The 276,321-nt window shown below is 37.5% G+C and overlaps 44 protein-coding genes, 4 long non-coding RNA genes and 1 other non-coding gene across 62 annotated transcripts; 26 read left to right on the forward strand and 23 right to left on the reverse strand.

Moving 5' to 3' along the window:
- Window positions 1-11,802: 11,802 nt before the first annotated feature.
- LOC6646406 (protein nervous wreck) lies at window positions 11,803-20,219 on the reverse strand. 5 transcript variants are annotated; one of them, XM_023178085.2, is made up of 13 exons: window positions 20,123-20,219; window positions 19,504-19,653; window positions 19,180-19,409; window positions 18,588-19,115; window positions 17,506-18,421; window positions 16,764-17,424; window positions 16,629-16,688; window positions 15,613-15,645; window positions 13,419-13,444; window positions 13,190-13,352; window positions 12,998-13,114; window positions 12,511-12,938; window positions 11,803-12,329 (listed from the first exon to the last, which is right to left on the reverse strand). In XM_023178085.2, the coding sequence occupies exons 2-13, from the start codon at window positions 19,522-19,524 to the stop codon at window positions 12,267-12,269; spliced, it is 3,246 nt and encodes a 1,081-aa protein (XP_023033853.1). In that variant the 5' UTR covers window positions 19,525-19,653; window positions 20,123-20,219; the 3' UTR covers window positions 11,803-12,266. The 5 variants fall into 5 exon arrangements, with proteins under 5 accessions (XP_023033853.1, XP_023033852.1, XP_015033059.1 ...); XM_023178084.2 differs by having other exon boundaries at window positions 12,998-13,117; XM_015177573.3 differs by lacking the exon at window positions 15,613-15,645 and having other exon boundaries at window positions 12,998-13,352; window positions 16,764-17,183; window positions 17,253-17,424.
- Window positions 20,220-21,343: 1,124 nt separating this feature from the next.
- Window positions 21,344-23,552, forward strand: LOC6646407 (vesicle transport protein USE1). The gene is made up of 4 exons (XM_002069113.4): window positions 21,344-21,538; window positions 21,698-21,905; window positions 21,964-22,350; window positions 23,394-23,552. The coding sequence occupies exons 1-4, from the start codon at window positions 21,410-21,412 to the stop codon at window positions 23,432-23,434; spliced, it is 765 nt and encodes a 254-aa protein (XP_002069149.2). The 5' UTR covers window positions 21,344-21,409; the 3' UTR covers window positions 23,435-23,552.
- Window positions 23,527-24,451, reverse strand: LOC6646408 (dihydropteridine reductase). The gene is made up of 2 exons (XM_023178050.2): window positions 24,368-24,451; window positions 23,527-24,253 (listed from the first exon to the last, which is right to left on the reverse strand). The coding sequence occupies exons 1-2, from the start codon at window positions 24,449-24,451 to the stop codon at window positions 23,630-23,632; spliced, it is 708 nt and encodes a 235-aa protein (XP_023033818.1). The 3' UTR covers window positions 23,527-23,629.
- A 5,987-nt stretch (window positions 24,452-30,438) lies between these two features.
- LOC6646449 (protein boule) lies at window positions 30,439-65,615 on the forward strand. 4 transcript variants are annotated; one of them, XM_015177584.3, is made up of 8 exons: window positions 30,439-30,894; window positions 51,231-51,784; window positions 51,854-52,007; window positions 57,116-57,175; window positions 57,245-57,362; window positions 58,900-58,991; window positions 59,106-59,139; window positions 65,132-65,615. In XM_015177584.3, exons 2-8 carry the CDS (start codon window positions 51,663-51,665, stop codon window positions 65,137-65,139), a joined length of 588 nt encoding a protein of 195 aa, XP_015033070.1. In that variant the 5' UTR covers window positions 30,439-30,894; window positions 51,231-51,662; the 3' UTR covers window positions 65,140-65,615. The 4 variants fall into 4 exon arrangements, with proteins under 4 accessions (XP_015033070.1, XP_015033073.1, XP_002069153.2 ...); XM_015177587.3 differs by lacking the exon at window positions 65,132-65,615 and adding an exon at window positions 60,740-60,777; XM_002069117.4 differs by lacking the exon at window positions 65,132-65,615 and adding an exon at window positions 60,740-60,777 and having other exon boundaries at window positions 58,915-58,991.
- Window positions 65,616-75,687: 10,072 nt separating this feature from the next.
- On the reverse strand, window positions 75,688-76,400 carry LOC6646450. Its single transcript, XM_002069118.4, has one exon. The coding sequence runs from the start codon at window positions 76,246-76,248 to the stop codon at window positions 76,033-76,035; it is 216 nt and encodes a 71-aa protein (XP_002069154.1). The 5' UTR covers window positions 76,249-76,400; the 3' UTR covers window positions 75,688-76,032.
- A 3,965-nt stretch (window positions 76,401-80,365) lies between these two features.
- LOC6646451 lies at window positions 80,366-82,362 on the reverse strand. Its single transcript, XM_002069119.4, has 4 exons — window positions 82,091-82,362; window positions 81,170-81,280; window positions 80,669-81,103; window positions 80,366-80,615 (listed from the first exon to the last, which is right to left on the reverse strand). The coding sequence occupies exons 1-4, from the start codon at window positions 82,274-82,276 to the stop codon at window positions 80,463-80,465; spliced, it is 885 nt and encodes a 294-aa protein (XP_002069155.2). The 5' UTR covers window positions 82,277-82,362; the 3' UTR covers window positions 80,366-80,462.
- Window positions 82,363-84,220: 1,858 nt separating this feature from the next.
- On the forward strand, window positions 84,221-85,416 carry LOC124460635. Its single transcript, XR_006954588.1, has 3 exons — window positions 84,221-84,664; window positions 84,960-85,092; window positions 85,208-85,416. It is a non-coding gene; the product is annotated as an uncharacterized LOC124460635 (long non-coding RNA).
- A 1,442-nt stretch (window positions 85,417-86,858) lies between these two features.
- Window positions 86,859-95,007, reverse strand: LOC6646452 (vitamin K-dependent gamma-carboxylase). Of its 2 annotated transcripts, none has more exons than XM_002069120.3 (4): window positions 94,791-95,007; window positions 88,524-89,166; window positions 88,107-88,459; window positions 86,859-88,041 (listed from the first exon to the last, which is right to left on the reverse strand). In XM_002069120.3, the coding sequence occupies exons 2-4, from the start codon at window positions 89,159-89,161 to the stop codon at window positions 86,936-86,938; spliced, it is 2,097 nt and encodes a 698-aa protein (XP_002069156.2). In that variant the 5' UTR covers window positions 89,162-89,166; window positions 94,791-95,007; the 3' UTR covers window positions 86,859-86,935. The 2 variants fall into 2 exon arrangements, with proteins under 2 accessions (XP_002069156.2, XP_023033859.2); XM_023178091.2 differs by having other exon boundaries at window positions 94,683-95,007.
- LOC6646453 lies at window positions 90,931-92,951 on the reverse strand. The gene is made up of 2 exons (XM_002069121.4): window positions 92,652-92,951; window positions 90,931-92,587 (listed from the first exon to the last, which is right to left on the reverse strand). The coding sequence occupies exon 2, from the start codon at window positions 91,972-91,974 to the stop codon at window positions 91,303-91,305; it is 672 nt and encodes a 223-aa protein (XP_002069157.1). The 5' UTR covers window positions 91,975-92,587; window positions 92,652-92,951; the 3' UTR covers window positions 90,931-91,302.
- Window positions 95,008-98,828: 3,821 nt separating the features above from the next.
- On the reverse strand, window positions 98,829-105,739 carry LOC6646454 (vesicle-associated membrane protein 2). Of its 3 annotated transcripts, none has more exons than XM_015177570.3 (6): window positions 105,645-105,739; window positions 104,481-105,120; window positions 103,232-103,382; window positions 103,008-103,166; window positions 102,862-102,913; window positions 98,829-99,281 (listed from the first exon to the last, which is right to left on the reverse strand). In XM_015177570.3, coding segments are annotated over exons 2-6 (546 nt in total). In that variant the 5' UTR covers window positions 104,483-105,120; window positions 105,645-105,739; the 3' UTR covers window positions 98,829-99,099. The 3 variants fall into 3 exon arrangements, with proteins under 3 accessions (XP_015033056.1, XP_023033847.1, XP_023033848.1); XM_023178079.2 differs by lacking the exon at window positions 98,829-99,281 and adding an exon at window positions 100,131-100,548; XM_023178080.2 differs by lacking the exon at window positions 98,829-99,281 and adding an exon at window positions 101,066-101,097.
- A 59-nt stretch (window positions 105,740-105,798) lies between these two features.
- On the reverse strand, window positions 105,799-107,234 carry LOC6646455 (methyltransferase-like protein). Of its 2 annotated transcripts, none has more exons than XM_002069123.4 (2): window positions 106,909-107,234; window positions 105,799-106,681 (listed from the first exon to the last, which is right to left on the reverse strand). In XM_002069123.4, the coding sequence occupies exons 1-2, from the start codon at window positions 107,142-107,144 to the stop codon at window positions 105,844-105,846; spliced, it is 1,074 nt and encodes a 357-aa protein (XP_002069159.3). In that variant the 5' UTR covers window positions 107,145-107,234; the 3' UTR covers window positions 105,799-105,843. The 2 variants fall into 2 exon arrangements, with proteins under 2 accessions (XP_002069159.3, XP_023033846.1); XM_023178078.2 differs by lacking the exon at window positions 106,909-107,234 and adding an exon at window positions 106,740-106,902.
- A 693-nt stretch (window positions 107,235-107,927) lies between these two features.
- Window positions 107,928-109,142, forward strand: LOC6646419 (protein big brother). The gene has a single exon (XM_002069124.4). The coding sequence runs from the start codon at window positions 108,149-108,151 to the stop codon at window positions 108,791-108,793; it is 645 nt and encodes a 214-aa protein (XP_002069160.1). The 5' UTR covers window positions 107,928-108,148; the 3' UTR covers window positions 108,794-109,142.
- A 184-nt stretch (window positions 109,143-109,326) lies between these two features.
- Window positions 109,327-113,561, reverse strand: LOC6646420 (coatomer subunit alpha). The gene is made up of 3 exons (XM_002069125.4): window positions 113,486-113,561; window positions 112,329-113,401; window positions 109,327-112,265 (listed from the first exon to the last, which is right to left on the reverse strand). Exons 2-3 carry the CDS (start codon window positions 113,272-113,274, stop codon window positions 109,507-109,509), a joined length of 3,705 nt encoding a protein of 1,234 aa, XP_002069161.1. The 5' UTR covers window positions 113,275-113,401; window positions 113,486-113,561; the 3' UTR covers window positions 109,327-109,506.
- Window positions 113,562-113,657: 96 nt separating this feature from the next.
- Window positions 113,658-114,255, forward strand: LOC6646421 (transmembrane protein 60). The gene has a single exon (XM_002069126.3). The coding sequence runs from the start codon at window positions 113,761-113,763 to the stop codon at window positions 114,154-114,156; it is 396 nt and encodes a 131-aa protein (XP_002069162.1). The 5' UTR covers window positions 113,658-113,760; the 3' UTR covers window positions 114,157-114,255.
- LOC6646422 (nucleolar protein dao-5) lies at window positions 114,190-115,613 on the reverse strand. Its single transcript, XM_002069127.3, has one exon. It carries the CDS (start codon window positions 115,565-115,567, stop codon window positions 114,230-114,232), a length of 1,338 nt encoding a protein of 445 aa, XP_002069163.1. The 5' UTR covers window positions 115,568-115,613; the 3' UTR covers window positions 114,190-114,229.
- Window positions 115,614-115,878: 265 nt separating this feature from the next.
- LOC6646423 (protein brother) lies at window positions 115,879-116,800 on the forward strand. The gene has a single exon (XM_002069128.3). It carries the CDS (start codon window positions 115,920-115,922, stop codon window positions 116,532-116,534), a length of 615 nt encoding a protein of 204 aa, XP_002069164.1. The 5' UTR covers window positions 115,879-115,919; the 3' UTR covers window positions 116,535-116,800.
- A 532-nt stretch (window positions 116,801-117,332) lies between these two features.
- LOC6646424 (novel acetylcholine receptor chaperone) lies at window positions 117,333-121,288 on the forward strand. The gene is made up of 3 exons (XM_002069129.4): window positions 117,333-117,922; window positions 119,238-119,376; window positions 119,807-121,288. Exons 1-3 carry the CDS (start codon window positions 117,803-117,805, stop codon window positions 120,025-120,027), a joined length of 480 nt encoding a protein of 159 aa, XP_002069165.1. The 5' UTR covers window positions 117,333-117,802; the 3' UTR covers window positions 120,028-121,288.
- Window positions 121,284-122,704, reverse strand: LOC6646425 (vacuolar protein sorting-associated protein VTA1 homolog). Its single transcript, XM_002069130.4, has 4 exons — window positions 122,509-122,704; window positions 122,383-122,444; window positions 122,138-122,288; window positions 121,284-122,064 (listed from the first exon to the last, which is right to left on the reverse strand). Exons 1-4 carry the CDS (start codon window positions 122,616-122,618, stop codon window positions 121,437-121,439), a joined length of 951 nt encoding a protein of 316 aa, XP_002069166.1. The 5' UTR covers window positions 122,619-122,704; the 3' UTR covers window positions 121,284-121,436.
- Window positions 122,705-122,774: 70 nt separating this feature from the next.
- On the forward strand, window positions 122,775-123,999 carry LOC6646426 (peroxisomal membrane protein 2). The gene is made up of 4 exons (XM_023178075.2): window positions 122,775-122,865; window positions 122,982-123,088; window positions 123,158-123,536; window positions 123,599-123,999. The coding sequence occupies exons 2-4, from the start codon at window positions 123,000-123,002 to the stop codon at window positions 123,701-123,703; spliced, it is 573 nt and encodes a 190-aa protein (XP_023033843.1). The 5' UTR covers window positions 122,775-122,865; window positions 122,982-122,999; the 3' UTR covers window positions 123,704-123,999.
- A 243-nt stretch (window positions 124,000-124,242) lies between these two features.
- LOC6646427 (protein big brother) lies at window positions 124,243-125,338 on the reverse strand. Its single transcript, XM_002069132.4, has one exon. It carries the CDS (start codon window positions 125,187-125,189, stop codon window positions 124,545-124,547), a length of 645 nt encoding a protein of 214 aa, XP_002069168.1. The 5' UTR covers window positions 125,190-125,338; the 3' UTR covers window positions 124,243-124,544.
- A 103-nt stretch (window positions 125,339-125,441) lies between these two features.
- On the forward strand, window positions 125,442-127,012 carry LOC6646492 (E3 ubiquitin-protein ligase NRDP1). Its single transcript, XM_002069133.4, has 3 exons — window positions 125,442-125,611; window positions 125,682-126,435; window positions 126,498-127,012. The coding sequence occupies exons 1-3, from the start codon at window positions 125,522-125,524 to the stop codon at window positions 126,599-126,601; spliced, it is 948 nt and encodes a 315-aa protein (XP_002069169.1). The 5' UTR covers window positions 125,442-125,521; the 3' UTR covers window positions 126,602-127,012.
- An 817-nt stretch (window positions 127,013-127,829) lies between these two features.
- LOC6646493 (ATP-dependent RNA helicase glh-2) lies at window positions 127,830-129,417 on the forward strand. The gene is made up of 3 exons (XM_002069134.4): window positions 127,830-127,944; window positions 128,098-128,463; window positions 128,537-129,417. The coding sequence occupies exons 2-3, from the start codon at window positions 128,340-128,342 to the stop codon at window positions 129,301-129,303; spliced, it is 891 nt and encodes a 296-aa protein (XP_002069170.1). The 5' UTR covers window positions 127,830-127,944; window positions 128,098-128,339; the 3' UTR covers window positions 129,304-129,417.
- A 764-nt stretch (window positions 129,418-130,181) lies between these two features.
- On the reverse strand, window positions 130,182-137,168 carry LOC6646494 (putative U5 small nuclear ribonucleoprotein 200 kDa helicase). Its single transcript, XM_002069135.4, has 6 exons — window positions 137,010-137,168; window positions 136,217-136,915; window positions 131,386-136,150; window positions 131,152-131,326; window positions 130,806-131,088; window positions 130,182-130,740 (listed from the first exon to the last, which is right to left on the reverse strand). The coding sequence occupies exons 1-6, from the start codon at window positions 137,052-137,054 to the stop codon at window positions 130,255-130,257; spliced, it is 6,453 nt and encodes a 2,150-aa protein (XP_002069171.2). The 5' UTR covers window positions 137,055-137,168; the 3' UTR covers window positions 130,182-130,254.
- A 437-nt stretch (window positions 137,169-137,605) lies between these two features.
- On the forward strand, window positions 137,606-139,726 carry LOC6646495 (SPRY domain-containing SOCS box protein 3). Its single transcript, XM_002069136.4, has 3 exons — window positions 137,606-138,144; window positions 138,549-139,113; window positions 139,496-139,726. Exons 1-3 carry the CDS (start codon window positions 137,821-137,823, stop codon window positions 139,636-139,638), a joined length of 1,032 nt encoding a protein of 343 aa, XP_002069172.1. The 5' UTR covers window positions 137,606-137,820; the 3' UTR covers window positions 139,639-139,726.
- Window positions 139,727-140,030: 304 nt separating this feature from the next.
- LOC6646496 (ATP-dependent helicase brm) lies at window positions 140,031-151,882 on the reverse strand. Its single transcript, XM_023178074.2, has 7 exons — window positions 151,801-151,882; window positions 151,243-151,583; window positions 151,089-151,171; window positions 143,762-145,144; window positions 141,991-143,689; window positions 141,125-141,916; window positions 140,031-141,040 (listed from the first exon to the last, which is right to left on the reverse strand). Exons 2-7 carry the CDS (start codon window positions 151,550-151,552, stop codon window positions 140,145-140,147), a joined length of 5,163 nt encoding a protein of 1,720 aa, XP_023033842.1. The 5' UTR covers window positions 151,553-151,583; window positions 151,801-151,882; the 3' UTR covers window positions 140,031-140,144.
- LOC6646497 (inositol monophosphatase 2) lies at window positions 145,647-146,744 on the forward strand. The gene is made up of 2 exons (XM_002069138.3): window positions 145,647-146,359; window positions 146,423-146,744. The coding sequence occupies exons 1-2, from the start codon at window positions 145,776-145,778 to the stop codon at window positions 146,691-146,693; spliced, it is 855 nt and encodes a 284-aa protein (XP_002069174.1). The 5' UTR covers window positions 145,647-145,775; the 3' UTR covers window positions 146,694-146,744.
- LOC6646498 (inositol monophosphatase 2) lies at window positions 147,164-148,333 on the forward strand. Its single transcript, XM_002069139.4, has 3 exons — window positions 147,164-147,702; window positions 147,777-147,880; window positions 147,954-148,333. Exons 1-3 carry the CDS (start codon window positions 147,232-147,234, stop codon window positions 148,222-148,224), a joined length of 846 nt encoding a protein of 281 aa, XP_002069175.1. The 5' UTR covers window positions 147,164-147,231; the 3' UTR covers window positions 148,225-148,333.
- Window positions 149,710-151,023, forward strand: LOC6646499 (inositol monophosphatase 2). Of its 2 annotated transcripts, XR_002724245.2 has the most exons (3): window positions 149,710-150,439; window positions 150,499-150,876; window positions 150,952-151,023. XR_002724245.2 is itself a non-coding variant. In XM_002069140.4 (2 exons), exons 1-2 carry the CDS (start codon window positions 149,859-149,861, stop codon window positions 150,788-150,790), a joined length of 873 nt encoding a protein of 290 aa, XP_002069176.1. In that variant the 5' UTR covers window positions 149,710-149,858; the 3' UTR covers window positions 150,791-151,023. The 2 variants fall into 2 exon arrangements, 1 of the variants encoding a protein (XP_002069176.1); XM_002069140.4 differs by having other exon boundaries at window positions 150,499-151,023.
- Window positions 151,883-152,332: 450 nt separating the features above from the next.
- LOC6646500 (ADP-ribosylation factor-like protein 1) lies at window positions 152,333-153,352 on the forward strand. Its single transcript, XM_002069141.4, has 3 exons — window positions 152,333-152,492; window positions 152,614-152,830; window positions 152,912-153,352. The coding sequence occupies exons 1-3, from the start codon at window positions 152,489-152,491 to the stop codon at window positions 153,231-153,233; spliced, it is 543 nt and encodes a 180-aa protein (XP_002069177.2). The 5' UTR covers window positions 152,333-152,488; the 3' UTR covers window positions 153,234-153,352.
- LOC6646501 (DNA polymerase delta catalytic subunit) lies at window positions 153,301-156,830 on the reverse strand. The gene is made up of 2 exons (XM_002069142.4): window positions 156,670-156,830; window positions 153,301-156,597 (listed from the first exon to the last, which is right to left on the reverse strand). The coding sequence occupies exons 1-2, from the start codon at window positions 156,723-156,725 to the stop codon at window positions 153,372-153,374; spliced, it is 3,282 nt and encodes a 1,093-aa protein (XP_002069178.1). The 5' UTR covers window positions 156,726-156,830; the 3' UTR covers window positions 153,301-153,371.
- Window positions 156,831-157,567: 737 nt separating this feature from the next.
- Window positions 157,568-158,851, reverse strand: LOC6646502 (multifunctional protein ADE2-like). Its single transcript, XM_023178096.2, has 3 exons — window positions 158,799-158,851; window positions 158,492-158,604; window positions 157,568-158,425 (listed from the first exon to the last, which is right to left on the reverse strand). Exon 3 carries the CDS (start codon window positions 158,328-158,330, stop codon window positions 157,689-157,691), a length of 642 nt encoding a protein of 213 aa, XP_023033864.1. The 5' UTR covers window positions 158,331-158,425; window positions 158,492-158,604; window positions 158,799-158,851; the 3' UTR covers window positions 157,568-157,688.
- A 38-nt stretch (window positions 158,852-158,889) lies between these two features.
- On the forward strand, window positions 158,890-161,842 carry LOC6646503 (palmitoyltransferase Hip14). Its single transcript, XM_002069144.4, has 4 exons — window positions 158,890-159,745; window positions 159,819-160,493; window positions 160,561-160,840; window positions 160,902-161,842. The coding sequence occupies exons 1-4, from the start codon at window positions 159,191-159,193 to the stop codon at window positions 161,294-161,296; spliced, it is 1,905 nt and encodes a 634-aa protein (XP_002069180.3). The 5' UTR covers window positions 158,890-159,190; the 3' UTR covers window positions 161,297-161,842.
- Window positions 161,843-166,910: 5,068 nt separating this feature from the next.
- On the reverse strand, window positions 166,911-176,837 carry LOC6646504 (phosphatase Herzog). The gene is made up of 6 exons (XM_002069145.4): window positions 176,419-176,837; window positions 176,039-176,175; window positions 168,228-168,466; window positions 167,976-168,157; window positions 167,750-167,903; window positions 166,911-167,303 (listed from the first exon to the last, which is right to left on the reverse strand). Exons 2-6 carry the CDS (start codon window positions 176,118-176,120, stop codon window positions 166,983-166,985), a joined length of 978 nt encoding a protein of 325 aa, XP_002069181.1. The 5' UTR covers window positions 176,121-176,175; window positions 176,419-176,837; the 3' UTR covers window positions 166,911-166,982.
- A 54-nt stretch (window positions 176,838-176,891) lies between these two features.
- LOC6646505 (28S ribosomal protein S31, mitochondrial) lies at window positions 176,892-178,278 on the forward strand. Its single transcript, XM_002069146.4, has 3 exons — window positions 176,892-176,967; window positions 177,035-177,543; window positions 177,606-178,278. The coding sequence occupies exons 1-3, from the start codon at window positions 176,959-176,961 to the stop codon at window positions 178,240-178,242; spliced, it is 1,155 nt and encodes a 384-aa protein (XP_002069182.1). The 5' UTR covers window positions 176,892-176,958; the 3' UTR covers window positions 178,243-178,278.
- A 130-nt stretch (window positions 178,279-178,408) lies between these two features.
- Window positions 178,409-182,913, reverse strand: LOC6646506 (E3 ubiquitin-protein ligase mind-bomb). The gene is made up of 4 exons (XM_002069147.4): window positions 182,491-182,913; window positions 180,691-181,956; window positions 178,612-180,630; window positions 178,409-178,549 (listed from the first exon to the last, which is right to left on the reverse strand). The coding sequence occupies exons 1-4, from the start codon at window positions 182,749-182,751 to the stop codon at window positions 178,409-178,411; spliced, it is 3,687 nt and encodes a 1,228-aa protein (XP_002069183.1). The 5' UTR covers window positions 182,752-182,913.
- Window positions 182,914-183,003: 90 nt separating this feature from the next.
- On the reverse strand, window positions 183,004-190,122 carry LOC6646507. 2 transcript variants are annotated; one of them, XM_023178060.2, is made up of 5 exons: window positions 190,042-190,122; window positions 184,002-189,985; window positions 183,709-183,944; window positions 183,444-183,651; window positions 183,004-183,371 (listed from the first exon to the last, which is right to left on the reverse strand). In XM_023178060.2, exons 1-5 carry the CDS (start codon window positions 190,072-190,074, stop codon window positions 183,116-183,118), a joined length of 6,717 nt encoding a protein of 2,238 aa, XP_023033828.1. In that variant the 5' UTR covers window positions 190,075-190,122; the 3' UTR covers window positions 183,004-183,115. The 2 variants fall into 2 exon arrangements, with proteins under 2 accessions (XP_023033828.1, XP_046867938.1); XM_047011982.1 differs by having other exon boundaries at window positions 184,002-189,994.
- Window positions 190,123-190,234: 112 nt separating this feature from the next.
- LOC6646410 (peroxisomal membrane protein PEX14) lies at window positions 190,235-192,217 on the forward strand. Its single transcript, XM_002069149.4, has 3 exons — window positions 190,235-190,464; window positions 190,544-190,834; window positions 190,898-192,217. The coding sequence occupies exons 1-3, from the start codon at window positions 190,339-190,341 to the stop codon at window positions 191,330-191,332; spliced, it is 852 nt and encodes a 283-aa protein (XP_002069185.1). The 5' UTR covers window positions 190,235-190,338; the 3' UTR covers window positions 191,333-192,217.
- Window positions 192,218-193,255: 1,038 nt separating this feature from the next.
- Window positions 193,256-198,351, reverse strand: LOC6646411 (mRNA (2'-O-methyladenosine-N(6)-)-methyltransferase). Its single transcript, XM_002069150.4, has 5 exons — window positions 198,293-198,351; window positions 194,927-196,816; window positions 194,732-194,857; window positions 194,529-194,657; window positions 193,256-194,457 (listed from the first exon to the last, which is right to left on the reverse strand). Exons 2-5 carry the CDS (start codon window positions 196,801-196,803, stop codon window positions 193,707-193,709), a joined length of 2,883 nt encoding a protein of 960 aa, XP_002069186.1. The 5' UTR covers window positions 196,804-196,816; window positions 198,293-198,351; the 3' UTR covers window positions 193,256-193,706.
- LOC6646412 (trichohyalin) lies at window positions 198,091-201,534 on the reverse strand. The gene is made up of 2 exons (XM_002069151.3): window positions 200,161-201,534; window positions 198,091-200,099 (listed from the first exon to the last, which is right to left on the reverse strand). The coding sequence occupies exons 1-2, from the start codon at window positions 201,492-201,494 to the stop codon at window positions 198,635-198,637; spliced, it is 2,799 nt and encodes a 932-aa protein (XP_002069187.1). The 5' UTR covers window positions 201,495-201,534; the 3' UTR covers window positions 198,091-198,634.
- An 89-nt stretch (window positions 201,535-201,623) lies between these two features.
- Window positions 201,624-203,571, forward strand: LOC6646413 (spliceosome-associated protein CWC27 homolog). The gene is made up of 4 exons (XM_002069152.4): window positions 201,624-202,354; window positions 202,417-202,812; window positions 202,872-203,087; window positions 203,150-203,571. Exons 1-4 carry the CDS (start codon window positions 201,765-201,767, stop codon window positions 203,472-203,474), a joined length of 1,527 nt encoding a protein of 508 aa, XP_002069188.1. The 5' UTR covers window positions 201,624-201,764; the 3' UTR covers window positions 203,475-203,571.
- A 161-nt stretch (window positions 203,572-203,732) lies between these two features.
- LOC6646414 (kinesin-like protein Klp68D) lies at window positions 203,733-206,669 on the forward strand. The gene is made up of 3 exons (XM_002069153.4): window positions 203,733-203,831; window positions 204,017-204,789; window positions 204,854-206,669. Exons 2-3 carry the CDS (start codon window positions 204,113-204,115, stop codon window positions 206,574-206,576), a joined length of 2,400 nt encoding a protein of 799 aa, XP_002069189.1. The 5' UTR covers window positions 203,733-203,831; window positions 204,017-204,112; the 3' UTR covers window positions 206,577-206,669.
- A 1,815-nt stretch (window positions 206,670-208,484) lies between these two features.
- On the reverse strand, window positions 208,485-210,182 carry LOC6646415 (2-amino-3-ketobutyrate coenzyme A ligase, mitochondrial). The gene is made up of 4 exons (XM_002069154.3): window positions 210,004-210,182; window positions 209,713-209,906; window positions 208,776-209,640; window positions 208,485-208,706 (listed from the first exon to the last, which is right to left on the reverse strand). The coding sequence occupies exons 1-4, from the start codon at window positions 210,065-210,067 to the stop codon at window positions 208,549-208,551; spliced, it is 1,281 nt and encodes a 426-aa protein (XP_002069190.1). The 5' UTR covers window positions 210,068-210,182; the 3' UTR covers window positions 208,485-208,548.
- Window positions 210,183-213,473: 3,291 nt separating this feature from the next.
- LOC6646417 (cubilin homolog) lies at window positions 213,474-230,419 on the forward strand. The gene is made up of 18 exons (XM_023178089.2): window positions 213,474-214,043; window positions 214,366-214,472; window positions 214,558-216,485; window positions 217,598-217,788; window positions 217,851-218,188; window positions 218,293-218,313; window positions 218,379-218,500; window positions 218,979-219,168; window positions 219,247-220,576; window positions 221,735-222,611; window positions 223,337-223,494; window positions 223,561-225,350; window positions 226,206-228,567; window positions 228,749-228,946; window positions 229,007-229,148; window positions 229,589-229,752; window positions 229,807-230,095; window positions 230,154-230,419. The coding sequence occupies exons 1-18, from the start codon at window positions 213,474-213,476 to the stop codon at window positions 230,378-230,380; spliced, it is 11,004 nt and encodes a 3,667-aa protein (XP_023033857.2). The 3' UTR covers window positions 230,381-230,419.
- On the forward strand, window positions 225,802-225,875 carry Trnat-agu. Its single transcript has one exon. It is a non-coding gene; the product is annotated as a tRNA-Thr (tRNA).
- Window positions 230,420-230,769: 350 nt separating the features above from the next.
- Window positions 230,770-233,899, forward strand: LOC6646436 (U3 small nucleolar RNA-associated protein 4 homolog). The gene is made up of 3 exons (XM_002069157.4): window positions 230,770-230,993; window positions 231,057-232,893; window positions 233,676-233,899. The coding sequence occupies exons 1-3, from the start codon at window positions 230,857-230,859 to the stop codon at window positions 233,793-233,795; spliced, it is 2,094 nt and encodes a 697-aa protein (XP_002069193.1). The 5' UTR covers window positions 230,770-230,856; the 3' UTR covers window positions 233,796-233,899.
- A 10,412-nt stretch (window positions 233,900-244,311) lies between these two features.
- On the forward strand, window positions 244,312-245,676 carry LOC124460632. Its single transcript, XR_006954584.1, has 2 exons — window positions 244,312-245,405; window positions 245,475-245,676. It is a non-coding gene; the product is annotated as an uncharacterized LOC124460632 (long non-coding RNA).
- Window positions 245,677-248,468: 2,792 nt separating this feature from the next.
- On the forward strand, window positions 248,469-249,034 carry LOC124460631. Its single transcript, XR_006954583.1, has 2 exons — window positions 248,469-248,590; window positions 248,788-249,034. It is a non-coding gene; the product is annotated as an uncharacterized LOC124460631 (long non-coding RNA).
- A 187-nt stretch (window positions 249,035-249,221) lies between these two features.
- Window positions 249,222-250,586, forward strand: LOC111519105. The gene is made up of 2 exons (XR_002724247.2): window positions 249,222-250,315; window positions 250,385-250,586. It is a non-coding gene; the product is annotated as an uncharacterized LOC111519105 (long non-coding RNA).
- Window positions 250,587-254,369: 3,783 nt separating this feature from the next.
- On the reverse strand, window positions 254,370-256,313 carry LOC111519103. The gene is made up of 2 exons (XM_023178099.2): window positions 254,596-256,313; window positions 254,370-254,533 (listed from the first exon to the last, which is right to left on the reverse strand). Exons 1-2 carry the CDS (start codon window positions 255,589-255,591, stop codon window positions 254,525-254,527), a joined length of 1,005 nt encoding a protein of 334 aa, XP_023033867.1. The 5' UTR covers window positions 255,592-256,313; the 3' UTR covers window positions 254,370-254,524.
- Between the last annotated feature and the right edge of the window lie 20,008 nt (window positions 256,314-276,321).

The following is a 276,321-nucleotide window of genomic DNA, read 5'->3' on the forward strand; positions in this document are numbered from 1 at the left end:
AGACACACAAACAAACAACAACAACACAGTCAATGAATCAGACCAGAAAATAATAGCGCAGTCGAAAGTCACACATACACATACACACATTCAAAGTAAACCAATAAAATTGCAATTATCTATATATTATCTGATGCATCCATCATTTAAAAAACAAACAATTTATATTTGTGCAACCTAACATGAAAACTAACCACTCCCCAAACCAATGAAATAAACAGCCAAGTTATACCCAGAAAAGTAAATCGAAGCTCAACTCAATACATTAGCTTTTAAGTACTTCTTAGGCCCAATTAAATTTTAAAACCTCTCCTCGTTTTTAATTACTCATAAATTAAGTCAAACGTTGCATTCAAACCATTGTTTTAAAGCCACCGCAAAAGAATGTGAGCAGGTTGAGTCTGTATAGCTATTTCAAGAACCATCTATTGCAATGGCCACACCATATTCAATTTACTAAAACTAGTTGGGAATTGCAACTAAATCCAAACCTTTACAAGGCCAGAGACTACCTTTTTTGTGCATACCCTTAGGTGGCGTATAAATATAGAGTGAAAGATAGTTTGGAGATTCGAGCCAGCTTAAATACAAGGTTTGACTTAAATTTCAAAAAGGTCCTAATCTGAACAGATTACTTATAAATTTTTGTGTTAGTCTCAATTAATGTGTGTCCAAGCTTCTATTTTGAAAAACAATAATATTCCATATTTTAGTTTCTTTTGAAAATATGGTGCAGAATGTGTACCCATAAAACTGATCAAATTTTCGATTTCCAAGATTGATTTCAACCGATATGATCCGCCACTGAGTTAAAGCTGTACAGTGAAAGAGTCTCATGTTTTTCATTCAAAATCCGTTCCCTCCCCAGTGAGCTTTCACAATAGTTTTGGGCATTGGTGGGACGTGGTGAGATTTGCTGCTATGTTGTACTTATGATGAAATAACACTTGGCTAATTTCCATTTATTTATCTGTATTGATTTGTTGTCGTTTCTCTTTCAAATTGATCTTTTTGCTTCCCACTTAAGTTCATTCTGAGAATAGACAAAGGATAAAATGGAAAAATGAATAAGAAAGGCAACAAACACCCAAAAAGTCTTCCCTAATTTAAGTGTAGACTTGCTCTTAATTATATTGATTTAATAACTACCCTTCCCTTCCCCCAGCTTACAAATACAGACACACCAACACATACTCACACATTAACAGATCAGCGATAATTAAACAGTTAATTAAGATAATTCATTTAAAATTTTACTTTTAGTTTTTGTTTGTTTTTATTCCTTTTTGTTTTTCATTCAGAACTGACTTAGCGCTTCCAAAATTGAAATGGCCAAATTTTTTAGAGTAATCAAAAGTTAAAAACCAAAAATAAAAGAAAAAAGCAAATATATAAATTTATATGTATATATATACAAACTATATATATATATATATATATACATATATTTTCACAAATTAATTTGTTTTCTGTCACACTCACACACACACAAACACACACACACATAAATGAAATGAACTAATTTTGCACATCAAACAACAAAAAATAATAATAAAAAAAACATAAATATAAATAGTTTAATGAAACTTTTGAGCGCACCTTTTGATAAACTATAAAAAAAAAATAAAAGCCCCTCAGCAAAATAGTTAGTGCAAATTGACATAGCAAAATAATAACTAATATACATATACATACCTACATAACAAACATAATTATAATATTAATTAATTAATAAATCAATTAATTTTAGTTACACCAAAAAATTAAAATAAACTAAAAAGAAAACATTTTTTACAAACTAAAAATTGCACAGAAACATAAAAAAAAACGAAAATCAAATTCACTCAACAACTTTTCAAAATGAACTTTGCGGCACCACAAAAAAAAATGGGAAAAACAAAAGAAAAATAATAAAATAACGAACAAATGTAAAATTTAAGCAAACAAAAATAAACCAATAGAAAATGTTTTACATACAGATACACACACCTACACACACGGAGACACACACACAAAATATGAATGAAACTGCCTAAGAAAATAGTTAATAAGGGATCTAAATCAACAAACAAAAAACATACAATTTGTACATAGAACAAAAATTAAGAGAAACATAATAAGAATAAAGAGGAAAAAACAGAAATGAAACGGACAAACAAGAATACATTCTGAAAAAAGCAAAGTAGGAGCAAAACTTCGCAAAAACCAAAAAAAAACAACAATTACAAATTAATTAAACTTAGTTAATTAATGTAATTACATCTAGTTAAAGAAAATACAACAACCAAAAAAAAAAAATAAAGAAACACAGTTAAGATACAAAAATACAAATGCAAATACAGTCAAGCAGTCAATAAGGAAGCTAAATAAATGACAAACACACACACACACACACACACACACAAACAATTAAAGAATACAAAAGAGATGGCAAAGAAGGAGAGAGATGTCCATCTTAAGTTAGTCAAAATAAACACAACACAATCTACATATATATATTTGAATTTTCGCTCAAGTTCCTCGATGAATTACAGACACATACACACACACACACACACACACACACACACACACACACACACATACAACATAATTAAAGGCAAGTGAGTTTAACTTTAAACCTAGCACAAGAACTAAATAAGTAAACTTTAAAAGGAAGCAAACCAAAATATCATCAATGAATTTTAATATAGTGTTGTATGATTAGGACAAGGATTACGCTTAGTATGTAAGGCTAAACAGAAATTAAAAAAAGAATAAAAAATCCCAAGAATTTTGTACAGTTAGCCAAAGCTTAGGTATATACAAAAACATACAATACTATATATATATACATATATATATGTATATTTATATATATACATATATATGCCATAATATGGTAGCGTATGGATGAATTATGTAGTAACACACACACACACACAGACACACGCAATACCAATGCCCGACACTAGTTCCGCCAGAGGACAGGGGAAAAAGAAAAGCTGCAAATCAAACAAAAACTGTTTTTTTTTTTTTTTTTTTGGGAAATATACAACATAGCAGCATAATTTCTCTCACACACACACCAGACAAACACACACACACATCTATACATATTTAATAAGTACTATTAGACTACCTACATATACATATTTATATATATATTCGTATATATATGTGTATATATATATATACATGTATATGCATTATGTATTAAGGCACCTATATGTAGCACGATGTTTTTTATATGTAAACAGTCCCTAATCCAAACCAAAGTATGATGACAACTTGACAAAGAACAATTAACTGTATATACATACATACATATATATATATATATATGAAATCAAAACAGACACATACCTACACGGAAGTACCCTGGCAAAAGAAGGAGAACAGAGAAGGCAAGAAGAAAAATTAAACTAAAACGAAGGGAAACACAATGCAAGGATGTTAACCCCAAATGGCCATGGATCGATCACAGCTAACCAACCTAATGAACATATTTCTCTATCTATCTATCTATATATATCTCTCTGTCTCTTTCTATCTCTTTCTCTCTATTTGATACCCCCTCCCCGACCCACAAAAAAAAACCAAAGAAAAAAAACACAAAAACTAAAAATGAGAAAAAAAGGAAAACAAATACCTTATCTAACCAATAATCCAGCGAAAAGCAAGGAAGAATTACTTTATTAACAATCTAGACAGACACACATACACATACATACACACACGTACACACACACACACACACACACACAAACAAAGTGTAAGGAGTCGAATGATCGACTATAATATGCCTGGTAGACAGAATTAAAATCGAAATTGAACAAGAATCTTTTGGTAAACAGCCTGTACTGATAATCTATTCTTTTTTCTACTCTTTTTTACTGTTTTCACTGAAATTTCTACTATTTATTCATTTCCTGCTCTATATTGAGGGAATACTTTGGTTTATAGGCTGTAATGGTAATCTATCTCCTTTGTACTACTATTTTTACTAAAATTTCTACTACCTTTTGTCTATACATTTCCTACTCTACATATATTAGGGGATACTTTCTTTATATTTTGCATACTTTCGGTAAGGTAATGAGATAGGAAGATCTTCACCCTTAACAAGCCTAAGCCGGACATCACCCGAGCATCAGGCTAGTACTCATTGTAGCTAACAACATTTAAACACAAGGAAGAAGAAGTATGTAAATGCATTTATCCAAAAAAATAAAGTAGAAAGAATAATGCTGATCAATATAATCTGTGGGTCTCTCTCTATCCCTCGCTTTCTACCTCTTTTACTCCTTCACAATAGTGCAATTACACTTAGTACAACATATTTTTCAAGGGAACCCTCCCCAAACTGTTTACTAGGCATTTCTACTATTCGCTTAAGAAATAAACACAGAAACACAAACAAACAAAAGAAAAAAGGAAGAATAAAATTTAATGAAGAGGAAAGCAATATAACTTTTAATAAAATTGATTTTTGTTTTCCTTTTTTTGTTTTTTGATACATTTAGCTGAAAGAAGTAAAATGGATTTGAATATAATGCAATATAATTTACTGCAAACAATTTACCAAAAATGAAAGAAAAAAACAAAAATTTAGATTACAAAACACCTAAATACATACATACAAAAAGCATACCATCCAAACCCCCTTTAAACCCCTCCTACACCACCAAACAACACAAAGGCAACAAGCAAAATTAAATGAGTAAAGTAAAAATAGTTAGAATCTATCTATCTGCAAAGGCAAATCGGTGATAACAAAATGGAAATCTATATATACTAATAAGTGTATAAAAACCTGCATAGACATATATATACGTATATATACATACACATATATATGTATATGTGTGTGTATGTATATATTGTAGCTATGGAGTCAAAAAAACAGATCGATAGACGAGATAAGTCAAGCGAATCAATTATCAGTTACCAAAATGAAAGGAAATCAAAATGAAGACAACAAAACTATAACTAATTAAAGGAAATTATACAATCCCCCTCCCTCACACATACACACACACGCACACACACACAGACACCCCTTTCCCAGGATCAGCAGATACATTGCCTCACCATGTAGGTACAACAACAGCAACAACATGGACAACAACAGCAAACATGAACAAGAACAACAAAATAGCTGCTCAACGGTTTCGGAGCGTATTTCCAAAGAACGTAAATTTAAATATGAAAATAAATATTAATAATAATAATTAATGATTAAAAAGAAAAACCACTTTAGTTATATGTATAAAAATCCCAAAACGGACATAGTTGAAAAATTTTAACAAACCAAGAAAAAATAACAAAAGAAAAAAAGCGCTAAAACTAACAAAACAATGCAAGTGGGGAAAAAAACAAAATGGAAAAGGATAACTTAATAATTTTGAATAAAAAATGTAAACAAAGAAGACAAACATTTGATGGCAGTTTAATTTTTCATATGCAATTTTTTACTGTACACCTAGTTTATGATTTAGTTTGCCATAATGAATGACATTTTTTTTATATAAATATAATGAGAAAACCAAAATGGGAAAACCACAAGAGTATATGATATACATTATGTATGATGATTATGATTATGATTATTATTATTATTGATGATGATGATAAGGCAAACAAAATTAAATAAAATTTAAAAAACAGCATTTAGGACAACAAAAACAAAGACGAAGAAAACGAAAAACCAACAAACAAAATAAGGAAGAAAAAGAAGGACGGTAAACCAAAAAAGAGAAAACGAAACAAAAAAAAAAAAAAAACGAAACCAAAACCAAAATAAATGTTACAAAATGTTAAATTATACACACAATGACAAAATATTTGAAAAATGTTTGAAGCATTTTTTGGTGTTTCGCTGTTTAGACGGCGGACACCAACACCAACGTTTTATAAAGCAACAAAAACAAAACAGAAAAAAATTAACGTATATATATATATATATATATGAGGAATTATATATATATACATATATGTATATATATATACATATATAATGTAACAGTTACGTATGTATGTGTATGATGTATATGAAATTATATATTATATATGGTGGTCTCAAAACATGAAATTCTAAAGTATTTAGATAAGCAAAAGAAAGTTGAAAACATTTAGCCCTAAGTTGAAGTTAAACACACACACAAAGACACTACAGTTTTAGATGCAGCTAACGAATTGATTTTCAGATCAATCACTGATATAAACATAACTAAATCACTATCCTATGCAATATGATAAACATAAACCAGGGCCGGATTAAGTAAGAAGCATTTTCTTTTTTTATATAGAATTTTGGTTTGAGCTTAGTTTAACTTTCTTTTGATCAGTTTCTGTGCTAAAAGTTTTCAATTCATTTTCATAGTAAATACCCAAATTGCTCATCAAAAAATAAGCAAATCAATGAAGTTTTGCTCAGATTTTGAACAATTTATTTAACAGACAACTTCATTTTCTTAGATAAAGAAACTATTTTATTTTTTTTATTGAATGGAATCCGGCCCAGGACTACACATAGCCAACCAAGATATATATATATATATACACACACACACACACACACACACACACACACACACAAACACATACATAGAGACAAACTTATGGTTGTACGTTGCATACTTTTTGATTTGATGCATCAAATTGTTTTTTGTTTTTATAATCCGACAAAACACGTAGATACATTTGTTCGACAAACGATGAATTTTTTGCTCAAGCAAAGTAAAAATGCAAAATTTGTTATACAATTTCTAAGATCGGTAAAACCCCTCCCGCCCCCGTTTTTCCAACATTCTCAACCTGGAATACCACAAGTATCAAAATCTGGCTACTGAACATATTTTATTTCCTATTTACAAAAGGATAACTCATTAACATTCAGCCATTAAAAAAACAGCTATAAACAAAAAAAAGAAAATAAAAAAAAGAAAGGAAATTGTATCTATATAATTTTTATTTTTATCCGTCCATTAAAAACAACAAACAAAAACAAAAAACAAACGACGAACGAAAATTACAAAACAAAACATAAAAAAATCAAAAACAAATACAAGAAAAAAAAAAGAGAAAAGTTCCTAAATGCAATAAATGAACATTTATATTTGTTTTTATTTCTTTTCTTTGCTCTTTTGTTTCATAAAATTATCAGAGCCAGAATTTAAGATTTCTAAAATTCCCCACTACACCAAGTGGAAACCCCTTTTCTCCAGCTTCTCTCCCCAATTTCAATTCTCCAACAAAATTGAATTGCATATATTCTTCTTAATCTCTCATCTCTTCTCACCTTTGTCGGCCTGCTGTCAATTATTCATTTTACTGAATTATTGTAATTATCAGTTGAACAACTTCAAAAAAAAAACAACAACAAAAAATATCCAACAACTGCACCTTTACTTTTTGCTCTTAATTAATCAGCCTAGTCGCAAAAATTTGAAGAAAAAAATATACACCCATACATACATATATAGTTAAATCAAAACCCCAAAAAAGAAAATTACAAAATCGAGAAAAAAAACTTACAACTTATTTAATGCAAAAATCGAAGATATCGAAACAAAAAACTTGCAAATGAAAATGCAAAATAAAAAAAGAACAAAAACCAAAACCAAAAAAAAAAAAAAACAAACGTAAATGCGTATGTAATGATTGATCACTGATCACAAATTTTGACTGTGTTAATTTCGTTATATAAAAACAAACAAAAAACCCAAATATGAAAAAACAAAAAAAAACAACATAAACATAAAAATGATTATAAAAATTAAATGAGTAAATAATTATCTATAGCATATAAAAATTGAAAATAAAAACCAAAACGGAAAACACATACACATGATTAACATCAACGATGAATGTTACAAAAAAAACCAATGATATTGATAAAGATCCCAAAAACCAACAACAAGAAAACCAAAAAAAGGAAACCCTATATTATTAAGTTAAATACTAAAAACAAAAACAAAAAAAAAACAATGAAAATGGCAAAGGGAATACATCCAAAGCAAAGAGAAACCAAGATGAAAAATACTATAATATTGCAAATGAAGTGAATATAAATAAAGATATGTAAAAACCAAAAAAAACAAACAAACAAAAAAAAAACAAAAAACAATTACAAAAACAAACTTTGTTTCAATTTGGGTTATTTTGGGAAATTTAATAAAGGGGATGAAAATTATTCTTTTGAGTATAAAGAAGCATAAAGTAAAACTTTTGTAATTTCCGGTTTCGAATAATTTTCTAAATTCGCTTCAAAAATCAAATTTAAAGCAGTTGATTCCAAAATCAAGAAAATGTTAACACTATTTCGTTTGTCTGTTTCGATGCAAACTTAAGGTTTTGAGTTGGTTTTTGTAAAATTTTTATTCAGACAACTTAGTTGATGGTGGTTCTGTTATTTAAACGACAGGCTCACTTGCAATCAGTTCTTTTTTGAAGATTACATATTTTTGTTAGAAGAAAGAAAGGTACGTTGCTTACGATCCGACAAATTGTTAAACTTGTTTAACAATTAGTCAATCAAAAATTTTAATACCCATTTTCATAAAAGTTGATTTCTGACTGAGTACGTGAAGTTAATACGCACCGACGAACAGATTTTATATCAATTTGTCTTCTCACGCCGATCCCAAAAAAGTGTGCTATGAAAATTCAGTTTTAAGATGCAAACTTATTAATATCATTAAAGTACAATACGATAATTGACATCAGTGCCGGTTCAGCCATATAGCAGGTTTATCACATTGTTCGCACTTTTAGAATATGTTTATTGACAAAATGAAAAATTCACAAGAGATCATAACTTAAAAAATCTGTAACTTTGGTAAATTTTAAACGCTTTTAGAAAGTAATATCTCTTTTTAATGCTTTTAGATATTATTTTAAATTGAAATGAATATCTATATTTTCAAGCTAGAATGAAATATGCATTTAAATATCGAAAACTAAATTGTTTGCCAATTTTGGCTAAAAATAGTGATGTTTACAATTTGATTTTCTTAATAAATCTGTTCGAAATTAAATATTTTAAATAACCAAGAGAATTGAGATATAACCTTTTTAAAATCGGTTAGAATTTGACCAAAATCTAGTCTAAACAAATCAAAGATTTATGATTAACAAATTCTCTTTGTAAGCCTTCTGATTTTTATTATCGGTTTTCATTCATATCCTAACTTTCACCCATGAAAGTAGTAGTCTAAATTTCATTAAAAAAAACCCATAAAACGTAAATTTTGTATTTATGATTGCTACAAGCCCTGTCCTGGCTTAATTCGACACTGATTGATGTCAAGTTTCAGATACAAAATCCTCGGTCTAAGGAAGAACGTGTGCTACTAGAAATGGCAAAACAAAACAAACAAAGACAAATATCTAGTGCTCATTTTGTTTCGTCAACATAACTGAATTTTTTTCTAAATGTAAGTACATATATATACTTTTTATTGCTGATCTTATTAAAAATTGTTGTGGCTATTTCAATCTTTCTCTCTATATGGTCGGAGATGCTTCTTTCTATGCGTTGCACACTTTTGACCACAATTAATATACCCTTTTTGCAAGGGTATAATAATTAATTTGCATAGGGTATAAAAGCTGGCTAAAAAATGTTGATAGTTTTATATTTTATTTGTTGCCCTTTAATCTCAAGAGTTTTGCTTACACTTCTTCTATATGGGAATGTGGAATTTTAAAACTTTGCCCCTTAAAGTATGCAATTCGCTAGAAAATATTCGTTGTCCTCAACAATTTTGTAACTTTATATATACTTTCTAACATGAAATTTGTTTGAGAAACAATTTTTACTTTGAATTTCCAAAATTTCTTCATGTGCTGATTTTTTACTGTTTATTGCATACTTTAGGGGCAAAAATGACCAAGTTACACCCCTTGGCAGAAGAATGGTAAATAAGTTTAGCTTGTTTCATTCTTTGGTTGATTTTAAGTGGAAATTTATTTGTTAGTTGTTTGTCGAACAAAAATTTGTTTTGGTTTATGCTAAATATATGAAATAAACTTTGATTACCTCGTGTGGCCAAATTACATACAATACATTTTGCGGCTTATATACTCATTCATAATATGTTCGATAACTATTCATGTTAATATCATTTAATTAATACATTATAATTATTTTTCTATGACAATATGAAGTTTACCAATTGCTTTAATTTTTGTTGGATCTGAACATTATATATATTTATGTACGTGTGGGTCTGTGTAAAGGGCCAAGGGATTGTGACAGGGACTAGGGCAAAGGAGTGAGGATTATTCATATTGAGTATTCGTATTTGTATTCGTATTCGTTATTCGTTTGATTTGCAGACACAAAATTAAATCTCATTTAGAGTAGTCGCGTCAAATTGAATTTAAATCCATTCAACACTAACCAACTTAGTTCATTTAACTAGGACACAAAAAACATTTAACTAATTATACTACAGACTTTTTCATTTTGCAGTTACAATATTACAACAATTAATAAGTTTTAATAACTAATTATTTTACGTACTGGCATTTAAGTTATTAGGATTAATCATCATCATCTACTATAGGCAAAAGCTTTTACTAAAAAAAAACCCGAAAACACAACGAAACACAAACAAGAAACAAATCAACTGAAAGTGATCAAATCGGCTCTTGATTGATCTTTCGTTTAACGTTTTCTATGTTTTATGGTTTTTTTTGTTTGTTTTTTTTTTTCTTTTCTTTTTTAACTTGGCTGGCACAAACAGTTCTTCATCAAGCACACTTAAAATTGGCTGCTGCTATAATACTTCTTATTTATATATACATATTATCGCTTGACTTAGTAGCTGATATTCGAAGACCCGTTTCAGAGAAATTTCAGATAAGAGATAGCAAGTGAGACACTGATACGATATAATTATTCGTGTATGAGTGTGTGCTATCAAATAAATACATACAATAATTTTCTCTTTCCTTTTCTTTTGCTTTTGCATTTTTGAAACGTTTTTTAATACAATCTATGTATATATATATATATATGTATATATATATATATATATATACGTTCCGATACATGTCTGCTTGATTGTATGTATAACACATTACAAACTAATAATTATTAGTATAGGTTTTATAAATACGTCTAAGTATCATATATATAATATATATATATATATATATGTATATATATATATGGTTTTGTTGTTCTTAAGAAGGCCCAGTTGATGTCTAACTATGTATAAACCCAGAGGCAGTCAAAGAAGTTGTTTTTTTTTTTGTTGGTGCTATATTAATGGATGTACACAATTTGAACCATGATGATGGGGAGGGTCGTTGGGAGGTTAATGAAATGCAATAACTTGAGCTTCTATATATATATATATTAATATATCTTTCATATGCTATAAGTGCCAGAGACTGCAAATAATTATTCTATATGATATATACACAAATGAGAAAAATAAATTTATATTTTAAACTCGAGTCGAAGAATCTATTTAAGTGAGCTCAGAAAAAATATATATTACCTACTACACTGGGACTTAAATTTTGTAGAGCAGTTTTTCAATTGAAAGCCTTAAAGTGAACTATTAGCACATTAAGCACACAAATTAGTGTTGTCAACTTGTATATGAATCAGAATTTAGTGTTGGAAAACGGATTACACTTTGATTTTTTAATTGCAACAGCTCTTTGGAGATCAGATGGCTAGAAATACACATTTCTAACAAAGTTAAAAGTGCCTTAAGTGATTTAGAATTTGATTTAGAAGCTTGAAGAGTAAGATTTTGTTAATAATTTGTGTTAAAAACTTTGAAAATTTTGTAGAAATATTTATTGAAGTGGTTTTTGCAGTCTCAGAAAAAATTATTGTTTATGTGTGTGTAGAATCGTTGGTATAGACTATATAGTGCCTAAGCTATTGTGAGTGTGTGTGTGTGTGTGTGTAATCGTTGTATTTGAACGAAAAGGAAATCGACTGAGGTTTTCTGTTTTTGCATAATGTTCATCTTTTTTTATCGTTACCAATTAAAGCTAATAAATTTTCGTTTACCATTTGCTTTGTCCGTCTGAGTCAAGGAATATATAAACCAATTTACTATATATGTATATCTAGAGATATTGTGTGGATCTGTAAGTGTAATTGAATATGTGTCTTTGAGTGTACGTGTGTGTATATGTGTGTGTGTGTGTGGATGGGTGGGTGTCGGCATGTTTGAATGGGTATTGTAGGTTGTGGTTTAAGTGGTGAGTGTTGATTTTGGGTTTATTTGGATTGGTGTTCCGGGTGTTCCGCTTTATAACTGTCCGTGGCTATAGTCTATATAGTAGTTGTATGTATCATGCTCATGGTCGTGTGCCTAAAAAATATAAACAATAAAGAAAAGAGAGAGAAAGAGAGAGAGAGATCAACATTGAAGTAGCCGATCAACATTGAATGCATTTTATATATATATATATATAGTGAGAGAGACAGAGATAGAGAGAGAGTGAGCCTAGCCCATTCTAAGCATTCGACTCTTTAAGATTTTGCAAACGTGCCAATTGATTTGAATCCAATTCCTCTGGTATGCTAGCTCGACCGCCGACCACCTGTTTGGGTGCCTCAATATCCTCTCCCATATGCTCCTGATTCTGTCCATTTTGTGTTAAGTCCTGCTCTTGCTCTTGATGAACTTGACCATTTAGATCCAAATCGTTAGATTGTTCGCCTCCACCGCCGCCTCCGCCTCCACTGCCGGCATTAGCAAATGCATCATCAAAATTTGCATCGAAATTCGCCTCAAAATTAGCCTCGAAACCATCTCCACTGCCTCCGCCATCTACAGCTGATGATGCTGATGTGCCCTTGCTATCGGCTGCTCCCGCATTCGATTTCTCATTGAAGGGATCATCGACCTCCTGCAGTACTGGTATATCAACTGAGGCCGATGCCGAATCGGTGCCCTCGGAAAAGGATTGTTGATCCTCTGTTTAACGAAATTATGGACAATTGGTCAGTGTTTATTTTCTTTTACCAGTCTCCTACCTTCTTTAGGGACCGTATTCTTGGTCAACGGTTTAGCCGCTATCTCTGGCTTTTTATCCGCTTGCTGATCCTTTGTGGTTTCTTGTGGTTGTGGTTGTTGCTGTTCCTCCTTCTCTCCTACTGGTGGGAAAGATTTATCTGCACCGTCTTCAACCATTGGGGTTGCAGCGGTAACTATTATTTGTGCCATACCTAAATTCAATGTGTTTGAGTTCACTTTGGCGCTGCCAGCTGCTGCTGCTGCCGCAGCCCCTGCCCCTGCCCCTGTACCAGATCCCGCCGCAGTCGCTCCAGACTTTGGCAATTGGGGTGGTGGCAACGATGGGGGCGGCTTGCCATCATCACTGAGATCGTCCTGCGAAGCGAAGACAACCAATTAGTTAATAATAATAATTGCAATGCACTTCCTTCTATACTTTACCTCCATGCCAGGCTCTTGAATGAGTACTGAATATGAGTATGCATTAAAATAAAAATGAGAATAGGAATTGCTTTACTTAGTTAATCTCTCTTTCCCGAAAACGAAAAGTTTCATTTTCGTTGCGAAACCAAAAGCATAGTTTTCAGTTCTTCAGTTATTTATGAAAGTTAGTTATTTCGTAATATACATATATATATTTTAAGTAGAATATATAAGAATACTCTTAATTAAATGGTGGTAATCATTTTTAGGAGCGGTGAAGTAGGACTACAAGGAAACCTTTTTAACTTCTTGTTGCATGCCCGATTAGACAAAAAACTAATTAAAACAAACTAATGCAATTTAGAGAATATAAATCGAAATAATAGCATAATATAGAAGGAAGTAGGGCAAAGTAGGATACGGGGAAATGGAATTAAGTAGGTTAACAAAGGTACATACACACACGCACATGCGAAAAGGACAACAATGGTTGAAAAGGTGGCCAAAAAGATGTTTAAACTGTTTAATTCTTGACTTTTTTATAAGAAAACACAAAAACTATTCACAAATTCACAGAAATTATCGTCTATGAGGTATAGAAAACCATTGAAACTTGTAAGCCAAAAGAAACAAAACTATACATTTACATAGGATTGGACAAAAATATAAATAAAATTATTCGTCATCATATAGAAACATTATCATACTCATAGTTCTTTTCAAAGCATTTCTTTCAAGCATTTATCTAAATAAAATATTGCATTGAATACTTTGCTTTATTGAAGAAGAAAATAAACCCAAAGATTCCACTATTGCACTATGGGAAAAATTCCAGATTGGTTTGGCATTTACTACACGGAATATTGATTTTCATAACTGAGCCATATTCTATTCTTCCTCTATTTTTGATCGTTTTAGGCTGCCGTTTTAATTGTTAGATATTTTTTGATAGTTTAATGCATAAACTACCTAAACTGAATCACTGGAAAACTGGTAAAATTTAGTGTTGTCTTTTATTATTTTCTCTTTTTTATGTTAACTTCTATCTATCTAATAGTTTTAATGTCATCATCCAAACTATCGAATACTTGATGGATGCAAAGTTGTCCTTATTTTTATCATCTTACTCCAACATACAATTAGTCGACCGAGATATCTTGTGCAGAATCATTTATAATGATTCTCAAGCTACGATGACCTAACACCACAAAGTACTCAATCGAAAAATCTTTCTATGAGCATTGTGTGTTTTTAGGTTTTCTTTTTGTTTTGCCTTCTCTTAAAATTTGTTCTCTCTCTCTCTCTTCTTCCTCTGTTCTCTTCTTTTTCATATTTCGGTAATAACAATTTTCACTTGAATCCCTTATCAATTATTGCTCTCTGCTGTGAGCAACATTAAATTGACAAACTCGTAGTCAACAGGAAAATCGCTTTTTGTCGATATGGAGCAAAAAAAATTCCCATGAAGGCCAAAATTTCTCAAATTTTTCCCATAGTACAGTGCACAATGTGAAATGGAAATAATTTCGCCCCCTAAAGTATTCAATATACAAGTGTCCCAGGGACAAATATTGTTTGTCTACTTCAAGGGGCGACTTCTCTCCATTTTGAGTCCTAGGAACGTACTCTTGCCCCAATGTTAATACATATGTATATTTTATTTATAATTCATTTATAAAATTATTCTGCTTCTTTTGTTGCAAAAAACAAGAAAAGCTAAAAGATAAGACCCAATATATAAGGGTAATCATGTTTAATATCAAGATTTCGACAAATTTCAAATTTTTGAGGTCATTAGTGTTTCTTTTTAAAATACAAGTTTATCAGATATACAAGTCTATACATATTCAAGGGCGAAGCAGGGGAAGGCAGCTCCCCTAATTTAAATATTATATTGATTTGATTTAGTTGTCCTCAATTCAAGAATTTCAATAATAAAATTATTGGCGTAACCTATAGCTCCGAAAGATAAAGTGTGATAGAGCAAAACCCAGGTCCCAGATTTTTTTTAGTTTAATCAAAATCTATTTAATTTGCTATACTTTAAATGAAATTTTCAACTTCATGAAGGGTTTAATTAATCGTAACTGAACTATGTATATATATAATACAATAAACGGGGAACTAAATAATGTTAGAAATAAGCTTGGCATGCTTCAATAAAACGATTTATTTCCTTCAACAAATACAAGATGTGGAGGGGGAAAATTACCATTCTTGGCAGTTGTTAGAGATTGCGTTTGCCCTATAAATTATTTGAAAAATACACAAAAGAAATACATAATTACACCGAGACAGAGAGAGAGAGAGAGAGAGAGAGAGAGACAATTGTGAGTTAGTTGGGGGGGAAAGAGAGAAAACAAAATATGCATGTAGACACACAAAGTAAACAATTTAGTAGAAAATCGAAGAAATATAGTTTAACAAAGTTTACTTGTTGGAAACACACCAAATTTTATATACTGATTATATGGTATATGTTAAATAATATGAAAATTTGTATTATACATACATAAATATCAAAAAACTGCAAAATCAGAGATAGAGAGATCAAAGAGATCAAGAAGGTTATATAGACAAAAAAATAAGAAGCAAAAAAACAAAAGTGGAACATATACATTTTTAAAAAAAATATCGAAGAGGCAAAAAACACCGACACCGATACGACACACACACACACACTTTGGTTGGTTAAGCAGCCTAAAGAACACTGTAAAAAATTAGTTGTAATTTAGTTCTTGCTTCTGTCTCAACTTTTTTGTTTTTTTTTTTAATTTTTTTTTTTTTTGTGGTTGAGTTTTAGAGCAGTAGTAGTTTAACACATTTACTGGAGATTAGAGTGGAGAGTAGTTACAGTGGTGGTAGGTGGTGATTGGTGGTGGATTGATTGATTGATTGATTGATTGGTGGTAGAGTAGGTGGTTAGTAGTAGTTAGACGAGCTGCACTTTGGAGAATAAGTTTACCTCTAGAGAATATAGAAGCAGGTAATAACAAAGATTTTGTTTTTTGTTTTTGGTTTTTGTTGGTTTTTGAAAATTTGAAATAGGTACTAAAGGAATCGATATTGAGTGATATATGTATATATATATAAATAAGTAGATAGATAGAGAGAGAGAGAAAGAAAGAAAGATATTTTTTGTTTTTTTTTGTGGTGGTGGTGGGGGGAGGTACTGGGAAAGAGTGTAGGGATGGATGTCAAAGAACTAACAATGTTATAGACATTTACCTGGCGGAGGCATACTCGGAGCAGCAGCAGCGCCATTTGGAATATAACCGCTATCCTCATCTAAATCAAGACGCGAAGAGAAAGAGAGGGAGATTTAAAGAGTTCTATAATGTAGACAAGTGTGAGAATATTTACCTGCCGTATCCTGCGATCCAAACATATCTTCCGTCAATTCCAATTCCAATTCATGGGCATACTCTGGCGGTAGAGCTGGAGCTGGGGGCAGGGCAAACGATGGCGGTGCTGTTGGCGGTGGAGACTCATCGCCACCTTCGCTCAATGGTTCACCCAATTCATCGCATTCCTCAACGACCAGAGATGGGAAATTACCAAATTTGCCATCCAATTCACCCTCCCACCAGCCATCGTCAACACCGTGGGCCGTCTTTGTGATAATCTTGATCTTGTCACCCTCCTCGAAAGTCAGCTCATCCTCGGCGGTGGCATCGTAGTCATAGAGAGCTATACACCATTCCACATCCGATTTAATGCGCTTTTGCGGTGCCATTATGACAGACACCTGATCGGGCGATTGCATCGAGTCCACCGTTTGATCTTCAGTGTCAACAGTATAATCGACAGATGAGAATGAGATTTGTGATCGCAATTGATTGCCTGAACTACCATTAAAGGCGGCCACGCCGGCCGCTTCCTGATCAATATCCAGATAATTGTGCGGCACATAGCCCTCTTCGCCGCGATAGTTGCGAGCCCGTAGCCATCCATCGCCGTCACCCTCGCCGACCACCTCCAATTGTTCGTTCTCCACAATGGTCAGCTCATCGGGATTTTGAGCCTGAAACGTTAGATAAAATCATTAGCACAGTTTATACATTCCTATAGGTTTTGGTAGGTTTTATCGATTGTTTGTACTTGCCGTATAGCTATAAAGTGCCGTACACTTGAAGATGGCCTCCTTGGGCTCGGGTACAATCGGTTCGTCCTTGTCATCATCGTCTTCGGCCCCCCAATTTACCTCGGTGGGATCGTCCCAGCCACCAGTTGCACCTCCAGCACTCGACATGGCAGCAGCAGTAGCTGCTGCGGATGCTGAAGCTCCAGATGCTGCTGGTGTTGCCCTCTCCTCAGTATCGTCATCGCTGTCGCTAAATGTCCGATCCCGTGACAATTGCTGCTCCTGCTTGTTTGCCTTTGCCTGGGATGTTGTTGCTGCTCCCGCCGCTACAGCGGTCTCCTCCTTGTCACTGTCATAGAATGAATCGGAACTAGGATTCTCGCCCTGACCCGAAGCATCCGTGCGCATCGATATGGAGCTGGCCGAACGTGTCAACTCCTGCACACCCATAATTTCAGCCTCCTGGACCCATTCGTCCACATTAATGCCACCATCACGTAGGCACTGCAAACATGCCTCCGCCTTGGCTTTTTCTGTTTCCGAGCGACGTATTTGATCGCGGAACTCTTCGATCTTTGTATCCAAATCGGGTCCATTTGGATCATTGGGATCGCTGCGCTGACCAGAGTCACGCAATGACTGACACAATGCCAATTTCTTGGCGTTCTCTCTTATCGAGGCATTCTCCTTAACCACACGTCCGGCCAAATTTTTGGCCTCTTTGGTGAGAGTCTCGGCAGCCGAATCATGTTCAGTGGTTACCTTTCTCACTGGATCATTGTCGCATGCCTCGAAATCGTATTGAATGTGCTGCTTGAGCACCGGATAGAATAGATAGCAGCACTGCAGATTGTATTCCCGTGTCAACTGCTGGGCCTGGTCACGGATCTTGCCAAAACTGTTCTGTGTGGCCGAGCAGGTCAATAGTTCTGTGCGTCTGGGCATGAGAAGAAAAACCAATAACAAGGGGTAAAGTTAATTCAATTAACCAGAAGGCGGGTCTAGCTTAGGTCAATTGTCATTTGCTTTTCAAAAGTGCACCTTCCTACATTCTAATGCATACTTTAGGGGGAAAATTTCCGCATCATTTCATTTAAACTTACCCCATTAGCATAAGATATTCGGCAACCCGCTCAAACACATAATTCTCCATGGTGGTCATTGTTGTCTGTAGGTCAACAGTGAAATAACGATTTTGATGAGCATTGGCCGCCGCCAGGCTCAAAATGTAATCATTTCTGGCTCCCGATGATTTCTCCTCGAGCAATTCCTTCCGCGAAGTGACCCGTGCACTATTCTTCTGCAGCGACGTGATCGATTGAAAGAATGAGCCCTTTTTCTTTTTCAACTTCTCCTCAATGTCGCGTGCTTTGTCACGTACATCGTGGGCACAGTGCTCCTCATCGAAATATGATTTCTTGGTCTTATCCACATCGCCGACACTCAGATGCAGCTCCTTTTGGACATTAACAATGCCCGATAGCGAACGCTTCGCAATGGCCAATTTATAGTCTCTCAAAACTTTGGCCTCATCGGCAATTTGCTGCTGGAACACCTCAATGGCAGCCAAACGGGCACGTGCCAGCTTTTCGTTCTCCTCGAGAACCGTGCGCCAAACGCTCCACATGTTCCTAAAATCGTGCGGAGAGAAGGCAATAAAGAAAATACATTTAAGGAAATTTATCGTAATATTACCAGCGCTCCTCCATGCCCTCCATTTTAATGTCGGGTATATTGGGTATCTTCTTATTAAGATACTGCGACGATATCTTGAGTAAGGCCTCACTATATGATTTCTCAATGGCCGAACGCTTGATGGTAAATTGACGTATATCTTCCAGCAGATCGCATTCATGTTGATTCTTTAACTGCAACTTGGCCACCTGCTCTGTATGCAAATTCTTAAGGAACTTTACATAGTTACCCTGCAGACAGTTAGAAATATAGATAGATAAGCATTCAGTTATTATATCATTCCTGATTATAAATATACTTATGTATTGTTCTTTTTTTTTTTACCTTACGTGGCGGTGGCTGCATTTTGTTGGCTCTGAGGGATAAGTTCTCTGTGCACTAGCAAATGAATTCTATAATCTACGTTTTCAACGTTCTTAACTTGGCTTTCTTATGGAAGGGGGCTTTTCCTTACATTACCACAAACAAACAAAACTGGAAAATGAAAGCAGAAATAATGAAACAAATTCACTTTAATGAATGTTAATGATTAGGGTAAAGTGGAAAGGGGTGAGGTTCTCAATTTAAATGAATTTGCTATGGTCATAACACACTGACACAGACACACACACACACACACATACACGCACTGAACTGTGTAACTGGAACGAACTTATGTAATGAGAACAATTTACTAGCATATCCAAACGAAAGACATAAACTACACACAGAAATCGACAAAGAAAAAAATATATATATTTTCTTAATACACAAATTTTCATAAATTTGTCCCACGCACTTGGCAAGTTAAAATCCCCCTTTACCCCTCCCGTATTCTGAGAGTGTTTTTTTTTTATTATATCGATTTCTTGATTTCACGGTAGCTAGCTTAAGTCTTTTCTTTTTTTCCCGACCGAGATGAGTTTATCTATTGGAGATAACAAAATATGAGAATTTGTCTAACACTTTTCTTGGACATTGCCCGTGGGGATACAGTTGAGTTAAATCTTCCTTCTTTTCTTGTGCTTTTTGTCAGTTCTTTTTTTCTTCTTTTTGTTGTTTTATTTATGGCTTTTCCACAATTGTGAATTTTTACATTTTGTCCGTTAATGATGGTTCCGATTTGTCCCTTTCGTCGCTTACTTATTGATTTCGATTTTCACATTTATGCGAGAAATTCTCTCACCAGCTGCGCGAGAGAAACAGAGAGAAAGGAGACCCCAAGCGACCGACTCAAAGAGAGAGAGAGTGTAAGATTTTGGTACTGCTTTCATTCATTCATATCCTCATCCTACACATGCGCTCTGAGTCGACTTCTGGATTTGTTTGGGCCCAACAAATGGCTTAGAGATGTCAACTATCAGCTGGCACTGCCTTGGCATGCGCCACGAGTCCAAAAATAACTAAACTAACTTTGCTGCCAGCCACCGGTTCAGGTGCCAAAAAACAAAAAACAAAAATACCCTCTCAAATCGCAACAACAACAAATACATAATGAGTGTGTGATAACGAAAAAGTTCGGCTATCAATAGGGTTTAAGTATTGATATGGTTAATTAATGATATATACGAGGCAAGGGCGTTTGATAAGATTTATTGCAGTTAGCCAAAAAGTAAGCCACAATAATTTTGGTAATCCTAAAAGTAGGCAATACAACTATTTAAGTTAAGCAGAAACCCAATACACGAACCATAACTGTTTAAAACTCAGTCCTAAACTCATACTAGTTCCGAATTGGAAAAAGTTAGAAAATGAAAATTTGTAAAATGAAAATTCAAAGAAAAATAAAAAGGAGACCAAATAATTCTTCCATTAGATACATTCAAGTAACTGTGTATTAAAAACAAATTTATATATAAAAAAATTCAAACCTAGATTAAATTCAAATTGAATATGTATTTTAATATCAACAATCTGTTGTTAGCCAATTGGGAAATGTTCTAGTTTATTAAAGTCACAGAATGAGTATTAGTTATAATGAAAATAGCAAAAAAAAAATGTTACAGTTTTCATTTGTTTTGAAAATTATGAATATATTTTCTAATCCATGCTTAGATAGTCTAATACACAGTTCTGTGTTTTCCAACACTACTCATGCGTTGTGTCACAATAGCGTAGCTACTTATCGATAAGCCTATCGCCCGCATAAATTTATCGAAAGTCAATCTTTTTTTTTATTTTTTGCCCTGTTGTTGATTTGTTGTTGTTGTTTTTGTGTTTGTCGTTGTTGTTTAATGTTTCCCCCTTAAAAATGGCCACGAAATTAAATGTAAACATTCGTACACTTTTGGCCAATTGCGAGGATTTGGCCAAGAATGAGGAGAACTTTTGGCGCCTGCAGAAATTCATAAAATCCCTAGATACAATGGTCACAGAACTTGTAAGTTGTTTTTGTTGGCTGTTGTTGTTGTTGTTGTTACAAGTGCAAAACGCCACCTGTCGTGGCAAGCTGTAAACACTTCTTGCAACAACTATACTTATATTTGAAATTTTAACCATGATCAGGAGACTTTTTATTAATGAACTGTGTCACATTTAGGCGGCAATGAACGATGACCAAAGTGCATCAAAAATCTCTAGCTATACAGAACGTTTACAAGCCCTTAAACTGGCTACTGGCTATGCGGACAAGACGACGATAGCCACGTCCAAAGGAGCCGAGGATGCAGGCGAAAATGCCGTTAAGGAAATGCGACAACTACAAAACACCAAGCAATACAACGATCTACGAAACGATCTGCTACAGGGTAAGACAATCCAAGAGTAATTTATGGAGTTCAATTATCATGACAATACGTTATTTAGACGGCGGTGCTGTCCGGCGGAGACGTGGACCTGATGAGCATGGCTCATCATCGAATGGCTCTGCATCCACCAGTGCTGCGGCTGCTGCTGCTAGCGCCGCTGGTGTCAGCGGTGACAATATGAACGAGGCTGTCAAGTATTATAACAATGCCCAAACCAAGATTACAGAGCATATGCTTTCGCTGACACGTAATCTGAAAGAGCAAACAGAGGCTGCCAATCGGATAATACGCAAGGACACAGAAGTTGTATCGCGTTCCACAGGAATGGCCGATCGCAATATCAATTCGTTGGGCAAAGAGGCTGAGAAATTGGAGCATCATTCACGAAACGCCTACAAATGTTCCCTTTGGCTTATGATTGTATTTGTAATAATTACTTTTATAGGTAGGTAAAGATCACAGGGCCATGTGAACTGATGCTGTTCCCTTGGTTTAGTTTCAAGCTTAATAGTTTGAATTAGGATAGGATTGGAGCTGTAGGATTACTATCATCAAATGATAACGAGTTTATAGAAAGGAGAGAAAGCCCTTTTAAGTATGCTCTGTGGCTCATTCAAGTTCTAATGCATGCCATCTCATTCATTTTCATAAGACATGCCATGCCATCTCTTTCCCTTTCATATTAACATCAAATTTAACTGATAATGAGCAAATCCCTTTAGAGAGTGAGTGAGTATGTTCACTAAAATTAATAATATTTAACTGATTCACTTGTTTAGTTGTCCATTGACTCATTATGTTTGTGTTTATAGTCTCGAGGAGAGACTTGGGAAAGCTTAGTTTTTCGTAGGTATATATATACATATGAACCAACCGATATATATATATATATTCAGAAGCCGATCTGATTTGCATACACAAATCTAAAAATCGGCAAAAGTTTGAGATATATCTTGTATTTAGCGTCTAAAGAGGAATGATCAAAATTGTAAGAATTAAATAAATAAGTCAGTTAAGAACTGAACAAATGAGTAAGTGAATTATAAAACGAGTAAGAGTGAGTCAGTAACTTAACTTGTTCATCATGTTAAGCCATTTAGCCGAATATTGGTCACAAGCTTTATTAATAGGCGCTTTGACGTTCCTGATTTTTGAATAAATGATTAACACAAATACGAATATGTACATAATCTGTAGAATTAAAGATCTAGAAAGCATAAAAACTAGTAACTAGTTACCAATTCTGAGTCTTTAAAAAAAGCAAATCAGAAATATGACTAAACCCCAAAACACTTGAGACCAAAGTTAAACCTGCATTTTAAAATATTTATAAAAGTTTCCATTGAATACTTTGAGAGAATGGATAGTGAGTAATCCAAACTTTTGAAATCTAGGGAATTCCCAAAACCGTCGAAACGATCTAAATTTAATGCTTATGGAAATTCCAAAAGGAACAAACTTTTAATTCGATTTACTTTTTCGTTGCAGGCATGGTTTTGTTTATGAAGATTATGAAGAAAAAGAAATAAATACATAGTTTTTACTTTGTGCCGCACTGAAAGAGATAAAGAAACGGAGGGGCAGTGCTCTACGATGGAAAAAGAGATCAAAAGGTTATCCATTAAACAATTTGAAAGACCGCTAAAACGATTCGATTTATTTATTCAGATGTGGAGATTTATGTACAAGCGCCAAGTCAATTATTTATGTATGTGTGTATAGTTTTATTCAGCTGCGATGAGCTCAGTGATGCCATTCTTGGTAATCAATTGTAGCAGAGATCCAGTTTTGGGTCTCTCCTCATTTTTGGTCCATTTATCGAAAAGCTGGGCCACCTCTGTCAAGGGTGTCCATGTGCCAAAGTCCGCTTTGGGCATCCATTTGCGATTCATCGGGGTATCGAGAGTGACGGGAAGAATGGATACAACAAGTGAACCAGTTGGCAAACCGGATTTCTCAGCACCCAGCGAACGAGTTAGCTGATGAACGGCCGCCTTGGCCATGCCATAGCCAATCATGCCGGGAGTACCCTCCAGAGCTGGCTTTGCTCCAGTTAGAGCCAACAGTCCGCCGTCCTTTAAGTGATGGGCAGCCACAGCTGCTGAAATGCTTGAAGTCCAGACGCTCTGACGCCACATAAGATCGGCATTCTTGGCCAAATCCTTTTCGGCATTGCCGCCAGCCCAACCGCCGGCCACACAGATGACAGCATCCAGTTTCTGGCCATTCAGAGAGTCACCCACTTTGCTAACCACGGCCGATTCTTGATCCGGCCAATTGGCATCGCGTGGCACCACAATACTGACATCGGCCTTCTCGTTTTCACTCAAGTCAATGCTGCCCACCCACTGAGGGTCGTTCGAAAATGAAAATGGAATGAAATGAATCATTGTTTAATTGTTACTTGTAAAGTGAAAGGTTACTGCATTGTGTTTTTGGCTTTGGCCTTAATGGTTACTCACATAATTGTTGGCTTTAAAGTGATCGACGCACGCGGAGCCCAATGCCCCTTTCCCACCATAGATTACTACGCGACCTGCGGACATGATTGTACGAGCCTGTGCTGCCAGTTTAATGGTTCGAACTGAAATGAGAATTCAACTTGAGGCGAAAACAAACGCAAAGGCGTCTAAGCTGTGATTCAAGATGAATTAATGGGCAAGAGCAAGAGCGAGAGAGCTTTGACCGATGCAACGAGTCGGGCATTAACCACTTGGTAGTTACTTGGCGAGACCTGTTCTACCGGTAATCGGAATTTATTTTAGATTTGGAACTTTTCAAACAACAACAAATTAGCCGAATCGTTGTGTTTTAATCAACAAGTGTGGCGCGGTGCTTGGTTGGGTAGAAATCAATAATACTTAACCAGGGCTGAAGGCGAATGCAAAACGATCCAGTTCATTGGCAACTAAAAGAAGGTGCTATAAAAATATATGCCTTATTTGTGGTACCAAATGATTTAATTAATGCTTAATTATTTATGAAATGTAGAATATTTTTTTTAAATATATTTTATTGTCCAATAACATCTGATAGTTTCGTGAACTATTGGTTCCAATTACTTACGCATCCCTGATTTCAACTAGCCTACATTCAAATCATCAGCATCAGCTGTTTTGTAAAAATGTGGCAACACTGTTTAAACAGCTGATAAAACTGAACGATGGATATTTTCACGAATACCCCAAACAATGTTAAACACATGTTACAGAGATAACAGCCCAGCCACTGTTAACCATTCTTAAGAGAGTAAAACGTGCGAACATGTTGCAGTTCGCCTCATCGGTTGGGATCAATGGTTGCGGTTGGCCTCAATGGTTCGAAGTTCGATGCTTTTGCTGCATTTTCGCTCTTTGTTGCATGTTCGACTTAATGGCTCGAGTTTGACGTGGTTTCAAGGAGTTCGGTCTGGTTCGGGAGGGTATTCGTAGGAGGTTAACTTTTTAAAGCATTTCGACACCTTAATTACTTTTTACTTATTATTTCATAACAAATGGTTTTAAGTCTCTTTTGGTAATTTGGGGGCAGTTTTTGTCCATCACGAAAGGATTTCGCAAAAAATGCGTTGAAATTATTAAAAATTACCTCATTTGAATTCAATTCGAATGGATTTATTCGACTATCGTTTTTCAGCTCTGTAATACCTAAATATGTACTTAAATTTAAGAAACATACATTTAAAAACAATTTTAGAAACAAATTCATATCCCATATCCATTTTGAAAAACTTTGTTGATCAGCAACGCATTTCGATTTCCCGCCCAGAAAATTTTGTATCTGGCTAGTTTTGCCAAAACGAACTCATCCTTATCGATGACGTCGAAAATGTTTTTAAGAGCCTCCTTTATACCGTTTATGAAGGCCCAGAAGAGAGCCAGCGTACATACATATGTACATATTTTGCATTTCAAGATTATATATCATTATGCTTCATTGCAGCTGACCAATTCTGATGAAGTTGCTGACAGCGTTCTGACGATCTTAATGCAAGTGCCCAGACCGTTGAGGCGAAACATAGTGGCCATAGTGTCTGACAGGTTCCGGATGAACATTCGTGACCTCCTCACGTGTTCGATGTGAGACATTTGGCGAATTATTTCATAAAGGAATCGGATATGTGCTGTGGAAACAAGGTTCTTTTTGGTGGTGGACACTGTTCAAAAGAGAGGAATAGCGAAATCAGCTTCAGGAAATACAGGAAGGATGCCGATCGATAAATTACGATGATGCCAGAATTCGTCCATGTTGAGGCAATAAACGGCGTCCTCCTTCAGAAGGGGCTTCGCCAAGAGAAGGGTGTTGCAGAATACCCCGTTTCTCATGAATTGAGTCCTTGCCTCCAGATTCTCCGCGAACTTGGGCCTAGATTCCATGGAAATGTTGCCCACTCCTGGAAAATTATTCAAATCAAATTTTAAATCACGGAAACTCAGCGTATGTTTCTCCATGGCGTGGGAAGAAAGCTCAATGTGATCGATCGTTGCGTCGATAAATTATCGCGATCGAAAGTTGCGAATTAAGCCCGCGAATAAGCCACCAAGCTTTTGATTATTGTAATTGCCAAGTGAATTTGTTATAACAAATAAAGGAATTGTATATTATAAATTGTTAAAAATGCCTGAATGTAACGAATGCGGCTATACTACAGCCAAAAATTCAAACTTAAAGCGGCACATAGCCAGTCGCCACCAGGGCACGGCCAAACGCCTTTTCGAGGCGGCATCTGCCCCACGGGCTCCGTCTCCTCAGCGGGCTGCGTCCCCTCGGGCTGCGTCTCCAGATTGGGCACCATTGCCACCAAGACCACCACCGCCACGCCGGGTGTCGCCTGTCCCTGATTTCGGGCTCATTCCATTCCGGGTCCAATCTCTGAGCGAAGGCCAGAGACATGCCTTCCTCAGGAAAAAGGGGTTAATTTGGCGCACACCCGAAGCACAGAAGGCTGCGTTCCTCCGGCGCATTGGGGATGTCATTGACGACGACGACATGCTTGTCAAATACCCAGTCTGCCTCTATACGTGAGTATTCTTTTATTACAGATACTATAAGAATATAATACTAATCTATATGCATATGCAGCATGTACAAAGCCGTCAATTGGCAAGGAGGGTATAGGCATGTGATGGACTGGCAAGTGGTGGCCCAAGATTGTAATGTCAGCTACGACAGCAAAATACTTTACGAGCTGTATCACAAATTCCTGACTGAGGCAGAGGTTAAGGAGCGGCGCCGCACGCTGGAACGGCCGCAGCAGAGGCTACCTTACTGATGGGATGATGGTGAGTACATCTCGGCCAATAATTGGTAAATAACGTACACGGAGAACATTGACAAGGCCACTGTAGACTCAGTGTTAGTCAAAATATACCAGATGTATTACATCTCGAACCCAGGGCCAGGGTTCCGAGTAAGAGATTCGTGGGTTTCCGTCTATCGCCTTCCGGCCCATAAAATCGCAGCAACAATGCTGACTATTAAATAATATCCCACCAGTCGCCAAGATACGTAGTATCTTACCATAGCTCCCAAATAACAATTACGGGTTTTTTTGTTTGCGCTCAATCCATGATGAAATAACATAAGGTGGTCCCGTCGGCAAGAGACATACACTTAACGTATGCTTGCAATAAATGCGAGTGAAAGGAATAGTATTCTGAGTGTCTATTGATGGTGAGCGAGACGGTAATGTGAGTGAGTAAACGTGCACTGAAGTTAAATGTACACTTCGGTAAGCTTCGGCTTCCGACGAGACCACCTTATGTTATTTCATCTGGCTCAACCTTTGAGCAGAAGCGAATAAACAGAAAAAATTTGCTCTCACTCTGATCAAAAGAGTTTTTTCTATTTTGCTTCGGTTTTCGCTTGAGCGTTGTTGTTAAGTTCTTCGTGTTGAACTCTTTTAACAATTCTCTTTTCGGGAGTAATATAGTTGTCGCTCGCGAGTTGAGACTCAGTGAGTGAGTGAATGGAATAAGTTAATTCAAAAAGCAAAAAGTCTTGCAAACACTCATTAAGGATTTTTTTAAATAAATAATATTTACTCTATTTTTATTTTACGTTTGTTTTTTTTTCTTAATGTAAGTAATAAGTCAAAAATATTTCATTTTTCTCCGATTATTCTTTTTTTTTATACCTTCAATCGAATACTTGATTAACAATAGAAAAAATATTTGTTTGTTTGTTTATTTAGTTTAGGATATGGTTGTAAACTATCAACCTAACAATTATTACAAGCACTAGCTACTACGGCCATCGGCTTATACGAAAACCACATCCATACACTAGCCTGGGATTCGAATACGGATCCCCGTTGTTCAACAAAATAGAAAAAATAAAAACAAAACAATATAAATGAATTCAATGAATATTTTCTATTTATTTTGACTAATTGTTTAGCTTAATTAATAACAGAGATTTTAAATTGTCTGCTCTGCTATTGAGCCCCGACGTTTAATAAGTATCACTCGCTTAAAGACGTTTTGCTTCACTCATGCAAATACTCGCGGTCTAAGTGAGACGAAAAAAAAACGATTGTTGTCCGAGCGCGTGTGAGATAAACGAAGAGATTATCAATACTCTGCTCGCGAGTATTCTTTTTATATACTCAGTAAAGAGAATTATTTGAAGACGTCGCAAAACACTCAATTGTTATTTGCGAGCTATGGTATTCACAAGTTGCTCGATCTCTATATATCCGATCTGGCCACTCTATTACCCTCTATTTTACTCTCATTGTCTGCGGCCCGGGCGAATGCTTTTGGAGGTTAGGGTGAAAGGGGAAAGCACAACCAGTCAGGCGGAGCACTTGGCATTGATGTGTCTTTGTACGGTGGTTTTGTCGAAGCCTTAAGCGAAAATGCTCCGCAATCATTAAGAGAGACATGGAATACTACACTTTGACTTCAATGGGACTTTGGTGAAGTCTATTTGAGCTCCAATCAAGATCATTCGGCTATGGCCTACGTCCTCTCGTTGTTACCTGGTGTGCCTGTGGTGCCAGTCAATTCGGACGAGTATCTGAACGTTACTGAAGTAACTTACAATCATATTGAGCATTTGATTCCCATATGCATGGCGAATTCAAGCTTTACAAAAAGGATTCTCTATTTGTCCATTCCAGGTAAGAATGGAATTCATAATGTAAATAATTTCTAATATTTCTCTTCTTTCCAACCATTTCACTGAATCAAGACTGGCAATCGCAATCCTGGATACTTGACATCGTTAATCCCAGCGATCAGACTCAGTCTGTTCTTATCGAAGACTCGAAAGATTTACCCGAAAAGATGACTGTATCTATTCTAAGCGAGAATAACAATAGCTTTGACCTCACCAATGCAACAACAACATTAGCAGCCTGGATGTACATCCAGTTGGCAGCAAAGTGACCCTCAAGGATGTTGCGGTGGCGCTTCACTCACTAGCTCTACCATCGGTCTAAACTTCACCATTGCCAATTTGCTTCAATATCCACTTTGAGATTCAAAAGCCGCTTAACCAAAAATAACCTAAATTTGGTTGGGGAAAAAAAAGTTAAAGAATAGAAGTGTCGTTCTACCAATTGCTTACAAAAAACTAAATTGTTTGAATTTAAAAAACAACTTTAAACTTTCAATTCATTCTCATCTTGGAGAATGAAAAAAATGTTTATGGAAGATTCGAATAAATTCAATTTTAATAATGTCATAGAGAATCAAGGCTTTGGCATTGCAAAATCTTTAAGATGCCTGATTGTTATATAAAATATTGATAACATCAGTTTTAATGAGTTTTCTCTATGTGTTAATCCCTGAAACAAAAAGTATGTGAAGAGTATAAGTTAGTCGGCTTTGTGTTTTCGCTACGAGTTCGATCTGGTTCCATGTGGTTCGTAGCGAACCACCGTTGTTGTTGTTGTTGTTTTTTTGTTGCTGCTTTCTTGTCGCTGCTGCTCATAACGGCCCGGCCACCGTTAAATTTTCCATTTCCATTCAATTTTAGCTCTTTAGTCCGCCGATGAGAACGCATGTAAGAAGAAAAGCCGCTGCCGGAAAAAAGCAAAAATTCTTTTCTACTTTCTCGCCGCTGCCGCGTGTGTGTGTACAAAAACATTTATTTTTTTTGTGTTGGTTGTTAAATCAGAGAGAAACAAAATACAAAGAGAACTAACAAACAGCTATAACAATAACGATTGTCTTTTTCACTCATTTAGCAGGACATTTTGAATGTTATCAAAAACCAGGCATTGAAGCAAAATTTTTATTGAGAATAGGCGGCGCTGTGTTTTTGATCTATAACGGGAAGTTTTTCCGGTCAAGGGGGGCATCGATATACTCATTTATAATTGTGATTCGTAGGCAGTAAGTTCTCTAGTGCAAAATAAATATATTAAAAAAAAAAAAAAATAAAATATATGTTCTAATAAATAAAAAAAAAAAATTTAAAAAAAAGCAAAATCGAAACACAACAAAATAATACAAAACGCAAATCTAATCAAAAAAATAAACGACACCAACCCGACGGCCATTAAAAAAAGTAAAAAAAAAAAGCAAAAGAAAAAGCAAAAATTTACCAAAAAGACAAAATCAATCTAGCCAAAAATTGGATTCAACCAATTCATAATTATTCATTTGTGTTTTTTTTTCCATTTGTTTAACCCGTGCAATAATTTGCCTAAGCGCGCTCTGTATCCGTGTCCGCCTTTTCTCGTGCAATAAGTATTCGTATCCAGCTCTTTTATCTATCCGTTGTCCTCCATAACAACAACAAAAACCAGAACTCGCTGAGGTGCTGCTGATTGGTGTGGAAGAGCAACAACAATATCACCATAGAAGAGAAAAAAAAAACAAACTAATTTCAAAGCCAAACGTTATCACAGTAAAAGGAAAGCAGCAAACAGCAGAAACTATCCAACAAGAAGGAACAGTCCAAGCTGAAGAAGAACTACCAGAATCAGAAAATAGCTCATCTTATTTCATCATCCTGAGGAAGATAGAAGCGTCTGCTAACGGTAAGTAGATGGGGTCTGGGTGGGCAGTAAAGGGCCTCCCCGATTGAAAAGTAAATGTCACATGCACTCTCGATAGTGGAGGGGGAAAAACAAATTTTAAAATGCCTAGCAAAAATTCTTTGTTCCCTGCAACTCGTTTGCTTAAGCATCAGAATGTGAGTCAAGTCAAGAAGAAGAAGAAGAAGAAGGGAAGCGACGTGAAGTGTCTGTGTGTGTGTGTTGGTGGTTATGGGGTGGTAGGAGGTGGCACAAGTGTACACGTGTGTGTGTGTGAGTGTGTAAATATGTGAGCATCCAGCGGAAAACGTGTATTCTGTAGGAAAAACCAGAAAATCGAAACCGGGAATTGGGTCAGTGTGTCAAATGCTCGCCGACTCGCTCGACTCTCTTGGATATGTAACTCTTGGCTCTAACTAAACTCATGGTCTTGGTCTTGTTCTTGGCTAAAACGTGTTTTCTTAATGTTCTTGTCGTCGTCGCTCTGCTGCCGCTAACGCTGCAGCACCAGCTGCTGCTAGTCGATTTCTTCATTTTAACTCTTTTACTATTTTTTCTAGTCGCCACACTTGATGCTTGGCCAGCCAAAAAGATCTTGCGCCCCTTGCTCTCGCTAGCTTGATTGTTGGGTCCATTGGGAACACATTGTGTGAGTGTGTGTGTGTGTGTGTGTGTGCGTGTGTGCTTGGCTGTCACCGATAGATACTGTGCCGTACCTTAGCGATCCAAGACTTTCGATAGTGGGGAATAAGGCAAGAAGATTGAAAAAAAGGCTAATTAAAAAAAATTTCGAATAGGTTCGCAACTCCTTGTCAGCTGAAAAGTCTTCGCTTCTCTAAATCCACCCCTGTATACAACAATACCTAATAGTAAATCTATTGAGTGTAGAGATAGTCTAGTTAAATGAAACATGTGTGTCCGCATTCAGTGAACTTATGTTTCTTCTTTGTGTGTGTTAATTTTAGATTTCCATTTAGGTATGTCTACAAAAGAAGAAGTAATCACCTTATGTGGAAAAAAGCAGTCAAGGATGGAGAAACATGCCAAGATTTTGAAATTGATATTTTTAAATAGCTTCAGCCTCTCTTACCACTCACTAATTCGGGATTCAAATTGGAATTCTCTTGATCCTTGAAATGTTGGGATATGTTGTCCCATTGGAAATTGCAAATTAATTGGCATATTAGGCTTGTGATTTTTTTGTTAACGATTTTAGTCTTCGCTTGACATATTGTCCATATATGTATATAGCCATTATAAACCTTAGCTATGAGGGAGGGCAGACATTCTAGTAAAATATAATTACATAATTATTTACACTTTTGGCCAGCATTTTGACTGGCTGGCTAAAAAACTCATATTTACGTAAAATGCCAATTAATGTTTCGAAACAGCCGACATCTCTTTGGCATAGTATGCATTTACCGTTGCTTATATGCAATATACAGTGCTTTTTGAAGTACTTAACTAGCAGTTCCCTCAAACGTTAACGTTTAATCTCTCCCTGACTCCGTCTCTCTGTCGTTCTCTCTCTGCCTCCCATGATTCTCCGGTTTATTCGGCTTTTTGGACACTCGGTTCAGTTGATCTTGCACTCAGTGCGACGCGTCGTTAACTTAGGCATCAACTGCGACGGCCACTGCGAAGCTTTTTACCTTGAAGCTCGCCTGCACTTGTCGCCAGAGTTGTTCTACCTCCATCTCCCCCAATTGGCTAACATGCTCGCTCGCTCACTAGTTCGTTCGTTTGTTCGTTCGCACGGTGCCACTACTCTCTCTCTCTCTCTCTCTCTCTCTCTCTCTGTATCTATGTTTGTATTTGATTTTGAACTTCTAAACTGAAGCTAAACAACTAGCACATCCAACAGCAACAACAACAACAACAATCATAGAAACACACACCTTTCGAAATAGCCAGCCAGTTGGCTTTTAACATTATTTTTTCTTCTCTTTTTTTTAATGTTTGCTAATAAAATTATTACGACTTGTCGGACTGCTAAATGCGTTTTTAAGGTCGCCGCCGTTGTCGTTGCTGCTTGACCCAATAAAACATCTTTCGGGCCCCGCTTACATTTCGCGGTCCATTTAACACATGTTGTCCATGCTGCATGGAGGGGCTAGAGGGCTGTGATTTTGCTATTTAGATTTGATTTATTTCAAAGTTATTTATTATACAACCAGGCCAAAACAAAATAAACAATAGACCCACTGACAGCAGCGACAAGCACACACACACCAAAAGAGAGAGAGTGTGAGTGAGAGAGAGAGAGAACGTTTTGGAGAAACAGCAAGACAGATTAATTTTGTGTGTGAGAGTAAGGGAGAGAGAGAGCGCACTAATAAATGCTAACCAGCTGGTGCACATGCTCCTGCGGGATAGGGATAGGGATAACAACAAGGAAAGCCCTATATTATAGGTTGCTGGTTTACTAGTTAACTGGGTTCCGTTCTGTTCTGCTTCCTGTATATGTGTCGTCGCCCACGCACGCACATGGCAAGAGCTCAAATGAGAAAGAGCACGATATACACAGAGTGTATGTGTGAGTGTGTTTGTGTGTAGGAGAGAGCGCGTGCTGTCAAGAGGGGTTGCTTCTCTGTTACTGACACTGACAGTGGAGCACACACACCACACACACACCCAAACGAAGCGTCGTCGTTAAATGTCGGCGCGGCTGTATAAGAGCAATAAATAATGCACACGAAGAGAGACCCCAGAGAACAAGACGATGGCCAGTTAAGGGGGTGCATGGAGTGCTTTTGGGGGCTCTGTGTCGTCCCTGTGTCTTTGCCTGTGTGTGTGTCTATGATTTTTGCACTTGAGAGCGGATAAAAGTGGCTTTGATTTCGGTTTTATCCGTTTCTCTGCTTCTCACAAGAGATATGGCGCTCAACAAATAGATCGAATCTCTGATACCCTGTATAAAATGCAAGTTTTAGGCTGGATTGCTTGAGGGCGAGCACCTTCACCTTCTGGATATTCCTTATCCAAACCTAAATTTTGTCCCTATGCCCATCTCTGTATTTAGGTTAACTGCAGGGTGCACAAGTACCTTAAAATTCGAAAAATACTCCCACAATTTACATTGTTTGAATTGGTAACCGATTACTAAAGTAATTAAATTTAATAATTAAATTTGTATGTAAGCCTTTCACATAAAAAATTCCTTTAAAGATCATAAGGAAAGTGTGTCCTGGCTTGTGGGTCCTTGGGTCGGTTTGCTGGCTGGCTCTTATTTTCCGATTACTTTGTTGTTGCCATTAAGTGGGTGGGTATTTGCGTGGCCGCCCCACATTTGCATGCCATGCTGACACGGAATTTGCTCTGCTCTCTCTCTCTCTCTCTTTTACTCCTTACCCACTCATTCACTCTCACCGCGAGGCTCTGTTCTCTGTTTTTCTCAGCGTTCGCTCTGTTGACGATACGCGCGCTCTCTTTTAGACTGGTCGGCGAGTGCTGTTGGCTCTAATATAGAGGGATATCAGAGGGATGCGAGAGTAACCTATATAATTTTTCCTTTATTTTTTGCCTGTTTCGTTTTCCCTATCCACATACAGCAAGGAGGAAACGATGGCGGCTGCTGCTGCTGATGTCGTTGAAGGTTTTTCTTTTTATATGGTGCACACATATACATATGTATATATTTTATTCTATATAATTTTAAATTTGTTTTTCGTTTGTCGGCCGACTAGTGACAGCGACAGAGAGCAAAGTAAAGAGCGAGAGAGCGAAAGAGAGAGTGGGTCGAGGTGGCTTTTGCTATTGCCTTTGAATTTAATGTTAAGTATACGCATCAGTGAACTCAATTTAATTATCATGATTGTTTTTCTCGCTGTCTTTGGTGCTTGCTGCCACTGCCACTGACACTGCCACAGCCACAGCCAGTGATGAAATTGAAATTTTCCAACTTCTCAAATTGGACTCCAATTTGCCATTGTTTGCTCTTCTCGTTGGCTAATATATCAACGTGTATATATGTGTGTATGTGTCCCCTTGAATTTGTCTGTGTGTTTGGCTTATGTAATATAAGTATAAAACGTAAAATTGATAAAAAAAAAAAAGCTCTGGCCATAATTACGTCGCGATTCGCCCTTCGCCCATTTTTTATCAGTGGCGTTATTTATGCGCCCTCCCGCCACACACACACACACACACAAATACACGTATGCGTGGGTTGTGCCAGAACTGATAGGTGGTGGGGGGTGTTTGGGTGAGGTACAACAATTGAGCATTTGAAGTGCAGCCTAGCGCAAAGCGAAGAAACACAAAAAAAAAAAATAAAAAAAATGAAATATACTGACGCATGCATATAGAGAGTTAAGAGTACGAGCAGAGGCCTCTGTTTCTGTTGCTCTACTCTAGCCAAAAAAAAAAAAAACCTAAACCAAAAGCAATTAAGTTGCTATGGATCATTGCACAATAAGCAAAGAATCAAAATGAGAAAACAAAAAAAAGGCAGAGGGGCTGGGCTAATCTACTGAGCATTGTATCATCGACCCAATCGATACCCTAGCAGAAGAAAAATTTCGATTTTATCAGTATGATTATCATAGTCTTATAGCCTTGTTCAGAATTTTTCATTCAAGGCTTCTAGGCTCCAAAATAACCTCTTTAATCTTTTCTACGTTAATTCTGTTAATTTCTGCGACTCTATTTATTTGTTGCTCATCGTAAACGTAAATTTTTGTCTCAGTTTTATCCATTTTTTATCCAAAATTTCTTTATATTATATCCACCTCTTCGAAAATTTATCCCGTATAAGTTTTTGGAACCAATTTTTGGTCTTATTTTTCGTAAAAACCATTTTGACTTACTTTTTCTATTAAAATAAAAGTGAATTTAAATTCATTCCTGCCAAGTTTGGTCTCGTATATTGAAGTCCGATTCAGTAAAATATCGTTTTTCAAATTTCACCCTTCCTCCACCCCCTGGAGAGTCGGTCACTGGATTGAATATATGACCCCCTTCTCGCCTGTTGTAGGTATTTGGGGCGGGAGCAGCAGCAGCCAAAAAAAAAAAAGAATATAACTGTGTTCGCTTGGCCAGGCATAGCGTCCGTTGACTAGGTAGTTGACGGCTAGCTCTCTGCTGTCAACGTTGCCTGGTGGCTTTGTTGTTGTTGCCGCGCTGCTTTGGTTTGGCGCTCTGCCACAAGCTCTGCCACTACTACTGAGCCCACTGCTTGCGGCGCACAGTGTTTATATTTGAAGTTGAAATTAAGCTAATTAAGTATATTATGATTATTGTTTAACCCTGTTGTAATGTGACACAACGACACAAAACATTAAGAACAACAACCAAAACCAAAGGTAGAATGAATGAAGTAAAAACATTTTGACATTTTTTCCCGGTATTCGCTTACAATAAAAAGGCGGCCAGAGAACGAGACAGAGGTAACTAACTATTTAAATTAAAAGGTTGTTACGACATAGTTTGCTTTGATTTCACGAGAATTCTAAAGGAGAAGAAAGAACCTTTTACAAAAAATATTAACCAATTTTAATTTCTTTTCTTTATCCTCCATATGGCCCCTTCGTATAAACTAATCAAGTCTTTTGTCTAGTTTAATTTAGTTTGGATTTAAATCGCTTTCTAAACACTGTCCCATTAGTGGGAGCAGCTGCTGTCGTTTGTTGGTAGGTCTGTCTGTCTATCAGTCGTTCAGTTGGTCGGCATTGTCAACTCTAATCGTTGCTGCTGCGATTGCGACTGTGATTGCTGCCGCTGCTTCTACTGCTCGTTGTTGTTGTTGTTGTTGTTAGTGGGTCGGAGAGTTTTTGCCTTTGCCTGTTTAATAAATAGGCCAAATATATATGTAATATTGCTAAAATGTGTGTTTAATGTAATCTTTCTTTCGCACCCACATAAACACACACATACAACCCATATAATGCAACACACACACACACACACACACATAGAAACCCACGTGCATTATTGCATCCCCTGAAACAAAAAAAAAGTTTCTTCTACTTTCTGTTAACCAAAGAGCAAGCGCAGCCCCAAACACACACGTTGCGCGAGAGAAAGAGAACATGCTCTTCAAAAAAAAAGAGAGTGAGAGAGGGCGAGAGAGAAACAGTGTGTGTGAGAGAGAGAGGAAAAGAACGAGAGTTGTGGGCAGCAGCGCGCATTTTATACTCTCTGGCGCTGCCACCGCTAACGTTGACGGCGACTGCCAACAACTGCTGCCTGCTGCTGCTGCTGCCGCTGCTGCTGTTGGTAGCGCTGCTGCTGCTGCTGTTGTTGCTGCCCCTGTTGGGGGCCCCAAGTTGTTTGGCGCTCACTTCTTGACGCTGAGTCGTTGTTCTACCGTCGTTGTGATTGCAACACTTCTTGAATTTTTTCCGAATTTTCTGACTGCAGCAACAACAGCAACATCAACAACAAACAGCCAACAATAATAATAGTAACAACAACAACAGGCACAGCAGCAACAACAACAACAACAACAATACCAACAACAAAAGCTATCGAATCGACATCGTTGTCGTTGTCGTCGTCGTCGCCGTTGTGTCGTCGCTGTCGTCGTCACCGTCGCCGTTGCTTGTGTCGCGCGCGTTGAAAATTTTCACGTTTTTCTTTAGTTTTTTTTTCTGTGTGTGTTGTGAGTGTATGAGTGTTACAACAACAATAACAACCACAGCAACAAAAACAACGACAACAGCAGCAGCAGCAGCAACAACAACAAAAAGAAGAAAAAGTATAAAGTTCTACCAGCATTTGATGTAATTGCATGCGTGCGTGTGTGTGTGTGTGTGTGTGTGCCAGTTTTTCATGCGTTCTGCTGCAGCAACAACAATAACAGCAATAGCAGCAAGAACCTGGCCCAAACAGTTACCACATATCGTGGCTTTCGGCCCGACAGTTAAGAATGAAAAACACAAAAATATATATAAACTGCGTTTTTTCGCCAAAAAAGCCATAAAAACGAATTTTTAAGTACTAGCCCGTCCGAGCACACACACACTTACATCCAAGTCAACGACAGTACATACAACAACACCAACAATAAAAAATCAACTAAAATGTAGTAGTTCAGACGCAATGTTGACATGTATGTGTGCGTGTGTTAGCCAAAATAATAAAATCCGACAAAAGTATATATGTCTGAGAAGTTGGTTATATATGAAAAATTGTGTGTGAACTTACTTGATTTTGGTCTCGCAGAGTGTTCTTGGTTGTTGCTGTTAATGCTTTTTTTTTTTTGTTTTTTGTTTTTAGTCCGACGACAATTTTCATCAGAAACTGCAAACAAAAATTATAGTAGAAACAAGAGAGTGCGAGAGAGAGGAAGGTGTGGGAGAAAACAAGGGAAACAGGAAAACATTTTCATGCGTGACACACAAAACAAAAAAAAAAGCAAGACCCCCCAAAAAAAGTTCTGTTTTATTGCAGGATTGAAACAACATTTTTTTCTTATTTTTGTTTTTTCGTTTTTTTTTTTTGTGTATACCAATCGCAACTACGATAGGCAACATTGAGTAGTGCTACCAACCCGTGAACCCCAAACCCCCTTAAACCCCCGGCACCACCCGCCCACTACACTACACTAGAGGAGGGAGTACTATTTCCCTTTCCGCTTTAAGCAGAGCGCCATATCGACGGCTCTCTCACTCGTCGTCCTCATTGCCAGTCGTCATCGGCAACGGCATCGTTGTCCCTTGTGCGTGCGTGTGTGTGTATGAGCGCTTGTTTGTAGCCTTTTCGCACACGTTGCGTATACGTAATGTTTCCCATAAAGAACAACACCAACATTCAACTCCTCCTCATCTCTCTTTTTTTTGTCCATTTTCATTCCCTCTCTCTCTCTCTCCCTCTTGCCCTCTCTCCCCATTTCCAATGACTTTTGAAAAGTTACCATTTCTCAACTGGGCAAACATTACAGAGAGACGAGAAAGAAGCGGCTTGAAAATTTGTTTATTCAAATATTTCCGGGTTTGGCCTTTTCACCGCCATTTGATGAGTGATAAAAACCAGAGACTTGAAACGAATTGAATAACGTTTACGGGTTACATTTCTATAAAATATTTTTGTATATATGTGTGTGTGTGTGTGTGTATAACTGGGCGTGTGTGTTAGAACTCGGATTACCCTTAAAAAAATGTGTGGCATTTTGTGGTGATCGTGTTTTTTTTTTTAATATGAGAATAACGATTCCAAGTTAAACATTAAACGCATTTTTTTATCGGTTTTATAGGAATTTTAGGTGTAATAAGCAATAAGCATTATCGAATGGCATGTTTATTTAAATTCTTGTTAAATGATGAAGGTTTAATGCAAATAAAGACTTGATTTTTCTTTCATTCCCTTCGATCATTGAGAAATTTACTATAATAAAAAAGTTAACATTTTAACTCGCTTTCTGGTTTGAATGCCAATAAACCTAAATAAAACACACTCAAACGAACCTACTATGTATATACTACACCCACAGTCACACACATACATACACACAAATACATACTCGTTTCTAAACCACCAACATTTTTTGAATTTTGTTTGCCTTGCAGCTGCTTTGCTCTAATTGAAAAGTTTCTCAAACAAAAAATAAAAAGAAGCAAAAGCGTTTGAAAAAAAGTGATAAAAGGGAAAAATTATGCAAAATAAATATTGTAGAGCACACGCGTTTTAAATATCAAAAGAGAGAGAGAAAGATAGAAAAAGGTGCTAATCTATCTTTAAGCAGCAATAAATAAATAAATAATACAATAACCAACAAAAAAAAAAAAAGAAAGACAATTTGAAAATTCCAAAACCAAAAAAGAAAACATATATTGAAAAAAAAAATAACATCAGCGCTCAGCAGCTCCCCTTCCAAACCAGTGGAAAGTTTTTTGGAAAAATAGAGAAAAAAAGGTAATTTAAATTCAACTAGATTATAATATGTATTTTTAGTTGCATTCGTATAAATGCTAATGATGACGATGACTCGATCATCATGATGAACTAGAAATAGAGTCAAAAAGTCTCATAAAGAACTGCCAAATGGTTTCAAAATAACCCACGCTAGGCCAAACATACCGAGAGATTGAAAGAGGGGAAAATTGTACGTATACAATACAAAAGAGAGAGGGAGAAGGTAGGAGATTGAGAATTTTAGTGTATTTTCCTTAATTTGTTTTTATTTTTTTTGTCTTGTTCTTTTCTTCATATTTCGTGTGGCCCAGCAGGCCAATGGGAAATGTCGCCTGGGGATAGAGTATATTAACATCTAAAGTGTGCTTGGCTTTATTCTTTTACTCTCTCTCTCTCCCTGGATGTGTGTGTGTGTGTGTGGTGCGCAAAGGGTGTTTGTGAATTGTATAAAAAGTTCACACTACAAATTTGTTAACTCATTTGCAAAAAGATGATTGCACTTACAATTCGCTGACCCAATTCAGCAATAAGGTCAAGGATATCTGGGCCAAATCGAAATTCTTTTAGTTTACTTCTAGAAATATAAATAATATTTGCTCTAGCATAAGAATTCATTGCCAATTACCCATTTATGAGGAAAGGATTTGAATGGTTTCAATTTTTATTCCCATAATTGTTGGCATCTCTTTTGTTAGATGCGATTTCAGGTGTACAACGACACGTAGTACTCGTTTTCTTTCATTCATAAATCATAAAATTTTCTCTACAATTATTTAAATCATTTGAGTCATTAGGCTTATAGCCCTTATCCATGGCACTGGATCACCCCTAAAGAACATTTTCAATTTCTTAATGCTCTTGCAATTTATTTAGTTGCGATTTCCCAAGGCTTTCATAAATTTTAGCTGCTTTTCTCCTTACCTTACCTTGGCTGCGTGTTCCGCCTGCTTGAGAGTTCCTTTTGACTTTTCCCTCTACTACTATTATTATTATTCTACGCCTCCAGGCAACAACAACAACACTCGAAGAAAAACACCCTGTACATAAATCTAAAATTATAATGCGGCATGTCTCTTCAATATTCATTTCTCGTTGTCGTCGTCGTCGTCGTCGCCTAGGCTACAAGTGAAATTTCGTTATACTTTAGAGATTTTTTTTTTTTTGCCTATTTTATAGATGTACATATATATGTGTATGTATTTTTTTCGTTCTTTATAAAGAGACACGCATGCCAAAAGAGCTAAAAGTACTTTTGCTTATGCACGAGTATGTTTTCATTTAATTTTCAGTCAAGAGAGATACAAAGATGGCGCATTTGAGCCAAAAGTAAAACCCGAAAAAGAATAAGAAGGAATTTTGCGTGTGTTGTTGTTGTTTTTTCTTTATATTTTTTCTACGTCTTGCCGCCGCCGCCAGCAATGGCAACAGCAACAGCAACGGCGACGCCATCATTGGCGACAGCTGTTCTCTGGATAGGTTAAGCAGGCGGGACACGCCCCCTCCTACTCTCGCTTATCCTCCTTCTTCTTATATGGCCATAAAAATATAATGCCGCCAGGCTTTGTTATCGAAAGTCGCAACTCATAAACGAGAGTGTAGAGAGTCTGTAGAGGAATCAGCAGTAGCAACAACAACAACAACAAATTCACATAAGCGAATTACGTACGGCAAGGGCTGAAACCAAACCAGAGAGCAACCATAATGGGATAAAAAGGAGTTAGCAAGACGAGTAAGAGTAGTCACGGGGCCATAAAGAAAATCTGTGTCAACAGAAATGCCAAAAAAAACCCAAAAAAAAGAAAAGCGATAACGCATAAAAACGTTGAAATTGAGCCAACAAGAACCAAGTTCTCAAGCTCAGATAAAGAACATTATTTCAATTTAACCAAATTTGCATAGAGTATGAAATGAATGGAGACATTAAATTACAGTTACGTAACACCTATTTTATTCATGGTCAAAACGATGATTCGGAATTATCTTTTAAGAATTTCCTTCAGAGAAACGAAGAAAGTAAATACTGCTTCCCTTTTTGGGTACAGATTTCATTTATTTAAATCAAGTGAAAATATTTAAGCCACATGGGCCCTAATTTTTATCGAGTAATAGTGCCTTCTCCACATGGAGAAGTATTTCATTCCAAATGCCACATTCAGTCCTTGCCCTACGTAGTTTAAAAATCGATAGTTGGCTCAAGTAAAAAGTTCATCGATAAAGGAATGAAATTTAAAGATCTAAAATAAATCCTATTACTTTGAAGGCATCGTACAAGCATAGATTATTGCTCGAACCCAGTCTATTATTAATTACAGTAAAAGGATGCATGAAAGCAAAAGAAAGCATGGAAAAAGTGCAATTTGTGGTTGCAAAATTCGAATTTTCTGGGCTTAGGTTAAAGTTAAATTGTTGTTTCATCAGTTAGTCACTGAGATACTGTGATGCATTTAGACCAATGAGCACACACATATAGAATGTTTATGTGTGTGCACCCTCACGCCTACATAATCTATGGGTCAACTGCGTGAGGCAGTTTTTATGACCGCCATTCATTTTGTTGGCGGTTTTTGCTGGCCATAAATAGAACCCAGAGTCGGAGGCAGCCAGTGAGTTAGTTAGTCAGCCAGTCAACGGGCCAAGTCAAAGCGAAAAACACTGCGGACCACTGCACGCACTGTTCTCAATTTTTTTTTTATGCAGAACCAATTATTTAGCTTTTTGCATAGAGAGAGAGAGAGTCAAAACTTTCAACTCTGACTTACAGACTCATTGGAGCTGCAAACTTGGCTTCACACACACAAACATACATCTAATTTTTTTTTACCATTTTCATTCAGTCATTCATTCAAACAGTTTACAACTGTGCCGTTTCCATGCTTCATTCATGCATTTCAACAGACACAAAGAACACACAGCAACAACAACAACAAAAGTTAATATTAGTTATCTGCATATTTTCACGGTTTTCAAATCATTTTCAGCTCTGCCCACTAGCGGATGCACACACACACACAAACACACACACACACGCATATTTGAGCCACCTGACAAAAGTTTCCACTTCAAGTTTATAATGGGAAATTCTCTAAGAGAACAATTGATTTTTTCATCATGAAAGATTTAAAAGTTCTTATCACATTTGTGAGATTTTCATTTTCAATGAATGAATTTCCTGTTGGCCCTTAATTGAGTTCCTATACAAATTAATTGTTTGCTTTTTTTTGTATGATATTTAGCAGCAGATGTTAATTGGAGCTCATTGATTTAGCCCACATGCTGTACGTGTTAACATATTATTTATTCTATTCCCCGTTTTCACTTTTAGAGTTACTCTGAGGCTAGGTGTTTATAAACATTTCACTCTGTCGCCATAACAGAACATAATAAAACAAAAACAAAACAAAAAACTTTGTTGGTTCAAGTTCACATCTCAATATCTATATCTATCAATCTATACGTGTAGGTATTTCTGCGCTTTGCTTACTTTTCATATCTTCAAATGCACCATATACATTATGTGGGCAGGTTTCTCATCTGCATAACTCTTTATGTACCACATTATAAGTATATAAGTTAAAATATATATATATTTATATATACATATGTATACATTTGCTTCCTAGCCATTTTTCAACTAGCTGCTTGGTCTGGTCGTTTGCTTATAATTAGATTTTTGGCTTGGAAACATTTTACACTCTTCTCTTTCCTCGTTTCCTTCTTCTTATCCTCCTCATTCTGTTTTTCCTAGATTTCTCACTATCTCTTTCTCTTCGTGGGTGTGTATGTGTGTGTGCAACCTGCTCAACTGGGTCATCAGACGACATAACTTAAGACGCAAAAAATGTTTAAAACATTGCCAAAAGAAAAGCAAGAAAAATAAGTAGCGAAATAAGAAAAAAAATCAACGAAAAGTGTTGGTCGCGCGCGCGCATTTTTCGTTTTTCATTTTTTCCTTATGCTACAGCAAATGCATATATATAATATATATATATGTATATAAAGGAGTCGACTTTATGAGATACACTTTCTCGTAGGATTGCTCCATTTTGTTCTTCATCTGGCCCTTAATCTCTTACTACAGGGTATATAAAATCAAGTAAGCGTCTGCTCAATGCCTTATTGGAGTGCCATACACAACTGACTGGCTGACTGGCTGGCTGGCTGTCTTTTTGGTGGGCTGAGTTGGCCTTTGATGATGTGCTGCTGATGCTATTCTCGCTCAGCTGCGCTTTTTCACTTTTATACACATTCATCCATCCACCTACCTATCTTTACCTCTCATTCTCGTCACTCTCCTCACTCTCTCTTTCTACCAACTATCTTCAGCTCTTTTTCCGTCGACAAACCATTGTCTGCACTTTTTTTTCTTCTGCCTTCTTTCTTTTTGCATTTTAATTTTATGCCTTTGGCCTACACAAAGGCAACAGCAGCAGCTGCTGGTGCTACGTTTGTAAAAATAGTTGCTCCATCCTTCATCCGCCCTAACATTTCACCACCACGCCCACACACCCATCCGCCCACACTGATACACACACATACATTCTCACGTGCATACCCAGTTAAGCATCTCGAGTCACACTTTTACGTCATATTTTTTCTTATTATTTTCTTTAGGCTTTCTTTGTGATTGCATTTTTATAGTCCTGAAATATGGGGGAAGGGAAATTTACATACATATATTTATATATTTCTCTATCTCTGACAGTTTGTCCACCTGCTTTGCAAAAAGAATAAACTTTAGGCGAAAAAATTGTTATTTAATGACTTAATTTGCCGCAACATTTAATGGATATAGATATAGAAGAGAGAGAGAGAGGAAGGAGTAGAGAGTAGCAAAAGAGAAGTATATCAAATTCCACTCAAAATCCTTTGTCAGCAGAGACTTTTCCTCCATCGCTCATACGCCACGTTGTGTGTCATCCAATCCAGCTGCCTTCAATTCCCATCACCTCCTTCCCTATTTCTCTGCAAGGATGAAGGGGTGGGGGAGTGAAGAGGGAGTAACCACTCCAAAGTGGTAATAAATCATCAGAAACTTTGCTGCTAACCACACGCAAATGTACACATACACAGACAGACGCACACATACAAGAGCGAGTTTTGTAGGAGTTAGGAGAGATGGATTTATTTTATATGTAGATACAGTTGCTTGAAATTAATTCCAAAAGACTTAAAGTTGCTTGGCAAAGCAAATGTTGGACAAGGGCCAGAAATAAAACTAAAACAAATACTAAAACAGAAACAGAAGCAGAGAAAAACAGAAGCTAAAGCCAAAGCCAAAGCCAAAGCAAAAGCAAAAGTTTCATTGTTTCACATAAGTTTTGGCTTTTTACATAGATACACACACACACACACACACACACACACACAGAGGCACATACACACACAAACATACAATGGCAATGGCAATTTGTGCTCGCGCTTTTGTAGTTTGGCGTTTCCCTTTTGCTGCTGCTGCCTTTAGCTTCAGCTTTTGCTGAGGATTATGGATTTTTTGTGTGCCACACATACAAATTTATATTACCGTGTGAGAGAGAGCGAGAAAAAGAAAAGACACACACACACACACACAGTGGACATCAGATGGATACGCTGATGGCAGGCCATCAATTTAGCTGCCGAGGCGCGTCTCGTGCTAGCAACATGATGAGCATCATCATCATCATCATGTTTGTCTGTTGGTTTGTCTGGTTTGGTTTCGTTTGGTTTGGTTTGGCGCAAGGCCCTTTCTCTACCACGGCTTGCCAACCACTCCCACTCTCCTTCTCTCTATAAGTGTGTGTTTGTGTGTGTGTGTGTGTGTGCTACAATTTCCTTTCACTTGACTGACACCCAAAGCTTCAACCGTTCTCGTCCTCACTCTGCCATACTCAAGGATTGTATAACATGCAGGAGAAAGGCAAAAATTCTGCCTGCCTGCCTTCCCTTTTTCTCTTTGCTGCTCTCCTTTTTATTTTATTTTCCTTTTTTGTAGGTGAACAGGCACTTCCACTTCCGGCCCACGTCACTCAGAGTCAGTGCATCCATGGCTTTTCACTGGGTTCGGCTATGTGTGTGTCTGTGTGTGCCATTTTTGCGCTTTCTCGCTTTACACTTGACTTGACTCTTGCTTGATACTTGTTTGCCTCTTTGCACCGCAACTTCAATTGACCTTTGCCTCCTTTGTAGCTTTCTATCTCACTCTATCCCCCTCTCTTTCTCTCTTATCTCTTTCTCTCTGTCTCTCTATCTCTTGGTATCTGTTAGCCTGACTCCTGTCTTTCGGTTCGCTTAGCTTTTTAAGTTATGCACCAACACGTACGATTTAACGACGTCATCGTCGTCATGCCTTAGCCATCAACATCTATTTCCTCCATTTTGCACTCCCACCCCCTTTTCCATTGCTCTCCTTGTATCATCCCTCGGATGCCTTGACTGTCCATTCACTTTTATCCCTCTTGCTATTTGCATTTTGAGTTTAACTCTTTCAAAAACTTTTTTCTTCTACGAGCTAATTGTCCTTATGTGACTTACATATATCTGTGTATGTGTGCGAGTTTGTGTGTGGGTATATGTACGAGGATATTTCGCATATATGTGTGTGTGCAAGCTTATCAGGTAGAGGAAAAACCTTGCTCCACGTTTCTGTGCGCGTCCCTCTTGTGTGATGTCTATAGCATACTGTCAGGCGCAGCAGCAGCAGAGGGTAGTCTTCTTCTTGCCTTTTGCTTTTTCTGTGTCAGCTTTTATCAGACTTTGGCTATCGTTGGCGCTCTTTCTATAGGTTTTTCTTTTTTTTTTTGTGCCTTTCCTTCGTTTTATTGTTTTTCTTTGCTTTTTTATTTTGGCAAGGACGACGACGCCACTTGCAAAGGTGAGCCAGAACAAAAGGGCCACATTTGGTGCATAGTTGAAGGTTTCTCTCTCCCTATCTCTACACTTTCCATACTATAGCCATGTCTCGTGTGGGTTGTTTAGTTTAAAAAGTGCTTACGCCTTGGGGGCAGGACTGTGCCGCAACGCTTTGCTTCCTTTGCACAACAGTTTCCTCTTGGCTTCCTGTACTCCCTTCCCGGCACTTTAGTTTTATTTTTTCTCCCCTATAAATAGGTCAACCGCCTCCCCGTCATCTAACATTATACAGTTTGGTCAGCTTGTTATTCAATAGTTTGAGGCTTGATGGTTCTAGCCTGCTCCTCACTAATTGCATTGCCCTAATTGCTCAAGTTGCGCTTGGAAAATGTGCCAAAAAACAACAAAAACGAGAAAACAAACTCCCTTTTTCCCCTCTCTATTCTCCTAAAGCAAAAAATGTGAAATGGAAAACCGTTGCAACAGAATATTTGCCTTTGCTAGAATCGTGTTTTGGTTTTTTTTCCCCTGCTATTTTTGCAGCTTCCACATTTTTGGTTGCTTTTGTTGATTTTTACACTGTTGGATAAAGCGTGAATTTGCTTTTAAAGTCAGAAATTTGTTTCTCCAAGAGATCATAGAATCAGACATATTTTGAAGGGTCTACCTTTTCATTTTAGCTAGTTAATTTCCAGGGTTTTACATCTACATTTTGCGTTTTCTCCTATTTTTCACTATATCAAATTGTTTTTGTAGGGTTTAAAGCTTTACGCTTTTGGTTGGTTCTTTTACAAACTGAACCAACTCTACATTGCATTTTTGTGTGCTTTATTCCCTTCACAACATTTTGCACATTTTTTAATCTTTGTTAAAAATATTTGATTGGATGCCATTTGATTCAGGACTGGCTTTCCTCAACATCATCATCATCATCAGCATCAGCATTCGATATTGCTATACGTTTTTGCTTTATCTCTAGAATTCTCTCTGTGCTTTATTATTAAATTCTTTTGGTTTTTCGTTTTTCGATTTTCATTGGCATTACTCACTCTCTCGTGCAATATTTCGCACGTGGAATTTTGGCAATATTGTTGATTGGTCAAATTGACTGACTGAATGTCTGACTGACATTCTGACTTGGGAGAAGTTGTGTTTGGGTGGTGGGTGGTGGTTGGTGTGCTGTTGATGTTAATTAAATTCCACTGATATTCTTGTCGACGTTGTCATGTTGTTGCCGTGATTTTCTGCCTGACCTTTGCCATTGCCACATCATCTCGAGAGTGAAGTCGTTGTCGTTGTCATTGTTGTTGTTGTTGTTGTCGTTGTCGTGGCCATGGCCACCAGCACTGCCACAAACATTACATTGTCGTTGTCATTGTAATGAACATTTTAATAATTCATGCGGTTTTTTGGTTCAGATATTCGACAATATCATTTGGGCAAGAGAAAGACCGCCTCTTTCTGTTAGGGGGTGGTCTGTGTGGCACTTGGGTGCCAAAAACCCATCCAATCTTCCACCCAACAAAACCCACTGTGAACCCAAGTTTAGCAAGTTAGCTCATCATCAATTTTTCTTGAATGCCAATTTATTTTGTTGGCCCATGGAATAAAGTGCTCAAAATTTTATAATATGCTAAATAATTAACAACCGCACATAAATCTTACAAGGCTCTCTCGTCTTTACTCCTCCACTGCTATCCTCTGCCGTCGGTTCCCATGAATCATGTCAGGGGCACTTAGCTTTTATCATATATTCAGTCCCAACTTTCAATACACTATGTGGCCGGCCTGCTTGGTTGGTCAATCTGTCCATTTATCCATCTATCTGTCAGTCTGTCCATGTATGTGCTAAGCGAGTAGAGGGCCATAAGAGAGATGCTTTTAGTTTCTCTAGTTTTCCAAAAATTGAAAAATTTATATTTTTATAAAGTAAGAATATGTATGTATATACATACATAATAAGTATATATGTGAACAACGTCATGCCAATAGGAAAATGTGGAAAACAATTTTGATTTTCATACTTTTGTCTGTGTATGTGTGTTTGGTCTAAAAATAATTAAATGAAAATGAAAAATAACATATTACTCTTATTCATTTCTGTTTTTGTTATTAGGAAATGATGTGACGCGTTTTAATGTGTGCGAAATATCAATATTTATATTTTTAGTTTTTCTTAATTCTATTAACTTGATTTATGCACGAGTTTTCAAAATTTATTACACTTTCAGATATGTAGATAGAAATTAGGCCAAACAATTCACCTATTCATACATATGTATGTATATACAAACGTTGGTAACAGCTTTATTCACATCCATTAAGCTGATAAGCCCAATTTATGTATATGTATATGCACACAATGTATTCTACATAGGAGGTTGAAAGCAGGGGGGGGGGGAGTGGGAGTCTACATATATACCTGAATATATATGTCGTTGTTGTTTCATATCATGTGGAATCGATAAAAACCAACTTTCAGATACAATTGAAATGCCAAAACGAAGCCGATAGATTCGTATGTATGTATGGATGTATGGGCGAACGCAAACAATTTTGACATTTTCATTGTTAATGAAAATTTAATTATGTTTTCATTGGTATATGTGCCAATCACCAATCGGACAACGCCATGAACATTGGTGGACATGGGAGAGACATCAACACTTGACATGGAAATATATGGAGCACCGCACAATATACACACAATTGAACACGGTATTTGGTGGCGCGGATGGCTTTATTTTGTTTTTTGTTTTTTTTTTTTTTTTGGTCTTTGGGAATGGTAGATAAATGTTCAATGATAAGCGGCGAACCGCCTCGTCATAAGCGCCACCAAAAACCGTATGGGAGAATGGGACACTAAAATTATTAAGTTTGCTTCTCTAAGAGGGGGGACGTTCTGGGGGGATCGGGCATGAGTGTGGGCGGAGGCAGCTACCACAAACATGCAATGCCAAACATGCAAATTGTATTTTCATCTATCATATATGTACATCGGCATACCTACATACATAGCAAACATAACATAAATATCTCATGAAATGTTTGACGAAGGTTGCACTGCATATTATATTAACACACAGAGAGAGAGAGAGACAGAGAGAGAGGGAAAGAGCGAGGGAGATGGAGATACTAAATGCCTTAGATACCAACTGCAATTAATAAAATCCAACTAGAATGCAGCAACATTGTTGCAGATTATAAATTATTTCATGATTAACTAATTGCCACTCCGATTGCTCATGCGCTCATGTTTGCCATCTATCTATCTTTGGTCATAGGTGCCGGTGGTGGGGCCTGCTCGAGTATTACGTAATGCAATTTTAAAAGATCCTTCACAGGACTCTTAAAATGTATTCCACAATACTTGAATGGCTTCTTGGGAGCTCACCTTTTTCTTTTGGGTGTCCTTTTAGTCGCCTCATGTACCAGAAAGATTCCCTTGGTACGTCAAGCACATCCAGTATGATTCTCTTACCTTAAGAAATTGCTAAGCAATAGGTCGCTAAAAAGGGAATCCTCAACTGCTAACTACTACACCCAACACCTGCACCTTTATGGAGCCAGGTCTAAAGGGAACCTCCAAGAGGTGATAGGGTAGGTGGTAGAAGTAAACGCGCAGAATCTCTTTGGGAACTAAAAATAAGAAAATGAAGCTTGCGATTTTTCTTAATCCATTTCTTATGATCTAATTTTTAAAAATGGATCATATTTATTTTGGTTTTTGCCTTTTTATGATTTCCTAACTTTGTGAATGCCCAAAAGTTTGATTTGCTGCTACAAATCAACTGCATTCTTTTAGCTATTCCATTTAATTCACACAAAGGAAATCTTTAGCCATGTGTGTGGCCATTTTTGGGAATAATGTGTATATGGACACAGGGCTTGACTCAATATAAATAATAGAGGTAGAATGATAATTAGAATGCATTTTATTCACAAAAAAAACCATTTTGGTTGCTAATTATCAAGAATATCGTGCATGTATTTCCTTAACAAGCTAGAAGCTTATATGTATGTATTTATGTGTGTATATATAGGTATAGATAGATAGAGACAGAATGATACATTACTTTGTGCTATTTGTCGATTTGCGTGTAGCCATTGTGAAATGTTCCCCAAAATGTTGCTGTTGACAAGGCAACTTTATTGTTGCCGTTGCTGTTGCTGTTGCGATGCTGTTGCCGTTGCTGCCGTCGCCGTTTGGTATTGCTGCTGTTAAAATTAAACTCTCTGTGCTATTTAGTTGTCTTGCCATCGTCTCTGAAGGTGAATTTATGGTGCACACATGTCGGTTGTGTAGAGTCTACTTCTTCTACCTCTACTTCTCGGTTGTGTATTCTCTTTCTCCCATTCCCATTCCTATTCTCTCTCCTTCACTCTCTGAATCTCTGTGTCTTTCTTTAAGAATCATTCGGTCTGCTTGCTGCTAGTTTAGCCAGCAAAAAGTGCTGAGTTTTCCTCGTGTGACATATGTCGCTGATACAAAAATAGATTCATTTCGAAATGTAGGGGGCATTTTTTCAGAGGAGATCGAAATTCAATTTGAATTTTTCCTCCTCTCTCTCTCTCTCTGTCCCTGCTTCGCTCTTTATATTTAATGCTTTATTAATGAACTCAACTAAATATTGTTTCTCTTTTTTTACTTTTAGATTTTGGAATAAATATATATATCTAATATATATATAGTGTAAAAAGAAAGTCAACCAAGAAGTAGAAGTCAACACGACGAATCGAGGAAAAGCGAGAGAAACACACGAGCAGACGAGAATTACAAAATAATCTACAAACATATACATATACAAATATATATATACAGCATAAATTAACCAAAATTAGAGATCTTTCGGTACCCACCACCCGCAAATAAAGAAGGAAAACAAGAGGCAAAAGCCATTTGTGAAAGAGGCAGCGAGAGAGAAAGAGAAGAGTGTGTGTGTGGAACGTCGTCGTCCTATTGGATTAATAATAATTAATCCAACCACATCCAAATTTTTCGCCGGTGTGCACCCAAAAGGTACAAGAACAGCCTCAAAATTCTGCCATTCGGAGCCAACTTTCGTCTGGAGACGACACCGGCAGAGATGCATAAGATCACAGCTGCCCCAGTGGCGGCCCCAGCGCCAGCTGGTGCCCTCGAGGCATCAATGGCTGGTCCCAAATATGGCACATTGATACCAAATCGCATATTTGTGGGCGGCATTAGGTGAGTGTCGAAACGCAGACCACTAAAAACATTCCCCAATTAATCCTTGGTTCCTTTTCAATTGTCTAGCGGCGATACCACCGAGGCCGACTTAACGCGCGTCTTCAGCGCTTATGGCACAGTGAAGAGCACTAAAATCATTGTGGATCGTGCTGGGGTTAGCAAGGGATATGGTTTCGTTACCTTCGAAACCGAACAGGAGGCTCAAAGACTGCAAGCAGATGTAAGTTCAATTAGTTACCAATCCACGTTAATTTGCTTATTATGATTATCCCAAATTTCTTGGCATTGTATAACAAAAACACACATTTATTTGATTTACCACAATTTTTGATTTTCGATATTTGTCCGCAAGAAGAAGACGTCGCCTTTGTCGTTCTCTTCGTCTTCTTGTCGTCGTTTGCCAAACAAAAAAGAACTGTCATACTCTATCTGTTATCTTGTGCTCCGATTTTTTAGGGCATTACCTGACCCATCACCGACCACCAACCACACACAAAGTACATGTACTTTTGAGATGCCGCCTACCTCAACAACAGTGCGGGGCTTAGACGGCCCCCTTCCTTTAAAAATGAAACAAAATGAATATCCCTCAGTAAAAAATATCTGAATATATATATATATCTACTTATATATATATCCAAACGATATGTACCGCCTTAGGTACGGACGGCACTTTGTTCTTTATAATTCTTCTTATTGCGTTTTGTTGAGTTTTACGTTTTCGAGTTTACGTTTCCGTTGCGTTATAAATTACGTTTTATACATATATATATATATATCTTTTTCATGCCAGATATACACAAGACACACACACAGCAACCACCAATATATTCCAAATCCAGAAAACCAACCACCCACCAACCGAAACCACTTATATAACCACCTCCCACCACAAATTAATAACTTTCTAAAGCATAGGCCGATTCTCGCCTTCTGTTCTTTTTTTATTTTTTTGTTTCTGTTTTTGTTTTTTTTTTTTTTGCTATATAGTTTCATATTCTATTCTGTATAGTTGCGTCTTAAAACCACGAGTTATTAATATATACTATATATATAACTATATATATATATATATACACGTAAAGCAAATTTGAATTGAGTTCAATTAGAGTTGTGTGTGCACCAAACAAAAAAAAAAAAATCATTTGATTTCATTTAATTTAAAAATTTCAATCCTCATTTATGAAATTCTGCAAGCAAGAATCGTTTCCGAATTGTTTTTTTTTTAACATAATTCAGTTTAATTTCCAAGCTGCACTTAAATTGGAAATTAATATTGAAATCCAGAGGAAAGAATTTATTAGAAGACTGAAGCAAGAGCAAATTATGTATATCTAATTGAAAACGAGAACAGGCCTAAATTACAATATTTTAGGAAACAGTGAAATTTATAAAACTTTCCTTCACTCACACACACATTTAAAGCCACAGACACTCACACTTACTAACATTTGTCTTTATATTGAGGAAGGTTTTTACAAACGTTTGGCGGGTCTTATTGAGAAAGTGCAGGATGGAAGCTTCTCCAACCCGCTTTCGAACAAATCAACCAACCAACCAACCAACCAAAAAACTACAATTTTTTTTACTACCAAAAAAAACTAGTCAAATTAGAATTTAGAGCGTTACATTTGTTACTTGTTATTTAATAATTTCCGTTCGTTTACTTTTTGCATTGTTCAAACAATTACATTTTGATTTGGCCTAATTTTATTGTTAATTTCAAAAATAAGAGTTTAATATGCACTGAGCGAATATAATAAGTTAATTGACAAAAACAAAAAACAAATTGAAACGGAACTTAATATCACTTTTGTCACATCTAAGTAAGTGGAGAGAAGTGGAGCAAAAGGGCACATCCCCCCTTCCATGGCACTTGAGACTCATTGGGGACTACCCTTAGGGAACAGAACCATTCCCACCCTACCTCCCTCGACCCTAAGCCAACCCTACCCTACTCTGTCCATAACCAACTATTCAAACTGCAGCCTACACGCGTCCCCATTATGAGACCTTAAAACAAGTTGTTGTTGTTGTTAATTTGCTTGTTGCTGTTACAGATCTTGCCTAAATATAGTAATGAAAGACAATTAAGCAGGAGGCTGGAGATGGGGTTGGGTGTGTGGGGGTGTTTAGAGGAGATGGAAACCTTATTAGAAATTAACTTGTCTGCCATATTTTGATTTGCCATACTAATTGATTATAATTGCATAATCATCAGAAACAGAAGCAGAAGCAGCAAGCTACATCTCGATGATGCAATTTTTGCCCATTTTTGGGATCGCGTCTCCCATTAGCAGTTCCCATCTCAATCTCACTCTCTCTCTCTCTATCGCACTCCTCTTTGTGGCATTTTAAGTGAAAAACTTTGTGCTTGTTGTTAATATGCATTGTTGTTGTTGCTGCTGCTGCTGCTGCGACACAAGTGTCCTTGTGTATATGAAAAGAGCTTGAAAAGAGTGAGCCATCTACTTTTGAGTTGAAATCCAGCAGCAGCAGCAGAAGGACCAACAATGCCTGCAGGAAAAACAAGCTGAACAACAACAGCAACAACAAATTGCAGATGGTATGGGGAGGTAAAGGGGGTTGGGTAGGAGGAACTTTCACAAAGAAGAGAGAGAGACCAAGCAAAAGCAGCAGCAGCAGCAGCAGCATCACCACCAACAATGGGTTTACATCCGTGGCAACGTTTAACGAAGTTTTAATTTACACATATCTCCACACATTTACCCTCCGAGATACATATATATATATTTATACATACATACACAGACACACACACACACACACACACACACAGACAGTATGACAGGGACACTCACATAAAATGCAAATACAACACACATTACACTAATTAAATTTCATTTATCAAAGTTTCACATTTTGTTGGATTTTCCTTTTTTACTTTGTCTTATTGTTTTGTGTGTTCCTTTTTTTCGTGTCGCATTTAACCCATTAGACTAATTTGAATAGCTTAGCAGAGTATATTTTCATATACATATGAGCAAATGGTGTCTTGATCCTGATTAAAATATGAACAGTAGGGGTCAAAATCATGCAAGCGATATCCAAGGCGACCGATTATCATCCAATTAGGAGATTCCTATGATTAGATTAGATTAGGTTTCAAATTGTATGTAAAATATATTTATTTATAATGACTATAGAATTTAGTTCTAGTTTTCACCATCATAATTACACATGTGAGTGAGTGTGTGTATATAGTTACTTAATGGCCCACTAATCCTTGTCACTCTCATCCTCTTTAGTTAAAAGACCAACCATTATAAATGAAGGAGCTAGTTTACAGAATGAAAAAATATAAAATAAAATTGTCTCCAGCATAAAATTGTAATCCTCTTTATAGCACACGCATAATACAAATGTGTATGTGTGTACGAATGTGTTTCATCTTTCTCTCTTACATTATAAATTATTTTAGAGTGCCCAGGCCACGTTTTTGTTGTCCTCTTTGTGTATGTCTGTGTGGGTGTGGGTGTGTGTGTGTGTGAGTGTTTGCTCGAAACAAAAGAGCCACCCATTCCACTTGGGCAACATCTCCTGCCCAGCTCTGGCTCTCTGGCTCTAGCTCAGGCTCAGGGTAAAAGCCAGGCCAACCAAAAAAGGGTTCTTAATTAAATTCAGTCAAGACAAGTAGACCAAGAGGAAGCTGAAGATGAAGAAGTGGCTAGCTTTTTCTTTCTTTTAGTTTACTTACGGTTCCTTTTGTCATGTCGCTTTGTTGTGTGCCAGCTGCTCGGGCTCCTCCACCTCCACCTCCACCAACTGCTCCAGGGTATGACATAAAAAAAGAGGCAAGCATATTTACCCAACGGCGGTCAAAGGGATGGATAGGCGCGCATACACGCGGTTTTCCTTCTTCAGGTTTTGTTATATTCAATTTTTCCTTATGAGAGAGAAAGCGCCTGGCCTGCAAACATTTGCTTAGGTTAATGGCCAAAAATTTTTCTAACCACCAGACTCCTCCAACTTTAAGCTTATCTCTGTTTCAATATAGAAGTGGTAGAAAGAGATGGCAGGGCAGGCAGGATGGACAGTGTCCGCTCGGAAGGACAGACAATCGGGCCGGACTGTCAGTCGGTCGGTCAAATCACAAGGGTATCAGACGAGACTAATTGGCAATTAAAGACAAACTGGAGCGAACGGGTCTTAAGAGTCGTCTTCGTCGACTTTCAGCTTAGAGGGGAGTTCTTCTTGCTTGCCTTGTTAGTTAGTTGTACACTTGTACTTATATCTAGTTAGTTAATGCTGCCTAGCTAGAGGTCGGTGGGAGATGGTCAGTTATCAATGAGAGAGAGAGAGAGAAGGAGAGAGCACAAAGCAAATGCATATTTAATGAAATTTCTTCAACTAAAAACAGAATATTTAATCTGATGTGATGGCATCTGATATAAAATTAAGGAACATTAAGAAACTGCTGATGCTCCAGCTGATCTTCTGTATTTGGCTAAAACAAAATGTAATTTTTCTTGATTTTCTGTATTTAGAAATTTTTTTTATTTCGGTTTAGTTTTTCATTCTTTTTTTCTTGCGTTTTTAAGTTTTGCTTATCTAACTTAAAGCTTTTTTTTTGTTTGATTAAAATGAGTTTTTAATCAAAGTTGGAGTTTTGTGTGTAACGCGAGCCAAAAAAAAAGTAATACCTGATTTTACACACACTCGCATATTTGCACCCACCTACACACGCACACAAAAACACCCGTATATATGTATAATTTGGTAATGGTATTTTGCCTTGGCACGTGTTTTCTCTCTCTCTCTCTCTCTCTCCTAGCCCCGTGCCGTTACAACAATAAATATAGAGAAAAAAGTCAACTTCGTTAAACCGAAGTTATTTATATCCTTGCAAGATATATCTCTAAATTTGTTTTAGAACGTCCGAGCAAAAAAATCGTTAAACAAGCTATAAATCGGTCGATTTCTGTACTAGTTATCCGATCGGCCAACTACTTTAACAACTTTGTGTATATAAATTTGAAAAAAAAACTTACACCGCAAGGGTATAATGAAATAATATAAAGAAAAAACCAAAAGCGTTGCGCATTAATTTTAAAATATATACATATATAACTTTTTTTTTATTATTAACTTTTTTGAGAACTTTTTTGATGCTGCTGCGTTCGATTTTGACTTTGAATTTCGTTCGGCTTGTGTATGAAAATTGCTATAACCTTATGCTAATACAGTTTTATCTATTTTTTTCTCTCTCTCTCTCTCTCGTTTTTCTCTTTCTCTCTCACACTATGTGTCTGTCTACTTCTCTATATTTCTCTCTATCCCCATGTGACACATACATACTATATATAGGGCGAGTGTGTTGTCCTACGTGATCGCAAATTGAACATTGCGCCGGCCATCAAGAAGCAGGTGAGTAATTAGTATATTATTTTTTGTTTTTGTTTAAGTAATACATATATTTCTTTTGATTTGTTTTAGCCAAATCCATTGCAATCGATTGTGGCCACCAATGGAGCTGTCTATTATACCACCACGCCACCGGCACCCATTAGTAATATACCTATGGATCAGTTTGCGGCTGCAGTTTATCCGCCAGGTGAGTGTACACACAAAAACAATCAGCAATAATACACACCTGTAAAATAAAATCGGGATGTACATTAGTTTTGTATGTATTTATATTTCATTGATTTGGAATACCTAGAGTAATTTAGAAATTGGACAACTTTATAAATTCAAGAATTTTCAACAGAGATATTTTTATACCCTTGCAGAGGGTATTATAAAATTGGTCAGATGTTTGTAACGCACAGAAGGAGACGTTTCCGACCCCATAAAATATATATACTCTTAATTAGCATGAGAAACTGAGTCAATATGACCATGTCCGTCTGTCCGTCCGTCCGTCGGTGCGTATGCGTTGTACTCAGTCATCTTAAGAGCTATTAGGATGAAACTTGGGGTTTGAGCTACTTATAACTCGGGTAAGATAAAGTATAAAAATCATCAGGATCGGACCACTATCATATAGTTCTAGAAGAAACATTTTCATTAAAATTGGAGCATCCCCATGAAATTTACCAATATGATACTATTGGATATAAAACCTCAGATCCCAAAATTTGAATCTGATCGGATAAATAGAACTCAAGTTACAGTCAATATAAATTGGGTCAAATGCTGCCGGCAGCGCTGCTTGCTGCCTACTACGTCATCATTAAATCAACAGATCACATGCACACAGACGCAACGCTACATAAACTGTATGTGTATGCGTGACGTGCTTTGCTTAGGAAATGATGGAAGAAGTAAAAGTGTAAAAGAGTAAAATTGTTTTGTTTGTGTATTGATAAATTGAGTTGCAGGGAAAGAAATTTCAACAAATTTTAAGGGTATATAAACTTCGGCATTGCCGAAGTTAGCTTCTTTGATATTTTATTCACTTATTAAAGTGGATTAATATCCAATATATTCACCATTATTCTCTAGGGATTTTTAGATTTTCGTTGGTGTGAGATATTTCACAAATTTTTTCAAATATTTTTCCATGAACTGGATCTAAAACAGTATTTTCTCATCCTCGCTTTAATTGGATTAAGGTCTGAGGATTGAGTAGGCCACTCGAAAACTGAAATTTTGTTGGTCTGGAGGTGATTTGTTTGGTCATTGTCCAAATAACTGGCATATTTTGATTCGCATAAGGTGGCATAACTTTTTCTATTATATACATATAGAAATCTATTCATTATGCCGATTCGGACCTATACCCATGAGAAGCATTCGCAAAGCCAGATAGTGTTTTTGTCTTAAATGCTTACAATTAAAACCAATTGTAGAGGGTATTCCAAATTAATGAAAACTAATACGCCACCTAATTTTGTGACCAGGTGTGTGTATATAAAGAAAGAAGCCCAATTTATTTCAACAATTCATTAATTTCATATCAATTGAGTAATTTTTTTTTTGATGGCTTTGCTTTTATTTTGTTTATTTTTATTTTTCTTTTTATACACACCAATCTCAACACCACCACCACCAACAACAACCATCTGTATCTATCTACAAAAACAACAAACCAACCAACCAACCAACCAACCAACAACTATTTTGTGGAACAATTAACCAAAACCTAGTTACTGACTTTACAGCCGCTGGTGTACCAGCCATCTACCCACCTTCAGCCATGCAATATCAGCCATTCTATCAGTACTACAGTGTGCCAATGGTAAGTACAACCAACCAGTCACTCCCCATCCCCCTTACGATCCCACAACAAGCGACCACCTTAACCTAAACCTACTTAACCAATATACTCTTCTCTTTTCTTTTCTCATCTCAGAATGTTCCCACCATTTGGCCTCAGAATTATCAAGGTAAGTCAAAAAAGAGAGCTAAAAAGGGAGAAGAAAATATAAAGTCGTGTTTTTCTTTGGTTTCGTACCTATTTTTATTTATTCATAATTGTATTGGTATTGGTAGTGTGTACACACATATAGATATATCTGCATTTATATATATATATATATATATTCGAATTTGCTTTGTTTTTTCTTTCTTTTCTTTCTTTCATTTTTTGTCTTGGCTGCACAAAAACCAAAAAAAAAAAAAAACCTAAACAAAAAAAAGGTTAAAATACGTAAACAAATTTTCGTAGACGCCAATTATTTTTTCGTTGAGAGCTGCCCACTGAATAAACCAACCAACAACAACAACAATCAACCCAATAATACGAACAACCAACAACAACAAGAACAACTGCAACAACAGCAAGTGCTGCAGATGCATCTTCAACTCCAACAACAGCAACAACTAGAACAACATCTACAACTACAACAACAACAGCAACACTATCGCCCTCAGCAATCACTACAACAACAACAACAACAACAACAACTACTACAACTCTCACTACGTCCTGTGTAACAGCAGCAACAACAACATCAAACATCAGCAGCAACAAGAACAACAGCAGCAGCAATAGCAACGCGCACTTTCTAGTTTATAATTTAGTTGATTATTTAATTTAATTGAAGAAAAAAAACACTTTTTTTTTGTCATTTAAACGTTTAACAATTAGGTGTGTATGTAGATAATAATTTTTAGTTAATCACACACACACGCACACACATACATAATCAATTGAATGCCATTCAGTCGTGCTCTACCCAAACTAAAGCCCACCTCACACAAACACACACACACACACACACTCGTAGGTCCTATATTTCGATCATGTTGTCGCTGGCCGAACTCTTCATGCACATTTTTTTTTTGTACTTCTTCTTTCGGCAGAGAGAATGCAACTATATCTAGTCTAAGGTGCAATTTGTTGCTATTATGGAACGCGCATATAGAAAGGCTAAAAGGTTATTAATATTCATAGTGAAGGAATCAACTCCTTCTGGATAAAAATATTTTCTTCCGGTCCAATTTCATTACATTGGTATTAACCATCAGCCATCTCATATTGTCCGCCAATATTTTTTTCGTGCAGCATTCCACCGCAGTGTTTTAAATTTGGGATACTAATGTTTAGTATCCATATCTAACGGCACGATAAATCTCATAAAAATCGAAAAAGCAATATCTTAGGTTTTCACTAAGTAAGCCAGAAGGGCGAATTTGATGTTAGGTGCATGGTATACCGAAATTGGTGCGACAACTCACTGTTTGTTTCTCCATATTTTAAAGGCTTTCAATTTATGTATCGAATAGATGGTTGCATTCGCTGCATTTTAGTTTTGTAATGCTTGGCGGAGCTTCTTGGTCAGAGTTTTAACTTTATTTTCTTTTTTTTTTTTGCTTTTGCTGTGTGTGTAAATAGTAACAATTATTGTATGTATGTGTAGTAGCGGCGCTTTATGTAGTTGTATATATGTATATATACATGCAAAATTTATACCGAAACTCCTCTTTTTCCTAATACTTATTATAAAATTGCCTATGAAATAAATTTTCAATATTATTTTATAGGAATTTATCCATGTTAACTTTGAGGATACAGACAGACAGTGAGAGTGAAAGAGAGAGGAGAGAGAGAAAATAAAAAAAGAAAGTAAGAGACAGGAAAAAGAGATGCTACTACAACAACCACAAGAACAACTACCAACTACAACAACAACAGCAACAACTTCACCAAAAACAATAAAAGCAACAAACGAAAAAAATAATGTAGAATAGAATTTAAAACATTGCAAAATATGCAACACGAAAAAGGGATTTACAAACAAAACATGAAAAAGGACTGCAAGGACACACAGACGCACATTTTGCAGGGGGGGGGGCAAAGACCGGAGAGGCTGGAGGGAGGCACAAACGTTGTAAAGTAAGCTGCTTATGTTAAATGTGTGGGTGTGTGTAAGTGTGTATGTGTGTGGGTGAGTGAGTGAGTGTGTGCGAGATGTGGTTATAGAATTTCTGAGTGGATATAACATTTATAATGTGCAATTAGTGGTTAGAACAGCAGCAGAAAGATCTGAGAGTGTATTCAAGTTGACAAAGTTGACGATAGTTACACGACAAAAAGAGAGATGTGTATGTGTGCGTAGGCAGGGACGTGTAAAGGGGAGATATAAAACAATTAAAACATACATACAATACAACATTATAAAAAAAAAACCTATATTATATACATATACATACATATAAATAAATATGTGAGAATAATATATATATACACACACGCAAAGGCAGCACACCCACACATCAAATGCAGATACAACTTGTGTGTATGTGTGTGCGTATATATATATAGAAAATAACTGAAACATACATACTAATATGGTAGCTAAGCAAACGAAAACGGGCAGCAAACGAAGATTAAAGACATAAAATTATGCATAAATTAATTTATATACATTATATACATACATATATATACATATAAACACACACATACGAAGCATAAATGTAACTGACACACACACACACACACACACACACTCGTCGTACACACACCCATACAGCAAAAGGCAAGCACAAAGAGCAAGCTAGAAATCGAAAATTAAACAAAAAGTGACAAGAGAGAGAGAGAGAAAGATTCTCTCCTTATCACTCTTTGATCAATCTTCGATCTGGAACTAAACACTATATAAGTTAAACAAAAAACATTAAGAAAATGTGAAACGAAATTTTAGTGTAAAGGCAGAAATGAGAAATCATAAGAACTAAACAAAAATTAAACAAAAAGAACAAACAATAAAATATTCAAAATATGCTAGCAAAAACTGAAAAAATACAAAAAAAAAAAGAAAGTATACATATACACATTATAGTATATAGAAATATATATAAAGAGACTATTAAAAACAAAAAGAAAAAAAACTAAAACTAAAGCAATACATAGACACTCATAGATGTGTGTGTTACACAAGAATATAGCTAAATAATATTAAATAATAATTAATATTAAAAATAAAATAATTACAAAAAAAAGTTGAAAAAAAAACAATGTTGGCGCGCAAAACGAATGCAAAATTGTAAACTTAAATTGTTTTTTTTTAGCATCATCGAGTAATGTGTTTTTTTCCGCTATGGATTTTTAGTTACACCTTTTCACCTCACCGAGAATTCAATAAATTTCCAAATGAGAAAAAAAAATTTCAATTTTTAGCGGATGAAAAAGAATAAAAACAAATTCAGGCAGACATATGTATGACCCGATTTCCCTTTTTTTTTGTTCTATCAAAATAAATTCTTTTTTAAGTTTTCGTTAAATCTATTTGTTATGATGATGATGATGATGAAGATGATCAAACTAATCAAAATACCAAAAAAAGAAAACAAAAACAAAAGCAAAATGCGTGAAAAATAAGAGAATGCAAAATAGATAAATATATATTAAATGTGTTAACCTAAAATGATTACAGATTTGCGGGGGCAGCAAGTTATTTGTGGCGCTTTCAACCACATTCAAAATTGGTGCATAATTTGGCTGAAAAAAGAGGAAAAAAAACAAACAAAACGAAAACCAACAACAAATGACAAAATTTGACATAAATATTTACATATACGTGCAATTTTATATTGTATATATATTTGCCTTATTCAAAAATGATTTGCCGATAATAAAAAACATCAACACACACACACACATACATTAAAAAAAACGTTTAAATAAGAAAAATGAAAAAAAAAACCCAGAGGTTTCAAAAATACCTGCAAAAAAATGAAAAGAAAATGAATAAGTCGCTCAGCTGCCGCCGCAAATCACATCCCAAAAAAAAAATAAGATACAACTAAAAATTCTTCATCATATAAAAAAAACTAAAGAAAAAAAAAAACACAAACCAACCTACTTGTTGACAAATTTTTCTACTAAATTGTTAAATAGTTAAATGTGTGGAAAAGTAAAACCAAAACGTAAACATTTTTTAAAATCGAATTGTAACAATAATTAGAGAGAGATGGGAAGATGAGTTGATAATAATGACGATGATAATTATAATGATAATGATAATGATGATCCCAATATACTCAGAACTCTTTGTTGAAAATGAAACGATATGAAATGCAAAGGAAAGCAATAAAACACTTAATAAGGCAAACTAAAAAAGCTCTAGTTAAAAACTAAAAAGTTTGTTAAAAGACCCGCCCCCAAACCCCCCACGCCCCTTAGAGGGAAAGAGAGATATAATTTGCAAACTATTAATATTGGGACTTATTATTTAACGACAAAGACTACATGTCGTATGAGTGATTCAATCCTTATGCTCCATTCTATTCGGAGGAGATGAGGAGAATTTTGAAATTACTTTGTATGGCAGTAGAAATGCCTCAAGTCAATTTACAATCATTAATTTTGTTTTAATATTAGTTGCGCTCTCTATCTCTCTCTCCCCTCTCACTCTCTCTCCCTCTCTCTTTCGTATCTGCCAGCCCAGCAACCTTATGTATCTTCCGCAGACTTATAATATAAATGAAAAAAAAAACAACTAATTAAATCCAAGGCATAACTTAAGTATATACGTGATATTTTGAAAAACAAACAAAAACGCAAAAAATTCATAAATAAATTGTTTAGGTTATAAAAACACACACACCTAATATTAAATTATATATACATTTAAAACAAGTAAACGGAAAAGCGCATAATTAAAAAAAAAAACACAAATTAATTATATTATATTAAATGATTATTAAATGAGAATGAATTGCTGACAAACCAACAAAAGAAACAAAAAAAAAAAAAAATATTAAACAAAATAAATACTAAGTGCAAAAAAGCTAAGTAAACGAAGAATATAAAAGGAAAGGAAAAAAAGAAAACTGTTTTGGAAAAGACTTAAAGATAAAGAGGGAGTTGTTAAAATTGTATAATGCTTCAGTTTTTCCGGTGAACATTTTCGGTCGTTAAAGGATAAAACAGGAAGCAGGAAGCAGAGGAGTGTAGAGTAGAGAGAATACAGATAAAAAAAAGCAATGATGAATAGAAGAGAGCAAAGTGCAGATTGTCCCATCGTAAAATATCTATTTAGTTTATATAAATTATATAGTGAATATTTATATTACAATATACATACAAAACAAAACAAACAAAAAACAAAATATATATATGAAATTAGTCAAAGTGTGAAATGAAGATAACAAAAACAGAAAATAATAAACGATAAATGAACAAATTATATATCATATAGCGCAAAGTATATAATATATACGTATACCTATATAACACATACATGTACATGCATTTGTGTGTGTGTGGGGGTATATATATATATATATATACATATACATATATATTATATTTTAACAAACAACTGATAATGAAAGATAAAAAGCAAATGCAGCTCAACTCGAAGAGCACAAAAAAACGATGTTCTTAGACTTAAGTACCTACCTACCTAAACGACAATTAAATAATGAATAATTTTTATTCACACACACCCACACACACACACACACACACACACATACATGCATACACATACACTCTAGATACATACATAAATGTGTATTTACTTAAACAAGAGCCTAATTTTTGTATAAGTTTCTCACACACACACACAAACACACCTATTATACATACATGATCATCACAATAAGCATAAACTATTTAACTTAAAAAAAAACAACAAAAATGATTAAGAAAAACGAGAAGAAAAAACAAACTAAAAAAACAAAATTAAGAAGCCTACATAGCAATAATTATAACAATTAATAAAGCAACAGCTACTTAATAATTTTTAGCAAAATGCAATACAGAAAGAAACACTACAAAAAAAAAATGCAAATTATTTTATTTTGATTATTTTGTTTCTTTTTTTCCAAATTAATGAGATTTCTTTTAATTTGTGCCTCCATATTTGTTCTTTTACTTACTTTAACCTCTGTCTCTACTTTCCCTTTTTTTGTTCCTTCTCTCAGATATGTAAAACTCAAGCTACAATCCACTTTCAAATCCACTCACAGCAACAGTAGCAAGAAACCAACTGAAACAACCAAAAAAAAAGCAGCAAAATGAATAAAGCAAAATGAATAAAAAAAAATGGAAAACAACAAAAAACAAAAAATGGGAGAAAAAGAGCGCAACTAACTAGGACACTTACACATGAACTGTGTGTGGGGGGGATATACTTGAATATTTGTGGCATCATCGGTGACGTTAAATGAATCCAATGGAAAATGCAAATCTTCAACAAGCAGAAACTTCAATTAAACGGAAAACGGGAATATAGTCAAAAAAAAAGAACCATACTAATTTGCTGGCATATCCTCTACGTATGCAGAAGGAATGAAAGCACACACAACACATAGCTCACACACACACACGTATATACACTCACACTACCTCCTAGATGTAACTACAGAATACGCAAACAACGATAAAGATGTCATGCCATGAAGATTACAAGTAGTTCTACCTTTCTGTTTCTCCACACATTCGTTCCCCATGTACCTCCCCCCCTCCCAATGCCTATACACTCATCTATCATAGAGTTCTTGTTAAATGATGTTTTTCTTGTTTTTGTTCTGTTCTGTTTTGTTTCATGGCGTTTTAATTAGTTTTTTGTTTGTTTTGTTTATTAAAGCGCCGTTACCGTTTATACACAGACACATACATATACATATTCACAACAAAATGAAAACGAGGAAGGAGCAAAAAAAAATGGTTAATCATCAACCACTCAAGATTGAGAACATTTCATACAAGTCGTGGATTTGCATTGCCGGACTAAACATTCATATAAACTGGATTCAACTTTCAATACTTTCACATGCCAAGTGTGGTAGGGGCAACATTTCTCAAATATCAACCAAATAATTATCCCGTTCCCCATAATCGAGGAGCTGCAAGTTCCTGCAACAATTAGAACCCATCATATCGTCAGGCCTCAGGCTCTGCCCCCCACCTCTTCCACCACCAAGGAACAACAAATAATCTTCAGTGTTTCGGGCTACAATCCAACCTGTGTATCATCTGTATATATATATATTTTTATATATTATATATAGGTGTTCCGATTTACATATTTCATCTTTATACCTATTTTTTCTAAATTTTGCATTTTTATATTATTTTGTATTTTTTAGTAGTCAAAATTTAAGTTAATTTGATAAACAAAAAAAAAACAAAAAACGATTATAAATTGTAATTATAAAAAAGGAAATGAAAAAAGCCCGAAACCAAACAACATGGCGTATTATTTATTTTTCTTACAAACACACACACCCGCACACCGACACACAGATGGAGGCACTGAGCCAAGAGAGTAAAATGTATAGCATACCTTCAGGATGCACAAGCAAATGCAAAATGCAACGAATCTTTTAGTAGCAAAAATTATATAAAAAACAAAAACAAAACAAAAAATCAAGAACAAAGTGGCATATGATAACCATAAAAATATTTGAATTATAAACGGTTGTGTCAAATTAGCTCTAATTAATTGAATGGACAAAAAGTACTTACATAGGCGAATGTCTCGTAGCTAGGCAACTACAGCAACAACAAAGACAACAACAACTAAACTAAAAACAAACTAAAACTACAACTCTTAATATCTCTTAACTCTTAATGGTGTGTAGTTCAATTATAATTTGTTTTGCTAAAACTCTTCCAACTCTCGAAATCGTAACTCTTAACTTTAATCTTCCCATATGTCCACACAAAACAACAAAAAGCATAATATATATAATTAATAGAAATGCATAAATACAAAGTGGATAGAGAGGCCTGCAAAAAGGGAATTGAGGGGGAGGAGTGGCAGCAGGGATTTCCCAAATTTAAATTAGTGGACTCCGATGAGGCAGCTGTCTATATTCCAGACGCCGTGTGCCACCTGTCTGCACCCTTGCCCTCCTCTGTCTTAGTCATGGTACGAAGAGAAAAGGTGGCACAATGTCCAGTATCAGGCTCTTAAAGGATGCCACACACATACATACATACATATAAATATATATCGCGTATATCGAATATATATATACCATTAAATACAATATTAATGTACAAGAACAATATCTCTCAATGGCGTCTAACAAAGAAAATATTTATATTGCATTATACATGTATATATATATACGTATATATATATATATATATATATTACACGGATAAATAAATGAGGCAGCAAGAACATTTTTACTAAGAAAATGCATTTTTTTAAACCAAACATCTACGTGTGAATTGAATAAACCTTATATATACATATATAATATATGTATATACATATATATATACATATTTTATTAAATATAATTGTAAATGTAAAATGTGCAAGCAGCCGCAAATTTTTATATAAAAACAAAATGAACGAAAAAGAGGAGAAAGCGTGCAGCAGCAGGATGCAAGGAAATGGAAAGGAATTCAACGCCCAGCGAAGGATGCAAAACCAGGCTGCATAAATGGACAACACTATTCGTAAAATGTGTGTGTATGTGTGTGTGTGTGTGTGTGTGTGTGTGTGTGCGTAAAAGAATGTTTTTTGAAGTAAAAATTTAATTTACACAAGACTGACGCTTAAAAAACAAAAACAAATATGAGAAAAAGTGTATTAACTGCTTACGAATTTTCACAAATGCACGGCACACACACACATACACACACACACACACACACCATAATGTAGAATGGTGACAGGATATATGGATCAAAAGGTGCAGGACCTAAGATTAATTAGCAGCGCAGGACAAGTCGCATCCTCTCCTATATCCTTAAATAAAGTCCTAAAATTTTGATCTGGTTTTGGAGCGCTTTTTGTATATGGTTATATTATATATTGTATTTAATAAAAGAACCTGAGATACACATATATATATATATATATATATATCTTATACGTGTATTTATATTTACAATTAAAGAATACAAAACATAAAACAAAAAACAAAATACGAAATGAACAAACTAAATGAAAATACAAAAAAAAAATGTAAAAAAAAAACATGGATTAACGATAAAGGTAATGGTAAATAACAAAATATACAGTGTTATTTTTATTTTTATGATATATTGTACTCTAATATATATATAAAAAACAAAACAAAAAAAGACAAATATTATATAATTTATTAGCAACTATGGCGCAGCAAATTAGCCTAATATATATATATATATACATATTATATATATATATATAAATATAAATATAAATACCTAGAGGATGATCCATCAAAAATAATTAAAACGAAAAATATCCACAAGAAAATGTGATGAAAAAAAAGAAAAAAAAAACTAAGAACTGCATTGATAAACTCCTTAGAAAATATATATGTGTCGGAAAACCGATTTATACCTTTGTTAGGCAGTTGATGGGCATCGACATTAATTACATTTCTTAGTTGATCAAAGAATGATCGAACGATCATCATCGAAAAAATAGAGAAAAGATTCAGTCAACAAGGGTATAGGAGGAATTCGAATTTGGTTGAATACATTGGCAAATAAGGCAAAAAACAAAAGGATAATGGAATGAAGATGATGGGAAGACCCAAAAATACAATAAGCGTGCAACGAACTCTATTTAGATTTAACAAAAAAAAAACAAAAAAAAAAACATATAAACACCCACACACACTCACACACATTGGTGCATTATATAATAAACCGAGGTGCATTGCCCGATATGTGTATGGATAACTTAGAAATATTTAACAAATTTAGTCTTTGATAAATAAAAGAAAGAGAATCAATAGACATCCCTTCCCCCCAAAAGAAAAAGAACACCCCACCACCATCCCCACCCATTCCTACTCACACACACACACACACACACTCAGACACAAATATCATTTGCGATTTTTTTAATTATACCTAGAAACATATACAAAATGCGATATATACAAACATTATATATACAAGTATATATCTCTTTTGGATCCACTGTTGTTGTCAGCAAATGAAAGCGTTTTTTAAATTGTGTTTTAAGAACTTCTAGAACGAGAAACATATGGCAAATGGTGAAACATATGAAAGCAAATGCATATGATAAAAGTAAACAAAATCAACGAGTAGCAGCTGGAGAAGTAGCAGTAGGAGTAGGCAAAGGAGCAAAAGAGCAAAAGGCGGATTTTGTCGATAGATACGCAAAAATGTTGAACACAAAAAAAATAGAGAAAACCAAAAAAATGTATTTAATAATATTTATATACAAAAACCAAAAACAAAAAACATATTGTATTGTATGTGTGTTAAATTGTAGCTAAAATGGTTTCATGTAAACGAAATTGTTAAGTATTTTTAGTCGCCGTCACTGAGAAACGAATCAAGACACATACATGCACACTAACACTTATACTCACACACACACACGTACACACAAACACTTAGACCCAAACAAAAAATCAAAGGTAAAACGGAAATGTAAAACAAAACTTTAAAAGAACAAGAATTTATTGTGACAAAAAAAATGTTTTTCGAAATGTTTTTTATTCTTTGTTGTGAGATTTTTTAAACAAATATTTGCGCAGAATTTCGTTTTTTTGCCTTCTGCTGACAAAACTATTTAACCATTAACCCGCATCCACACCCACACCCGCACCTCATTTCACCCCAACTGATCCCCATGTCCCCTACCAAAGAGACAACTAACCAAACAACCACCCACCCAACCCTCCATCTGAAATGCCGAAATTCTGTTGCAAAATGTGTGTAAAACGTAGAAGAAAACAAAAAACAAAAAAAATGCAAAATAATGAAAAACAGAAAGTAGAAGAATTAAGTAAATTTAATGCAAGCGAATGTTGCACAAACAAAAATACAAAATCAAATAAGACATAGGCGATTCTTCGCTCGCCGGGAGTGTTGCAAGATGTCAGATGTCACAAACTACAAAGATACAAAATACATATTGAGAGCAAAAAATAAAATTAAAAAACCAAAGACACAAAATGATACCGAATACACCTATGTTAAGCCAATTAAAGCGCCCAAAACTAAATGTGCTACAAAAACAAAAACAAAAGAATATATTTGAAAATCACATACAAACACACACATACACACAGAATCAAATGAAAGAAAATTACACTAAATAGTAACAATTAGCAAGCAACAAAAAACGAAAACAAACTCTAGACAAATTATACCTACGTGTACTTTTAGCTAAACTCAAAAACCAAAAGAAATACAAAACTAAAAGCAAAACACAAAAAAAAAATATAACAAAAAATGTATCCAAATTCTTCCGTAAAACGAAAAAAAACATTTCTAGCAGACAATTTATATATATACATACATAAATGCATAACTATACATACACATGTATATATATGTATATACATATATATATATATATACTGATGCAGCATAAAGTAGAGTCAACAAAATACGTAAGACATATGACAACACAGACATCCAAACTCATATTCAGTTGATAAGCATTGGGGAAAAAATGCCACATTGAGTGTTTTCCAACACACTTTCAATTTTTTTCAAAACAAATGCTTCGATAAACCGTTCTCAATACTAAAACTAATTGAAGAATGGATAGGCAACTTTAATTTTTGTAAATGAGTTGTTTGTTCTTACTGAAGTTGCGTTTTATTAGGCAGTTATAACATGTTGAATATTTTTCAACACTCCTTAACTTATCAATTTATCAAACACTCGTTTCGAAACGCCTTTTGCAACACTTTCTTCTGATCTTCCGTTCTATTCGGCCATTATCCCAAATGTTTTGTCTTCAATTGGTAAATGAGAAGTTTAGCCTGATCTTCTAAGAACAAAATATCAATGGATCGGGGGGACATATGTATAAAGAAAGCCAACAGTAATAAGCAAACAGAGAATAAATGAAATGTCTACACAAGCCACAAACCAACAACAAAAACAACAACAACAACCAAACTCAACTGATCTCTACTGTGTTCTATGCTATAGAGAAAACAAAAAGTAAAAAATAAATATATATATATATACATATATAATTTAAATAAAAAAGAATTAAACAAAAAAGTATTACAATTTTGAGCTGCAATATTTTTTAATCCAAAAAAGAAAAAAAAAACATTAAAAATAAAAACTAAAAATAATACAGATAATAATTAATATATTTTTTTCTCTTTTGAGAATACAAAAAAATAAAACAAACGAGTAAAAACCAAAAAACGTTTTTGATGTGAATTGAGTTAGGCAAAAGCAAAGAAATGATCATATTATATATACATATATATATATAAAAATTCAAAAATAAAAAAGGATAAAAAAGAAACAAGCTAAAAAAAATGCACAAACCATTTTTGTGTGTATTTTTTAGTTTTACTCTTTTTTTTCGTTCTTCTGTTAACAATTTTTAAATGTGTGTAAAACTTCCGTGTGCAAAGAAAACAAAAAAAAAATTATAAAACTTAAAAGAAAAAATAATAATTAAAAAACTTACACTACACTACAAAAAGCAAAGCCAGAGACAACACTAAGCCCAACTGAAATTGTCAAATAAAATTAATAAATATATATATATATATATAGTATATATATATTGATATATACATATATATATCTACATACATAAATAGAATATATGAAATCGATATGAATATATATTTAGATAACTATTATATTATACATACATACATATATACATAATATATTATATACATGTGTGCAAATTATTCGAAAAAAAAACAAAATACATTCAAGACAAACGATGAAAATGAAGAAAAAGATAAAGATGAAGATGCTGAGAGCGGAATATGTGTGGTAGGTGAGTAGGATTAGGAGGACGGGTCGGCAAAAGTGTTTGCCACCCAAACCCCACCCACATTACAAGTAAAGCTAATCGAAATCCGGTCTCTCTATATATACATTTATATATAGTAATGATTATAATGAAAGTAAAGGACACACAGCAAATGAATGAAATCCAAAAACGAAGTAAAAATTGAATACGTAGTACAATGGCAAGCGAAATAAAAAGTATAAATTAAAAAAATAAATAAAAACAAAGCATATAGAAGACAAAATACCGAAAACAAAAACGAAAAACTAAATTTAACAAACAAAAAGAGTAAATAATTATTATTTATAAAGGCTGTAATTTTAAGTAAAGAAATCCCCCTATAAATTATACGATTAATTGAAACACACAAGAGTAAAACAAAAACATGAAAAATCTCTATGAATAAAACCCGGAAAACGTAAACATATGTCACCCACAATGAAACAAAATCTCGATATATATACATACATATATATCTATATATATATATATATATATATATATATATATTGATAATATAAATGAACATTAAGAAGAGCGAAAACAAAAAAAAACCAAAAAAACTAAGTACGAACGATATCTAAAACGAAATTATAAACATAATTACATACAAACAAACAAAAAAAAAAACAAAAAACAACAACATATAAACTAATAAAACAAAATACAAAAAAAAAAACTAAACAAACAGAATATATGAGAACTTAATGTATGTAATAAATATAAAACTAAATAAATAAAATATTAAAAAACAGAGAATATTAAATTCACAAAGTGTGTTTACATTTCCATCAGCTTGGAGCAAAATATATTATTGGAAACAATTATTTTGGCTAGACAACAATTTAGCGCATTAGAGTCACGTATTGCCTTCTCTCCATCTTATGGAAGAAGCAATAAGCAATAGCTCGTTATCGATCTTTGGCGGTTTCCAAGTTTTAAGATTCTGATGTATTATGACGCCTTGGATTGGCCATGTCCACCCTGTCGTGGAGCCTTCCTTCTGTTAGATTCTGCAGCAATCTCCCATATTTGAATCCCAAATTTCCAATTGGAAGCTACTAAGAGCAACTTGTTTTTCCCATTCATTAATCACTTTAACTTTGACATTTTCATCTGGCATATATTGACACGAATTTCTATCCATAGTTTTTAAAAAAGATGCTCTTAATGACGCCAAAAGTCAAAACATTTCAAGGTTTTTCATTCGATTGAGAACATTTGGAGATGAGAACATAACAGTTTCATGTCGTTTGTAGTCATAAAATTTATAAATTAAAAAAATTACATATTTACAAAAGTTATTTTAAATCCTACTCTACGTGACACTTTTTCAGACGTAATAATTTGCTTATTTCAATGTTTGCATAGCCAATCAATAATATGATTCAGTTTGATTGTTGTCGATCATGCCATGCCGTTCACTGATGTCATACAATGACGCATTCCCCATTTCCCCACATACCCCCATTTCCTCATTTCCATTGACTACGACGTATTTGGTCTAGTTGAAAAAAAAACAAAACACGTTTTATTTAGTGACCTAGTATTAGTCTAGTACATATAATACAAATAGTCTAGAACATGGAAATAAATTTGGACTATTTTGGCCAAGCCTACCCTAACAACCCAAATAAGAGTACATACATACATTGCGTATACGTTATTTAAGAGTAATGTTGCGGCATCTACTTACCTTTTCTTTTAAGTTAATGGTACGGCCAAAGCCGGATAAAGCCGGATAGAAAATCATTCCTTTTATGCTACTTTAGTGTATTATACATCACATGGGGCGCAACCAAATTACATAGTTATGGTCTACAAACGTCAAACACTTTGGTTAACCCTTTTTTCGTTTTTGGACTTTTTCAGTCGGCCGGAATCGTACAATCGTACAAATGTATAGTTCTAAGTTTAAATAGCTTTTCTAAAAACAGCTTAAAACCAAAAGGCGAGGCTATAGCCGTCAATGTAATCAAAAAAGTCTAATGATCTCGCGAAAGAACAGCCTATAATCTTAGCCTGGAGCAATGCGGCGCGTGTAGCATGCTATTTTATGGTCTGTTTATATGAGAGCTATATAATATAGTAATCCGACTTCGATCAGATTTATCATAGTCATTAATAGGTAAATGAAACTGACAAATATTAGTTTTTATAACATCGCGTGAAAAATAACAAAGTTATTGATAAAAGTCACTGCTTTCGACTTGATCAAATTTGGCACAGTCGTTTGTAGCTAAAATAAATTGATAAATAATAATGACAAAAGCTTAGAAAATAGCGATGTTATTTAGAAAGTAATTGTTCGTGACTTTGACGTGTGTATGGGTGCTAGATAATATAGCTGTCTGATCCGGCTAAATCCGAGACATACAACACGTGCAATATATAGAATGCAAAATTATAGCTCTGTAGTTTTTAAACTCTAAGAGAAATTCCCGTAGATCCAGGCGGAAATGGTTATAAGAACTCGCCTCATCAAGAATATATATACTTTATATAGTCGGAGATGCTTCCTTCTATGCGTCTCACACTCCTGACCAAAATTAATATCTCCTTTTTGCATATATGTAAGTGGGCTGAATACCATTACACTTAACCTAAGACTAAAATTCCCTTTTCATCAGCTTGAATAATTTTGCAGGACGTTTTAACTAGCTTTACTCGAAAGGTAACTAGAGGTGAGTAAATACCAAATGGTATATAAATGTTGACTTTGAAACAATTATCTAGCAGAGCATCGAAGGAATACAGGTAAAATATTTACATTAGGGTGTCTCTTGAATATTTTAAGCATTTTTATGCTTCAATCACTAAAAAGTTAATTTATTCACCTATTAAAATACAGTCTAAGCAAAATTTACTTTGAAAAATACTGAAAATTCTTTTGCTAAATTTTAACCGATTGTTTATTAAATTCAATTTTAAGTTGGAATGTTTGTCATCATATACAAATCATCATTGTCATCATTGTCAAATCATATACATAGGCAGGCCCGGACTGGGACCCTGAGGGCCCACCGGGAATTCAAGTTGAAGGGCCCCCCTTTTACATCAAGGATGATCGCTTATGTGAATAAAACAAAAACGACTTCTTACAAACAAACAAACAATTTTATTTGCCTATCTTTTTTCAACAATGCACTTCTACGTAAGGCGTAATTTTACTAGATTTTAAATCATGAAACAGTCAAAAGTTTTTGAAGTAAATTGCTCTGTAAGTAAAAAGCTTTAATAATGCGTTCATTTTCAATTTGATTCAAGTTTTGTTTTTGAACTGCCATAAGCAAGAAAGTTTCCAAAATTTTGAAAACAATGTCTAAAGTTCCAGTAGCTTACAGGGCTTCTGTCCCCAGCGTCCATCAGTTTATTACGTTTAAAAAATGATTCGTACTGAGAACCTCGTTTGAAGGGCCCCTAGTGGCTAAAAAGTTCTACTCTACTACATGCAATTTCATCAAAAAGGGCCCCGTACCTTGAGGGCACACCGGGCATTTGCCCGGTTGCGCGGGACAGTCCGGGCCTGTACATAGGTATACTATTTTACATCAATAGTGAGTATATATATATGTATACATGCATATATATATCTTGACTTGTGTCAAGCCCACTTGACGTATTTGTTCTTAGGTCAAAAAAATGCTCTGAGAGTTGACCCTCTGAGTTCTCCATCTAAAAGTATCAATACTTGACTTTAACCTGCAATAAACCGAACAAAAATAAAGTAAAACTTTAATTGTTTTTTTTGATTACAAACTAGCATTGCATTTTTTTTCGTTTTATTTTGTTCTTTTCTTCGCATTTGATCATCAAGGTACATAAAGAGCCACGCGCCGCTCTACTTTACTTTACATCGATTTTTAAGTGTTTGTCATTCGGTTTTCTTTCTTCGTTTTCCACACACAGCTTGTGCGTGTGTGTGTGTATGAAATACTAATATACAATAAATAGATACTCAAAAAAAAAAATAAAAAAAGGAACGCAAAAAAAAAAAGAAATTAACTAGAAACCAAACATTAAGAATAGGAACTATTTAAGGGATACAAATATATATATATATATAGCACCATATAGACTGTAACTTATGCTATTAATCGAATATCCTTTCTACTCCTTGCCAATGAAACTCCGATTATAGTTCTGCATTCTGACATTTTGTGGTGTCTTCTGATTGCGATCAAATTCGCAGAATTTGTTGGTCTTCATCATGCGGGGATTGGGGCCAGCTGAGGTGCGCCAGTAGACGGTCTGGACGGCATTCCTGCCAGCGATATAGCGGGATGTTGAGCTAATCAAATGATTCACTTTATTGGCTGCAGACATTTTGGTTTCCGGAGTATTTTTTGGTTTTGTTTTTTGGGTATATATATCACAGTTATTGGTTGATTTTTCTTTGGTTGCTGCTGTTTGTCCTATTCCCAGTTCAGTTGGTTCATTGACGCGTTTGGCTTGCTTTACGTACAGATGATTTCTGTGTGTCTAGACCAGGGCAAGTTCCAGTATTTATAGCTCGGACTCGGACTGACATCGGTTTTCGTGTAGGCTCTTATCATGCCGCTGTTGTTGGTATTGTTGCTGGTGTTGATGTTTAGATTTCGTATTCGTGTTTTGTGTGTTTGGAATTATTATCGTGCAAGTAGTTAAAGGCTTATCAGCTACTCTGATGATGATTATATAGCGGCGCACAGAGACTAATTATGATGATGATGATGTTGGCTGGTAATGATGGTGATGATGATGATGTTGATGTTAATGGCTCCCCTTTATAGTACTTGTAAATTGATTAGTTTATGGCAATTGCATGCATTTTGCGACGCATTTGAATTGAAGGTTTTCTTTTCTATCTTTTCTTTTAGAGTGTCTCTCTGTGTGTGTGCGTCTCTGTTTTTTTGTGTAATATTTTATTTGTTTTCCTTATGGCTCAAAGTCCAAGCGATTTTTTGTAAAAATAATGTGAATATTTTTGTATATTAAAAACTCGTGCATATATTTTATAATCCAAATGACGTCAATCCGCTCATCTGATTGACACATTTAGGATGAAATGAATTGAGCAGAGTCATCTTTAGCCTAGGCAAAGCTCAAGATTTAAGATTATAAATCCTGTTCACATGTCTGCCCCACAGATTATGTCATCTATCTCACATTCTCTAGTTCGCACTCACTCACTCACTGCCTCTTGCGCTCCATCATCTCGTTAGATATACTATATACAAAAGTCTTGAGGCCTGCATACGCCTTGGCTTTTGTAACTAGACAATCATGAGCTCCATACGTGTGCCCAGTCCGGGTTTTCTCTTATCAACATTTTATATTTTCCCTTCCAGCCCCTCGATTGCGGCAGTTGCTTAGTCAACTTTCAAAACAAAACAAAACAAAACGTTAACCAAACCAACGCCGCCCACCGCCTTCATTTCCCCCTTGACTACACATTGACTGCAATCAGGCTATAAATGTGTAAAACTCGTGTGCGAAAGCGAATAAAATGCCATTTAATAAACAATAACAATACTGATGATCACACTTCAAGTTCAAGGGTGCCGCAGCCCTGCCCAACATCACACACTCGCCCACATCATCCAATGGGGGGTGAATTGACCCTCCAATTGTGGTCATCTTATCAGTCCACGTTGTCTAGTAGTGCTCGAAATGGGGCTATAAGGCTATGGGGCTATGGCCTATGGCTATGCAATTTATTGCGTCAACAGCTGTTGAAAAATTAATCATTGGAATGTTTTCGTTACCAGAAATTTTCCACATTCTATATTTTTGGTTTCATTTTTTGCCATTTTTTTCCTGTAGGTGGATTTCCTGCAATGTGTGAACTCATTATGCCCTACCATTCAGGCATATTTACTTAGTTGTTCAGCCTAGAATTTTAATCCAAAGGATCATTTGTTTTGTGATAGTTTAAAAAATCAAATTTTTTATAAATTTTACAAATTCTCCTTGAATTTGGATGTAAGAAAACGCAAAGTGTCTTTGGTGTATTTAATTTCTTGTTTATTTTTTCAATCTTTTTTCCGACAATACATTGAAGAGTATTGAAACGTCGTTGCACCTAAAATGCAATCAGTTTCTCAAGTATATTTTTATATTGTAGGCCTCCGACCATAGAGAAGTCAATTTGTTTTTGCTTTTACGATACGAGACTAGGCAATATTGTTTGTTGTTCTTTTTCTTGCTTTTTTTTTAGGTTGCCTGATAAGGAACTACGCGAACAGGCGTCTATTGTGTGCCCATTTCTTAAGCACTTTCTTTTAGACAAGAAAAAAAACAACAACCAAGACGCACAACAAAATAAGCAACAAAAACGAATCAAAACAAAATAAAACACCAATCGCCAGACTTTTGCACTTTAACTTGGGATCGGCCTGCTGAAAATCGCGTGAATACATTTTTTTCCTCTTCATTTTTTTTTTGCTTTGGCGATTGCAATGGAAAAATTTATGATTGCTTGAATATGAGGGATTTTGAGTGGTCTCTAGTGGGGGCATTAGAAGATTTATGACCAAATATAGCAGAAGTTAGCCAAATTGAATGGGTGAGTGGGTGGGTGGGACATCATCAAGAGGTCATCTGGTGCAGCAGAAAGAGAAGTTGGAAATTAGTTTAGTGATTGATAGGACAAGAATAGGTGGGTAATATGATAACAAGTTATTCCTGCATTAGCAATAGCAGAACATATTGATTAAGCTAAATAAAGACACTGAAAATCTAAGGAGAAACGAGTGACCTATAAATGTTTTGATACAGCGTACCAAGTGTAGTAGAAAATTTAAATTAAAGCAACACTTAAATACATACAAATATGTTAGTAGAAGTCCCATTGTTAAAGTGGCCATGGAACTAAGTACTTCATTTGTTGCATCTCTCTCGAAAAAGGCAAAACATGCAGAGCAAAACAAAATAAAGTCATAAATGATGGCACGATTAGAACTAATGCTAACTCTACCCGTTGCCAGGCGCTGATAAGATGCGCGTGTCCCATGTCTAGCTAGCTTGGTTTTTGTTTCTTTTCTTTCTCAATTTCATGTTTTTTTTTGTTTTTTTTTTGGGGTAACCTGCTGATAATGTAAAGTTTTTGCTATTGTTGGAATCATCATCATCATCGTTACCTATATCGCAGTACTCGACGGGGTTTCGTGTGGAGATTGTGGCTGGCATTGGCTATGGTTGTGGGCTACAGCGGCGGCATTGAACAAAGTCAGTGTGTCAACATGGCGTATGAGAATTAAATGAGAATATTTGCTCTTGCCTACTTTTAGGGATAATAAATCGTTACGGCATTTTAAATGTTAAATTAGGTTTAATACTCCGAGAATCGGTCTGAAATATATATCTATGCAATACACATATATGTATATTCTTTATTAGAATAAATTTAATGTGTTGACATCAAACTAATTTAGCGATTTGACTCAGGCAACTTTTAAACGATTTCTTAATTATGTTTTCAATCATTTCAAACTATAAAAATTACGAAACTACTTGTAAAAACAATAAAAAATTCTGGAAACGCAAAACACTTTAAATGAAATTCAACTCAACAAAGTTATTCTCTTTTACTCACCGAATATATATTATATTTTTTCTTTGAGATATCACTGAATGCATTTGATTCACATAAAATACTAGTCAAGGTCAATCCAGTGAAAAGTTGATTAAATCGATTATTACATTAAATGCGCACCAAGTAACAAATGACTTTGTTGCACTGCAACTAATCTGCCCCATTTGCGCTTTGAGTCACTGGATTACTCTATTTCTGGATAAGCAGCGCCCTGCTATTAATTTTTGATATTGCTTTAATCCGAAAAGGACTTCCTGTAGCTTAGTATTTTTTCCATCAACTGAAATGAGCTCTTCACGAACTTAAACAAATTGATTGAACTTTGTCAGATAAACCATAAGTCCCAAGTAATTTTTTCATGAAAAATGCAATAAATTGTTTGTTTTAATTGTTTTATTTATTTTGCATTAAAGGAGATGAAAAAAAAAACAAAAAAAAAGCGGAGAATAGTTGTTTTTCGATCTCATAATTACATGACTAACTTAATGAAGAAAACTTTCCTTGTTAATAGGCCTTATCTGGTTAGATTTCGTAAATTGAATTAAAAGCACATTTAACGCCTACAACTAACAGAGACCAACCAAAATAAACCGTCCTAATGCCCAGTCTCCGGTTATGTGTTCTAAACTAATTGACTTTAATTGACAAGACAACAGCAATTAAAAGTGAAAGCAAACAATGTGAACCGAATTAACTGTCGGTTAGTTTGGTTAGTTTCTGAGGGTAGGAAGAAGTTTCACTGGAAGGGGCGGGGGAGGAAGTGTGGTGAGGTGAGGTGAGGAGGGAGGAATGTTAACTGCAAATGCAGTCATTTCCATATTCAATCTGCTCATTCCGAATGCTTAAGTAATTAAAACAGTTTATCAATTAATATACATAATATGGCTGGACTGTTTCGATATAATTAAATCAATCTTCTTCTGCTGACTCTGCCTGCCTGTCTATCGGACTCTGACTCTGTCTCTTATCCGTAGAGACGCAAGAGAAGTAACAAGAGTGAGGCAAATACAGTAATGAGACCACCAGCTCCAAGCTTAGAGCAGCTATTGCACACCTTGCGTATGGTTTCCGTATATAGGCCACGGCGTGAAAGTAAATTCCGAATGCTGCGTATCTCCTAAAGAAAGTGAGGTTTAATGAGGATCACTCGATCGATCGATTCCTACTTACATCTGCCGTCAGACCCAAACGATTGCGGGACAAGACCACTGTGTAAATGGAGCTCTTAACATCGCTGCCACAGAATGTCAATACCAAATGATCATTGACCGCCTTAACCACTTGAACGGTGCCACTGAATTGTGTATACGAGTTGTGGAGAATCAAACTGCCACGCTGATCTCCAATATTTGACCATTGACCGGGTGTTCCGGCCGTATAATTGAATGTGTATTCGACATTTTTGTCACGTTCACTCCAAACCAAATGCAAATAACGCTGCGGATGGATATGTTCATCGCGTCTCAGGTAATCATCAGTGTCCACATATTGTGGTGTGGTCGATGTGGGTCTGTAGTTGTTTTGGTTGGGATTATAAGCGGGATAACTGGGATTATAGTCTCGATTGTTATAGCCGCGATTGCTGGATGCCGATCTGCCGTTCACCTAAAGTAATAATGGATCTATTTAATGCTTCCATTCATTAATTTAGTTTATCCAATTTCTTCTTACCTCATCGGTGACATCGGACAAATAGATAATCACACACGAGTCGACCTCATAGACACCGGGAAAGTCTTGGGTATGCACAATGACCTCGCTTCCATACCAGAGGCCCATTATCTAAATGATAAATACAAGTACATGGTGGCCATTAGTCGGTTCACTCGAATTCAAACACACAACATGACGAGAATGAGGGTCACTTGTGTGATTTGCATGCGACGCTGAGTACGCTGAGTATTGCTGACTATTTGCTGCGCTGTGCGTTCAATTAAATGCCCACAATGAGGCATGACAACGCGCGCGCCCTGTCTGCCCAGAGGAGAATGGGAGGAGAACCGATTGCGCTGGGCTGGAGTAGGGTTATCCAGCATTGACATTGGGAGCGCCTTTTGGCGCAAAGGGTTAATTAGAACAAATCAGCCTTAATTGCATTAGGCAGCGATGAATTATTCAAATTACCCTATGAATCGTTTACAGCTACATATAACTGAATACAACAACTTGTAACGTAAATATTTGTATAAATGTATGTACATACATATATGTATGTACATATGTATGTATGTCTGTACATACTAGTATATATTATTTTCGTTTTCCCTTACTACATAACGATCTGGAATAATTTTTAATTGACAAGAATTTGCATTGCACACAAATCTCCATGTTGAAGAATGAAAATAATTGTGTAGCAGCCCATGCAGTCAATATAGGATTATGACATGTAAATGGCTAATACAAACTTCATTTATAAATAATTTGCCAGCCTTCATTAGGTCTTAACAATTATTTTGTTATTATATTTGTGTACCGTGTTTGTGTTGATAATCTCTGTGACATTTCATTTGCACTAATCGTATCTGACCTTTCTCTTTCTCTCTCTCTTTCTCTTTGGGTCACTTGTCTTTGGTATTATCTCTGTCTTACCTGATTTAAGTCAACCGAATTCTGTGGATTTATATTCATGCAACGCAGGGCCGTATTAATCCTTTCCGTACTGGCTCCAGCGTCAATGCCATATTGTTGCAGATTATTTCCGGCTATTTGAGACCAACAGCAAATGCTAAAGATCCAAAAGACAGCATTCAATTTAATGGACAACATGTTTCTCATCTCTTATTGTTAAGGATCCCGTTGCCGTTGCCGATGCCGATAAAACTTTAAATGATGGCAGACCGATCTACACTTGTTGAAATCCGGCAATCAACTACATTTCAAAAACTAGAATTGAGAGCTCAGCATAATCGCGCTCATTCGAGAGAGAGAGAGAGATAGAGATAAAGACAGAGATGACAGATGACGTGAGGGCGTTCCCTGCACTTTTTCGCTCAATGAAACGCGAAATGAAATGCCCGGCGAAAGAGAGACGAACCAGAACCAAACCAAACAAAACAAAACATCCACATACGACAGAGAACGCGTCGAGACTCAAGTCCGATATTGAAGTCCGGTAAATGGTTATATATTAATTAAGTTAATTGTAGACGCCCTTCATGCCGATCATCCCCAACGACGTAGTGTACTTGCAACGCCCGCACAACTCGTAAGCCCTCTAGATTCCCCACCAATATCATTCGGTTGCCCCTTTCGGTGTGATCTTCTTTGCTCCGTGTCAATTGAGTAAGTGTGTGTGTGTGTGTGTGTGTGTGTGTGCGTGTCTGCGTGTGACCGTCAATTAGGCTGAAATATATGTTATACATTTGTATATAAGTCCATAATAATACTTATTGAGCGACGGCTTAGGAAATCGCATTACCCATTTGTTTCTTGTAGTCCTCAGAGCAGATCTTCAAGAATCGAGAATCTTTAACGCCCAAAAACCTAATAAATTTGATAATTAAAGCAATAATAAAGATTGATTTTAAAGATTAACCTTTAACAGAGCATTGACTGTTCACTATCTTGTGATGTTCCATACATAGTATATAGTAAATCGAACCAAATTTAAGGCTCGCTGAGCAACTTTATCTCAGTTGAAAGTTGGGAAAGAAGGGGAATGAGTGAGATGAGATGAGTCAAACTTGGCTGACTTGTGAATTAAATCATTGTCGTTCCTCTTGTTATTGTTGTGCCATGTTTTATTAGCATTGATTATGCTTTATTTTTATATACATACAAACGTATATCCATTAGTGACAACGAACTTAACACAAAATGTTATTCCGGTGTTCGGTTATACGCATTTTTTACAAATGTCAAATAATAACCATTTTTTCATTTTCTTTATTAAATTTTTTTTGCTATTAACTGATACAACAAATTTAAAATTTAACCATTTATTTTGTTATACATATCTTTATGTTAATTATTCTCTTAATATTTGAATTGTTATTGATATTTTTTAAATCAAATCAAAATACATGTAGTTTATTTTGAAAAAGCGTTACCATTTGCCTTCGCCGCTAAAATCTATTAACATTTATCTTTCAGTTCTGAGCAACAACAAAATTCAGTTTCTATCCAACACTCGCCTGACTCTAATAATGGGAGCTGGAGCTAAATACTTGGAACCAACTCAATTCTCATTTCACTATCGATCGTAGCCAAATATTGGTATCTAATACTGGGAACGAACTTGACAGCATAACTATTAATATCATTAATATTTATATCATTAACATTATATTTTATATTCTTAAATATTTCTGTGACAGTCTCTATTGATTCGCATCAAACACGAACTTTAAACATTTATTGAGGAAATTTCAACTGTAGAAACTATAAAACACCAGGCAAACAGAATTACTTAGTAGGCGGCTACTTTAAAACTCATTTAAAATGTGTAACGTATTTTTGGACATTTGAATTTTTGAACTTAGCGGACAGTTGATTTTTAAATTTAACGGATGATGAAAATTGCTAAGGTGCTCGTATGCTTGAGTGAGCGAAATACTAAGATATGCTTATAAAAAGCATGTAAACAACATTTTTAAAAATACGCAAATGCATTAGTTATTAGAAATTAGAAATATTAAATTAGAAATATTTGTCTTACTGGTGTATGGTATACCTAAGTCGGCGAGACGACTTACTTCATTTTTAAAAAATTCATTTTATTCACCATAAAAGTACATACATTTTTTTTGCTCATTAGATTAAAAATAACAAGTTCAAAAAGCAGAAAAGTTCTCATAACTCAGTCATTTGAAGAATAATATGGATATCCTGTGTGGCATGATGGAAGTCCTTGTCGCCATGTCCTGGAATGTCCTTCCAAATGTTGAGAAATGTCCTGCATCCTTGGAGGAACCCAACTTTTTTTAAGCCAATCGATAAAGATCATCAAGGACATCCTAGGAAACCATGTCCTAACGTTCTGTAGTAGGATTTTCGGATTCTAAAGCTAACAAAAGAAATTATGAATTTTTTCTGGAGGCCATATCTGCACAGGAAGTTTATTGATTTCGACAAGACATCCTTTTCTGGATCCTTTAGAACTATTGATCTGGATTCAACGATTTTCAATATTGCTCCAAAAATATTGCCGCAATTTTTGTACGGGTGAGAAAAATGGCAAAATATCGCAAAAAAACATAAATGTCTTTATAACTCAGTCATTTGGAGTAAGACAAGGATGTTTTTTTGTCAGATTGTAAAATTTTAATCAGCCGCCTACTAAGATATTTTACTGACATGGTATTTTATATTTTCTTCAGTGTAAATTTCATCTTAAAAGTTCAAATCTCGCCGCCCGCTATTTATTTTAAAAAACCGCCTGTCAGTTAAATTCAAAAATTCAAATGTCCAGAAATACGTTACACACTTTTAATAAATTTTAAACCATCCTCCTTCTAAGCAATTTTGTTGGCCTGGTGTTTTATAGTTTCTACAGTTCAAAAATTCGCCGTAAAGAGTAGAATTTTCGTCATCCGTTAAATTTAAAAAATCACCTGCTCCATAAATTCCAAAATTCAAATGTCCAGAATTACGTAAGTATTTTTGAAAAAAAAAAAATTACAACCAGCCACATACTAAGAACGTCTCTTTGCCTGGTATTTCATATGTTTTTCCATTCTAATTTTGTCGTTCTATTACATAAAAAAGTCCTGGTCGAGGAGGATTCAAAAAGGCGGCCATCGAAGTCAGTTAATGTCCTGCATAGATATGAGATTAAGAAATCTCGTGGGAAATCTCAGGACCTGGAGATCTCAGTCGGATATACAAGGACGTCCGTTCAGTTATATATAAGAAGTCAGTGTTTATAATTTTTATTAATTTTATAATTAAGCTAAGACACAGTTGTGTTATTACAATGTAAACTTTAATAAAATGGTGAAACAAATATTTAAAATTTCGAAAACCAAATGTATGTCTATTAAATTGTTTTAACATGCCATATGCTATCTCGCTCACTCTACAAACACACTAGCACTCTAGCGCCGCCACTAGCCAACGGCCAATTCTGCCCTTATGGATCGCGTAGCAAAATACGTTCGTACGTATATTTTGTATGTTTCTAGTCCGATTTTAATCAAATTTGGTAGTTTGATAGAGATAGATAAGATTTATTAGTCTGCCAAATTTGATCGCGATGGTCAAAAAATTGCAAGAGCCAATCGGTTTTTTCTAAATTATGGAGGCGGAAGTGGGCGTGGCAACATATTAAAATACATGTATTCTGCGCGCATACTAAGCCAATATACATACTAAATTTGGTGACTTTAGCTTTGTTAGTTTTCGAGAAAATCTGTTTTGTTTAATTTTCGGGGGCGGAAATGGGCGTGGCAAAATTTTGAAATAGTCAATGTCTGCGCGTCTATTAAGCTAGCTTACATACCAAATTTAATGTCGGTAGCTTTCATAGTTTTTAAGAAAATCAGAGTTATGTAAATTCCGGGGGCGGAACGGGGCGTGGCGAAAAGTTGGAACAAGTTTTTTTTGCGCGCTAACTAAACAAGTATATAACCCAAATTTGATGTCTCTATCTGCCATACTTTTTAAGAAAAACAGTTTTATGTAAATTCCGGGGGCGGAAGGGGGCGTGGAAAAAATTTGAAACAAACTCGATAAGCGTACATACTACACGAGACTGCATACCAAATTTGGTGGCTCTAGCTCTTATAGTCTCCGAGATCTAGGTGTTCATACGGACGGACGGACGGACGGACAGACGGACATGGCTAGATCGACTCGGGTTTTGATCCTGATCAAGAATATATATACTTTGTGGGGTCGGAGATGCTTCCTTCTGCCTGTTACACACATTTTGGCGACTTTAATATACCATTTCACCCTATGGGTGTATGGTATAAAAATTTTTTAATTTAGTTTTAGCTGAAATTAAGAATCGGGAGTGTCACAGAAACATATACTGAGCAAATTGCGTTGCATTTGATTAATCCCCTGCTCAAATGTATGATGCCTACTATATATGTATGTATGTACGTATTCTCGCCCGATTTTATATGTTTTTTCCAGTGCATATTTTGCCTTTAAAAGTATTCAAATTCTGCTGTACGACAAAAAGAAATGCTTTTCTGGTGATGATCCACATGGATTATCAGATCTTATATTCATCTTGGTTTTTTTTTAAGGACACTGCAAAACCTGCTCATGACTAATTATTTCCCTCCTCCATACTGAAGAGTTTTGTAATTTGTAAATATATGTAGCTACATACATATATTTGTAGGCACCACAAAATCAAAGTATGTATATAAATGTAATTTAATTTCCCAGAGTAAAAGAATGCCTGCCTGTGGCATAATATAGTACATTTATTATCAGTTTTATCACCAACGCAAGTATTTTGGAGCGTTATTTGCTTGCGCACTATTCTACATCTCGAATGGCCAAGGGAATGGGCACACCATACAGAAGATAGAGCACACAATTGCCGAGATGTATCAGAAAGTTTTGATAGTTGGTAACGCGCTGTTGGAATTCATCCCACAGGGGCAGCAGGGGACGGCTTTTGGAGGTCCCATCATCACCATAGTCATTGCTGTGCTCCAGCATTGTTTTATTCACAAAAGTATATAGATACGATGCCGGCTTGTGTCCGATAGTGGTTACATAGTGGGTGGTATTACTTTCTAGAGCTATGCTCTTGCCAGCGGTGAGGAAGAAGGCCTCTGACTCCTTCTCGCTCTTGTAGCGCACATTCCCTTCGAGTATGGTCAGCGTGCAGTTGTTAAGATCGGGTGAAATGAAATTGCTCAACATGAGGCCCGGGAAGTCGGCTACAAATATTACGTCCGAATAGTTATTCCATGCCAGCACCTCAGTGGTGATGGTCCTAAGTTTCGGTCGCATATGATTCAATTCGGTCAGCAACGGCAATGACCAGGGAGTCGGCTCAAATGGCGACCATGGAGCCTTTAGTAGATCCACGCGTGGATCGAAAGTTCGTTGCTGAAATCGGCCATTCATTGAGCACCATATATCAAAGAAAATGGATATGTTTTGACCAATCAATGGACTTGAACTATGATGTTTGGCCATATCTGTTTGTATATTCCTCTCAATGCATTTTGCATATTGCACTGCCATGTCCGCATATTTTGTCCAGCGATCATATTCGGTAAACGCATACGGATTGAGATTGTGCACCCGCTGATTGTCATTGTCCACCACCTTGATGGATGTGAGTACAGTGTCGTATGAGTGCATCATCATGTCCCATGAGTAACCATAGAGTCCGTTTGTCCAATTGTTATATCCCTTGGTGATGAAATGCGAGTATGGCAAAAATAATTGCAGACCACAGTAGCCACAAATGATTACAGTGCGCAGCTTGGCCAGAAGCCGTGGTTTTTTGCACGATGTTGGTACTTCAACAGAGGCATGTTTGGCTATCGGCCTCCCTAACATTTTGCGAGGCCAGTCAAAGCCAAAGAATAATGGCACCTCAGCCAGACACACCCATGGAAACATGCCTACAAAGAAAACAATATATGATTCTAGGTTAAAAACCTTTGAAGATTATTATGCCAATGCTTACCAATGTGAAACAAACGCGAATTCATTAGATGAAAACTGATCATGAATGGTGTAACCAGCAGACGCGTCTTCTCCACAGTCATGAAGAAGGCTATCGAGAGATCAAAGAATGCCGTAAACCAATGGACTATTAACAAATCAATAAGCTCCGCATCCAACACCTGACGAAATGGAGCAAATACCCAATGCTGGCTTAGATTACTCATCGCATAACCGGAAAGCCATTCCGGGGAGAATTTCTTCAGACCCGCATATGCATACAATAGGAAGAATTGAAATTTGATAAGGAAATAGTTCCAATAAGGTACCAACTGTCCCTGTCCGGAATGAGGACTTAGCAATCTATCCAGAGAACTGCAAATGGAATGTGTTTTTTAGAAGAATAAAATAACATACTGTAAAACCATGATGAACCCACCAATAACTCTCAGCCCGGGTAAAAAGCAATAGCAGTCCAACAAGTCCAAATAGATAGCTGTGATTATTCCATGTGGGTTTGTCCAGCAGAAATATATACCAATAGGGCACTATAAAGCACAGGCAACTGAGCCGAAAGCGATATCCCAACAATATGCCCCATGCTCCGAGCCACATGCATAAATAGACACAGCCCATCAACGGATAGGCCAAGGCACTTATACTATTAAACAGCGGGAAATGGCAATGCTGTGGTTCACCATATCGTACATCCAATTGACCACCACCACGCTCCTCGGCTATGTCAATGAGCATGGCAGCGCCATAGAGCATTCGAAAGACTCCCAAAGCGGATCCATCAACTGGACGCTGCAGCCAATTGGTGAAATTGTCCAAATTGCTAAAGTTACTTAACTCATACCCGGAGCACAACCTAAAAAAGTGACCAGCTGCAGTGGGGCTTGAAGCTGGAGTTGGATGTGCAGTTGATGCAGTTGTTGCCGTAACTGCAACTGTGTCTGGAGGAACATTTTTTGGACTGGCATTGTCTATGACATTATCTGTTGATTTTGATTCCTGCTCGAGACTTGATGGTAACTTTGGCGTTTTAGTTAGTTGCTTCCGTTTTGAGTTGGCCATTGTTTCTGTTCATTTTGAATAATATTTGAAAATGGTTGATTAAAACGGATCAATGCACTCTTTAGTTTTTTTATTTTTTTTTTGTTTTTTAAAGATTTATTGAAAAAATCGACATAAATACAGGCATGCATATTGTTGTTGTATACTAAATATATATAATATATATATATATATATGTGTGTGTGTGTGTGTGTGTTTGTGTATATGTTTTTGCATAAATATCTACCGTTCTGCTTTATTATTCTTTCTCTTGAGTGTGTGTCTGTGTGTGTGTTATCTTTATAATGAATGCAGCAAGTTCGCTCAATTCGATAATTTCACGTATTGCCACTAAAATTATTCCTGTGTGTCTGGGTTGTATATGTGTGAGTGTGTGTGTGTGTTTGTGTGGGGAGCGAAACAAGATTCGCGTAAAAAAAATATATTAAGTTTGAAATATATATTTATATATAGATTCATTTCTACACTGCTCTGGAGTGCTTTCTCTTTCTTATTGCAACAAATTTGCCCAGCTTCGTTTACGAATTCTCGTTTGAAAATCAACCCAAAAACAATCCATGTGTGAGGACATTATTTGGGACTTATTTTGTATACACCACCACTATTGGTTCATTTTCGATAATATATATTATACCCTTGCAGGAGAATGGTGAGTGGGACGTGCACACACACACATAAAGTGCACAAATATTTGAAATCAGTAAGCAATGCGGCAATCTGCTTTATATAATATCATATCATTTGATAGCAATACAACCCCAAAAGCTGTACGTTTTCAGCACTTTCATTTGATAATTGTCCCAGAAGAAACGTCTTAACGAATTGAAAGTGCCAAGTGAAAAGCGAATAATTTATTTGCCTTAGAAATGATTGGGCTTATAAATTTCTTAATAGTATTCCATCTCGGAGAGAGCTTTCAGAGATGAATTCTTGGAGGTTTTATGATTGACAACGAAACTGCAAGGATATATAAACTTCGGAGCACCGAATTTATTTTGGAAATACGCAAATACATAAACATCATATTATACCATTCTGCTTGAATTCGAATAATACAATAAGTAAGTTTCCATTCGACAATTAGTTGACAAAAATTTCTAAACATTTTTTTTCATTTTTCGTATTTTGTTTTCTTCTTTGGAACAAGCTTTGAAAATGCATCAAACTACATAGTACAATATATACGAATACAATATTTTTGCTGAAATAGTTTGAATATATATATATATTTTTTTTTGTTTTTTTTTTCTTTTGGTTTTGCTACATAGTAAGTATTTACGGTTAAGTACTTGGATCTTGGTTTTTGTTTTTTTTTTTTGGTTTTTATTTTTGCTTGTCATATTTCGTATATCTATAAATACATATAGAATACTTGAATTTCGAGAAGCGGTTTGAGGGAGGTGTGGGTTAGGGGTTGTGGGAAGGGGAAAGAATTTGGTATACAAAATCTTTTGAAGTTTACAATATTTAAATGTTTTTGGGAAAATGGATTTTTTCTCTATTGTTTTTAATCTTCAGTGCCAAACAATGCACATTGTAAATGAATATATTTATCCAATACTTATAATCGAGTTAGTCATCATTTTGGAGTAGCATCTTGATTTTATTTTGCATTTAAGTACAAGACAATATTTCAATGTCCAATAGATTTAGATATATGTATTTGCTTTGCTTTTCGGGCTTGCATTTAAAATTCTGTTCTTTCGGTTCTTTTGGTTTTTGGTTTTGTTTGGTTTGTTCTTTTTACTCAACGCTAAAATATATTAAAATGCATTTTTATATTTTAATTCAATTCATAATTTATGATTTTGTCTGTATGGTGAGCTTTGCGAAAGTTTTTGACAAAGTTTTCAAGTGTAAAAGAAAAACAAAAAACAAAAAAAAACTGCATACAATGGGAGCACACACTACATATGTAACATCATTATTATCACCCCCGCAATGTGCATGATATCCAACCGGCAAGCCACCCTCTATCTTTGGCGCTCTCTCTTTTTAGTTCTCTAACTCTCTCTCTCGCTCTTTCTCTGTGTATTCTTTCTGGTGGTCTCCTGTGCAGCTGCGCCGTCTCTCTGTTTGTGGATTCTCGCTGAGTCTGCTCACTGTTTCACCCTCTCACTGCTTGCCGGCTCTCTCTCCCTTTATATGCGATTCTGATTCAGCTGAGAACGGGGTGTAAAGGGACTAACCATAACACCACTGGGCCAAATTGCCTCATTGAAGAGCTCATTGAAACGATAATCCGGAATGGATATCTTAAATTTGCAGTAAGACAACTGCGATAGATTGGCATCATTCTTCACCAGCTTGGTGCATTTGACTAGATTCTTATTGATCTTTAGCTCCTCGGCCAAATGATCGATAACATCCTCCTCGCTAGTGTTGGTGGCAAATTTGCCCACCTGAACCCAACGTCCGTAGTCGCAGACAACCTGCAATCGATCCGAATTGCAATTGTTGCCCACCACAATCAGGTTATTCTGCTGTGGATGCTTTTTCCCGTCCAGATTGTTAGCCGGCTGATTGCCAAACTGGAAATATTGCTGATACATACGTCCCTGTATCTGATTGACGCCGTTGCACACCTTGTTCACCTTCTCCTCGATGCGGGCCAGTGCCTTGGGCGATTGATTTTTGCACTCATCACAGTTGAATGAAATCATTGGATTCTTTTGGATTACATCGTAGACGGCATCGTCAATGTTGACGCACGTGCGGTGGTATTTCTTACGGCAGTCATCCGAATTGCATATTATGAATCCAGCCTCTTTCGAGTTGATTTGTTTCTTGCATTTGGGACAATTTTCGGCCATCTTGATTTGGTGTGGCTGTTGTTGTCGTTGTTGTTGTTGTTGTTGTTGTTGTTGTTGTTGTTGGCTGGTTAGCTAGTTAGTCAGTTGTTTCCCAGACGTAAACGTATGTATGCGTTTGTGTGTGTTTTTTATTGTATGTATTCGTGCAAACGGGGGTGTTGGGGAGGCGGGGCTCCTTTTTTGTGTGTGGAAGGAGAACGTCGAGAACGGAAAAGCACACGCACACACAGGCACACACGTAGGCCAAAGTGGATACACACAGCGCGCTCCACAACACACAGCTCCAAACAATATAAAATAACAGTAACTTTGTATTGGTGCACACAGGAGGCACCCCAAGAGAGCGGAGAACAACTCTGTTGAAATATGAGCAAAAAGTCGGTGGTTCTGTCTGGCTCTGTTTCGTTGTGTCTCTGTTTGTGTATGTTTGTTGGTGTATTGGTGTATTGGTGAGTGTGTGTGTGTGTGTGCGGTGTGCGTGAGAAGTTTGCTAAAACTGGAATTGATGGAGAAGAAACGCGACTGAGGACTGCAACCGAACGCTTCGAAGTTTTCAAGTCAACTGATTTTGGTCACCAGACGCAATCAACCCTTGTGAAAGCTGCGATTGCAACTAAGAGAGAGAAAGAGAGACCTCTTTAGGGTTGTTTCATTACTCGTTACACGTTACACATTACTCGTTATTCGCTGCTGCTGCTGCTCTTATTGATGTCGCTGTTATTATTAACCACTATTTTTTGCCATATGAGCACCGCTCCAGTTTTCGTCCAGTTCTTCTCGTTCTTATCGATAAAAGCACAAAATTTAGCAACCAAATTCAATTGTTTCGACCTTGACATGAGCAAACTACAACTCAAAGAACATTGTTGGCCAAAAAGTATAAAAATATATATGCTTCAATTTAGACAATTTTAACTTAACGATGACCGATGTGTCCTTAGGTTACATTGAATTGTGAGTTTGTTGCCAGTAGTTGAATTTACAATCAAATGAAACAAAATGAATGGCATGCCTGATCTTTATAGCCCATATAAATATATTCAAATTTTCAAATGTGGGTTGTATCTTTGCTGTCTATGTATATTAGATTTTCACATGCAATATATAGGCTCTAAAAATTTCATTATGTTTTTTTAATCACATAACGTTGTCTTTAAGATCAGCTTTTCAATTGGGCCAACTTCCTAAACTGTTTCTTTCGATCAATTAATTTCTTCTACATATGAATCGTTTTATATAAACTATTAATACCAATATTGCATTTCTACAAAACATTGATGGCAAATATCTGTTATTGTTTATGTTATCAAAATCTTGATAGTAACTTAATATCAGAATCCTTATCTATTGAACATTTATTAAGCGTATTTATTTAATTAAATTAAATTCAATTATTCAATGTATTTCTTAAATTTTAATTTTAAATAGAAACGTTTCCACTTTTGTATTATCGCAAAATATGTATATTAATTTTAGTGTGCAACGCATAGAATGAAGCATCTCCGACCATATAAAGTGTATATATTCTTGATCAGCACGACGCGACGAGTTCACATAGCCATGTCCGTCCGTTCGACCGCAAACTCCTCCTAGACCGTAAAAGCTACAGTGTTGACATTTATTTGCATGTAGGCTTGTATATAGTGCACAGGTTGTATATCTTGGATTCTGCCAGATGGGACCAATATATTATATAGCTCCCATACAAACGACAAAGTCACAAACAGTGGCTTTTCTCAATAACTTCGTTATTTTCTGAGCCATTGTCGTGAAAATAAATATTTATGAATTTATATGACTTACAAACGACTGTGCCAAATTTGATCAAGATCGGGTGACTATATCATATAGCTCCCATAGGACCGATCGGTCGAAAACAGTGACTTTGGTCAATAACTTCGTTAGTTTTGAAGCAATTGCCATAAAAATTTATATTTCTCAGTTTAGGATAACTATTAATGACTGTGCCAAATTTGATAAGTATCGGGCGACTATATCATATAGCTCCCTTAGGATCAATCGGTGGTGAACTGTGACTTTGATCAATAACTTCGTTATTTCCTAAGCCGTTCTTTTGCAAACATTAGACCTTTTAGGTAAAAGGTTTTTCCACTTTGATGGCTATAAGTAAAGAAAGAGTTACCAAAAAAGTTGCAAGGGTATACAAACTTTGACGCGGTCAAAGTTAGCACCGGATCATTTCTACAAGTCAAGCGTATTCTGCATTTTTCTGCATTGAAACATCATCGCAAGTTTCTGTTAACTGACTATTCCAGAGTGACACTTTTAAAATTTCGAAATATTATATCTTTTAGATTTTTTGTAAGGCAAACTAATAAAGAGCAACACCTCGAGAGAACAAGTTTTCAAATTCCCAGCTCAAAGACCAATAAATCCAAATGTTTTGAAATTGAAGCCCAATTGTCTTGATTGCATGTTCGTAGAATGGAGTAGAATATTTTCTATCCATCTATTTTCTATAAATAGCTCTTAAAATACACTATACTAACTTGTATCCCATTGATATAGATTCTTTCATCTATGTATGTATATGGCTAGCCATGTGTCTTGTTAACTAAATAGTTAAAGATATATTTGAGCATCAATTTAATATATAAATAGGTACATATATATACTATTTACACACTTAAATACTTAACTTTAATTAGATATCAATGAAAAAATATTTAAAATTTTGTATCACCCACCTGTGTGTGTGTGTCTGTGTGCGTGTAGATGTGTATAGCCGCAAATTGTTTATTTTGTTTTTTTATTTACTTTACTTGTTTGTTTGGAATTTGTTGTTTGATGCTTACTTCTTCTATGGGGAATCTGTCGGAGAAACGGAAAGGAACAGGGCTAGGCCACGCGAGCGGAGCAACACGGTCCACCAACTAAGCCTGTGCGCAGAAGTTCCGCTTTATTTATACCTAATGCCAGTGGCAATCTCATTCTCAGTCTCAGTTCCAGTGCCCAATGCTCAATACCTTTTGGCCTTTTTGGGAGGCTATTGAGATGGAGATGAAATTTGCAATGTTACTTGGCAAGGGCCTTGGGGAGGCTGTGGAAGGTGTTTTGGGTTGGTTGGTGGTTGATATCTGCGCATGTCCTTGGCTACAATGGTGTTAATAATAATAAAAATAACCTATGAAAATGCTAAAAAAAAAAATGCAAATATCTTTTTACAGGTGCAGCTGTTTTTGTTTGCTCTACGTCCTCTCCCTCCCTCGTCCCAATAAAACAAAAATGAGGCTAAAGGATGGCTGCTTCATTAAGTGGCAAAACTTAGAGAATTGGGCGGGGGAAGTGAAAGCAGAGGCGTTCCTTGTTAGGATTTGTGTGTGCCGGTGAGATAGTGCTACGCCTTTTCTTGTCGCCTGCATTGTCAATAGATTTTAATCAGATGCGGCAAGTCTGAGTAAACAAGCAACGTCGCCGTTGCCACCTTCGTTTGTGTGCTCCCATCCTGATCCTAATGCGGACACTGCTTTAAATAGGTTGAGAGTAAGCGCCACAGACAAGGGGCGTCTTGTGGCAATTGTTATTTATGCATGCACCCACGTAGAATTGCAAAAGGTGACGGTAAAGTGCGTAATTTAGTTAGCAAAACTTCGTCCTGTCATGCCTTTTATGTGTGTACATTTGGTCGGAAATAAAATTATAACGCCAAGTTGTATGCTATGGTTTTTTTCTTTTACCTTTTTGGCCATCTATTTTTAGGCCCTGCCAGTCTATGGCAACATAGAAACGCTTTTTCACTTAATTTGATAGTTACACGAAAATCCGTGTGTGTGTGTGTGTGTGTGTGTGTGTGTGTGTGTATGTAAGAATATGGGTGATGGTGGTAAGAGGTGGGGACTGATCTGCCCTCGACACATAAAAGCTATTTATCTTGATTGTCTTGTTAATATATGTACGAAGAGCTTAATGAAGATTTTTATTAACACTAATTGAACTAGAACAGCAAATGCAATTTGAAACCATTTGTGGTAATTGATGCCAAATGTTTTTAGAAGTGGTAAGCGGATCTAGGATTACGGATGTGAATCGGATATGTGGAGCAAGAAAAAAAGTCGAAATGAAAAAGCAGTTTTCGACAGGATTATTGAGAATCATTATCAAGAATAAATCCAAATTATCCAAAAAATTTTGCCTAAAAGTATGCAACAAATTCATAAATTGTATAGTTTTGAGCAAATTGGGATACAATAAAAATCGAAATTCTACTTTGGTCCTACTAATGGGCTTGCAATTTTAGCTTTCTTTCATTTAAATTGAAGTTTACGCGAAAAAAAATATAACTGGCCCAAAGTGCGATGGCGAAAGCCTTTCGAAAACAAAAGTTGTAGACACAATTAGATAATGTTTTTTCGGTTTTTGTTTTTTTTTTTTTTATTTTTTTTTTTTGGTATATTTATTTAAATAATTATGTATTTTCTGGGTGCTATTAATCATTAAATTAATTAGTATTATTATTGTTTATATAAGGTTCATGTCCATATACCTATACATATCTGCACATATATATATGTATACATATACATATGTATATATATATATATAGGTATATATATATATATGTACATATATATATATATAATTATTTAAGTATCATTTTGGCTTACAGTTTTGCCTTGCCTGCCTTTTGGGTATATGTAAAACATTTTTTGTTTTCCCACTTGTCACATTCCTTGCCATCATCATCATCCATTGCCCTTGCCCTTGGCCATCTTTTTCTGTTCTTTTTTGTCGCATGGGCCTTTTCGTGTCTTTTTTTTTTTTTTGGTTATTACTTGTGCCGTTTTTCGAAATTTTTTGGTATAATTCGCTCTTTTTTTTTAGATTTTATAAATTGTTGGTGTAATCTTTTCTTTGGGTAAAATCAAAAATTAAACGCACAAAATATTTATTTAACATTTTGTCATATTTTGTGATTTGTTTGTCTTTTGTTTTTTTGAGATTTATGTATATATTTATATATATGTATATTATTTTCCATTTTGTTTCTTTGTGGTTATATTTTATAATGTTTATATGCATGTGAAATATGTGAGAGGGGTGAGTTTTGTTTTTGTTTTTTTTTTGTATTATGGACAATTGAAATAAAGTTGTTTTTGTTTTATTTTTATTTAAGCTTTAAGGGCGACATATTGTACACGCTACGAATCTGGCTAAAAACACCTGAATTTGTGTTTACATCGAATTTCGTTTTATGGTTAGAATATATTGTTGGTAATAATTGTTCATTCATCATGTAATTTTCGTTTATAGTTTGTTTTGTTTTTTGTTTTTTTTTTTTTTTTTGTTAGTTTTGGTGTTTGTGCCTCATTTTGTTAGCTAGGCATAGCACTTTGGGCAGGCGCTTGTTGTTTTCTAATTGTTAATACATTTGATTGTTAATACATATGTATGTATGTATATATGTGTGTGGGTGTGGGTGTGGGTGTGTAGGTTGGGGTGTGTCTCTGTCTGTGTGTGTGTATATGTATATTGATCTGTAATTGTTGAACAAGTTAAGTACAATATGTGCTAAATGATTCGAAAGTATTTGATTTCTCTATAGTCACAATATTACGATAGACATTCAATAGTTTTCAAATGGAATGCTTTATAATGTATATGTTTTGGGGGAGGAACTGGAGGGGAGTGGAGTTGGTTTGAGAAGTGTCACTGTCCTACATATACAGTCATATATATTGTTTATGTAATAACAGTAAAATATATATATATATATATATATATATATATATTTCAACTTGTGGTTGCGTATTTTATTTTTTCATTTTGTAATAACTTAAAATCGTTTCTTTTCATAATAATCAACAAATTCATGATGTCAAGCGCTTAGTTTAATCGTTGAACTTTTTGTTTTTGTTTGTTTGTTTGTTTTTTTTTTGCTGCTTGCTTTTCCTTCTTTTTGTTGGTTGTTTTCGTTTTTTCTTTTATTTTTTTTGTTTAATTTTTTTTTGTTTTTTTGTAACACAACAACAATAATATTTTCAAAATGAACAAAATGCAAATGCAAAAAAAGTCATATAATGTTTTTTTTTTTTGTTGTTTATTTGTTTTTCTTGTGTATATTTTTACTAGATTCATATGTTAGCTTTTTATTTAATTGTTTGTTTGGTTTTCGCTACATTTGAATATTTCATTGTTGCACACACACAGTTTTAATATTTCTTTTTTTTTTACATATTTCTAATTTATGTCTGCTTGTTGCTGTTGTTAGTTGGTTTTGTTTTTTGTCTCTTTTTGGGTGATCAACAAATTGCCCGTCAAAAATGTTTTTGTTTTTTATATTTTTAGGTTTTTTTTTTTTTATTTTGGATTTGCTCGATTATACAATTGAAATATATTTATGTATATATAACTTTTACTTAGGAACAAAAGCTGAAAATTTTCTTTTTTGGTTTTGGATTACTATGCAACGCTCTCTCGAAAAAGTTAAATACAAACATATATTGTTGCTGCTCCGAAATTTTTGTTATCTAATCCGTTTTTAGGGGTTTTTATTTTTTGTTAATATTATTTTTGTTTTTTTTGTTTTCTTTTTTGTTTTTGCTAAGGAAACTGAGTTCAAAGAGCTGCAAACATGAGGAAGCGTTGTTGTCCTGGCTCGAGGCTGGCGCTCCTTGTTGCCAGCACAGCACAGAAGTTGGTACAATATATATATATATATATATATATATATTTATACGTATGTATAAGTAGTTTTTTTTTTTGGTTTTTACCTATATTTCTTTTTATATATAAATACATATAAATATATATATATTATATATATATATATGTATGTATGTTATATACCATTTAATGCATGAAATAATGTAACCATAAACAAATTAGCAACAACATTTATTTGCCCGGAGCGTCTTGAAGAGTTTCATTTTCGTATATTATAAATAGTATTCATTTTAATGACATAATTTTGTTGTTGTTTACTTAAAAACCTTTTGCCCACCATTTACTGCTGCTGCTCATAGATTAATATTTTGGGGTTTTTTTTCTGTTTTGTTTCTCTGCATTTCTCTAGGATTTTCCTATTTTAACTGAGTTGTTTTGTTGTTCTTTGTTGTCATCTACATCGATTGGCTTTAGAGATAATTACCAATATCCAATAGTTTCTTATGCCCCGCCATGCTTTGCTGATCCTGCGCCTGCTCCTGCTCCATCATCTGCGACCAGCGACGATTGTCCTCCGGCTGAAACGGGCTGCTGCTGTGGCGGCGGCTGTTGTGGTGGCATATATGGCGGATAATTCGGATACTGTGGCTGCTGCTGTTCACCGCCTATGAGTCCTAGTTTATCTGTATGTGGGAATCGATTGAAAGGGTTTGTTTTGTTTTTTTGGAATTGTTAGCATAATTGGTTATAGCATAGAATAGTTCATTGGTTCACCGATCGTATTGATCAATTACATCGATATACAAATATATATATTTAAATGGTTTAAGCTCAGTAATGATGATAGACATATACATAACATACATATGTATATAGCATATGCATACATACATATATATGAGGATGGGTCGTATTTTTATTTACATAAAACGGAAGATTAAAAAAAAAAAACTGTCAAACAAAATCATCCTCGTAAACTGTCCCCCATCACTCAAACCCCAAAAATGTTTGTCTATAGCAAAAAGAGAGTCCAGAATTCAGTTAACACTGGTTAAGTAGTAAGTAGTTAAGTAGGTGAGTAAGTAAGTATTTGCTGTTGTTTTATCGTAACTTTTTGGTGCATCATAAACCAAATATTTCGAATTTAAGTAAGTACCGAATTTTATATTGACAACATTGAAAATAAATTATAGAAGCATAAAAGTAAAACATATATAGTTAGATGCATAATTTATATACAGATATACACGCTCACACACACACACACACACACGCACACATCCTCTCTCTCTCTCACACACTTAAACGTTTATGTACGACCATTGACAACTAAAAACTAAAACTAAAAAACGTCTTACCACATGCAGCTAAAACTTAAAAAGCAAAACAATTAATATAAAAAACAAAACTTTTTAATTTATATACATATATAGTTCGTCACAAAATGCCAAGCAAAGTAGAGTAGAGTATAGAGAAAGCGCACGTGTAAATATTTAATGATAAATGTTTAAATTTGATTGCAACTTGGTTACCGTGTTGAATATTTTTTGGAATTTTTTATGTCGTATACTGTCGAATGTTCGAAATTTAGTGTAAAAATGTTGTTGTTTCTTTGGTTTTTTTTTTTTTTTTTTTTGTTTTGGATACTGATAATATAGTTCTAATATATCTGTTGTTGTTGGTTGGTTAGTTGATTGGTTGATTGATTAATTTGATTTGGTTGATTGATTTGGTTGAATTAGTTGATGTGGTCGGTCAATTTCTCAGCCAATGGTTTCTCGAGTGTTGGTTCAGATTTTTGTGTATGGTGTGCTTGTTGTAGTTGTTGTGGTTGTTGTAGTTGTTGTTGTTGTGGTTGTTGTTGTTGTTGTGGAGCTATTTCATTTGCAGATGCGTGCGCTGTCGGAACCACCTGAGAAGGCGGCGGAGCATCATCCGACATATAAGGTTCTACGAGAAATTTGATGAAATGCAATAATGTTTTTTTGTTTTTTTTTTTTGGGGGGGTGGGGGGTTTGGCTTTGGTTTCTTTTTTTTTTTTTTCTTTGTCTATGTATGTTTAACGATATTGTTTATATATGAAAATTATAGCGAATCATGAGAATTCCATGTACATATGCATGTATTATGTATGTATGTAGAATGTATGTATATATGATAATGTTGTTATTGTCAATATGATAATTAAACCAAAAAATGAGACAAAGAATCTGAAAAGATCTTAAGATCAATGTTTTAATCAGTGCACCTAGCAGTAGTTTTAGTATGTACTTATTTCATTACACATGACTAATTGAAGAGATGATCTCTCTTGCATTTTTACCTCAAAAAAGTCTTAATTTTATAAACAAATATTTGCATTGAAGGGGGAAAAACTGTATCATTTGTTGTTGTTGTTGCTGTTGTTATTGTTGTTTAGTTTATAACAAATAAAAATAAAAAAAATAAAAATAACATAGATGTATATGTTGTTGTTTCTGATTTATTCTTCGTCTTTTTCTGTAATTGTCATAAAAATATGGGTTTAGTGTCAAATGGAGTAAAAGTAAGAGAAAACAATTTTCAGTATATGTATTTGTTTTTTTTTTTTTTATCACAAAATTATATATCAAGTTGAATACAAAAAGAGAGAACAAAGAATAGTTAATAGAAACTACAGAGAACTAAGGTTAATACTTTATGTAATTGCTTTTTTTCAGGAGGGAGGTGGGGCCAGAGTGAAACAAGTTTTCGAATATCTTGGCAATTGAGTATTTTGGTTAAATGCTTAAGTTCAGAGTGTGTCTATATGAGATTGAGTATGTATTTTTTTTTTAGATGAAACGATTGTACGAAACGTTAGAACTAAATGCTAAACAAATTGAATGGAAACTAGTCAAAAAAGTGAAAACAAAAAGAAGAAGAAGGGAAAGAAACCACAAACTAAACTAAACTTAATGTCCTACGAATTATACGGGATAACAACTTTACTATATATTGTTAACTATTTGCACTATTTGTATAGATACATTTGTACTGTAGAAGTATGGCCGGACTTGTACTAATGGTTCGGTTTTGTTTGCAATGGACAATGGGGCAAACATACATACAATATACATATGGAGGTATATATATATATATGTATATATACTTAGTTTTACACACACAATTAACACAGTTATGAAATACATATATATGTATATATACGAATAAAGTACGAATATATGTAGGTACATAGAATATAAGACTCAACGTGGTATGTAGTAGTAGTAGTAGTATATTAAAGAAAACAACAAACGAACGACATGACTTTCAGTTGACTGCAAAATCAAATCAATACCGAACCTGGTGCCACATGATGATGATGTTGAACTTTGCATATTAAATTGTACAATATATATGTAATTTAATTGTATTTTTTTGGTTGATTGATTGATTGATTGGTTGCTTGCTTGGTTGAAGCTCATGAGATGGGGCTAACAGTTAAATGCATTTTGGATGCGATTGAGCGTTCGTTTCGTTGGATTTCTTTTTCAGTTTTGCCTTTTTTTTTTTTGGTTTGTTGTTTATTATTATTAATTTAAAATTCGAATTGGTTTTTGGATAAGCGAACGATCATCATCATCAACGTTTAACAGTTGGACTGTGAGTTACTCTCTACTACACTCAGTTAATGAGATTGATATTTTTTTGTCGAATTTCAATATGATTCCTTTTTTTGTTTTTTTTGATTTTGATATATTTTTTGTTTTGGTTTTTTTTTTTTTTTAGATTTTTGTTGGGTTGATGATGCATTGTTGCATTGCATGTTTTGTAACTAAGTTACTAAGTAGAATTCTTATTGATATTATTATTGATATTAGCAATCTACATAAAGTTACCTAGAGAAAAAAAATAAATAAACAAACAGAGTGATGGAATTAAAAACAAAAACAGAATTTAGTTATATGGTTTATGGTATGTGCAGATATTTAATTGGAAATCAAATACAATTTAGTCTAATAAAATCAGTGCTAAAAGTTTCAAATCATAACCCAAAGGGGGGGAGGGGAAAAGAAAATCTAACCAAGAAACTTTGAAAAAGGAAGAACTAAGAGAGCTCTGTGAATGAGTAAAATATATAGAGAGTGAGAGTGAGTGGATTATCTCGTTGTTTTTGTTGTTGGTATTCTCTACGTTTTGGTCGTCTGTGTTGAAGTTTATTCATCGTGTTATGAGTTAAATATAGTAAAAGTAGTAGAAGAGAGCCTCTATATCTAGGGATTTTGGTACGAAAAAACTTACTTGCAATAATGCCCACGATAACGAGACCAATTACACCCATTATGATCATCATCTGAAATGAAGATTGACAAATAGAGAGAGAAAGAGAGAAGGAGATATAGATATAGAGGATACGAGGATAAATGTTCATCGTTTAAGTTTCAGACCTTCAAATTCTGCAACCAGAATTTTCGTTTTAGCTTGCCCGCCTGCTGTTCAAACTGAGAGGCACCCTGTTGCAAAGCATCGGCACGATCATCCAATTCGGAGAGCTTGCTATCGCGCTCTAAGACCTTCTCCACATTGGTGCGCATAATGTCGACGACCTATACAGATAGATAGATTGATAAGATAGATGGATAGTTGAAGAGACGATATTAATCTAACTTACCTCATCCACTTGTGCCTGCGTCTGTTGCAGACGCTTCTGTGCTGCAATTTGCTGCGGATTATGTGGTCCGCCAACAATTTCACCATCACCACCCTCGCCGGCTGGTGGGCCAGCGTTTGGTGGTACATCACCAGCTGGTGCAGCATCCGCCCTGTGGTGCAACAACAACAACAACAATTAATCATTAGTCACATGCATAAACTGGGATGCATGAAAATAACATTCAGCTCAATACTAATCAACTTCCAACAGGGGGCTCAAATTAAATACAGGAGGGTCTCGGATTACACAAAACTAAACTATTTATTGGCTGGTGTTTATTTCTTTTTGTGTGTGGGTAAGTTGAAAACATTTGCAAACGGAGTGTGTCAAGAGATTACTAGCCAGACTACGGCATTAGAGATCAGCATCAGTATCCACTTACTGTTCCTTGTTTTTGTCTTTCTTGCCCATTGTCTCTGTAGGCCGTTAAATTGGTTTTTGTTCACTTGAAGTAAATTTTGTCATTAAACACTTTGAAATCGTTCTGAAGGAACTCTCACAATGCTATTCCAAATACTAATATGTATAATTTTCTTCTTTTTTTGATAATGTAGAAATATGTACCTACATGGATACGTGTATGTACATATGTGGGTGAGCACTATATATAGAGGATGATGCATTCAAATTGTCAGGTCAAGTGGAGCCTCTAGAGAATTTACATTGGGTACAACTTTTGACCATGGTTAAAAAGGGGCCAGGCCAGGGGGTTTGAGACTTGTATATTCATCAAACATACAACGTTTTAAAAATATTATATGTTATTATGTTTGTGTGTGTGTGTGTGTGTACGTATAGGTACATATGTACATATATTTAATGGTTTGCATTTCATTTGAATCATCGGAACCCTTTTCTGGCAAGTATGTATTTAAAATTATTGATTTTACGATGTGAGAACGCAGCATTTTGCCGTGCCATGTGATGCGGTTTAGCCAAATAAAAACATGAATGATTCATAGAGGTAATAATAGAACTGAAACTGCCCCAAGAAAAGATTGTGTGTTTTGGTAAGTGTTTGTTGTATGTTTGTATGTGCGTGTGTGTGTGTGTGTGTGTGTACATATGTGGAAAAAAAGGCAAGGAAAATGTCCTTATTTTGTTTGTCATACGAATGCAAATGAAAATAAAAAAACCCAAAAGGCAGAAAGGCAAAAGAAAAGAAAAGAAGAGAAATCAATAATGTGTTGTGATGTCCATCACTTACATTTCTTTCTGGTTGTGGTTGTTGTTGTTGGTAGTGACGCCTTTGTGGCTGCTGTTGTGTGTTAACAAATTTCGACCCGGTCGTCTCGCTGTGTTCCTGCTGAGTGATTGTGATTACGGTGAATGTGGCCCGTAGTTTCCGTAGATCTAGATTGGTATGCACTTGGTGGCCAGCAAAACGTCTTTCGCTTGAGCGCGTGCTATACTGCTGCTACTTGTCGATGGCGCAAGGGGGTAGTAGTAACGGTGTGTTTCTAGCTGTTGGTAGTGGTGGATTGGGTGCAGCAGAACTTAAATTCGTTGTTTTTGTTACGCTCTCTCTCTATCTCTCTGTCTCTCTTTCTGTCTCACAATCTCTCAGTGGGTCCTCGTCTTTCTCTCTATTTCGATCTGTTCTGCCGTGCGCTATTGCGTCTGCCTGAGCTTTTTCCTTCTCCCTCAATCGTCAATGAATTTTCACTCCTCTTGAATTCCGGTTTTAGCGGTTGCAGAGGAATCGCCAATATATATATATATATATATTTGTATATGTTTCTATGTATGTGAGTATGTGGGAGTTACACTTGCCACGACAGCCTTTTTGCACCACCGCACACAGCACTCAATATAGGAATTTTCTGGCTCTGTTGTGTGTTGAATCTCTATGAACAGAAAGCAGAAGGGCAACAGGGGGGGATGGGCAGAAGTATTAAAAATAGTTTCAATTTTTAAGTATATCAGCAAATGTTGTGTTTAATGTTATTAACAAGGCCTACATTTTTCTCTCTCTCTCTCTCTTGATTGGCTCAATTCAGCTAATGCAATATTCTGTTGCATACACTCAGGTGCAACAAAATCCTTGCCTTATTTATTACCAACAAACCTGAAAAGTATGTATTTAATGAATTTGCAAATTCCACAATGTTCAATTGCTTGACATGGGCAAAGAAAAATCAATGAAAAAATTCACATTGCACAGTATTAGCTAAATGCCTTCATATATATTTTAGTTTAAACAATTGTCAACGCGCTAAAAAATGCTTAGACACTTGCAATTTCAACGGATTAATTAAACTAATTATACAGTTAATTAGAATATTGTTTTTCCTTTTTGTATTGTTAAAATAAATATATAAATAAATTAAATAAATACTTTTTCGCAGCTAAAGAAAAATTTTTCACTTACGACGTTTTTTAGCCAACTGCGAAAACTTCAGCTTTTCTAACTGTTATGTGTATTTGGAGAAAAAGCTTGCGACAAAGAGGACATCAACGAGTCGATGCTAAAACCGACGAGAAGCTTTTAATCTTTGATAACTAAACAAAACAGCGAGTACAAATATGAAAAGACATATGTTTATTGCATGTCAAGCAAGACAAACTATCTACAGGGGTTTACGGAATTTTGTTTGTATCCACACACGATACATTTTTAGGCAACGTCCCCGATTAACTTGCAGTCGTCGGTCCACAATGAGCTGTTCCTCTTGCAAACCCGCCTTTGTTAGCATTTCTCTCAGCTCCTGTTCGGTGAAAAAATATACCATGGTGCCATCACCTCTGACATAGAAATTGTCCTCCAAGCATTTGCCATTTTTAAAGCGCAATTGTGCTAAATCATAGCGGCCATAATCCCGGAACAATAGCAGTCCTCCTGGCTTAAGGTATCGATAGCAATTGTCTATTACCCGCTGCATCTTATGGGGCTCAATGGCCGATAGTACAAAAATCATGACAATAATGTCCTGTGAATCCTCCTCGAACGGCACTTTCCAATGTTCCAGCGTAGCATCCATAACAAACACCTCGCAACGTTTATCCTCAATGTATTGCTGTTGACGTTGCAATATCTCAATGGCCCTGCTGGAGAAATCACAGCCGTACACTTTCAGTTTACTCTCCGTACAGTACTGTAGAAGTGGCATTATGGTGTTGCCCACACCACATCCCAATTCAAAAATGCTGCGCGGTTGTTCTTGTTGCTCCACATGGACCGGTTTAGCTTGTTGTGTGTTAATCGGCGCAAGCTCTGGGAATTCTGTGAACAGCCAGTGTCGATCCTTAAAAAAGCGGTTATCGTGTATGCCATAGAATGAATCCCAGAATTGGGCAGCCCCCGTTTGAAAACGCTCCTTTTGTTCTTCGCTCATCTTGGTACCCGAATTCTGGGCTACTGCCTTTTGGGCTGCTTCCTCCTGCTCGGCATCCCATTCCACGTGGTCCCTGTATAGTGGATTTTAGATATCACTGTGTTGTATAACTTAAGCACGAAATCAAGTACCAGGCATTAAACTTGAACACATCGCCTACATTGGTCAATATGCGATCACCACCACCACCTGGCTTCTTTCGCTTGCGGGTGTGTTCATAAGTTTTGTTGCCGCTGGCCCAGCAACGCCGCCAAATCGAATTCATCCACGTGCATGCACAAGTGGATGTTGCATATTTACCAAGCATTATGCTTATAAACATCGTCTATCTCCTGAAGCAGCCGGGTGCCAAATTGTGGTCGCTTGGCCAAATCCTCAGCATGTCCTGGAGATGGTGCCTCGCTCATTACTTGTACCAATAATTGTAAATAAAAGGTAAATAAAAGCCCAAAGCAACGCGACTCAATTTTAAGAGAAGGTAGCTCATTTTTAAGAAAGTACAACTGTCGCGTCGATAAATCAAGGTGGCAGCCCATAACTGTTATCGGGTAGTGGTCTCTCGCGCGGGCAACAACACAATATTCAAAATATCTGGCGACACATTCAGCAGATTCGTAACAAACCCTGCCTAACTATATACATATTTCAGACGGTACAAAAAAAAAAAAACGAAACACGAAAACAATTCCTATGGCAACTTAAATTAAGACTCATCAAGTTCTATTCTTTATTTGTTTTTTCAACAATCCTACTGAAAGCAAAAATCCGCATAACGTGCAAATTCATATTAATGCTAGGTTTGATTTAAATTTTAAGGAGGTCGCAAAGTTCACAGATATTTAAAGAATATATCGAGCCCTATTTGCGGCAATAACGTATGCGCCAAAACGCAAATTTTAAACATATTGCTTTTAAAAAAAAGCTGCGGAAAGTGGCGCATACGTTATTAATGCAAATAGTGCTCGATATATGAATGTTTGAACCTTCTATTAGTTACAATTTCTTCACGTCTTACAATTTTCCGTATTTGCTTCTTCGCCTTCTTCTTGTCTGTTGTCCCGTTATGATTAAGAAATCTTTAGACCAAATTTCACGAAAGAATTGTTATGAATTGTGTGTCATTGCCGATGTTATACATTTTGCACTACACAACAAGACCAACTCGACATTGACATTAGCCCTCGCTTTAATCTTAATCGCAATCTTCGATTCAAAAAATCCGGGTCATCAACCCCTGTTATCCTTCGACCGTTACCCAACACCATACAACATTTTATCGATAAACTCGAAATGAGCTGAGGCACGCAAATTAGGATGAGTTAGGTATAACAAAACCGCAATATTTGTAGCACAGAAAAAAAAACAAAAAAATTAAGAGTTGAATTAAATTTTAAATATTAGTTGTAGCAAATGATCAAAGCAAAAAAAGAATCGAGAACACGCATTAGTGAAAGTTAAGCCATTGAGCCCAGCAATTAAACAGCCCGAAGAAACGTCGACGTCCAATTTTGTGGAGAACCACCACCATTACGCTGTCAAGATGATGAACGAAGCTGCAGCTCTGGCAAATATGATTCCCTACGACACAATTGGACTCTACGAGCAGCCCAAGCCCCGATTCATTTTCAAGATGCCCCGTGTGGTGCCCGACCAGAAGTCCAAGTTCGAGAGCGATGAGCTGTTTCGCCGTTTGTCGAGGGAGAGTGAAATTCGTTATACGGGATATCGGGAGCGATCCATTGAAGAGCGACAAGTGAGATTCCTTAACGGCTGCCGCGAGGGCCACACAGAGACAAGCTTTGTGGCATCGGGCACCAATCTTCAGTTGGTGTTCAATGCAAATCAGAATCCCTACCTGCACGACAAGGAGTGCGATTTTGAAAAGGAACATGGCAAGGTGCATATCAAATCGTACTTTATTATGAACGGTGTATGTGTGCGTTTTCGTGGCTGGCTGGATCTGGAAAGGTTGGACGGCGTGGGATGTCTAGAGTACGACGAGCGTCGCGCCATGCACGAGGATGCCATTCTTCGCGACCAGATCGATCGTTATAATCAGCGGCTTCGCGAATTTGAGGATACCAAGCGAGCCTATCGCGACAATCGCCAGGATGAGATGGAGGCGGTACGACGGGGTGTCGCTTCTGGCGGAATTGGTGTAGGAGCCAGTATGTGGCGACGTTAGTTAGACCTTTGGACGGCAACTGTGCCGTCCCAGTCGCCGCAGCAAGAGACTCAATTTGCAAATAATACTCAATATTTTATGGAAAACTGAAAATGCTCCAGTCTTTCGCCGTTGAACAGTCCACAAACCGGGATTGGATCTGATTACGTGCAACTATGCTAAGATTATGATATGCTCTCGAATATATATGTATTTACTTGTACTTCTGTATGCTCTTAGTCCGTAGGAATATTCTGTAGCTTTTACCTAATGTATGCTTTTATGGTATTAATCCCAAAATCTTACAGTTAATGTCAAACATAATTGACAAATATTATACTATAAATAACTAATAAATATTTACGTGTAATCGTTCTGGCATTTTTATTATGACAAATTGCGAATTCTCCCGCAAGGGCTTAGTCATTAAGAACCACAGATTTAGAATGAGTCTTGTCGAATTTTATAACTTAATAACTATAAATAGTTTTGGAAGAGTTTGAGCGAATCAAATCAACCGCCGTTCAGTATAAAATTTCCGAGTCGGGATGAGATTAATGTAGATGTTGTATAAAGTTTATTAACGTTTATAGATATAATAATGTGTATGCCATATGCTTAGAGGCGTAATTCTAAAGGCTAAAAGTTAAATTTGCGTATATAAGGGGACTCGTCGCTTGGCGGGAGAAGAGGGGACAGTAGAACGCAAGTCAATATCAAGAGCGTTTGTCCGCTTAGCGGAATTGCAGATTGGAAATACGCAAACCGATGCAATCCTTACCGATCTGGCTTACCTCACATACCGTGCATAGACGGCCCTTGTACTGTGGCTCATATGAGGATCCACAGAAGGGACACGTCACCTCGGGCTTGCCACGATAAATCGGCTTCCAACTAATGCCACAGATATTGAATGGGTTGAACTCTTCGTACTGCAGCTGGTGCTCATCTATGGGATTCACTTCGCACGCTTGTAGAATTTTACGCACTTGTTGCGCTACGTCCGGTCTAGGGGCCAGCTCCAGCAGACGACGGGCAAATGATGCAGCCGTCTTGTAGTTCTTCAGTTTGAAGAACATATTGAGGGCAGTGCGCAGGGTAAGAATTTGGTGAACAGGCTGCAGTTTACAATGGGTGAAATAGGCGGCCATTTCGCAGATGCGCTTCTGCTCCTCCAGGGTAGATTTGGGCATGCCCTTTCGGTCGGTTTCCATTTTAAGACCCACAATATATTCTGAACAGATCTTGAGCAGCTGTTGAGCCTCGGCGGTATCCAGCTTGGTTTCCACCACTAAAAGCGGTATACTGATCAATATGGAATGGAACTTTTCAATGGCCTCAGTGAATTTGCCAGATGTGGTCAACTGATAGCCAGCCTGCAGACGGGCCACCAGATCATTAAGTTTAATACCCAGTGCCGGGCGCTGAAGCTTTACATTGGTCTCCCCAAAGTTACGTAGCGGGTAGCCGGAAAGTGATTCCAGATTCGGATTGGCTGTGTAGCTAGTGCGCGAGCAGGCGTAGCTATGCAGGAAGAGGGTCTTGAATGGCTTAAAATTGACCACGCCCAACTGGTCGTTGAGCAACCGGAAGGCGCTTTCAAAAGAGCCAGCCTTGATGTGATCCAAAACCAAAGGTGAATTGTTGGCCCATTGCTGTGCCGGCGACAATCCCTTGTTTGGCGCTGCATAGTAATTACTGTCCAGAGCAGAGGCTTTTATCTTGGATGCCAACTCTTCTGGCACCACTAAGTCGTCGTCGCCCACATCCCAGCCGGCGCCATCTTCACCACCACCGCCCTGTGGATCGTCGGTGCTGAGAGCGTCATGCATTTCGTCATCGCCGTCTTCATCCAAACCCAAATCAGCGTCGGCTCCCCAGCCATCGCCGCCTCCATTGTGCTCATCCAATACAGCGGCATCGGCATTTATATTGAGGGCTTGACGGGCTGTGGCACTGGTGCCTGCGCGGGTGACCATGGCGCCTTCGAAGAAGCCCTTGGATACAGACAGCAGTGGCCAGTTCGTTTCCAGCTGTTGAATGGGCACTGGCGGCTGAAGCAATTGCGCATTGTCGTTTACTTCGGGCAAGCTATGCCCCTGGTCGGTAATGGCTGTGCCTAGCGACTCGGTTAGCTCCTCTAGACCGTGAGTGGCTGCCGTCAGATAGGCCAAGGAGAGTTGTCCACAGTTCTTGAGAATGTTAACACGCTCGCGGACATCGCCAAGCAACAGGGCTCCCTGATATTGGGCCGACACATCCTTTCGGATCTCGGCAATCTTGTTCATCTTCTTAAGCTTTTCTAGATTGCCAGTAATTAGATAGAGAAAGCTTAGCTTGTCAAAGTTCTTGGTGCGCTGGTAGCACATTTCGACCACCTGGTGATTGCCCTGCAACAAGCCAGCCTGTCCCAGACGGTCCCAGCAATTCTTGTCATCCAGGGCTTTGGCAGCTTCCAGGGCAATCTCAATGTTGCCGCACTCCAGCGCCAATCCGAATCGCGTTTTTTCGTCTTTAACGAAATGCAATGCCACCTCTGGATAACCCTTCTGCTGCAGATAGGCAATAATACTTTGGCCAACCAAACGCGCATTACGCACCATGTGAAGAACCTCATCATATTTACGTTGAATCAGGGCTAACTTGAACTTGTATTCCGTGGGGTCGATATGCAACACGCGGGTGCGGCACTCGCGATCCAAACAGAACACCTGAGTTCCCTTAACTCGTGTTAAGTAAATGGGCAAATCCAAGGTGCGAATGATGCCGTGATCACCATTGGTAATGGCATATTTAATGTGGTTGCTTGTTGTATAGATAAATACGCCCGACTCATCCCATGCTCCCGACTTGACCCGGCAATTTTCTTGAACCGTACACAGATACTGCAGGCGGCGGTCACAAATCGTCACCGAATGCTTGCAGAGCAGCGCAACCAGCGACATATCTGGCGACCAGACCACATAGCGGCATTTGGCCAATTTGATGCTGCCCACCGAGACCAGGCGCTGCACTTCGTAGAGGGTAACAAACTCAGGATCGCGAATGAGTAGCATGCCGGTGCCTGCATAGAAGATTTCCTCACAGAAGGTTGGTATCTTCTTGGTCACCTCGTTTTTAAAGTTCTTGATAACCAGCTGCTGATTGCGGTCAAGCACAGCAAAACGATTACGGGCAACCCAGATTGCCGTAATGCCAGAGCTACGCTTACTGTCCGATTCAGTTTGACTATCGGTATCCTTGGGTATCTGGCAGAGATCGTAGGTGCTGTTCTCCAGATTGTTAGTACGTGTGCATATTAAAACGGCGTTTAGAGCTGGATTGTAGGACATGCTGTAGACCGGTGACTTGCCTGGACGCAGCTGCATCACAACCGTGTCCTTGGTTGTGGTAAAATCTAATTTGCGAAGGAATCGATCCTTAACATAGTACAGCATGTTGCCATGGACGGCATACGCGGGGCGCTCTCGTTCCAATTTAAAGACAACCATTCCTGAAATGCAAACAAATTATATGAAAAATTTTCCAGAAGCTTGTTCTGCAATTGATTGCCCACCTCCATCATGACCAGCAGCGAACAGGTTGAGAGTAGGATGGGCTGTCAGAATCCAGAAACGCTCATTATCTCGACGGAATGTGAATAGACACTGACGTTTGGTCATATCCCAGACGCGAATACTACGATCCTCGCCATTGGAAATAATCAGATCTTGACGGGGATGGAATAGCACACTAGACACATTGTTGTAGTGGCCGCGGCAGGTATCAACCTCCCATGCCTTGTATTCATTCATCCGCCACAGTTTAACCAGGCGATCATCGGCACCCGACACAATCAGGGGTAAAGTGGGATGGAAACTGGCCCAGTTTACACCACGATCATGGCCCTCGAGAACATGTTTGACAACAGCGTCCGCCTGCCCAAAGAGATCAGTAGCTCCTGGATGACCCTTCAAATGATCATCCAAGCCGCCAGGACCTGGAGCCACATTCTTTTTGCGCAATCCGGAAATGTCCCAAACTCGTACTGTCTGATCCAATGATGCCGAGACAATCTGATCCTCTGTAGGATGAAACTGGGCACACATCACATAATGATTATGTCCAGTCAGCACACAGATGCAGTTGCGTGACTGCCAATTCCAAATTCGTATTGTCTGATCATCGGAGGCGCTCAGTATCCATGGATACTCGTGATGGAACGCTACAGTCCGGACATAATCCAAATGTGCCAGTAGGGTGAAGATACAACGACGCTGCTTGTAATTCCAAACCTTGATTTTATAGTCATCGCCGCCAGATACAAATAGCGGCATCTGCTGATGAAATGCTACGCCCCGAACCGGCCCATCGTGTTCATCGAACTTTTCTAGCAGTGTATGCATACGATAGTCCCACAATTGGATGACGCCACTATGTAAGCTGGTTAAGATCCATGGCCGTTTCGGGTGGAACGACAAACCCTTTACTCGAGCCGACTTGGACTCGAAATTGGTCAACATGTTGGCAATTATTGTCTTCGAATAAAATGTACTATGTTTCTCTATCGCTATCTCTGTTCCTCAGGTGTCGTGTCCTAGTCTTCGGCTTTTCGTCTACTTTGCCCAATTAAAGCAATATACTTCTTTTCTATAATGGAAATTTGAAGAAGAGAAAATGCCCGAACTGTTTAATGTATTGTTTCCAATATTATTCACAATTTAATTAACAAACCATTCAATTACAAATGTGACACGTCAATTGGGCTGCAAAAATCTAGCAGTGTTGGCAATAGTGTTGTTGATATAGAGCTGCCAGTTGATAATTATGCTGACAGCTGACCACAGAACGTTACCAGTACTGCCAGACCGTTTTGGCTATTTATGATATTTATGAGATAAAACTACTTTGGTCACATTGATTGTGGGTGGATCGGAAATCTGGTCACACTGTTACTAAGTAAACAATTTATTTTGTATTGTTTTCGTTTGTGGTGGAACTGGAAAACAATGACATTAGCCCATCGGGCACTTTTCACATGGTTCATTGTCCTTGTGTTCCTAATTTTGTTATGCTTACGGCTGGATCCGCGCACAACATGGAACTGGTTTGTCACTTTTACGCCGCTTTGGTTCTTCGACTGTATCCTCATCATCTATGTGATTATAAAGTTTATTCGCAAATGGCGTAACTTAAATAGGCTAGCAGATCTTTTACTGCTCTATAAATGGAATATTGCCGGGGTGTTGCTGACAATCACATCTCAGGTGATGATATGTCTGACCCTCGAGTACCCACAGCAGATACCCATCTATTTCACAATGACTCCACTATGTCTTCTCTTAACTACAGCGATAGTCTATGTGGGCAGCCGACTAGGAAAGCGTGAGGGATGGCTTATATGATTAAACCGTTTAATTGTAAATTTATAGATCAATAATTAAGCATATTTATTTTAAGAAGAAATTTGTAAATAAATCAAAAACCATATTTGCTCTGTGTCACACGTCGTGTGTTCCTGTTGGCCGACCACATGGCTTGTAGTTCAGCCTCATTGGCCTTGGCCTTGTGGGCCAGATAAGTTATTTGATGTTTACGTCTTGTGCCCGCCACAGGCTCTTCGTCTGTAAGCACGCCTGTGGGTTGGAACGTTGTGGATGAAGCCAAAGCGGTTCGCATCCATTCTTCACGATTGGGGTGGACTTCAGAACCAGAAATTTCGATGACTTGCATTCCCTTTGCTTCCTTACGCCGCCTCTTAGCATTTTTACCCACCAATGCATCCATTGCTTCGGCGTTAAGTTGCACGTCACGATTGCGGGCTTGAATTTGTCGCAGATGATGTTCATTTTCAGCCTGACGATCGTGTTCTTGTGACTCTTCCTCGGGGACCTGTCGTTCTGTCACATTTTCCAGATATTTATTACTGGCCTCAGCCATTCTAGCAGCACGCTTTGCTACCAATGCATTAATCTCATTGCTGCTAACCTCTGGGAGACGGTGCTCGCTGTTCAGTGAGAAAAAGTCTCCATCATCATCATCGTCATCACCATCTTCGCTATCGCTAACAGCAACCAACGATGTAGCGGACGGTCGGGCTGTATTTGATTTTTTGTGCGGAGCAATAATTTTTTTCACACCATCAACGGCTTCAGTATTATGGGCAGCTCTGCGCTGCTTCACTGTATCCGGGACAAAGGGAGAGGCCGCTACAGACGTTTTGGTTGCATGAACAGTTTGTGGTTTTTGTGCGGCCACAGCTAAATCTGTCTTGGAAAAATTACGCTCGGATTTGGCTTGGGGTAATAAACTCAACAGTCCTGATCCTTTGGGTGTATTGGTTTTAACTTCATTTTTCCGGGATTTCAATTTTTCAGATATCTCTTTGTCCACATCTGAGAAATCTCTTAGCGAGGGTATGCTGATCTTGACGCTTCTCTTAGTTGGCAATGGTGGAGGCTTTTCCAATTCTTCACTGCCTACCAGAGCAGATGGTTTTTTATGTAGAAACTCATCATCCGCTTCCTCAGCGGTTGCCACAGTTGATCGTGGTGTCGGAAGTGTAGCAAAAACTGACGTCCCTTCTACATTGTCCTCCTCTTCTGGACTGGATGCTGCAGAGACCTTGGGCTTGGGCAATGCCAATGCAAATCGTCCACTCGAAGATTTTAGCTGGTTCAAAGTTACCTCTTGGGGCACGTAGTCATCATCATCATCGCTTATATGATTTTTTGTACTTTCTGTTACTTTTGATAAAACGGGCTCATCATTTTCGGAATCTTCATCGCTGCTGGCGGCGTAAGCAACAAGAGACATTGCTGTTGCTTAAAAATATTATTAATTAATACAATGTTTATAACTCAAAAAGTTTGGTCACACACTAATCGGCATATGGCCATATGGCAACGCCACACAGCTGTCAAAATTCAAATTTAAATATGTTGTTGGAAATATGTACCTGCTGACCTCCACTTTTTTTCAACAGGTAAACCTTCTTAGCCCTTACAATCCCGACAGATGGTCGGTAAGATCATAAAACTATAAACTTCCCGATTTTCAGGTATAATGCAATTACGACCTGTCTCTCAAAATTTGTCGTTACTTTTCCGTATAAGTAGGGCAGCTAATCTGAATAATACATTCAGTTAATATTTGTTCACCGTTTGAAATGCATCACCATCAGAATCTCGGAGAAGCAGCAGCAGCCTTATCTGCTATCCATCCACCGCCCTACGAGTCGTTGGTCATGTACGAGCCACCGAAACCTTCATTTATTTTCAAAATACCGCGTGTGGTTCCTCACCAGAAGTCAAAATTCGAAACCGATGAGCTTTTCCGGCGCCTTAGTCGCGAAAGTGAGGTGCGGTACACAGGCTATAGGGAACGCTCCATTGACGAGCGTCGAATGCGTTTTGTCAACGATTGCCGCAAAGGCTATGCAGAGCTCTCATTTGTGGCTTCTGGTACCAACATACAACTCTACTTCAATGCCAATCACAACCCGTATACACAGGACCAAGAATGTGATTTCGAGAAGGAACGCGGAAAAGTGCATTTGCGTTCTAATTTCATTATGAATGGAGTTTGCGTAAGATTTCGCGGATGGCTGGATCTGGAACGTTTAGATGGAGTAGCCAGCCTGGAGTATGATGAGGAGCGGGCCCTGCATGAAAATGCACAGCTATGTGAGCAGGTTGCGAATTACAATCAACGCATGGTCGAATCAAAACGCATTTATGCCCCCCAAGATGAAGTCCCTGGACGAGGTCCAGTGGGTTGGTAGGTCAATAAGTTCGAAGAATTGTAGACTGTAAGCCAAATATTACAATGAATAAGTACGAGTGCTACTGATATTTATATTTTGGGAATTGACAATACAGAAGTCAATACCTAAAAACTGGGAACGCCACAATATACTGTTTTTTTTTTTTTTTTTGGCTCATATGTACATATGTAGGTACAATATTATTATGTTGAATTGGTTTTTATTTTGTTTACAACAAGTTTACAATATCGAATTGTCCAAACAATAAATATTTCTTCAGAGAGTTTTCATTGGAATAGTTTTAACAACTCTCGATGTCGATTGTCGCAACAAGAATGTGTCGATGAACTTACTGATTTAGAATCGTAGTTTAGACCCTGACGACTTCCAAAAATGTCATCCAAAAATCGTAAATAAGATCTATTAATTAAAAATGATTGAATAAAACAAAAAAAAAAAACAAATTATTAAATTGTGTGTTCAAATGCATATAATGTAGTCCTGTTGCATTTGCTGAAGAGGGATGACTGGCTTGGGTACGTTTCCTGGTCCTGGTGGACAGGGTGGAGGCTTCCTTGCGCCCATGGCAATTTGGAAAAACAACCACCGAAGCTAGCTATTCATAAATGCAGCTGTCTTAGTCCTCTCACTTATCCAATCTCTCTCTCTCTCTCTTTGTGGTCTAAAGGGCGCCTGCTCTTTCGCTCATGCCGAGGAGAGTTCTTGGCCAATGCTCGACATATGTATATTGATTTTTTTTAATGTTTTGGGATGCTGCTGCCGAAATAAACTTGCCGTCTCTCAGTCTCTTTTCGAACGCCATAGCGTGCCGTGGCCAAACGTACGGGAACCAAACCAAACCAAACAAAAATCAGGCACAGACAGAGCCTAAAATATTGCCAAATATTCAAGTTTGTTTCTAATTGGTTGTTGTTGGTATTTTTTTTCATACTTTTCCGTTCGGTGCGGCACGAAAAGCTGCGACGTCTTTCTAAATTTAGCAACCGGTGTATTATTCTATAGTAGGGTGTTGTGTGTACTATATACTTCCCCAAAAACTCAATCCTAGCGACGAACTACGCCCCAAGCCGCCCACACCCCTGCAGCCACACAACCCCTTTCAACTAGGCGCGCGCGCGCCCCACTCATAATTTAGACATATTTGAGATACATAAATCCTCCTCAGAACATCCGTATATCGGGCATTAAAAAAAAATAACAAAAAAAAAGGCAACAAAGCATAAGCAAAAGTCTTGAGATATAATCAACACTCAAAAACACACAAAATGCCCACTTCGAACACAATTGTGCTGAAGAGCCTCTCCGTGCTGCTGGGCCTCTTCTTTATCTTCGTGGGCGCGCTAAAATTAACCCCACACATTAGTAAGGATCTCTACAAGGATTTGGTGAGTGAAAAATCGATGCAACTTGAAATCGACAGCCTCAAATTATGTTGAATTCACCGATTCAATCATTATTATTTCGTTTCTTTTTTATGTTGTTTTGTGTGGCCGTAAGTGAAATTTGATGAAATGGTCCAATAAATACACATATGACATTCAGAGTGCACTTATATAACTGGAATAAATTTATTGAAAAGTACATTTAAGTTCAAATTGCAAAATATTATACAAATGACTAATCATTTTACATTGAACTCAACCTCGCCAATGCCAGACATTGGCATTCAAAAAAATATATACAATATATATATTGTTTTTTGTTTTTCGGAATGATCTTCAAACATATTCAAAATCATAGAGGAAGAAACACAAATGACATTCATATACTTCTATATATTATATTTATATACATAAATATATATTTATGGAGGTGTTAATATTTTATTATTTAGGAAAATATCAATTAATGTTTAATGGAAAATATATTTTTTCCCAATTCACCTTTATCCCCTTCTCCAATCAAAATAATGCTATTGGTTCCACAATCCCCTTGTTTTGCAATGCATCTACATACATATGCATGTATTTTCAAAAATTTTAAATATGTAGTATATACAAATACGATATATGTACATACATACATATATGTATATGAAAAGTCTCCCAAACCATATAGATTTGTTTGTATTCAAACAGCTGTTCAAGTTTTAATACCACTCACAATTCAAATCAATTTCTTGTTTACATTTTGTAAATAGTTTAGGACGCTAAAAACAAAAAAAAATAAACCAAAAAGGTAACCAGGGTACTTTTAGTACTACTTTCCCTTTTTCTTTTACGATAAGTTTTCAGCATTTTGGCAATTTTTATTTGTTTATCGCTTTACTTCTTGCGCATAGTTTTGTGTATTTTCATTAACAAAATATTTCGCATTGCAATGCTCTGGCAAGGAGAGCGAGCGCCAAAATGACGTATGTAATTTTTGTATTATATTTAAAGACTTAGAAATGTACATACATACATATGTATGTATGTATATTTGCACGTGTGGGCATCGATTTAAATTGGCATTGCATTGATTGCAAGCCATTTTCACTTTTAATTTATGTTTGCGTCTTTGCACATTCTTCATCATCGCATTTTAGGGCAAACAAATGGCAATCTCTATTGGGGGGGGTACTTGGGAATTGCCACAGAAATACATGTACATATGTATTTAAAAATAAACATCTGCATTGCATATCGCTCGGGGCTCGCGCTCTATGAATAATTATAAAATTTCAATTATAATCCCCCTTTCTCCCTTCCGCACTTTCAGCGCACCGAGTATGTAAAATATGCCAAAGTGTTCCCATTGACTGCCCTATTTGGATTAAAAGTGCCATCGAAATGGTACCGACGCACCATCGGAATTTTGGAGATTTTATGCGGATTGGCAATGGCATTGATTCCATATCGTAAGTATAATGATTAAATTAGATCGTTAAATTGGGCACTGATCACTGCTGATTTTTGAGCATTGTAAAGAAATCCATATGCATTTAGGTATTCATACATATTTGATTAGATTATATGAATGTATATAAATATATTCATGATTAGTATCAACAACCGAGTTCATGTTACTCAATATGTCTAGTTCCGTCTGTTCTGTGTGTTCCGTTTATATGAGCACCAACCGCAGCGTTTAATTGCCTCTTATTTTGCAATAGCAATTTTAATATAAACAAATCTATATTCTTAAGATAGCTATTTGAAAGAAATAAATTGGCAAAGGCTTGATAAAATTTATTTTACTTAATAACGTCAGTGCCCCGACTTTCTATTCTATTCTGAAATACACAACAAGAGGTTTCTCTAATAAAACAAACCTTTTTTAATTCACAGATAAAGTGAAAAATGCAGCGAATATAACATTGCTGGTGCTTATGGTTTTGGGTATCTATCAACACTGGATGGTCAGCGACCCCTTTGAACGTTCCGGACCTGCGTTGGTTTTTACCTTTATGTTAGGTGGACGTTTGGTTGTCTGGTATCAAACAGCACGCCTTACCGAGGAACTGGAGGCGGCTACTCAAACGCAAGCAAATGGAGCTAAGCAGGACTAAAGGATTTGCTTATACACACTCACTCTCACACACACATACTCACTACCTAAGCACACCATACATAAGTATATATTTATACATATATACTCATCCAATCAGTCATCATTATAATCTCATCCTTTAGCTGAATTGACACATAATCTTCGAATTTGATTAAATTCACGTCGTTTGAGTGTCAAATAAATATAACCAATTTATATATATATATATATATATATATATATATATATATATAGACATATGTATATATGTAAGGGTCGTTCAAATAAAGGTTTCTAGAATCGGTCCTTATACAAGTACTAAAAAAATACAACATTTTAAAAATTCTTATTGAATAATTCATAAGCGGCGCGCACAGCACCTTTCAATTTTGTATGGACACTTTTATCTTTAGGAAATCTTTTTAATATTAACAATTAGAGCAGTCGGACATGTATGCCATAAACACCTCTTATTGTGCGATCAAAGACCATACCTATAAGTATCTAATCCCATAATATGTATATGTATTTTCTGCCTATCTACCTAATGTTATACAAACCAAACAATTTTTTCGGGAGCTGTATAAAAATACGATAAATAACATTCTTCCTATTCCAACAGCAAAACGTCATATCCAGTTTTTTTAAAATTCAAATCTTGATTTCCGTTCGAAAAATAAAAACCCACAAAACCGGAAATAATTTCATTGCTATGTCGTTTATATTCCCAAAGACTGAACAAACCCCAAAAACAGTTTTGTGATTCGCTATTGTGTTTATATTAATTCTTAACTTCCTTCTATTGGATTACAAACTAGATCTGCCATATTAGGCTTCTCGTAGATATCGACTAGTAACTTAGTCGTTTTACAATTCGTTTGTATTCTGAATTTAAGATAGTAAATCATAAATTGATCTTTCTCGTAATAACATATACGTAATTATTCATTTGGGGCTATAGATTATTGCGAATGTTTCAAATAAAATGCGCGCCGCGTTGTAAAATGCCAGATCTGTATTTGGCATTTGAATGTGCTAATAAAAGGAACTAATTTTAGTTGTCCAAAACATGAAATCCTTTTTTCTTGTACTAAGGTGAACAACCCATATTATATATATTATACAAATTACTATATATCTTTTGACATAAAGACAGAATTCATAATCGAATGAAAAATACTTCATCAGCAAAGAGAAGTGTCTAAATTAGTGCCCGAACTAAGAGCACGCCTTTTAGTGACAATTTCTAATAAATTTCGAACAACTCATATGAACTTAAATTTCAGAACTTTGTTTTTATTTTTTTTTATATATTATTAGCTTGGAAAGCAATAAGTGCGAGAATATATCAGTATATACTATAAGGGTTTATGGTGTTAGCGTTAACTGTGAGTTTCTAAAAAATATATATGTATATTTGTATAAGATTTATTCGGACCCAGTGCTCAGCAGTTTTAAAGCCTTTTGCAAATTAACAATGGCTGTCTTTACATCGTCATAATTGAGGGCACTGCCCGCATATTTGCAGTACTTTTGGGCCGTAATCATCTGATCTGGTGTTATTTGGACTCCAGCCACTGGTTCAATTGGCTGGTAAATGGTAGCAGCAGCTGGATGAGGCTGTGCTGTAGGCACATATGGCTCAAAGCCACCAGGTTTCTCCTCCTCTACTGGTGGACTGGGCAATTTGTTTGGATTATTTAGCACTTCCTCGGCTGTGGGAGGTGTTATTTGCGTAGTTGGCGAAGATGGTTGCACTGCGTCATTGGCATTGTCAGAGATAGCCGGATCCCCACCGCCACCGCTAGCTTCATGGCCAATGTTGTTACCTTCGTCACCTTCCCCACTGGCCGGATTTCCAGCGGACTCCTCTTGCTCAGTGTCATCGGGTGCAGCAAAGGGTTTGGGCGTTTCCCCCGTCTTCAAGCAATTGTGAATGTAGGCGGCCTTCCATTTGGCATATTTGCGATTCTGCGTCGCTTCCTCACTCAGTTCACCAAATGTTTGCAAAATGTCGTAAAGTACTCCGCTAGAATAGAACGCCTTGACCATGTTCCTAAAATCACAAATTTATATATTAAGAATTCCATTGAAGGGGAACATTTTTTTCATACATATTGATCACTCACTTGCCAAAATTCTCTTCGCGATCCTGTTTGTCGGCATACAAAAATAATTTCAATGCATAGTTCTCAATGTGTGCCTGGGCAGCAACATCGTTGGTTAAGGCTTCATTATCGGCGTGCTGCTTTTTCATCTGCTCTAACCAGTCCATTATGGCTAGTGGGTGTTGGTGGTGGTGATGGAGCCAGAAAAACCAAAACAAACAAACAGATGAGATGAGTCATGGTGACGTTTTTTCTTTCCGACTTACCCAACAGCAGTTTCGTTTCCTCGGGACTCTGGGTGGAGGCCTTCAGACCCACCTGCAGGGCACTGGATTATAATAACAAACATTTAAACCAAATGGATATTACTTTTGTTTTTCCTTTACACTCACTAGAGTCTTGCCCAATATGCAATGATCACATCCCGATTGTCATGTTCCTGTGCCAATTTGAGAAAATGCTGTATCGATTTCAAAGAGGGTGGACACGGTGGAAACTCCATTTCATTCGTAGACAGTTAACACTTTATTTATTTATGCACAAAATTCGTTAATTTTGATGACACATTAAAGACGGGCAAAACTGCAAAATATACCGATGTATCGAATATCGTTGTATCGATATATCGATATTCACGATAGACGATTGAATGCAACTTTAAGAGAGTAATAAAAATAAATAAATGGATCTACAGGTGTATTTAGTCTTTTGTTAACATTCGACCGGTCCATTACGTTTAAAAGCTTTTGGTTAGTGTTATTAATAAACATTAATCTTATTAATCCAATCAAGCCGGTTGCTGCTATCGATCTGGCTGTGCAACTATGTACTTTGAACTTTGACTCTATTGTTATTCACTTCTTAGATTTTTTAGCACAACACAATGTCCATTTCCAAGCCTCTTTACTCCCTTTTCGGTACTTATCTGGAACAACTTTTCAACCATCCAGTGCGTACGAAGTCCATAACGGCGTAAGTTTACTCTTATCTTCCTTTACCACCCACTTCACCTGCTTGCTAATTGGGGTCATTTCACTTCAGGTCAGTCTTAGCTACCACAGCTAATGTTACATCCCAGCGTCTGGCGGGAGCGAAAAAACTCAACCAGCACAGTGTGTTTGCGTATGGACTTTATGGATTTATCTTTGGTGGCAGTGTACCCCACTATTTTTATCAAACCGTTGAGCGGCTTTTCGATGATGATGTTCGTTTTAGGCGTTTCTTCTTGTTCTTGTCGGAACGTTTAGTCTATGCTCCGATCTATCAGGTTCTTTCCTTATACTTCCTCTCTTTATTCGAGGGTAATTCACATAGCACAGCCGTAAAGAATGTGGAAAAACTATATTGGCCACTACTGCGTGCCAATTGGCAATATTTATCTTTGTTTGTCTATCTAAATATGGCTTATGTACCACCCATGGTAAGTTTATAAACAATTTCATGTTGCATGCAAACTCTGTACTGATATTCATCTATTTGCAGTTCCGATCTATATTCATGGGAATCATATCCTTTATTTGGGTGGTGTACATTGCCCAGAAACGCCGACGGTTCCAAGAGAAACAGGCCGCCGAGAAATCGAAATAGTTTGGTTATTGATGGACCCGAAGACTTTACCCCACATGCATTTGTGTTGTTCGTGGGGCTGATAACTGATTCCACTTGGACTCTTTGAAACGCTTTTATCTACATTTTGTTAGTTTCGAGAGAAATATTTTGCTTAGTAGATTAGGTTGATTGCAAAATTATATTGTTACGAGTGTATGTGTGTGTGTTAGAGCTTAAGATAAGCAATATTTTGACTAAATGCGCGTCTTATTGTCATTAAATCCTAAAAAATTTTTATTACACTTTATAATAAATGAATGCCGTTTACTATTAAATATTCAGCGACTAAAAATTACACCCATTTAATGAGAGATGTGTCCTTTTTTCTAATAAATTCGCATTAATAAAAATAATTGTACATGAGGCAATGCAACGGTTAACCAGAATTTTTGGGCGAAAATGAAGTACACGTCCGAGTCTTAATAACCGAGCTCATGCCATACACTCCCATCCAGCACTCAATCTTTATCAAGAGAGCTCACAATGTGTCATAATAAAAATATCAAAACAATTTTACGTTAATATATATAAGTAATTAATAGAATACTATTCGCTATTTGACATTTACTGGGATTAATAATAAAACTATACGTTAGACAAAAAGTACAAACTATTCCTACAGACTAAGAGCTTACAGACGTACATATATGTACATAGGTGTATTCGAGAGCAATTCTTAGAATAATTGTACCTAAGCAGATCCATATTATAGAGTGTTTGACGGAGCATTATAGTTTTTCATAAAATATTGAGTATTATTTGCAAATTGAGTCTCTTGCTGCGGCGACTGGGAGGACACAGTTGCCGTCCAAAGGTCTAACTAACGTCGCCACATACTGGCTCCTACACCGATTCCGCCAGAAACGACACCCCGTCGTACGGCCTCCATCTCATCCTGGCGATTGTCACGATAGGCTCGCTTGGTATCCTCAAATTCGCGAAGCCGCTGATTATAACGATCGATCTGGTCGCGAAGAATGGCATCCTCGTGCATGGCGCGACGCTCGTCGTACTCTAGACATCCCACGCCGTCTAACCTTTCCAGATCCAGCCAGCCACGAAAACGCACACATACACCGTTCATAATAAAGTACGATTTGATATGCACCTTGCCATGCTCCTTTTCAAAATCGCACTCTTTGTCGTGCAGGTAGGGATTCTGATTTGCATTGAACACCAACTGAAGATTGGTGCCCGATGCCACAAAGCTTGTCTCTGTGTGGCCTTCGCGGCAGCCGTTTAGGAATCTCGCTTGTCGCTCTTCAATGGATCGTTCCCGATATCCCGTATAACGAATCTCACCCTCCCGCGACAAACGGCGAAATAACTCATCGCTCTCGAACTTGGATTTCTGGTCAGGCACCACACGGGGCATCTTGAAAATGAATCGGGGCTTGGGCTGCTCGTAGAGTCCAATTGTGTCGTAGGGAATCATATTTGCCAGAGCTGCAGCATCGTTCATCATCTTGACAGCGTAATGGTAGTGGTTCTCCACAAACTCGGATTATAACGTTTCTTTGAACCGTGCAATTGTTTGACTTAACGGCTTAAATTATAATAATACTAGAAATAAATGTTTGTGCTAGCCAATTTTTGCTTTCTGAGCTCCGAATTAACTCGGTGGCGCTAGGTGGCACTATGGAGCAGTTTGAGAGTGTGACCGTTTGAAATTGCCAAATTCCCTAATACTGGCAACGCTGGCGGTGACAAAAACAACAATATAAAAATTTGCAATTTACATCGAGAAAGTCGAATAAAATTAAATTTATGTAGAATTCTGAAAGAACAACACATAAAATGGGGTACGATGTAAATCGCTTTCAGGGCGATGTAGACGAGGAATTAACCTGTCCAATTTGCTCAGGAGTTCTAGAAGATCCCCTGCAGGTAAGTCAATGGAGTGCACTACCACCCACACATGAACGTGATAAACATATTATGGTTCTGCCTTTTGCAGGCGGTGATGTGTGAGCACGCCTTCTGTCGCGGATGCATTAACGAGTGGCTCACTCGACAACCAACATGTCCTGTCGATCGGAATTCCTTGACCACAGCCAACTTGCGCGCAGTGCCACGAATCTTGCGCAACCTGCTGTCGCGTCTCTCTATTACCTGTGACAATGCGCCATATGGCTGCACAGCTGTGCTCAAGCTAGATGCATACAATTCTCATTTGGAAGAGTGTATCCATAATCCGAAGCGTCCGTTTCCCTGCGAGAAAGGCTGCGGGTTCGATATCCCTAAGGATGAGCTCAAAGATCACAACTGTGTAAGGGAACTGCGTACGCTAATTGTGAAGCAAACAGAAAAAATGGGTGAATTAAAATCGGAGCTAACAGATCAACAGCTAACCATCAATGAGCTGAAGCGGGAACTGCAGTTATTTAAAGATTTTATGCGTGCCATGCGCGTATCAAATCCAGCTATGCGGGCAATCGCCGATCAAATGGAACGCGATGAGGTGATACGTTGGAGTTCGGCACTTCCCCGGGCCAGAGTAACACGGTGGGGCGGCATGATCTCCACACCAGATGATGCATTACAGCTAATGATAAAGCGTGCTCTCTCCGAATCCGGGTGTCCGCCTCACATTTTGGATAGTCTTATGGAATTCTGTCACGAAAGACGCTGGCCGCGAGGCTTGGCCTCCCTAGAGACCCGTCAGAATAATCGTCGCATCTATGACAACTATGTGTGTCGTCGCATTCCAGGTGAGGGGAGATTAAAATGTTTAATCAACAAGTTGTTTCTTCTAAACTCTGGACTTTTTCAGGCAAACAAGCAGTGCTCGTCTTAAGCTGCGATAATTTACACATGACCGAGGATGTCATGATCGATCCTGGACTGGTTATGATCTTTGCACATGGCATTGAATAACCAATCGGTTGAATAACAACTACTTATATATACATATATATTTGTACTCGAATTGTGCTCAGTTTTGTTGGTTTTGTGTTTTCTTATCATAAGTTAAATCTCAAAATTCATTACCATTATGTTGTACTCCTTAAGACAAAATGTGAAAGACAAACTCGCATAGAAACATTTTGAAATTTAAAAACCTTTGAAGCGCCTCATCACGACCCTCAAGCTGTAGAAAAATTCATACATAACACACACCATACACACACATACACTTACACACTCATGCAGTGAGAGTATACATAGTTCATGTTCATCCGGGCAAGTCAGATTGTACAAATTGATTTGCCCTTATAATTGTAAGCTATTAAGCTTAAGGGGGAGTCAATTTTCAGAGACAATAAAATTATGTTTTATCTCTCTTCGTTTGTTGCAACGTTCAAATCTAACATACATATTTACATATCGATAAAAATTCAAAAAAAAATTTCTGTTTTAATGAAATTTACATTTTTACTGTCTCTGAATAATTTTAATTTCCTTTGCTTAAAACCTATTACATTAAAATGCACATATTCCATAATCATTAAAAAAAAAAACGCGCATCCATACATATAAGTATAAGTATTTACTTATGGAACGATCTCAACAAAAAAAAAAACAGAAAAGAAAAACAAAATCATCAAGTCTCATTTCGGTGGAAAGCAAAAAAAAAATAATTGTTGTGTGTGTCCCAGCGTGAACTTAATTTTTATGCTTTACTTAAATGTTAATTTTAAAAACAACTATTTTTGTGTATGTAATTATATATATATATATATATATTAAATTGTTGAAATTTTAAATTGGTATTTCAACATGCAAATGATAATATAATATAAATAATATAATATTAAACAAAAAAAAAAAGTTTAAGTCTAATACGATCTTAAAACAAAATATTGTACCAGTATAAGCCAAAATAATTCAATTTATTGGTCGAGCATATAATCCAGGGAACAACTATTCTTTCAGACTTATAAGTAGTTAATATGCTAAAATAATCAAATTGGCAAACTGTCATACAAATTCTTGGGCCTACTGAAACTGTCTTCAGACTGAAATCTCTACGATTTATTGGAACTGATGTAGAATATTTCTACATAGCTGCCCGCCTAAAATGTATTTAATAATTGCTACACCACTTGTATATTTTTAATTAGATTCAATGAAATCATTATCAGCTTTTGTAAGTTTACTGGGTTGCCCTCTAATCAATTTTGTTTCCTCCACTTGCCTCGCCTCCCACTAACGGCTTCAAATTGCCGCTCAGCATCATCTGTTCCCGAAAAGGAGATCCTAAGCAAAACCAGAAATTGGTAAGCAAACAAAAACTAGTTCTTCGGCTAGGTTTGAAACCGGTTTCGCATTTTTTTTGTTTTGTTTTTTTTTTTTTCTCGCTTTTTTTTTGGTTGTTTTCTAATTTGATTTTATAATCAATTTCGTTTTTTTTGTTTTTCTTATCTACACAGAAATATTAAATAAAGGTTTATGTCGAATTTAATAGTTACATGTGCCAAAAAGTGACAGATTTTTACCCGTTCACCCCTGTTGGCGGCATCTCATACAAACCTCCCTGCCATCGAGTGATCTAAAAAGTGAGAGTTGAGTTCGGTTTGGGCGAAAAAGTTAAGCGTAGAATTCATCCAAAAATAAAAAATTAGTTGCTTGCCAAGCTCGTAAGCCAACAGACGCCAGTTTCTTTTGTCTCAAAATGAATTTATTAATTTCTTTGTTAATAATCTCTACCATTTGTCTGGTAGCGGGAGCTCCAGCCCCGCAGCTGTTGAACAAACGTAACGAAAAACAAGTGGTCCACGCTGACGAAGAAGAGTTACGTAAGTCTTTCTTAATCCGGTGATTAATTGCCATTTCGCGTAATTGATATTATCCAATTCATCAAATTTACAGCTTCGAAAGGTGCTACAATTGAGGAAGTTGTCGTGGAATCTGCTTTATACATTAAACCCAAGCCCAATCGGCAGCAGGTGAGGCGAGTGCGTTCTGTGGAATCAAAGGATTTGCTACGTCGTATTTATGCAACACACAAGCGTGTGAAGCGCCAATTTGGTGGCGGATTTTCTGGAAATCCTGGATTTGGCGCCGGCGGATTTGGTGGTCCCAATTCCAATTTTGGTGGCGGATTTGGTGGTAATCAAGGCTTTGGTGGAAATCAAAGATTTGGAGGGAATCAACAATTTGGCGGACAACAACAAACTCAAGCTGGTACATCGGCCGGTGCCGGTGGTACTAAAGCTGGAGTTGATGTTGGTGCCGGACCCAACGGTGGCACTGCCAACGCCAATGTCGAACTAAATCCCCTTGGTCCTTTGGGGCCCAATGGCTATAATCAGGAACAGGCTGCCTCTAACGGAGCTGCTCAAAGCAATTACAACAACGGTTTTAATTCGGGTTCATCGGCATCAAATGCCCAGGCTCAAGGCTTCCAATCACAGAGTGCTAATGGTTCATTTGGTGCTTCCTCTGCCAGTACAGCAACGCAAGCCCAGAATTCGAATCCCTTTGGCAACAACAATTCGGCAGGAGCCTCTCTTAGTCAAGTTTATCATCTACCCAACGGACAAACGATAAATTTCAGCTCAACCAACAGTTTCGCCAATGGTGCTGGCGGTCAACATGGCAGCAGTCACGGAGCAGCCGTTTCCGTGAGCCGCTAGACATGAGAGTGTGTGCCATGGAATTTCGCAGAAGAGATATAATGTGATCCTGCTTAATTCTTATAAATTGTAAACTCTGGTATAAATAAATATTTGTAAACAAAAAAACGAAAATCACATGTGGAATTCTTTAGCATTACAAGGACTTAAGCGATTTAGGACCAGAATTCCGAAAAGTAAATTAAATTGTAGTAATATAACATTAACGATATGTTTATATGTACATATATAAGTGGTTAACTGGTCTTTCTCCTATAATCTACAAGAATATTCATTATAAATGAATATTATAATACCAGTCTTATGTAAATTATCTGCTTTCAAAAGAAGACAGCGTAGGCAATCTTCTTCTGCCCTCAATTATATACTTTTATCAACGTTTATACTTTTATTCATATTGGCGTTTGACGTCAATCTGTAGAATAAAATCCAGAATAAAGGTTTCACAAAACCAATTATTCAATCATTTATCTACGCTTGTACGTTTTCCTCATTTTAAAAATTTGGAAAATACTTTCACCTTTCCTTTCTGTTCTTTGGTATTGAGTGGCAAAAAGTCTCTGTTTCTGAACTTTTTCTTGATTATCCTTGTTTGCCGATTTCAATTTAAGCAGACTTCCGCGATTTAAAAGAAACAATTACAAATTAATTAAGCATTTTAGTGCAAGAAAACTACTTAATCTTACATGTATTTCACAAATTAGAACGAGAGCAACTATTTTTCTCTCTTTCTTAAGCGATTGTTTAGATCATGTCTCACCACCAACTAGTGTTGGGTAACCTTAAAAATATTGTATTTGAAAATATCAGTTGTAAACCGATATTAACCAAAATTATTTCCTTGTCTACTATAAAGCACACTAATTTTAAGTGGTAAATTTTGATAAAAATTATAAATGGTTATTCTTTATTTACTCTACAATCGTCATTTTCATTACTTTGTTATCGGGTTTAATCCGATTCGCTTTCACTCTCAGATTGAAAATCACCCACTTCAATTGAAAATTTATACTCCTGATCGCAACCCAAATACGAATCGCTCATATAGTATAAAGTATAATCGTGTTTTCCAGGGCTCGGGGCCACAAAGTCCAACTTGACTTTGGCTTTTTGTTGCAACGTAAGACGTTTAATGGAGAGCAGAGAGTTACTTTTAGGATCCCCAATGACCACCCACCAGCCTTCTTCACGCTTTTGAGGGAAGAATGGAGCAATTACCGGTCCGGTTACCTCATCTTCGCGCTCCAATTGTACGACAACATTGACTGTGGAACCAGAATTGATGCGATCTTTGTCCACCACTTCGTAGTTAAGTTCAATGTTCGGATACCGGTTACAGAATCGAGCCACATCAGCCATTTGTGTATCGGACAATTGCAGAAGACGAGATCGATCCTCATCTTCCAACTCCATGATATCGAAAACAGTCTCAATTTTCTAGAAAATGAAAAATACATTGAAATCATGCCTTTTTTACTAAAAAGAAAAATAGCAAGACTTACCTTTTCGGCACACCGTTTCACAATTTCGGTGCTAAAATGAGGCAATTGACGCAAATATGAATCCTTGCTCCACATAGCCTGTGTGACCATTTGTGCCAGTTCCATAGCTGCCACAGCAGGCGAAAGCCAGCCATTTGAACTCAAAACATCCACACAAGCCTGAATCAATCGGATGGCCTTGCTCAGGATCTGTTCGGTGTCACCTTGCAGCTCTGGACCCAGTTGTAAGCGGGATAAATGGGCTTGGAGCAGCAAATTTGTTTTAATATGCGGATCATTGAATCTAAAATGAGAGATTTCTGTTAATTTCTGTCGGCAGATGGGTAGTAATGTAGAATGGTCTTACTTTGGAGCCGTTTCATTAGGTCCGGTTAGCTTATTAGGCAAACGTTGGGATAGAGTGCGTAGGACTTGCTCTTCATGATGTCGGACCATTACTTCCTCATATTCCGCTGCCGAAGAGATAATTTCCAAGAGACCACGGACTTTGGTCTTGCTGTTCAACGACAAACTAAAGAGTTCTGCAATAGATAATTTGATTAATTTGAGAAATTATTCTAAATATTGTCGAGATTTTTACCTATTGTCGTATAGTTGATATAGTAGTAGGCTGCAATCATGCCCAAGTTAAGTGGCAGTGTATCCATATCATCCTCTACGCTTATGCATTTGCTTTGTTCCAAATCACTTAACGTATTCTCGACAAGCTCCGACAAATGATCAGACAAGTGACGATGGGTTACTCCCTGCAAATTGTAATAGTTGGGATTCTGTGTCAGTCGTCTGTACAAGAATGTCCAGGTGAGATAATCAACGGCATCCTGTTTGTTTTCAATGGTTTTGGTAACCACTTCTGCATTGAAATGATCATGCATTCTGTGATCTAAATGCGATTCGATGGGTAAGGGTTCATTAATGAATTTCTTAAAGAAATCCTTTTTACTGCTCTGACACATGAGCACACATTTGGCATCAGCATCCTCGTTGGGACGATTGGCACGTCCAATCATCTGTAGTACATCGGTGATGGGATAATCCTCATAGGAATGATTTTTACCATTATAGAATTGTGTATCCATAATAATAGCCAAATGGGCGGATATGCTCATACCCCAGCATAGATCACGGGAGACAACAGCAACTTGGATGGCCCCCGAATCAAAAAGCTGTTCGACCAATCGATGATCTGAGGCGGTTAAGCCCTCATGCAAATAGGCAACACCTTGCGCCAGAGTCTCCTTAAGCGTTTTATCCGTTATCCTTTCAAGGAATGGCTGTATGTCTTCCTCCTCGGCATGGAAGAAACGGTTTGGCTGCAAATCTGAGGCGGCATATGTCAGTACATCAATAGCCGTCAAGCGCGCCTGCTTCCGGGAGGAGACGAATACAATTACCGGCTTGTGAGCACTCCATTTCAAAATTGAGTTGTACACGGGCTTGGACATCGTGGCAATGCGTGTGGCATTATGGGTGACATTGAAGCCCTGTATATGCAATTCCAGGGGTATGGGACGCACACTTGGATGGAAATTAAAGGTGGCATTCGGATTACAACCCAACCATTGAGCCACATCTCTGGCATCTGTGAGGGAGGCGGACAATGCCATAATACGGATCTGTTTCTCAATTTGCGAACTGATGTAACGCATGCGCGAACACACAATCTCCAAGACGGGACCGTCTTCACCTCCCACCAACTGGAGTTCGTCCACAATGAAGAGATTCACCAATTGCACATTCTTGCGCTGTTTCCAGCGACGTGACAGGACATCCCATTTATCGGCAGTCGTTATAATCAATTGACCTTTTGCAATAAGCTTCAAATCGGTTCCAGTTTCCCCGGTCAATTTCACCACCTTAATATCTAAAGCAGAGAATTTGCTATGCCAATCGGCAAAGACCGAATCCGCTAGAGCCTCTTGGGATACCAAGTAAACACATCTTCCATCGGCTTGATTGGTAAATAAACGCATTATTGCGAATTCAGCTATGGTCATCTTGCCCGAGCCGGTTGGAGCCCCCACAAAGACATTCTCATCGCTGTTGTAGACGGCATTGAAAACTTGCGTCTGGATGGGATTGAATTGTGCAAATTTCTGATTGTAAAACGACTCGAATTTCGGCTGACGCAAAGCACTAATTGGCAAAGGTTGCAAATCCAATAGCTCTGTGGGTGGCATATTCTTTTCAGGCAAAATTAAGTGCCTGAATGATACTGGCAATTGGGTTTCGGCTCCAATCCAGCGATCTGAGACAATACGCAGGAAATACTGCGGAGGCAATGGTTCAAAAATGGGCACAAAGAACTTTAGCTGATGTTCATCCTGAGCGTACTTTTGCTTGAGTAAAAAGAATTCATGATGGAGTATAAGTTCCGAGTCCACATCCTCGATTAACACCCAAAAGCCCTCAGAGGCGCCATGAACCTTTTCATCCCATTGAAAATCTGGGGTAATTGTCAATTCCACTCTTAAGGTGCTCCTAGTAATGGGTTGTATATGCGTGGATAAATCAAGTTTCGGAAATTGATGGACAAACTTATGTATTGTCTTTCCCAATTTGGGTACTCTTATAAGTTCACCCAATTCATGTGGTTCTAAATCGTAGAGCCGTGACCAAGGGAAATGTTTCTTTTCCAATTTCTTAGCTATCTCATCCGGCATTTTCTTAAATTGTCTCAGCGGAGTCATTGATTGCCACATGCGACGATCGATCATCTTACATAGGGTCAACGTTTTGTCTGCCAGCTGAGCCCAGCCGCGGGTTAAAACGATTTCGTAGATAGCTCGCATTAGACGAGCAGCCGATTGCGTAATAAACACCATATCAGACATCAAAGCGAATCCTTCCAATTTCAATTGAGATATATAGGCTTGAAGTAAAACATTTACCTTGGCGCTATGCTCCTCTATGGACTCCTTAATAGGGATCGGTACACGTTCCATTAGTTTTTGCAATTCCAATTTTTCCTCTTCTCTGACGGAAATGTGTCTGAACTCGGATGACAGTGAGAATACACGGAATAGTTCGATTTCACTCAGTGTTTGTTTTAACAATTGATTGTACGTCAACATCGTTTCATGGGTGAGATAATAATGCGAGGCAATTCGTCCCAGATCAGTCACCTGAAAATGTCCAGTCTTCCGTTCGTACTTAATCAGGCCACTTCTTTCGAGGCAACACGCAGCAGTGTGCAAAAGATCTGCCCTATGCTGTTCCAGCAGCGGATCAGCCTTTATTGCATCATGCGAAACACCATATAATGTGGGATTTCTAAGCATTCGAATGTATAAATAGGTGTAACCAAGCCAATTAACTGCATCCTGCAAATGCTGCACAGTTCCGAGAACAATTTCCGCATTCAACATATCAGGGAGCTTTGAAATAAACTGCGATTCAATCGGCAATTGCTGATTTAAAAGCGACAAATAGAATTGCAGCTCAGAGTGATTGGTTATCAGAATGCCCTCACCCTTGGTGTCATATTGCGGACGACCGGCCCGACCCAACATTTGCAGCACATCCAAAGCACTCAGCTCCACCCAGCGGCCCTTCTCAGGGTTGTAGACCTGTGTGCCCTTGATTATCACAGTGTGAGCTGGTAAATTCACACCCCAGGCCAAGGTAGCCGTCGATACAAGCACCTGGATATGCCGATCGGCAAAGAGATCCTCCACTAATGTACGATCCACTCGACTCATCCCGGCGTGATGGATTGCGAAGCCATATGGCAAAAGTTCTTTCAATTCCGTATTTTTAACCTGTTCTGCCTCGGTTCGAAGAACTTCCATGCTAGCTGATCCCTCACGGAGAAAGCTGCCAAGGGTATCTTGTTCGAGGCACATATCCCTTACAGCTCGTGCTGTTTTGCCCGTTTCTTTGCGTGAATGTACAAAGACAAGTACTTGATTTCTTCCAGCATGTTCCATGGTCTTTTCATAGACAATTTCATTCATCACCTGGAAACGTTTGAGGGCCTTTTTCTCAGTGACACCAATATACTGCTGCTCCAGTGAAACGGGACGATAGCTGTTGTCAAAATAGAAGAGTCCCTTATCGGGTTTGACACGCAAAAATGCAGCCACATCCTGGTAATTGGGCAAAGTAGCCGATAGACCAACTAATCTCACTTCCTCCTGTGTAGTTTCAATTTGCCTTATGGTACGAGCCACAAGGGCTTCCAACACCGGACCGCGTTCGTCATGCAACAAATGAATCTCATCGATGATGACCAAACGCACCAAACTGACAAAAGTGCGTTCGCCACCCTTTCGGGTAATAATATCCCATTTCTCTGGTGTGCACACAATAACCTGGGTGGCGGCGATTTGTTCACGAGTTAATTGATGATCGCCTGTCAACTCAGAGACCACGAGATTGTAGCAAGCCAGGCGTCTACCGAAATTTCCCACCATTTCCTGCACCAAAGATTTCATGGGTGCCACATAGATTATCTTGAAATCTTGCGAATTAATGGTGCCATCTTCATTGATGTGTTTGCCAATTTCCCGCATCATAGTAAGTAAAGCCACATTGGTCTTACCAGCACCTGTGGGAGCACATAGTAGCATATTTTCATCACTGTCCAGGGCGGCCTTATACAAGCGACTTTGGATTCGATTTAATGTTTTAAAACCCTGAAATACGGGTTGAACGTATTTGGGTAGCTTATCTATGGGCTGCAGCTCTTCATTGGCATCAAATGGAACAGCTTTGAGGGCTGGCACATGAACCTCCTCATAACCCTTGCGTTGCTTTCTATATGAACCATCCGGAAGCTGGCAACGTTTATTGGCCATAAAATGAGAACCCTGTGTGAAGGCCAGTTCATCCAATTCTAATAGTTGTCGAACTCCAGCTACTTGACCAGCCGACTGATCACCGTCTTCGCCATCAGCGTGACCTTTACCACGCTTCCCTCCGCCACGGGAGTCACCCTCGGCACCATCAGCTCCCTCGTCGGTTGCCTTTCCAGTGTCCAGGTGTTTCAAAATTTTGGCTAGCGCCGTATTTCCACGCATTTTCTCTCTTATACGTTGACGTTCGCTGTCCGTTTGAGCCGAGGCCAACATGGTACAATACAGAATCATCTGGCGGTTGAGTTTTAGTTGTTTGATGAAGTCAAAGCAATCGTAGCCTAGCAGCAGGACCAACTGATTTTCGCAATCCCTCTCGTCAGCAGCATCTTTAAGTATTTTGAGTACATCGGCTGCTTTACTTTGCGAGATCATGGCATCTTTGTAGAACTTGCTTAGACAACGTTGCAGCCAATAAGCATCTATATCTAATGGATGCAATGTGACGCGATCTTTTTTCACATTAGTGGCTGCATCTTCGTTGGCCAACTAAAAAAAAGGGTTCATGTAAAAATAATATACAATGAATCATGGAAAATTACAATTTATAATTACGTTTTCAGAGTGTAGTGTGTGATCTATTCGGGCCTCTTCGCCCTCATCTTGGCCACCTTCTTCGTCGCGGATTTCGCCGTACATATCATTATCGCTTTCCTCTTCAGATTCCTCAAATTGCACATTGATGCCATATGTCTCATCAATCTGCTCCTCATTTGGTTGTGTGGCTGCTAATGCATTCACCGCCTCGGAGCCAAAGTCCGTGATCTTTTTACCCAGATTAACCAGTAAGGCAAAGCGCTCATCCGTCACTGAGCCAAGCAAGCTGTCCACGTCTTTTTTCTTCTCCCGATCCTTTAATCGGTCATTCTTAAGCACTGCCAATATTTCATCTGCTGCACCGCACAATATATCCCTGGGCTGATCGCCTAGGGCCTCTTGGATAAAACTCAGTAATACCTCATATGTTTGTCGCGTTTCCTGCGTTTTGGGACGATACACAATGCCGACCATCTCGTCTATTCCCTCGGATAGCAAAGTAGCTCCCTTCATCCGCTCAAAGTCATACTGAGCTTCATCGCGCTTTTGCCGCTTCTGTTTGCGCTCCTCTGTTTTCTCTGGCTTCGTACGTTGATAGCGATCACCCATCCGGGTGCCATCTAGTTTTCCTACCAGCGAACACACTTCTCCGGTGGCCTCATCACGTCGAGGTCTCTCAATGAGACGTACGTCTGCTTGCAGCACAAGATTGGAATTCTGCAATGAGCAAATAAATAGGTGGAATGGGGAAATTAATGTAAACGTTTGCCGCCGCATGCGGTCATAGAAAAACTATTTATTTAGCACTTACCGCCTTGTACTCATACTGCAACTGACGTGCTGCGGCATCAGCCATGTTTGTTTTATAACTTTTTAGCTTCTTTAATGCAAAATTACAATTATTTTAACAATTCTTGTCACACAAATTTGTACACTTTTATAAGTTATCGGCAATTGGCACAATGTTTGCAATCGACAGACGTAGGTCGATGATTGTCTATCGATTTTTAAAGAAAGCGCCGCATCGTTTGGGAGTCGATATATTTAACAGCCGAACTCGAAACGAGCTGGGGGGACAAAATGAGCACAGGAAAAATTGGCTTAGTGTTGGCAGCAGTGGTGTCATTTTAGCTATTTATAATGCATTATCCTTTTTGTAAATATATCTAAAAAAAAAAAGTGTATAGTAATTTACAAAGATATTGGACTTGTATTTAACTATTTTGCTGGGCTTTTTTAATTGAATCATTTTTAATTTGATATCAAATAAAATGAAAAACATAACATATTATTTTTTTAGCTATTTCGCTTATAATTTTCAATTGGTTTTAAGCTTGCTTTTTTAGCAACGTTTTTTTCCGAAATCTAGCACTTTTCTTTCGGAAATTCTGGCAGCACTGTTTGACGGTCAAAGGCATGCAGCCGTTCGGAAAAAACGTAAACAAAAACATTACATGTGTATTTAATACAGGGCATGAGCAGCAGTCAGCTATACAAAAATCTGGAGCTGGTTTGACTGGAAACCATACAGTCGGTGTATGCCAAGCAGTAAACTCGTCTTTGTTTTGTGATGCCTGCATGATAAGCAACTATAACAACAGTGGGAAAAATAAATATCAAAAATGTTGACCAACCATCATCAAGATCACTGCTGTCCCGGCTTTTGTGATTGCCTCTTTCCTCGTTGCATGGAAGTGACCAATCACAAGGGTAATATTCTGGACCTAGTCAAGTGCCGGTGCGGCGAGGCCGATTCTGGACATCGTTTGGATTGGCTATGGCAAACCACAGACTCTTCGGATGCTCAGATCAATGGACGGGACATCATATTCCATCCCACCTACAGTCAGGGTACGGCCATAGTTCGTGGCGAGAAACCGCTAAAGGCGGGTAAGGTGCACTTCTGGGAGATGCGTATCATTACCGCTTTGACTGGCACAGATGTGGTAAGTAGAAAGAAAGACCCAATCTTAAACCATGGCTAGAACCATGGCAATGAGAACTATTTTTAAATAGGGCAGCCGATGAATGTCAGACAAAGTCGGTTGGTGATAAGGGAACATTCCTGTATACATCCATTTATGTACATACATTACATAATTTGTATACTTTGTTGTTGTGGACATACATATGTATATGTGGCACACCAACTGTGCCTGCTGCTGATCTCAATTTCAATTTACAGAACATAATGCGGGATTACAATGAACTGATAAGATAATCGTTGAAATTGTTGGCAGGCAACAGCTGTCAAGAAAAAGAAGGAACACCAGAGACTCAACTAGTTGATAAGACTTTAGTAAAGTTCAATGTAAATATTTTTCCATTTGTTTTCCCCTTTATCTCCTAGATGTTTGGCATCGGCACGGAAAATGTTAATTTGGAACAATTTAAATTCCATTTCGTATCCGCATTAGGCACCAATGCTCAATCCTGGGGCTTCTCGTATTCCGGTAAAATCCAACATTGTGGCGAACAGCTTCCCTATGGCCAAAAATTCTCTCAGGGTTGTCTAGTCGGAGTCTATTTGGATCGCTGTCGAGGGCATCTCGAGTTCTATTTAAATCGACGAGCTCTTGGTGTTGCATATACCAATATTCCCACAGATCCGGATGTTTTAATATATCCTATGGTCTGTTCCACGGCTGCCAAGTCTGTGATAAGTCTTGTTAGTTCCACATCCCAGGAAGTGACATTGCAATTGAGGGCATTCCAAACTCTCTCCAAGCAGCCACAGAAGTTAGAGGAATTACGTCAAATGCCCGGCCTCAAGAGTATTTTGCAATCATATTGGTTTCTGGCCCCACCGGTGCGATACTCGCAAAGAGCCAAAGAGAATGAGCTGGATTTAGGCGATGAGGCTGTATTGTGTCCAAGCTCCAAACTGAGATTGGGAAGAAAACAAAAATATACAGGTAAACTGAGTAATTCTTTAGTCGTACAGCAAATATCGTTTATTTACTAAAAGACTGATAACTAATCACAAATAAAGGGGTGGTTCATATTTAATAGAGGTATGCCCGATGATTCACTGATCAGCCTGTGAAAGATATCTGATATATTAAGCTGGTTGAATGAACACTTTTGTGAGTTTAATCAACTCATTCACTCTAGTACTTCAGATATAATTCTTTCATATAAATAAATAAGCAGTAAACAATTCTCAGATTTTTAGTAAATAAGCGATATAGTATGTGTGTATGTATGTATATTACATACATAGTAACTCATTAAATGCCATCCTGTTTGTGGTTCCACTTAATGAACTACATATATGATTATTGAATCCATTTATAGAAACCGACGGTGCGAACATCGATGACGATTTATACTCCAATGCACACAAGATTACGTTACGCCGTAGCTTGGACAGCGGTGACGAGGAGCATACAACATCTGTTCATGATATGTGCGATGAATATTTTCACTATTTATTATAAGATATCATTTTTGCCATTATTTACCCATTTCAATATTAAGTGTATGCATTTATTTTTTTAAAAGTATGATTTAAATGTGTATAATAAAGTGTTTGTGTTTTTTTTTTTGGGTTTGGGTATACTTATATGTAGGTCATACACGAGGAAAAGACGAGAAAGTTTGAGAGTTAGAAATTAAAGAGAAAGAAACATAGAAGGAAGCGTAACTTAGAAGAACTTAGAACGGGTGGTGTTTGCACTAGGATTGTAAAGGTAAGACAAGAGAATCGCCCAATCGTCTAGAATGTGTCTTGTCTTACCTAAAAGAAATATTAATTTAAAATTAAGAGTGTCTACACTAGGAGAAAATGTATTTGTGAACAATTAAAAAAAAAAAATTAATGTTTGACACGTTTGCTTGCCAGTGTAAACGTTTCTTCTTTAAATTAATAAATAGTATATGGTTACACTCCACATTTTCAAATTTCATCCATGGAGCCACGCTTAAAGATCACACCCAACGGTAGCTAGTCCATATCGTCATCGTCATCATCGGAAATGGTGTACTTCTTTTGGGATCGCTTTCGTCGTGTCTGCTTTTTGGATGTGGTTGCCGCGCCACCGCCAACACCGCTTGATACTGATTGCGTGGGTGTGGTTGGGGCACTGGCCAGTGATTTGTTAAGTTTAAGTTTCATTTTAACGGCAGCTGCCGAAGTAGTGGCAATCTCCTCATCATCGGAGCCATCATCATTGTTATTTCCGCCGCCTCCGCCACCGACATCGTCATCATCATTGTCTGAATTATCAGAAGCACCTCCACCACCGGCTCCGTGTGACGCCTCCGCTGTGTTTTCACCGGCTGCCACTGCAGCAGCATCTGCAGCAGCTGTGACCCTTTGCCTGGAGCTAACGAATATCTTTTGCAGCGCTATGGAATCCAGATAGATAAGCGAGGCTTCCTCATTATAAATCTGGGCATTTTGACACAATTGCATGAAGTCCTTTTCGAGCTCATTGAGATCCGCATACTTGCAATCGTCGATGCGTTGTAGGATTTTCTTAATGTCCACCGGTCGTTTAATGATCTCATAGTAATCCGGCAGACGCTGTCGCGAAGGTAACTTCATAAACGGTTCCGACAGTGTCCGTCCGTCCTGGGTATGCTTAATGACGGCACTCATAATTTTGTTCATTTGTTTCTTTGAACGTTTGTCTAGATTCTGGCGGCGACGACGTTTAAGTATCATCGAATCATCATCGGATTCGTCCTTACGATTCTTGCGTTTCCGCCTCTTACGCTTGGAGTCATCCTCTTCCTCCTCCTCATCAAATTCTGCGCCATCATCAATGGCCTTCAGCCATTCCTTTTCGGTAAGGCTGTCCGTGTAGTCAACCTCTTTGCGTTGGCGAGAGCCACGGCCTAAAATCAACAGCAAATACACAAACAATTTAAAATTTTGCAAAAAAAAAAAAAAAAAAGAAACCGATTGATTGATATTCTTACCTAAAATGGTATCCTCATCGTACTGATAGTGGAAACGCTCCACCTCGTCATCGTCCTTCGTCAACCAGTCGGGCAATTCAGATTCATCAATGAGACGCTCTCTACCAGGATGGATTTCTTCATCCTCTTTCTTTCTTTCGACATCCATGCGTTTGAAAATTTCTATTTCCTCCTCACTGCGGGCAATCATCATGTTGATCATCTCATCATCGGGCACCTCATTTTCTTCCTCCTCCTCATTGTCATCCTGATGCAGAATCGTTTGCAGGAACTGCTGTCGTTCACTACCCGTTGATTTCTGATCAAACATACCGGCCTGAATGACCTTCTCATCCATATTCAATTTGTATCTGGCTGCGGCCAAAATTCTCTCCTCCACTGAATTTACTGTCATCAGCCGGAGTACTCGCACCTCATTTCGCTGACCAATACGATGAGCACGATCCTGGGCCTGCAAATCCTGATGCGGATTCCAATCAGAATCGAATATGACCACAGTATCGGCCGTCTGCAAATTCAAACCCAAACCACCGGCACGTGTGGAGAGCAGAAATACAAAATAGTCTGAGCCCTTGGCATTGAACTTGCGCAAGAGTTCACCACGATCCTCAGCCTTAGTCGTTCCGTCGAGCCGAAGATATCCAAATTGACGCCATCCCAGATAATCCTCGATAATGGTCATGCACTGGGTCATTTGACAGAAGAGTAGTACACGATGATTGGTTGCTTTCAGCTTGGGCAGTATACGATCGAGAAGCTCAAATTTACCCGAAACACGATAGAGATCGGGACCTGTCAAACGAAAACAATTGAAAGTTAGCTACCCACATTCTCTAGATCACCTCTCTGCATTCTGTTCAACTCACCTGATACTACACCATGTCCACCAGTGTGATCGCAATACTTCTCTTCGATATGCTGGAACATAAATGGATGGTTGCACAACTTTCGTAGCTGGACAATGGTGTTCATTAGGGCCTTGGCTCCACCCTTTCCATGTTTGCCCTTCTCGGATCCATCGGTCAATAGGACACCCTTGCTCTGCATGTGCTTGTAGAGGACGCGCTGTAACGCGGACATGTCACACTTAATAATATATTCCACCTTGTCGGGCAATTGATGTTCGACCTCCTTTTTGAGTCGACGCAGAAGGAAGGGACGCAACACCTTGTGTAGACGACGAATAATCAGAATGGTTTCCTCCTCATTCAATTCCACCTTCTCGCCGGTGGTGGCGAACGGGGCGTTGAACCATTGCTCAAAAGTGGAGCACGACTTGAAAATGGAGGGCAGCAAGAAATTGAGCAGTGCCCACAGTTCGGGCAATTTGTTTTGCAACGGAGTTCCCGTAAGGAGCAGACGATAGGGCGCTATATAATGGGTATTCAGGACCTGTGTGAGTTTGCAATGATGATTCTTCATTCGATGACCCTCATCAATAATCATGTATTTCCATTGGATTTTAGCTAGAACAGCCTTGTCCTTGATAACATACTCGTAAGTGGTCAGTAGAACATTAAATTTTGTAGCTCGCATTTGATTTTGAAGTAAACGTCGCCCTTGTGGGCTGCCCTTGTAGCTAACTACACCGACTGCCGGTGCCCATTTCTCGAATTCCAACACCCAATTGGGCAATGTGGATAAGGGTACAATGATTAGATAGGGACCCATAACCTTTTTGCGATCCATTAGATAGGTCACCAGCGATATGGTTTGAATGGTCTTACCCAAACCCATCTCATCGGCCAGGATGCCATTCAAGTTGTTGTTGTATAAGGACACGAGCCACTCAAGACCCTTCAGCTGATACTCCTTCAACTGACCATTGACCATAATGCTGGCCTGTTCGAAGACTTTTTCATGTATGGTATGGGCTATACTGTAGTAAGTCTGCTCCTCTGTGCGATATTCATCGTCTTCGACCTTGGCTGTTGTAATCAAGGACTTTGCTTCCTCGTCGCCGATGGGCTTCTTTTCGGCACCCTCCGGATCGACCTTATCCGGTACATCCTCTTCGAGTTCGGGCTGTTCCTCTTTCGCATTGGCTTTGCTCTCATTTTGGCTAACGCCTCCAAGTCCTCCGCTATTGTCATCCTCGTCATCAATCCAATCCCAGCCTGGATGCATATTTAGCCAACGATGTAAATGCTTTAGCATGGGGGCATCATCTCCGGTAAGCTTCTTGCCACTGCATTGCTCGACCACATGAACACGCATATCGGCAACAATGCTGCCCTCATCAATTCCAATATATTCGCCACTCATTAGCAGCTCTTTCTTGTATAACTGCAATCGTTTGCCTTCCTCCTCCTTCTTTTTCATTTGATCATCCTTATGCTGTTTAACCATCTGGGTTAGGTTGCTGATATACTCATCTGTCTGCGACAAAAGGAAAGCCAGACGTTTATCCTTTTTCTGATCGATAAGTTTGCGATATCCCTCCTCATCCTCAGCCATAAGGCGACGCATACGCTCTTTTTCAATGCGCTCCTGTTCCTTCTTCTGCTCTCGTTCGGCATTAGCATGATAGTTCATCACTGCTTTGTTCATTCTAGCCAGTTGGGCCTGTTAAATGGAAAGAGATTGATGTGGTGAGCATAAATGTATAAGGTCGGTTTAATAACCGATGGATTTTACCTTATTATTTCTATGATACTCGCGCAAGTCCTTGCCATGCTGCAACACTGCCGCTAGGAACTCCAAATGTTTTTGCCTGCGCTTACGCTCTGCCTCTAGTTTCTGTTGCTTCTCCAGTTTCTCGGTGGCTCGGGCCTCACGTAATCCCTGTCGCTTGGTACGCTTATAGAACTTCATATTAAGAGCCGTCTCCAAAGTGGTGTCCCTCCTGGTGCACTGAACAAACTCCATGCGCAATTGACGCTGGAAATTCAGAACCCGTAATGCCCGCAGCTCAATGGTCGCCTGCAGACGCAAATCTTCAGACATGGTTGCTGGCAATCGTTGAAGTTCTTGCATCCGCAACGAGATGCGGGCCGCAATTCGATTTTCGCGTTCCTGGAGCAACGTGATGGGATCCAGGCCCACGGGCTTGGCAACAGTAGTCACCCGATTGGGCTTGGGCATAGGTTGATGTTGTCCTTGCAGACCACCAGGTCGCGGTGGGCCTGGTTGGGCGACTTGATTTATTCCTGGTGGTGCTGTCCTCATGCCTGGCTGCTGTTGCTGTTGTTGTTGCTGCTGTTGTTGTTGCTGCTGCTGTTGCTGCTGCTGCAGCGGAATGCCTGATGATGGTATCAGGGCTTGTCCTCCCGCTGCACCCATGGCCAAAGGTTTGCCACCATTCGGCATAGGATGATGTTGATGCAGTTGCTCGGGCAACGATGACTGTTGTCCCACCACCGAAGGTGGCGGTTGTGGCGTCAAAGGTTGTCCTTGAGCCAGCTGTTGCTGCTGCAAATGAGGCGGTAACTGCCCTGGCACTGGTCCAGTTGGTGGCTGCTGCAGTTTCTGGCCCGGCAGGGGCTGGCCATAAGGACTAGCTGGTGGTGTCGAGCACTGTGGCGGTGTACCAGTTGATGGCGGCTGTTGCTGCTGTTGTTGCTGTTGTTGCTGCTGCTGTTGCTGCTGCTGTTGCTGCTGCTGTTGTTGCTGCTGCTGTTGCTGCTGCTGTTGTTGTTGCTGCTGCTGCTGCGTTGGTGGTGGTACTCCTTGCATTCCCGGTGGACCACCCATGGGCGGTGGTGGCTGCTGTTGTTGCTGCTGCGCCGCCTGTGCTTGCAGGGTCTGTTGCATCTGAATGGAGATGGGTTTGTTTCTGGCCAGCAAGCGGTAGGCAGTAATTTGAGTTCGCAACAGATTAACCTGATTCACATTCAGATGCTGATGCTTGGAAGTGGCTCGCATGGCCAACAATTGTGAGTAGCGCGGATCCTCCTGCATTCCCTTCTCCTCCATGGAATCGATGGCTCGCTGCAATGCATGCAAATTCTCTTGGCCGGAGCGTTCAGGTGGCGGCGGTCCCGGTGGACCAGCTCCCGACGGTCCTCCTTGTGTGGGTGCCTAAAAACATTACAAGTCAGATACAATTCTAATTAAGAATTCTCAAATTATGTATGTATGTTATATGTGTTGCTGTATGTTATATGTGTTATCTACTATACTAAATAAAATTAAAAGGTTTCTGTTTAGCATCAAGCAGCATATTTTTTGATAATATTTTTAATGTGTTTAATCGCTTAACTCTAAAACCTTTTATTTTATTTATTTAAGACAGGCAAATTGAATTGATCTATGTACCCAATAATTAATGTACACAAGTATATTCAGTTTGATACCTCAAATAATTGTAATTAGAATAACAGAGGGGGACACAAGGAGCAGCATCTCCCTTATACTATTCTATTGACGCCTCCCCTTGCAGAATGTATGTATATAAAAAGCTCTTTTCCATTATTGTTAAAATCTCAGTTAAATACTTTGACATCTATCTAAACAGACCTGTTCTGACTGCATCATTCGAAAATTTAAACTCAGTGGAAGTTTCACTCTCGGCGAAGTCAGAACATATTATTTCACATCGTTGTTGTTGCAGCAATCTATCTTCTCAGTGCTCTTTGTTCTCATAGCCAATTATATAGTCTTTTCACTCGTTCTCACATTCTATATATGTGTGTATCTCTTATCTTATAAAATGACAACTACTGAGAAAATTAACGAATATTTCGATTTCATTTATCCTCTGGCTGTGCGAGCAGGAGAGATCCTAATCGAAGGATACGAAAATCCTAAAAAACCCATCGATCTAAAGGATGGAGAATTCTATAATGTCGTCACCGATTATGACAATCAAATTGAACAGTTTCTGATGAAGCAAATTTTATTGAAATATCCAGAACATAAATTCATTTGTGAAGAAGATACTCATATAAATCATAATAATATCACTAAAGAGCTAACAAATGCTCCAACTTGGATCATTGATCCAATAGATGGCACCTCGAATTTTATTAAGCAAATACCACACGTTTGTGTGTCTATTGGTCTGGCCATCAATAAGAAAATTGTTGTCGGCATAGTTAACAATCCCGCACAGAAAAAGCTCTACACGGCCAAATTGAATCAAGGAGCCTTTTGCAATGGCGAGGCCATTCACGTGAGCAATTGCCAAACTCTCAATGAGGCCAATGTTGCCTATGAGGTGTGTCTACTGCATGCTCCGAAAATCAGGAACAAGCACATTAAGCGAATCTATCATGTGGGCTCGCATGCCAGACGGTAGTTATTCAAAAAATTAAAGCAAAGTGACAAATAATTCTCAATATTTTATCCTATTTATAGTCTCCTGGCTTATAGCTGTGTTGTGGATTCACTTTGTATGGTGGCCGCTGGCAATTTGGATGCCTTTCATATTGAGGATATGTTCCCATGGGATTGTGCTGCCGGTTATTTATTAATTTGTGAAGCTGGTGGTATTGTCACTCATCCCTATGGTGGTTTATTTGATATAATGAAACCAGATTTAATTTGTGCTGGCACTGAATCATTGAGAATGGAAATCGAGCAACTTATACGTAAAGCGGATCAAGCTGATAATGTTGGTGGGGATTGAATTGTAATGGTAGTTCGATTTCTAATTGTTTACGAATGTGAATTTGTAATAAAATAAAATTTAGAAATTAAAAAAATATTAAACTAATTTAATTTAATCTAAGCAAGTTTATGATTGGAAATTAAATTGAATTAAAGCTTCTTAGCCAAGACAGCCAAAATTTGAATATGAATATAGTATGACATTATGAAAGACGCCGAGACAATGGGAATTGGGATTAGGGATCAGTAGATTGAATGGCATTCCCATTCAGTGTTTATCTCCGATTTCGACTCGATTTCGGTTATTAAAATACACCGAATATATCTTTCCTCTCTGCCTCGCTCTTTCTCTCTCTCTATCTCTCAGAAATTTTTACAGTGTGTATAAGTGTGAAAAGCTTTTAAATAAAAGCTTGTTTACTTTGTTTATATTGGAGCTGTTTGTCTATCACATATCCAGCCAAAGGTTGGTTCATTCAGTTGGCATTTGAATGCCCTAACAGCAAGAGGAGCAGCAAAAATAAAGAAATTTCAAAATAAGCATCCATCTATCCATCATGGCTAGCGAAGCTAAACTCAAGGAATATTACGATGTGGCCCTGGATCTGGTGAAAAAATGTGGCCCACTTATGCAGGAGGGTTATGAAAAGAAAAAAACCGATTACAAAGTCAAAGCCGACTTTTACGATTTGGTCACTGTTTATGACAAACAAATCGAGGATTTGCTAACTGAGGGCCTTTTGAAAGCCTTTCCTGAATCCCTAATCATTGGCGAAGAGGAGTCGGCAGAATCACATCGTGAAGCGGTACTAACAGATGCTCCCACCTGGATAATCGACCCAATTGATGGCACAACAAATTTTATACATCGCATCCCGCATTGTTGTATTTCGGTGGGTTTGGCCATTAATAAAGAGCTGGTGGCTGGAATTATCTACAATCCCCCCCTAAACGAACTATTCTCAGCATGGAAAGGTAATGGGGCCTTTTTGAATGGCCAGCGGATTGAGACCTCAAAAGTAACTACGGTATGCAAGCAAAATGCTAATGAAACAGTCTATCTTTATTCTTATCTTGTCATTTTTGTCTTTGTTTTCAACAGATTAGTCAAGCTGTTGTGGCCTATGAGATCTCACTCATCCATGCTGCGCGTGTGAGGGATAAAAATATTAAAAGACTATATAAATTGGGCTCCAATGCCACTGGGTTAGTTGTTATCTTTGTCCATGGCTCCTTTCAAATTGTTGACTATTTTTATGTTTCTAATTACTCTAATTAGTACCCGTTGCTTTGGTAGTGCCGCTTTAACTCTTTGCTATGTGGCCACCGGCCAATGTGATGCCTATCATGTGGAAGATCTAAAGCCATGGGATCTAGCTGCCGGAGCTATTATATTAACCGAAGCTGGCGGTACTATTTGCCATACAAAGGGTGGTAAATTCGATGTGATGAAACCGGATTGTGTTTGTTCAGCAACGCCCGAATTGGCCAAAAATGTCATTGCTCTTATCGAGGAGGCTAATCAGATAACTGAATATACCTTCAAGTAGATGAGATCTGAACAAAGTTTGTTAAAAAAAAACAAAACAAATACATGCAGCTCAACCATTTTGTATAAAGATAAAATTTATAAAAATACATTTGAAACTTTTTCCCGTTTTTGCTCTCTTTCTTCTTTTCACGGCTTTACCATACGGTATTCTAATAATAATGTAAAAAGCTTCATTGAAAGCTTTGCCAAACAGCTGATATTAAATTTACCAATCATCCTTACTTCAATTATTTCTTATCAGAGCACAATACTACAAAGATTTAGGAATCAGGGCGGGCGATAACTACAAATTCAAACTATAGCGATTATAAAGCAGGATATCAGGAAGGGCGAAAACCTCATATAACTGATTATAAAATTAACTGTTTACCACAAGTTTGGTCTAGTATCTGTGTACAAAATGAGCTATTTTCTCCCATGCATACAGTGTACATACTCCTCCTCCTCCTACCCCCTACAAATTGTCACAATTAAAAGCAAAAAGCTCTTTTCCAGCAATTGTCAATGTACATATGTACATTAGTTAACAGTAGAGTAATTGTACTGCACGAAACGTGTTCCACTTCATCGAACTGTATACAGACTGGAATTCATACTACATACTACTCTCAGTAAATTCTCTCAATGTTCAATTTACACACCGATCATATCATTTCGGTACTCTTCCAAATGCAAGTCTCTCTCTTTTGTCAACCATTCGTTCTTTTGACTCTATCTTTCGAAATCTTTCCCGAAAGATGTCTGTTAAATTAGCAATAGATTAAAAAAAGTTTTATTCTTACGACTCAGAAGATTTAAAGATTCTCCTTTCTGTAATAATTTTTACTAAATGATATAAAGCTATTAAGTGTATTACCAAAAAAAAAAAAAAAACCAAAATGGCTAAAAACGAATTTATAAACTGTTTATCAATGTCAGTTAAATATCGGAAAACAAATTGGCAACTGAAACCAACAAGGTACAAAATCTCAGCTAGATACTTAGTTCAAGATTTCTAGACACATGATAACGATTTAAAAACAACAAATTGAAATGACTTTGGTAGATTTCATAATTATTGCTGCTGCAATATCTCAACAATGTTGTATGTATTATTATACCTAAAGCCTTAAGTTTGCAACAATTTTTAGGACTGAGAATCAGAGATGATATATGATGATCATTTCAATTAATGCATACAAGGCGGCTATGTCTATAGAAATCATTATATCAAAATATAATGCACCCCTCGAAAAAGTTTTCTCACATACTTTACTTTAGTGACTTGAAAGAAAAACAGGTATTTTATGCCTGTTTGACTAGCGTGGTTAGAGAACAAAAAACGCGAGTCACATAGGTATATCATGCATACAAAGATAAAAGACAAACCACATAAAAATTGTCTACTCAAACAAAATTGAGATAAAGCAGAGATGGGGCCAGAGCAATTAAAGCTCACATCATCACAGTATCGTCGAGAGTGGAAACGACAACCTTTGCTCCTCTCCTCTCTGATTAGTTAGCATTCCACGTTGAATGAGGGAAGAACAGGCAGGCAATTAGAGAAAGAAATACACAAAGTCCCCTCCATTTCAATCCAATTTCTAATTAAAAATAAACGTACACAAATAAAAGAAAAAAAACGTACAAAATATGACTGCATCAACGCTTGAGATTGACGAATTGTATAACTTTATTTATCCACTGGCTGTGGAGGCTGGCCAAATACTGCTCGAGGGATACGAAAAAGCTGGCAAAAATGTTTCTATAAAAGGTGCTTTCTACGATGTAGTCACCGATTATGATAATAAGATTGAGGACTTTCTTATGGCTAAGATATTAGAGAAATATCCCCAGCACAAGTTTATTGGCGAAGAGGAGACGGCTAAGAATAATAATATTTCAAAGGAGCTAACAGATGCTCCAACTTGGATCATTGATCCAATAGATGGCACATCGAATTTCATTAAGCAAATACCACACGTTTGTGTGTCCATTGGTCTGGCCATTAATAAGGAAATTGTTGTGGGCATAGTTAACAATCCCGTACAGAAGAAGCTCTATACGGCCAAATTAAATCAAGGAGCCTTTTGCAATGGCGAAGCCATTCATGTCAGCAATTGCGAGCGGATCGGTGATGCAAATGTGGCCTACGAAGTTTCACTGCTCCATGTTCATGCACAGGCGAATAAACATATCAAAAGAATTTATCATGTGGGTTTAAGAGCCAGACGGTAAGTTTTCTACGACTTGGAACCTTTGAGAAGTAGTTATCTATCTATATATTTTATAGTCTACTAGCCTACTCTTGTGTGGTGGATGAACTTTGCCTAGTGGCCGCTGGTAATTTAGATGCATTTTATATCGAGGACATGTATCCTTGGGATTGCGCTGCTGGCTCTTTGCTTGTCAAAGAGGCTGGCGGTGTTGTTACCAATCCTTTGGGTAAACCTTTTGATGTCATGAAACCGGATCTGATTTGTGCTGGCACCGAAAAATTGCGACTGGAGATTGAAAATCTACTTCGACGTGGTGACCAGGAGCAGTCGGTGGGGGGCGAGGATGTTCAAAGTAAATTAATATAAGCTTGACCGCCAAACTGCATCCAAGTCAAATCGGCAATAGAAAAAATTTTAGAAACCCAACGGTTTTGCAATCGCTTATCTACTAGGTAAATTTCAGCAATATATATAGTTGCTTTTTTTGTTTATTTATACAAGCCTCAAATTAATTAATTAGTCTTTAGATTATGGCAGATCGAGACAGGGATAGAGAGAGAGAGGGATTGGAATAATAAACAAATTTAGCTACATGGACATTTTTTGAGATTCCTATTTTTGACTTCACTGAGGGACAACAATATATATTTTTATTTTAACTTACATTTGGCGGCATTCCATGTGTCTGATAGCCAAGTGGTGACATATTTGGTCCAGCCGGAGGCATTTGCATTCCCATGTGTGGAGCTAAAGGAACAAAAGAGCAGGATTTTAATAAAAGCAAGGGTTTAAGGTTGTTAGAAAACAAAAAACCATACTCATTCCCTGATGATGCGGTGGCATGTGGTGACCCGGTGGCGGGCCTTGAACTCCACCTGGTCCTGGCGGTCCATGCTGCATGGGGTGACCGTAGGCTCCGGGATGTCCTGGGGGTGGTGGTCCTTGCATATGTGGAGGCGGTGGTGGACCACCCGGTGGTGGTCCTTGGGGCGGTGGCGGTCCGGGTTGTTGCTGCTGATGGGGATACGGACTATGCGGCGAAGGGGCTGGGCTTTGAGATGGCGGTGCCATTGGGCTGGGTGCTTGTGGAGGAGGCATTGGACTATTCGCCGGCGAGGGCGAGGCCATTTGAATTATGTTTTTTTGATGAGCCGTAAACCTGCAAATAGAATTTGCGTATTAAAACGGTGGCAATATGTAGATGTTTTTTTTTATTTTTTTTGTTGTGCCCCTCGTTTTTTTTTTTTGTTGTTCACACACTCAGATTACGATTGGAAGTAAAGTATAAATAGCATTGCAAACTTGCATTTATTTTGTTACACTAATGGGACATTGGATAACTGAAGCCTGTGCATTAATTTGCATTGGTCATATACCTATTATCTATGTTTAATAGGATTTTTTCCACACACTTTTCTCGAACGACGCGACTTTTTCACACTACCACGAAAAAACTCCAATGGCGGATATCTGACAAGGTGGCAACGCTGTCTGTATACTAGCCGGCTAGCAATTCAGGCTACGTTCAGCATGCAAAATATTTTTAGGGTTCAAATTATGTATGTAGCAATGTGCACAAAATATCGGAATATAATTTAATTCCACAAATGCCCTTTTAGAATTAATAATTTAAGAACTAAATCATTCAATTAATTCTGATTTAAATAACGTTCTGAGCTCAAAAGTTTTAAGACGGAAAGATTTTTAGAGAGTATACATATATAAAATATATATATAGTTTTAAATTTTTTATTTTTCAACCAAAACCTAAGTTGGATTTGAATTTTTTTTAAATTCTATCACGAAACGACAGATATTAATTTATTTGGAAACAATTTATATTTTGTTTATTTGCTTCTTAGATTACCTGCTGAATGTAGTTGCTGACACGTCATGTTTGCGTAAGCTGTGAATGGCAAATTCGAGGAAAGAAGAAGCAGCAGCAGCAACAAAATATTCGCTGTCAAAAAAAGAGTGAAAATAGGAATTTGGTTTAGTTAATAAAAAATACGACAATTTAGTTAGGCCAACAAACACAATTAAGCATTTAGAGGCAAGCCGACAATGGGTAGGTTAAAGAAATCAGCCGATTCCAATCGCTTTCTTTCTATGCTGCCCTCCTCCTATATGCCACTCCAGTGAATGATGATGACTCAAAATCTTGCTCTTGTTGTTTTTGTTATGATCAGGTGGAGTTCTAAGCTATTTCCGCGGCCTATTAGGCTCTAGGGAGATGCGTATATTGATCCTGGGCTTAGATGGTGCCGGAAAAACGACTATTCTATACAGATTGCAAGTGGGTGAGGTGGTCACCACTATTCCAACCATAGGTTTCAATGTGGAGCAAGTGACATATAAGAATTTGAAATTCCAAGTATGGGATCTGGGTGGACAAACGAGTATTAGGTGAGTCTTCCTGCATTAACAAAGAGCTGCTTCGTCTAAGTTATTATGTATATTTGTTTTTGTTTTTTTTACTTTTCTTAGACCCTATTGGCGTTGCTATTATAGCAACACAGATGCCATTATCTATGTGGTAGATTCGGCAGATCGGGATCGTATAGGCATTTCCAAAGACGAACTACTATATATGCTGCGCGAGGAGGAACTTGCCGGAGCAATTCTCGTTGTTTTAGCTAATAAGCAAGATATGGAGGGATGTATGACCGTGGCCGAGGTGCATCATGCCTTGGGACTGGAGAATCTTAAGAATCGTACATTTCAAATATTTAAAACGTCGGCCACCAAAGGCGAGGGCCTGGACCAAGCAATGGATTGGTTATCCAACACGCTTCAGAGCCGAAAATAGTCAACGCCCAAATCCTTAAAGTTTCCCCCGTAATTGCTTAGAAATACCCAAGAAAACGAAAACCAACAACTTTGTAATAATTTTTTAGTAATCTAATTATAGACATTCTAGGCTTAATATTCTCCAGTTTTGTGTGCCTCACCACTCGGCCAGGCCGAAGCGTTGCACTCGCTTTTCCTGTGTGCCCAGCTCCATGCGCACCTTTTGCCGCATATAGAAAATTGGGCAATCTCGATTCGAACAGATTACCTCCTCATGCAGTGATCCCTGACAGCGTTGGCATTCGGTCCATAGGCGGGAAAAGGAGTGTTCCAGCCCTCGCTTCGTCTCGACTTCACGTTGATATAATTCACTCATTTTGGGCTCACAATGTGGGCATAGCGAGGCCTGCTCATAGCCCTTGGGCAAAAGAGATTTGCAACCCAAACAAGACGCCTTGCGAGTCATGAAACCAGCTAAACCTCCTACCTTTGAGTGAACCACAGTACGAGTGCGTGTGTGTTCCCCTTTCAGGAGTACTGACTCGGCCTTCTCTCCCAAAATGGGCTCAAAAATCCTAAGCAATGGTTTAGATAGTTGCTGCTCTAGATAGTAGTTGGCATCAATAGGCACAGAGTTTTCCAAAACATACAATGGATCCTCGGCCTTTTGATAAGCCGGAGTGTTCTTGGCTGCCGCGCAAATGACATATGGAACTCGATCTCCTAGTTTTGGTGCTGTGCCCGGGTCACGTTTTTTCATTTTGGCCGCCAACTCCACGTGCGCCTGCTTTGCGGCATAATCGGTTTTGGCCAACTCTTTGGTTATGACCAATTGGGATATATCAATGCGGTTGCAAAGAAGATCTGCTATAACCTGCTTGGCATAATCCACTGCCCCCTCAGGATTGCGTTCAATGAGCAACTTCTGAAGGCAGGAATTCATTAAATTCGCCACCAGTGGGCTGTTATCCCGACGTACAGTCTCAATGCCCTTGCAGTCCATTTTATCGTATGCTTCCGGACGAGTGAAATACAATCCAGCGTAGCGTTTCTTATTAATCAGAAGATATGGATAGTAGACTTTTTCGAATTCCAATTTTATAGGTTTTACAAACTTGGAACTGACCAGTTCGGCAGCCTCGCGTCCCAGTTCCATGCTACGTTCCAAGGATTTCACACCGAAATTGACCATAACGGAATCAGTATCACCATATATAACAACAGCATCATTTTCATAGCCATTGGAACGGGTGTAATGTGTTTCCACCTCAGTCTTTGTCATTTCAATCATGGTGCGACCATAGGCAGTTACCGAACCAGAGATTTCAAGACACGGTAACTTGCCCACCTGAGCACCGGTAAAGCCATATACTGAATTGGCCGATATCTTTAGCGCCAATTGCCGACCATCTAGAACCTGACGTTTGAAGGGATCTTTTTCCACTTTTAAATCCGCCTTGGCTCGCTTGCGCGCGGCTAGCAGCGATTCTAGAATCTCTGGAAGCAAGCCGCGTCTTAGCTCTGCTTTCACAAAATAATTATTGGCCGGTGTACACTCTACCTGATCATCTTGGATCAGTCCCTTGTTCTTTAGTTTATCCTTAGATCCACCTAAAATGAGAGTGGTGTAGCACAGATTATGGGCCATCATTATGGACGGATATAGTGAGGCGAAATCCAAGGTGGATATGGGATCGGCATAGTAACCTCGTTTGGGTTCTATTACCGTAGCTCCTTCGTACTGCTCATCTGATCCTTGGGAGGTGTACGAGGGCATTATAAAACCCTTGGTCTTGGCTTTGCGCAGCAGTTGACTCAACACTTTAATCTGTTGGCCTCGCGTTAGCAGCGATTCCAAAGGTACCCCAGTTACTCTGGCCATTTCCATATAATTCACAATAGCCATGAGCTTTCCAAGCAACCTCAATGGCAAATAGGCATCCTTCAAACAATACATGGCCAGACGTCGACGCGTTTGCTCATCCCCGTTTTGCAGGTCTGTAATGATGCTGTGGTGCACATCCTCCTTTTGCTCTTGCAGAAAGTGATAACTCACCGCATTTAATGTATAGGATCGCAACTTGTAGTCGCGAAGCAACACAAACAGAAGGTCGAAAGGAACTCTTCCCTCGAAGTTGACATATTGATTCTCTCGACGACCCATTTGCTTGGACTGCAGCACCTGTTCTTTGATAACAGATCGTATGTTTTTAATTCGGCCTAGAAACTCAAAGTTTTTCACCTTCAAGTGACTGGCACGGTTGATCAGATAGGGTATATCAAAGTTGTTTATGTTGTAGCCTGTCAAAATATCTGGATCGACTTCACGCACAAAGGAGGACCATTTGTCCAACAGTTGGGTTTCCTGATCATGGCACAACACTTGGCTGCCTATGATAGGTGCACACTCTTTGAGTGTAAATATGTTGCGAATAAAGGGTTCGGATTCGCCCTGATTGATCACCATGTTAGCAATTTGAATTACTGGATCCATTTTGGCCTCGGGAAATATACCTTTACGGCCGGCGCACTCGATATCAAAGGAGAGAATACGAAACGGAGCTACTTTCGACCATTCGCCCTCAGGTTCATGTGAAATAAACTTGTCGTACGCTATGTCCACCTCTATTTGGCATCGGGATTCGGGTAGCGGCTTTGACGAAGCTGACCTTAGCCGCCATTCGCCCTTGGGTAACTCGATCCAATTACATCCAACTACACCAGTGTCCACCATAAAACGTATATCAAAGTCTATGTTGTTCTCAAAGGCACGGCAATCCTGAAAGTCAATCTCTGACATTATAATCTCCTTTTTCAGCAACCTTGAGGCGGCGGCGACAAATCGGGGCAACGTTACGGTGATCTTGATATAACGCTGCTTCTCATCACCTTGGTAGCCATGAATATTTAATCGTTCCACTAGTTCCACAAGGAGCACTGCTTCTTGAACATTATCCTTATTGCTGCGCATATCCGCTATAACTTTCTGATCCAGGGATTTTTGGAAACTCTCGCAATGCCGATCTTCAAATGATGATGGAGCTGCTATGTAGAAGTAGGGACAGAATCCATGAACGTGACAACAAACGGAATTTCCAGCCATTGTTACACCAAACATCCGCACCACGGGCACTGGGCCCAATTGGGCACCTGGCATTCCTGGCAAAGGTTGGCCCAAATAGTTCTCCACATCTAGCTGCTGAAATTCTATATTATCCCGGCTGGGGTCAAGCTTGGGTGGCGCAGGACGTGACCAGCGTTCGCTAGTCTGCTGATTTTCTGGGCCATCGCCCATCAACAGGGTCTGCTCAAGTGGTTCCTCTTGCGACTCCAAGGCTGCCAATGCAGCCTCGAAATCATTCTCTTCATCCTCTTCGTAGTTCCTGACGTTGCAAAATAAATTTAATTTTGTTAAAAATTAAGTCACAGCTAATGAGAATTGGTGGCGGTCTTACCTGGACTTTTTGGCCTGGCCATTGGCTGAGCCATTGAACTTGCGTTTACCGTCCATAAAAAAGTTGTGAAACTAGTTAACAAAAATAATAAAAGATAAATAAACGTCAGGCCATGCACAAATATATAAATTTGCCAAAAATAATGCTAGAAATGAGGCGGGAATAGTTAAGATTATCGACTTTATCGGAGAAAAGTTATCGTAATCGACATTATCGGATAAACGTTATCGTAATCGACATTATCGGAGAAGGGTATCGCAATCGACATTATCGGAGCAAACCTATCGTAATCGACATTTTCGGAGCAAAGTTATCGACGTATTTGTGATGTTTGCTGTGATGATTGTTTGTTGGGTTACTTGTTGAATTGGTGTACTTTTTTTAAATTTCATTTCAAATGCGTGACCTCTGATTGTTCTATTGTTGTTTTATCTCCAGTCGATGAAAGGTGTCTTTCTTCCGGAACCATGGTTGAGATGTCATATAAGGATATAGAAGGCAGTATCCTTTGTACGTTCTTCTCCATTCCAGTTTTATTGCATCGTTGATTGTCCAACTTATAAGCTCCAACGTATCTGCAAGATTATTATACCCTTGCAAAAAGAGTATATTAATTTTGGTCAGAAGTGTGCAACGCATAGAAGGAAGCATCACCGACCATATGAAGTGACGGTTCCATTGTATTCCTCGAATATCCGATGGATGGAGTTTTTTAATCTTCTTCTTGCTTTATCTTTGGCAGTTTTTTAGGGTGTTGTAGTAACTTCAATAATATGATTTTTGTTAGTAAATTCTTCTAGATCCCTATTTATATCCACAGCTAAAGGATAAATTAGCCTTGAACTTTATAAGTTTTAAATTTATATGAAATATAAGTTTCACTGTTAGGAAACAAAATTCGGTCTTTTTATTTTGTGTCACGCTTAAAGTAAAATGTTCTTGAAATAGAACAAAAATAAATAAAATAAATATGCGTATATATATTTAAAACGAACTTGAGACTATTGGTCCATAATCCTTTAGGCATTGCGCTCACCTCGCAGCTCCTTGTCGGCCTTCTTGAGAGTTACAAAGTTATTCAACTGCTTCGCACGCAATTTGGACCAAATCATAAAGTTGAACATGCCCAAAATTGCAGCGGCATGCAATGCAGCTTCCTCTGGATAAAGAACGGTGGCACATCCCAAGCCCGAGGGCAGATTCAAACTGGACCAAGCATCCACCTGCATGTTTTCCGACTTGACAGGCGGGTAATTAATAATCGGATAATTGGTGCTACCGGATACAACAGGACCCAAACCATTCGAACGTCCAGCTACGGCCACAAATATGATGCTATTCCGTAGCTCTACATTCAGTCCCAGAGAACGGCAACTGCTGGCAATTTTCTTACTATGCGATGTGTCCCAAGCACTGCCCATCAGTATGACCACCAGATAGTCCTTTTTTGGCACAATATCAACCAATTGTTCGGATACCCAAATGAAATTGCGCTTTACCGTATCCATATCGCTGCTGGTCACAGAGGTAAGATTGCGATAGAGCTGTTTGTCCACCATAAGACGTTTATCCCCAGGTGGCCACAGGCGCCACGAAACCGAGTCAATGATATCGGCCAGAACAATGTTACCATCAGTATCAATGCCGTTTTCCACCTTCATGTCGATAAGAGCACAGTTCTCGATCTGCCAGGCACGGTCCAGGACCTACAATACCAACAACGTGGTACGCCGCATAATATCCACTTCATTTTGACCTGATTGATTAACAAAGGACATTTGAGGTGGATTGTGCTTGAAAACTAGAAATTAAATTAACTTACCATATAGCAGGACATTTAGCTCAAATTTGGCTGATAAGCTTAGCTTATCGCTCCATTGTGTATCATGATTGATATCGTCCTTAAAGAAGCTCTCCTGCTCGGGTGGTGAAAATCTGTAAATTGTAAGATTTGATTTGACTTTTACAATGTCGCTCCATAAGCTGGCTGGCTGATTTGACTGGTTGGCTTATCAACAGATTTAATGATCACAGTTTTGGTTTGGTTTTGGCTTGGTTTTGCCCTCAATCAGAATTCTGCCCAGCTTATAGCCATAGACGGCAATTGAGTTTGAATAATAAATGCCTACCTAGTGGATGTGGGTATGTGGTGGTGCTAGTGGTGGAAACGGCAGTCGTATCGGTGTTGGTTAACTTAATAACTGTCATCTCTAAGGAATGTTATCGCTATCGATTCAAAGATATCGTTCTTTGCAAAAAAACGCATTAAAATTTGCTGCAAATTCGAGTGTTAACAACAAATCCTCCCAGCATTAGACAGTCGCCATAAAAATGTATCCACAGTGATCCAATTGCATTCCCATCGATTGCCTGCTCCTGCTCGCGGTCGCTGTCGTCTCCGGCCTGCTCCACTCCCCTTCCCACAAACTTCTATTTCCTTAATTTAAATGTTACGAAGCTAAGCAAATCAGGTTTAAAGTAAGCAATAGCCACCAAATCAAGTGCATTCACATTCACAGCCATGTACCAAAGCGCCTGCAATGCTGCCACCACGGGTTCGTGTGTTCCTGGAGGTGGCACTCAGCCACCACAATCCGCTCTGATAGCCCAACAACCACCCACCGCCCCCGTAGAGCCTGATTACAGTGGCTTCGATATTGTTAAGGCCACCCAGTATGGAGCTATTGCCAGGGTAAGAGAGCTGGTGGAATCCGGTTGGGATGTGAATCAACCGGACAGTGAAACGGTTACCCTGCTCCATTGGGCAGCCATTAACAATCGACGGGATATTATACGCTACTTCCTAGAGAAGGGTGCCACAGTCGATGCAGTCGGCGGGGAGTTAAATGCAACGCCCCTTCATTGGGCCACCAGGCAGGGTCATCTTGGTGCAGTGGTTCTACTAATTGCTGCAGGAGCAGATCCCAGGATCAGAGATGCAGAAGGCTGCTCCTGTATACACATAGCGGCACAGTTTGCCCACACGGCGCTGGTTGCATATTTTATAGCCAAGGGTGTAGATCCAGACTTGCAGGACCGAGGAGGAATGACAGCACTAATGTGGTCTGCTTGGAAGGTGGGTAAAATAATAGATTAATGCAATTGTATCCATAGCTCTCTGTATCTCTAATGTTTGATTTCTTACTTAGGTATGTGCCTTGGATCCGGTGCGCTTGCTACTCACTTTGGGCGCTAACCCCGCCATGGTGGACTACACACATGGCAATACTGCGTTACATTGGGCTATTTTGGCTCGGAATGCCACCGCCATATCTACTTTGGTTCTAAAATCTAAAGCCTCATTGGATGTGCCCAATTTGAGAGGCGAGACGCCATTATCTATGTTGGAATCGCAGACTGGAGCAATTTGGATTGGAGCAAAGGTAATGGAACGTGTTAAGGAGGCTGCACTGACCTCTCAACAGAGACGCTCACTCATATCTAAGCTGCGTCATGATAAACGTTTACGCTGGTGGTCCATGGTGGCCTGCCCCTTCACAGCCTTTTATCTGGCCGGAATTGTGTTTACACTGAACACATTGTATATCATAAAGTTTTTCCTGCTGGGTTGTCTATATGCCATATTTCATGCCATTGGAAAGACCTTGTTTGATGATCATCTAATGGCGTTGCTACCCTTAAGTGTATATTTGGCCACAAAAGCTTGGTTCTATGTCACCTGGCTAATGTATATTGATGATGCTGTTTCTCTAACGGCCACCATATGCTTCCTTGCGTGCTCGTTAGTGTTGTGGGTGTGTTTCCTCAAGTCGTGGAAAGGCGATCCAGGCATTATAAAGCCCACCCGAGAGCAGAGATTCAAGGTAAGCGACGTGATGGTTTGTTGTTTTTGATTTTTGCATAAAACCTTTAAATACTTTTCTCTGTCAGACCATCGTAGAGCTATCAGAGCGTGGTGGCATTGGTTTTGAGCCGGCTTCCTTTTGTTCTGGGTGTCTGGTAAGGCGACCTATACGCTCAAAGCACTGTTCGGTGTGCGATCGTTGTGTGGCCCGCTTTGATCATCATTGCCCTTGGGTAGGGAATTGTATTGGTCTTAAGAATCACAGCTATTTCATGGGTTTTCTCTGGATGTTGCTAATAATGTGCGCCTGGATGCTTTATGGTGGATCTAAGTATTATGTAAACCAATGCAATGTCCATTTTGATGGTAAGATCCGACACATTTTCTCATCATCAGAATACAAATGAGTAAAATATTCTTATTTTAGATTTTCTAACCGCCATGCGGGCTATTGGCAATTGTAATGCCTGGGTAGGCTGGGTAATGGGCAATGCCTTACTGCATATGTCTTGGGTCATTTTGCTGACCATTTGCCAGACCTACCAGGTCATATGCTTGGGCATGACCACCAATGAACGCATGAATCGTGGTCGTTATCGTCATTTCCAGGCTAAAGGTGGTCATTCACCCTTTACTCGTGGTCCATGGCAGAATCTAATTGATTTTCTTGAGTGCAATTGCTTTGGTCTAGTGCAACCCAAGCGTGTTGATTGGATGAACTACTATGAATATGATGAGCAAGTCCATCAAACCATTGAGAAAGAGCCATTGCTGCGTATTGATTCTGCTGCTGGTGCTGCTGATGATCATCAATATGTGTAGGACAAGACCCGTCGGGATGCAAAGACGCTTCAAATGCCCATAGCGCATGTGTAGAGTAAATACCGTAATCGCAACCCATAATTAAATTTCCCTGATTCCTATAAACCAAAATCCAATTTTCGCGAATACAACATAACGATTGATTCAAAAAATTTCAATGATTTCAGGACAAGAAGCGTCATTTGCTGACCGATATCGGATCAAGCATGCATATATATATATATATATTTGTATAAATATATATGTATGTACATATTCACGCATATATAAATATATATATATATATATATATATATATGTTATTATATATTATCTGTAATTTACTCTCTTTTTACTCCTCTCTCTATCTATATACCTTTCTCTGTACATTTCTGCAAATTTATCGTTCCATAAGTTGAAAGTGTAACACAGGATCTTAATGGAAAAAAGTATTTGTAATACCAAAAACAAAGCGAAAACTACAACAACAAGCAAAACACAAAAAACAAAAAAAAATACGAACAAACTTAATTAATGCAAACAAAAATAAATAATTATGTAACTATATTTCATGGCGATTCTTAATAAGACGTGCAATATAAACTGATTTAAACGAACAAAACAAAAAACAAAAACCACAAAAAAGACATACACATTTTGTGAAGAAGCAAAGCGCACACGGAAAAACTATAGAAAGTTGTTATTGAAGATTATTGACATTGGTTTGGTACAACATGCAACATAAAGCATAAATTTATTGAAATATTGCATTAATTGAAACATTCTGAGATCGAAAAAAATAACATAACGACCTAAGAACATCAATTTTGAAATCTTTTTATTTATAATCTCTTAAATTCCATAACGAAATTCCCTCTAAGCTAATTTTTGGTATTATTTGTTTACCTTAAACATCTAAAATCATTGATTTAGTTTGTTAGTTTGACAGCTGCAAATACAGAAATTTACAATTTCAAGAAACAAATTCATATTAATGATTTTTATTTTGGCCATCCAATTGTTAAATGATCTTTATTTTTCCATGCGTCACCACAACGATAGAACAAACACAGAGCAAACGCTACTTAAAATGCATATTCTCGAAGTACACCTATAGCAAATTATATTGAAAGAATCAAAGAAACCAAGAAAGAATTAAAAATAACCAATTTAAAACATATAATTCTAACAAGAAAAAGTCTACATACATAAATGCGAACCGATTGTAATTCTAAAATACGCACTAGTCTAGTCAGCAATGAATTCTTCATTTAAGTAAAATGTTATAAACAAATATTTGCATACATGTACTAGCTAAAAAAAAATAACAAAAACACAAAAACGATACAAAATAAAATATGCCTATATATTTACGTATATATGTATGTATGTATGTGTAATAAGATAACTAACCATGAAGGAATTTCCCTTAAAAACACCTGAGACACCTTTTTAGCTAATCGTTTTTTTACAATATTATGACACGTTACTTAAATGCATTTACAACAAATTTGAAACTAATCAAGAAAACAAAAATTAATTAAATAATTGATCAACTTAACAAAATACTTTTTCGATATCTATACCTATATATTTAGATATACACATATTGACTTTATATATACAGCTATTATAATTTTTTCCTTTTTTAGTTTTTGAGAGAATCTACAAAAAAAAAAACAACATTTTCTTTCATATCACAAATGTTTATAATTTTTGCATTGTTATTCACAAATCAAACAAAAAAAAAACAGCTTTTAAAAGACTATAAGATAAATTAATCAAGCAAAAACAATAACAAACAGTAGTAAAAACAGAGAAATAACTAGTGCAAGCTATTATAAGTGTTTTTCGGCATATTAACAAATTTCATATACCCATTTGCCTACAGTTTTATTTTAGTGGCTAAGTTCAAGATAATACAAAATAAAATAAAATGTAATACCTACCTATAATATGTGTATCTATAAATATGACAAATGTATTAAATAGTGTATAGAACGATGATGATGATAATGATGATGATGGTAATGATGATGATAATGAAATATTGTAATTGTGTGATCGAAAGGTCGATGCTTGATTATGTGTGTATTTATGTGTAACAATTGAAAATAATGTGTACGTTAAAATGACAAAACAACAAGAAAATGCAAACCAAAAAATGAAAAAAAACAAAACCATTTAAATTAATAAATATAATTTTATTCCGTATTCGAAAACAAAATAAAACAAAACAATAAAAAAAAAAAAATACCGGAGAACGTGAAGTAGATTATTCATTCAATAATAATAGAACAACTTTAATTATTAAAATTAAAAGCATATCTCACCATAAATATAGATTATGTTCGTATACATATACATCCATATCCAACGAACTGATTTCATTTTGAAATTGGTTTGACCTTTTTGATCTATTGACGGACTAACATACACATTTACCTACTAATTGAAATCTGATTTATAGTTACTATTCATATAAAATACAGGTTATTATATTTTATATTAGATAAAAATCACATTAGTTATAACATTCTGTTAATTTTTAGTTTCTGAAACCTGCAGGGATTTATGGTTTCTAAAAACCACGATGGAATGTCCTATGGTTTCCATTAAACAAAGGGTCCTTAAATTGTTCACCCATCGAGTACAGCTCGTTTCCTTAGTTCAATGTAAATAAAAGTTGTTTTTTTTTCATTTTATAGAAAAAATTGGGTTTTAATTCATTTTTTTTTTTATTGTTTTTGTTGTAATTTTTTTTTTTTTTTTTGATGATATAATATTAAATTGAAAATTTGTTTTTTTTATTTTATTTTTTTTTACGCATTACATGTTTGTTTTTATGTTTTTCATTTCTTTGCTTTAATAGTCTCGTATTTAAAAATATAAATTTTCTGATTTTGTTGAATGATAAATTAAGTGTGTGTGTGTCTGTGTTGTTGTTCTTTTTGATGTAATTCTTTAAAATAATAATAATAAAAAAGCCAGTTAAATGTATATATATATACATATATGCAATAGTTAAAAATACATTATCGTGTGTTTAGTTTTTACTTTTGGATAGTGAAACCAAAAAAGGAGAGTGAAAAACAACAAAGAAAGAAATCAATATTAACGCATAAATGTGAGAATAAACAAGAGCGCGCGCAGTTCCATTTTTTTTTTTTTTTCATAAAATAGTTTGAAATATGAGAAATAAGCAGTAATTGTATATAATTAATATAGAAATATATATATAGGTATATAGTTTCGCTTGGACTTGGTCTGTGTTTTTGTTTTAGCAGATAGCAATTGGCTTCTCCTCTATTTTTCTCTCTCTCTCTTTTTCTTCTATATATATATATACACATATATATATATATATAATATAGGTGGGATTTTGGCGTGGCCAGTTGGAGTTCTCAAAAATATGTATATATACATACATATATATATATATATATACATATATATATATATATATACATATATATATATATATATATATATATATAAATATTTATTTGTGTGTGTGTGTAATTATATATGCTTTTAATTTCCCGTGTATGTATATAGTAATTTGGTCGGAATAATATGAAGCTTTCAAGTCTTTGCTTCTTTTTATACCCTCTTCATTGCAATGAACAATCTTTTATTTTTTTTTTTTTTTGTTAATACGTATTTATATGTAAATATTCAATGACAAATATAAGATTTAAGGGTATAACAAAAATTTGACTTGCCACAGCTAGCTTCTGCCTTTTATTTATTTATTTTGTTTCTTTTGCTTTGTTTTCTTTTTTCGTCTTCTATAGTAAAAACTAAAAACAGAATTCATATTTTTTAAGGAAAGGAAAAACAAAATTGTGGAAAAGAAAAACGATTACAAAATGTACTGCAATGCGTTTTAAAAGCGCACTTAAGAGTTATGAATAAACAAAATAAATTTTAAAAACATTAATTGGTTAGAATAAAATTGTTTGCTAAGCCTAAAGTGTGTGTGTGTGTGTTGTGTTGAAGACGAAATTAACTTTATACGCGGCCGCCTTCTTATCGGTAAAAACTCAATAGTATAAATTATTTAAAATGTTGTAGTTTTGCATAATCCCCTTCTTTCTTTTTTTTATTCTTAGTTTTGTAAATGGAATTTTATAAGTTTTTCAACAGAAACTGGATTAGAGGCTGATTTTTGTGGTTTTATTTGGTCCATTATGGGTGAAGAAGAAACCCAATTTTAAGTATTCCGATTTCGTACCGATATTTCAAAATAAAATTAGTATCGAATGTATTTCGGGTCGGAGGCTGCTTTCAAATCAAAAGTTTGCTTGGTTATTTTTAAGAAAAATATTGTTGTTATTCAAAACCAAGTGAGTGAGTATTCCGAAATCGAAAAGATTAAGCTACTCATTTGACACGATTCGAATATGCGCTAATTTAAAGAAATTGAAATTTCCAGCCCCGAATTAAAAAAACAAAGTAAAACCGAACGTTAGATATTGTAAAAATAAAAACCCAATTTTTGTTTTACATGTTTTGTGTTGCCACAACGTTTCCTCTTGATATACATATACATATATATATATAGACATAAGCAGCATACAGGAATCGCGATTAACTTTTTGCTTTGCTGAAAATCTATAACAATTTGCCAGACTTTACAGTTTTAACCAACACGCATAGTACGCGCATATACAGAAGAAAAACAAAAAAAAAAAAAAAACAATAACGAAAATCGATCAATGAATCACGCATTAATATAAAATGATGATAAAAGAATTCTGATACAATTTTGGCTTGGTTTTTCTTTGCTTTTTTGTTTGTCGTTTTATAAATATATACCAAATGATTTTTTTTATGATTTATACAGCGACATGTGTAGACACATGTGGGTTATATGTATATATATATTATGCGTTGTATATATATATATATATATATATTTTGTTTTTTGTTTAGTACACATATTAGGGTTTTGCTTTTAATAAAAAAAAGAAATATATATATATATATATAAATATATGTTTTTTTTTTGTTTTTTCAATTTGATTTTATCTCTCTGCTCATATGTATAGTTCATAATTTTGTTTCTTTTTATATTTGCTTGCTCAGTTATTATTGATACAAAAATTTTTAATTATTTTTTAGTTTTAGCTTTTTCACTTTCTTTTTTTGCATTTTTTTTGTTTGTTTGTTTATTATTAGGAAGGCGGGTGCTAGAAACTTATTTCATAAAAAAGAGCCAAACAAAAATAAATAACAAATGTGCTTTTTGTTAAAAAAAAAAATAATAATAATAAAACTAAAATAAGAAGAAAAAAAAACATAATAATTATTGTATAGTTCTAAAAACTTAATGCTAAGCCTAAAAGGTGTCGATATATAGCAAAAAATTGTGCTGAGTTTGGAGCAACATTGGAAACCCAAACGGTCTCAGATGCTTTGTGTGTGTTGAGGTTAGTGGTGTAACCGGGGCGGGGGCGGGAGTGGGTAAGGGACATTAGGGAATTGAGGAGGGGGTACATGGGAGGTGTTGGTTTGTTTGTTTGCTTCGCTTTGCTTGGTCTCGTAATATGTGTAAACTTGTTAATTATGCTTATGGTTTTTCTTGTTTTCCTTCCTTTTCCTTTTTCATTCTCTTTTTCTGTTTTTTTTTCTTCCCCCATTTTTCTTTTTTTGTTTTTTGCTTTGATTTTTATATATTTATGAACATTAATTCCCACTGATGTTACGTCTTTTGTAGCAGCTCCGTCTGTGGGCTGGGCGGACTCGGACTGGGCTGTGACTGCATCATAGTTGGGGCAGACAGAGTGGTGGCCTGGGTAATAACTGTTGTGGCAGAGATGGTCGGTTGCTGCTGCGGTACCTGCTGCAGCTCTTGGGGATGTTGCTGTTGTTGCTGCTGCTGCTGCTGGGGATTGTTTAGCGGCTGATTTGAATTGCACAGCACCGAATAGACGGAATCAACTTTGCTTAGCTTCTCAAAGAGCGGTATCAGCTCACGTAATTCACAGTCTGTGACATCATCGAACCAGGATTTGACAGGAACCTGAAAGGAATGAAAAAGTAGTATACAAATATATTACACACAGCTTTGAACATATAGTAAATTCGCTGTTTGTGATGATTGGTGGTAGAAACCATCACAAACAGCGAATTTGTGTCATCTATGATAAATTTCAATAAAAATATGAATGCAAGTACTCAATTTATATAACGACATTGCTTATGCACTTTGAATGCAGTAGCGAATACCTCATCGAGACCTTACTAAATCAGCTTGGCGAACAAGGCACTATATTGATGTACATATGTATGTAATATATATGTACGTATCTATAGTGATAAATATATCTTTAACAATTTGAAAACAGTTAACAAGCTGCTCGAGATATCTCTCTAATTTCTTTGCAAAATATTCAAGAAGTCATGAGATGAGAAAATTTGTATTTGCTAATACTATTTACATGTACTGTTTTTGTTTCATAAACTTACTGCATTATCTGGATGAAAGATATAACTGGCCGGTGAATTATCAACAATGACAATTTTCTGCAGATCACGTCCCAGACGATTAAGATCTTTAATATAATTCCCCCTGTAGTAGACGCACGATTCCCTAAACAGTCTTGCACGAAACACATTCCATCTAAATCAAAATAGAATACAAAAATTATTAACAATCCTTTTATGATTATTTATATATATATATTCATCATACTTGTCCAGCAGATCGGCCACCGGATCTGCATATTTGGCTAGTGAGGCTGTAAATAAAACGCATTCATACAATTCACCCATCTTTTGTAGAAATTCATCTACATGTGGCCGCTTGAGGACATACACCTGATGTATGGTTCCATCAATTTCCACTGGTACTATAAAATCTGCATTGGGTATAGGCTGCATATGGGAGCAGGAGAAAAACGAAACAGATTGTAAGGTTCAATGGTTTAATAGTTTAAGTACTCACCTTAAAACTACTATGCACTAGGGTCTCATCCAAATCGATTACCATACACTTGCGATGGATATCGGAGAGCCTAACCTGAGGTAGTAAGTACCTTTGTTGGTCCGGTAAGGGTGGAGGTGTTGTGGAACCATCGATTTGTGTACCATTCTGTGAGGTTTTCGTTCGATTTCGTCGCCAACAGCATAATAATGATTGGAATAAACCGCGCTTTGGTTTCGGCTTAAGGCGTTCCACATCATCTAAATACAAATACATCGAAAATTAGCAATTTCTTTTTATGTGACTCTAAGAAGTGAAGCCAAGTGAATGAATAAAAACCCATGTCTGGTTGCTAATTGCCTAACCTGCGGAGCTTTGGATTCCGACAGCTGTACTCCACCCATTTAATGAGAATCAGAGCCATCGTATGTGGGCATACGAATATTTATTTATTTAACTTTTTTTCTACCCCTTTTAAAGATCGGGTTTCGCGTTGTGTATACTTTCCCGAAACTAGTCAAGTTTCAATCGATTTAATAGCTTTTCCAAAAGATATTTTCAATGGAAATCTGGCAACATTATAAAAATTTACTTGAAAATTCTGTTTACATGTTATTTTCTACAAAAGAAACATTAAACTTTACTAAAAATTTCAAAAAACATAATACTTTATATACAGAGTTCATGTTAATAGATGAAAATACCATTTGTAATACAAGTAAAGTAAATAGAAAGGCAACGAAATTTATAAATCCTTGCAGTTGCTGAATTCATGCTAAGTATTTTCAAAGTGGGTAAATACTTAGTAAATTTAAAAGTTAGCATGAGTTAACTAGATCCCATTAAAACAATCTTATCATAAACTCAATCCTCTGCCGATTGCTTCTATCAGAGAGCTACATGTATATGTACATATATGCATGTACATATGTACATATATAGTACCCATGTATGTATGTATAGGTGATATGCATATTCGTCTGATACGAGTGATTGTCAGTTCCTTTGCCGTAAATAAAGCCAAGTGCAAACTAAAAACCAATTTTGTTTATGTAGTTTCGAAAAGGCTATAAGTCATGCTCATCATGCTGATCGAGAATACATGTATTTGCATTTAGAAGTTGCTTTCTTTTATGGGTTGCAAGTTGCTGATTGAAATTTTTATACATTTATTTGTTTGTCGTTTTTTCAACGAAACCCCACTTAAATTCTCTCTCTTTCTCTCGCTCTCATTCTGTCTGCCTACACGCAAAAAAAAAAAAACATTTATGGGCTAAAAAATTGAATGAAATCACCAACAGATTCCCTGTTATATACAAATAAATGATTTTAAATGCATTCTCTATGTATTGAAATAACTTTTAAGCAATAAAAACTTATTCGGGTTCGAATTCTCTTGGATTATCTTTAGTCCCTGATATCAAAGCTATTATTCCATTAAATTAATATTCCAAGAATCTGTGGATAAAGTGAGAGCGCAGTATGTAGATGCCTCTTTCGCTATATGTTTAGGGTATCAATACAGCAACAACAAAAAAAAAAGCTTCAACTTGATTTTGCCTGAAGATCGCATACACACACACACACATCTATCTACATGTATGTATGTTTGTGTGTTTAAAAATATTTTTGTCCAAATATAGTGGTCTATTAAAAAAGTCTTATGACAATGTGATATGACGGATTGAGAACTGACAACGAGGTCGCTCGCTATAAATATAAATGTGTTCGTCATTGGTCACTAAAGTAAGAAGAAGAGAAGACCTACACACATCCCACCTCCACCGCCACCATCCACATCTCTAACGATAGGAAACCAGCTAATGGGCTTTTTGAAAATAGGACAAAAGCCTTGCCAACCCCGCAACCCATTACCATCTCCACCGTATCCCAAAATGTGCATAAATCAATCGACCTAAATATAGATGAGCCTATCATCAATCAGTAAAGAAAAGAATATAGCCATAGCCAATAGCCAAAGCCGAGCGTAGAGCTTCAACAAGTGAGGTAAAAAGTTTGCGCTAAAAAAAAAGAATCAAACGCCTGTTGAGTGTGTGTATGTGGTGTGTCTGTGTGTATATGTGTGTGGTGGAGAGTCAGCTTGAATTGATGCAGTGGGTGTACATTGTACAAGCCACTTTTACCCTTCTGCCTAATAAATACAAGAGACGAGACGAGACATGTAGGGCTTTCATTATGCTCATAAAATATTCAAGTGCAGCTTGCACTTTGCACAAAAGAGAGAATGAGAGAGATATAGAGAAAGCACCAGAAAAAAGGAAAAACAAACTAAACTTAGTTTCACTTGAGCTAACGGTTCAATGAACCGTCGTCGTCTTAACTGACTTGTTTAGCTCGAGGATTCTTTTTCGCATCTTACTCACTCTTTTCTCCGTCTCCGTCTCTCTCTCTCTCTCTCTATGTCTATCTCCCTCCCAATCTGTTTGTCTTTGTCCTTCTGTACCGCCATCTCACCACTTCTCTGTATTCTAAGCCATGTTTGTTTGACTGCTGGCGTTTCCTTTTGTTTTAATGCATTTACGGAAGGAAAGGAAGAGAGTGGCAGCAAAAACATTAGCCACGACCGCACCTTAAGTTTTAACTGAAAGGTCATCTAGGGACCTTCTTTCCAGCGAATCAGATAAACACACGCATATACACACACACATGAACACACACACGCATGCATTTACATTTCGTTATATGAATCTGTCTCTTTCACTCTCTTGCGCTATTGTTGCAAGCAATTATAGCTTTTTGCCATCGATTAAACGCATATGTATGCTAAATTTGTTTCAGGTCGCAGAAACACGACACGTTGCAAGAGATGGCAAGGGACAAGGGGGACAGGGACGCGTCGCGCCATTAGACCTAGTGCTAGAGGGGGACTGCAGTGTTTCGTGTCTAAGCGAAACAACTGAACCTCATTAACTATTAGTTTAACTCTTGACAATTTCCATAACTGTTTGTGAAATAGAAAAACTCTATATACAGGAATTGAGTGAAAAAAGCATTTTAGCTTGGATCTATTTTTATATTTACCCATATAAATATTTATTTATACTTCCGTACCAACCATCAAACAAGTGAAAAAGTTTGTGTTAGCAAATCAAAAAGCATACATATGTTACATTTTGAAGACCTTTCGACACCTTTCGAAAGATGGTCTCAAAAATCTTGTATTATTGTTTATTGTGTGAAAGAGTTCGCCTTTTTAAACATATTATATGTATGTATGTACATATATCTTTTAAGTATTCTATTGGATAATTGGTGACGATACTACAGGGTATGACATTAATTTCAAATAGAATCTTCTAACATTAATTATATGCAAATCCTTCTCCGCCAGACTGTTAAACAGCCTTACGCGTCAATATGAACTCAAAATATATTATAATATTCGCTCAACCGAAATGGCAATGAAAATTATGAAGATTTTCATTTGGTCTTTGTGTGTTTTTTTTGTTCCTCCTTTTCTTTCCTTTTATTTTTATTTCTCTTTTGACAAGGCCTCTCTGATAAATTCATTTAAAATAAGCAACCGAAAAAAGAAACATACAAACATCTATACTTTTAAAACCAGAGATTTGGTCAAAGATCAGTCATGCCAAAATTTGAATGCTCTTTTATTAGTCGTAGTTAAAGAAGCTCTAGATGACAACAGATTTTTATCAACGACATTCAATTTGGTAATCAACAGTTTAATGATTAGTCATTCCAAATCAAATCATTGATCGTTTTTGAGTGGCGGCATCAGATCGATCAACCCGATCATAGCGCACCTGGAAAGAAAACTATGTAACAATATGCCTTAAACTTGTTTTTCGATTGATCACTTTTATGGGTAATTGAATGATATAACGTTGTGTTAAAAAATAGATTCATATATAAACATTTGTAAGTTGGGGAATTACTTTACATTTCTAATATCAATAAAGCCTTACTGAATAAAATTCAAGCTTCATTTCTAATATATGCATTTTTATTTGTATTTTTATTAAAGATGGAAATTTATTAGTTCTAAAGGTTTCCTTGATAGTATCCAAGATCTAGGTATTTGATAATCTTTGCTGTGAATAATATAAGAATTTATATAATGGATAGGATCGTTGTAAACCTGTACATTTTCCTTGCCTTTGAAATAACTACTACACATGCATACACACATATGTGTTTAATAATAGAAAAAGAAACACATAACTGCCCGCACCCGAAACATTTCATTTCAACTTATCTAATCAGAGGGTAACAGAACAAAAATGTTTGTTATCTGCTTAATATGATATCATTCAATGAAATACACTTCCACCATTGACCTTCAGCATATTTCTTTGGCTAAACTTGAAATTGTGTAGAATTTGACACGGTGTGAGACAAGTGTTGCAAAGAGGGGTGACACCCTCTAACCAACAATTGCATTCCCTGCCCACGACCAGACACTTACACCCACACACACACACCCGCACACACACAAGGGCAAATACGGACACTGAACTTTCCGGTTTGAAATCTTTAAAATCTTATCCGGTTGACCTGTATGAGTGTCGAAATTGGATTAAATAACATATTTTTTTTAACTTAAAGTTAAGCATTTGATCTTTGATATCTCTATGCATACTAGTGTAGTTATTGTGTGTCTACTATTCATCTATTTTTACAATACAAAAATAAAAACTAAAAAAAAATTTGTAAAAGCAATACACGGTTGCCGATTTTAAGATACTCTTTACCCATAAATATACAACATGTCCCTTAAACAGTACAAAAACAGATGATCGTTAATACTTGTTCAAAATTATTAATAATTATAAACAAAAAATATCGAAGAAGGCTGTGCCGAAGTTTATATACCCTTGCACTCCTTGGCCATAATATTTTTACATGTTCCAAACTCTTTTTCTGTATCATCAATTCATCAATGCACGGACTAAAACCTTCCAAATATCATTTCCATTTCTTTTTCTTCCCCACGCTGCATGCTGCGATTGGCACGCATACACATACAGTTTACGTAGCGTTGCGTCTGTGTGTGTATGCGTGTGCTCAGCTGCTCTGTGGATTACAAGCAATGACGTAGTAGAACCGATTTATATTGACTGTAACTTGTGTTATATTTATCCGATCTGATTAAAATTTCGGGATCTGATGTTCTATATCCAAAACTATTATATTCGTAAATTTCATGGGGATACTCCAATTTTTGATGAAAATGTTTCCTTTACAGCTATATGATATAGTGGTCCGATCCTGACAATTTTCATACTTTATCTGCTCCGGGCTATAAGTAGCTCAAATATCAAGTTTCATCCCGATAGCTCCTAAGATGGCGGCGTGAAGTTGATTTGCACAGACGGACGGACGGACATAGCTATATCGACTCAGCTTCGCATGCTGATCAAGAATATATATACTTTATGGGGTCGGAAACGTCTCCTTCTGTCCGTTACAAACATCTGACCAATTTTATAATACTCTCTGAAAGGGTATAAATAAACAACTTTTATTTAAGTCTTTAATTACCCTGCAATACATATATGTACGTAGATATAAATGTACATGAAAGCATAATTGCATTTAAGACTCTAATGGAACTAGTTTTCACTTCAGTTTAGATGTGGAGACGCGCTTTGGGCCCCTCCTTAACAGACAATTCTATTTCGATATATACATACATACATACATCGCTCTCTAACTGTAAATAATTGCCAATCATAAAAAAAAGAAGAAACAACAAAAACAAAATCATTGGCAAACAATATTTTTTGTGTTTACTTTTTGCCCACATTTTATGTTTCTTTTTTTTTTTTGCTGCTTTATTTTTAGATCTGAATTATATAATAAACATTTTCTTTTTTTGCTGTTGGAAAAAGCATAAAATGAAAATGCCTGTGCGTGAGTAATTTTTGTTATAAAGAGGCCTTCAAAATAAACTTTTAAGATCATATAAAAATCTGCTAAAACAGAAAGAAATGAGATACTAGGCAAACAAAAAAAAATAGCGTTTGTGTCCATAAAAAATAAAAACTGAATCTTTGCTATATACATACATGCTGTATATATTTAAATAGCTTAGAGTGGACAATCAGCCACTTGTGCAAAATGAATTTAAACTATTTGTAAAGTTTTTCTTTCTGCCACAAAAAATAATTGGTGAAATCCAAAATATTATATGTATTATTTTTGAACTAAGCTTTTAATGCAGCTTCCTTCAATGATTTAGATTTTAAAATTTCGTTGAGTTTCTCCACCCTAAAGAGAGATAAAAGGCAGCGAGGCAACGACGGCGGCGGCGACACCCACTCTGATGAAGTGAATGTTGAAGCTAAGTAGAGGCGCCCCGACTAGCAGGCTCTCTGCATACACCATCGCGTTACATATGTATGTATCTAACGGTATATTCTAAAGATATACACTATATTTTATAGAAATTTGTATAGGATGAACGATAGTGAACACCTTTTAATTGAGATTTTTTATTTTTTTTTGTAATTGTAATTTTAATCTGTAGGTGATGTGTAGGGTATCTACGTATCTATATATTCATATATGTGTCTATATGTATGTACATTCATACATATATAAAAAAAACACACATTTCAACTGTTGCTGCTGCCGGGGTTTTGCGCGCTGTTTTTCAGTTTTTTTTTTTGCTCTCTCTCTCTATCTCTCTCTCTTTACACCCACACTGTTGGCTGAAACGTACACGAACACACGCATGTTGTTGTAAAAAGAATAAATTTATACAAAAAATGTTTATTATTGAAGTACGCAAAAATCGGAGAAAAATCGAATCATTTAAAATTATTAAACTTTTTTGTCTTATTTACGACAAAGTGGCAGCCCTGTTTGTCGATCAAAGCAAAACGTCGATGCAAACTTATTAAGCAAGCAACGAGAGACGTTAATTAACACCTAACCGCAAATACATATAAATATATGCATATGTATGTATGTGTGTACATTTATATATATTTTTTATGTATGATGTATAGCGACTGGGGAGATTAGATTAAATTTTGTTATTACTTAAAGGCGTTCAAGACAATATTCTTGATTTACCTAAAGCCCCACCCCGCTTAAAACAATAGTTAAGCTATGCTCCCTTCCTCTTCGAGAAAGATTCTCTCTCTTCTCGTGACTGTCGTATTCTCTCACTCTCTTCATTCATTAACCTTTAAGCTACAGTTTTGTTTGTTTGAGAAAAAAAGTGTAAAAAAACGAGTTGTGCTTGCGAACCGGTTTACATTATACATTTTTTTTTCCTTTTTTGCGCTATGCAATTTAATTGTTAGTTTTCCATTGTTAGAGAACATAGAAAGGCGTTTAAAACTTGAGTGACGTCACATACAAACACCGACGCTCACACTCAGTCACACAACACACACACACACATACACCATAGAGACGTCATCAATTTGTGACAGGTGGGAGACGATGGAGGTGGACGAGGGCAATAACGAAGTAGGGTTGCAACTGCGTCGCAAAAAATTCGATAACTGAAGCTAGCAAGTGGTTAGAAAAGCCAGAAAGAGAGAGAGAGAGAGATGTAAAGAGGGCAAAGGAGAATGGAGCGATATTTGTAAGGTCAGAGGGGTTTGAAACAGTAGGTAGGTGCAAACTTCTTTGACACTTGTCCTTTAAGGCAAAATATCGTCTTTGTTGTGACGCCTGCGATTGCTATTGTTGTGGTCGATGACTCATTTGAGTACTTTCTTTCTTATTTTAATCCTTTGCCCCTGTCTTTTATTCCTAGTTATTTGTGATGGCATGTTTTTTGTCGTATTTGATATATTTATTTGAATTTTTTGCTTTCCATGTTTTGGTCTCACCTTTGTCATTGGGATAGCTGGGATAAACATTCAATTGTTCATCATCGCGGGAAACTTGTGTGATTATTGATGTGGCATCCATTTGAAGCACACAAAATAACGTTGATATTATGTTGGGATGGATGATAATGGAAAGGCTAATTAGGAAAAAAAAAATTGGTCAAAATCACAGAATTTTTATGTATTTAAATATATATTTTTTAAAATATTTGTTTGATTTTCATTTTGCACATTGCTATTGGTCCCAGACGCAGCAGACAGTGGAATTTGTACAATTACGCTTTGGTCGCCTCATTCGCTTCGAACGCAGACTGAATGCAAATGTTTTGCTTTTCCTCGTCTCACTCCCTCTGTCTCTTTTACTTTTCCGAGATATTCACCTTTTGAAAATGCACTTTCGCCTACAAAAACAACACTCTTTGTCGGTTAATTTTATTCTCGTTTCGTTTTTCTTTTTGTTGTTGCTTTTAGATTACACTTTCTTTTATTTCGTTCATTCTTTTTGTGATTCTTCTTCGCGTCTTATTTTCGCAGATTCTTTGGCGTTTTATTTATAAATGGACACACACACACACACGCACGCACACACACACACACACACTTGCAGACACCACAAACACTTCTGTTGCTTCGCTTTCTTTCGTATATCTTTTTTTGCGTTTGTTACTCAAACAAATTTTAAAAATATTATTCTGCTATTATAGTGTTTTTGTTCAAATAATTGAATTGAATTCAATTTTAATTAATAATAAATTCGCGGAAAACCAGACGCGTGACAACGAACGTTGAGAAAATTAACAAGACTAATTCGATAGGCAGTGGACGGACAATCAACATTGTCTATCGATGCAGAATTGGAGATGGGTGTTGTGTTTATCGATTGTAGGACCGGCGTGACATAACTCGAGTTTAGCTTAAAAATGTTGAAGGTAAATAAAATTGGTGCAAATAACTTTTTAATTTTGAATTAAACATAATACAATATGTTTCATACAGGTCTCAACCCAATTGGTGACCACTGTTCGCAGTCAATTGCTACGTATTGCTCCCATTCAAAACGCGCGTGTTGGGTACCTGTCTTCACAGGCTAAAGATGACGATGGTTCCTCTTCTTCTGATGACGAAAAGTCTATTCAGAAAAAGTCAGGACCACAACCAGTAGAGACTGCAGCCCAGCGTCTAAACCGATTGTTGGGTAGTATGGCTACAGACCAATATCAAATTTCTCCCTCGGATTTTCCACATCCGGGTGACGCAAGTCGTCATCGACGTGAAGCGCTCAAACAAGAGGCAGCCTCAAAGGATGTTCTGACAGCAGCAAAAAACATTGCCAGTATGTTGGGAACTAGCGAGAGTGAAAAAAGGCAAACCGAATCGGAACTGTTGTCTAAATTGCTAGGCAAAAGTACAGCCGAAACAGAGACAAACAAACAAAGCAAGGGGACTGAAGATGCTGGTCACACGGAAAGTATACCGAATACAACGGATAAAGAGCTTAATTTAAGGTACGGTTTCTTGCGCTAATTATATTGTAAATTAATCTTGAATCTCATCATTTTTATCTCAGTGAATTAATTGTGGGCATGAAAATTGATCGACGCCAGCAGCCACCAGGACCGGAGCAAACCCGTGGCGACTATGTGCGTCGTACTTTGGCTTCACGATCAAGGCCCATGCATTCTGATCGTCCAGCTCGTCTTCCACAGCAAAGAAAACGCGAGGCTGAATCCTTCACCGGCAGTGTCAATCTTCATGGCGGTGAGCCTTTAGGCATATTTAAGAAAGCAGCTACAAAGTCCTCCGCTCCAGACCTCCTTCAAACTTGGGAACACCTCAGTCAACATGAATTGAGCCTACATGCTAGCCATCCACCTGCTAATCATTTTGAGCAACTTGCTCAATGGACGGAGCAAGGTAAAGTTTGGCGTTTCCCAATCGACAACGAGCAAGATATGATTGAGGAGAGCATTGTGGATTTTTCCGAGCATATATTTTTGGATCAGCATTTAGAGCCGTGGTGTCCCAGTCGTGGACCCATCCGCCATTTTATGGAGCTGGTGTGTGTAGGTCTCTCCAAGAATCCGCATGTCTCAGCTCAGGAGAAGAAAGAGCATATCCTTTGGTTCCGAGACTATTTCGAGGCTAAAAAGGATTTGCTTAGAGATTTGATCGAAGTAAAAAACACTAAGAGCCTATCTGTTTAAGTTAATTCTTGGAAAATATATTTTAAAACCAATATATATATATGTGTGTATATATATTATATGATATATGTTATACAAAATTAATTGTACGCATACTGTTTTTTACTCAATCCTTGCCAGCTCCTATTAAAATGTGATTATGACCGTGAATACGCAGGGAATGTAATTAAAAGAGAAGTATACGTTTTTCCACGGTCTTTCTACAGATTGGACAGCCCTCGATTTGATCTCCGCACATTTGACATGTGCCATGACCACACAGAAATACCATATTCTTGATGCGATCAAAGCAAACGGGACACATAGTCTGAAAAGAGGGAGGGGATTCGCAAACAATTTACTTTACACTTTTCATTGTCTTGCACTCACCTGCTCTTTGATATCCTGCAATTGTTGCTTTAATTTTTGAACATCATCCATTTGGAAATTGTTCACATTCGAGGGGGCCACCATACCCGAGCTGGAGGATATTTTCGAGGATGTTGAGGCGGATGCGGCCAGTAAATTGTTTTGACTGTTCAATTGCTGTTGCCCGGCCACAGGAGTGACAACTGTGTTATTCATTGCCACACTGTGTCCAGAGGGGTTGACACCTACAGATCCTCCTGCGCCAGCAGCACTACTAACAGCATTAACTGGCATCGGAGCTTCTAAATCGGCCGCTGTTGGTTGAAGTAAAGGCATTTGTAAGCCGGTTACCTTTTCGGGGCTACCCAATCCACCGCAGCAAAGGGAATATGGGAGCATTTCATCGATTTGTGTTCGACAAAGAACGCATTTCTTCATTAGGGCACTACAGTGCTCACAGGCCACCATGTGACCACAAGGTCGGAAGAAAACAGCCGCCCTACGGTCCGAGCAAACAAGACACTCATCGATTTTCTCACGGGAACAAACCGTACCGCGGCAAATAAGGCATTTCTTAACTCTTGGGGCGCAGGTCTCACAACAGCTGACATGACCGCAGGGCTTAAAAACCGTATCTCGTTTGGCATCCGAGCAGACAAGACATTCCTCCAAATTCGAAGATGAGGATTTATTGTGACTGCTGCTGGTTATTCCATTCAATGATTGAGACATTTCAGCTAAAGCAAAAGACGAGGCCGAAGAGTTCGATGGCGAAGAATTGGAGGCGGCCACTTGGGAGAGGGGCATTTGTGCTGATGACGACTGAGGTACAGTCGCAGTTCCCGGTCCTGTTCCCACCACACCAGAAGCCGTTCTTTGTCTGGCATTCTGACTTGTTCCCGCCACATTGCCTGGCAGCTCGGAGTCATCAGTTTTACGCTCATTGTAACACTTTACCAAAGTCTTGCAAAGATTTGGGTCCGGACACAAGTCCAATGGAGTTTGCAATTTTCGATTCTTTAGGGTCAGTTCCGCTCCATTGGCAGCCAGGAAGCAGGCTATAGAGGCGGATGCCTTTTTATTGTTCGCATTTCGTAGACCCATTAAAAGTTTACCAAAACCTTCAACATCTTGAAGCTGTTTCAGCTGTGATAATGTATGATGACGCAATGCCTCGTGAAGGGGTGTGTCCCCATCTTTATCGGGTATATTTAAGTCGGCACCATCTTGCACCAAGAGCTTAACGATCTGCACATGCTGCCGTTCGACCGCTAAATGGAGGGCAGTCTGGAGATTCACATTCTGTCGATCCATATTGGCCTTGCCCATGTGGACCAAAAGTTCGGCTATTTCCACATGATTATTAAGAGCAGCCAAATGGAGGGCCGTATACCCATCATCCTTTTTCTCTTCAACAATCCAGGGACGATTCGTTTTAGTTAGCAAAATACTCATGGCACTGGGATTACCCTTGAGAGCGGCATGATGTAGAGCATTAAAACCATTATTATTGTTCAAAGTGATATCAGCGCCAAAATCAAGGAGGAGAGACAACATTTCGTTGTGTTCTTTAGAGATGGCGTCATGCAATGGAGTGTCGCCTTCCGAATCCTGTAAACTGGGATGACAGCCGAGAGTTAATAGCGTTTTGACCACCTTGAGATGTCCCTTATTAACGGCTATGTGAAGAGAGGTCTGTCTTCGCTTGTTTCTAGCATTTAGATCTGCCCCAGCCTTGGCAAGTATCTCTATAACAGCTGCCTCATCCCCGAATGCGGCATGATGGACAGCACGGTCACCGTCTTTATCCTCAATTTCCACATCAACCGAATGACGCAATAACACCTGAATGACCTCGATATGACCATTTTGGCTAGCTGCCTGAAGTGCTGTGTGACCAGCAAAAACTCCATTTACATTGACATCAGGAGAGCCGCCAGAAGAGGGTGATGCAGCGGCTGCTGCAGCCGCACTAGAAGTCGAGGCACCGCCTGAAACTGCTCCACTTGCACTACCAGCCAAATATTCTTCACAACGTGTCTGATAATTGAGTAGAAATGTTACATAATGGATAATTTGTTAGTAAAATTGGTTGCTTACCGCAAAACCATTGGCTGCAGCCTTGACAAACTCTTCGGTAGCATCCCCAGACACATTCGGCTCGAAGAGCTTCTTCAATATGGCTGATAGACGCTCACCACTTGGGATCACTGGCGGACAATTAGCGGAGCCATCTTGACCAGCAGTTGCACCAGTTGCCGATGCCGACGAAGCCACTTTACAGACGGCCAATGGATTGTAGGTCCAAGACGTGTTACCGACCTCCACTTTGAGATCATTATCATGATAAACCTGTTGTACACGCCCGATCTTGCCCAAAGTTAATTGCATGGCATCTGCCCATTCGCCATGGCCGCGTTGCAGCATTTTAATGCTTTCCACATCAGAGCAAATCTTAACAATGTCACCAACTTGGAATTCGGGTGGCGGTGCTGCTGTGGTCGGTGATGACACCTTAGTAAGGACTGCTGGATTGAATGTCCATCGGTTGCCTGAATTATAGGCTACAACAATGTCATGATCCTCGTCGATGCCCACAACCATTCCAGAATTGCTCAGACATTCGAACATACCATCTGTCCAACCACCATGACCATGCTGTAGCGATTGAACGATTTCCAGATCCAAATCGACAGTGACCTTGTCACCAATTTGGAATCCATGTGGTCCTTTGCCCGGTCCATTCTCACCTAGTAGTGGCAAATGATCGCGATATACATTGCTACCCTTGGCATCGTTAACAACTTTAAGGTCGGCCATGCCTTCAAAGCCCACGCGATATAAATTCTTTGAACCATTGTCCCAGATAACATAGGCCGCGGATCTGGGTGATGCCGACGACCAATCCTGTATTTCATTGACTTTCCCGCGACGGCCAACACCACCATCCTGGTCCTCCCATTGCCAGTCTACGCCACGCACTACACGTGCTCCTGGGAAAATGCCTCTGGCCAGGACTTTCTTAGACTTTCGACGGGGCTCCAACATGGTACGCTCGCCACCAGGAGTTGAAATGCGATAGAATCGATGACGTAAATGATGCTTATCCCCGTGATAGCAAATCGAGCACAAATCATAGTTAATACATTCGGCACACTTCCAGCGTATGCCAAAGATCGGTTGTTGACGGCAAGTATCGCACATGGTACCCTCATGCTTTACACCAGTCGGAGCACTATCCAAAATACGTAAATCATAGGCTCCTGCGCATCGATAATTTGCAGCTGTGCCATTGTCCCAAACAACTACCACTTCTTCTGCGGATTCGAAATTGCGCACAGTGCCCACATGGCCTTCGCCCCCATCCTGAAGTGGAGTGGAGAAAGAGATAACAAAAGATTAGTTTGCTTGAGGATTGTAGATGACTACACAGAATACCGCACAAGTATTAAAATCCGAAAGTTGTAGACGAAACGCATTTCTTCGAATAATTTTCATATGTACGTAATAATAGGTCTGGGGAAATTTTTGTTTTTGTTCTGGGCAATCAAAACAAAAATCTCATCATTGCACTGTAGGTCAAGGGTGTGCGCCAATAAAGGCGTGAAGTGTATGGAAGAAATTGCAAACACTGTTTGAAGATAATAAAACAAACCTTTGGACATAAATTAAGGGCTGGTGTGTATAATTTTCAACTCCTTGGTGTAGTGTCTCAAGATACATTTTTTTTCTTCAAAATTAGTGGTCAATTAAATTTTGTCATTGTATTCTTTTATTCGAACCACTGTATTGATATTTTATTGGCCTCATCAATTGACATCGACAAGGCGAGCAATAGCAAGTTTATTTCTTCTTTTGTTGACCTCTTGACACTCTGGATTTGTCACACTTTCAATTCACCTGTTTGTTCCACTTCCAGTCCGGTCCTCGTATGACTCTTGCCCCTACACCTTCCATGGAGAAGCGTCTGGCCACAGCAGAGGCGGATCCTCCACCACCACTTCCAGCTGCAGTTGTGCTGCCAGTCGTACCGCCACCAGTAACTACCACACCCACACTTGCAGCTGTTGCCGCCGTGGAGGAATTCCCTCCGCCTCCCCCTCCTGCACCATTGGCATTTGTCGAGTCCTTAGCCGCTGTTAAAGTGGCCGCACAAGACATTTCAAGTGTCAAGATGTTGCAGAAGTTGGACTCCTACGATTTAAACAAAAATTGCGTTTCTTTATTGCACAACAAAATGATGATTACAAAAAAAAAAAAGAAAACACAACAAATAACTATTTTAGCGTTGCGATTGGAAGTTAGAGTTGGCAGCAGTGTTGCAAAGCCGATAAACACAGCGATATAATAAAATATATCGATAGGCGTTGACAACTGACGGTTCGATCGATATTTAAAAAATACCTGTTACAATTGCAGTCTAAAAAGATATGATAAATGTTTATTTATTTTTTATTTGTAATAATAGTCAATAATTAGTAAATATTTGTTTAAAATTAATAAATAGACATTTTATTCGTATGGATCACTGGTTGCCGTTCTGCTTTAAATATTTTTCTGGATTCGGCAGAAACGCTTCAAGGAAGGCCACGCCCTTGGGCAAAAACTGAATGTTCTTATCGAACAAATGTAATTGCGGTTGTACTATATCTTTAAAGGAGATCTCCTCCAAGTTGGTTATTTCGACCATGAAAACTTTTTCTTGTATTTGCAATATCCCATCAGAGTTAATTGGGGAAGTTATGAATGATGTTTTACTTATTACTGTTCGATGTTCTTGTCTGAAAAATAACCAATGGATCACTTTAACTGGAGAAAACAGTAAGGAAGGTTTCTTTTTATAGTTATGTTACCTAATAAGTGTAGATATAGTGGATGATATTATTTTAGCCATTTGACCGACTCGTTTCCTAATGTCTAGGCAAATTTGATTGATTTGCTTCAAAAATATGATCAGAGACTCAACATCATGACCTCCTAGAAAATCCAGTGGCTTGACTGGTAGCTTTAGACCCAATTGAAAATGTAAAACATAATCTAATGGAAGCCAGTTCGAAAGAGCTATAAAAAATCGAAGCTAAAAATTAAATGTATCATTAAATGAAATACTATACTTACGCCTAGTGGGCTCCAACTGAATGGCGGTTATACGTATTCCCGTATCCGAATTATCTAAAGAATCGTAAGTCATCCCTATACGGAAAACGTGGGCATATTGTCGATGAGTAAAAAGCATTTTCCTTGACACTCTTAATTGATGGTCAAATATCCATTGGAGTTGCCCTGTCGCTAGTCGACGTCCGATGCTTTCAAAAATGTCTTCATGATAAATAATTTCGTCTTCAATTTTACGTCTGGTAGAAAAAGGAATTATAGGTTGATTTACACAATACTTGAAAAAGATAACTTACCTTTGCGGAAGATCCTGAAACAATTGCATAATTTCGTGACATTTTAGGCTTTGGACGTTATAACTCGATGCCTCCTCCAATTCTGTTTGCTCTGCCCTTGGTAGACCTATGCTACTATAATTTAGCTCACACTCTTTAAGTTCAAAATATGTATGAATCTCATTTAAATGCGGCTTTTCACGTAGTCGTTCCAACTGTTCCAAGTTGCCAATTAGTTTTAAATTTTTTATAGGTGACAGGACAAAGGATTCTTCGGTGATGATGGTACTGCTCAGTGATCGACGGCAATGTTGGCATTTTCGGCAGGAGGAACTTGTCCCAGCAGCTATTGGTCGATCTAATGTCATTTCCAAACACACATCACCGTCTACTGTCGTAGATGCTGGTACTGGACCAACATCTTGTTCTGATTCATCTTTATCAACCTCCTCGTCTATCAGGTTGGAAACCAAACTTAATCGGACTTCATCTATTTCTTGTTGCGAAGATTCATCTAGTAGAGGAATAACTATAGTGTCACCGGTGATGTTAATAAATTTATTGTATGTCTGGATGCCATCGCTTGGAATCATCTCTCCTTCCATAGCATCTCTTCGCGATTGCTCCTTCGGTTCTTCCTTCTCATTTTCTTGCTCCTGATCCCGCATTCTTTGGATCTCAAAATAGTTGGAGACATCAGAAATGGTAATGTAGTTGTCTGGTAATGTGGCAGCATCTTCGTAAAGTCTTCGACTTCTAGCACACCGCAAAACTTGTACAGTCTCATCCACATTAAATTCCTTGTCTTGATCAATGGTAATGGGCTCATTAAATTGCGCAAGACGCTTCTTAGATTGTGGAAGATTTGGAGTCAATTGTGAGTGTAATCTCTTGACTCTTGCCATTGGAGTCTTCGGCAGTGGATTCCTGCGAGTTGGCACTTGACGTGAGCTATCCACTGCCATTTCTTCTTCAACATTTTCAAACTCGATCAGAGATCGACATGGAGTTATTGCAAAGCATGCTCGCTTAGCTTTATTTGGCGGCGTGTTTACCACATCCATGTCTATGTGCCGACCTAGACTAGCACTGCACATTTTGTGTTTAATTGACAATTTCTGATGAATAGTTCTACTTTTTTCAACTTCCCCTGACATGAGAGAAGTGTGTGCATTATTGAAATCCTTACCTAAAGTCACCATTGATGCTTCTGTTGGTATTAATACATGCCTATTTTCCACCTGTATTCCGGGTTCAACCGTTGGTATATCTAATTCAGAAAACGACTCAACAATGTTGAAACTCTTAGGTGAAGCTTCTCTGTCCTCTTCTATGGGTTCTGACATAAGTAAAGTACTCCGTGCTTTGGGTTTTTGATGTTTGGTCAATGGCACCTTGGGAATATTTTGGCTAACTACCTGTTCCTTCAAAAGTAAAGTATTCCAGGATTTGGATTTAAGATATCCTGCTGGGCTAGTATCTGGCAAATCCTTATGAGAAGCCTTTGTGTCTTCTTTGATGGCCTCTGCCAATAGTAGACTACTATTGAGTTTGGATACTTGATGTTTGATGATCGGAATCTTAGAAATATTTTGACTGGAAGTCATCAAGTCTTCTTCCATAGGTTCCGTTGAAAGTAAAGTATCCCTGGCTTTGAATTCAAGATTTCCATGTGAAACAACAGCTGGTAAACCCTGCATCACTGCATCCTCTTCTATGGCTTCTGACATAAGCAAGGTACTCCTAGATCTGGATTTTTTGTGGTTTGTAACTGAAACATTCGGATCATCTTGCTTCATAATATTCCTGTCCTCTTCTATGGGTTCTGTCAACAGCAAAGTACTCCTGTGATTGGGTTTTTGATGTTTAGTGGGAGGAATTTTGTGGTTAGCAACTGGAACATCCGGATCATATTGTCTCACAACATCCAAGTCTTCTTCTATAGGTTCTGTCAAGATTAAAGTGTTTCGAGGTCTGCACTTAATACCTCCAGTTGGGCCAATAGCCGGTGTATCCCTATGAGAGGCATCTGTGTCCTCTTCTATGGCTTCCGACATAAGCAAAGTAGATCTGGATTTAGAATTTTGATATTTGGTTAATGGAACTTCTGGCATATTTTGACAAGAAGTTGTGCAGTCCTCCTCCATAGGTTTTGTCAAATGTAAAGTATTCCTGGCTTTGGATTTAAGATATCCTGTTACGACATTATCTGGGCAATCCTTAGGAGACACGTCTGTATCCTCTTCTATGGCTTCAGACATAAGCAAAGTACTCCTGGCTCTGGATTTCTTGTGGTTAGCAACTGGAACATCCGGATTATCTTGTCTCACAACATCCAAGTCTTCTTCTATAGGTTCTGTCAAGATCAAAGTGTTTCGAGCTTTAAACTTAACTCCTCCAGTTGGGCCAATAGCCGGTGTATCCCTATGAGAGGCAACTATATCCTCTTCTATAGCTTCCGACATAAGCAAAGTAGATCTGGATTTAGAATTTTGATATTTGGTTAATGGAACTTCTGGCATATTTTGACAAGAAGTTGTGCAGTCCTCCTCCATAGGTTTTGTCCAATGTAAAGTATTCCTGGCTTTGGATTTTAGATATCCTGTTGCGGCATTATTTGGGCACTCCTTAGGAGAAACGTCTGTATCCTCTTCTATGGCTTCAGACATAAGCAAAGTACTCCTGGCTCTGGATTTCTTGTGGTTAGCAACTGGAACATCCGGATTATCTTGTCTCACAACATCCAAGTCTTCTTCTATAGGTTCTGTCAAGATCAAAGTGTTTCGAGCTTTAAACTTAACTCCTCCAGTTGGGCCAATAGCCGGTGTATCCCTATGAGAGGCAACTATATCCTCTTCTATAGCTTCCGACATAAGCAAAGTAGATCTGGATTTAGGTTTTTGATATTTGGTTAATGGAATTTCCGGCATATTTTGACAAGAAGTTGTGCAGTCCTCCTCCATAGGTTTTGTCAAATGTAAAGTATTCCTGGCTTTGGATTTAAGATATCCTGTTACGACATTATCTGGGCAATCCTTAGGAGACACGTCTGTATCCTCTTCTATGGCTTCAGACATAAGCAAAGTACTTCTGGCTCTGGATTTCTTGTGGTTAGCAACTGGAACATCCGGATTATCTTGTCTCACAACATCCAAGTCTTCTTCTATAGGTTCTGTCAAGATCAAAGTGTTTCGAGCTTTAAACTTAACTCCTCCAGTTGGGCCAATAGCCGGTGTATCCCTATGAGAGGCAACTGTATCCTCTTCTATAGCTTCCGACATAAGCAAAGTAGATCTGGATTTAGGTTTTTGATATTTGGTTAATGGAACTTCCGGCATATTTTGACAAGAAGTTGTGCAGTCCTCCTCCATAGGTTTTGTCAAATGTAAAGTATTCCTGGCTTTGGATTTAAGATATCCTGTTGCGGCATTATCTGGGCAATCCTTAGGAGACACGTCTGTATCCTCTTCTATGGCTTCAGACATAAGCAAAGTACTTCTGGCTCTGGATTTTTTGTGGTTAGCAACTGGAACATCCGGATCATCTTGTCTCACAAGATCCAAGTCTTCTTCTATTGGTTCTGTCAAGAGCAAAGTGTTTCGAGCTTTAAACCTAACACCTCCAGTTGGGCCAATAGCCAATGTATTCATATGAGAGGCAACTGTGTCTTCTTCTATAGCTTCCGACATAAGCAAAGTAGATCTGGATTTAGGTTTTTGATATTTGGTTAATGGAACTTCCGGCATATTTTGACAAGAAGTTGTGCAGTCCTCCTCCATAGGTTTTGTCAAATGTAAAGTATTCCTGGCTTTGGATTTAAGATATCCTGTTGCGGCATTATCTGGGCAATCCTTAGGAGACACGTCTGTATCCTCTTCTATGGCTTCAGACATTAGCAAAGTACTCCTGGCTCTGGATTTTTTGTGGTTAGCAACTGGAACATCCGGACCATCATGTTTCACAACATCCAAGTCTTCTTCTATGGGTTCTGTTAAGATTAAAGTGTTTCGAGGTCTGCACTTAATACCTCCAGTTGACACAATAGCCGGCAAATTCCTTTGCGACACCACTGTGTCTTCCACAATTGCCTCTGACAACAGTAAAGTACTCCTGGGTTTGGGTTTTTGAAGTTTGGTGACAGGATTTTCGGAAATAGTTGTCGTCAAATCATTCTTTATAGGTTCTGTCAAACCTTTATGTCTAGCCGCTGCATCTAGTTCTATGGCTTCTGACATAAGCATAGTACTCCTGGCCTTGGATCTTTGGTGCATTGTTATGGGATTTGCCGTGGAAACTGGGCTTAAATTACGTAAGCTCTCTTCCATGGTAGTGGCTAATTGCAAAGTGTTTTTCAATTTTGAAATTCCAGTTAAATAATCCTTGTCCGTTTGATCATAGTCCTTTATAGATTCTGCTAGTAGCGCCGTGTGGCTTAATTTATTACTATCCTTTTTAAACGAAGCATGATCAATATTTTTAATCGATTCGTCTAAATCCATTATGGAGTTGGATATTTGCTTGTTCTCTGCATAGTTTTGTATTTGCTTCTTCCTTAATTGCTCGGTAATTTGAGACTGTTCTTCTGGAATCGCTTCGCCTTTGTCAATCGTTATCCCGGTTGCGAAATGTCTCATGGAATGCTCAGAATTTAATTGCAATTCTCTGAATGAACTCATTAAATTATCTTTTTCCACGGATTCTTCCATTTGAAGCAGCGACATGATTTCTGTATATTTGGCTTGCATCTCCAATTCGGCTTTTGGGATTTTCACGTTCTTAGCATGGAAATGAGCCTTTTGTCTTAAATGCTCTATTTCCAGCTTGGAATTATTGTTGCTGATATCTGGCAATTCCGCGTGACTTGAACTATTGCAGGATTCTGTTTCATCGCCCAACTTTGCGTGGGCCAGAAAATTTGTATTGTCTAATAATATCTCATCCGCCTGGGAGTAACGATATTTTAGCTTGTGTTTCGGTAAAGCAGAAGGAATTATAACTGGAGCAGGGCTTGACACTATAGCAGATTCATCAAAGTTCAATTTTGGCCTTGGCCGAACTTTGCTGAGGGAACTCTCGTGGATATCCTGGTCTCCGTTTTCCTGCCCAAAGTCTGTCAGGAATTTAGGATTTCTAGCTTTTCTATCTGTAGACGGCGTTTTAGGGCCATCTGGACAAACGCAAATTTTGCCAGCTTCTATTGCCTCATTCAATTGTCTAAAATTCTTTGGCGCTCTTATACCTTGAACCGAAATCATGTCCATCGATATCAATGGTGACCCTAGATGTTGATCATTCCACAATTCTGGACTGTCAAATGAATTGTTTATTGAACCAGAAGATTGACTGAGACTTTTCAATGGCGTAGTGTCTTCATTTTCGATTTCGAAAGATGGTAGTTTAGATACGCCCAATGGTGATATAATTGAAGGATGGTGTTTTGAAACTGGTGGAACGGCGAGCGATTGATCCCCTTGCTTTTGCGACGATCTTATGTCTTCCGGAAAAAGATCCACGGTTTTATCGAATATAGAAGGCTTTAAAGGATTATTCCTCAGTTGATCTTGTTTTGCTGGTGATAAACACAAACTGCTGCCTGTGAGGGGTTCCTTTAGCGATTCATGGACAACGACAGCAGCTTTATCATTACCACACCTTCTCTTTAGTTCATTGGGCAACAAAGTTATATCAATACTAGTGTGAAAATTGAATGTGGAATCCACTTGAAAGGAACTTAGGGGAACATTCTCCTTATCCGACGAGGTAAATAGGGACACTGCTGCTGCTCCTGCCGAATTAGCTGCTGATTCTGCTGTAGCACTTTCCTCGCCATTTGTGTGATCGGACAATTCGTAGGACTTGTCGTACGTAAGTGTTTGCTCCGTAATTTGAAATACTCGCACAGATTTTTTGTCACGAAAACTAATTCGTCGTTTACTTTGTAAATTTCGGTTGGTTGTCGTAGCCTCATCGCTGTCAACGTCTTCTTCTTTGGTCACTCGGCGGAGCTGAAGATACTAATAATAAAATAAATAATAACATTGCGAATAGGATTTCGACTCACAGAACTTCGGAGTTTAAGTTGATTTGGTAACATTTTTTATGTCTCTGGTATAAACAAATTTGCAAAACAAAAAATAACAAGAGAAATTAAAGTGACGCCGCCAAATTATCGAATAGTGATACATTTCTTATCGATAACGCATTGAAATCGAAACGTAATGTGAACGTAGTAATCGTATAACCCTGACAACCCTAAGTATTGTCACTCCAACATTGCACCCCCTCCACCGACAAGACAACCTCTTTGGTACTTCACCGTATTGTAGTTACAAAAATTGACTTAAAAATCAACATAAAAATGACTAGCAATAATACGGACACGGGTGATACAACCATACTAGCCACTACCACCACCACAAGAACAACAACCTCATCTCTACAAGATCAGGATAAGTTGGAGCCAGAACCACCGCGGGAATCCTTGGTAAGCAAATAGTAAACCCAAGGTTCACTATGTGTGGGCAGTGTTGTCTAATCTTGAGATTTGAAATCCCTTTTTAAAGATAACCACCGCTGTTAGCTTTCTACAAAATACCAAAGTACGACACACGACCCTCATCCAAAAGCAACAATTTCTACAGTCCAAAGGTCTCACGGCCCATGAAATACAATTGGCATGCGAGCGAGCCGGTGTTTTCACACAAGATCCAAGTAATCCCAATACTGTAATTCAAATCGGTTCACAGCTACAGACAGTGCAACACCAGACCACAATATTGGGCAGGATACGCGATATTTTGCATTCGGCAGCCCTTTTTGGTGGTGTTATCTATGCCGTTTATTTATTTTGGAAGGTTTGTTTTGACTTAATATTTTAGAAAATTCAAAAATTGGGAATTGATTTTCCTCCCCTGTAGAAATATTTGGCACCATTTTTATTCGGCCAAAGCAGCAAGAAAAAGAAACCCGTGGATGAAGCACTCGATGAGATTGACAAAAAAGTGGATTTATGTACCACAGAGCTCAACAAGGAAATCAATTTGGTGAAGGAAATGCTTACATGCCAGCAGAAGGAACAGGCACAGCAATTAAATCGAGAATTCCACAATTTTCGCAGCGATTTAGATGCCATTAAGGGTTTGCTATTAAATCGCAAACAATTTGCCTCTCCAGTGGCACCTTTGGCGACAGTTCCATCGATACCTGCTTGGCAATTAACCAGCTCTCCACATCATCATCGTCATAGTCAATCAGATGATAATGAAAAGGCCGATGATGCAGGCTCCGGTTCCGGCTCATCCGAAACTGAAGTTGTGACCAAGAATAGTGATTCCAGTTTAGAAATCATGTAGGACAAGCCAAATGACGGCTTGTTTAAATTTAAAAAAATTGCTTATTTTTCCTCTTGTCAGAATAGTTAAGGCCATGAGCAAATTTGGGTGCCGCCAGTATATATGTGTATTTCATATATGTATACCTAATCAAATCCAATATCAATTTAGCATTTGGAATATTTTGAAAACTCAATTTAAAATATGTTTTTTTTTTGTTTCATGGATTATATGCCGATTATAACTATGTGTGTGGAAATCCAAAAAGGAATATGTTCCAAATTTAATTGTTATTCGAGTATTTATGTACAATATGTTAATCATTTTCAAATATGCACTCATTGCTGGGAGTATGTATTGCAATTTTCCCAGTGTTAATATTTACAATTATAAAAAGATTTGATTAAAATCATAAATTCATTCAGATAACATTTATATACTAATATATATCTGAATACAAAAGCAAATGCATTTCCAATTTATAAATTATAAGATGCTTGGCTAAATAAGTTGAATATGTTGTATGTTGTAAGATACAATTGAAATACATACAGGTTAAATCAGTTTAAGCAAATAACAAAAATCTGAAACGAGAATGTATGCTAAGAACTATTAAAGGAAAGTTTAAAAAAATATGTATATCTTTATATAAATGAAGATTTTTCATTCGTTGCATCACAAACTGTGCTTTTTTTTACTAGGTTAATTAGCTGGTTCGTCGCGGTCAAGAGTAATTTGGTTTTGGCTTGAAGCATTCCATTCACTTTTATCCACAGATCAAAGCCGGTATTATTTCGCACTTAGTTAATCTTAATTAAATGGAAATGCATTTATCTACACTTTTCGATTTCATACGAAAATAATGTATAAGAATAAACAAATATATATCAAAAATATGGCAACTTACAATAGGTTCTGCTAATATTTCAAATGAATACGTATGGGTAAGTTTTCCTGTATTAATTTCCAAAAAAAACATACACTGGGAGAGAAAAAGAAAAAGACAGGTACATTCAAATGCAGCATGTTGCATTTTGATCATGATAATTATATTATTTAATAAAAAAAAAATATATATATAGGTATATATATAAAAACAATCAAACCTTTACATTATAGCAACTTGAATTTTGAGAGACTTATTATTTTTTTGTTATTATGCGCACAAAATGTTTTTTTTTGCGTTTTTTTTTAGTTATGGAGGTTTGAGGAAGTGTTCAGCTTAGTTCACACATTTCTAATCTTAAATATAGTATTACATTGGTTAGCTAAAAACTTGTGTGAGTTATAATTTTTTATCTGCCGCCTTCTACAAAGTTCCTATAAATTGGCTACGTTTCCGATTTGCTTATTGATCGATTTCGATTCTAGGGGGATACATTAACATTTCATTGTGCGACATTTATTATTAATTTTTTTTTAAACTAAGTATTACAAATTTGGTTCTCTGCGCTGCTGGCCGTTTTTTAATTTCTGTTTTTTTTCCTTCGTTTTTGCATTTTTTTTTCTTTTTTTTTTGTTTTAATCGATTTGTACATGCGATAAATTAATTGTCAAATTGATTTTATTTAAAAAAAGTTCCTATATGTGTATAGTATATTTATATATAGATGTATGCAAGTTGGTTTTTTTTATAGTCTCACATAAGATTGTTGAAGATTTTTATTTTTTGTGAACATGGAAAACAAAATCAGGTGTTTAACCCCTACCCAAGTTGTAATGTATATGCAGATTAGATTCTCATTTTTGTGTTTTATTTATATTACCATTATTCATTTTTTTTGGGTAGATTTTCTTATCGTTTTCGAATCGATTAGATATACAAACGGCCTAGCCGTTAGTATATCTCAATCATGTATATACATATATGTAATGTATATATATATATATATAATTATTAAAAACATATTTACATCAATTAAATATTAAACTTTTTACCAAAAAGAAAAAAAATATATATAAATGTATATTAAGGGGCAAAAATCATGTTGGCATCAGTCACTGATTTAAAAAGAAAATGCTTGGCAACCATATTAATTTTAAACTGGCTAGGATAAGTATTAACGATTCCGTTAATTTTTTTTCTTCTTTACAATTTTTTGCTTTCAATAAATTTAATAATAAATCAGAATATTTGTTCGATTCCCTTAGCGGTTTTCTGTTAGTGACAAATCCAAAATGATTTTTGGTCCTTTGCCCTAAAAATTTATCCTAAAAAAACACAAAAAAAAAACAAAAAAAAATGTACAATATAGGGCCCGCCCCTTTGTCCGATCATCAATTTACATGCCCGGCCTGACCATTACCATTCTCCGAGTTCCATTTATATTGCTCTATGGCCATGGTGAACAGGTAAAAACCTTTACATATGTATGTAGTGTAGACGATGAATTACTTATACCGCTGAATTTATCACCGGCTGGCTGGTGGCGGAGCTGTTAATGCTATTTCCCGTTTGACCGAAGGTCGACGACGCTGCTGCCGCAGCTGACGTGCTTGCCGTTGCTGTTATGCTTACAGCCGCTGTGGTGGCCGCTGAACATCCATCTGGATAGCCACCAGATGCTGGTGCCGGTGACAAGGACATGGTCGATGATGAGGGCGACGAACAATCACTCTGTACACTCATGGTCGGTGAGGCAGCCACTAGATTCGTACAGTTTGTGGTATTGCTAATGGTAAGAGGAAACTGTGGCGGTGGCTGCCCAGTCGGTGTATGGGGAGATAAAGGCGATGATGTGGAGGCTGGACTGCTGCCGGCACTGGTGGAATTAGCTGTTGATGTGGCTATAACAGTGGAATTTCCCATTGTGCCCACAGAAGAATTGCTTATGATAGTGCTGCTGCTGCTGTTAATAGTGGTAGAGTTGGGTAGGGCTGTTGACGTAACTGGTGTCGCAGACACTGAAGATGCCGGTAAAGATGATTGGGTGTTTTGCTGCTGGTTGCCCCCAGCATGCGGTCCAGCCGCGGCAGTGGCAGCTGCTGCAACAGCGGCCCTTTCACGTTCACGATCCCTTTGCGGTCGGAAGGCTTCTCGCAAAGCCTCCACCCGATTCTCATTGGGACCCCACCGTGCATAGCCAGCACTATTTTGCAGCCAAACCACTTGTGTGCCTTGCATGCATTTGATTAGGACCTCAGATCTAAGCAAATAAAAAAGAAAAACAGGTAATTATATTATTATATGGGTAATATTTCATTTTTAATTACTTACTTTTGCATCATATGCTGATAGCCGTGTCGGTACTCATGGGCCATTCCAAGCACAACCATCGAACGTCGCTTGTACATGCTCTCTTCCAATTTAGAGATGCTCTTCCACTCGGGCAGGAATACAATAAAGCTTTAACGGGAATAGTTTAGTTTACATTAGCAAGTAGCCTTAAGTGGATTTTTTTTTAATGACTGTCAGCATACCTAAGTGGTTCCATAGTATCAGTTAGCAATTTGTCAATATGAGATAGGCAGGCTTCAATTAGCTCTTCACAATGCGGTGGATTTACTTGAAAGGAACCAGATACAGGCTTAAAGTCCAGAAATGGTCTGAAAAAGTATTGTTAGCATTTAGGAATAAATGAATTTGAATTTTTCAAAAGTTGTGCTATAACTTACCCACGAGAACCAAAATAAGCATCCGTATCGGCGAATGCCGAACAATATTGCCGAAAATATGAATTAAATGGTGAGGCAAAGCATTCAAAGCTGACACCAAATTGCCTATGAAGACACTCGAAAACGGGAACCGGTAACGCTGCCTGTGTAAGCTCCGCTTCCTGGGAGGAGTTAAGAGCATTCCCTAAGAATGTTTGATATCTTTTTAATAGGCACCAAACACGTCCGATGAACAAATCAAATTTTTTATCATCAAAACAATTATGTCTATACAATTGCTCGAGCTTTTGTAAATAGGTTAGATTGATATACTGGGCATCTGGTTGATTCATAGTGGTTGGTGTATATTTGATTATCATGTGATCGCGATCCTGCAAATACTCAATTGCCGGCATGCGTGGCGATGGGACAGCAAATTGTATGGGATAACACCAGACTTTCTTCAAATGCGGCGGTGGTGGCGGCGGCGTCGGCTCTGGTATGCCATGCTCTTTTAGCAATTGGATATGTCGTTCGCGTATTTTTCGCGCATGATCTGCCGATAGATGATAGATCTTGATGCATAATGTTTCCACACTGCTTTTGACCGTTTCTACCAAATGAGGTTCACATTGTCGCTTGAGATGGGCAAGGCGATCTTGGAAATCCTCGTAACTGGCTCCAACAGTTCGTCTCAGCCATTGGAATGTGTCCTCCACATTCCATTTGACTACTTTCTTGGATTCCGCAGGAGCCGATCGTGATTCAATTATTTGTTTGGCCGCCTCTGCATAACGGGACAGCTGCTTGCGGGCATCTCCAGTGAATTTCGGTTTGACAATCTTAATGGGTATATCCGCCATGATCTCCCTGAACATCGAGCTGGAGATTTCGGGCAGGCAATGGCTGGGCAACAACGGATCACATCCCGTATCGATGACCTTGCGTTCCATTAGCCAGCGATTAAAGGAATCTCGTGGAGCTTTAATATTCTCACGACGCATGCACAGATCCTCGTAGGTTTTTAGTAGTTTCATGGTAAAGGCAGCTCTTAAGGCCTCAATTTCAGGATGCGGCTGTGGTAGAAGCGTCGGGGGACGCTCTACTATTACTGCATTCGTGCAAACTTCCAGGTCCCACGGTCCTGCCAAAACAAACTTTTTCATAGGTGGACCTCCGCCTACGTGATGTTGTTGTTGCTGCTGGGCATGCGGATGCGGATGTATGTGCATGTCTTCCGAAGGTCGACGCTTTAAATGATGATGGTGATGATGATGGTGTTGCTGTTGTTGTTGTTGTTGGTGTGGCGTCATTGGCGGTGCACCCGGTCCCGCATGGCAAATGCCTAGAGGATCTGTCAGAGGATCAAACGGGCGTGTTCCAGGCATTTCCCATAGTGACTCCCCTGTCACTTTGTTCCAATAATAAGGTCGATTCTCTCGCTTCGACCAAAACTTGCGCCATCCCTGATTAACCAGCTCTGCAGTAAGTTCCTCACCAAAACCTCCTGGACCGAGATGGCTTGGAGGTCCCTGAGGTGTATGGGCCATGCTTTCTAAAGGTGAGGGAGTATGCGATTTAGTTGGCGTTGAGGGGGACGAACAACTGGGCACCGGAGAGCCGCCGGCATTCATAGTGGTTGCAATTGGTGAATGATCCACACCACTCAAAATAGGCCCAGTGGCTATTGGTGCTCCAGCTGTCGGTGACGGAGCTATGTTATTGGAGGCACTAGCTGTCAATTGCTCCCAGGCACTCTGGGATGAGCTGCTGCTGGTAGCAACGACTGGCGGAGCCGCTGACGCTGGTGTTCCCGTAGAGGCAATCACGGATGGTGGCATCGCTACCGTCCCCGCCACCAAATTGTGTATATTGCTACTGTTGTTGTTAGCTGCCATGATGCGAAACTGGCTAAAAGAAATTTGAACAAAAATTGTTTGTTTACAAATGAGAGAGTCAAAATACAGCGAGTTAGAGAGAGAAAGTAGAAGAGAGGGAAAGAGAGAGAGAGAGAGAAAGAGAGAGCGAAATGATTATCGCCAATGTGCAGTGATGACATCTTCAGAAAAAAAGCCAAACTGTTGTTCACATTACTGGACATAAAATTATTTAATTATTTTAATGCAAAAATTAAAATGCATATTAGAGAAACACTTGAACAATTTTTTAACAGTCACGGCCAACAGTATACACATATAAATATATGATGATGATATACATATTTACACAATTGTATTTTTAAGAAGAGGTGAATATAGATATTTTATTCTATTTTACCTATCAATTTCTATTATATCTGTCTATACTTCATTTACATGTTTATGGACCCACTATGAGCATAAGGAACTACAGATTTCAACGAAATAGAAAAACGGCTATATTTAGCGGAATAGAAACATCGCTAGTGTTGTCAACTCTAACAGATAATAATGAGCGCAGAGTCAGAGTCAAAGAGTCCGATAACTGGCATTAGTTCACAACAGACACTCAGCGAAGCGAGATCAAGCACGCGCTAGGGTCGAGCTGAAACTTGCCGGCGATATGGAAGGATTAGAAAAAAAAAACAAAATTGAACACTTTAAGAAACTAATAAACATCTAACTGCCAATAAATGCTGACAATTACAACTGTCACCCTGACCCCACCTCCGCCACAGGCTTATTTGCAAGTAGTGGGTCCTGCTAGCAAGATTTCCAGAGCGTATAATTGAGAGAGTGTGGGAGACAGACAGAAAGCAAGAGAGAGAAAGAGAGCGAGAGCGCAAACCACAACAACGAATGAGAAATCAAAACAAATTGCAAAAGAATAGAGATTTTCTGTATGTTTTGACGAGCGTGTACTTTGGCGTATGCGCACCGCCAGAAAACAGAAAATACAACAACAAAATGTATAAAATTATTTGCCACACACACGCACACACACACAAACTAGTATATTTTTGTATATACATATATATATGTACTTATATATATTTACATATATGCAGAGGCATTATGCATGCCTTAAACAATTGCAATTGCACTTGAATAAAATTACAGCAAAACACTCTGGTTTCGTGGCCTTACTCTCTGCCTACGTCATGGCATGAAAATAATGGCGCGCTTTTTCTGTTGTTGTTTAGTTTCCATAATTCCAAAATATAAAAAAAAACTTAACAAATTGAAGAGAAAAAAAACCATAGTAAATCAAGAAAACATTCTCTTTAATTCGAGTTTAATGAAATAAACAATAAACAAACATATTCTGGCGTTGGCGTTGGCGTTCCTGCAACTGAAGTAAAAGGAAAATTTCTCTACACTTTCTTTTTTCACATCAATATTTTGTGCCGTTGCCTTCATATCTCGATCTCGTGTGGCAACCGAAATGCCCATTTGCCACAAAACTCACCTAGTTTAACTATGCTACAAAGTGGAAAAACACACGCAACGTGTATGTAAACATTTAGCGTATTTTGTACGTAATAATTCCCGCGATTTCTGTCCAGAAAAATTAATTTTTTGTTCTCCCGAATTCTTTTTTCAACTAGTTCTGTGGATGGGGCATCCAGCGATTATGGCCATAAGTTGTTATCGATAACGCAAATACAGGGATGCCACCTCACGGTACACAAAACAACAGATAAATGTCGTCTCTAACAAGAAGTTCTTCAATGTTTTTGTCGTGTTTATTTTGTTCTGCAGATTCTTCTTGTTTTTTTTTTTTTACTTTTTGCTTAGTTTCTTAAAACTATTAGATCATATCTTCTAAATCCAATGTCTTGCCATTATCCATTGCCATTTTTTTCGAATCGTCATCTAGACCACTAGTTAATCCATCGTACTCCACATCTGACGAGCCCCCTGGCGGTACATTGTACATTCTACGATAAGAGGCTTCTATATTTTCATCAAGCATGCGCTCGACAATATCAGTTTGGGTTAAGCCTGCTGCCGGGCCGGGACTGGCAGTGGTCATTTTAAGTAGAAAATCCGCCGGATCACTATGCTGAGTTACATTTTGAGGCAGATGTTTTGCCTTTCGATCCATCCGGAGAGTTAATTCGGCACTCTCCGCCCCCATTTTACAAAGCGCACACCTACTCTTTGCGATTCGTTTCTTTAAGTTATGCAAAGTTATGCGATCCTGGGCTAAAAGCATACGTTCCTGTGATAATTGAGCCTCCTTCTCACTCAGTTCATGTGCACGTTTTCCCAGTAACTGTAGTTTGGCTTGTAGCAATTGCTCGGTTTCGCGGGCCTTATGCTCGACCATTTGACAGCGGCCTGTAGCCATACGATACGCACTAGAAGATTGAGCTAGCTCATCTTCACGCAGGTTCAAAGCATTCTCTTTATCTAGGAGAAGACGCTTACGTTGTTCCACCTCACGTTGCAGCTTGTGATAGCGTTCCCGCTCTTCATCCGCCTGACGTATGGCATCTCGAGCCACTTTAAGCTGGGCTTCCAATTCCATACGCTCCTGATCGTGATGACCGTTCTCGTCATGAAGTTGTTGCCTCATTTCTATCTGCTGTCGCTCAATGGCTAAACGTGAGCGTTCTTGCTGAAGATCATGATGCAGTCGCTCTGTTTCTGCTAATTGCAGAGTTTTCAGCTCCTCAATGCGTTTTTCATCACGTTCCATTTGCTCGCGATGGAATGCCTTCTCATTCTCAAAAGCCTTCTTCTCTGCCTCAAGGCTGGCCATGCGTTGCCTCAGCTGCCAGTTCTCCTCGGCAGATTCCTTAGACAGACGACCCAGCTGTAGCTCTAAGGTGCTGACCAGTTCCATGAGGCGGCGCTTCTCCTCATCTGCATTCTCCTCATCTATTTTTAAGCGTCGCTCTTGATCATCTAATCGCTTTTCCCTGACCTCCAGTTGGCGTTGTCGATCTTGTCCAGTTGTTAGGCCATTGCTTAACTCTTGCAGATTATTTGAGGCCGTACGTAGAGTTTCCATATAATTTCCATGATCTTGCAACGCTGCCATTTCCAATAACTTGGCCTGCCGAATCGCCTCCAAATCCATTTCATGGGAATTTCGTAATTTCCGTACTTCATCCTCATGATCTTGTTTTAGATTAGATATCTGCTCAGTGTAATCAACTTTAAATTTCTCTAGCTTGTCAAGATAATATTGGCGCAACTCTCCATTCTCTGATTTAAGTCGATCCTCAACAGCGGACAGATGATCCTCTAAAACTTTTAGTTGCTTTCTAAAGAACAAACGATATTAGGCGCAAAAAGATAGTGGAGACAATAGCGTCTATGACTTACTTGTAGGATCCTTCAATCATCTCAATTTCCTGTTCGTAGTTTACCTTCATGTTGGCCACTAGTTCCTCCAGCCGTAGTTTTTCCAACATATTTCGCTTGACATCGGACTCCAGCTGCAGAAGTTGTTCATGCTCTTTCTTCTCCTCCTGATTCGCAGCCTGTTTCTCTTCTTTTTCCTGTTCTCTTGGCTTTGAAAACTTCTGCTTTTCCTCATCTTTTTCGACTGTTTCCATTTCACGTATATGGACAGGCTGTGACATCATCAGTTGAATATGCATATTGATTCTCTGCTGCTGCACTTTAATGTGCTCTTCCATTTGCTGCTGACGCTGCAATTGCTGCTGGATAAGAGATTGAAATTTGCGATCCTGGTCCTCTTGGCGTCGTTGCATTTCCAATAAAGCACGCTCCTGGTTCTTCATTTGGGCAGCAATTAGCAATTGGGATTCTTGTTGCTGCAGAGCCTCAAATTTGTGGCTACTCTCAAGATTCAGGCTGTTAAGAAGAAGTATATTCTGTGTGGCCGAGTTGCCGGCAGTTGATGCAATTATTGGTAATCTATTCTCTTCCTCAGGGTCTGGCATCTTTGATGTAGGAAGCAATTGATTGGGGATGGCCACAGATTCCTTTACGGTCTGTGGCGAACGTGGTGTAGGCGGCCGTTCTTCTATCTGGCTAGGTCCCGCCTCCAATCCCAACCAATCTGCTGTAGTCGATGAAGCTCCACGTTTTTTCGAAACAGGTGTGGACATGCCCGAAACATTTGCATTTGTGGCAGCATCTTTGCCAAATAAACCGAGGGGATCGGTATTAACAATAGCCGACTGGGCCGAACTACGCCTACCCGTAGAGGTTTTTGGTCGTGCTTGCGAGTTCTCCGTAGTTGTATCCGTTGACTGGCGAGACATGGAAGGTTTGGCCGTTGCCGGCCTGCTTAATATGTCATCGAAAATGTTTTTCTTTGGCTCAGCTGCTGGCAGTAAATCATCGAAAAGATTTTTCCTTGCTCCGCCGCTCTTGGGACGCTTGGGATCGAAGCCGAGATCGTCGTCATCAGCTACGGCAGCATCATCGTCGAGCGAAAGCGATGGTTTCTGTTTGACAATGCGCGGCGTGCTATGGGCAACGGGCTTTGATTTGTTTGAGACGTCTACTGGACTCTGGACATCTGCTTCGGTTTCTTCTTGTATGCCAAATAGATCGACAATTTTGCTGGATTTGTTGCCAGACGAAGGCTTCTTCAAGTTACCACCAGATGGTGTATCAAAGAAGTTATCATTGTCCAAGCTATTATCGCTCAAGAGTTCAGCTAAAGGATCGTCGTTAAAATTCATAATACAAATTTATTAATTTCCCAAAAAGCAAAATGAAAACACACGCAACCGTTGCCTAGTAACGGATTTCATTGGCTAATTCAAAAATGTTGACAGATAGCTACCAGTCGGAAGTCGATACTTCTATCGAATTTATCTAAACTGCTTCGCAACACTAGCACTTTACCTTGGGCAATTAAACAATACTTGTAAAGAGAATTTGTTGATAAATAGTAAATAAAAACTTGCAGTCCAGCATTGTAAAGAGTAAAAGCAAAAGAGGAAACGAAGATGAGCAATATCTATATACAGGAACCGCTGACGTCGGGCAAGGTCCTTCTGAAGACCACAGTGGGTGATATTGATATCGAGTTGTGGGCTCGCGAGTGCCCCAAAGCCTGCCGAAACTTTGTCCAGCTATGCCTAGAGGGATACTACAACAACACTTATTTTCATCGCCTGGTAAAGGGATTTATTGTCCAGGGTGGTGATCCGAATGGCGACGGAACTGGCGGCGATTCCATTTATGGACATCCATTTAAGGATGAATTCCATTCAAGACTGCGCTACACACGCCGGGGTCTGCTAGGAATGGCCAATTCAGGAAAGGATGACAATGCTTCACAATTCTTTTTCACTTTTGATGCAACACCAGAGTTGCAAAATAAAAATACTCTGTTCGGCAAGGTAACAGGTGACACCATTTACAATATGCTTAAACTGGAAGAGGGTATGGTAGATCATCAGGAACGACCTATGCACGCCCATCGTATTGTAGCAACCGAAGTACTTAGCAATCCCTTTGATGACATTGTCCCACGATCTCTAAATAAGACGGAAGCAAAACCCAAGAAAAACAAAAAGCAAAGACAAGGCGTTAAGTAAGTAATAAATTTATAAAGCTGACGGTTTCAATTTTCAACTTTAACATTTTTATGACTAGAAATTTTGGCCTGCTGTCTTTTGGTGAAGAAGCCGAAGATGATGAACAAGAAACAAATGTCTATGTGAAGAAAAATGCAGGTAAAGCGAAATCTTTGCACGATGCGACGGATGATCCGAAACTAAGTAAAGAAGCCATTCAAATATCCAAATTGGAGAATCCTGATTGCGAAGATCATATATCCGACGGCAATCAAGAGGAGCAACAAAAGGAATCAAATATAAAAACCCACTCGGCATCAGAACTGATCAAGAAGAAGTTAGCAAAATCAAAAAACCCTGGCGATCTTCCAGCCAAAACCCCGGTTAGTGATGGTGATGATGAAGATATGGATTATGATAAGGACCAACTAATGACCAGAGAGCAAGAACACAAGCTCAAGATCTCAAAAGAAAAGTAGGTTAAACTTAAACTAAATTCTCCTTTTGGTCGTAAATAATTTTCCTTCATTTTAGAATTAAAATACGGGAGGAAATTGCCTCTCTTAAGAAACAATATCAAATGGATAAAATCTCAAAAGATAAACTGCTTATGAACAACGCTAATGATAAGAAATCCAGCAAACCTGATATCAAAGGGGACGTGGACAATCATTATATTGAAGATTTCCTCAAATCAAAAGAGCTTTATACAAAGAAAACCAAACTATCCACTTCCAAAGATGTTTCACGGTAAGAAAAAAAATGTTTAATAGTTATCACCTGATATAACTTTACATTTATGCAACATTCAGGGAAGAATTTACACTAAAATTGCTTTCAAAATTCCGATCTAAATTGGATAATATTAAACAAAAATCCGAAACGGATGATGATGCGGCCGACACTTCTAAGCCATCCACCGATGACAGTGAAGTAGAAAAAGAAATTGTTGGAGATGACTGGCTGGCGCATACTTTGAATTTCAATGGTGGAGCAGTGGCTCCAGTTTTGGCCAAGGATGCAAATAATAAGGGCGATGACTGGTACGATGCCTACGATCCTCGCAATCCACTTAATAAGCGAAAGCGGGGGGACATAAAATCTTCACATAAATCCAAATCATCGAAACATATATAGTAACCTATGATATCCACGAATTGTAAATATTTATTATTCGGAAATTAGTTAAAAAATAGATATATATCAAATCGTGTATTTGCAGATTTTGTGACTAGAATTTCCCTTTTCATTATTAGACTTTGAATTTAGTTTTAAGTCGAATAAGCAAATATTTGTTTGCAATTTTAAATTTATTTCGATTTTAGTTTCGTTATTCGTTTATTTCACCAGGGCTACATACTATTGCGGATTTATCGATAGCATAATTGCCGTCGATAACTCAGTGAGTAACAGTAGCCGCAGCTGAAATAAAGCAAAAACAAAAAGAAACGGAACTTCAAGGTGAAGTAATTTGGCTTAAATTTAAAAACTCAGGTAATTACTTCAGGCAACCAAAGCCAAAATTATATTTAATTATATATTAATGGCAATTAGCTACACATTGATTCAAAGTTGAGTGAATTTTTGGCTAACGATTGCGTCAATGAAATGAAATTATTGATTTTATTTGGCAATTTGTTTTTTTGTTGTCTCGTTTGCACCACTTGTCGTTGTCTTAGCTACTGCCGCCGCCGAGGCCAGAGGCAGAGGCGCAACTGCTGCCTGAATTGAAGAGAAGTTAGTCATAGCATAATACATACGACGTATATATTGCGATGAGTGCCAAGAGTAAACGCCCCGGGACGGCAAATGGTCAGCAGCAGCAGACGCCAAATGAGTGTGTTCAAGTGGTTGTCCGATGTCGTCCCATGAGCAATCGTGAACGTTCCGAGGGCTCCCCCGAAGTGGTCTCCGTCTATCCGAATCGTGGTGTTGTGGAACTACAAAATCTGATTGATGTGAATAAGGAGCAACGGAAGGTCTTTACCTATGATGCAGCCTATGATGCCAGCGCCACACAGACAACTCTCTATCACGAAGTGGTCTTTCCATTGGTCAGCTCTGTGCTAGAGGGTTTTAATGGTTGCATTTTTGCCTATGGCCAGACGGGTACTGGCAAAACCTTCACCATGGAGGGAGCCAGAGGCAATGATGAACTGATAGGCATTATTCCACGGACATTTGAGCAAATTTGGCTGCATATTAATCGCACAGAGAATTTTCAATTTCTTGTGGATGTATCCTATCTGGAAATCTATATGGAAGAGCTGAGGGATTTGCTTAAGCCCAAGCAATCCAAGCAATTGGAAGTACGTGAGCGTGGCTCTGGCGTTTATGTACCCAATCTGCATGCCATCAACTGCAAGAGTGTCGAAGATATGTCTCGAGTGATGCAGCTGGGTAACAAGAATCGCACGGTTGGTTTCACCAACATGAACGCGCATAGTTCACGGTATGTGGAAGGTTATTCGTATTCAATAGAACTGAATCTTATTAAAATTGTTTTCGTTTTCTAGCTCACATGCCATTTTTATGATCAAAATCGAAATGTGCGACACAGAGACGAATACAATAAAGGTAGGCAAATTGAATCTAATCGATCTGGCGGGCAGTGAACGTCAATCGAAAACGGGTGCATCTGCTGAACGCCTCAAGGAAGCCAGTAAAATCAATTTGGCTCTTTCCTCACTGGGCAATGTTATATCCGCCCTGGCTGAGAGTTCACCCCATGTACCGTATAGGGATTCGAAGTTAACGAGATTACTCCAGGATTCGCTGGGTGGGAATTCCAAGACCATTATGATAGCCAATATTGGACCATCAAATTATAATTACAATGAGACATTAACAACATTGCGGTATGCTTCGCGAGCGAAATCCATACAGAATCAGCCCATCAAGAACGAGGACCCTCAGGATGCCAAGCTTAGGGAGTATCAAGAGGAAATTGAGCGTCTCAAGCGGTTAATAGCACCACAGCAGCAACAGCGAAGTGAGAAACAGGCAGCTAATAAAAAACCACGTGCTAAGAGACCCAAGCCTAAGGAACAACAATTGGCATTGGCCACCACCACCAACACAGAGCCCGAGGTGGAAGAAGAAGAGTCAACCGATTCTGAAGCGGACAAAGAAAATGAGGCAGAGGTGGCCAAATCGAATGAGGAGCTAGAAAAAGAGCGTGTGGAGAATGCTAAATTGGCAGCCAAATTGGCCGAATTGGAAGGCCAATTAGTTAGGGGTGGCAAAAATTTGCTGGATACCTATAGTGAACGTCAAATTGAGCTGGAAAAGAAATTGGTTGAGATAGCTGAGCGAAAGAAACGGGAAATTGAAATCCAACAGCAATTGGAACTGCAAGAGGAGACCACATTGGAAATACGTGAACGCAACATCTCCCTGGAGCAAGAAGTTGAGCTGAAAAAGCGTAAATTGTCCAAATGTTACGCCAAATATTTGGCATTACAGCAGGAACTAAATGACTGCAAACACGATCATAACCAGGATCTACGTGAACTGGAGATGGCACAGAATGAGCTGGTTAAAGAGTTGAAACGTCAGCTCTTAATCATTGACAATTTTGTGCCCATTGAGGTAAAGCAACGTCTGTACACGCAGGCCAAATACGACGAGGAGCAAGAGGAATGGAAATTTTCATCGCTGCCACTGCCGATGTCCTTGACACCGGATGGTAAATTTGGCAGCAAACGTCCCGTATCGCATCCACAGCGTAGGCGCCCTACCTCTGAATATGCTCTACAGGAGGCTAAATCTAATTCACCCAGCTCATTGCGTTTCAAGAGCGAGAATATTGTCGGCTATGAATTGGAAATGCCCTGTCGTACCACGCAGGAATACCGCACACCCAAAGTGTCAGCCTCCTTGCAGGCTGTCCTAGCCCAGGCCATGCAAACGGGCAGCGATGATATCGATATTGTAGATTCCCATACCAATTCGCTGCGCAATCGCCTCGAGAATATTATAAACGGCAGTAGTGGTGGAGGAAATGGTGGAGGATCACCAGTTGGCCAAGGAAATGGTATTGTACCTGCACACGCGATTACTCCTGGTAGTGGCGGCGTTGGTGGTAGCAATGGTGGTGTTGGTGGCGGTGTCCGCAGTATAAAATCCAGTCGTGGTCTGCCCAGTGCGGACTCAAATCGCCGTCCACCCACTGGTCGTGTGCCTAGCAAAAAACCAGCCTCGGCCTATCCCAAAGCTCGGGGATTGGTGAACAAATAAATCGAATCGAATAGAATGAAATCGAATGGACTAACAGCTACACCTCACTTATTTGGATGCAAAACTAACCAAAGTATTCATAGTCACATCAAATGCAATATGTTTAATCAAAAGCAAAAAAAAAAAAAACGTTTTTAGCCCAATCTTCTCACATTTCGCGCTTTATAAAAGTTTTTTTTTGTTTTAAATAATTGTGCTAAATTGTTTTTTTTTTTGTTTTTTTTTTTTGTCTTTTCTTAGGCTTGTTTACGCAAAAAGAATCGGCTAAGTTAAACAAATGATTTCATAATTTTAATCTCAAAACTTAATTTCAACTTATGACAATATTTTGAACATAACACTAATCTAAATAACAAATTATGTTGCTTAGTTGATTGAATTGTGTAAAACATGTATAGATATATATTGTTTTATTGTTTCTTTTTTGTTATTGCTTATTTTTGTATTCTTTCTTTTCGTTTTTAATTTTTTTTTTTTTGCCCTTTTGGCGGATATGCATTTATCGCCTCAAACTTAAACTTAGAATAAAGGGCGAGGCGGCAAGCAGTCATATTTCAAGTGCAATCTAAATTTAAGTTCAATTTTGCGACTGGAACAGTTTATTATTTGTGTAATAATACTGTTAGTGAAAGCATATTTCTTTATTATTATTTGTAATTTAAGTTAAGCTTATAAACCAAATAAAATACAACCACCATAGACACAACAACAACATAATTATATAAATGTGATTTATATTTTTTCGAAAATAATCTTTTATTTTATGTAAGTACCTACTACAGTGAAACCTAGATATAGCGAGTTTCGTTCTAACAATAATCTCTTCAAAAATCTAAAAAGCACCCTTAGCGAATCAATAGATATGCCGAGAATTTTATGGGATCCTTTAGATTTGTCATATCGAGGCCTCATTGTTTAAGGTTTTATTTATTAAACCAACATTTTTTCTTCTACTACACAGGTCTAATCTGTCAATTTTAGTTGATTTTCTAATCACAATATCAATATTTTAAACTTGATGAAATTCTTTTCAAGCTAAACATTTTTTGAAATAATAAAGTATACACTTTTATGGAGAATATATTACCAACTTGATATATGTAAAGGATGCTCAATTGGGGAAATCAGGCCTCCCCAAGAAGGATATTTTACCTGTTGAACTGTCACAGAGACCCATTTCCCTCAATAAAAAAATTGCCCGAGTATAAAAAATTTAAAGAATATTGTTCATCATATTCGATTAAGAATAAGTCTCCAATAAGATTTTAATAAATTTTGATTTATTATAATAGTTAGCGTTTTATAACACTTTAGCCATTGAACTACCATCTATGCTTTCACTATTACTTTTATATTTTTACTGTTATATTTTACTATTATTTTTACTATTTAAATAAAAATAACCAAGTTAAAAATGGAATTGTCGTGTTAGAGCTGTCCTCTTTTTAAAAAACGTAGTTTAATTTCAGTTTTTGGATATTTATCCTAATTAAGACTCAATCTTTTTTTCACGGCTTGAGACGAACTGAAATCATTTAGAACTCTAATTTATAGGGTAGATCTTGATTAGAGTTTAGTTGGTTTTACATATATGTATATATAATTTATTTTGAACAGGTGAGAAATATTTGTTAACAGACAAAAATAAACAATTTGCTAACATGTTATACATCTTTTTCCAACGGCGAAATTTGTATTAAATAAATTTTTATCCTTGAAAATAAAAGACGTTTTTACGGCAATTCGTAAATTCGTAAATTAAAATTATACCAGTATATCCAGCCCAACATCCAACAAAAGTATGATAATTGCAACAATATATATTACCTAACCTTATATTTAAAAGGACGGTCCAATAATTGGATACTTTAGAAATTTATATAGATGTGTATATAATATCTATATCCATATGTTTTCTCTTTATTTTAATCATAATAAATGCACATAGTTTTTAATTGGATCTCATTCACAATTATTGAATGACTTTCAAGGAGCGTCCCACTTCGATAAAGGCAGCAATGGCACGATCGATATCCGTCTCAGTATGAGCAGCTGAAATCTGTACACGAATGCGGGCCTTGCCTTCAGGAACCACCGGATAACTAAAGCCAATAACATAAATACCGCGAGCTAAAGCAGTAAAGACATTTTTAAACATTAGAGCAAGGATTTTTTAGGGGGGTTTTTAAAGAAACTTACTTAGCATTTCATCAGCAAATTTAGATGCGAGACGTGCATCCCCTAGCATTACTGGACAAATGGGATGATTTTCACCGGCTATGGTGAAACCAGCCTTGGTCATGGCACTACGGAAACGCTGTGTATTACTCTGGACACGTTGGGTTAGCTCGCTTGAGCTGAGCAGCATATCCATTACCTTTAGGCCAACTGCAACCACGGCCGGGGGCAATGTGTTCGAGAATAGATAGGGCCGCGATTTTTGACGCAAAAATGTAATTAGCTCAGTTGGCCCAGTGGTATAGCCTCCAGAGGCGCCACCAAGCGCCTTGCCAAGAGTGGAATTAATAATATCAACTTCGCCCATAACTTGGGCATACTCTTCAGTGCCACGTCCGGTGGCACCAAAGAAACCCGTCGCATGGCATTCATCGACAAATACTAAGGCATTGTATTTCTTGGCCAATTCGACAATTCGTGCCAATGGAGCTATATTGCCATCCATGGAGAATACTCCATCGGTGGCAATCAATTTTAATCTCGAATCACTGTCATTTTTCAGCTTTTGCTCCAAATCATCAAGATTGCGATGCTTATAGCGTTGCTTCTTGGCCTTGCAAAGACGTATACCATCAATAATCGAGGCGTGATTCAGTTCATCCGAAAAGACAGCATCATCGGGAGTTAGAATTGCCTCAAAGAGACCAGCATTGGCATCAAAACACGAGGCATAGAGTATGGTATCTTCTCTTCCATGAAATTGGGCTATCTTTTTCTCCAACTGCTTGTGTATATCCTGAGTGCCACAAATAAAGCGAACTGAACTCAAGCCAGCTCCATATTTGGACAATAAATTCTGACTATACTCGACAATTTCCTCATTATTCTAGATTGAGTTAAAACTTATTAGAAATTAGTGAAAGTCAGTTATCCATCGTCGTCTGAATTTTGAACTTACCGCCAATCCCAAATAGTTATTGGCACAAAAGTTGAGTATCTTTTTATCACTACCTTGGACAGTAATTTCGGTGCTTTGTGCTGATGTTATAATACGTTCAGCCTTAAAGGTCCCTGCCTCCTTAATATTGGCCAATTGAGTGCTCAATAATTCACGTAAATGATTCTGTGCCGGGACACTGTAATGGCGATAGGCTACAACATTCCCAATTGATGTGATGAATACCAAATTAATTTCATCTACCACAAAAACTTAACTAAATTTAAGCAATTGTAGCAATAGTTCACCCACCTCCAGTTCCACCTCCACCACCAGCAGCACATCGTAATAGCAAAATTTTCGAGAAAATTGACATAATGTGCGACTGACTGGATTTTCGTTGTTGTTGTTCAAATAGCTATGTCTTTTTATAGATGACGATCCGACAAAGCGATCTCAACCGTTGCGATGCTTTTTTGCTTTTGACGACAACTGAATGCGATGGCAACTAAAAGCAACATGGACAGGCCCACCATAAATACAGATACATATGTACATATATACATATGTACATACATATATAAAAATATATACATTTCGCCTCCAAATACATACATACATAAATGGGAGGCACACAACGGAGTGCACCAGCTGATTTTTCAGAGAGAAACAAAAAGACAGTAGAGGATTTATCAAGACTTAGAATAACTTTTTGGTTTTGTATAGCTATAAACAATGATTGATACTTGAAAACACTTAGTGCATGAAAATTCCCCTAAAATCGATCGTTTTTAAGGGACCTTAAGCCGGAAAATCAAAAGGGTTTAATACCAATTCAATAGATCGCCAAAATAAACACTTAATACCCGGAACTTTTGAATAGCTAATGAGATAGGAATTTTAAGTTTCAAAACCGGGATAAAATGTCTCCTTTTGTCCTAACCTTTCGATGGGCCCCGATTATATCCAAGTGAGGAAGTAAATTTTGTAATGTGTGTTAATAAGATGTATCTGAATAAAACTAAATCCGCTCCTGTTCATAATCTGTATACAGCGTTTATATGAGTTTAGCTAAGGCTTCATTAGGTACTATACATAAAATTGATTTAATTTACTTTCACTATTGTTGTCATAGCTGCCGTTCTTGCAAGTAGGGATAGACACATAGATACATATATAAAGATACACAAACAAACATACATACATACATACGTATAATATGGTTAATATGTTTGTGCAAATTATTTTCAAGGTTATTCAACATATGTATTAAGAGGGATTTGCTTTCGTTTATATTTTTCATGATTATCTGATCGCAATAGTGGAACACATCACTGATAAGACAGAAACAAAATGCAAATACATGTATATTATATGTAATACAGTAGAATTTGATTATAACCACTTGGCTTATAGCGTCCGTCCGGTTATAGCGACGAAACTTTGATGACTTGAGGTTGAAAGGGCCTCCGCTTAGTACGTCTCCGCTTATAATTTACACAATTCAACCGGATACTGCGAGGTTCCGGAAGAAAATGCAGTAAAATTATGGCAAAAATTTTATATATAACGATATTCTCCTTATGATTTGGGTGAGAGCTCTAAAATAAGAATTTGAAGAATATGTTCCTTGCGTCGTTATAGCTTTGGATGGTTCCTATATTCAGTCCCACCAAATCCATTGAAGTTTTTCATCAGAAAGTGAACTTAGCTCTTAATGCTCAAGAATATAAACCTAACCTAACAAACGCCTTTTAGGGGGGAGCCTGCTTTAGGAGGCTCAAAAAATCGAATTCTTTTTTATTGCTTAAATCTGTTCCTAATATATCTATGAATTATTTATTCGAATTATATTCGAAGATACAGCACTAAAAGCAGTCGGGCGCCGAGCAGGTATACGAGCGTTCGGTAAACTCTAAAGCGCGTTCTCTCGAGTTTTCATTTTTGGGATTGGCGGGCAAAATTACAAAACAAGTATTCAACCAATCGTAAAAAAACAAAGCTTATTAGATTCAGTATCTTATTACCTCCTCTATGAACCTAAAAAGTTCTTTAAAAAAATAATTCTAAACTATTTTTTTTAGTAAATTGAAGTTAGGTTTTTTGGTGAAAAATGCAACTTTTTTTTCAAATCTAAAAAAAAATTTCAAACTCAAAAAGGTTCACATAGAAGAAGGACTAATGAAAATTAATTATCCATTTGATTTTTTTGTCTCACAATCAGACAAAAATTGCGACGTACAGTTTGCCCGCTTCAATTGCTCGGTGGTGCACAAAAGTAGATGAAAGTGGGCTGTATTTCGATATTTTAAATTGTAAAAAATGTTTTTCGTAAGTTTAAATATGTAATAAAATGATGTAAAAATTTCATTACATTTGCTTGTTTTTTTCTATCCTAAAAAAAAACACGAAAAACTGCCTTTTTTAGGCCTCCTAAAGCAGGCTCCACCCTTAAAGAGTCTCCAAAAAAGAGTTTTCAAACTTTAGGGGTCGTCCAATCTAATTATTGTAAAGTTATTTAAAGTTATTTTTGATTCATATATTTCGGGGAATCGCATATATGCTTACATTAAAGCTTTCGCTGTTTATAACAAATATAAATATATAGGGCGACCAATAAAGTTAGCCCTCTTGCAGGAGGTATTCGGTAGAAGAGGGTTTGATGGACCTTTAAAATGTTTAATCCAACAAGAAACCGCCTAGTAAAACACGTTCATAGATTTATTTTCCTCAATTTGATTTGAATCATAATTTGGTGACTCTAACTTTGTCAGTTTTCGAGAAAATCAGTTTTATTTAATTTGCGAGGGCGGAAGTACGCGTGAGAAAATTTTAAAAACAAACAAAATCTACACGTACCAAATTTGGTGTCTCTAGCTAGTATAGTCTGCGAGAAAATCTGCTTTACTTAATTTGCGGGGATGAACTTAATCACCCTAGCTACTATACGAGTCTACATTCCAAATTTGGTGACTCTAGCTCGTAAAGTCTCTGAGATCTAGGTGTTCATGCGGACAGACAGACGGACATGGCTAGATCGACTCGGCTGTTAATGCTGAACAGTCAAATTGATTATGTTAACTTAAGAGGATGTGCCTCAGCAGGTGCAGTAGCTAAAACATATTTCAACATTGTTTGCGTTCAATCGAAATATAATACATTTTTAACGATGATTACGACGACTACGATGACGACAATAAACTGCTTATAGGTAATGGAAATTTGAAGCTTTATGCAAACACAAAATGAACTTTTTCATATAGATGTAATTCGCAACTAGTTTAAGCGTTAAAATTTAGCAATTTAAGCGTTAGGTTAGCAAAGTCAGCTAATAAGATAATTCAGTAAAATTTAGTTTCCCAGCCAAAACGACCTGAAATTCGTGAATACGATTTACCATTTTCTTTTCGTGAATAAGATTTGCCATTTGCTTTTGGGGAAATAGATTTGTTTTTCATGTTTAGAGGGTATTTAGATAAAGGCAATTCTAAATTTGCTTAAAGTGAAGCATTTTCCACCAAATTCAATGATAGATAACACAGTTTGAGGAACAACTCAAAATCATTGGTCATCATTATTGCATACGCCCCTTCTTTTTGTAATCATTTTTTGGTGTATATACAAAATACAAGTACCAAGCAGCTCTGGATTCAGTGTACGTTCGGATATCTTCCTATAAAGTTTAATAGAGAACGAATATTTAACTCTCTGATCCAAAAAAAAAAAGGATCTAAAGATAGAAGTATCTTTGTGTTGTGATTGAATAGAAAAAATGTGTAAATATGTTTAGTACGCCCAGTTTACGTGAATTATGCCTTTGCCTCTTCATATTCCTTATTCATTCATCCATTTACGTTTATGGAGCTAAGGAAAATTATAAAAATCGTGGCCAAATCATTGGCCAACATAATGGCAATTTGCTGCTCGAAACAGCCAACGATCGGAATATAACTGTTCGCCTAATGGGCGATGCAGCCACAATTCTAGTGAATGATGTGGATATTATGGAAATATTTCGACGACGACAGCGTGCAATTGCAGCCCTTAAGGCAAATGAGCGACGAGAACCGTTATCCTTGGAGCCAATAAAAGGACAATTTCGTATAACTAATCGCAATTTGGTTAAATTGGAAAGACGTTTGAATAGATTATCAAACGGCACGAAACGAAATGGTGTTAGCCAAAGGTTGTTACGAAAACAAAAACAACGTCTTCAACGAATCGAAGACTCTATACAGAATGTGCAAAAGAGTCTTGTCAAAGATGAGTGCAAATCCAATCCGTGTAAAAATGGTGGAATTTGTTATGATGCTTACGAGGCATTTCATTGCGAATGTCCAGCCGGTTGGCAAGTAAGTGCGCACATTGGGTAGCTGAAGGGGCGTCTCTGTCCAATGAGTGTGAGAGCAAGAGAGAGAGACAGAGGGATATCAGATCGGGGGCGTAATCAGTAATCGTTTAATAGCCTTTGAATCTATCCACATTGGTCAATCTGTTTCAATTTTCTTAAAGACATGAAATCAAAGATTGTTGGGTATATTCAGTTTGGTCTCAAACAAACACAATATAATGCAATTAAAGTGGGGTTGTGATCGTGCTAGAGTATGTCATAAAAAATGCTGAAAAATTTGTTTTCTAAACTTTTCCCTCCCACTTTCACTAAATTCTTAACAGGGACCCACATGTGAAGATGATGTCAATGAATGCTTCGATTTAGCTGGCACCGATCTGGCAGCATGCCAGAATAATGCTCAATGCATTAACACTCCGGGCAGTTACCGGTAAGTAGTAGCACAGTTTTCCCTTCCTAACCACTGTGGATTTAATAATCTGTTTATCTCTTACTGGTTCTTTGTCTATTTCTAGATGCGTTTGTCGCAATGGCTTTACGGGAACGCATTGCCGTCTGCGTCATAATGCTTGTCTTGCCGAACAGTCAAAGGAGCTGTGCGGTGATCATGGGACATGCATTCATTCGAATGCAAATGCTGATGGCTTTGTATGCATCTGTGATCAGGGCTGGACATGGGCAAATACGAATGCAACTGTACCGAATTCAAATCCATGCACCAAAGATGTGGATGAATGTCGTCCGGATATCAATCCATGTCATAGAGATTGCATCAATTTGCCTGGCTCATATCGATGTGGCCCATGTCCGCCGGGCTATACGGGTGATGGCAAAAATTGTCGTGACATCAATGAGTGTGCGCCAGGCGAGGGATCGGGCGAGGAGAATGGTGGTTGTAGTCTTCAACCTCGTGTGGCGTGCATCAATACGGAGGGCTCGTATCGTTGCGGACGCTGTCCTCCTGGCTGGAATGGAGATGGACGCACTTGCAAGGCAGCCGATTCGAATACGTGCAATGGCGAACAAATTTGCCATACGCAAGCCACTTGCGAAATGATCTCACAGACGATGGTCTGCAGTTGCCGCGAAGGTTTCTACGGACATGGTTATGGGCCGAATGGTTGTACCGAGGATTCCGATCGCCAGCCCTGCCAAGAGCATTTGTGTCAAAATAATGGCACATGTGTATTAAATGGCGGGCGTGGCACTAGCTGCATATGCCAGCCCGGCTATACGGGTGCCCTGTGCAATCAGTCAGATGCCTGTCATCCAAATCCTTGCCGAAATAAGGGTACTTGTCGACTAATATTGCCCAATGACTTCACTTGCAATTGTCCGCATGGGTATACCGATAAGAAATGTTCAAGTTTGCGTTTCTATTGCGGATCGACGGTGCGAGCAGCCAGAGGAACTTTACGGTTTCCCCCCAATAACGAGGAGAGTACCTATCAGCCGGATGAGCGCTGTCCGTTCATAATACGCACTACGCCTGGTTCGGTGCTGAATGTGACCTTTAATCAATTCGATTTACAAAATTCGACAAATTGCAAATCAGATTTTCTGCAATTGCATGATGGCGGTTCTCTGGCTGCCCGGCGTATAGGCACCTATTGTGGTTCCACATTGCCCGAAGGTAATGGAACAATCATTGCGACGCATGGACAAATATTTTTCTGGTTCCTATCGGACAAGCGGATAGAAGGACGTGGCTTTAATCTAACCTGGTCGTCACAGCCATTGAGTTGTGGTGGTGAGATAACAATACCAACAATAACGCAAAATCAAAGCGGCATTATACGATCGCCGGGCTATCCGGGTAAAGCTCCTCCACGTGCCGACTGTCGTTGGCTAATAACAGCTCCATTTGGTACTCGCCTGGTATTACGTTTCTTTGACATTACCCTCGGGGGTAATCGGAATACCAATTGTAGCCAGGATTCGCTCATTATCCATGACGCAGATCGTCAAATATTTGTGGCCTGTAATTCAATTCAACCATCACCATTGTACAGCTCGTCGAATAAATTACGTTTGGATTTCCATACGGATGCCCATTATTCAGATAGTTCATTTCAACTGCACTATGAAGCGGTGCCCGGTGTACCTGGTTGTGGTGGCATCTATACGGAGCCAACTGGTCGGATAAGTAGCCTAAGGAATTCAGAAATTTGCCTATATCTCATTCAACAACCATCGGGCACACAAATCCAATTAAACTTTCTGCAAATAAATCTGCCCCGTGTCCCAATGTGTCAGTTACGAAAAATTGAAATATTTGATGGTCGCACAGATACGGATCCGCTGCTAAAACGTTTTTGCGAGAAACCATTAGCAAGTGAACTAGAGCCAATAATATCAACTGGCGAAGTTGTTCTCATTCGAGTGGAAAATAATTTGGGGGGATTGTTACGTAACAGAGGCTTTGAATTAACCTACACCCGAGGTAAGTTAATTTATATAAATAACTTTATCCACAATGCCACCAAATCTATACATGCCGAATTTGATGTCTGTGGCTAGTATAGTTTTTGAGAAAACCAATTTTGTTTAAATTGCGGGGAGTGGCAAAATTAGAAACAAACATCATCATACTACACGAGTCCATGAAACAAATTTGGCTTTTACAGTCTCCAAGATATACGGACAGACGGATGGACGGACATACGGTTGAGGCTAGATAGACTCGGCCGTTGATGCTGATCAAGAATATATTTACTTATATTGCCTGAATGATTAAATGGGATCTTTGTGAATGTAATCTACTTGTCGTACTTAAAAAACTAACAATTGCAATATTCAAATATATTTACACTTAATTATATATTTATTTGGATGTGCCAGAAGTTATTTTGAAAAACACACAATTCCAATTGATTTCCATTTTTGTGGACAAAAAATAGTAAAAAAAAAGAAAAAAGGATAAACAAATGCATGGATTTTTATTGCAACATTTAATATACAGGATACAACAACAACTTTGGCCAGTCGACTCTTCATTTGATATTTTCAGTTGAAATACAATTCTTGACAGACTTTAGAGAACTAATCTGTTTACCAGAAAACCATTTTTTGGCCTTATTCAATTTGAATCATGGTGATTCATGATTGTTTTCTTTTGTCGAAAACTGGGAATGGAATTCTGCGGTCAATATTTTATATTATATAAAATCACTTTAAAATCCATAATGCTTTAATTTGAATATTTCCTAAAAGAATGCTAAATATATGTACTTACATTTATAGGCATGTATCCATCCCCCTTACCTAATCAATCGTATTAGGCGATATCTTTTGTTGATGATGCTCAATAGTCTTTAATTATCAAGATTGTTTTCCCCCGTTGCCATTATCTTTAGAAAAATGATTTATTCAAAACATTACGATGATACCGTGTAAGAAGTTTTCAATATAAAAACATTAATTTCTCAGTTCAATAATTGGTAAAAATCGAAAAATTTAAATCGATTAATACACAAATGATGCTATTTTCCCTACTACTTAAACCTAAGTCTAAATAATAATATGAGCTTTCAAATGCCTTTTCTATCATTTCAGTTTGCAATTATAATATCAGAGATTCTAATCCTGGTATTATACAAACACCAAATTATCCTGGCGCATTTTTCAGTGGTTTAACCTGCACCTTCCTCATACAGGGACCAATTCATACGGCAATCGAATTAAAAATCACTGATTTATCTTTTAGCCTCACTGATTCTGTTACATCAGATAATAATTATTTGGATGTAAGTACCAATTTTAGCAACTTATAAACGTATAATACAATCGTTATATATGGTTCTAACAGATCTATTTGACACGTGATGAAAAGCGACGATACAACAAAACAATGAGAAATACCATCGTTGTAACCAAATTGAATGAGGCTCGTGTAATATTTCATGGTTCTGGTACGGGACGTGACATTGGCCGGGGCTTTCGTATTGAATATAGTTTTACACACACAATTTGTGGTGGCATCGTAGCACAACCTGTAGAACACAAAATTCAATTTATAAGCGATCACTTTTGTCAATGGATAATTGAGATTCCAGGTAGAAAACTTGTACAGATGTCCAGTTCGGCGAGTGCGTCTATCATGGTGTTTGATAATAGCACTAGTAGAGAGGGATACCTTTTGGTCAGGTAAGTGTCATATGATCTGTTGATTTCTATGTGTAGATTTCTTCCCATATATTTGACGATTTGTTACACTCATTACCCATTTTTTGTTTCCTTACAATATGTAGCAAAAATGAAGTCAGGAATCGGTACGTAACAATTATTGTTTAATTTACATTATTGTGGTTACTTAATGTCATTAATTTTTTGTTAGTGTAATTTCTATACCTCAGACATTTGTACTTAATGAACATTTTGATGCAAATATACTGACAATCAACTGGAAGGCAAGCACGATGGCAATAGTTGGATTAGCAGTGCAACCAGCAACTGAAGGTAATCCTAATCGTAAGTCCCAGAGGGCCTAGTTGATTTCGGTCATGCAGGGATATTTTCCTATCTGATGATACAATCATAACCATTTCATAACCATTGTCAAAGATCAAATTTTATGATGCTCTTAATGCTTGAAAAATTACGAAACTATTTTTTAAGAATTACTGTTTTTGGGCGATCGTTAGTAGAGCTAAATGTATGATATAGTGATTCAATTTACCTGACTAAACATATGTATATAAGCCTGAAAAAGAAGTATATGACATCGTCTTGTCCTGCTGATCCAAATTATATAGACTTTATATTGTTGAATATGTATTTTTCTATGTGTTTCACACTTTTAGCCAAAACCAATTTACCCTTTTTCCAAGGGCATCAAATTATGAGAAACTGTTGACTTAAATTGTCACTTTAGGCTCGGCCAAGATCTTCTTTTCAGTATTATTTAATTTTAATGGAATTTCAATATTAATTTCAGTTTGTGGAGGCACATACACCCATCGCTATGGCATAATCAAGTCACCAAATTGGCCACGACCTTATGGTTCAGAGGAAGAATGTATATGGCTAATTCGGGCACCTTTGGGATATCGTATTGAGCTTATTGTAAATAATTTTACCCTGGAAAGGGTATTGGATCAATGTCATACAGATTATCTGGAAGTTAGGTAATAGTTTTAAGTTTAATTTGAATCACCATTTGGCTATTTTAATGTCTGTTCTCATTTCGTTCGCCGTTTTTGTAGGAATGGAGATATGATTTTGTCGCCACTTATAGGACGATATTGTGGCACTAACATTCCATCGCGTATCCCGTCATTTGGCAATGCTTTATATGTTCGATTCAAATCAGATGATTCTGTCGAAATGGACGGATTCCATATGAATTGGCAATTTGTTGAATCCGGTTGCGGCGGAAAACTTAACAGCCCAGAGGGATCAATCCATTCACCGCACTCGGGTCTTGAAACTAGCGGTGCGGTGGCTTGCGACTGGCAAATTGTGGTGGCCCAGGGTTCTACAATTACGATACGTTTACAGAGCTCCGACCTTGGTGTATGTGGTGGTCAGCTTATAATTTATGATGGTCCCACCACTCAGAATCGTCCGATGCGTTTAAAATGTACTCGAGAATTCTCAAAACCCAATATTGACATTACCATACGCTCCTCAACGAATCGTGTCCTAGTGCGGTATGATGTGAGCAACGATGAACCGGATGGCATTAGTTTCACATTAGATTATGTCACCAATTGTAAAGTTCGTTTGGAACAAATGTTCGGAGCTATTGAGACACCGAATTTTCCTGAAAATTATCCGGAGAATTCGAATTGCGAGTGGGATTTACGAGCCGGCGATGGCAATAACCATATACAGTTGGCTTTCTCGCATCTTAAGTTGGATTGTGTCTATGATTTCACAATGCTTCAGGATATGCAAAATGATCAAATTCTTGGCCAACGGCGCTTATGCAATCATGACAAACAGGATGGTCCAATAACTAGCGAGGGAAATCGTTTCCTTTTGAGTTTCTCAAGTGATTTCTCTGATAGTAATCAGGGTTTTCATGCCGAATACAAACGAGTGGGCTGCGGCGAAAAATTGCAAGGCTATGGCGGACATCTCGAATCACCGAATGCTCCGTATGGTGTGGATTTGGATTGCTATTGGCAAATTAGCGTGCCGGAAGGTAAACGCATACGATTAGTTATAAATGAATTGCACATTGAAACGAACGAACAGGATTGTAGTCAAGATGCTCTAACCGTTGCCGTACCCATGATCAATGGCGGTCATAATTATTCATCCACCTCTGTATTACTACGGAGTTGTCAGATAGAAACCTCTACGCAGACATTCAAATCACCGGGCAACGAATTGAATGTGCATTTTCGTAGCAGTAAAACGAGAGCACGTAAATACTTTAAAGCCTCCTATGTTCAGTTGCCAGCATCTTGTGGTGGCTTATCAAGCAGTAGCAATGGCCTAATAACCAGTCCTGGTTTTCATGATCAGGAGGATGGTGATCCAATAAATATTAATGCTGCTGATCTGGAATGCGATTGGCAAATACAGGTAAGCTCGGAATAACTTTTTTATACCCTTGCAAAAAGGGTATATTAATTTTGGTCAAAAGTGTGCAACGCATAGAAGGAAGCATCTCCGACCATACAAAGTATATATATTCTTGATCAGCACGACGAGATGAGTTCAAATAGCCATGTCCGTCTGTCCGTCCGTCTGTCCGTCCGTCTGGATCCACGCAAACTCCTCCTAGACCGTTAAAGCTACACAGCTGAAATTTTGCATGTAGGCTTGTATATACTGCAGGCGTTGTATATCTCGGATTCAGCCGGATCGGATCACTATATCATATAGCTCCCATACAAATGGCAAAGTCACGAACAGTGACTTTTCTCAATAACTTCGTTATTTTCTTAGCTATTGTCGTAAAATTTAATATTGGTGAGTTCATTATACCTATAAACAACTGTGCCAAATTTGATCAAGATCAGGTCACTATATCATATAGCTCCCATAGGAACGATCCTTCGAAAACAGTGACTTTTATCAATAACTTCGTTACTTTTAATGCGATTGCTTTCAAAAAATTTATTTGTCAGTTTTATATATCTGTCAATGACTGTGCCAAATTTGATAAAGATCGGGTAACTATATCATATAGCTCCCATAGGAACGATCGGAGGAAAACAGTGACTTTGATCAACATCTTCGTTCTTTCCTATGCTAAGATTGTAGGCCGTTCTTTCGCAATATTAGCCTTTTTAGATAAAACGTTTTTCTACTTTAATGGCTATAGGTAAGGAAAGAGTTACCAAAAAAGTTGCAAGGGTATACAAACTTTGACGCGGTCGAAGTTAGCCCCGGCCCTCTGGTTTCTTATACATATATACGAAATAAGTTTTAAGATTAACGAGTCACCAATGGGCAAAGGCAAAAGTAACATTTCCAAATAATTAACATTTCTTTCTAATGCCTAACAAAAGGTAGTTATTTTTATTTGGCATCTTCCATCTCTTTCTTTTACCTGTGTATAGTACAAAATAATAACTTTTTTGGTCTACATATTTGAGTTTTTGTTCAATTGATTCAATTGATGAAAGATTTCTCATCTGATGGTGGATTCGATTAGAACTTCAATTGGAATTATGATTATTTTATATGGTACAATTTTTCATTTTTAATTTCTTTTTATTTGTTGCTCCAATTTAGGTTCCGAATAGTTATGGCATTAGTCTACAATTTGAGTACTTTAATTTAACCGATTCGCCCAATTGTTCGGCTGCGTTTATTGAGCTGTCGAAACTGGATGCCGATGATAGTGAACATTTTCTGGAGCGAGCTTGCGGAGATGAGAAATTGCTAATACGTTTGGTCCATGGCAATAAGTTGCGAGTACGCTTTATAGTTAAAGCAAACAGTTTCGGAAGATTTGCCCTACGATATGAGCGGCAATGTGGTGGACCTTTACCATCCGGTGAGGGTTACATAAAATCTCGATTAGATGAGAACTGTCGATGGTTGCTCTCATCGCCGGAGGGTAGCAAATTGAGTTTAACCATTTTACAATTGGAATGTCCGGCGTGTGGTGTTACTAATTGCACTAATGGCCTTACCATATTGGATGACGATGATGAGGTGATGCTCAACTCATTTTGTAATACTCATCCGGTCAATTTGATTGTACGAGCGAATAATGTGGCCATCCTGGCGAAGGGTATTAATTTCTCTGGACGATATACAAATATTGCGAATACCTGCGGTGGTGAAATATTATCTGCACGTGGAACACTTACCACACCCAATTATCCGGACAGCTATCCTGAAAATGTTGAATGTGTTTGGTCAATTGCCGCGCATGCGGGTAATACAATTGAGTTGACATTCTCGCAGCTCGATATTGTTAAATCGGAGCATTGCAATGAAGATTTTCTCGAAATACGTGCTGGACTGCAGGGACAAATTCTAGGTCTTTATTGTGACAACAATATGCCTGATAGTCCACTTTATGTGAATTCATCAGTTTGGATTAAATTCCGTAGCATGCCGAAAAATACGGCCAAAGGTTTTATGCTTCGTTGGAATTACGGTAAGTGAGGGCATAAGAAGCTTAAGTGGTTGCCACAAGAGAATAAAGATGCATATTTATGACCATTCGACAGATATTAACAGAATGAATCACTTGTCCACTAATATATTAACTTAGGCTTTAAGCTGTTATACAATTTTCTATTTGGAACCGTTTTTATACACTTGATTGAAGAATCAGAAGAAGAAGTTATAAATATCGACGCAGATAAGGAGACGTTTCAATTCGTACTGTTCAATTCGTACTCACGTTCTTAATTTAGGATCTACTGGGTTGAACATTTGTATCTAAACTTCTTATTGCCAGATGTACGCCAAAATTGAAACATGGTCTAATCGGACAACTACAACATATTAAAGTATGTGTTCTAGCAACTAAAACATATTAAAGTATGTGTTTTAGTTGTCCGATCAGACCATTTTTCAATGGTTTAGCTCAAATAAAATAAAGATAGATAGTTCTTAAACATCATATCCTCCAGTTTTTATTAAACTGGATAAACAGAATGCATGTAGTAGTCTATTTAAATCTGCCGTTAGAAATAGAAATTGTAAGCCTGATGAAACAGAAAGAGACAGAATGATTGCAAGAGTTCATAGGCTTGAAAGTATAATGGTCAATAACTGCAAAACTATATATGTATACATACTTAAAAACTTTGTCACATCCGATCTTAGCTTCTTTTTTAAAAGTATTTTCTCTTCTTATCATCAATATTTAATTAGTGCACGAAAATGAGATAATAGAACAAACAAATGGAACAATCGAATCGCCGCCTACATTATCTGTAATTGGCGATTTCCAACCCTACAGTTGGCGCATCTTTGTGAAACGGAATATGTTAATAATAATGCAATTCGTGGAATATAACTTTGGTCTAATGGTAAACCCAAAAAACACACACAAACAATTGGTTGACTCACTTATGGCTTTGATCTTTTCATTCTAGTTATACGATGGCTATGATACAACAGCTTTGGGTGTCAATATAAATAGTTCACCTTGGCAATTTACATCGAGCAGTAATGTCCTTTATTTAAAGACCACCAATGCTGCGTTTAGTAGTTTTCGTGTAACATGGCATACAGTAAGCACTGAAGAAGTAGAAAATAATCGTACAATTAGCAATAATCTATGCCATGAGGAGTTGACTGTGAATAGTTTGGCAAGTGTTATGGTATCATCACCTGGCTATCCAAATGGCTATAAGACCAATATGAATTGTGAATGGATTTTTAAGGCTAAAAATAACTGGGAGCATGTTTATGTTGATATATTGAAAGCTCGTCTTGAGGATATAAGCGATTGCGGAGCGGATTACTTACAGATACAAAGTTCGAGTAATTTAAACGATTGGAATACAGAGTTACGAGTTTGCAATATTTTGGATAAATCGCCTATTCAACGAGTACATGGTACACCGAATCTACGATTGCAATTCGTGAGTGATGCCAGCATAAATGGTACAGGTTTTGTTGCCCGTGTCCGAACGAAATGTGGTTCAAATATGACTGGACCAGTGGGCACTATTGCTTCTTCAATGCTTACTACCAATTGTGACTGGCATATAGAAGTAAATGCAGGACGAAAAATTGATATAACCATACAGTATGCCAAAATCAATATGAATAATATAACTTGCCCATCATATGGACTGATCTATGATGGCTTGGACAATGCCGCCCCATTGATGGTCAACGGGAAATTCTGTAATCGACATGATTTTGCTACTGAAAATTATCGCACTAGCGGATCACATGTTTTCATTAAGTATGTGATTGGTAAGACCTTAGTTCAAGTTCCGTTCAGTAATTGGACACTCACATATCGAGAATTCAATGAATGCAATGGTGAAATTCAACTAACTGAATTGGCAAATACCTATAACATAAGTACACCCGGTTATCCCTACTATCCGCATCCGCATGCCGATTGTACATGGCTGGTGATTGGGCCCTCTGGTGAAACTATTTCTGCAACTTTTGTCGATCGTTTCGATCTGAGTGTACGTCACTGTGAGGAGGAGTTTGTTGAAATCTACGATGGCTCCACCCAAATGGCAAATCGTCTACATAAGAGTTGTATACGGCCCAAGACGACAATACGTAGCACGAGCAATCTTCTGCTAATACATTATCAAACCAATCTGATCGAACCACGCAGTGGTTTTCGTTTAAATATTTCGTTAAGTAAGTGCGGTGGGGTCTATACCAGATACTCTGATTCCATAAGCTCAGAGAACTACCCAGCTATGGGTGCCTATCCAAAAAATACTGTGTGTACCTATACCATAAAGTTGGCAATTCGTATGTCTATACAATTAAATATTACGGATTTGCATTTGCCATTCAATAATCAGGAGCAGGATCCAACTAGAATGGACTCCATTGAAATTATTGATCTCATGGATATGGATAGAGTTCTCAATGTACTCTATGGTAACACGACAACGCCCCTTCTTCTACCACTCTATACAAATGAGGTGGCCATTCGGTTTAGGAGTGTGAAAAATGTGAACAATTATCGCGGCTTCAAACTCACCTATGAACGTGTATTCGAATATTGTTCCCGAGAAGTGAATGCACCATCTGGAAATTTGAATATACCATTCCAACAGGTATCATTTGGCAATCGAGCCTGTCGCTGGCGTATTACCGTACCCAAGGGACAGCGAGTTCGTTTGGAACTTACGAATCTTGGTGATATACAGGAAGTTAGACAAAATGTAACAAGTATCAGGTAAGTGAATCCATCAACGTCGCAGCAGGGGCGGAACCTATGGGTTTAAGAGCAAAAATAGATTTCAATATCATTAATGTGACTTCGTTAGGTATAACATTTGGCTTATTGAGATGAAAATTATGTTTAAAGGAATCAAAATTTCTTACATTCGATTATGAAGAATAATTTCTGAACTCTCCCTTGTAAACTTGGCTAAGGACAGGCCAGGCCTTTTTTATTTTTGTATGCGATTTTTAACAACATGCCCTTAAATAAGTTTTTTAATTTTTTTTTTTATATGTTTTTATATACGTTAATAAGTTAAAAATGGTTTTGACAGGCATTATTTTTTTTTTCCAAAAATGCTCAGAAATATTCTGAGAAATGTTTTTCAACTTAAATGAATATAATTATCGATCTATAAAAAAATACGATACAAGTTTTTTAGTTTCCCATTGTCTAATAACTGGGCGCCGTGGCTTAGTTGGTTAAAGCGCCTGTCTAGTAAACAGGAGATCGTGAGTTCGAATCTCGCCGGGGCCTATGATGATTTCAGCAGCTAATTTTTTTTTTTGTTTTTTGTTTTGGGACATATTTACAAAATGTATGAGGACATATTGGAAATTAATACATTTTGACCACGCAGATCAATTAATTATAGTTCGAATTTCAAACTAATTTGGTTTTTGTAGCCTAACAATTGGAGAAATGTCATGGAAAAACTCTTGTATGTAGTCATTGGTTTTTTTTTTAATGAGTTTTTTCCACTTGATCATCTAGTAATTAGATAAACCCTTAAATGTCTGCTACTCTTTAAAATTTATGTTAAGAACACAAGCTAAATAATAATTTCAATTTAAAAACATTTTACAGACCTCCCATTGGACTTGATATATATAATCGTTTTCCCCAACCGACATTTTCATTCTACAACGATGAATGGCGAAGATCCGATATAACTAAATTCAATTTAATTGGATACAATGGCAGCGGTATTATTGAGTCAACAGATAATTACATGCTTGTCGCAATATTAGTATATAAACTGAATTTGGCTACAACCACACTCAAGGCCAAATATAGCTCTGAACAGGCATCACGCTGTCCGCCGGATATAGGAGATAGGGCCTCTGGAGCGGTGTCTGTTGAAAGTTTAAGCAGTTTAACCAATTATTTTTGCGTAATTAATTTTGTGGGTTCGATCGATGAGACAATTGTGTTTAAGATCGAAGAATATCAATTCAAAACTAGAAGAGGTTTTATGGCTGTAACATTTAAAGATAACAATAATGCCTGGTTCACAAAGAAATTGTCGGCAAATGTGACAAATAGTTTTGTCTCTCTAGCCACAATCTCTGGGGCTGTTCTATTACTTCAGAATTCTGATACACAATTACAACGTTTTCGGGCATCGTATAGACGCCACAAATGTGGCGGTGTCATCCGCATGGAGGAGTCCATAATTCTGGACTTTCCACGTGAAAATGGCCTAGATGATGATGATTATGGGGAAGTGGAATGTGCTTGGTTATTGACAAATAGCATGGGATATGAGTTATTTGGTAATATTAGTCTTAGCGATAGTTGTGATAGAGAATATTTGGTAATCTTTAGCGGAATGTTAGAGGTGGCTCGTCTTTGTCGTGGTATGGCACAGTTTAATACAACCCTATTACAAAAATCAACATCAAGGGTTATATATCATTCATCACAATATCGATCCGGTGGTGGTAATGGTCGTCCTGGTCCTCGTACGCAATTTACAATACAAGCTCGACGGGCGACAGCCGCGAGAATGGTATATGTCGGTCAAAGGGGTTCGCCGATGATTGAAATAAATTCCACAAATTATAGGAATAATATGGAATTAAGTTGGGATTATCAGACAAGTGAGGGTGTGTTTTTAGTTTTAGAATTTCATGGGCGCTTCTTTATAGAATCCTCACCCAATTGCACTCACGATCAATTGCAGGTATTGGGCTATAAAAATGGCTTGTGGCAAACGGAGAAAATATTTTGCGGTCGTGAATTGCCAGCGAATGTTGTGATAAATTCATCAAAAATTCGTGTCGTTTTCCGAACCAATGCAAATATAACCGGAGACGGTTTTGCCTTCACAGTAAAGAATACATGTAATACCATATTGAAGGCTACCGATCAATTACAGACCCTGACCAGTCCTCGTTGGCTGGCTTCAAGAGATCATAAATTGAATTGCAGTTACGAAATTTACACAGATACCCAAAAACAATTGGTGATCAATGTAAAGTCAAAAGGTCCAGACGGTTGGTCCAGTAACATGTGTAAATCATCCTATTTCCAGGCGTTTAAAATGCCTGAAATGCCTTCTGATGGTATTCCTAGTGCAGCGAATGATGAAGAGCAGTTAATCGATCGTTTTTGTCCAAACTTTGAGGTGACTGGCTATAAGAAATTACGGCTCAATTACATATCGACCATGGTAAGAGGCTTCGAACTGCAATATCAATTGTGGGGATGCGGTGGCAATTTTTCACAACCTTTTGAGTTACGCTCACCGAAGGGTGAAACAGCTGGCTTATATGCCAATAATATGAACTGTGTTTGGCGTATCACAGCGCCCGCGAATCAGGCTATATTCATAGACTTTAAATATCTAGATTTGGAGAAGAGTAGAGAGTGTCACTTCGATGAATTATCCATTTACAAAGGCAGCTTAGCTATTGTAGAGCAACGAGTAGCTAGACTATGCGGCACTATTAATACTCCACCCACTATTATGGTGAACAGCAATCAGGCTATCATAGTGGTCCGTACAGATGAAAGCAATAGTGGACGTGGATTTTTGGCCAACGTACGTTTTACTACCAATTGTAATGAAGATTTGGCCCTGAGCGAGGGCAATGATCGTCTAAATTTAATGCGTCACTATCACATTAATAAGAGTGAGGACTTAATTTGTTATTTTCGGGCTAGCGTCCCACCAAAATATCGCATTGCGATTGAGCTGAAAACATTAAATTTTAATAATCAAGCATATTTAGAGGTAATTGATAGCAAACCAGATATCACTAGTTTGGGCAAATATTCGAATATCACTGGGATTCGGCCAAAATTCTTTAGTTCGTATCAAGATCTATCCATATTACTTAAATCGGGCAATCAAAGTAAATCGAGTAATATAAGTTTCGAGTTAATTCTACAAATGGAGCGTACAATGTGTGGAGATAATGATATTCAATTGAATTCAAATAAGGTAAGTGTAGAGGGTGGTCCAATATGAATCATTCTATTTTTGCGATGGAATTCCAAACACATATGTATGTACATATGTACATATATTCCATCCAATTCGATGATTCATTTTTGCGACACCCTGTATAAGAGATCGTTTGAAAGCATACAATATCTATCTCTTTCTTTTGGTCCCCGTTAAGAACTTTACAATCCGTTTGCCAAAAAGGGATGGAAATATATCGAGCATCCATGAAACTGTTGGTGGAGGCGGCATACACTGCACTTGGAATATTAAGTTTACGGAGGAAGTCGAAGTCCGTATCCGTTGGTTGAGAGTCAGAGAAGTCTCCCAAAAAACGGGCAAATGTGTGGATTATCTGCAAGTCTCAGGTTCTTTTGTATGTAGACAAAAAAACAAAAAAAAAAAATATTTTCTAAGCAAAATTATTATTCAATAGCCTAGCAAATATTATTGCGGTCAATTGAATGATACTTATGAAGTCATTGAGAAATATTCGTCCGATGATTTTAAATTGACATTCCACACTGATGATCTGGATGAGGACTCTGGCGTTGAATTTGAGGTCAGCGAGAGAGTTGGTAAGTAATCACTCTTGACATCTGTGTTCCCATATTTTATTATTATTTTTATTTATTACTTACATTAACACAATCGAAAACTTTTCATAAGAATTCGGTTCCAAATGTTTTCTTCTTTAGACCTTTAATTTGAGTTCTAAATATTTTAAGGCTTAAAATGCTTAATTTGTAAACGCGTACAAATTAATTAATTAATACAAACCTACGCCGAAATGTACAATACGCGCGAGACAGTATTAATAACTTTTTAGGGTATTCGAGAGGACCCCAGAATTACAACCAACTCCTAGTATTAGAGCAGGTCTCTCTAGCGAGCTACCCAACACTTTTTATAACGTTTTTTTCTCTTTTTAATATTTCACTAGTTATGATGTGTGGAAATATATAAGCTACACAATGCCTATTTTTAATTCCTATAAATAAACCTTGTCAATTTACAGCTTGCAATCGAACCTACACCGAATTAAGTAGCTACATCGTCTATAACAGAGAATATCCGATCTTTAATTGTACCGATTATATCCGAGTGCCCGATTCGTATACCTTAATGCTTAGAATTGTGGACGTTCAGTTTGTTTGGGGCGACAGTGCCAAATACTTTAACGTAAGATTTTTGCTTATCGATTGATTGCTTCAACTAATTATAATCGTCCTGCAGGTAACCGATCTCAAGGCTAACCATACACTTTTAAATATAACTAGCAGCGAATACACAGCCATAAACAAATTCACAACCACAAATGAATTGCTTTTGGAGATGACGTCTATTAGCAATATGCAAATGTTCTACTATGCTACTAACAAAAATTTGCCCAGTGGTTGTGGTGGCTATATTACATCGATTCGGGGAACTTTGGTGAATCCCCCTTATGACAATCGCAATCATTCTGTGTGCACCTGGATAGTAGCGCCTTTAGCAAATGTGGACATAACATTTGCCTTCTTGGGTAAGCTGAATCATTTATATACTTACATATGGTTATAACCAATTTATTTTTATATTAGAATTCGACATGGGCTCCGAAACTAACTGTCCATTGGATAATATAAAATTCTATGAGATATCGGTGGATGGCAGCGAAAAATTGCGGCAAACATTATGTGGACAAGGATATCCGGAATCATTTGCTATTACCAGCAATCATGTTAAAATTGTGGCCAAGAAGTCACCGAATTTTGACGGCACAGGTTTTCAAATAGAGTACTTACCAAAAAATGATTACGATTATTAATTAATTGTTTGGCTACACATTGTGTTTAGTTAAAAATAAATATTAATTTATGTGAAAACTTAAATTAAGTAATTTCGATTGTGATTTTTTTTCGAGGGCAAAAAGTTGATAGACCAAATGTTGGTTTTAAACACGTTGAAACTTCTGTCTTACTTAATATTTTTATTATTAATAAAGATCTTTCAGCGAATATCTTTATATCTTGTTTTACTTTAAATGCGCGCGCAGTTTTAATAAGCCGCAGTAGATGGCGCTAGTGTGGCCGTATGTAAAATGCTCATTTTGAGTAGAGCACTCACATTTTAATGAGCTGACGACAGTGGTGGAACCATCGATACTGAGTCAACATGTAAAAACATCGATACATCGATAGTTACATCGATGATTCCGCCACCTCTGTCACACGTGCGTAGTTTGTTGTTCTTTTTTGAGTTGATTTTGAAATAAGTTAGTTGATATTATAAGTTATCCAAAGCATGAAACCCGATTTCAAAGAGGCTCCACAAGAAGGAGGCAGGCAACAATTGCATAATGTGCGATTTTATACGATTAGGCCACGAGGAATTGATTGTATGGCATACAACAAGTCCGAGAAATCTCTGGCTGTCTGCCGGTAAGAGCAAGGATAACTAATTTATCCCGAAGAGATTGCCACTAATCAGTTTTAATCTTACAGAGAGGGATATTTCATTGAGCTGTGGAATCTGCAGCATACACCGTATTTGGATCGTGTGATCTATCTTCAAAGGAAGGCTCGAGTGGAGGATTTAGCCTGGTCGGGTAAACGTCTCTTTACTGTGAGTTTGCAGGGAAAGCTAATTGAATGGAACGTGGAAAAAGGAGAAGCAGTTGCAAAAATTTCGCCCACAGGAAATGCTATATGGTGTGTAGCTGTTAATCTAGCAGGCACTGATCTGGCTGTAGGAACGGAGGAGGGACATATTAACATCCTAAGCATAGAAAATAATGAGATCACCCACAAATCAATCTTTGTTAAGCAAAGAGGACGCGTCCTATGTTGTAAATTTGACAAATCTGGCAAGCGTCTGGTCACAGGCTGTGAGGGTTATGTGAAAATCTGGAATGTGGCGAAAGGAACTACCATACACACGATGACTCTATCGGACAAACAAGTGATTGTATGGTCAATACTAGTGCTAAGTGATAATACCATCATTACGGGGGATTCGGCTGGATTTGTGTCCGTATGGAACGGCCAGAATGGCACCCAGATCGAAAGGCAACAAGTGCTTGACAAGAATGTTTTTGCATTGGCCATTAATGAGGATGAGAATCGTTTGGCCTGCAGTGGTATGCAGCCACCGTTGATACGGATATTGAATAAAACTCAAATCAAGCGGGAGGATGCCACCTTTGACCGTTGGATTAAGTTTTTGCAGCGTGATCCCCATAAGCACTATGTCAAATCGTTGGCCATGATACCAAACGGTCGTATTGTCTCTGGCGGACAGGATGGTATACTGACCATATCCCCGAGTGAACGAATGCGCGGCTATGCGTGTCAACATGCCCCATTCTTGAAGGGATCCGTAGTCTCTGTGGCGGCAGCACAGAAGTTGGTCCTTCTCCGATATTCCAATAGTTTACACCTATGGCGCCTGGGCACGGCCAAACAGAAGGAAACGATTAAGCCTGGATTACGCATGAACACCCTGGCCATAGGACATACAGAGGATCTGCTTTTGGAGCAGCCACCACAAAAACTTGTACAATTAAATGTGCGTCAATATAAATTCTGTCGGGCCAGTGCCATTTCACCAGATGGCAAATGGATATGTTATTCCACTCATAAAGAGTTAAGATTATATCGCCTGCACACAGATATTTTATCAATTCAACGCAAATTTCAATCAACCACTAATAAACTCCACACGGATCATATAATTTTCTCTGCAGACAGCCAGCGTCTTGTGGTCCTTAATCAGAATCAGGCGAAATTCTTTGCTATAAGCGAAGATAATCTTACGTTTCTCTATCACGTGATGTTGGGACCGACAATTACAGCAAATGTTAATCATCTATTGCTCTCACCCTGCGGCAATTATTTGGTGGCAGCCAGTTCTGATAATGTGGTAGCAATATGGCAACATAAGGAGAACAGACATCCAAATTTCAAGCTGCTACTTACTCTGCCACGCCATCAGGCCGGCACCACAGCCCTGGCCATGCACGAGAATGAGCCCCGCTTGGTGGTGGCCTATGCCGATGGCCGTATTGTGGAATATGATTTACTCAATAGTTGCTTTACATGCGAATCGGAGGAATATCTAATAAACACAACACACTCGTTCGTCATCAAGGGAATCGTTTTGGATTCAAATAATCCAAATATGTTCATTGTATATAATGAATTATATATTTATTCAATGGAAAAGTATTCCAATAATGAGGACAATCATTTAGCCAAAAGCGCTAAACTAAGTAAGGAGAGTCGAGCGGTGGTTGCCAAAAAACCAATGAGTTTAAAGGTTAAATCCAAAATCTTGAGACACGTAAGTAACAAAAAAAGAAAAACACTTTCCGAAGGCAGTTTTTTTTACAAAACTAGAGGGCCGGGGCTGGGGCGATCGCGTCGAAGTTTGTATACCCTGGCAATTTTTTTTTTTTTTTTTTTTGTTTATTTTTCCTTACCCATTGTCAACGTTAATTCAAAATGTTTTTTATGTGAAAAATCTACAATCTTAGGCTGGAGCAAAATGGGGATCGTATGCTGGATAATATATTTATCCAATTTTATTTTGACAAATAATTTTTATGACAATCGCGTTAAAAGTGACAAAGTTTTTGATTGTTTTCGACCGATCGTTCGTATGGGAGCTATATGATGCAGTCATCCGACCTTGATCACAGTTGGTACAGTCATTATTTAGAAGATTCACTGTTCGTGACTTTGCCATTTGTTTGGGAGCAATATGATATAGTGGTCCGATCTGGCTGAATGCGGTCCGGTGCTCTGTAGCTTTAACGGTCTCGGAGTTTCCGTCGATCGAGACGGACATGGCTATACGACCTCGTCTCGTCGTGCTGATCCAGAATAAATACACGTTTTATAGTTTGATATGCTTTGTTCTATGCGTTTCGCACATCTGACCAAAATTAATATATCCTTTTTACAAGGGTAAATGTTGAATTTGTGTTAAAAAGCATAAGACGAAATGAGGGATAAAGATTGTAAGGGATCGATTTAAGACCTTTCTTTATGGTATAAACTTTATATAGATAACTCTTTAGGCTTTAACATTTTCTATTATATCTTTTTTTTCTTCTTTTACAGCACCTTGTCCATGTCGCTCGTCTCAACGCTAACGAACTTGTCAATGTCAGCATTCAGACAAGCAATCTATTGGCTTCATTGCCGCCACCATACGAAAGAAAGAAATTTGGAGCCTCCTAAAAGGCATAAAAGAAACAACGAAAAAAACTAATACTAGGAATAGTGTGCTGCCTCTTGTTACAAATACACAAAACAAAAATAAACAAAACAATACAAAAACCAAGAGAAAACTATTCTTTGCTCAGTCCTTGTTTGTTTCAAGGGTTGAGTAAGCAAAAACAAAAAAAAAAAAAAGGAAAATTTGTCAAAAATATTGCCAAAAATTTGTCTCTGTCAGCGGTGTCAGCGTTTGTATGTACGTATGGTCGTCTCTCTGTATGTCCGTCCGTCCATCTATCCATCCCGTCCTGATTCTACGTGGATTGTGCAACATTTCGTTTCGTTTTGTGTCGCCGGCATTTACTGTAATTGTTGTTGCTGTTGTTGTTGTTATTTTTTGGTTTTACACTGTCTAGCCAATGTCTAGACAAGTGCATACCACACAGACACACACATACACACACACACGCACGCAGCAGCACTACGTGGGAGTGGGCAATTTCGATGCACAATTCAACTTTTAGCTCAAAAACTCATTGCCCGGTTCAGGCCGACCGACATCGTCTCCGTCGTCGTCGTCGTTGTTTGTCGTCTCGTCGCTCTTTCTCTCCCATTCTAGTGGGTGTGGGTGTTGTGGCAGGCAATAGCACCAGAAAAAAACCAAACCAAACCAAACCAAAAGTATCCTGCAGCCATATTCAAATGCTATGAGTTTTTGAAATTACCTTATTTTTTGACATTAAATAGGTATGTTCACTATAAGAACAAATTTGGCCAATTGGCCGCCCAAAGACATAACATAACTGACTTAAGATATTCTTCTCGCATTTATAATTCTGAATCACAGTTCATTGTTTGTTAATACTTCAAATGTTCTTCTTTTAAAAGCGATTTGTCCGTCAGATCTAGTAGTATTTTTCTCCTATATTGTCAAAGTGGCGAAATTAATGATCTTCGAGTAGAATTCATCAGTCCATTTTTGGTCTGAAGGACACTTCCAGCAAATGGCATCCTTTGAGAAGCGTGAGGTTGGCCACTAAGCCTGGAGCTGGATACTTGGATACTTAATTATGGTAATCATGATAAAGAAATTTTAGTTGTAACACAAATCTCAAGAAAAAGAAAAGAAGTTTAATATTCTGTTTAATTAATTCATATTTTTGTTATTAATTCATAACTTTGTTTTAATAAATTCTAGCCACTAGTTTTGCAGAATTTTTATTTAATTTTGCCTATAGATCGATTAATATTTTAAAAAGAAAAGAGTATACCCCAATTCGGATTAAAACGATTCTCAAGTTTCATTATTTTTTCTTGCCATCTACATGGATGCAATTCCATGCATATATAGGAACGTAGTTCGGTTTTTTTTTTGTGTTTTTTGGTTTTTAGAGAATTTGCATGGAAATTTTTGGTTTTTGGTTGGGTTGTGGTTGTTGCTGTGTGTAAGTGTCTTTGTGCACCACATTTTTATATATGTAGGGGAGAGGGCCCAGTTGTGACTCAGGCCCAGTTGTGACATTCTCAAATATTTTTGAAATGCGGTATTGAATGACAGTTTGAGCCCTGTAAATCATGTTTGTTAGACGTTCTGCAGTTTTTGGACAGACCCCAACGTTAATAATCGTATTGTATATACGCGTACCAAACATCGTTTTGAAAATCGTGCGAAAAAGTTTTTTTCCATTTTTTTCAAAGTACCAAAATTTTGTGAAATCAACAGTGAAAAGGTGAGTGCAATGCATCAAAGTATTGTATTTGCCGTATATTTTGTGATTCTATAAAAATTTATGTGATTATGTAGTGTATATAAAAAATATAGATATAAACTTTAAACTATAAAAAGGCCCGGTTATGACTTAGCTGGGGTGCCCAGTTATGTCCCATTTTTTTTTGCACTCGGATTATGTAAAATTGTCAAATTCCAACATTTTTGTTGTTGTTTAACAACAAGGAAAGAAAATTTACATATTGAGACCAGTTTGTCCAAGAATATTCTGGAAGATCTCCATCGGGAATGTTCATTCGAAGTGCGCTAATATGCAAGCAAGTTATTTCACTTGCAAAAACTGCGAAAGTCACATGGACGACGAGGGCTTAAAATCGTTCTCATTTATGGCCATTTTCTTTTGGGTTTTTCATTGTTTTTGGCTTTGAAGCCCTTCAAAATAAGTAAACCATTAAATCACAACAATTCGTGTGACATTCCTTTCATATTTTCTTATTTTCAGTGAATTTCTTAAGTTGAGTCATAACTGGGCCACTTTTTTTTAAAGTTAAAAAAAGTTATCCAAATTAAATCTGTTTCAAAATTTTTTGAGTAACTCAAATAAACATACATTCTTTGGAAAAAAGTTGCGTTTGGTTAATATTTAAATGTTAAACTTCTTAATTTTTCATTTTCCCGAACTGAAGAAAAAATTTCGAGGTTTTTCAAAACCCGGGTCATAACTGGGCCCTCTCCCCTATATATGGGCGAATAACTCCCCAAAAGTGGCGAATAGACATGAATAATGAGTGATCAAAATGGTTACGGCCTTATGAACACATAACGTATACGCTATGTATGCCGCCAAAAGCAATCAACAAGCCATTTTCCCCAATTGCCCCTTACCGTGTGCCGTTTGTCTTTTGTTTTTCCTTCAGTTTACTTCTGTAGTATTAAAACGCATTTATGTAAAACTATAAAAGAGAGGTGGAAACTTGTGGAAATGGTGGAAAACACTGCAAATGTTTGATGGGCAGGAAAAGCAGAGGCAGCAGCCAGCAGCAGCAGCCAGCAGCAGCAGCAAGCAATAGCAATTCCTCCGCAGTCAAAGAAAGACGAAGTTGAAAGTTGCAAGTTGAAAGTCTGGCAAGATGTCTAGACAGACATTGAAGGCGAAGGCGATGTTGGTGGCGGAAAAACTTTACTTTTGGCATTGGCTTCAGGAAAACAAAAAACTTTTGCGCCTCAGGCGTAACTCCTTTTCGTCTTTGAACTGGTTAAGCAGCCCATTCACAAGAGAAGAAGAAGTCGAGACTGGGTGTAGTTGAACAATGCCTCAAATTGACATTTAATTGGTTTGCAAATTAGCCAGAAAAATACAAAAAGAAACTACAGACATTTCAATGTATGGTATGGGAAGTTTAGTTAGTAGTTTTTACTCCATTTCCCCCCACACCCACTACAAGTCCCTTTCGTTTCATTTTAGCGGCGGTTTTGTTCTAGGTGCTAATAAACAAGGGACAAAAGCATGCAAATTGCTTTGCTAATGAATGAAATGGGATAAAGCTTAATTTGCATTTAATAATATTAACGCTGTTGCTGTCGCTCTTGCTACTTTCTGTTGAAAGGCAAGCAAATGAATGGTTGAACGGTGTCTGAGGGAGTGAGGGGCGGTGAGTGGATGAAATTGGGAATTGGTTTACCGCCTGCATCAGTCGCATCAGCATAAATCGCATGCTGCGGTTGCCATGGGTGCATAGTACAACCAACCCGGTCTAGACTTCAGCCAGAGGACAATGTAAGGACAAACGTGTACTGATGTCTGGCTGGGATCTTCCACATTCTCTCTCTATCTTTTTATAGACTCTCAGTTCGAAATGATTGTGTGTGTTTCAAGAGCCAGGGGCTAGGGATGCGTCTGTCGTAACTTTTGGCTCAAGCCAAAGTTGATTGAATTTTATGTGCTCAACAAAAGAAAAAGAAAATCAACTAAAAGGGGGACACAACAGCAATAGCAACAAGAAGAGAAAAAAAATTGGTTAAAATGCGATGAAAAGAAGTAATGGAGGGAGGCACGACATGGCTAAGTGAGTTGGGTGGTGAGTGACTGGAATATCCACTCCATTCAGCCACAAATTAATCAAAAATTGCAGCTGCAGGTAATGGACATTGTACAAAGTTATTTTGAGGGCAAATGGATACATTATATTCTTAATCGATGATGGCTTCTTTGTAACAAAATGAAAATAGAAATTGCAAAGCATACACTTATATTTATATGATCATAAAGACACTAACAATAAGTTAAGCACATTATATTAATACTAAACTTAGCAACGTGGAGAGGAGAAGGGACCTTAGAGCGTTCTAATGTGATTACCGAACTTTAAATTTCAAAATGAAAAGAGTATTAGAGACATTTTTATTTACCAATTAAAACTTACTATCAATAAAATCTCTCGGTTTTTAGTTTATGTATCTAGATATTTCCAATATGTTGCATTTCGAAAATCATTTTAGAACCAAAGAACTCAAGTTTTTCAACTTTTGTGGAACGAGGGCAGCTTCTTCTCTTTTTTTTTTTTGCTGTCTAAGAGATTTGCCCCCAAAACTTGTATAGTAAACCGAACGATAAGCGAGCAATTTGAGGGATTTTGTTGCATTTATGTGGGGAGAAAAGGGACAACGCAGACAAATAGACAGTCAGACAACGAGAGGAGGAACGTGGGGGGTCTGTAGTCTGTGGACGTGAACGTGGACGACTGGTGCCAATTGACAAGCAAGCCAAGTGCCAAGGAACTTGCCCAGTTGGCGTTCATTGAATTTTGTCCTTCGGCGCGTTGCCAAAGGACAAATGCACAATAAACAGCGGCACTTACAGGAAGTTACTTGAAAGCTGTCTAAGGGTATGAGAGAGACGCACATACACACACACACACACACTTCCTGTCTGTGAAGGGAAGTTTTTGCAGTTTCATTGCACTCTCTTACCATAGAATGCAAACGTCAGCCAAGTCAACTTGTCAGCCAACTAAAATTTACGAGGTATTTTTGCCCCGGTCTTGAACTCCCGTTTTTTTCCCCCTCTCTCTTTTGCTTCTCCTTTTCTACTTGTTGTTTTTTTCTTTTACTACTTATATAAGCTTCTTGGTTGGTTCAAACTGATTTTGTTGCCTGCTTTTATGGGGCGCAAATAAAGTGAAGGAGTTTCCATTTTATTTTCAAATATCAAAAAAGCTAACATGTAGGCAACGTCGAAGTTTTCACACCCTTGCGGTCGTTTGGTCATCATATTATTAGATGTTCAGAACTCTTTTTATTGACTATAACTTCTATTCTATTTGCTTTTGAATACTTTTGAAATTTGTGGATATGATGTTTTACATAAAAAAAAACAATATCAGTACTAAATTTCATAAAGATACTATAACTTCTTTTCCAACTATTGCTATAGCACTAAATAATATATTGGTCCAATCCGATTAATAACAAAAAGCTTGGCTATCAAGTTTTATCTCGACAGCATTAAAATTGGGGACTTGAAGTGGTTTTGACTCAGACTCTTTGACACTCTACTGATCAAGAATATGTATACTTTTTACTAGTTTTCTGCGTTACAAACATTTCACCCATTTGCAGGGTATAACAAGACAAAGACAGTCTCCTCTCATTTTCCCCCCGTCTTTCTCTCTTGCTCTGACGTTCTCTCTAATTTGGTTTATAGTCAAAGAAATTTCCACAGTTTCATGTAACTTTATTTCCACAAATTTGGTAAAAATAGAGAGAGGGAGCGTCGGGAATATGTTAATGGTAAAAAGGTATTGCTGACAACACTTGCTAACAATTTATAATTCATTGACAATTTGTGGAAACTAAGTAGACTGAAAACACATACATTTGTAAATACACACAACATACATACATAGGTGCCTTGAATGTGTGTTCTCTTGTAATAATCTGGAGTATTAATACTGGAAATTAAGTTTTTTTTTAACCTAATTGACTCATTAAGATTTATAACCACCAGAAAGCAAATTGCGTTCTGTAGGAGTCTAAGATCTAACAATAAGAGGATAATACGTAGAATATCAATGGTCATTCCATTTACTGAATGCTAAAACTAGTTGCGAATCATAAATACAACAAAAGAGTTTATTATTTGGTATGTATCTCTACGTAAGGTCCATGGCTAATTTATTTCAAGAAACTCAACGCTTGAGTTATATACATTTTTGAACCATTATACCTTAATCTTAAATTGGTGTTGATTTTAATTAACTTTAATAATAATATAAAAAATATTGACTAAACATTATTTGATTTGATTTTACGACATCTTAGACCTTAATGCCATAATATATGCCACAATTGTGGTTTTCTTTTGCAATGGATTCTCATCTCCCACGTTTTTCACAATCAGTTGCACCTTGGCTGTGATCATTGGCAAATGACCTCAGATTGTCATGTGGTCAGAGACTTCTCTAACAGCGAAATTCATTGTTCTAGTTTTCAAGAGGGTGTGTGTGTTTGTGTGTGGTTTTTTGTGTTGTTTTTTTTAATAACGATAAATATGTGTGCATAATGCGACCATAATAATGATGATGTTGTTAGCCAAGTTTTTGTTTTTGTTGTCTGTTAGCAACGTTGTGATTTTAATGTAAAGGCTCGACTTTTAGCTACCCTAGAATCTTGGCGTTTTGAATTTGAGAAATCCAAACGAAAAATCCCATGATAAATAATAATGTATAATATTATTACCTATTACCTTTAAAATTTTACTTGCAATTTACAATTTTTCACATTATTCTTGGCATACTTTTAGGATTGACATGAATTTATTGTTTTCTAAAATTTTTGTTGTTTTTTTTTTGGCCTAAACTCATGGGCGGATCTAGGGCTGTAAAATGAGGGAACATTGCCCCCTATACTATGCAATGAGCATTCCATAAATTAGTTAATGAAATTTCAAAAAGTTCTGTGGATAAAAATTACTCCTTTAAGCAAATACAGACAAAAAGATTACACAATTAATACTTTTCCAGCCTATTATCCTAGATCCGCCTATGATATATTACAGGGTATATTTAATGCTTTAAATGAGATTCAATGAGAAAAAAAAAAAACCTAACCACATTTGTTGTGTGTGTGTGATTTTGTGTACGCGCTTCGTTTGCAAGTTGCAACCGCAATTTAATTAAGCCAACAGAAAGCATAGAGGAAGGCAAAAGAGAGTTAGATGACGTGGTTGGAGGTAAGAGGAGCTAGCAACATTGTTAATGGTGATATTGTGTGTGTCTGTGTTTGTGTGTGTGTGTGTGTGTGTGTGTGTGTGTGTGTGTACAGAAGTGACCAAAGCTTTAATAGACACGTTCTCATGAGTCTACACAACCAGCCCCCTCGATTTTTCAAAACTTCTCTATGTACTCTTCTTATAGGCTAGGCGCCTGCCTTCCTTTTCGGTGACCGCAAACAGAAAATGTGAAAAAAGACTTGTCGTTGTGGTCTGGCTGCCATCTCTTATGGCATTCACTGTTTCCCCACTTTGCCCGCGTATGCTCTTCAGTCAGCTTGTTATTGTAATAATTTGATTAAATTGAACGCTTTAAGTGATTTGCATTTTAAATTTCAATCAATATGACGTGACTTCTAGAATGAAAGCGGATGGATGGATGGATGGATGGATGGATGGATGGGGTTCGAATGGGATGCATGAGAGCAAATGCAGCAGCTCGGACAAGTAGGAAGTGTCTGTGTGTCTGGCGCCAGGCGGAGGTCTCTAATGATGTGAGTGTGTGCCTGTGTTTGTGTCTGGTTGTATGTGTGTGTGTGTGTGTGCATGTGAAAATTGCTCACTTTGCCTGGACGGAAACCATAAACCGTTTGCACTGGCCACTGGGCACTGGTTTTACACTTAGACAACTCTCTTCTGCCAGAAAGTTTACCCAGTTTGTTTTTGTTAGTTGGTTGGTTGGGTTTTCCCTTTTTCATCTGTTTTTGGTGAGTGGCCAGACAAACTAACAGTTGGTTGGTCGGAAACGGATATATAGAGACACGCCCACTGCTCAATTGCATTAAATTTACTCGAAATTATTTTGTTGTCGCCTTCCTGATTGCTCATGGAGATAAAGAAAGACCAGGACCAAGCACCTGAACCTGTGGACACCTGCAAGAGTATATTAAATGAAACAAAAAATTAAATCGTTTACTTATATGTAGCATTTATTTAATAATCGTTTTAAGCTGAATTCTGAATATTTCCATTTAATTTAAAAGTATCAAAGGTATTTTATACCATGAAGTCGCCAAAATGTAAGTAAAAGGCAGAAGGAAGCTTTTTCGACCCCACAAAGTATATATATTCTTGATCAGCATCAACAGCCGAAACGATCTAGCCATGTCCGTCCGTCCGTATGAACACCTAGATCTCGGAGACTAAAAGAGCTAGAGTCACCAAATTTGGTATGCAGTCTCGTGTAGTATGTACAGTTATCGTGTTTGTTTTACATTTTTCCACGCCCCCTACCGCCCCCGCAAATTAAATAAAACCGATTTTCTCAAACACTATACTAACTAGAGACACCAAATTTGGTATGTATATTTGCTTAGCAAATGCGCTCATTTTGTAAGTGTAAAGATTTTGCCACGCCCCTTTCCGCCCCGGAAATTTGAAAAAACTCGATTACCTCCCGTAATTTTCTACCTTGTGCAAATTTGGCGCACCTCAATTTGATACTAATAACAATACTAAAAACCGCTAAGAGAACTTTTCTTACATTTTTCGACGTCCTTTTCTGATCACATTTTACATATTGAGAAGTCATTGTTGCAATATAAGAAAGCAACAAAACTATACTCCTATTACGTATACCTTCAGATCTTTCATTAATTAAATGATAAACAAAATACTTACATTTCCTATTATTATTCTTTTAACATGTGCAAATGCACCTGGCGAAAAAACATCGAAGGCAGAGATGAAAGTACTTACGCTTCAAATCTAAATACAATAACCAAAAAATTCTTCATTGTTTTACTTGGGAGCGGAAACAATTAAAACTAAAGTCCAAAAATATAAATGTTATAAATTCGTGTCCAGCGCCTTACATCCCGTTCTTCATGTTCTTTTCCAGCAACAGCTTGCGGAGTACCGAATTGCATACTGGAATACCTTAAGATAGTCTTCTCTATAATGCTGATTTGTCAATTCTGGTCTTATCTAATAGAAGCGACAGTAGCTTTTGAGCCTTGGTTAAACAGTTGGGAACACAATTGTTAAGGCTGAAAATTCACAACTACCACACGAAAACTGCAATGACTTCAAGTATATTTGAATAGAACTTAGAGTTTTATATCAATTAGTCATTTTCTAGGCGATTGTTAGTTACATAAAGAACCAGCCTGAAATATAATTTTGTTTTATTTCAATATACAAAACATAAGTTAAAATTTGACATTAGTTTTTCTGTTTGCTTTGACAATGGTAAAGGGTAAAACAACAACAACTTGCAAGGGTATCCAAACTTCTTCATGCCCCAGACGTTAGCCCAACCCTCTGTTTCGTTTTTATACCCTTGCAAAAAGGGTATATTAATTTTGGTCAGAAGTGTGCAACGCATAGAAGAAAGCATCTCCGACCATATAAAGTATATATATTCTTGATCAGCATGACGAGACGAGTTCATATAGCCATGTCCGTCCGTCCGTCTCTCCGTCCGTCTGGATCAACGCAAACTCCTAGACCGTTGGAGCTACAGAGCTGAAATTTTGCATGTAGGCTTGTATACAACCCTCGGATTCAGCCAGATCGGACCACTATATCATATAGCTCCCATACAAACGGCAAAGTCACGAACAGTGACTTTTCTCAATAACTTCGTTATTGTCGTGAAATTTAATATTGCTGAGTTTATTACACCTATAAACGTCGTGCTGATCAAGAATATATATACTTTATATGGTCAGAGATGATTCCTGCTATGCGTTGCACACTTCTCACTAAAATTAATATTACCTTTTTACAAGGGCATAAAAATCGATAACAAAAAAAGTGAACTCTTATTTTCAATTGAAAATAAAAGTAGGCCTTGTGTTTCTTCTGTCATTTTCATTGTCAATACCCCAGATCCGATTCGGATTCATTTCAGTAGCAAAGCAGCAGAGCAAGTAACAACATCAATAAGTCTCTAAACAAAATTAAGGTAAGTAAAAAAAACCCAAAAAACAAAAATAAAAATATCCTGGTAGGTATTGAATAAAAGTGAGAATCATAGAATAGAAAGGGTTTGCCTTAGGATATTTAAATTGGGAAGGCGACATACACACACCCTCTTACAACTTGCAACAGGATGGATGTTACTGTAATCCTTTTTCCAACTTTTTTCTTTTTCTCTTCTAGGGTACAAAGTCTCGTCTTATCGGAGAGACTTCTTTGAACGTCTATTCTGTAACGTTATGGTCGGGCATGGGGAGTGAATTTTTCGTGGAAACGTTTACCCCCTTTCGCCGATGAGAAAGCCGCCGTCATTTGCGTTCATTTGAAGTCGATCCGGTAAGGCATCACATGGAACATATTTTTCGCACCACCCTATCCATTGTGACTTCATTTGCTGATGCGATGAAGAGCCGGCCCTTGTACTTAGTCACAGGAAAGACCTCATTAAATTCTAGACGGCGAACGTTTCTGAAATCCTGAAAATCCCAAGGAAGTATTCTAGCATGAAAACTCAAATTTGATCATCCAAAAACAAAGTTTGAGGCGGTTGCATCTCTCCTTGATGATATCCACACTGTCTGCATCCATCCAGATCTCAACCTGTTTATTGGGGCAAATATTCGTCACTATAGGGGGTACATCTTCGCGGCTCACCACAGCCCACTTCTCCGTCGTAATATCAGCATTCTGCAGTTCGAGGAGTGTTTGCAAGTTATTCTCAAGCTCCTGGAACTGCAGAATGCTGATATTACGATAGGGGGTACATCTTCGCGGCTCACCACAGCCCACTTCTCCGTCGTAATATCAGCATTCTGCAGTTCGAGGAGTGTTTGCAGTTAATTCTCAAGCTCCTGGAACTGCAGAATGCTGATATTACGACGGAGAAGTGGGCTGTGGTGAGCCGCGAAGATGTACACCCTATAGTGACGGATATTTGCCCCAATAAACATGTTGAGATCTGGATGGATGCGGACAGTGTGGATATCATCAAGGAGAGATGCAACCGCCTCAAACTTTGTTTTTGGATGATCAAATTTGAGTTTTGATGCTAGAATACTTCCTTGGGATTTTCAGGATTTCAGAAACGTTCGCCGTCTAGAATTTAATGAGGTCTTTCCTGTGACTAAGTACAACGGCCGGCTCTTCATCGCAGCAGCCAATGAAGTCACAATCGATTGGGTGGTGCGAAAAATATGTTCCATGTGATGCCTTACCGGATCGACTTAAAATGAACGCAAATTACGGCGGCTTTCTCCATACGAGGAGCTTTGCAAACTCTTCTCACTGGATTCGAGAACCTTTTTGAGAACCTATTTTCGTACCTTTGGCCTTTTCTTTTAACCCCGCGTTTGCAATCAAATGTGGATGGCTGTAAGTATTCGCTACTATATTCTGAGGAGCGCTCAGTGCCATAGAGCTGGCTACCATCCGATGACTAACTCAATGCTAGAGTTCGATGAACTCTGACTATCAACCAGGAACATAATCATAATCAGACCATAATCAGACCCACAAAAAAGGACGACAACGGAGCAACTTCTGTCATGAGATCGGACTCGGCCAACGTTACATCTGAAGCAGAAATCTCCAATGTTCCCGGCTGAATTTTGAGCAGACATTCAAGCTCTGTCTTAAGGTCGTATATGGTAGCTGAGATCGATAGCTTGATGACCAATTGATGGAAAAAAACACTTGGTCCCAACTATGAAAAGTAACATCCTCATGTCTACTAACCAATTAAACAGTTAACATATTATCCCTTATCTTTTTACCTTTTTAGATTTTCAGAAGTAAAGCAAAGTTTTATTTTTGATGTTGCCTGTATGAGTTCACGAAGTAGAATCATTGAAGTACTGTACTCTCTGAACGGGTCGAATTTTACAAACATCCCAGGACTTCTTGGATTTCAAAAATTTGTGATTTGCTTGTCTAGCTGAAAATACTATAATTATATTTATATTAAAACATTATATATTTTAAAACATCGTTTGTCCGTTTCCCATAAGAATAACCGCTAGAAATTGTAACCTTTTTATCATTTCAAAATATAAATTTTAAAAAAATAAATAGCGATTTGTATGTTGATTTCTATACTCCCATACCAACGGCAAAGTCACGAACAGTGACTTCTCAATAACTTCGTTATTTTTTGAGCTAACGTGAAATTTAATGTTGGTGAGTTTTTATACCCTTGCAAAAAGGGTTTATTAATTTTGGTCAGAAGAAAGCATCTCCGACCATATTGTAATAGGCTGTTTCGGTTGAATTGTTTATATATATGTATTTATTCTAAGTAAGTGTGATCTATGATTTTTATCCTCGTTAGCACGACCGATTCGCAAGCTCGGTCAACCCAGACTGACTCGACGCTCTCTCGTACTTCGCTCTCATTTAGAGACGAGCATGTTTTCTCTCTGAGACATGAGAGAGAGGTACTACCGTCTTAAGTGAGCAAGCCTGCTACAATTCGGCCGTCCTGACAAAATAAGATCTCCTGATCTTGGGTGGTATACATTTTTTCATATCTTACGAGCTATACATTTTTTTTTTTGTTTATATTTTACAAACTATTACATACATTATTCTTTTATTTACCTCTTATATCAATTATTAAAACAAAAGTTAATGATTACATTAAAGTCAACCATTTCAAGTTCTTAACCAGGGCTTTATATTTTGGCCACACCATACTCCCTGATAAGGGTTACGGGAAAGTTGAAATCCCTCTACATCTTTCAGTAAAAATCTGTTGTTTTTCAGGCCTTTATCTACTACATATGGTCCTTTGTTTTTCGGTATTAATTTTCGAGATATTCCCGTTGTACTGTCGAAATTTTTAACCATGACATAGTCCCCTATTTTATATTTTTTTTTGCCCTGTTCTTTCACTATTGTAATACCTTTCATTGTATGCTTGTGCTTTTTGCTGGTTTAACGCTGCATTCTTTCTTATCATTTCAAGGTTTGATTGATTTTCTGTATTTCTTAGCTCTTTAATCTCTTCTTTCTGTTCGTCTGTAACTACTCCTCTTTGTTCTATGCCAAATAACATTATACTTGGGTACTGTTTTATACTTCTGTGAATTGTATTATTTAAAGCATACTTTACGTTTTCGACAACCGTATCCCAGTAATTCCCCTTATCTGGATCTGTCAACTTTGCCAGCATAGGCCCTAGACTCCTGTTTATTCTTTCTACTTGCCCATTGGCCTGAGGGGAACCCGTTGCTATTTTAACGTGCTGCACCTTTTGTTCAACCATAAAGGATTCGAATTCAGACGAAGTAAAACAACTCCCTCTGTCAGATATTATGCATTTCAGCCTGCTATAACTTCTAAAATACGCTTTTAAAGCATCTATTGGTTTTCTTTGTTTTTGTGGTTTTTGTTGTACATAGCCTAACGAATTTTGTAAAACCGTCTACTACTGCAAGTATGTGTTTTTTAGACCTTCCAGCTTCTATTGGTCCATAGTGATCAATATGGATTAACTCGAAAGGTTTATCGCCTTTTGGTATACTGTTCAGAAATCCATCGCCTTTGCCGCATTTAGGTGAGAATGCTATGCATCTGAGACAATTTTATACACATTTACATTTCCTATTATTATTCTTTTAACAGGTGCAAATGCACCTGGCGAAAAAACATCGAAGGCAGAGATGAAAGTACTTACGCTTCAAATCTAAATACAATAACCAAAAAATTCTTCATTGTTTTACTTGGGAGCGGAAACAATTAAAACTAAAGTCCAAAAATATAAATGTTATAAATTCGTGTCCAGCGCCTTACATCCCGTTCTTCATGTTCTTTTCCAGCAACAGCTTGCGGAGTACCGAATTGCATACTGGAATACCTTAAGATAGTCTTCTCTATAATGCTGATTTGTCAATTCTGGTCTTATCTAATAGAAGCGACAGTAGCTTTTGAGCCTTGGTTAAACAGTTGGGAACACAATTGTTAAGGCTGAAAATTCACAACTACCACACGAAAACTGCAATGACTTCAAGTATATTTGAATAGAACTTAGAGTTTTATATCAATTAGTCATTTTCTTGTGACGATTGTTAGTTACATAAAGAACCAGCCTGAAATATAATTTTGTTTTATTTCAATATACAAAACATAAGTTAAAATTTGACATTAGTTTTTCTGTTTACTTTGACAATGGTAAAGGGTAAAACAACAACAACTTGCAAGGGTATCCAAACTTCTTCATGCCCCAGACGTTAGCCCAACCCTCTGTTTCGTTTTTATACCCTTGCAAAAAGGGTATATTAATTTTGGTCAGAAGTGTGCAACGCATAGAAGAAAGCATCTCCGACCATATAAAGTATATATATTCTTGATCAGCATGACGAGACGAGTTCATATAGCCATGTCCGTCCGTCCGTCTCTCCGTCCGTCTCTCCGTCCGTCTGGATCAACGCAAACTCCTAGACCGTTGGAGCTACAGAGCTGAAATTTTGCATGTAGGCTTGTATACAACCCTCGGATTCAGCCAGATCGGGCCACTATATCATATAGCTCCCATACAAACGCAAAGTCACGAACAGTGACTTTTCTCAATAACTTCGTTATTGTCGTGAAATTTAATATTGCTGAGTTTATTACACCTATAAACGTCGTGCTGATAAAGAATATATATACTTTATATGGTCAGAGATGATTCCTGCTATGCGTTGCACACTTCTCACTAAAATTAATATTACCTTTTTACAAGGGCATAAAAATCGATAACAAAAAAAGTGAACTCTTATTTTCAATTGAAAATAAAAGTAGGCCTTGTGTTTCTTCTGTCATTTTCATTGTCAATACCCCAGATCCGATTCGGATTCATTTCAGTAGCAAAGCAGCAGAGCAAGTAACAACATCAATAAGTCTCTAACCAAATTAAAGGTAAGTAAAAAAAACCCAAAAAACAAAAATAAAAATATCCTGGTAGGTATTGAATAAAAGTGAGAATCATAGAATAGAAAGGGTTTGCCTTAGGATATTTAAATTGGGAAGGCGACATACACACACCCTCTTACAACTTGCAACAGGATGGATGTTACTGTAATCCTTTTTCCAACTTTTTTCTTTTTCTCTTCTAGGGTACAAAGTCTCGTCTTATCGGAGAGACTTCTTTGAACGTCTATTCTGTAACGTTATGGTCGGGCATGGGGAGTGAATTTTTCGTGGAAACGTTTACCCCCTTTCGCCGATGAGAAAGCCGCCGTCATTTGCGTTCATTTGAAGTCGATCCGGTAAGGCATCACATGGAACATATTTTTCGCACCACCCTATCCATTGTGAGTTCATTTGCTGATGCGATGAAGAGCCGGCCCTTGTACTTAGTCACAGGAAAGACCTCATTAAATTCTAGACGGCGAACGTTTCTGAAATCCTGAAAATCCCAAGGAAGTATTCTAGCATCAAAACTCAAATTTGATCATCCAAAAACAAAGTTTGAGGCGGTTGCATCTCTCCTTGATGATATCCACACTGTCTGCATCCATCCAGATCTCAACCTGTTTATTGGGGCAAATATTCGTCACTATAGGGGGTACATCTTCGCGGCTCACCACAGCCCACTTCTCCGTCGTAATATCAGCATTCTGCAGTTCGAGGAGTGTTTGCAGTTAATTCTCAAGCTCCTGGAACTGCAGAATGCTGATATTACGATAGGGGGTACATCTTCGCGGCTCACCACAGCCCACTTCTCCGTCGTAATATCAGCATTCTGCAGTTCGAGGAGTGTTTGCAGTTAATTCTCAAGCTCCTGGAACTGCAGAATGCTGATATTACGACGGAGAAGTGGGCTGTGGTGAGCCGCGAAGATGTACACCCTATAGTGACGGATATTTGCCCCAATAAACATGTTGAGATCTGGATGGATGCGGACAGTGTGGATATCATCAAGGAGAGATGCAACCGCCTCAAACTTTGTTTTTGGATGATCGAATTTGAGTTTTGATGCTAGAATACTTCCTTGGGATTTTCAGGATTTCAGAAACGTTCGCCGTCTAGAATTTAATGAGGTCTTTCCTGTGACTAAGTACAACGGCCGGCTCTTCATCGCAGCAGCCAATGAAGTCACAATCGATTGGGTGGTGCGAAAAATATGTTCCATGTGATGCCTTACCGGATCGACTTAAAATGAACGCAAATTACGGCGGCTTTCTCCATACGAGGAGCTTTGCAAACTCTTCTCACTGGATTCGAGAACCTTTTTGAGAACCTATTTTCGTACCTTTGGCCTTTTCTTTTAACCCCGCGTTTGCAATCAAATGTGGATGGCTGTAAGTATTCGCTACTATATTCTGAGGAGCGCTCAGTGCCATAGAGCTGGCTACCATCCGATGACTAACTCAATGCTAGAGTTCGATGAACTCTGACTATCAACCAGGAACATAATCATAATCAGACCATAATCAGACCCACAAAAAAGGACGACAACGGAGCAACTTCTGTCATGAGATCGGACTCGGCCAACGTTACATCTGAAGCAGAAATCTCCAATGTTCCCGGCTGAATTTTGAGCAGACATTCAAGCTCTGTCTTAAGGTCGTATATGGTAGCTGAGATCGATAGCTTGATGACCAATTGATGGAAAAAAACACTTGGTCACAACTATGAAAAGTAACATCCTCATGTCTACTAACCAATTGAACAGTTACCATATTATCCCTTATCTTTTTACCTTTTTAGATTTTCAGAAGTAAAGCAAAGTTTTATTTTTGATGTTGCCTGTATGAGTTCACGAAGTAGAATCATTGAAGTACTGTACTCTCTGAACGGGTCGAATTTTACAAACATCCCAGGACTTCTTGGATTTCAAAAATTTGTGATTTGCTTGTCTAGCTGAAAATACTATAATTATATTTATATTAAAACATTATATATTTTAAAACATCGTTTGTCCGTTTCCCATAAGAATAACCGCTAGAAATTGTAACCTTTTTATCATTTCAAAATATAAATTTTAAAAAAATAAATAGCGATTTGTATGTTGATTTCTATACTCCCATACCAACGGCAAAGTCACGAACAGTGACTTCTCAATAACTTCGTTATTTTTTGAGCTAACGTGAAATTTAATGTTGGTGAGTTTTTATACCCTTGCAAAAAGGGTTTATTAATTTTGGTCAGAAGAAAGCATCTCCGACCATATTGTAATAGGCTGTTTCGGTTGAATTGTTTATATATATGTATTTATTCTAAGTAAGTGTGATCTATGATTTTTATCCTCGTTAGCACGACCGATTCGCAAGCTCGGTCAACCCAGACTGACTCGACGCTCTCTCGTACTTCGCTCTCATTTAGAGACGAGCATGTTTTCTCTCTGAGACATGAGAGAGAGGTACTACCGTCTTAAGTGAGCAAGCCTGCTACAATTCGGCCGTCCTGACAAAATAAGATCTCCTGATCTTGGGTGGTATACATTTTTTCATATCTTACGAGCTATACATTTTTTTTTTTGTTTATATTTTACAAACTATTACATACATTATTCTTTTATTTACCTCTTATATCAATTATTAAAACAAAAGTTAATGATTACATTAAAGTCAACCATTTCAAGTTCTTAACCAGGGCTTTATATTTTGGCCACACCATACTCCCTGATAAGGGTTACGGGAAAGTTGAAATCCCTCTACATCTTTCAGTAAAAATCTGTTGTTTTTCAGGACTTTATCTACTACATATGGTCCTTTGTTTTTCGGTATTAATTTTCGAGATATTCCCGTTGTACTGTCGAAATTTTTAACCATGACATAGTCCCCTATTTTATATTTTTTTTGCCCTGTTCTTTCACTATTGTAATACCTTTCATTGTATGCTTGTGCTTTTTGCTGGTTTAACGCTGCATTCTTTCTTATCATTTCAAGGTTTGATTGATTTTCTGTATTTCTTAGCTCTTTAATCTCTTCTTTCTGTTCGTCTGTAACTACTCCTCTTTGTTCTATGCCAAATAACATTATACTTGGGTACTGTTTTATACTTCTGTGAATTGTATTATTTAAAGCATACTTTACGTTTTCGACAACCGTATCCCAGTAATTCCCCTTATCTGGATCTGTCAACTTTGCCAGCATAGGCCCTAGACTCCTGTTTATTCTTTCTACTTGCCCATTGGCCTGAGGGGAACCCGTTGCTATTTTAACGTGCTGCACCTTTTGTTCAACCAAAAAGGATTCGAATTCAGACGAAGTAAAACAACTCCCTCTGTCAGATATTATGCATTTCGGCCTGCTATAACTTCTAAAATACGCTTTTAAAGCATCTATTGGTTTTCTTTGTTTTTGTGGTTTTTGTTGTACATAGCCTAACGAATTTTGTAAAACCGTCTACTACTGCAAGTATGTGTTTTTTAGACCTTCCAGCTTCTATTGGTCCATAGTGATCAATATGGATTAACTCGAAAGGTTTATCGCCTTTTGGTATACTGTTCAGAAATCCATCGCCTTTGCCGCATTTAGGTGAGAATGCTATGCATCTGAGACAATTTTCTATATGTCTCGTTGCTTTATCCTTAAGACTTGGGAACCAATAACTTTTGCCTATTGCGTCCAACATTTTGTCTCTACCTACATGGCCTAATTCATCGTGGTATTTGTATAAAACGTGATTTTCCATTTCTTTTGGAACGTTGAACAATATTTTCGTGTCATTGGACTTTCAGTATAATACTCCGTATCTCATTTCAAACAATTTGTGCTCTGATTTTTCTAGCATTTCCTTTATTTTTTTCAGTTCTAAATTTTTTGCTTGGCAAATAACTAGGTTGTGCTCGAAGCTATTCGGTTCTATTACCATGATATTGGTGCATCTGCTTAACGCGTCTACGTGCTGCATTTGCTTCCCTGATCTATGCGTAGTCGTACTCTTGGAGTTCAAGGGCCCATCTCGCGATCCTAGGGTTTAATTCTATCTTATTTAGTGTAAGAGTCAGAGAATCGCAGTCAGTTAAAATTTTAAATTTCTTTCCTTGGACATAAATCCTAAATCTGCGCAGGAAGTACACAATCGCTAACGTTTCGAGTTCAAAACTGTGATACTTCGACTCAACCTCGCTTGTTCTCTTCGAAAAATAAAATATTGGGTGTAGTTTTTTATCCGCTTTCTTTTGTAATAAGACCGCCCCAAAACCTAATGTGCTTGCATCACAATGAAGCTCTGTATCGTCTCTGGGGTCATATATCGCCAATACTGGTGCTTCCAATATTATTTGCTTCAAGTTGAGAAAGCATTCTAATTCCTCTTTTCCGAATTGAAATTCTTTGTCTTTTTTCATCAAGTCGTACATAGGTTTAGCGATTATGGAAAAGTCTTTTATAAATCTTCTAAAATAGGAGCACAAACCTAAGAAACTTTTCACTGCGTGTACATTGCCTGGCACTGGAATGCTAAAAAACTGCATCCAAACCTATATGGTCAGCACATATTTTGTTTTCTATGATTTTATATCCCAGGTATTTTATACTTGACATGAAAAACTCGCATTTGTGCATTCGTAGTCTTAATTTGTTTCTTACTAACCTATCAAAAAGTTCTTCTAGAGTCTGTAGGTGCTCGGTTGTATTTGCACTGGCTATCATTATATCATCCATGTATACTAGGACCTGCCCTTTTCTGATCATGTCTTCAAAAATTCGGTTTATAAACCTTTGGAAAACATGTGATGCATTCTTGATCCCCATTGGCATTCTTAGGAACTCGTATTGACCAAGCGGCGTGATAAAAGACGTGTATTTTACTGACTCTTTATCGACGAATACATAAAAATATCCATTTTTAAGATCTAATTTGGAAAAAACACGTTTGTTGACTAGTCTGTCTAATAGATCGTCGATCAATGGTAACGGATAGTTGTCCTTGATAATCATCTTGTTCAGTTTTCGGAAATCTATGCTAATCTGTTGTCCCCTGTTTTCTTTTTCACTAACACTACTGGAGACGCATACTCCGAATCGCTTGGTCTGATAATTTCTTCTCTCATATTTTCATCTAACAATTTCTGTAGTTTTTCCTTTTCAGAATATGATAACCGTCTTGGTGCGTAACTAAATGGTTTGCAATTTTCTAGGTTTAATTTCATTTCACATCTGATATTCGGTTTATCCGGTCTTTGCGCATTCACATACCTATCCCTGACTAGCTTATCAAAACTCTTAGCCGTTTTATAATCTATGTTTTCACCGATCACGTATTCTGGTTCTGGGTTTTCATTGTCGATGTAAAAAATTTCTAACATTCTCCTCTCAAAGTTATCTTCCATATTTGTTTCAGACTCACTACGGAGTTCCTTTAATTTAATTTCTTCAATCCTATACTTTGTACCTTTAATTATATTCTTTTCAAACTCTAAAGTCATTTCTTCATCTATGCATGTCCTTTTGTCAATAACATTGTATTCAATAATTTCCTTATCTGCATTAACATTTTCTGTATTAATTTTATCATTTGCATTATTTTCGTTTTCTGTATTACCCGTTACACTTATATTAACAATTTCATTTTCCATATGTTCTGACATCAACATTCCAATTTCTTTAAAATTAACTTTTCTTACGTTGTCGTGGCTTTGAGAAGTTACTAGCGCACTTTTTTCAAAAGAATCTAAATTTAATTTAAGATTACATGATGTCAAAAAATCCCTTTCAAAAAATACATCGCGACTCATAGATTCGTCTGGGATAACGAGTAAATAAAAGTAAATCTTTATTGAATTTTTCACAACGTAACATAGTAATTTTCCAAATATAATGAGAGGACTTCCATTTAGCCCTTGATAAGATTGCTCGACAGAATAAAGATATGAATGATTAGGTAAATGTTTCTTCTTGATTAAGGAAACTGCAATAAGCAATAAAGGAATTACTTGGCAAATCTACAAAATGTATAATGAATTCTCTTACGAAATTGTTGCTGCTCTGGTTCGTACGGTTGAGTCCATTACTTTCACGGCTACCTTTCCTATCTGGACATTTGGCCGCCCAATGCTCCATGGATCCACAGATGAAACAAGAGCCTGGTACACGGTCCGGCCTGTTGCAGTCCTTCACCAGGTGTCCTCTAATGTTACATCTACGACAGCGCATCTGTTGGAGCTTGCTTGCTCTGCCAGTTTCGTTTTCATCTTTAGCTAACATCTGCTTAGGGTTGGCGAAACATTGGATCCGTGCTTGAGTGCGTAATCCCGTGTCAGGTATACCCTCGATAACTTTATCAAGGAGCTCCTCTTCATCGATGTTAATATTGTTGGCTAACATTAGTTTGTCGTCCAGATAAACTGCAAACTTTTCGCCAAACTTCCAATTACGCTGTTCGAAATGACGACGCATGATGACTTGGGCATCTTCTCTCCAAAAGCTGCCATTAACTGTTCGCATAATAAGCAGTATTATGCGTGGCTCGCGAATACGTGTAACCTCCGAATGAAGCCATGAATGAGCCTTGCCTTTCATCTTGCAAACGAAGAGCATCCGTAAGTGAGTGTTGTCTATGTTATACACTTCACCGATATTTTTAAGCTGAGCCACCCACTTTTTGGAGCACGACTCGCCGTTGAAGTCCATCAATACTTCCTTCGCCAGTGAAAAAGCTATACCCATCGATTCGCCGTTTGAGTTGCCAGAGTATTGGTTGGTGGCTTCGACTGTGGCGTTGCCATTGATGGGAATGCTGCTGTCATCGATATCCTCATTAGCTACATTGTTATCGATAACATTGCCAGTGGCGTTGCCATTGTTTTCCAAATTCTGGAAAGATCTGCCCAAATCGTGACCATGCTCGATTCTAGGAATCAGCAGTTGAAGTTGTTGTAGCAATTGTTGAACCAACGCGACATCGTTGTTGTTGTTGAAATTGGAGTTCACCGCTTCTTGGCTACGAATCTGCGCGCTTCTCTTCATTCCAATTGTCTTTGTTGGTTTCGCTCATCTCGTAACTGCGCCATTCTTACACGGACATCTGCATTACTTTGTTGCCTTTCTGCATCTGATCTTATTGCTCTTCTATCTTGCATGCCTCTAGATCTGTTTGTTTGACGACTCAAATTAGCCCCCCTGCGTGTTCGTGGCATTGTTGTAATAAATCAAGTTGGAAAACTGATTGGTGTATAACGTGTATTATTTTCTTGATCAATAATTAGCGCAGCGAGTTCGGTCGCACTCGAGTTGTAACAACGACTGAACTCGAGACGCACAATTCTTGTGTGCGCCTTCCACCGAACCACACTCAGCGACAGAACGCTTGTCCTGAAGTTAAAAGAAAATTTCAACTGTTTGTTCCGAAAAAAAAAACTGGAAAATTAAATTTTTGTATATGGAAATCCCCAAGCGAAGCCGTGTGAACTCAACAGTGTACATCACCTTACTGAAATCTAGAAAGTCTCAACGTTGTATATGGTTTTTCACGGCCTGTTTCGATTGGAAGATTTAAATTATTTTTGTTGAATTTCATCTCTTATCAAGTAGGCCGTGTGTCTAATTTCACTCGTATAAAACACAGGGTAGTTCAGATATCCAGCACAGTTAGTCAGTTTTAATCGTGAGCTCGTTATTATTTGGGTATAAAAAATAGATGTTGGCCTATTCTCAGTCCTACACGATCTGCATAAAAAAGTTCGTGAGAATCGGTCGAGCCGTTTCGGAGTAGTTTTGTAACAAACACTATACACTCGAGAATTTTATATATATACATAGATGTATTTATTATAAGTGTGATCTATGATTTTTATCCTCGTTAGCACGACCGGTTCGCAAGCTCGTTCAACCCAGACTGCCTCGACGCTCTCTCGTACTTCGCTCTCATTTAGAGACGAGCATGTTTTCTCTCTGAGACATGAGAGAGAGGTACTACCGTTTTAAGTGAGCAAGCCTGCTACAATATAAACTATATATATTCTTGATCAGCATGACGAGACGAGTTTATATAGCCATGTCCGTCCGTCCGTCCGTCTGTCCGACCGTCTGGATCAACGCAACTGTGACTTTTCTCAATAACTTCGTTATTTTCTTAGCTTTTGTCGTATTGGTTAGTTTATTACCCATATAAACTTCTGTGCCGAATTTGATAAAGATCGGTTAACTATATCATATAGCTCCCATAGGAACGATCGGTGGAAAATAGTGACTTTGATCAATAACTTCGTTATTTCCTATGCTAAGATTGTAGGCCGTTCTTTCGCCTTTTTCGATAAAACGTTTTTTCACTTTGATGGCTATAGGTAAGGAAAGAGTTACCAAAAACGTTGCAAGGGTATACAAACTTTGACGCGGTCGAAGTTAGCCCCGGCCCTCTGGTTTTCCTTTGGTTGGTTTCCTTTGAATCGACCAGCCTATTTATCATTGATATAGCATATGTGTAGGTATATTGGTTTCAGTTCTTAACTTATCGCCGCAATAATAATTCATTGTCATCTGTCAGAGATTTTTCGGGTGTAACCACACACGCCGAGAGAAATGGAGAGAGGTATTACGTATACGCCACAATGGCCACAGGACATGGCAATAAAAGGAAACAGAAAATAAGTCTACAAGGAATTGAAGCAATTGCATCCGCTCCAGACAGTCAGCAGCAGAGGCAGTAACAATAACAAGAACAACAACAGCAACAGCAACAGCAACAGCAACAACAATGAGAGCAACAATTGCTGCTAAAAGAAATAAAAATTGGGGTAAGTATGGTATAGAGGAAAATTCAGTCATCCTTTTAAAATGCCATTCAGTTTTGATTTGGCTACGAATTTTTTACGGTTGTTGTTGTTGTTGTTTTTTTTTTTGTGGGTCCTATTTATGCAGTGCCTTGCCTTTTCTTATTTTCGCGTTGATTGCATTCGTTGTTCATGTTGTCGGCAGTTGCCGTTGCCGTTACTGCAACAAAATGCAGCAGCCTTTATTGTAATTATGTATTATTGTTGTTGTTTCTCGTCAACACATCATCATCATGACCAACATCATCGTCATCAACTGTGCTTAGTTTTCTGGGCATTGTTCTTAGTCAGCCATCGTCAACGTCATCAGCGAAACATGGTCGTAGTCGTCTGGCTTCTTCCTTTTTAGGTTTTGCAGTGCCAACTTCCTGATTTCCTTCAAGCTTCCCTCCACTTCCAAGCAACGCAATCCTCATGCTCCTCTTCTAGTTTCTTGTGTGCAATTTTTATTTTCCTTTTTTGCCAAAATGCAAAGTCTAAGGACTTTTGTCTGAGTGGATTTTTTCCACCCAACTCTGTAAATTTGTGTTCTTTCCACATTTCTCTGTTGTTGATGTTGTTGTTGTTGTTGTTGTTGTTTTTGCTATTGCTTGGAATTTTCACATTACAAATTTGATGCAGGCGTTACTTGTCAAGTATTTTGTTAGGTTTCACCACACATAAAATTCAAAAGTCGTTGTTGCTGTTGTCGTTCTTGGTCATTGTTCATACACAAATAGGTGTAGGGAATATAGTTTAAGCATCTCAACAGCATCAAATCATCAGACAAGTGTGTGAGTCAACAGACACAGCAGCCGGCATTTGTCGCTCAAAAATAGCCCAGAATCCCACAATTCATATAATCTTACCAATGGAGGCGACCCCATGCCCACAATCACAATCACAACCAAAACCAAAAAAACCACAACCAAAAACCAAGAACCAAAACCGCACAACACGCACAGAACTCTCAAAGAAGACTCGTGCTCCCCTTTCTCTTTCTCTCTCTCTCTTTCACCCCAAACAAACGAAACGTGAAAACCAAAAACCAAATGAAGAACAACAAGAGTTTGAATTCTGCCCTCCTGCATCCTCTCATCATCTTCCATTATGGTTCCAGCTCCCCGAATAACAGCAGAAGGACCGACAGCCTTTGTTTATCTCTAGCTAGGCGTATTATTGCATTGTAGTTTCTACACAATAAATCAGAGTATTATGGCTATATGCAGAAGCAGTGGCGTATCTAATTCATAATTTTCTTAAGGGAAAATCAGGCATTTGGCGGGGGAAAATCCTTCCTTAACATCGTTCGAAATTTGATCAGCTTCAGAAAAAAAACTTGCGTTCTAGGATCCGTCAATGTAAAAAGAACTTTTCACTGAAAAGTTTTCAGGGAGGCTCAGGAGCTCAATACAAATTTCTGAGGATTACCCTACATCCTTATTCTCACGATCAATGTTATTTATTTATTGGTGGGCATTATGTTAACACAAAAGGGTAAGTCAAGAACTTTCTACAAAGTTTCGAGCCTACCTCGACCGAGTTGTTCTTTTGACAAACAACTAAAACTACTTGTGAATTATAAGCCGTTAGTGCAGTTTAAAATTTCTTTTTATCGTGCACGAACCTCCTTCTTAAGGGTTTAATTCCGGCGATAACAGTCATCTAATTGTCTTGGAATATTTCTTCCTGTTTAAGGCTGCTTTCCTATGCTCGAAAAAAAGTTATGTTATGTTGTGTTGTGTTGCGTTGCGTTGTATTTGCCTCTGCCGTTTCTCCTTCGAGTCCAAGTATTTTTGGACTTGGTAGGCCTCTTTTTCGTAGACGTTTTTCAAACGTTGATAGCCGTAATGAGCAGAGCAGAGCAGAGTGGAGCAGACAGACAGTGAATGTTTTGTATGTTATGTTGCCTGATCCCCGAGAGAATCAGCAACAATATGTGGCTCTAGCCCTTAGACGTCGTCGTCGTCGTCGTCGTCGGAGTAGTAGTAGCCCCCATGTGTGCTGAACGCAATGATGTTTTGTGCGGTGGGGATTGTGGAGAGAGATGCCAAAGCAGATTGTGTCGAGTGCAATCTGGCTATAGGGCGGAGGGAAGGGCTGTGTGGGGCAGGGATAGGGGGAAAGAGAGGGGCACGCTTCACGCTTGATTTTCATGTGGCCGTTGTTGTTTGCCTGCTCAACGAACACGCAACACAACACACGCACACACAGATGAAGAAAATGCTTTTCAATTTATTTTTAAGTACAAAAATAATTTCAGTTTTTCCTTTTGTTTTATTTTTATTATTTATTTTTTTGTTTTGTTACTTTTTATTTCATTTTATTTATTTTGTTTTTGGACGACGACAACGTCGCGACGCTTGCGTTGTGTCTCGTCGGAGTTAGCCGTCGCATTTTCCCTCTATAGACCCTCAGTTGGGCGATATATATCGTCTATATAGACGCCTAGACACTCATTTCAATGTATGTATGTGTGTGTGTATGCGTGTGTATGCGAGGAAATGTGTGAAATATTGGAGACAAACGGGCAATTTTTATGTTCCCAACATTTTTTGATTTCAGTACAACGCAGGTTTTTGCGCATAGAACGCGTCGAGCGAACGACTAATAAGTGAGAACGGATCAAAAGTGTCGGCAAATATATATATATATATATATATATATCCATATGTAGCGATACATTTTATATATATATATATATATATATATATATATAGACACAACAACAACATCGTCATTTTACTACTTTTACTACTACTATTATTCTTATCATTATCATTTTCGTTAATATCATACTTCATCAAGAATTCTGAAAAGTTGATCTTTTCCAAATGTTTGTTCTTTTTTTTCTACATTTTTTTTATTGTTGTTTTTCTTGATAAAAAAAATAAAAAATTTCGTGCTATTTGTGCTGAAAAGCATAAAAATCAAGAAAGGAAAACGTGTTTCGGATATAAAAGCAGCAACAACGACAACAACAACAACATCACCACCAGCAGCAGCAGATCGTGTATAAAATTGAGGTGAAGATATATCCAAAACTCAACGGGGATTATCATAATTATCAGAAAACCTAACAGGAGATTTCGAAAAATATATTTCAAAAACCGGTGACACACACAGACAGAGATAGAGAGAGAAAGAGAGAGAGAGAGAGAGAAAGCAAGAGAGAGAAAGAGGAAAAGGAGCAGAAACTCAATGTCAAATTGAGACTGATTGTGAGATTATTTGGTATGCACACATACGTATATATATACACACACACACACACACACACACACACACACACACACACACACACTCAACTGATTAGGAAATGCCAACGCGCTCGGTAGTAGTACATAGTTTGTTATCGATAACAGGCGGCATTCGATTGGTTTCTACCACATTCCTGGGTTACCCCCTCATGCTCGCTCTATCCTTTTGGCCCAAAACGAACCCAACCTTCTCTCCTACCTTTACGCATAGAGTTAAAAATTGTTCGGTATTTTTTTCCACTTTGATTTTGCGTTTTTTGTGTTTCTTTTTTTTTTTTTACTCAAAAATAAATGCAAGAATTTAGCGTTTTGTTTAAAAATAAACTGGAATGTGTTTGAATTAGATTGAAAATGCTTATGTTCAGGCATTGTTGTTGTGTTATAGTTATATATATAGACATACTAAGATATACATATATACACTTTCAAGTTGTTGTTGTTGCGTATTCTTTTGGTTTTTTGTTTGGCAATTCATTAAGTATTTGGTTTGTTACCCTCATGCCTATGAGTTTTCTTAATAAACAAAAACTAAACATTGAATCAAATATTTATAGAAAAAAAAGATTATCTTTAAATACCTATGCAAACAGGTGAATGGGAAACCCAACAAAAATAAAACCGGCAAATGCCACCAAAAACTATTTCGACTTTTCATTTTAGTTATCCCTTCCAATTCTCAAGTTTTTGAGAAAAAAATATAACGGAAAATAAAAAAAAATTGAGCAATCTAATAAAATAATTGCGAATAAAAATTGAATGAAATGGCACTCACATATTTTAAAATAACTTTAAAAAGCGTTTTTAATACATTTAATAAAAACAAAAAAACAAAATTGGTATGGGAAAATTTAGCAATAACCGCATTGACACTTTATATCCAATGTCTAATAATTTTTTAACTTTCATACTTAAAAAAAATTCTAAAATACTTATATATATTTTTTTTTTTTTTTCAATAGGGCGTTGTGAAAAATTAGCAAAACATGTCTTAAATTTTATTACTTTTTAATAATACTTTTAGGTAAAATCGCATCATTTTTTGTAGATACAAACTAAAAGTCCGGTTTTATCACTTTAATGCAAGCCAAACATAGTTAGTGTTTAAACCATTGATCAAACGTTCACCGAAAACATCTATTAAACTCTTCCAGAAGTGCTCAAAGCTATTACATTGCCAGGAAACAAAAAGGATCGCTATAATGCTGCACATTTTAAAGCAATAAATTAAGAACACACAAATATTAAACTTATATTTGGTGTTTTTGAGCAAACTGCTTAGGAATAAATTTTAATAAATTGTCTTAAAAAAATGAAAGCTAATTTATAGCCTTTTATATTAGCAATTAGTAATGCATTTTAAGCCACAAACATGCAACCAATCTAATCAATTGAAATATTGTTTATGTAAAAATAATGGGAATAAAAATAGAAAATCGATAAAAAAGCCATATCAGGCAGTGGCCATGTTTCAACGGCAATAACTTCGTAGGTAAGTTCTTGGGTTGTTGAGGATATAAATACGTTAATGTATTTAAATAGGGAATATTCAAAACTAATCCAGCTTTTAAGCAAAAATCCGGTGGATATTTCCGATTTAGGTGGGAAATGTTTAAATGCTTTTAATGGAATGATTTTAAATAATAAGGAAAATACGACAAAATATAATATAACGGTACTAATTTTGTGGGTGAAGTTCTTTTGTTGAAGTTAAAAATTGAAATCAGCTTATATTAAGGAAACAAAATGATTCAGTTGTTACCCCAGCAGAGGGAAGTAATTGAATGAGCAAACCCATGAGTTGTCCCAGTATTTATTTGATTTTTGAGCGAATTTCGCCATGGCGACTTGATGAAAATAAACTCTTAAAGTATTATGCAACACTGACATTGCTATCGATAAGTAAAACTTACTGTTCAACACGTTCAGTGGTGTAAAAGAGTAAAGAATAAAAGTGAATATAAAAAGTAAGTTACTCCCTAGTAACTTAAGTAAATATTTACAAAACGCGCTTAAACTACATAAATTTGGTATCAAACGACAGAGAAAAATTCTACAAGCACGACCTCGGGTGCACCAAAAGAAAAATTATGTTTTAAGCGCGATTATAGCTAAAAATAGCTATTTCCGGCTAGTGTTGCCAGATGCCAAATTTCGGATACTCGAATACGCGGGCTTTTTGAAACTTTTGTTCGCACTATTCTCAACAAACGAAAATATTGTTGAGTTTTCATTATTTCTTGATTTTAGAGAACAAATATAGTTCAGAATACAATATTACGCTGCCAGAGCTTTCCCTAATTCTATAATTCAGAGTAAAATATTTGGCTGCCAGGGCGGTCAAACAACGCGCCAGATGAAAAGTAGCATTTGCCAACACTGAAATTTAGCTTTATCCGAATTTTTCATTTTTCAACACTAAAATCTCGAGTAGCTTAGGTAAATATTTACCAACACGTTATACATAGATCGCCAAAGACACAGCCCTAAAATTTATCATATGACCTTGATACAGTCTTTTTGTACAATTGGTTTAGCCGGATCGGAGCAATATTTCATATAGCTCCCATGGGGACGCTCAGCCGAAAGCATTATCGTTGTTGTTATTTTCTAACCCCCATAAGAACTGTCGGATAATGAATATTAATTTGGTCTGCCTCAAAGGCGACCAAACTTGGTAATTAACTTACGCACATAATATTCTATGATTACAGAAATTTTAATACAAAGCGGTTAACTATATTATAGAGCTGTCATACAAACATACGATTGAATAATATGATATACATGTATGTTTATGTATGTATACATACTTATGTACGGTCCCAGCTTGAGTTTGTAGAGGTAGGTAAGGAAAAAGTAAAAGAATAACAACAACACGGCCGAAGCTAGTCGCGGCCCTCCCGGTTTTTATACCCTTGCACAGTTACAGATGCTGCTCAAATGTTTGTAACTCAGAGAAGGAGACGTTTCCTACCCCATTAAGTATATATGTATATTCTTTATCATCATGTAAGACTGAGTCGATATAGTTTATGTCCGTCTATCCGCCCGTCCGTCCGTCGGTCCAAATCAACTTCACGCCTCCATTTGGAAAGCTATTGGAATGAAACTTGGCATTTAAGCTATTTTAGACCTACATACATATACATATGTGTTTACAACGAATTAAAAAGGGACATAGTGATTCCTTAAATGTTTTGTCTGTGCATCGATGTATTGATTTACTGAAAAAGAGTTTGAGCCCGTAAAAATATTATTGCCAAGGACTGCACGGGTAACATAAACTTTCGCATATTTTATATTTTTTATTCGAAACTTGGCCAAAATATATGTAAGTGTGAAGACATTTAAAATATTGTCAATTAGACATGAGATGGTCAGAGTTAATTGTAAAGGTTATGACTTAAAATAAGTAAAAAATCATGTCATGAAGATACAAATATACACATGCATACATACTTATAGTGCAGTTTGGCAAGGTATTCATACTTAGATCGGATCTCTGATTTTTAATTCATTTCGATCGACAAATCTTGCAAAATATTCTTGACTCATGCAATCATATATGTATGTATAAGTAGTTACCTATATATCGTACAAATGTATATATATGTATGTTCCTGTATATATGGTGAACACTTGTCAGCACTTTATGGCCCCAATATGCCTCACTTTTACCCCTTCTTTTTTTTTGCCAGTTTTTATTTGGGCTTTTATTGTTATTATTGTTGTTGTTGTATTTTTCGTTTCTCTCTCCTTTTTGTTTTGTTTTATTAATTATGACTTAAAGTCAGAGTGCGCGTGTTTTTATGGCAAACATAAATTTCGACTTAAGGTCTGATCTTGCAGTCAAATAAAATCAACTAAAAAAGAACGAATGAAGAGGCAATCAAATAAATTGCCAAACGAAAATAATAAAAAAGCAAAAAAAAAAAAAAACAAAAAAAAAACAAAGAGTCCAAGCAGATCATAAAGGGGGGAAACAGTAGCTTGGAATTGGAGTTGAGTTAAGTTGAGTTGAGTGACTGTGTCTGGAGGATTTTGAAGACAATAACACTCTGAAGATGATGATGATGAGGCTGACTGGCTGTCTGGCTGCTTGCCTGCCTGCACTTGAAAGGAATTTCAATAAAAGTGTGAGAGGGAAAAAAGAACAGAAAGAATAAGAATATGTATATAGATATATATGTGTGTGCATATGTATGTATAAAATAAACAAGAGAAGCACCAGACAATGATGATGATAATGATGATCCGTCTCCGCAATGAGATGCATTTCCAGGGACGATCAAAATCTCTTCGTTTTGTTTTGTGGCTGATGTTGCCTGTGTTGTCTGTGGCATCAATCTGTCTCTGACACTTTTCTTGGGGTGCAACATTGTTGGTTGCTTTATCAACAAAAACACAAGAGTATTAAACAACAACAACAACAACGAAATAAATAAAAAATTAAAGGAAAGAAAGCAAGATATAAAACCAAGATCTCATCATGCCGCATATTAAACGAAGCAACTCAAGAAATTCAAACCAGACATACAAATACATACATACATAGGTCTCCTGTCGCAGGAGTAGGTGGTGGAGTAGAAGATGGTGGGGTGGTGGAGGTAGATGAGCAGAAGATGGACTCCATCTCCTTGCCAAAATGTCAACCGTGCATAGTGTTCTTTTTTCTTTCCTTCTTTTTAATTTCTTTTTTTTTTGTTCCTCTTATTCCATAAGACAATTAGTGAGCATAGGACAGAGTCAGAGACGAGAAAAACAAAAAAAAACCAAGACATTCCATTTTGTTGTTGTTGTTCTTGTTGTTGTTTTGCATCTTTTCTTGTGTCGTCTTTCAACTTATATCATTAATTTTGTCGTTGTTCTTAATTTTAGCCGCTTGTAATCTTTCGTCATTTTCTAAGAGCAACAAAGGTGCATGCAACAGGCCTTTCGTTGCTCTCTATCTATCTATCTTTCTTTCTCTGTCACTCCTCTCTCTCTCTCCCTCTCTGTCGCACTAGCAGTTGTAGTCCTCTGTCTACGATTTGTTGTTAAATTTAGAATCACAAAATACAACGTTGATGCTGCCTGATGATAATAAAAATGAAGTCGCAAAAGAAGTGCAACATAAATTTGTGCAAAATATTACGCATACGGCATGTTGTCGCTGATGTTGCTGCTGTTGGGGTTATTTATGCTCTATGCCCGCCGGGCCCATACTCTTCTTGTACGGGAATTATTTTTGGTTTACAAAACAGACAAAAAAAAAAACGGAAAAAATAAAAAGAACAGAAGAAACTTTGTAACAAGGACAGGCGAGAGACAAAAGACAAAAGCCAAAAGCCAGTGAAAACAAAAACAACAGCCAAGTGGGCGACCACACAACAACCGAAATAAGAAAAATAACAACAAAATTGAAATACACTTGAAGAAATTAAAATATGCTTTAAGGGCAGAATTTATAAGTGAAATTTATTTTATTTATTAACAAGATAACTAAAAACATGCAAAATGAATATTAATTCATTTATTTTGTGAATTAATGTTTTATTTTCGCGATAGAATGGTTCGAAAAGAAAAACTTGAGTGTGAAAATTGTTTCTTTCATAATGCCAGGTTACCACAAATGATCTTGAATTGTGGTAACCTAAACAATAAACTTATATTGATTAGGAGACATTGAAAAAATGCTTTGTCCAGAAAGGATAAGCCGAATCAAAAATTCAACGAAATAAGTAATTCAATGTCAAAATTTACATATATTTTTTTCGTCCATTTTATTTGTATGACCATTTCTATTTCCTTTATTTTGTTAAAATATTTTGTAGAAGAGCAGAAATACCCATAAAGTTATTTGTTTTTCACTATTTGCTAGAATTAAGAATACAGAATATTATAGATTGGGTTACTCATCTGTAAGTTTACAGATAATGATTGAATGTCTGCCTGTTCTCTGAACGTTTTCTCTTTTTGTTTTGTCTACTGACTCATTTGTTGAACAGGCAACCACTAATTCGGTTGTTCACAGATTCACTTCTTTAGTTACTCTTTGACTTACACTTTGCTTTACTTTCTTTTAAGATCTCTGATCTGTTTTTGCACCCTTCAAATCTTTGATCCACCAACCAACTAAATATAAATATCTAGAGTTGTTCAATAAAAGTTCAGTTGTTCACTGACTCACTTGACTTAAACCCCTTGCAGCGAAAGAAGTGAGATCAACAATTGAGTTAACTAACACCTGAATAAATGAGTTGGTTAACAAGTGAGACATTCTTGGGTGAACTGACTGAGTTGTTTGACTCAATACAATACGTTTTATATAATTAGCAAATGTAACTAAAGTAAAACTATACATATGTATATGTTAAAAATGTAAAATTTAATAAGTTTGAAAATTGCTTTTGATTAATTCTTGTTTTTATTTTTGTTTCTTTTCTGTTTTGTTTTGTTTGCTTTCTATGCATTTTGCATATATATTTTCAGTTCAAGTTGCGCATTATAGAGAGCTTGGGAATTATAATTGTGTGTGTCGTGGCCAATCATGTTGCAGGTCATTGAGACCCGGCTGGACTGAGAGTAAACAATCCAATTGCTAGCCGAAGACGACGCTGTGGCCCCCACGCATGCAGCCGCCAGTGGCGCCGCGGGGGCCCGCTGCACGCACACACAAACCGCATTATTGTTGGTCCAATTAATAAAGCTTCTATTACCAACTGTCATCTTGTTGTTGTGGTCGGCTCCAGCCTTTGCCCTCGCGGTGCCAATGCATAGACACGTTGGTCCAGGTCCACAAACGCATTTACATCCAATTACAAATACAAATACAAATACAAATACAAAAACGAAATCAAATACGGATATAAATCAAACTTGGTCCCAGACCCAGGCACAAGTGCATAGTATTGCATACTTATGGGCGTCAAACAAGGCCAACAGCAACAACAGCCAAACATACGAGTATATGCCAATTGGAAACGTCGACGTCGCAAAAAGTTCTCCAAAACGCGCTAGTGAGTTAATAAATATTTTTTACAGTGTAAATAGTGCAAATTTAATTCTAAGCAAAGGCAAAACCAAAGCAAGAATCGAGCAAAAAGCCAAAGCTAAAGCAAAATCCAAATCCAAATTTCTTGCTGGCACAAGTTGGCTAAATAAATTACCAACATCGCGTAGTGCTGCGGATAGCCACTTAAATCCAAGTGCCGAGACAAAAATTCGCCTACCCCTTCCACCACCGCCACCACCAACACCAGCAGCGTCGTTGTCGTTGTCGTTGTCGTCGTTGTCGTCGTCGTCGTCGTCATTTTTGTCGCTATCGTTGCCGTCGTCGTCTCCGACGTCGTCGTCATCGTCGTCCTCATTGTTGTTGCTTATTCCTCAACCTCAGCCTCATAATCATCGTCATCGTCGTCGTCGCGACGCGTCGCACTCGGCTGGCGGTGTTGCCTCCGTGTCTGTATCTGCCGCCGCATCGCCCGCGTCTATGTTTTTGCCATATCAAATTAATCAACGTTCTACATTGTTGCAAGCATCAACATCTACAACGACAACAACAACAAGAGCTCCAACAGCAACATCTACAACCAAACTGCCACATGTGCCCAGGGCAACAACTCTGCATGCCTTGCATCGTATTTTTAAACGTGATACTGGCCAAACAGCGACCACTGCATCACCTTTGACACCGCCACATAGGCCATATCCACAGCCACAGTCAGCAACAACGCCAACACCGCCAACACCACCGCCAACACCACCAGCAATATCAACAATAACAACAACAAAAACCGCTCGAATTGAATACATTGTCTATACAGAAATATACGAAGAAGATGCCAATACAAATTCGGTGCATTCATTAATATCTGATACGCATAACACAAAGTCAACTTCACGTCCAGTTAGCAATCATTTTTGGCACAAATACGGTAAGTATATCAAATATAAAATTATGCAAGTCCAACTATAACAAATTGTTTAAACTCTGAAAAATAATTATAATCATCTTCAATAAATAATCGAACTAAATTAAAAACCAAAACTATATTAGGATTATATTTTTTAATGGTTTTTGGGTTCCTAATTTGTCGATTCCTTAATGATTTTAAAGGACTTTGATTGTTTTTTACAAAATATTTTAATGATTCCGTAATGTGACGAACAACTTTTATGACAAATAAGAACTTTTGCACTGAACAAATATTGAATATCTAGTATAGTATTTAGTACTGCATATTGGGGAGTCTTCAAAAACGTCAGAAGATATTTCAAAGGTTGAGATTATTTCAAGACATTTTAGTCCCAAAGAATTCATTGTTTTTAGTATCAAATCAAGTATAGACAAAGAGATAAAAATCAATAAAAATTTCAAAGAAATGGAACAAATTATTTTGTTTTGGACTATTTTTAAAATCAAAAATAGTAAAAATTTGTTGTTATTCATAAAAATTAACTAACCTTTTTAAGAACAACTTGCTAATGTCTTTAAAATATACAAAGATTGAATATTTACTTACTTACTTTACTTAAAAAATTAAACCTTTTGTGAATTCTTCACTAAATTTACGTTATAGTTTTTTTTATTTCTCTCACGACTTTTATAGTAATTATTTAATTTGTTTTTCTCAACACTTAACTTTTCAATTCGGCGGTAACGACAACTCAAAAAGTAATTGACCGATCTTTATTAAATTCCAAGCATAGTTTTTTGATGTTATACAATAAAATGATATTCAAACAGTTTGAGGAGGAAGAGACTTTCCCTTTGAAAGCAGGTTTTTTATATTTACCATGTCAATTTATATGCATATTTTGCAAATTGAGGGAGGTTTATATTCTAATTCCGAGTGCCATATGATCTGCTCTGCAAAATACATAGCAAGTCAAAAAAACCTAAATAGGTTTTCGGCAAAAGATCTTATATGAATGATGTATATGTTTCTCTTTGAAATTGTATTAAATTGGCATTAATGTGCTCATTATATACATCAATGGCTACCCACGCTTTGTTCTTTTAAAGAAACCTTTTGCTTTTTCTTTTTACTTGTCAAATGAACTCTTTGGTCTTTTAGACTATCACGACTTCTTAGACAATAGCTGGCCCTCAATCAGATCACTAGAGTATTATTTAAATTCGTTTGGAAAACTTAATTGTTGCATGTCTCAAAAGAGTTTCAACACATGAAATTATCTGATAAATCAGACATAACATTTAACATATTCTACACTCGCATGTCGAGTGTCCCCCACTCTTGGTCATTGGCTCTTGTTTTCAATAACAAAATGTTACGATTATATCCAGGAAAAAAAGAAGAAATCAACAACTGACAGAGACAACAGAAGCCCCACTCTAACCAATTGTCAAACATTGTTCCAAACATTTTATGCCTTATGCGATATGGCAAGAAGGAAGAGAGACACACATCTACATACATACAGACGTACATACATGCACACATATTCGTACAAGTACAAATATATATACATAGGTATATATGTGTAGATATCTGTTTTATGATGTGGATGTGGGATTTTTAACACAGCTGGCTGGTTAACATAATTTTCGTGGGCATTTTCAATGCAATTCAACTAAGCAAAACAAAAAAAAAACAAACAGAAGAGAATAAAACAACAGACGGAGTAAACCAAAAAAAAAAAAAAATAACAGAAAAAATTAAAAAAAAAAAAAAAAATAAAATGGGAATCAACTTTTTCCAACGAATAAATTTCGAGTTTTCGATAGTCTCGGTCTGCCACAGACAGTGGTTGTCCACGACATCGTCGTCCAGACAGGGGGATCGGAGGTGGTGGTGGTTGTGGTGGCGGTGGTGCTTGGTGCTTGGTGCTGTTGCTGCTGCTGCTGCTGGTACGAGTTGGATCTGTTAGGGAGGCGTAGAGGGGGGGATAGAGGATTTTGGTAGAGAATAGGAAAGGAGAGAGGGGATTTGGGGCCACTCGTGGGCTCCAACAGCGTCAGACTGTCTGGTATGTTTCTACTTCTCTTCTCTTCACTCCACTTCACTTTATACCACTCGACTTGCCGCGTCACTCTTCTCTTCATTCCTCTCCCTCTCTCTATTTCTCTCTCTGTTTCTCTGTCTGTGTGTAACTGTGCATTTGTATGTCGCACTCTTTTGCGGTTGTATTGCCTTGCCACATGTGGCGACGATGAACGTACAACGACAACGACAACAGCAACAACAGCAACAACGATGACGACGTTGTTGGGGCTGCTGCTGCTGCTGCCCATCCTCCACTTGAATGATAGTTGTAGTTGTAGTTTACTGTCAGCTGTCTGCAATATGCCTGCTGCTGCTGCCTCAGTCCGAGTCCCAGTCCCAGTCTTAGTCTCAGTCAGTCAGTCAGTCCCAGTCACTGCCTTTGCCTCCACAGTGAGTCTTTCTCTCTCTCTCTCTCTCTTTTTCTCTGCAGTGTGTGTAGGCGTCATCATCATCATCGTCATCAGCCATGGCGCTCGCAATTGGCCAATGCATAAAATTATACAGAGACATGACATGGTTTTGAATAATTAAAACACACACAAACGAAACGAAACGAAACCAAATGAAATAAACGACAAACGAGACAGAGTCCGGAATCCTGGACTAAATGCCGCTTGTAGGGACACACACACAAACACACACACACACACTGTCATTGGAATGACTTATTAAAACGGGCACCTCTAACCAAAATGGGAACGGGGCATCGTAAATCTCAAATAAATGCCAAATGAAAAAAAAAGAACAAAAAAACGTATCGTATGTGCCACCTAACTAACTAGCTGTCTAGTTGATATCTCTTTTAATATTTACTTATATATAACTATATCAGTGCTGGATCTAGGAATTGACAAAAGCGCCTTAAGCATAAGCAAACGCAAAACTAGTGTTACTAGACTATTCAAAATGCCACAAGATATTCGCCCTCCGATTTAAAAAATTACGTCCGAAAATATTCACCGATTCGGGCGTCATGTTTTCATTAGAATTGCCTTGATTCATTCGAAATTAACACATAATATTCTTAATCACAAAACGACAACAGACATTCATAAAACCCAATCGAGACTATCGAGACTAATCGAGACGGGCATTAAAGCTCTCGTTCTGAGGTTCCTAAAACCAAAAACCAATTTTTTATGTTATTTAATGTTGAAATTATAAAAACAGATTGAAGACTTACTTTCCAAAAACTGGAGTCAAGGAACACGATGGTGGTGGCGGTTCGTTTATTTCACTAAAGCACCGTTTTCAAAATTTTCAAAAAGCTAGTTCTTACAAAGAACTATGGCAAATAAGTCGATTTACTCTGGGGATATAAAATTTGCCATCTTTCAATATGCGGGAAGAGCATTTATTGTATTTGACAAATTTATAGCTTTTTCTTTGCTTTGTACTTATAAAATTGTTATTCAACAATATCCATTTTGAGGAATATTCTCTATCGACCGGTGATTCCAAAAGTTCTTAAAATGTTTCAAAACGCATGTGTAAATCATGTGCAAACTCTATAAGCTGCAAGCGATCAATTGGTGTTTCTTCTACCTTTCTTAACAATAAAGAAAACTCAAATTTGTCTAAGGCATTGAGGAGAAAAATATTTAATTAACAAGTAAATTGTATCATGAGATTACCAATAATAGTTGAGTGGTCTATATATTTTAGGCTACAAATTTTAAAATTAAAAGGACTTTCGAGATCATATGTTCAAATTCTAATTTCATTTTCCCAATTGAGAACTTTTTAAATTTTTAAACATTTTGTCTAAAAAACAAGCGTTAACACTTACGTCAAGATGAGTCAAACGACTCCCTAAAGCTGACAAATATGTATAATTTTGTCTAGATTTCCATCTTTTTAAAGTTAATGAAAACTAGATCTTATGAATATCTAAGAATATCTAAGAATATCTTAATAGGCAGCTCAAAAGTAGACAAATGTAAAGTGTATATATATATGTATATTTATAAAATGTATATAAAGCGCCAAATGCGCCATAAAAATTAAATATTCTGAAAATTTTGTTATTTTTCCTTATAAGAGGAGTTAAATAAAATTGGATTTGATTAATTGTAGCACAATAAAATGTCCCCAAATAAAATGAAGTAAGTCGTCTCGCCGACTTAGGTATACCATACACCAGTAAAGCTTATATTTCAAGTTTATTAAACAAATGCATTTTCACATGCTTTTTACAAGAATATCTTTGTATCTCGCTCACTCAAGCATACGAGCACCCTAGCGCCCCCACCAGCCAACGGCCAACTCCGGCCTTATGGAACGTTAACGTAATTAATAATTACATTTATATGCTAAATTCGACTGTTTTTTGTCGGATTTTGATCAAATTTTGTATATTGCTAGATATTAGTATCAAATTGAAGTGTGCCAAATTTGATTGCATAAGGTAAAAAAAAGGGATATAATCGTGTTTTTTTTAATTACGGGGGCGAAAAGGGGCGTGGCAAAATCTTTACACATACATAATGTTTGCATTTACCAGGCAAATATACATATCAAATATGGTGACTCAAGCTAGTATAGTTTTTGAGATAAACGCTTTTTTTAAATTGCGGGGGCGGAAAGGGGCGTGGCGAAAATTTGAAATAAACTTGAGAACTTTACATATGTACTACACGAGTCTACATACCAAATTTGGTGGCCCTAGCTTTTACAGTCTCCGAGATCTAGGTGTTCATACGGACAGACGGTCGGAAAAGCTTCCTTCTGCCTGTTACATACATTTTGGCGACTTTAAAATACCATTTCACCCTATGGGTGTATGGTATAAAACCAAATTTGCATGTACGAATGGAAATACAAGTTAAAACTAAAGATATTATTCACTTGCATAGTTGCAATATTTGTTCGTCTTAAAAGCAACTTATGTATCTGAAGTCATCATGTTCTTGGGATAATCTCTCAAGGCTGGTCGTCGTTTTTGTTTTTGCTTTTTCTGTGTGTGTGTGTTTATTTTTTTTATTTTTTTTTTTTTTGCGATCTGTCTGAGCCCTGAGACATAGAGGACGTCGCGATGTTGCAAAAGCATACATACCTATTATTGACAGCTGAGAGAATTGTCCGCGCATTTGGACACGTTTTGGCCAATATCATGAATGCTTGACTGGAACCTAACCGAATCGACCCTAACCCTTATAAGAGTGTTGCTGCAGTTGTTGCAGTATTTGTTGTTGTTGTTGCTGTTGCTGTTGTCAACGGCGGCTCGTTTCAGTTTCGAGCTGTCAGAGATGTCTGCTTGTCTGTTGTTTCCTTTTTACCCAAAACGACATTGAAGACAGACGTCTGGAGAGTCTAGACACAAGTCGAAGTGGAAGTCGAAGTCGCAGTCAAAGTCGAAGTTGTAGAGAGGACAGGAGAACGGACAAACAGACGGACGAACGGAATGAACCGAAAGCTCAGGTGTATTTCAAACTGGACCTATGCGTGCCTCTTTGTGTGTGTCTGTGTGTTCTTATGCCGACCCAGACCCAGACCCAGACACAGACACAGACACAGACACAGACAAACATCGACATCGACATCCACATCAACATCAGACAGTGACTGCGACGAGGTTGTCGTCTGGAAAGTTATGGCCCAAAAAGTTGTCGGCTGCTATCTCTCTCTCAGTTGCCGCTGTCCCTGACAGCCTTAGATCAGAATGCAGTTGATTTATGGCGGCGTTGAGTGGCTTTATGCTCACCTCAAATATGACAGAAGGTGGACGGACAACAGAAAAAAACCTTAAAAAATATCAACGAACGACAGCAAAATAAAAAAGACCAACGGAAGTCGTCGTCCTTTGCACCCTTTTTGCACAATAACGGCCGAACTGAAAACTTTGTGTCCATTCACGCAACAAGCAAATTGTGGCAATTACCTTTCCTTGCCCCACATCCACATACATTCACATTGTTGACGACAACGACGAGCCATCGTCCGTCTCTCTGTCCGTTTGCATGCTCAACGATGCGTGTCGACAGCATATCAACATATCCGCCATGTCCTCCACACTGGCCTCCAACCCTTGATATCTCGGATCTGTGTGTGAGCCTGAGCCTGAGCCTAAATGACTGCTGTCCACTGTCAATGCCAGCCGTCATCTATTCACCCCCCTGCCTGGCCCCCTTAGACTGAGCTTTTGTATGGCAATAAATGTAATTATGGTTTCGAATTGTATTCAGAAATGTTCACCCTCTCTCCGCCTTGCTCTGTCCCATCGTCTCTCCATCTGGCACCCTGCAACCAAATTGCAATTGCAACAAAATGAAAAAGAAATTCACATATTTATGTACATATAAAAGAGAAAAAAACAGCTATGAACGATAAAGAGATGGGCTGGGGGTAATGGACTAAAGGGCTTGAGGGTATGCGACACACGTTCATATCTATTTGGGTAATTTGTGCTCGATCAAATGTTGAGGTAAGGGTTAATACTCTGCTTTGATGGGAGTGACAACAATTTTAATTGGCTAGCATTTTCTGATTAGAATTTTATTTCTATATATTCTAGGACCAGTCTGGCACGGGACTGAGGCCAAACATTATCGGTCGTATTCACATTTGAGTGCAAATAAATAAACATTTTATAGGATTCTTTAATGATGTCTCTTTCTTTAATTATGGGCTGCACTTTGCAACACTTTATTCTAATCACAAAATAAACACACAAAAACATTCGCCATCCTTTTCATTTACACACATAAGTAAACAGCGGCAGCGGCAATTGAAATGCTTAAGCATAGTCTATATCTAATTAGTTTTCACTTTTCTGTGGTTTCAAGGCTCCAAAAACTATATACTACATCACAAAGTGCAACCGAAAGCAGCGAAGGCCAAAACAAAATTATGATGGTTGCCAGATCAACCTAAAACTATCTTCGATCGCGCCTGTCAAAAGAATCTAGCTGGCAACTAAAACTGTCAGCACTGATAATTAAAACGTCCATTGGGACGATAGACATTGGTCCATCTAAGCATTCCGTTGTTTTTGAAATTAAATGTAATGTGGTAGATGAAAAGTATTTGCTCTGGCTTTTATTTTCTGTTCTAATTATTAGTGTAAAAATTGCGGAAAAATCAAATAAAATTTTATAAAACTTCCTAGTAATATTGATATATACTCCTACAATGTATTGTGTTACTAGTTGTAATTATTCTTATCATGATTTTGAGCTCAGTAATTCGAGTAACTTATAATGAAGGCATTTTATATGAGAACCTTTCGAGATTGCACGACCACTGTGAAGACTTACTATTTGGGGCCGAGAAAGGTCAACAAATATTCAAGTTACTGACATATCCGGACAAGTTTTTTATTACTCTTTCCTCAACTATAGCCTAAGTCACTGTTTTCCACCGATAGTTTCTATGGGCGCTATATGATATAGCCACCCGATCTTGATCAAATTCAGTAGAGTCATGTAAAACTGAGAAATACAAAATTTTGTGACATTTGCGTAAAAAGTAACAAAGTTATTGACAAAAGTCACTGTTTTCGACCGATCGTTCCTATGGGAGCTATATGATATAGTCACCCGATATTGATGAAATTTGGTACACTTTATAGATGTAATAAACTTACCAATATTAAATTTTACGTTAATAGTTTAGAAAATAACAAAGTTATTGTATGTAAATGAGGCTGGAAATTTGAAGCCCATAGGCAAAATCAAGATAAAGATGGTTCTTTTCTCGCTC

This window comes from Drosophila willistoni (genome assembly GCF_018902025.1).
Source record: "Drosophila willistoni isolate 14030-0811.24 chromosome XR unlocalized genomic scaffold, UCI_dwil_1.1 Seg143, whole genome shotgun sequence".
In the NCBI taxonomy this organism is placed as follows: Eukaryota; Metazoa; Arthropoda; class Insecta; order Diptera; family Drosophilidae; genus Drosophila; species Drosophila willistoni.

What these genes read in the sequence shown, in the direction of transcription:
- LOC6646406 (XM_023178082.2), bottom strand. Translation starts at nt 19,524, where the DNA reads ATGCAGCCACCGCCACGTAAG. An exon ending in TCTAACAACTGCCAAGAATG is followed by an intron (nt 13,445 to 15,612) that starts GTAATTTTCCCC and finishes ACTCATATTCAG; the next exon opens with TACTCATTCAAGAGCCTGGC. An exon ending in GAATACGGTCCCTAAAGAAG is followed by an intron (nt 12,939 to 12,997) that starts GTAGGAGACTGG and finishes TTCGTTAAACAG; the next exon opens with AGGATCAACAATCCTTTTCC.
- LOC6646407 (XM_002069113.4), top strand. Translation starts at nt 21,410, where the DNA reads ATGGCCACGAAATTAAATGTAAACATTCGTACACTTTTGGCCAATTGC. An exon ending in ATACAATGGTCACAGAACTT is followed by an intron (nt 21,539 to 21,697) that starts GTAAGTTGTTTT and finishes TGTCACATTTAG; the next exon opens with GCGGCAATGAACGATGACCA. An exon ending in ACGAAACGATCTGCTACAGG is followed by an intron (nt 21,906 to 21,963) that starts GTAAGACAATCC and finishes TACGTTATTTAG; the next exon opens with ACGGCGGTGCTGTCCGGCGG.
- LOC6646408 (XM_023178050.2), bottom strand. Translation starts at nt 24,451, where the DNA reads ATGTCCGCAGGTCGCGTAGTAATCTATGGTGGGAAAGGGGCATTGGGC. An exon ending in ACTTTAAAGCCAACAATTAT is followed by an intron (nt 24,254 to 24,367) that starts GTGAGTAACCAT and finishes AACGACCCTCAG; the next exon opens with TGGGTGGGCAGCATTGACTT.
- LOC6646449 (XM_015177587.3), top strand. Translation starts at nt 51,663, where the DNA reads ATGCATAAGATCACAGCTGCCCCAGTGGCGGCCCCAGCGCCAGCTGGT. An exon ending in CGCCGGCCATCAAGAAGCAG is followed by an intron (nt 57,176 to 57,244) that starts GTGAGTAATTAG and finishes GATTTGTTTTAG; the next exon opens with CCAAATCCATTGCAATCGAT. An exon ending in AGTACTACAGTGTGCCAATG is followed by an intron (nt 58,992 to 59,105) that starts GTAAGTACAACC and finishes TTCTCATCTCAG; the next exon opens with AATGTTCCCACCATTTGGCC.
- LOC6646450 (XM_002069118.4), bottom strand. Translation starts at nt 76,248, where the DNA reads ATGTCTGCAGCCAATAAAGTGAATCATTTGATTAGCTCAACATCCCGC.
- LOC6646451 (XM_002069119.4), bottom strand. Translation starts at nt 82,276, where the DNA reads ATGAGAAACATGTTGTCCATTAAATTGAATGCTGTCTTTTGGATCTTT. An exon ending in ATTCGGTTGACTTAAATCAG is followed by an intron (nt 81,281 to 82,090) that starts GTAAGACAGAGA and finishes TTTATCATTTAG; the next exon opens with ATAATGGGCCTCTGGTATGG. An exon ending in GTTTGGGTCTGACGGCAGAT is followed by an intron (nt 80,616 to 80,668) that starts GTAAGTAGGAAT and finishes CACTTTCTTTAG; the next exon opens with GAGATACGCAGCATTCGGAA.
- LOC6646452 (XM_002069120.3), bottom strand. Translation starts at nt 89,161, where the DNA reads ATGGCCAACTCAAAACGGAAGCAACTAACTAAAACGCCAAAGTTACCA. An exon ending in ACCCGGGCTGAGAGTTATTG is followed by an intron (nt 88,460 to 88,523) that starts GTGGGTTCATCA and finishes TTCCATTTGCAG; the next exon opens with TTCTCTGGATAGATTGCTAA. An exon ending in TTCGCGTTTGTTTCACATTG is followed by an intron (nt 88,042 to 88,106) that starts GTAAGCATTGGC and finishes TTTTCTTTGTAG; the next exon opens with GCATGTTTCCATGGGTGTGT.
- LOC6646453 (XM_002069121.4), bottom strand. Translation starts at nt 91,974, where the DNA reads ATGGCCGAAAATTGTCCCAAATGCAAGAAACAAATCAACTCGAAAGAG.
- LOC6646454 (XM_023178079.2), bottom strand. An exon ending in CGCAGGCACAAGTGGATGAG is followed by an intron (nt 103,167 to 103,231) that starts GTAAGTTAGATT and finishes CTATCTGTATAG; the next exon opens with GTCGTCGACATTATGCGCAC. An exon ending in TCTGGTTGCAGAATTTGAAG is followed by an intron (nt 102,914 to 103,007) that starts GTCTGAAACTTA and finishes TCTTCATTTCAG; the next exon opens with ATGATGATCATAATGGGTGT.
- LOC6646455 (XM_002069123.4), bottom strand. Translation starts at nt 107,144, where the DNA reads ATGGGCTGCCACCTTGATTTATCGACGCGACAGTTGTACTTTCTTAAA. An exon ending in GTTTATAAGCATAATGCTTG is followed by an intron (nt 106,682 to 106,908) that starts GTAAATATGCAA and finishes TCCACTATACAG; the next exon opens with GGACCACGTGGAATGGGATG.
- LOC6646419 (XM_002069124.4), top strand. Translation starts at nt 108,149, where the DNA reads ATGATGAACGAAGCTGCAGCTCTGGCAAATATGATTCCCTACGACACA.
- LOC6646420 (XM_002069125.4), bottom strand. Translation starts at nt 113,274, where the DNA reads ATGTTGACCAATTTCGAGTCCAAGTCGGCTCGAGTAAAGGGTTTGTCG. An exon ending in CGCTGCTGGTCATGATGGAG is followed by an intron (nt 112,266 to 112,328) that starts GTGGGCAATCAA and finishes TTTGCATTTCAG; the next exon opens with GAATGGTTGTCTTTAAATTG.
- LOC6646421 (XM_002069126.3), top strand. Translation starts at nt 113,761, where the DNA reads ATGACATTAGCCCATCGGGCACTTTTCACATGGTTCATTGTCCTTGTG.
- LOC6646422 (XM_002069127.3), bottom strand. Translation starts at nt 115,567, where the DNA reads ATGTCTCTTGTTGCTTACGCCGCCAGCAGCGATGAAGATTCCGAAAAT.
- LOC6646423 (XM_002069128.3), top strand. Translation starts at nt 115,920, where the DNA reads ATGCATCACCATCAGAATCTCGGAGAAGCAGCAGCAGCCTTATCTGCT.
- LOC6646424 (XM_002069129.4), top strand. Translation starts at nt 117,803, where the DNA reads ATGCCCACTTCGAACACAATTGTGCTGAAGAGCCTCTCCGTGCTGCTG. An exon ending in AGGATCTCTACAAGGATTTG is followed by an intron (nt 117,923 to 119,237) that starts GTGAGTGAAAAA and finishes CCGCACTTTCAG; the next exon opens with CGCACCGAGTATGTAAAATA. An exon ending in AATGGCATTGATTCCATATC is followed by an intron (nt 119,377 to 119,806) that starts GTAAGTATAATG and finishes TTTAATTCACAG; the next exon opens with ATAAAGTGAAAAATGCAGCG.
- LOC6646425 (XM_002069130.4), bottom strand. Translation starts at nt 122,618, where the DNA reads ATGGAGTTTCCACCGTGTCCACCCTCTTTGAAATCGATACAGCATTTT. An exon ending in GCATATTGGGCAAGACTCTA is followed by an intron (nt 122,445 to 122,508) that starts GTGAGTGTAAAG and finishes ATTATAATCCAG; the next exon opens with TGCCCTGCAGGTGGGTCTGA. An exon ending in CGCGAAGAGAATTTTGGCAA is followed by an intron (nt 122,065 to 122,137) that starts GTGAGTGATCAA and finishes TTGTGATTTTAG; the next exon opens with GAACATGGTCAAGGCGTTCT.
- LOC6646426 (XM_023178075.2), top strand. Translation starts at nt 123,000, where the DNA reads ATGTCCATTTCCAAGCCTCTTTACTCCCTTTTCGGTACTTATCTGGAA. An exon ending in CGTACGAAGTCCATAACGGC is followed by an intron (nt 123,089 to 123,157) that starts GTAAGTTTACTC and finishes ATTTCACTTCAG; the next exon opens with GTCAGTCTTAGCTACCACAG. An exon ending in TGGCTTATGTACCACCCATG is followed by an intron (nt 123,537 to 123,598) that starts GTAAGTTTATAA and finishes ATCTATTTGCAG; the next exon opens with TTCCGATCTATATTCATGGG.
- LOC6646427 (XM_002069132.4), bottom strand. Translation starts at nt 125,189, where the DNA reads ATGATGAACGATGCTGCAGCTCTGGCAAATATGATTCCCTACGACACA.
- LOC6646492 (XM_002069133.4), top strand. Translation starts at nt 125,522, where the DNA reads ATGGGGTACGATGTAAATCGCTTTCAGGGCGATGTAGACGAGGAATTA. An exon ending in TTCTAGAAGATCCCCTGCAG is followed by an intron (nt 125,612 to 125,681) that starts GTAAGTCAATGG and finishes TGCCTTTTGCAG; the next exon opens with GCGGTGATGTGTGAGCACGC. An exon ending in TGTGTGTCGTCGCATTCCAG is followed by an intron (nt 126,436 to 126,497) that starts GTGAGGGGAGAT and finishes GGACTTTTTCAG; the next exon opens with GCAAACAAGCAGTGCTCGTC.
- LOC6646493 (XM_002069134.4), top strand. Translation starts at nt 128,340, where the DNA reads ATGAATTTATTAATTTCTTTGTTAATAATCTCTACCATTTGTCTGGTA. An exon ending in CGCTGACGAAGAAGAGTTAC is followed by an intron (nt 128,464 to 128,536) that starts GTAAGTCTTTCT and finishes TCAAATTTACAG; the next exon opens with CTTCGAAAGGTGCTACAATT.
- LOC6646494 (XM_002069135.4), bottom strand. Translation starts at nt 137,054, where the DNA reads ATGGCTGATGCCGCAGCACGTCAGTTGCAGTATGAGTACAAGGCG. An exon ending in CCTAATGAAACGGCTCCAAA is followed by an intron (nt 131,089 to 131,151) that starts GTAAGACCATTC and finishes CTCTCATTTTAG; the next exon opens with ATTCAATGATCCGCATATTA. An exon ending in TGAAACGGTGTGCCGAAAAG is followed by an intron (nt 130,741 to 130,805) that starts GTAAGTCTTGCT and finishes TTCATTTTCTAG; the next exon opens with AAAATTGAGACTGTTTTCGA.
- LOC6646495 (XM_002069136.4), top strand. Translation starts at nt 137,821, where the DNA reads ATGTTGACCAACCATCATCAAGATCACTGCTGTCCCGGCTTTTGTGAT. An exon ending in CTTTGACTGGCACAGATGTG is followed by an intron (nt 138,145 to 138,548) that starts GTAAGTAGAAAG and finishes TTTATCTCCTAG; the next exon opens with ATGTTTGGCATCGGCACGGA. An exon ending in AAGAAAACAAAAATATACAG is followed by an intron (nt 139,114 to 139,495) that starts GTAAACTGAGTA and finishes ATCCATTTATAG; the next exon opens with AAACCGACGGTGCGAACATC.
- LOC6646497 (XM_002069138.3), top strand. Translation starts at nt 145,776, where the DNA reads ATGACAACTACTGAGAAAATTAACGAATATTTCGATTTCATTTATCCT. An exon ending in GTGGGCTCGCATGCCAGACG is followed by an intron (nt 146,360 to 146,422) that starts GTAGTTATTCAA and finishes TCCTATTTATAG; the next exon opens with TCTCCTGGCTTATAGCTGTG.
- LOC6646498 (XM_002069139.4), top strand. Translation starts at nt 147,232, where the DNA reads ATGGCTAGCGAAGCTAAACTCAAGGAATATTACGATGTGGCCCTGGAT. An exon ending in AGACCTCAAAAGTAACTACG is followed by an intron (nt 147,703 to 147,776) that starts GTATGCAAGCAA and finishes TGTTTTCAACAG; the next exon opens with ATTAGTCAAGCTGTTGTGGC. An exon ending in TTGGGCTCCAATGCCACTGG is followed by an intron (nt 147,881 to 147,953) that starts GTTAGTTGTTAT and finishes TACTCTAATTAG; the next exon opens with TACCCGTTGCTTTGGTAGTG.
- LOC6646499 (XM_002069140.4), top strand. Translation starts at nt 149,859, where the DNA reads ATGACTGCATCAACGCTTGAGATTGACGAATTGTATAACTTTATTTAT. An exon ending in GTGGGTTTAAGAGCCAGACG is followed by an intron (nt 150,440 to 150,498) that starts GTAAGTTTTCTA and finishes TATATTTTATAG; the next exon opens with TCTACTAGCCTACTCTTGTG.
- LOC6646496 (XM_023178074.2), bottom strand. Translation starts at nt 151,552, where the DNA reads ATGGCCTCGCCCTCGCCGGCGAATAGTCCAATGCCTCCTCCACAAGCA. An exon ending in CACATGGAATGCCGCCAAAT is followed by an intron (nt 145,145 to 151,088) that starts GTAAGTTAAAAT and finishes TAATGTTTTTAG; the next exon opens with GCACCCACACAAGGAGGACC. An exon ending in CGATGAGGATACCATTTTAG is followed by an intron (nt 141,041 to 141,124) that starts GTAAGAATATCA and finishes TGTTGATTTTAG; the next exon opens with GCCGTGGCTCTCGCCAACGC.
- LOC6646500 (XM_002069141.4), top strand. An exon ending in GGTGGACAAACGAGTATTAG is followed by an intron (nt 152,831 to 152,911) that starts GTGAGTCTTCCT and finishes TACTTTTCTTAG; the next exon opens with ACCCTATTGGCGTTGCTATT.
- LOC6646501 (XM_002069142.4), bottom strand. Translation starts at nt 156,725, where the DNA reads ATGGACGGTAAACGCAAGTTCAATGGCTCAGCCAATGGCCAGGCCAAA. An exon ending in GGCCAGGCCAAAAAGTCCAG is followed by an intron (nt 156,598 to 156,669) that starts GTAAGACCGCCA and finishes TTGCAACGTCAG; the next exon opens with GAACTACGAAGAGGATGAAG.
- LOC6646502 (XM_023178096.2), bottom strand. Translation starts at nt 158,330, where the DNA reads ATGAAGGTGGAAAACGGCATTGATACTGATGGTAACATTGTTCTGGCC.
- LOC6646503 (XM_002069144.4), top strand. Translation starts at nt 159,191, where the DNA reads ATGTACCAAAGCGCCTGCAATGCTGCCACCACGGGTTCGTGTGTTCCT. An exon ending in TAATGTGGTCTGCTTGGAAG is followed by an intron (nt 159,746 to 159,818) that starts GTGGGTAAAATA and finishes TTTCTTACTTAG; the next exon opens with GTATGTGCCTTGGATCCGGT. An exon ending in CCCGAGAGCAGAGATTCAAG is followed by an intron (nt 160,494 to 160,560) that starts GTAAGCGACGTG and finishes TTTCTCTGTCAG; the next exon opens with ACCATCGTAGAGCTATCAGA.
- LOC6646504 (XM_002069145.4), bottom strand. Translation starts at nt 176,120, where the DNA reads ATGGATGCCACATCAATAATCACACAAGTTTCCCGCGATGATGAACAA. An exon ending in CAGCTATCCCAATGACAAAG is followed by an intron (nt 168,467 to 176,038) that starts GTGAGACCAAAA and finishes ATTTGTATTTAG; the next exon opens with ATGATGTGGAACGCCTTAAG. An exon ending in GTGGCCGATCTGCTGGACAA is followed by an intron (nt 167,904 to 167,975) that starts GTATGATGAATA and finishes ATTTTGATTTAG; the next exon opens with ATGGAATGTGTTTCGTGCAA.
- LOC6646505 (XM_002069146.4), top strand. An exon ending in GATAAAGAGCTTAATTTAAG is followed by an intron (nt 177,544 to 177,605) that starts GTACGGTTTCTT and finishes TTTTTATCTCAG; the next exon opens with TGAATTAATTGTGGGCATGA.
- LOC6646506 (XM_002069147.4), bottom strand. Translation starts at nt 182,751, where the DNA reads ATGTCTTGTGCGGCCACTTTAACAGCGGCTAAGGACTCGACAAATGCC. An exon ending in CTGCAGCCAATGGTTTTGCG is followed by an intron (nt 180,631 to 180,690) that starts GTAAGCAACCAA and finishes CTCAATTATCAG; the next exon opens with ACACGTTGTGAAGAATATTT. An exon ending in TGCAGGATATCAAAGAGCAG is followed by an intron (nt 178,550 to 178,611) that starts GTGAGTGCAAGA and finishes CCCTCTTTTCAG; the next exon opens with ACTATGTGTCCCGTTTGCTT.
- LOC6646507 (XM_047011982.1), bottom strand. Translation starts at nt 190,074, where the DNA reads ATGTTACCAAATCAACTTAAACTCCGAAGTTCT. An exon ending in TTTCAGGATCTTCCGCAAAG is followed by an intron (nt 183,945 to 184,001) that starts GTAAGTTATCTT and finishes TTTTTCTACCAG; the next exon opens with ACGTAAAATTGAAGACGAAA. An exon ending in TCAGTTGGAGCCCACTAGGC is followed by an intron (nt 183,652 to 183,708) that starts GTAAGTATAGTA and finishes GATTTTTTATAG; the next exon opens with CTCTTTCGAACTGGCTTCCA.
- LOC6646410 (XM_002069149.4), top strand. Translation starts at nt 190,339, where the DNA reads ATGACTAGCAATAATACGGACACGGGTGATACAACCATACTAGCCACT. An exon ending in AACCACCGCGGGAATCCTTG is followed by an intron (nt 190,465 to 190,543) that starts GTAAGCAAATAG and finishes CCCTTTTTAAAG; the next exon opens with ATAACCACCGCTGTTAGCTT. An exon ending in CCGTTTATTTATTTTGGAAG is followed by an intron (nt 190,835 to 190,897) that starts GTTTGTTTTGAC and finishes CCTCCCCTGTAG; the next exon opens with AAATATTTGGCACCATTTTT.
- LOC6646411 (XM_002069150.4), bottom strand. Translation starts at nt 196,803, where the DNA reads ATGGCAGCTAACAACAACAGTAGCAATATACACAATTTGGTGGCGGGG. An exon ending in GATACTATGGAACCACTTAG is followed by an intron (nt 194,658 to 194,731) that starts GTATGCTGACAG and finishes TTCCCGTTAAAG; the next exon opens with CTTTATTGTATTCCTGCCCG. An exon ending in TATCAGCATATGATGCAAAA is followed by an intron (nt 194,458 to 194,528) that starts GTAAGTAATTAA and finishes TTATTTGCTTAG; the next exon opens with ATCTGAGGTCCTAATCAAAT.
- LOC6646412 (XM_002069151.3), bottom strand. Translation starts at nt 201,494, where the DNA reads ATGAATTTTAACGACGATCCTTTAGCTGAACTCTTGAGCGATAATAGC. An exon ending in ATGATTGAAGGATCCTACAA is followed by an intron (nt 200,100 to 200,160) that starts GTAAGTCATAGA and finishes TTTGTTCTTTAG; the next exon opens with AAAGCAACTAAAAGTTTTAG.
- LOC6646413 (XM_002069152.4), top strand. Translation starts at nt 201,765, where the DNA reads ATGAGCAATATCTATATACAGGAACCGCTGACGTCGGGCAAGGTCCTT. An exon ending in AAGCAAAGACAAGGCGTTAA is followed by an intron (nt 202,355 to 202,416) that starts GTAAGTAATAAA and finishes TTTTATGACTAG; the next exon opens with AAATTTTGGCCTGCTGTCTT. An exon ending in ACTTCCAAAGATGTTTCACG is followed by an intron (nt 203,088 to 203,149) that starts GTAAGAAAAAAA and finishes TGCAACATTCAG; the next exon opens with GGAAGAATTTACACTAAAAT.
- LOC6646414 (XM_002069153.4), top strand. Translation starts at nt 204,113, where the DNA reads ATGAGTGCCAAGAGTAAACGCCCCGGGACGGCAAATGGTCAGCAGCAG. An exon ending in ATGAACGCGCATAGTTCACG is followed by an intron (nt 204,790 to 204,853) that starts GTATGTGGAAGG and finishes TTCGTTTTCTAG; the next exon opens with CTCACATGCCATTTTTATGA.
- LOC6646415 (XM_002069154.3), bottom strand. Translation starts at nt 210,067, where the DNA reads ATGTCAATTTTCTCGAAAATTTTGCTATTACGATGTGCTGCTGGTGGT. An exon ending in TGGTGGAGGTGGAACTGGAG is followed by an intron (nt 209,907 to 210,003) that starts GTGGGTGAACTA and finishes GGAATGTTGTAG; the next exon opens with CCTATCGCCATTACAGTGTC. An exon ending in ATTTGCTGATGAAATGCTAA is followed by an intron (nt 208,707 to 208,775) that starts GTAAGTTTCTTT and finishes TTACTGCTTTAG; the next exon opens with CTCGCGGTATTTATGTTATT.
- LOC6646417 (XM_023178089.2), top strand. Translation starts at nt 213,474, where the DNA reads ATGTTTAGTACGCCCAGTTTACGTGAATTATGCCTTTGCCTCTTCATA. An exon ending in AATATAACTTTGGTCTAATG is followed by an intron (nt 223,495 to 223,560) that starts GTAAACCCAAAA and finishes TTTTCATTCTAG; the next exon opens with TTATACGATGGCTATGATAC. An exon ending in TGCAAGTCTCAGGTTCTTTT is followed by an intron (nt 228,947 to 229,006) that starts GTATGTAGACAA and finishes ATTATTCAATAG; the next exon opens with CCTAGCAAATATTATTGCGG.
- LOC6646436 (XM_002069157.4), top strand. Translation starts at nt 230,857, where the DNA reads ATGAAACCCGATTTCAAAGAGGCTCCACAAGAAGGAGGCAGGCAACAA. An exon ending in AAATCTCTGGCTGTCTGCCG is followed by an intron (nt 230,994 to 231,056) that starts GTAAGAGCAAGG and finishes TTAATCTTACAG; the next exon opens with AGAGGGATATTTCATTGAGC. An exon ending in AATCCAAAATCTTGAGACAC is followed by an intron (nt 232,894 to 233,675) that starts GTAAGTAACAAA and finishes CTTCTTTTACAG; the next exon opens with CACCTTGTCCATGTCGCTCG.
- LOC111519103 (XM_023178099.2), bottom strand. Translation starts at nt 255,591, where the DNA reads ATGAAGAGAAGCGCGCAGATTCGTAGCCAAGAAGCGGTGAACTCCAAT.